General features: G+C 39.2%; 2 protein-coding genes across 4 annotated transcripts; one reads left to right on the forward strand and one right to left on the reverse strand.

Moving 5' to 3' along the window:
- The first annotated feature begins 30604 nt into the window (after positions 1 to 30604).
- pcdh9 (protocadherin 9) lies at positions 30605 to 226725 on the forward strand. Of its 3 annotated transcripts, none has more exons than XM_026165123.1 (5): positions 30605 to 31427; positions 31931 to 35067; positions 87516 to 87617; positions 167919 to 168120; positions 224633 to 226725. In XM_026165123.1, exons 2-5 carry the CDS (start codon positions 32032 to 32034, stop codon positions 225001 to 225003), a joined length of 3711 nt encoding a protein of 1236 aa, XP_026020908.1. In that variant the 5' UTR covers positions 30605 to 31427; positions 31931 to 32031; the 3' UTR covers positions 225004 to 226725. The 3 variants fall into 3 exon arrangements, 2 of the variants coding, with proteins under 2 accessions (XP_026020908.1, XP_026020916.1); XM_026165131.1 differs by having other exon boundaries at positions 30606 to 31427; positions 168045 to 168120; XR_003272241.1 differs by lacking the exons at positions 167919 to 168120; positions 224633 to 226725 and adding exons at positions 103564 to 103656; positions 103982 to 104251 and having other exon boundaries at positions 30608 to 31427.
- Positions 226726 to 241052: 14327 nt separating this feature from the next.
- LOC113028619 (uncharacterized) lies at positions 241053 to 242299 on the reverse strand. Its single transcript, XM_026179082.1, has one exon. The coding sequence runs from the start codon at positions 241938 to 241940 to the stop codon at positions 241053 to 241055; it is 888 nt and encodes a 295-aa protein (XP_026034867.1). The 5' UTR covers positions 241941 to 242299.
- Between the last annotated feature and the right edge of the window lie 46059 nt (positions 242300 to 288358).

The following is a 288358-nucleotide window of genomic DNA, read 5'->3' on the forward strand; positions in this document are numbered from 1 at the left end:
TAAATAAGACCTGACAGAACATGTATTCAGACCTTTCAGCTAATTATCAAGAAGATTAGAGAAAAAAAATTTGTTTGGTGGAAATGCTAACACCCCTAAAGCAAGATATATATATTTTTTAAAGAATTAGAAAACCAACATAGTTGGAGCACAATAGTTTGATAATGTAACATGGTTTTATTCATCCATCCATGCGCTTATCCTTTTTCAGGGTTGCGGGGACCGCTGGAGCCTATCCCAGCTGTCATAGGGCAAGAGGTACACCATGGACAGGTCGCCAGTCTGTCGCAGGGCTAACACACAGAGACAGACAACCATTCCCGCATTCACATCTATGGGCAATTTAGATTGATCAATTAACCTATCCCCAATAACTGCATGTCTTTGGATTGTGGGAGGCAGTCGGAGTACCCGGAGAGACCCCACGCAAACACAGGGGGGGGATGCAAACTCCACACAGACAGATCCCGCCCTGATGGTGGAAATGAACTCAAGACCTTGCTGTGCGGCAACAGTGCTAACCACCGTGCCACCATGCTGCCCATGGTTTTGTTATAAACTTTTATTTTTGGAAGCATAATATGGCTAAAACAATTTCTAATGCCTCCAAATTTCACTTAAGTGCAGTGTTTGTGTTGACATAAATTTACTTTCTTTTGACATAATCCTTAATTCATTTCAATTCAATTCATGATCATTCATATAGTGCTAATTCACAACAATAGTCACCTCAAAGTGGTGTACAGGACTGAAGAAAACCCCAAAAATCAAGCAACCCACTGTGAGCAAGCACTTTGAGACAGTGGGAAGAAAAAACTCCCTTTTAACAGGAAGAAGCCTTTGGCAGAACCAGACTTAGGGAGGAGCAGGCATCTCCTGGGAGGGAGAGCCTTCAGTTTTCAGACCCCTCTTCTGTGGAACCAGCTTCCAGTTTGGATTTGGGAGACAGACACTATCTCCACTTTTAAGATTTGGCTTAAAACTTTCCTTTTTGCTAAAGCATATAGTTAGGGCTGGACTAGGTGACCCTGAATCCTCCCTTAGTTATGCTGCAATAGACATAGGCTGCTGGGGGATTCCCATGATGCATTGAGTTTTTCCTTTCCACTCACCTTTCTCACTCACTCTCTGCATTGAATCATACCTGTTATTAATCTCTGTCTCTCTTCCACAGCATGTCTTTATCCTGTCTTCCTTCTCTCACCCCAACCGGTCGCAGCAGATGGCCGCCCCTCCCTGAGCCTGGTTCCGCCGGAGGTTTCTTCCTGTTAAAAGGGAGTTTTTCCTTCCCACTGTCGCCAAAGTGCCTGCTCATAAGCGCTATATAAATGCAATCCATTGTTATTATTATATGATTGCTGGGTTTTTCTCTGTATCTATTATTGTGCGATCTACTGTACAATATAAAGCGCCTTGAGGCGACTGTTGTTGTGATTTGGTGCTAAATAAATAAAATTGAATTGAATCTGCTATAACTGGTTGGGGATTGAGAAAAGAGAAGACCAAAGTTGAATAACATGCTCCAGTAGTATATTAACACCTGAGGAATCAAAAAAGGTGAGTGGAGAAGTAGTGCTCAGTGCATCACATGAAGTCCTGGAGCAGTCTATAGCAGCATAATTAAGAGATGGCTAAGGGATACCTGGTCCATGTAACTACAAACTTTATCAAAATGGAAAGTTTTGAGACTAATCTTAAAATGAAAGAATGTCAGGAGAGGGCCTGAAAGCTGAATCCTTTGCCTCCAATTGAATGAATATTCATGAATGAATGAATGAATGAATGAATGAATGAATGAATGAATATTCTTTATTGTCATTGTCACAGGTACAATGAAATTGAAAGATGTCAGATTCTACTTTTAGAAACTCAAGAAGTCGCAAGTAAGTCTGTAGTCTAGGAGCAAAGTGTTCTATTAGGATAATACTATATCTTTAAGGCAGGATGGGACATGAAGCCAATAACAAAAAAGTCAATATGGTAGAAACGTGTCTTTCTCATCCCTGTTAGTACTCTTGAAACAGCATTTTGGATTAATTGGAGGCTTTTTAAGGAATTTTTAGAAGAACCTGATAATAATATATATTTTTTATATTTTTCCTGCTTCTAATAAAGAAACTTAGAGGACAAAATGCTCACTTGCGTGCTAATATATCATCACAACGGGGAATCATTATTATTCACTTGACTTGTCAGGGATCATATAGTTATGTTTGATTGGTGTATTGTTGTAGATGGCTTACAGCTCTCTACTACAAAAGTCCTTCCTTCAAAAAAATAAAAACAAACGAACAAGCAAACAAGAAAGAAACAAAATACGATGTCAGCATTGTGGTGGCACATGACAAGACCTTGACGTGCAGAGTTTGCATGTTGCCCTGCGGGTCTGAGGGTCACTCACATAGTTCATTGACATACATATAAGGTTAATTGTTGAATCATTCATGGATGTGAGCTGCAAAGAAAAAACATATTCTGTATGAATGCATGGATAAATGTGGCTTGTTAATAACACTAGAAAAGCACTAGATAAATGCAGTCCAAATCTTATGTGTTACTGTGTTACATTTTCAGAAATGTGTGGTAGAATTTGATCTAAAGCACATGAAGTTATAGAAGACGAGTATTTTCTGGTTTCACAGCAGTAATGAAAAATTTCAGATTCCTGCCCTATTAAATAAATAATAATAATAAATAAATAAATGATAAATTATGAATCGTACATTAGTTGGCTACAAAGAGAGAAGTATGGTATTCTACCACATTGTACCACAGAATGTCTTAAGCAGAAAGTTGAGCTAGACTGTGGTCATGCAAACTTTCAGACTTTAAGATGGGAGGCCAAAGGTTTGAATCAATGTCTTTGAACAGTCAGTAATGCTTCCTTTTAAACCGAACCACAGACTCTTAACATTAAAAGATAATTATGGTTATTTCAGCCTGGTATATTTCCACTAAGTGCAGATATTGTCTGTAGGGATGAATATGTGTGATGACTCGATGGGACGTTTTTAAAAAATGGCTGACTTCTTGCTTTACTTTTGGTAACAGTTTGTTGAGGAGTTGTAGGGGATCAAATACTTATTTCACTCAATGACATACAGATCAGCGCATAGGTTTTATGTAAATATGACTTTCCATCTGTGTCTTTGGCTTTTGGCTTCTTCTGTTTTCAGACCCCTTCGATAGTTATTCTAGTTTATTTATTATTTTTTCACCTGTAACTACCTACTCAGCAGCTCTATGTATCTATCTTCCACTAGAGTTCTGAAGTCTGTACTTTTGAAGCAAGTCAAGCAACCAACATATTTGCTATTATTGTTATTGTTGTTCTGATCGACTAAATGAAAAACGTGCTTGCACACTGAAGAAAATACCATAATTAAAATTATAATTTCAATGCTACATGGATGTAATGCATGCACAAAGAAAAAAAAATGCCATTAAGGACTGATCGCTCTATGTGACATGAAACCTCTAGTCACCTAAAAACACTCACCCAAAACCATTCCTACTAAATCAGTTGCTGTGAAGGCAACTTATAGGATGTTATAATGCTGACAGAAGACTTTGTATTCAAAATAGTGGCACCTCTTAAACGTATCAAGTCAGCACTGTTAAACCGACTCCTTGGGTCACTGAATCCATCCACAGATTTCCTATAAAACTGAGTACCTGTCGAAAGCCAGGAAACAAGAGGTCCACGAGCTTTATCTGAAGGAACTCTTGTCTACCTATAATAACATGGTGAAAGACGTGAGAGCCTCTTCTCTAAATTACTTACAGCATAAAAAAGGGATCCTAAGGATTCGATAAAGTGAACAGCATAGTTTCTCCTCCAACAGCACGTACATCCACGTGCATCCATCAGATAAGGACCATTATCAGATAAGGGGGCCATTATTCCCAAGTTAGAACATCACAGTCTTTCACTGTAAAAGCTAACCAAGGAACTTTGGTTTAATTTTGATCCGTCTTTGCCTTGTGACGCTCGCATAAAGTATCTGGCACAATTTCCATTTAAAGAATGTTGCTCAACTCAGTACCATCCCTAGTCTTCAAGTTGGATCCTTAGATCAGAAGCTAGAAGTCCTCTTGTGATCCCATGTACCCATCTAAAAACTAAGGGGAATTGTGCTAAACCTTAGCAACAAGATTTTGGAAGAGCTTACCACTCTCTATTCATACCCTTGACTCTGTAGCATCATTTTAAATAAACAATTTAAAACTCATCTATTCAGACAGGCATAATATTGTATTCTGTGTTGCTCATGTGTGTTTATTCAACCTAATTACTTACTAAAAAAAACCTGTGGCTCTTTTTGAGTTATTCTATCATTTCTGTATTAACTACCTCTTAACCCACTGTTGAACTAAATTTTGGGAAAACAGGTCTTTATTTAAACTTCCACTGCAGCCATGACCTCAGTCTGCTCCTCTGCTGCAGTCAGGTGGTTTTATTCAGCTTTTTGGCCACCCATTCCTTTTTCGCTGATGAGGCCTTGACACCGGTTACAGCCCTGTAGCTGGGCTCCCTGCACTACACTGTCAATTTCAAGTAGTTCAACCTTTCCTCTTTTTTTTTTTTGTTTACCTTCTTCTCTCTGCCTTTTTAGCAGAGCTAATTTGGCAGTGCTTTTTCTCGTTTTACTAATCGTGAGATGTCTTCATGAACATTTTAAAGAGATTAACCATTAACAGTGTTTTTCATTGTTTTTGCAGTGATTGTGTGAGACAGACTAAGTGCAGTGCAGTCACACTGGGATGCCTCACATTCATCATCATAGTTATCGTGACCTTAATAATATCTCTTTTATGGCGTAGTGTGTAATGTGTGCTGTGATTAATAGCATGTGATTATCTGTTCAGTTTTCATCACAGCACTGAAAAGATTTGTTGAGATGGTAGTTTAAATATGACTCACTTCAGATATTGAAAATGTTCGATTCACAATTTATGGAAAAAAAGTAAAATTCTAATAAATTAAGACTTTGCTTTTGTCACCTATGCACAGCATATTCCACATGTTTCCCTACTGACTATTCACTCCTTGTTTCAACTGCAATGCCGCTCAGTCATCAGTAATCATTAATATATGCTGTAGATGGACACAGATGCAATAGGGCTCTCTACAGTTTAGTTGAAAGCAGAGGCTGGAGCAGAGGCTGCAGCTCTTATAAGAGATGATTTTGAAACTAGTTCGTTTCTGAGCAGGACACTGAGAGCAAAGAGCCTCAAGGGTTGCTGCTGTGCCTCTTGATTTTCTCCTCCCCTGTCTTTTCGCCTTTTGTTCATCCTCCTCTAATTTGGCATCACATTAGTTCGAGATATATAACAATATTTATATATCTCAAGCTTTTCTTCCTTTTGAAGACCAGATCTCCCCTTTCAAAAGCACTTTGTCCTCTAGCGCTGTTTGACATTCTGATTGCAAGTCAAATAACCAATGGGGGGTTTTGAAAGGATGTGAATTACTTCAACTGATGATGTGGTGTCTAACAAGATCAACCAATTTCTCTTCTTATCTTGTCAATCAATAGAACTCTGTAGTGCTTTTCAGAGCCTCCCTTCCTCAGGATGCAAGTTCATTGACTTGTTTTTTTCTCTATGTTCTTCTGTCAGCTAAATGGCATTGTGGCATGAGCAGTCGCTCACAAGGAGGCTCAACGAACATCAGGCGCAGAGCACACGCTGAAAAAAATCGTTCTATTAATTAATGGTGTAATTAAGGTTTTGTCATTGACATGGCATGAGCTGACAGGGATGGATGGCGTACTTGGTACTGCACCAAGCAGTCGCACATTCGATAATGAATGGCAGCTATTACGAGCACGTTTGGGTGGTGATGGGGCCACCTGCAAAGGCTTGGCATCCCCACCTATTCTTGCTCTTTTTCCCTCCCAGAGCTCTTTATCTGTTCCCAACACTTTGGTTTTCCAATTCTGACCTTATCCTTCATTTAGCATGCTCCTAATTTAACACAGTCTCTCCCATTGTGCTCACGCAGACTTAGTAGACCCTGCTGTTCTAACTGCTTAAAATTAATACCAGGTAATTTAACCAGAGGAATCCCTTTCTCCTAATATTTTTGTTGGCAATTATTGTCACCTTTTCACATCCGTTATTTAATTCAAGCTGGGAGAAATGTTCACGTTATTTTAATGCATAGTCCAGCTGTGAAGTCACTGTTCCTGATCAAGACAATCTGTCTCACAGCTTAACACTTAAATGAGCCTGCACAAAAGTGAATTTCTTTTTTTTTAGCTGGATAACTTCCAGCATCAGTCCAGCTGCATGACTTTACCTTAGCAGGATACCATAGATGGCAAAATTACCATTAGTTCTAATTTTAGTCCTAATAATTTATATAACAAAGTAGCTGTAGTTTAAGACAGAACAAAAACCAGACTGTACAGTTACCAAGGCTACGACAAGAAACATTTTGCAAGGCATGGGGTTTTGAGCTGTCAGTCTAAAACCCGAAAAGCAAGACAAGCTATTTTCACCCTCTTTGAAAATGTACATGAATAAGTTGCTTCAGTACACTATAGCAACTCAAAAGGATGTTCAGTGCTGAAGTGCATCAAGAATGTGTCTTGGATGAAATCACATCTAAAGTAATAAAAAGTGGTGCTTTTTACATGCAGCTGTTTTTCGTTATGAGGCTGCTGAAAGCTTCAAATCAACATCAATGGTTCAGGCTTTAATTATTAAAATCAAAAGGATGGCATGTAATATTAAAACATCTTCAGGCACTCCACAGTTGAGGGGTAGGAGGAGGATGGTGGTGGTGGTAGTGGAGGTGAATCTGTTTCAGAGATAAGGCGATATTTTCATTTCCTATCAGGGGTAAGATTACATAGGTTTGGAGCTATAGACTACTTTTGAGGACAGTGTAAAAATGGCTCTTCTTGTAATATAGGGGAAGATTTATTAGTTCGCCAGTGACGATCTGAAGAACAGTTTGAATGCTCATTATCCAAATATGTTGGGTAATGAGTATTCAGTGAGCACAGATGTACATATTCACAACCCCACTTGCACCTGTGACACCTTTACCCATCCATTGCATGCTTGTGCAGTGGTGAAAGCAGTGCAAAGACCCCCCACCCCAAACACACACACACACACACACACTCCACCCCACCCCAGTGGGGACAAAATGCAAATGCAGTATGGTAAAAACATGGGGCTGCAACTGAAACCTGTGGTGTTAAGAAGCTGTGAGCTGGGGGTGGAAAATGCTGTGCCAAAAAAAGCAACAAGAACAAAAAACAGTAATAAAAAGAAACGTAGGCTTAAAAAAACCTGCGGTACAGAGACTATTTATGATGCTTCAATACCATGCTGCATTATCCTTAGCTTAATATGAATGCTTAACTAATACATTTTAAAATCCTCTCTGAATTCATCTCGGGTACTTCAGAGTTGATTTTTGTCACATCGAAGCAGAAGGAGTATATCCAGACACAATGTCCTACACAAAGGAGATTATACTGTGTACAGTCATTCAATCTTTCATCGATCTTACACACATATAATTCCTCTTCATTATTATCCTTTGAGCCTGGGTCCTCTACCATAGGGCTGGGAGCTTGAGGGTCCTGTTCAGTATCTTTTCTGTTCCCAGGACTGCATACTTCTGGAGAGAGATCTAAGATGATGTTCCTGGAATCTGCTGGAGCTTGTCTATTATGTCTGGTTGGTGCCACCCTAGGGGGTTTATCCCATTTTAACATTGGGACTTCCAGGTCGTACTTGACACAGATGTTCCTGTATACAGGGAGTGCAGAATTATTAGGCAAATGAGTATTTTGTCCACATCATCCCCTCCATGCATGTTGTCTTACTCCAAGCTGTATAGGCTCGAAAGCCTACTACCAATTAAGCATATTAGGTGATGTGCAACTCTGTAATGAGAAGGGGTGTGGTCTAATGACATCAACACCCTATATCAGGTGTGCATAATTATTAGGCAACGTCCTTTCCTTTGGCAAAATGGGTCAAAAGAAGGACTTGACAGGCTCAGAAAAGTCAAAAATAGTGAGATATCTTGCAGAGGGATGCAGCAGTCTCAAAATTGCAAAGCTTCTGAAGCGTGATCATCGACCAATCAAGCGTTTCATTCAAAATAGTCAACAGGGTCGCAAGAAGCGTGTGGAAAAACCAAGGTGCCAAATAACTGCCCATGAACTGAGAAAAGTCAAGCGTGCAGCTGCCAAGATGTAACTGAGTTCAATTGAAAGCCTGCATGCGCTAGTACCTCTTGCCACAAGTTCCCAGAATCCTTTGCGGTTTTACCCCTGAATGACGTCACATTTTTGGTGGGCCGGTCTCTAGTCAAAATGCCCGGGCCGATTTTCTTGTCCCAGTCCAGCCCTGGTTGCATCTGTCTCCTATATGCTCTTCCAGTATTGCAGTGTCTCCAGCCTTGTTGGAGTGGTTGTCATATTGTGCCTTTGAGAATACACCTTGAATTGTTCAGTGGGGGACATCTGGTTTATTCTCCTGGCCTCTAGCCCTCTGGTATACCTCTTCAAGTGGTAGCTAAGACTGTGAGTCTTTGCTTGGCAGTTTCTAAGGCCTCGGGGATGAACAGCTTGTTGTATTTGTTAGACACCTCTTTTTTTTATCACATGTGTACAGTATATTCATCATCTCTTTTGGGTAGGACATTTTGTGTGTCAATATTTCAATAATATATTTTTACAAAATAAAGAAATACATAAAAACAAGACCTATCTCCAAAAATTTGTGGAAATATTTCTAGGTGGCTGTTTTCCATTGCAGCTCCTTCTTGTTGTCTTTATTGTCATATTTCTGTGGTAACATTATGTTTAAATGGCCTGAAAACCTATTATGGTATTTTATCATGAAATGCAGGAAGCGTTTGCTATGATACAATAATGTATAGAGTCTGACACTAAATCTTTACCTCAGAGACAAAAAGTGAATTGTCTTATAGACAACAGAATAACAGATATAGGTTAGGCTTTTATTGCCAGGCCTTTGTGAAGGTTTATCAGTGATAGAAATTAATAATTTCGCCTCAGTGCTAGTGAACAGTGGAACAGTTACCAGCCTCGCAGCTGAGATCAAGCTCATGCATTTCATATATCATATATCCTTACATTTATGATCATTCAAGGTTATCCCTGCTTAGGATTAATGACAAGAAAGCTTGCCATGTGACCTTTCCCTGCATCTTCTGCTGTGTCCTCAAGTGTGTATGTTGTACCAACTCCCTGGTATGGTCTACTAAAACAAATCTGTCATTCTGGAAATCAATCATTCTCATATAAATTCCACTATCAGCTTGACCTGTCTTAAATGAACTAGAACAGGGAACTGAATTGACTTGAATAGCCTGATCAAAGCATTAGCTTTTTTTTCCTTTTTGAAGATTTAAACAATTTTCATAGTCAGTTGGTTATGATGAGCTAATTTCCATTACACTCCAGATGGTTGTAAACATACACTGAAATAGGGTGTTAGAAATCCTGCGAAAATAATGCCGCATTTTCTTAACTAAAATTGACTTAAATTGTATGCAGCAAGTGCCTTTACCAAGCGAAGTAGAAATACACAAAAAAAAAAATGAAGGTATGATGGTGTCAGAAATGAGTCAAACACACAGCCAAAGCCGTTCAAATTTCAATTACTCAGAAGGAGGTAAGAGGAGGATAGAAAAGAAGGATGAAGTGGAATGAGAAAAGAGAAGGTGGGGGTGGGGGTGGGGGGTTGTCACTGAAATGCGAGAGAAGCTATATCAGTCTGATCAGTCATCCGTCCTCCTCCAATCTCCTGATAAAGCAGGTACTGCAGGAGGTGAAACGATGTGTATCAAAACCTCATGAAGATCGATGGCATCCTTCTGCCAGCTTTGAGAGAGACAAAAGAGAATGACTGTAAGAAATAAAAAGGAAAAGACGGCTATCTAAAGTGGTCAACACAAACGTGACAAGAGCAGGGAGACAGAGGAAATTGTGGGCTATTAAAAAGTACGAACAGGAGGAAGGCTTGATTTTTCTGCAGCTTGTTAACACAATGTCAGGTGATGCGGTAAATAAGTCCCAGAGAAATGAGAGAGGGCTATAATCAGAAATTTGCAGGATCTTGAGCCAGGTGTGTTTATGTACACAGTTCTTAGGCAAACAGCAGAGCGACAGGTGATATCAGCTCTAAGAGCTTAACAGGCCCGCAGATGTAGAGGTCATGTCTTAGTTTCACAAACAGACACGGACTATAAGAGAGCCTTGATTTCACCCTCGTACTTCACAGAATTTACTCACTTTTCTTTTTACGGTTTAAACTGTGAGTGTACTTTAAGACACTTTAAGAATAACTTGGACTAAAATAAAATATATTTCCTTCAAAGCCAACAGAGGATTAATTAAACAACAAAATGCTATAATAAAAACAATAAAAAAACAGATGTAAATTATGTCCCTGGAAATATATTTAAATAATGCAAATGCACTTATTTTTAGTGAAAAGCCATGCACACTTATCCAACACCACTGTTATCATAGTTAGGAACAAAGACATTCCAGTATAGTATGCTTTAATATGCCTATAATAGATCACAGATGACTTTCATTATACGCCTGCCACGGTTATATGATTCACATCATGAATGGCGACACAGTGACTATTTATTTGCTGTTAAGAGCAAGTATTTTTCATATTCTACAGAGGAAAACATGAACTTATCACATGTGGTGTCAAAACAAATGCTGTTGTGTCTGCACACACAACGACTAATGTGCCATTAAAAGGGCAACCACAAACAAACAGCGAACATGTGAGAAATCCCACAGATGATATTTTTGAACTAGTGATTTTTTAAGATGCAAATTTGTATTAACAGAAAAAAGATCTTTGCTTGTGCAGCCGTGGCATAGGGCTTTTTACACTGAATACATTTTCACATGTGCGAAAAATGAAACTAATGACTGCTAGATTCTATTTAACTGCTTTAGATTCAAGGTCCTGAAATTAAGCATGCCTAGCCACTGTCACACTGTGAATAGAACAGAGCCACCAGCAACACTTTTACTGCCATGTCAAGGCAAGATATGTGCTAAAAGGCCTGTTGTTGTTTCCTATTTGCACAGACAAACTGTCCAAAGCCATCTGCATCAAATAAGTCTCATTACGACCACTCTTCAGCTATGATTAGCTAAACTACTCAGGTGGTACTTTGTGTGAGTTCCCCAAGAGTGAATATCCACAAATGATATGAAGTGGTAGCTAATAAGTCTTAATATTAACAAGCAATACCTCCGTTTACATCCACATTTCAATTAAGTATCAAATAGTGAATGCTTAGCTTGAAGAGACTGAAGATTTCTGAAAGACTTCTGTTGCACTGTTTATTTGCCTTTTTCAAAAAATAAAAAAGTTATCCAATGAGCAACATAACTGACATTATGTAACAAATAAACTGGCCACATTTCATGTTTTGTTACATAATTTTTTAACTTGAACAGAACTTTTACCTTTTCTAGGAAAGTGTCTTTTTGACACTCTTCAGTAGCACTTACATACAGCAGACTTCACAGTTTGAATTTTGTATATATACTGCAGGGATTTAGACAATGCGTTGCTCATGTGCCATTGACAGTATGATGTATGATTTAGGTGCAAGAACCTTCTAGTTTATTGGAGGAAGATAAAGAACAAAATTTTTAAACCAGGCTTTATCCAACATTTAAACTTCTCTTCTGAAAAGTTTGCATTATTAATGCCATATTTGCATATTTAAGAATTTCAGCAAATTTCAGAAAGATTGTAGAAGAAATACACACACACACACACACACACACACACACACACACACACACACACACACACACACACACACACACACACATTAGGTGTCTTTTAATTTCTATTTACTTGCAGTGAAAATAATCACTGAAAAAAGACAGTGGACGACCTGAGTTGGACTGAGAAGAGGACGAAACAGTGGAACTTTTGTATGATTAACCAGGATCCTCCCCCTCTACACACACACACAGTGATATGAGAATGAGAATAGTCAATTATTAATGCTCATTATATTTACTTTTTCCAGTTCACTTTATCAACACATGTGCCGTGCAGCTGCTCCCTTGTTGAGGCTGACTGATGATCAGAGGTGGGAGTGGCTGCAGCTGTCGGGGAGGAGCTTCTTAACAGGCTGTGCATCATACCACGAGTTGGATACAAAGGGAAAGGAACCAAGCAGGGAACAAAGAGTCTGTTACAATCTCAAAACTTGCAGTTGCTCTCTTCTTTGAGTAGCATTTTAGAAAGTGTGAATCCCACTTTGCAAACTTGTGAAAGTGTTTGTGAAGAAAAATGCATTTAAAGGACAGAGAAATAGGTGTTAAATATTTTAGTACATTACCGAAGACTTCTTACTGTCAGTCTGGCAGCAGCCTCCCACTGAATAAAACTGGAAATAATTTCTAAAGTGTGCACCAAACTATGTGTTTAAAGTACAAAAGACTTTTGTTGTCTGAGCAATGATTGGATGTCTGCCAGAATAGGTCCAAGCGCTCACGTAGCCAGCCACAAATGATGTGCTCGCTGTTCTTTTTTCATTTTCCTTAGACACTTCACTATCATCTTGTTTTGCAAAGTTGCAGGCTTTTGTATTGGGTAATTTTGCCTGAGGACACAAAGATAATGGTCAGCCAGTCAGTCACTCCATGAGATGCATATCAGATGTTTGTAAGGGTTATCAATAGCATTATAATAACAATCATGTAACATCAACTCAAGGAAGTCTGTTGAATTACGCCAGGGACTCAAATACTCTCATTTTGTGCACTGAGTACCCTCGCGTATTATTTTTCAGTGTTGCAGGGATAGTGTAGTGAGGAGGGATATTTTAGCCTAAACAATGATCTAAATTTAACCAGGCAGCAAGTAAAAGCCAAAGTAAAAATAAATGAAAACAAAACAAAAGATACCAAACAGTGCATCCGCCTGTGTGTATATGTTGCTGTTCTTTCAAGCTGCTCTCACCGTCCAGTATTTCTTCCATCACTGTGTCAAGGGTTGGAAGCCAAAGGGCACTTTTTGCATGTCTCTGTGATGCCAAAAGCTAAAATACAAATGGCAGTATTTGATGTTCTGGTAGGAGAATATGTCGAACAGATGCAAAAAGATTTGTTTTTAAAGCAAAATCTCATAAAATCTAAATAAAAAACAACATTTACACGTTGTATATAATCTACTGGTATATCTATATCCTACGTTGAAAGCTGATCAATTCTTATTGAGCCCAAGTAAGGTAAGTAATATAGGTTCATATGGGTGTGCAACACGTATTGCAAAATGTATCAGCCTCATAATGTTGTTTGTTTATGCAGCTGCATAGTTCAGTTGGTGTAGTTTCTAAATTCTGTACATATTTATTGATTTATGTATTGACTGTAATAATATTGTACTGTGATGTCATGTCCACAAAACAGATACTTTGCTGCCATTCAGTTTCTATAAAACAGTATTTAAAAAACGATGTCTCCCAGCTATAACATAAAGATTTCAGAATATGACTGATTATACAGATATAGTTCTCAAATATGTAGTAGTGGTTTTACAGATGATACTTCTTCTGGTGAATAGTAAGCCCTGACCTGCCCTTTACTCTGTGATTCTGGTCCAAAAATGAACAGTATATTCTTCGTGTTATTTTGGTGTTACACAGGAAGATTTATTTTTTGTGGAGGCAGGCTGGTATTTTGTGGTGTAAATTTGAATTTGAGTTAAAAAGTATTTTCCTGGGTGGGAACAGGTTTGCCTGGGCTGGTTTCCAAGGGAAGGCCTATGTTTTGGAAACACTGATCTGGCATACACAAGCCGCTGGTCAGTTTCCAAGGCACCTAGCCTCAAAACTCACTCTTCACACCTTCCCTCCGCTGCTGTAAAAGCCTAGAGTATTTGCCAAACACAGCTAGGCACAGTTGTGGTGGTGATGCTGGATGCGTACAACCACTGATTATGGTAGTTCAACAAAAACATCTCCATATTTATCCATTTATCTACCCCTACTAACACAATAAAAGCAACATTTAAAATTGTAATGTTCCTTCTGAATCCATTTTGAGTTTCATTGAGAAATATTTTAATGGCTAAACGGAACCAACGTAATTGTTATTCCTATGTTTGTGATGATTACATTCATTAACTACAACAAAGTGCAAAAAAATGAAATAAAAAAAAGAATCTTTTAACTTGCGTCTTCATCCTATCACCCCAAATAAACTCAAATGTACTCCATAAGGCTGGATATCTGTGCAGCCTTAAACCTGTTGTGTACCAGGGGGATGAAAGGGGGAGATGTTTGTCTGCTCAATATTGCAGCAGATCAGCCAGCCACAACACGGATCTGTGTGCAAACACTTCTGTAATAAGAAATTTGTATCTAAGTATACCTCTGCCGTTTCCAACAACAGTCTAATTTCATGGTGTGTCGTGTTTATTCTCTCAAGATGTTTGACCCTTTATGGAACAACTCAAATTTAATTTGTAGCAGGAAGATCCAGAACACTGCAGAGCCCCACTGTTAAGCCTCCTATACATGGAAAATCACTGCGAGGGCACAGGGGTCTGGTTTGTCGGAAAAGCAGTTTATTTATAAGGGGATTTGTGCTGATCTGCATATAAACACAAAGGAATGATGAGGCTATTATCCTATCACTAACCTTACTACAATAATGTGTTTTTAATTACTGTATTGGGTCCCCTGGTTGTATTTAGTACTTAATGGAAATTCATGAGAGCGACTTGGCATCACAATACTAGAATATGTGATGCATTTGATCCTGTATTTTCTATGCTTGCTTAGAAATTAGAAATTAGGTATTAACATTAACTTAAAGTAATAAAGCTTAAATGTGAAGCACAGTTGTGGGATGCACCAAAAGACTTTGTTCTTTTACATTGTCTTATAAAGGAAATAAGTAATGCACATGAATCTTGGGTCCACAAACAGTGCAAATAGCTTTAGGCTATTTATTGAAATTTTAAAAGTAAAACTAGGACCCAGTTGTATGATCCATCGTGGCAAGTTACCAAAACCAGCACATTTACAACTAAAATTTTTACCATTAAATCTGAAATAAATTCAAATCTAACACTACGGATACTGCAGTCTTTGTGTATGGGCTGAATGGAAGAAGAGGTGGGAGTTAGTTGAGTGGGAGTCAGGGTTATCTCTCTGACCTTTTTATATTGTATTGCAGGTGTCATTTACATGTCCTAGGTGATTTTGTTGTAATTGGATAGTGCACAACACATAAAATCCAGATGGAAAAGCTTCCAGAAAGCATTAAAAACCTGATTACCAATGCAACCTCGGGGTGCTCATTACCATGCAGTCTAATACAGAAAACAGTCTCAAAGATGAGCGTAGAGTTGAGTCAACACTTGACCCAAGCAAACAAAATGAACATCAGCAGCTTCACCATAGTATTTTTATTTTTTTGCATTCACGCATCTTAACTGCTGATGTGAAATTACTACTGCATCAGTTGATAACAAGTATTTTACAGCTTTTCAGATGTGAAGACTTTCTTGCTCTGGGATGATATAATAGAAATACAATTAAATTTTTTTCACTATTCACTTCCATGTCCTATTATTTACTATTACTTATTTATGCTTCTAACTTCAATCCTAATGCTGGGTAGAACTCCTTGGTTTTTCATTTTAATGCACTAGGTACCCTATAGTAAGGTTCTTGAGGTAGTGAATGACTTGAACAACAATGAGACATGCTCTGTTTGACTTTGACTTTGACACTGAGATACAGTGACAAATCAGAAAATGATGCTGCAGTGATACACCTTGTATCCCCCCCAAAAAAGATGGCCCCGATAAAGCATCCATATATTGAATACACCTGTTAGGATTAAAAGTTTATTGTCATGAAAAGTTCTCTGCTGGTGTTATTGCAATTTCTGCCGTGGTTCTTGTAGTGGTTCTTGTTCTTTTTTCAGTTGCTTCCTTTAAGTCAGGGGTGGGGGAACTCCAGGCCTTAAGGGCCGGTATCCTGCAGGTTTTAGATGTCCGGCTGGATAACCGCTGCTCATCTACCATCACAATGAACACCGGTGTACCACAAGGCTGTGTGATGAGCCCTTTCCTCTACTCCCTCTTCACCCACGACTGCAGACCTGCTGATGGTTCCAACACCATCATTAAGTTTGCAGATGACACCACGGTGATTGGCCTCATCAGTGACAACGATGAGGCCGCCTACAGGGAGAAGGTGGATCATCTGGCTGAGTGGTGCGACAGAAACAACCTGCTGCTTAACACCGAGAAGACCAAGGAGCTCATCGTGGACTACAGGAGGAATGCTGACCCACATCCACCCATCCACATTAAGGGGACGGCTGTGGAGCGTGTGAGCAGCTTCAAGTTCCTGGGAGTCCACATCTCCGAGGATCTCACCTGGACGACCAACTGCTCCAAGCTGGTCAAGAAGGCTCACCAGCGCCTCTTCTTCTTGAGGACCCTGAGGAAGAACCACCTGTCCTCAGACATCCTGGTGAACTTCTATCGCTGCACCATCGAGAGCATCCTGATCAACTGTATAACAGTCTGGTACGGGAACTGCTCTGCCTCGGACCGGAAGGCGTTGCAGAGGGTCGTGAAAACTGCCCAGCGCATCGCCGGAGCACCACTTCCTGCCATAAAAGACATCTACAGGAAGCGGTGTCTGAAAAGGGCTGGGAAAATCATCAAAGACCCCAGTCACCCATCACATGGACTCTTCACCCTCCTGCCCTCTGGGAGGCGCCACAGGAGCCTCCGGACTAAGACCACCAGGTACCGGAACAGCTTCTTCCCCACAGCTGTCAGACTCCTGAACTCTGCCTCCTGACATCTGACCCACGTTAACACATGGACTGAACATACACACACCCACAATGGACAACTGTACCCTCAAACACAATAATAACATGGAGTGAACCACCACTCACAACCACTAGCACTTTATATAGCCTCTGTAGAAACTATCTACACCCTCACTTATCTTAACTGCACTACTGTATAGCTCTGTGTAAATAATCATTCTGTACATTCGATAATCTTTAATCCTACAACTGTTTACAACTTGCATAGTTCCCATTTCTGTATAGCTGTATATCTCAGATTCTGTAAAGTTATTTATTTCATATTCTGTATAGTTTTTCATATTTATATCCTGTTCATATCCTGTACATAGCTTGTACTCACTACAGCCTGTACATACTTAGTTATAGAATATTCACAACATACTTCATACCGTGTACATTATAACATACCATAATAGACCCATTTCTGTAATATACTCACATATCTATATTATTGCTAATATATATTGTAATATATCTATATCACTAAAGCACTTCTGGATGGATGCAAACTGCATTTCGTTGCCCTGTACCTGTGCATGTGCAATGACAATAAAGTTGAATTCTATTCTATTCTATTCTATTCTATTCTATTCTATTCTATTCTATGTGTCCATGATCCAACACAGTTGATTTAAATGGCTAAATTACCTCCTCAACATATCTCGAAGTTCTCCAGAGGCCTGGTAATGAATTAATGATTTGATTTAGGTGTGCTGACCCAGGGTGATATTTAAAACCTGCAGCACATCGGCGCTTGAGGCCTGGAGTTCCCTCGCCCTGCTTTAGGGGATTCCACAGCTGGTCATCTGCTCTCATCATATCCCTAATATTGTTCTTTGTCACACCGACCCTCTGCATGTCCACTACATCTATGAATCTTCTCTGTGGTCGTGCTCCTGCCTGGCAGCTCAATATTAAACATACATTGTCAAATATATTGACTGTCTCTCCTCTGTACATGTCCAAACCATCCCAGCTTGCCCTTCCTAACTTTGTCTCCAAACTGCTCAACCTGAGCTGTCCCTCTGATATACTCATTTCTAATCTTGTCCATCCTAGTCACTGCCAATAAAAATCTTAATATTTTCAGCTCTGTTTTACAGGTCAGCCTTGTGTCTTTTTGACAATGCCACTGTCTCCAAACCATACACCATAGCAGGTCTCAATACCATTTTGTAAATCTTCCCTTTCACTTTTGGTGACAGTCATCTCTACTCACTCCACCCTGCCTGAACTCTCTTCTTCACTTCTCTCGTGCACTGTCTGTTGCTTTGGTTGTTAACCCCAGGTATTTAAACTCATCTGCCTTCATGATTTCTACTCCTTGTATGTTGCCTTTGCCTTTTGACACCTTCTCATTTATACGGACACATATTCTGCCTTGTGTCTACTGACTTTCATTCCTCCTTTCTCCAGCGCATACCTCTACCTCTCCAATCTCTTTCACCTGCTCTCTACTCTCAGTATAGATCACGCGATTGTCTGCAAAAACCATATACGACAGAGAATCCTTCCTGACCTCATCTGTCAATTTATCAATCACCAATGCAAAGAAGTCAGAGCTGATTCCTGATAAACTCTATCCATACCTTGCACCTTTTTGTCACTCCTACTGCACACTTCACCACTGCCTCAATGTGTCCCCATGTCCCTTGCATATCTGCACCACCATCGTATAATTCTCTGTCACTCCTGACTTCCTCATGCTGTACCACAGTTCTTTTCTTGGCACCCTATCGCATGCTTTCTCTAGATCCACAAAGACACAGCACAGCGCCTTCTGATTTTCTCTATACGTCTATATCAACACTCCCACAGCAAACATTGCATCTGTAGTGCTCTTTCTCAGCATGAAGCCATGCTGCCGCTCACTTGTCACCCCTCTTCTTAACTGAACTTCAACAGTTCTTTCCTATATTTTTTGAATTGTTATGTATGTCACTGTAGTTACTACATCTCTGCACATCATGTTTGTCCTTGCAAACTTGTACCAGTACGATTCTTCTCTATTCCTCTGGCATTTTCGTACTCTCCAAGATTGTTTAGCATAATCTGGCCAAAAGGTCCACTGCCCTTTCTCCAAGACATCTTCACAACTGCACACCTCCACAGTTATGTCATCTCGGCAACCACCTTTTTCACTCTTCATCCTCATCAGAGCTGCCCTCACATTCTCATTACTAATCCTCAAAACTTTCTGTCCTCCGTCTCTCAGGTTCTCTCTTATTTTCTTCACTCATGAGCTCTTGAAAGTACTCCTTCCATTTTCTCAAGACATCTTGTTACTCCCTAGTACATTTTCATCTATGTCCTAAATCAACCCAACCTGCTGCACATCCTAAACAGCTTGATCTCTTTGTTCAGCCATCTGATACAAATGCTTTTCCCTTTTGTTAGTATCCACAGTGTCCAGCCTCACATGCAACTCACTATTAGAGTTTTCCTTTGCCACTTCTCTCTGGAAGTAGCCTCCCAGTAATCCTGCCCTGCGTACTTGTGGTTGGACTTATAAAAAAGCGTGTGCATGTGTGTGTACACATTTTACCCCAAACCATGATAATAGTAGCTAGATGTAACCAAGTATTTGATTCCTAAAGTTAATCTGCCAACATCTAAAAACAAGTGTCCTACACAAAATCTTCAAGTTTAAAGGCTTTTTGTTTGTACACCCACCACGATACTACCAACATCAAAATTTGTCAGTTTATACGCCTTTTTCTCAAGCTATATGTTTTCCACAGCACTGCTTTGTACGTTGGACAATCTCAAACTGGACAAGTGGTGAAAAACTGGGTGAATGGGTAATGATGTTAACTGCTTCCATGTGTGTTATGAAGACAAGGGGTCCTGACCATGACACTTTATGGGGAGTTAGGGGTGAGAATGTGTTGGTAATTTGACTAATTTTCCTGTCTCCATTTCGCATCTGGAGTGTGACTATAGGTGACAAATGCACTTTTTTCCCATAGTTGTGGCTTGTGTTCCACATGTAACCAAAAGAAGCATGCAGGAGAAACCCACATAGGAAAACTGCAACTAAACAATCAGAATAAACACTAATGAGGGCCGTGGAAGTTATAGTTAACACTAATCTATGCATTGTTTACCTCATTGCCACCACATTCAAAGCCTAACTATTAACTATTAACAACCAACCGAAGTGCATTTTTTCTTTACACTGTTGCATCTGTTTCAGAACTGTCCATCCATTCATTTTCTTTACAGCTTATCGAGTTCAGGGTTACAGGGAGTAAGAGGGTGAACCCTATTCCAGCTGTCTGAGAGGTAGGGTACACCCTGGACAGGTCAGCAGTCCATCATAGGGCTAACACAGAGAGACAAACAACAGTTTATGTTTAGAGTCATACCTATGGCCAATTTAGAATCATCAGTTAACCTACGAAGCGTCCCTTTGTACTGGAGGAGGAAGGTAGAGTAGCCAGAGATAACTCAGGGAGAACATTCAAACTCCACAAAGAAAGGCTTCAGCCAGCTGATGGTATAGAACCCAGAACCTTCTTGGTATTAGGTGACAGTGCTAACCACTGCACCAATATGGCACCCTGTTTCTGAACTACTACCCTGAAAAAAAAGGCCTTTCTGAAAAAACACAGTTTTTGAGCCACTGCTTGAACTACTGTGATGTGTGTAGCACAGGGTTTAGGTATTACTATCACAGTGTCAGTGCTATAACTGCAGTAGATAAGCATCAGGAACTTCTTTTCTCAGAAAGGCTACTGGATAGAAGATGCTTGCATTATTTAAAATAATTGATTATTATAGTCTAAGTCACTGTGCAAGACAGCTGTAATGGCCACAGTTACCATTTCTTATCGAGGTGAGTAAATAGTTTTAACAGTCCTGTCAGCATCAGTCTTGTTATTTATTGCAGATCACTTATCTATGACACAGTTGACAGCGACAACACAAACAGGAAGTCAGCGATATGAGCATTGCTGCAATCCTCCAATCACGGCAAGACAGACAAGTAGGCAGGTCTTCATTGCACTGCACTCTACTAGATGGGCTTCTCCCTGGCCCCTGCGATTGCCATTGCATCAATATGTCCTGTTTAATGAATCTAACAGACTGGAGATAAACAGATCAATTGAAGCTGTCAATGTTGAACCAGTGTTACAAAACAATTTTTGTTTTTTGCATTGAAAGTCAGCCTGAGTATTACTTAACTGCTGTTTCTTGTAAGACCTATTGTGAGATGTATTTCAGCTGAAATAGAAGATGACTACTTGGGAAGATGTTAATTACACTGGTCAGAGTTTTAGCTATGGTAGAGACGTATGTCAAGATGACACAGTCAATCTGCCAGCTGGTTTTGTTTGTTCATTCTACTACAACACCAAGGATTATAGTACTTGTAACATAAATACAATAACTATGTCAAGTATGCTGACATGGTTATTATTACTACCTTAGCATGCTAGCAAAGATTAGCATTCAGCCTAAACACTAAAGTAAACACTAAAGTACCCATAGATACACTGTAAAAATAAATTGTAATATAAAAGTATTTTACTGTGTATTTTACAGTTTTGTACTGTTCTTCTAGAATATCATTAAATTTACATAAATAGACTGTGGTTTAACATTTCAAATGTAAATTAACGTAAAATCACTGTAAATGTAATACAACATAATTTTCTTGTTTTTAAATATATTTGTCTGTACATATGCATATTTAGATTGTTAAAATACATTCACAAATGTATCATAATTTCACAAATATTTGTCCGTTATTTGAAAGATTGAACTGTTAAATTCAAATGTAATGCTATGGAAAAATATATAAAATGACTCGTATAAACTTTTTTTACATCAAATAATTATTATTATTATTGTTATTTAGGGCGATCGTGGCTCAAGAGTTGGCAGTTCGCCTTGTAATCAGAAGATTGCTGGTTCGAGCCCCGGCTCGGACACTCTCGGACGTTGTGTCCTTGGGCAAGACACTTCTCCTACTGGTGATGACCAGAGGGGCCAATGGTGCGATATGGCAGCCTCGCCTCTGTCCCCGGGCATGCAATCCATTATTATTTAAACCAACTGTTAACTGTATATTTCTGTACATTTACGTATAATTATTCATATTGCCGCATTCATTGACCTTGTTTATAGGTAATTTCATTGTTTAATCACATTAAAATGTTCCTAATTTAATGTTTAAAAGCACTTGAAAAAGGAAAAATCCCATGTAAAATTAGGGCAACAAACTGTATTGTCATCACTGAAAATAACTGTATTATTCATTAGAAAGTTATTTTCTGTTATTTTATGGTATTATTTCACCGCCCCAGCTGCCGGAATATTACTGGTTTTTTTAGGATTTTTTTTTTACAGTGTAGTATAAAAGATGGACACAGCTTCTGAGTCTTAAAAAAATAAAAACCAAAGCAATGTCTCAAACCTGATTTCTATCTGAGAGTCACCAGATGATGATAGTTGTGTTTGAAACAAGGCATTTAAACCATATAGAAGTTTACACGCATGCTTTTTTTTAATTTTTAATTTTTATTTTTATGATTTTATGGTCCAGGCCACAAATTTTGGGTCACTGCAAACAAATACTGTCTTTCAAAAAGAAGGATTATCGGACATGCTCAGTGGTTAATGACTTTGATGGACAAGTTTATTATTTTTTTGGCATACAAAAAAGTTACAATTTCTCACAGTATTTTTAAACCAAAAGCATAACTCATTTATACTTAAATAAATTTTTTAATCCAGGTGAACTGAAATGGGAACATATTGATTAGATTATATTTCAAATGTCTGACTAAATTTTTAAATAACAAGAAAAAGTCATGGATGATTCAAGCAGAACATCCATGACATCCAAAATGAAACTTTGAAGGCATGATGTAATTTTCTGTCCTCTCCAAACAAACTAAGACACATCTCTCGTAGGAAAATGCTTTTTGAATGTGAATTCACAGTAAAGAGACAATCTTCTAAAGGAGTTTCCATGTGTAGGCAAATTGCAGGCACAGGGGTTACTTTAACCTTTGAAACTCACATATGACATGAGAGCAGTAAGCCACAAGCTTTAAAGTTCATAAAAAGCATAAGGTCCACATCATTGCACAGAGACGACTCTCTTTCTTTTGAGAACTTGTATTAATCATGTGATTATTTAATTCTTCAAGATGTTACTTTTCCCCTCCAAGTTTTCTCGTTAAAAGTTTCCTTGAATTATTTTCTCTGAGAGACACAAAAGGAGAACAATTAGGAAGGATTTTTTTTTATCAGATTTCTCTTGTGCTACAGAGTCAACAGTGAGTTGACTGTGGGGTTAAAAAGCTTGTGAGATGCCTAACAATATTCAGTTTTTGTTATGACTTGAACTAGTTATCTTTATTTTTTTGGAAGGGTTGTTGTTTAGACTTACAGGTCCAGAAATATATGTACGGTATATCTCTTAAAGAACTAGAGGCTGGAAAAAAGATTGCTAAGTGACTGCAGTCTGACAGACAAAGCAAACTAAAGGGGGTCATGTAATTCACTGAGTATGCGAGTTTATATTAGGAATGTTTCCAGGGAAGAACACAATTCATTAGTCAACAGTTGTGGTAACATTTTGCTGATGTTTGTGTGTATAAACCATAGGTTGCAATAGAATGTGATCCTCAATTAGTGAAAAAAGGGAACTCATTAGGAAACAATTACAGTCACACATCCGTGCGAATCCCCACTGAGCAGTCTCGCTGCTTGTCCCAGGTTGTGAAATGAAAATCTGAAGATGAAGAAAGTGAAATGCATCACTCTGCACCTGTGATTCCTCTTCCAGATCTCCACCAGCTGCAGCCCATTAACGGCTGGAGGTAAAGGTTAAGTTTAAATATCTATTAAGGATAAAATAGAAAATGGTTTTCAGTGAAAGGTACCTTGTTTAAGTTGTTGCCATCACGACCTGGATACGAGGCAGAAAATAGATCGATGCATGGATGGATGGTTGGAATATTCTGCGCTCTTCTGTGGAACCAGAGAATAGCAGTGTTTAGATCTCGCAGGGTCACTATGCCTGAAAATAGCATTCATGTTGCCTGTAACATCCAAGAATATGGCTTTCTACCTAAGCTGGTGAAGATGTTACACAGGCCAGCGGATCAGTACAATATAGAGTGAAAGAGGTAAATCGCTAGATAAAACATTGATTGGCACAAAGATAGACTTCGAAGACTTCAAGATTTAATATAAATCAGGAGCTACTCATAAAATTTTGCTCCGCCTTGCAAGTTTTCATAGGCGATGTCAGCCACAGTGTATGGGTATTTGTGTTTTTGCTCCACGCCAAGTATGGGTTCTTTCAATTGACAAGTCTTTACAGCTGAATGAGACCAGACATGAACATATGAAAAGGCAAGAATTATCCTTCAGGTACCCTCAAAGTTGTCAGTCATGTGGGGTTGCTTGCTATATTCATCATGCAAAAAGGATTTATTGGCAGTCCCCAGCGTCAAACATCATGCCACACAGAATGAATAACAACAACACATGACATTATTTTCTTAGCTGAATCTGTGCTTTTGAAAATGTGGACATGAGGGAGAGTGGCATTTCCCATTCTCTGTGTCATCTGCTAAACATTAATTGTATGTTGTCACTGATTATACCGTATCATTTTGACCAGTGATTTGAATGCTAAGAGCTTGTGTTGCCTGTAAAATGATGTGTAGAGTTGGTACCCTGGCATTTGTTCAACAGAAGCAAGCATTAGCATGTGAAGAGGCTAAGAAAAAACAAACAAGCAACAAAGATTCGTAACTTTCCCACCAACAACGTGATTTCTGTGTGTGTAGATTGTTAAATCAACATAGACTTAAGATACAGATACACTAAAACAATATTATGCAACATTGTGTAAAATACAAAGCTATGTATATCGAATAGAATATGACATTTATTCATTTTGAAATAATGAGCATAGTTACCATATGGTTGGAATTTGTCAAGGAGTTTGACATATGGTTAAAAAGTATGCATTCAACAAAGTAGCATTAAATTAAATTGCAGCTGCTGTGAGGTAAATGCGTTAGTCATCTTCTCAGACACATATTTATTGTCAACTTCCACAACAACTTTTAGAATACACAAAAGCCTGTTTTGATTAGCACTGATGGGATATTTACTAGTTTGAAACTGATAAATAACCCATTATATGAATGCCGTAAGAAGAGGTCTGGGTCATTGTTGACAAGCGTCATTTGCTTATGTTTGAGACACAGTTTGTCCTTTTTATTCGCTTCTTCTGTTTTCTCCCCAGTGTCCATTGTCGACATTAGAAATATTCTTTTGCATTTACAGAACAAATCTATGGCACCTCATTCTGAGGCAATGACTCATTCTCTCTTGTAGACCAATGATTAAAACTGATAAGTGGGTGGTTTTTTTTCTCCTTTTTACATAAAAATCTAGGTGCAACAATTACTGGACACCTACAGGGTGATATTAGCATTTTTCATAGGAGACTGTATTTTTACTCATAATGGCTTTATTAACATAAATTCTTTAATGATGACAGGTATTCAGCAGATATAGTGCTATAGCTTGAGATTTAGCAGAGTGTGTGCCTGTATGATGGCTGTCTTCCCTTTAACTTTTCAAGATTATTTTTACAATTTTTTTTTACAGTACAATATAAAGTGAAGAAACAAAGCTATAAACTGCCTGGTTTTCAAATTTTGTTAATTCAAATTTTCAAATTTCAGCACTTCAGTGGATTTGGTCCACAAATACAATGTGAATAATACCTGCAAAATATTCTTAAACCTTCTTCACAGTAAAGCCCAATCACACTAATTTAATCCATTTCGGTGTGGGGGAAATAAACAGTGGGGAACCAGTAACGCTACCACACCTAACTACCTCGTATCTCACATTTTCATGCAGAACGGAATCAGTATATTACTGGAATAACTGTGCAAATGATAAATTAGCCAGATCCCTTTTTGTAAATGTGAAGCCACTTGGCTACTGCATGATAAAAAACTGCCATGTAGAAGTCTGACCTTTAGAATGACACACTAGAGTCTCAGTATGTACAACATGTGGGCATTTTCTTGCCATCCCCTCTCTTCTTCATGAGCTGTCCTCACTGTCAGAGTCATAATTACTACAAGATATAAATTAGTTCAATGTAGGTTACACTCATGTTGATCCAGACATTTTTTAAAGCTGCAGTTCTCCAAGTATGTACTCGAGTACTGTATGGAATCATTAAATATGTCACAGTTGGCTGGAGTCTAGAAATTTCGCAGCCTGATAAAAGATAAGTGACATCAAACCTCTGAGGAAATGGTATTTAATTGCACAGGGGCTATAAAAATAGTAATCGTGTAGAAATAAACTGACACTTCAAAGCCAGCTTGTGGAGTCCTGCATTTATATATGTAAACGAGTTACTCGGGACAAACAAAAAGAAATCTGAGAATGTAACTCAGGATCACCTGACACATATAGTTAAAGCTTCTACGAATAAAGATGACCTTTGAGTGCAAGATCGCCCGTGTCAAAAATATCCAAATCAATTTGATGTGATCTGGAAAAAAAAGTACTGGTATTTGAGCGCAGTCAAGTATCTTATAACTTTGTATTGCTTCATTCATACTGCACAAGGTCAAATCAGCCTGTGCACTGAGCAGAGAGGGATCTTGCTCGACTCTCTTTCCCTGGTTTGACCAGGATCTATTTCAGCTACTACAGGCAGCCTTCTGGCTTTCACATCAGTAAGAAAAGAGAATGGGAGGGAATGTTTGACCTTTTTCGGTGCACAGTCTGGAAAGTGATATGTGATTCAAATGTGTCAGGGAGAAGAAAAAAATGGGGAGAGACAGAAAGCAAAGGGAGAGAGCAAATTACAGTCCAAGGGAAGGTTTGAAGACAGAAGAGGCATTTCTTATAAGGCGTATCTTGCAACTTCTGACATCTTGAAACTCTAATCCACCCAGAATATCTTTTTTTTGATCAAACAATGTGTCAATCAATATTCAAGGGATTATCATGAATGGCATTATACCTCCCAAAATGCCAACCATAAGGCAGTAACGGATGTGCTGTGTGCATGAAAATGGTTTTGCAGTAATTAGGAGGGCTCAGTAGCAACTACGGGATATCTTTGGGGTTGCCATATGGTGAATCAAAACAATTACCTTGAGCAAGCATTTATATTTTAACTCATAAACTCACAGGTGTAAAGTTCTGTCTCAACACAAATCAAAGCACCTTGTTACAGCCTTGTTAAGTGATATAAGGCAAATTCCTTGGGGGAATTCAAAGATTTGAATACAGTGAAATCTGTTCCAAAGAAAATCATATGCATTTCCTATTCAGTTCACTCCCATGTATTTGGATTTTTAAGTTGGAGATGCCTGATTAGAAGATCTGATTAGTATTCAGGGTCCACAGCATGTGTGATGCCAATTATCCACCGGGTCATTACCACTCTGGAGAGAAGTCGCACTAGCAAAAGGCATTTAAGGAAAAAGGCCTAAATTTTCATCAGCGGTTGCAGTGGCTCTTTGACAAAGTACAAATGAAACCAGTCTTCTCAGTGGAACAAGAGAAAGAGCGAGCTGAGATAAAATAGAAAATTATTGGTTTCTATTTATACAAAACATAGGTAGACGACCTCATCTTTGTAAATGCAGCCCAACATTTTGACTTGAGTAACACAAAGCAGTTCCGGCACTGAGTAAATACCCTCTAAAGACTTGATTATTGCACAAGTCAGTTTCTGCGCACATTTGTTTAGCTGGCAGGTGGTAGAGCGCCTCAAACAGAAGGATTCAGCTTGTGTGATAATAGCCTCACTAATGTTTTGCCTGAGTCAGCTGATTACGTGAACTGCGATGGAAAGTAGTGAAAATTTTCAGCAGTCATTAGAGTATGGGGAAAGCATGTTTTTCCAAATAATATAGACGCTTACACTGTGTACCCTGTTCACAGTGTGCTGGAAAAGACATCACTGACTGTCAAAGAGCTTTCACACTCTGAGCTGGCCTCTTATTAATACTGCTTCTCACCAACCAGCATAGATTTTCTCACTTGTACTAGTGAGGGCCATAACAGAAAATTACCCAAATTATGTTTACCCCAATAGTGCTTTTAAAGTTTAAATTTCCCAAATTGTTTCTCCTCCGCATTTCTTTAAATAAAAGGAAGAAGTTTCATATTAAATAATTAAGATGTAATTACAGAAAAACTGCTGCTTAACCCTGCTGATTACAGCCCTCAGCCATGTTTGCTGCTCCTTACTTCTATCAACACAGAAGTTGTGTTTATTACCATCCACCTCCAGCTATACTCAGACCTCCTTTAAGTTTAAATAGATAGATAGATATTACTTGTTTGATCTTGTGTTTTGACACACACGAAAAATACACATACTTGTTCCTTGTATTATTCATGAAGCCAATTCAAGAGTAAGAACAAGTCAATAAGGTGAATAATCTGACTGACTTCACCTGGTATATGGGGAATCATAGGGCCTAAGGTTTGGACACTTCCCTTAGGCTCTCTCTTCGACGTGAGTTTGTAGGAGGTAAGACCTACATTACATATTAACAAACTACATTATTCATCACTTGTCAGTGACTTGACTGGCAGAAACATAAGCTTTAGCTGATTTAAAACAGGCTTAATAAGATGATAAGAGACTCTAGAGCTCTGGTAGAATTGGAATTATCAGCCATACAGCTACTAACTTTGTCCTTGTCTAGTGTTTATATCACCATCGTGTGACATTTAACACATCTGTGAGGATAAAAAAGTTTTACTAAGCCATGGAACGAAATGTCCACATTTCTTGTGTGGAGTTCTGATAGGGTTGGTAATCAATACCAATGTTTTAACAGTTGCGTCACAATATGGGTATTTTTCGCTTTCTGGTTTACTTTTTGTCCAATACTCCTAATTACTGCTCATTCACTTGCATCACCCACACAGATACCTTAGAGACTTGACAAAGGTGGAAATTTCTACCAAATCGAAGCATATTTCTCATTTTCCAGATAAAGAAGAAAAAAATCCAGGACACACATACCACACAGGTTCCCAGAGAGCAACTAAAGGCAGGTGATGAGTTCCTAATGACTGCAGTTGGCCAGCAGAGCAAGAAAGTGTTTCACCACTACAGACAGTTATGTTGTCACTTTTCTTTCTACATCAGGGTGTCAAGCTTTAAGCTGAAGTGACAGATCACTCCTTTAGCTGCTCCCTTCCAGCTAAGGACAGTGACGGCTGCATCCAGAGGCAGAAAGGTCAGGCCACCAGGTTGGTTGTGCTAATGGACTGCTGACCAGGCAATAAGCCAGCCTCTCAAGAGACATTGGCAGCCTAGTTCTCACCTCAACTGTGCCGGTCTAATGTCCTTTGCATCACTTTCATCACCACTTGCCCAAACTGGGGCATATTCTCATTTTGCTTGATTTCCCATTCACGCATTGTTTCTTCTTCCTCTGAGCTGCCGATGATGCACTATGTTGTCTTAGTTGTCACGCTAAGTTGACCCAGGGTTGCGTGGCTGATCATGTTTTAAGACTTGAAGCTCAAATCATAGCTGAGGCGTTTGTGAAAGTCCACCTCAAGATGGCAGTGTTCACCACGGCAGGCACTGAGCTCAACAGCTTGCCATTTCTCAGCAACAGCAACAGCACTGAGCCCAGGCTTAAATTGAGGGTTATCTCCTGCATTGAAATTAAGTAATGATTGGATGGAAGCAGGTAATAAATGATGTCTGGATCTGTATGGCTCAGTCTGATTTGCATTTTATGAAATTGCTATTTTCTACTTACCTTATAACATTCGGGGCGACTCGGAACAGTTCAGCCTCTTGTTGCTTTGAAACTTGTCACGTAAGGTCATCTGCGTTTATTCCAAAGTCACGCCACAGACTCCTCGGAGCACCACAGCAAGAGGCAGTAAACTTAAAATAAGAAGTGCAATTCACCCGTTAAACCAAGAACTCCGGCCACACGCGGCTTTGTAGCCTTGATGACTAGGATAACTGTCAAGGTTATTTCTCATAAACAAATGCTGACGACTGGCTGCAGGGTGCTAAGTGCGGTGGACGGAGCGTGAATATGCACCCGGCGCAAACATGCTTAGACAACGGATTCTCTGTTTAGAGTGCAATTATAACTGACTCTCACACAAGGCTTGTATTGTATATGCCAGTGTTTATTCTTGGCAAGTCAATATGCACGGGAAACCGCCATAGCGCATCTTTCTAATGTGCTTCAGTCTAGTGGCTTTTATGTCCACCCCAATTAGGCTATTGTAGCCTACCTGACAACAGCCTAACAGGTTGGCGTATGCTTTTGATGCGTCCCTTTAGAGCCAATGAGTGTTATCTGCTTTTATATAATCACACACACACACTATAAAAGCTAGAGGACATCCACTATCTCTTTATTCTTTTCTCCCAGTGTCTTTTTTTACACTATCATCAGCAGCAGCTTCATCATCATCGTCGTCGTCATCCTCCTCCTCCAGCCCAGCCACGGGGTTTTTGGTTAAGCGTCTCTTCAGCCTGCAGCATCTTCGCGGAGAATCTCACCGCGGACAGCCCTCCGGTTCGCTTTAAGTGACGTGACATCGGGCCAATCCCGTCCTCGCTCGGGTTGCCAACGCCATTGAAAGCGAGGGGCGGTGTCCAATGACGAGGGTCGGCCGGGTGGGGGTGCGGGGTGGTTAGTCGGTGTGGTGTGCATCGCCAACCCCTCCTATGGGTTTACACAGAGTTAGTGCAAGATATTCTGCTCTGGGAGTGAGAGTGCAAGGATAAACGCCACACACACGCTGCGCATCCGTGTCACACTGAGCAGCCGTAAGGCTGGTGTTTCTAAGTGGGATCGACTCTGAGCTTTTACACCTTTTTTGTTGTTGGCTTTTTTTTTTTTGTCTTTTTCATAAATGTCCTCGTGATCTTTTTTTCTTTCTTTTTAACCTTGAGTCTGATTATTGATGGAGCTCCGTGAACTTGAAACATAATGGGACACGCGTGTCTCTTTTTGGGTTCACCTCGTCTGCGCCTTAACCTTCACAGGTAGCCGGGGAGAAAAGGAAAGAAAGAAAGGGGGAAAGACGCCGGTTCTCTCTGGACATGCACAGGAGATGAGCATTGATTTTGGGACCCGTTTAATTGAAGACACCGCAAACCACTGACCACCTTGCTGTGTCTGCTGGAGAGCGACGCTGATCACCGCAATCACCGCAGGTCGCACAATTAGATCCAGTCAATTCCTGAAGTTAAATGGGGGGGAAAGGAACTGCGACATATGCAGCTTCTAATTTACCCCAGTTTCTGCGACCGGCTGCTTTTATTTAAAACCTGTACTCGTGTCTGATTAACCCAGTGCTGCTGGGTGATTGTTGTTATTATTATTTACCTGGAGCCAAAAGCAGATCGACAGAGGAGGATATCTTTACCTGAATGAACTACTGTACTACTGTGGATGAGAAGACTATGAGCTGACACACTCCAGTTTTTCTTCTGTGCTGCAACCGATTTGGGTATGTAATACAAGCATGGGTCTCTTTTGCCCACTAAGAATTCAAAATCTCACTGAGCTTACTTTGTTGGCTTCATTTATGCTTATTCACTCGTTAAGCAGCCCACTCACAGCCTAAGCTCTTTAATTTTGACAGTTTAAGTGGAAAAATTAATAAGACTGTGTAATGTGTTGTGAAGTTTTGTTGCCGTGGGGGTGTTCGAGGCACTGAAAATTCATAGTGACCGTAAAACGTAGAGGATGTAGAAAGAGAGTAACAGACATTAATGGCTGCTTAAAAGGTTAATGCAGTTTATTTTGGGATTTTCATTTTACTGTTTGAATGAAGTCATGATTTGTGGCTATGTTCAGATTTAAGGGTAAATCCTAAAGAAGAGGGGAAAAAAATATAGTGCATGAATCAGCTGACTGTGAGGAGAGGGATTGGATGATTGTTAATTAAATTTATTTACTGTGCATAATAAAGTTACTTCACTGAAGGGAATCTCTGTCCTGTATTCATAGGTTTATTCGTGGAAGATTCCTGCCAGGAGTCACTGTCTGTAACAACACTGCATAGAAAGAAACCTTTGAGTTTTGAAGGCTGGAAGCATATTAACACTGTTATGGATCTAAAAGACTATTACCTGTTGGGTGCACTGCTTGCCTGCATATGGCTAGATCCTTCAATAGCCCAAGAGCTAATCTACCCCATCAGGGAGGAGTTGCAAGAAAATGTCCTCATTGGGAACATACCAAAGGACCTAAACATTTCCCATACAAATGCTGCCACCGGAACGAGTGCTAATCTTGTGTACCGGCTCGTCTCCAAAGCAGGAGATAACCCACTGGTCCGTGTTCTGAGCAGCACTGGAGAAATATTCACAACATCAAACCGAATTGACAGAGAGAAGTTATGCCCCGGTCCCTCATTTGAGGACAGCGAGTGCTCCTTTGAAATTGAAGTGGTCATCCTGCCTAATGATTATTTCAGGCTGATTAAGATCAAAATAATCGTTAAAGACACAAACGATAATGCCCCCATGTTCCCGTCCCCTGTGATCAACATCTCTATCCCAGAGAACACGCTCATTAACAGCCGCTTTGCTATTCCTTCTGCCACTGACCCAGACACTGGCCCCAACAGTGTCCACAAATACGAGCTGATCAATGGGCAAAGTGCCTTCGGCTTAGACATAGTAGAAACGCCTGAGGGGGAAAAGTGGCCCCAGCTTATTGTGCAGCAGAATCTGGACAGAGAGCAGAAGGACACGTATGTGATGAAGATTAAAGTAGAGGATGGTGGCAGTCCACAGAAATCCAGCACTGCCATTCTCCAGGTTACTGTGACAGATGTCAATGACAACAAACCGGTGTTTAAAGAGAGTCAGATAGAGGTTCATATACCGGAGAACTCCATTATTGGCACATCTGTAGTGCAGCTCCAAGCTACAGATGCAGACATAGGGGCAAATGCAGAGATACATTATGTATTTGGGACTCAGGTGTCTCCTGCTACAAAAAGACTGTTTGCACTGAATGCAACATCTGGCCTAATTACAGTGCAGAGACCTTTGGACAGGGAAGAAACTGCTATCCATAAGCTCTCTGTTTTAGCTAGTGATGGCAGCTCAAGTCCAGCCAGAGCTACTGTTACCATAAATGTGACTGATGTTAATGACAATCCACCTAATATAGACCTGAGATACATAATCAGTCCCATTAATGGCACTGTTTTCCTCTCAGAGAAGGATCCCATCAATACAAAGATAGCACTCATCACAGTGTCAGACAAAGACACTGACATTAACGGCAAGGTCATTTGTTTCATAGAGAAGGATGTGCCCTTCCATCTAAAAGCTGTGTATGACAACCAGTATCTGTTAGAGACGTCCGCACTGCTTGACTACGAAGGGACAAAGGAATATAACTTTAAAATTGTAGCGTCTGACTCTGGAAAGCCGAGCTTGAATCAGACTGCCTTGGTGAGAGTGAGGCTGGAGGATGAGAATGACAACCCGCCTATTTTTACTCAGCCAGTTATTGAGCTGGCTGTTATGGAAAACAACAAACGTGACTTGTTCCTCACGACTCTTAGCGCCACAGATGAGGACAGTGGGAAAAATGCAGAAATTGTTTACCAGCTGGGACCAAATGCATCATTTTTTGATCTTGACCGTAAAACAGGTGTTCTGACTGCATCCAGGGTTTTTGACCGGGAGGATCAGGATAGGTTCCTCTTCACTGTAACAGCAAGAGATAACGGGACGCCCCCTCTACAAACGCAGGCAGCCGTTATTGTAACCGTGCTGGATGAAAATGATAACAACCCCAAGTTCACACATAACCACTTCCAGTTCTTTGTGTCAGAGAATCTTCCTAAGTACAGTACTGTGGGGGTGATAACTGTGACAGATTCAGACGCCGGAGAAAATGCTGCTGTTTCTCTTTCTATTCTGAATGACAATGAGAACTTTATACTAGATCCTTACTCTGGGGTGATAAAGTCTAATGTATCCTTCGACAGAGAGCAGCAGAGTTCCTACACTTTTGATGTAAGGGCTGTGGACAGTGGCAGGCCTCCTTGCTCCTCAGCTGCCAAGGTGACCATCAATGTCATTGATGTGAACGACAACACACCCATCGTTATCTACCCACCCTCCAACACGTCTTTCAAGCTCGTGCCTCTCTCCTCTATCCCAGGATCTGTGGTAGCAGAGGTGTTTGCTGTAGACGGTGATACAGGGATGAATGCGGAACTCAAATACACAATTGTGAGTGGGAATAACAAAGGTCTGTTTCGAATTGACCCAGTCACAGGGAATATTACTTTGGAGGAAAAGCCAGCACTAACCGACATAGGCTTGCACAGATTAGTGGTCAATATCAGTGACCTGGGTTATCCCAAATCTCTCCATACTCTTGTGCTGGTGTTTTTGTATGTTAATGACACTGTGGGCAACTCAACACTCATCAATGATCTCATTCGACGCACCATGGAGACCCCAATTGACCGAAACATTGGTGAAAGCAGTGAAACCTATCAGAGTGGTGACTATTTAACCATAATGATAGCCTTTGTTACCGGCGCCTTGGTGGTGATTATTGTCATCTTTGTGACTGTGTTGCTGCGCTGCCGCCATGCTTCTAGATTCAAAGCCGCACAGAGAAAAAAGCAGGGGGCAGAGTGGATGTCACCCAACACAGAAAACAAACAGAACAAGAAGAAAAAGCGCAAGAAAAGGAAGTCCCCCAAAAACTCCTTGCTCAACTTTGTCACCATAGAGGGGAACAAACCTGACGATCCTGCCCATGAGCCAATCAACGGAACCATCAGTCTGCCCACCGAGCTGGAAGAGCAAGGGATTGGACGCTTCGATTGGAATGCCACGCCGACCACAACCTTCAAACCTAGCAGCCCAGACCTGGCCCGGCACTACAAGTCCGCCTCACCGCAGTCGGCCTTTCATCTCAAGGCTGACACACCGGTCTCAGTGAAGAAGCATCACGTGATACAAGAGCTCCCATTGGATAACACATTTGTGGGGGGCTGTGACACCCTTTCCAAGAGATCTTCCACGAGCTCCGACCACTTCAGTGCCTCAGAGTGCAGCTCCCAAGGAGGGTTCAAGACGAAGGGGCCCATGCACACCAGACAGCAGGTAAAAGAGCACTTTTACTGGTCTATAAGTACTGCGTATAACTGCCCTGTTCCACAGTGCTAAAGTGCCAGTCTAGATTAGGGACTGACTCTAAGGTACTGTGAAGCAACAGAAAACTGTTCAGGAGACACACTGCTTCAGCAGATTTTCCAACCTAAACATAAAAAGAAAAGAGAGAAAAAGTAACTTGAACAACAGCTGATTAATGGAGTTGATTATGGACTCAGCAATCACACAATGCATAATTTGGGGGTAACACTTGCAAACCCATGTTTTGTATTTAATATATATTTAATTCATATTTACCAAAATGCAAGTGGACGAGTGACTGCTTTGCCTTATTTTGTCTCTTCAGTACCCAGGTTAGATCACTGGCAAACATGTACCAACATAACATTAACTGTAACCCAACGATCTTTGTAAAAGAAACATTTTTTTCTTGCCTATCTACTCAGATTGCTGCTTTTCATCATAGACAAATGCTGCACACATCCTCCAAAAAGTAGTTGACTTTTCACCTCTCTCTTTCTCTCTCTCTCTCTCTCTCTCTCTTCATAAAACTCTTGAGTGTATTCATGTTTTTTTGTTTGTTTGTTTCTTTATTATTATTATTTTTTTGGTGTGCATTGTAATATCATGAAAGACTTTGTAACCTTTTCAACACCTGCAGCAATAACAACATTCAATAATTAGACTGCTGCAATGGTATTGTGAATGTCACTGTAGGCTTTGCCACATCATCTGAGCTTGAATTAAATGCCTCCTCTCAAAGCACACTAGCGAACTGAGTGAAGCTTGTCTGGAACTTGATACACATCCAATTCAAAAAGGATTAGCCAATAATGAGCCTCAAATTTCAACGTAATCCATGCTGCTTTTTATCAAAGCCCTATTAATTTTTCTGCTAATAAAGCACCACTACACAACACACAGTTTTAATCTAATGGAACACACGTGGACAAATATTGGGAACTGCAGAAAAGAGTGAAGAAAGAGCGCAGAAGGAGAAGGGAAGGCAGAGACAGAGGCTGTTGTCGACGGGTCAGGCTTGACGGTGGTACTGAACCTTTAGGTGGCAGTGTTGCGCTGCATGGCAGAGCTTGGCACTACGCCAACCTGCAGTGGACTTATAAATGCAAGGGAGGAGAAGAAAGGAGTGAAACCTATGTTAGTGTTCTTAGTGAAATACTCTCGCCTAATGATGCAGAGGCTGCACAGGAAAGATTGATAATGGCAGTTAGAGATGTGAGTGATAAGATCTATCCGGACGAGCGAGTGGAATTACAGGGGTGACACTGTGCGACTCCTGTCGATGCATACCTCCGGGTCACTGCATCTGGGGTTGCATTTAATGTGTTTCTGTGTGAGAGGTAGCAGTCAAAAGAGGCATTCAGTGTGCCATCATTTGCCAGGCGCCGTTAGTGCGTGTTTGTGTGTGTGTGTGTGGGGGGGGGGTTTGTGAGAGAGAGATGAGACGAGGCGATGAAATGGGTGATGCTGGCGGTGGCAGCGGGTGGGGTGAGGTGGGGGCCACTATTCAACCCTAGAGGAGGACACATGAGATATGACACTATACTGTAAGCACAACTTCATTGATTTGCTCAGTCATCCTACAATTCCACACAAGATTTATTGGGATCAATAATTCTGACAAATGATTCAAAGAAGCACACAAACAGAGCCAGTGTATTCTATATTGTGCCACCGATATTATAAATGATGCACTGTTACAGACGCTTTTGGGCACAGACTTATGTCTAAAATGTTCTGTACAGTTTCGTGTTTTTCTCTGAACTTGTGTAAGTTGTGCCCCAGTCTAATTCTACTACTGTTCTGCTATTACTTACTGATATAAATTAGTTGAAATAAGTCCATTGTCTTTTATTTTTATGAAAGGGAATAAGAGAATCATATCTTTAAAAACTCTAAAGATGCATTTGCTTACATATTAAAACAACATTATCATACAGATATGCACAGAAAAGAAGTATGAGTTCCTTTTCTTACCAGTATGCATGGTTACATTGCGACTCCATACAACAAAGCACTTTATCTCCATTAAATAGTGATTATCCGTCTTTCCATTATTGGCTGATATCAATCTTTCAAATTTGTAAAGAAGGCCCTTACAGCATGCGGTTGGTTCTTAGTCATAATTACTCCAAAAAACATCTCACAGACAAAGACTCCAGCTCAGATTGGCAGTTATTGATTGTGGTTAAATGATTAGACTGCCCCGACTGCACTGACATGTCTTTCTGGATAAACCAGGGTATGTTATCAATGCCACTGTTCCATCCATTGTTTTGATTGTTTTGTACAATGCAGCCATTTGTATTGACATGCACATGTCATCTCCATTTAATGATCATTCATGCGGAGATGCCCATCCACTAAATTCTATGCCTTTTGGATTTGTGCTGTAGTTTTAAAAAAAAAGAAGATCAAGAAAATACCAATTACCTTTGACTGAATCTTTAAACAGACAGTATATCCAAAAGGTAATATCACCGGATTATCATATCATTCTCTGCAGAGTAGAAGCGCTTTAGAAGAAGATAAGAGCTACATTATTAAAAGATTTCTTATATATACAGATAACAAAAATGAGCCAATTTCATTTAAAGTTATTACTGGTTAGTTTTTGGTTGGAAAATGTGATTTGATGTAATATATTGAAATTAAAGCTAAAGGTGTTAAACTGCTGCCATAGTTAAAGGATCCAAAAAGGTATACGGTAGGAAGATCAAATTTAGCACTTAGTTTGCTGCCCTATGACTAACAAACCAACACCAATAAACAACTGGTGCCTGAAGTTAACACGAAACAGTAAAATAGGAAGTTCAAGAGGAAGACACAAGCGAAGCTGTGGGTGGATCGCTTTTAAGATTGACCTTCTCTCAAGGAATTGAAAAGCCATTTTCTTCCAGTTTTCAAGAGTCACTTCTATGCAACATCAGCACCAGTCAAAAAAATAAGGAAACTGAAAGGAAATTGACAAACGATTAGACAGAGAATAAGACACTGCGAACAACAGCAAAGCACGAAGACGTCAGTGCTGTCTTCTTTTTAGGTGATATAGAGCGTATAAGTAAAAGAAATAGCTTATCTGCAGTAGCGTTATTACGCACTAATGCCTAGTGCAATCAGTTTTATACAGATCCTTATAGCTTATAGCAATAGGGGAATCTTTGCCTTTCCTTTCATTTTTCTCACTTATTTTTTTACCCTCTAGGGACCTACATTAGTGTAAACAACACAGAGGGAAAAAAGCATGAAAACACTGTCCTAGTTTCACTAGGCAACACAAGCATCTAAGAAACGGAGGATAATAATCATCATCATTCTTATTCTCATCCTGTCAGTAGTCATAGACATAGATGTGGCTCACTACCACAACATGAGCCCAGTGGCTATGCATTAACTATGTACTGTGCATCAGATCCCAAGGCTCGTGTTAAGAATACGTTAACATGGTTTTGCTGAGGGGAGCAGGGTTTGAAAGTAGTCTCAGAGACAGCGAATGCAACATCATTGCTGACTGATTGCAATCTACATTTTCCATATATCTAGTCTTCAGAATTAAACTTGAACAAATCTTGTAGTAAACGCGAATAAAGGGATGTTAATTATTACGTTTGCTACCACATATTGACAAGTTCACACAAGATGTGTTCTCTCTTCCGTCACTTTGCGGAAGCAACATTACGTATGTGAGAATCCACAGTTATGGGCCCTGTATGACATTTTTCAGTTGTGCAACCTTGTGGTCTGAACACCTAATCTGTAACATGTAGGCTGTAGGCTTCTAGGTTGTTGTTGGGGTTTTTTCATGCACATGCAAACACGGAAAGGAAGCGTGCATTGACAATTAACCCATCTCCTATTGCTGTGATGTGCTTTTCTTCACCCCAAATCTGCCTCAGGCTGGGGGACATGTAACAGCTTTCTATCTGAGCAGTCTCAGTTTAGTTTCCGCACATATAGAGCAAATGGCAACATGTGAATATGGGTTAATTATTCCAAATAATACTGGAGGTATTTAAAATTTGTTTCAGTATTTCTGTCTACATCTGACTCATGGATCATTTCCTTCTCTGTGTTGAGCACTACAGTGAAAATAGGCGTATGGTACATTATCTCATAAACAACAAGCAGGGTTTTAAATATCACAGTAACTGGAGTATTCAGTTTAAAGCGCAGGATATTAGAAGACTTGTGGAAAAAAAAGGGGGGAATCCTCAGCGAGAAGATTCCTGGAGTTGTCAGTAATGTAATGAATGTAATGAATGGACATTCTATGCAAACAGGAGTTTGTACAGACCATTGTAATTATGGAGCCTTGAGGGAGTCGTCCTTCTTGTGCAGGTTCATTTGCCACATTAATAAGGGGATTAGTAGTATGTACGGGGGCTGATGGCAGCAGGAGAAGTTTGAGAAGATTAATGAACTATGACAATGTTGCACCTGAGGGGAAAAGTCTGTTGCAATATCTTATGGGTTGTGCTGACACAGAGTTTGGCAGTATGAAAGAGGAAGATGGAGAGAGGCCAGTGATTGCTGCCGACTGTGATCATACATCGTTTCTCCCAAGCTATCCTGTCACTTAATCAGGATACCGTGTTTGTGATCTCTTACACTGAGCATGTCCTTCATACATTTAACTAATGGCGTTCCAACAGCCTTAGCATTTTTTGTAATAAGAGGAAGAACGGAAAAAGGACACCAACATGTACAAAAGGTTAAATTGGGTCACTAAGTAAAGATATTAATTAACCAAATCTGTGAGCAAGCTCTGTGAAGTTAGGTCTGTTGCCAACATCTGCTGAATAATTAAGAAAACAGCAGGTAAATCCAAGAAGATAGATCTTTAGCGCTGCATCTTCTTATTGAGTAAAATGTAGCAGATCCTCAAAACAAATGTAGCTGTCTGGAGAAAGTAAGACAGGAAGTGTGCGAGTGAAGTTTCTATCAAAGCTTTAAATTATCAGTGGAGGATTTGCAAAGCCCTTCACCACAGAGAACATTGTATCTGCGTCTTTAAAAAACTTGTCATGTCCTTTATATTCTAGGTGGGTAAGAGGAAATGAAATGGATTGCGAGCTATACTATGGTAGTGGGTGTGAGTACTATCAGAGTAGATTATTGCCCCAAGGGGGATCCAGTTTTGTCTGCACAAAACAACAAAATAAATCAAAGCTCCCTGTTGATACACTGGCTGAACTATGGAGTTCATTTATATGTTTTTATTTTCCCCTGTTTCAGAAAAATGAAGTGCTACTGATTTCTAATATATTTATATATTTATTAATTTATGGGCCTGTTTTTTCTTTTTTCTTTGTAACTGCCAGGGACATAATTGCCAAACACAGATGATGGCAAATTACCAGGAATTACATGTTTGTTGTTGTTGTTGTTCCTTTGTTTGTTTGTTTTTTGTGAACATTTCATGAATTTTTCCCTCATCTACAGAAACCTTCTCATCATTGCGCTGTTTCATTCTGTCCAAAATATACGACACCGTTTTGATAATGACAAATATTGTCTCTTATCAAAAGGTCTCTTGCAAGTGTGTTCATATGTGATTTTATTTGATTTTTTTCACAGCTGCTTTGTTGTTTGTCCATCACTTTTGGCTGGCAACCCATTCATCTTAAATTTATCATCCATTTCTGCAAATTCTCGAAGCGCATTGATTGATGATCAGTCTTCAGGGGCTTTGCTTTGTGAAATTAATGCACAAAAGTCATAGCGGCTTTTGTAGGACTGTCATTACTTAATTCATCTCCATGTTTTCACTAATCCACAAAACGCATTTCCCATTTTTCTAAGGCAATCAATCAAGTTGACATACTAGCTTCGTGTTTTTTTTCCTTTTCTTTTTTTTCCCAACACTGCATGACGTGAAAAGACAAACTGCAGCTTAAAACACTTAAGGTATCAACACCTCATCTGAAATTCTCTTGAATTTTCCTTAAAAATAAGAGTAGAGGGTGGAAGAAAATGTTTCTTGACTGCTTGCTTGTCTATAAATCTATCTATCTCTATATATATTATATAAAAAAAAGATGGAGTTATGATGCTACGTCATTGTTTGAATGCCCCCAATCCCCCCTTCCTCCCCACCAACAACAACCCATCTCTCCTTTCCACTCCTCACTTGGCTCCTCCACCCACTCCTTATCTTCCCCGTCTCCAGCCCTAACCTCTCACCCGTGTTTTACTGGGGTCAGCGCCGTTACATACGATGTTAAATCACCAAAGGTGTGTTCACCTTTGTGTTCTGATCATTTGTGACAGATGAGGGTGCTTTGTGTTCAACACATAGCCCAACTTTCATTCTTTTTTTCCCTGTTACCATCCTCTCTCCGTTTATCATCAGAGAAAAAGGGTGTGCGGGTAAAAGATGGGCAAAGCGGCGCTGTCTATTCTGACATGACAAACCCAGAGGGAGATGTGTCCTTGTCATTGGGGTGTTGCGTCAAATAACACACAGGCCGCTGCTCTGTCACTAGCGTGTGCCAGTGTCTAGACTAATAGTTGTGATAATGGCATTGCCAGCCAAAACCCCCCTCAAGCTAAGAGCCTCACTTGACTTGAAATGTGACTGCCATTGACTGCTTTGCCACTGGGCCTCATAGCTCACAAAGACTCTGTAACCCTCATCGATGTAAATCTTGTATATATGAGATGTTTCATGTAAATTGAACTCCTGGTAATCTTGCCTAATGTGCTGTGTTAAACAATAATGGACTTGTTTTATTTTAGTTTTGTATTATTTATTTCCGCTGCCTTCTCCTTTTCCTTTTTTTTCATTGCTGGCTATACATTAATTACATCTGAAATAAACTCTTCCAAATCTCCAGTACACTGCAAATCCCACTGTGTTTATAAACCCTTTATTTGAACAGTGGTATTCTACCTTTACAATTTCATAATAAATGTTTCAAAGAGATCATATCTTTCTTGTTTGGAATTTGTCCGTTTGTTCTGCCTCTGTGATGTTGTGATGGGACATTATGTATAAACTGGGATATGTTTCAGTCAAGCTACCATGTGCGCACCGATTCTAATCAGCGTTTGCTCATATACATGTGCTTTGGCTCATTACGTTGCCAACTCGTGTATTTTAAGAAGCAAACAGATTTTCTGCTTTGACTGATCTGGTGTTTTTAAAGAGGCATACAAAGTCACTGACACACAGCCAACCCGATAATTCACTTAGAGTGGAAGGGAAATTTAATTCAAGGTTAATTTACAGAGGTATGTCATTTGGGGGGATTTCACTGTTCCTCAGTCTTAAACAGTCACACGTGCAAATGCTGTCTTTAATTTTCCTTCCAGCTGACCTAAATACATGAATGTTAATGAGATCAAGTTAGCAGCTGCTCTAAACATGTGACGGTGACGGATTTTTACACATACTGTAGTGCTTGTTTGGATAGCACCAGAAAATGGGCTCAGAGTTTTTTCCAAGTCTTGTATGTTTCCTCCTGTCTCTACTGGCCATGAAGAGATCAAATCTTTTTTTAAAATAAATAAATAAAGGACATGAGAGAAAAGCTTTTCCTTTATGAAAAATTGATCCTAAAATTTTCATAAAACTTCCAGCCATGCATCCATCTGACTACCTTCTACAGCTTCAGTTTTATAAGTGTGACGCCCCACAACCAATATGGACCCGAGGAACCGTTACAGTGAGTTTCTTTGCAGTTGCTCACATCCTTCTACAGCAGGACTTTAAAACCAATTTTAAAACATACGGTGTGCATATATTTGTACAAATCTGACATGGCTGTAAGCTAAATGTGGATAATAGTCTAATATGACTTCAAAGAACATGAAGCCTTTCATGAATTGTCTGACTGTAAGGCTGCACAGAGAAAAAAGTGAATTTTCTTTATGGTAGTATTTTAAAATTGAGTTCTAAAACACTCAGATTGTGTTGCCTCTTCACTCTTTCACATCAGATTTTTGTATTATCACATATACATGTGAACGGGAAACATACTAACCATTAGCAGCTGGGAGTTCCTAACCTATACCATCTTCATCATCATCATCATCATCACTGCCAGCTGCATCCTAATAAACCCTAACGCCGTGAAAATGTATATATTGTGAATATGTCTATATATCTATGAAATATTTATGAAAAAAAGATATATTTTTTGCAGCTATTGGCATTTTTGTACTGATGCTTCCATTTTTTTTAAAATCTTCAGCTGTTTTCCAGTTAAAGCAGTGTAGATGTGTCACCTCTTAACTGGTTTTTGGAGAAAGGGTGATGGGGTAGGGGGTGGGGGGTGGATTTCAAATTGCTACGACAACACATCCATGGAAAGTAGGGCTAACTCAGCTTAATCTGTCCACTGAGTCTGAAAGCCAAAGGCAGAGCTTAGTCTGCATTTGAGTGAAGATGAGGAGGGGGGGAAGAAAGGATAAATAAATAAATATAGGCTTTAAAGTTTGACCTCATATATATGGTCACTTTCAAAAAAGCTGTCTGCACTTACTGAGTAGAATTTGAAACCTGACTTCTGACCTAAAGGATAATCATAGTGCTGGTCTATGAAAAAAAAAGTTGGGGTGGTGATCAGGTTAGGTAGGCAATCCTAATCTTGCACTTCCAAACATTTTATGAGAAATATATTTTCAGTGTTTCTCAGTCTTGTAAATCATGTCCTAAATTTAGTATCATTTGTGGACAATTGAAGGAACACATTGCATAGAGCTAGAAAAAAACTGCTCTCCCACCACTGAATTTGATGAGACTTTCTTTTGCTCCTACAGGCCAAATTTAATGCCTCACATGATCTCATGTACCACCTCTATGTGCATATACTGGTTAGTGAAAGACTGAATGTTCTCCACAAACCACGTCTTCAATTAATATCCCAGGCGCAAGATGTAATGTAAGCTTTGCCAAAGTGGAGGAAAATAACAGACTGCGCAATACAAAAGTCTTGTCTCACATATTGAAGCTGAACCACTTCAGCAACCAGATGCATTAAGCTGTGCGTGGATGCTTCACAGAAAGAACCGTGTGTCTACCACAATCAGGCGTAGACAGTCTGTGCAGCAAATTTATAAAGCTCCAGCATTCAGACTGTTCTGTTACACAGTTCATCATGAAACTGCGCACGACAGAGCTGAACATCCACTTGAACAATTATCCACATGTGGATGATGTCACATGCCTTTTTAACCTTGTTTGGGCAGAAATCAGATTAATTCTGTTCCTGGTCTTCTACCAGCCGTGTCCTCAAAGCAGCACTTGTTTCATTATGCATAGTCACTATGCATTAACATGGATGCTAATAAACATGATCGTCTCATGACCCATAGGTGTTCGAACATATGACTCGCTTCCGGTAGTCGAAGAAGTCTTCACATTTTCAGCAGCAATCCACCTGGTTAGAAGGACAAGTTCTGAATGATAAATGTAAAGTATTATCAAGGTTTACATTAGAATCAAACTCATTATGCAGGGGGAAAAAATCCCCCTAGAGAGTGTTTTCTGATTAAATCTGATCACAACAGTAGAGTGAATGCACTTGTGTGCGTTCCACGCTGCTGTTCACTTGAGAGGCTACCTATTATACAGCCCAATTTGGGGAAGATTATGCGTGCTACAACTATATGTTGTAACGACACACATGAAAAACGCTGAACTCTGATCAGAAATTCAAAAGAACTCTAATGTGCAAAAAGAAAAAAAAAAGATGAAGGCTCCAAAGTCTCTTTCGGGGGTTTCCTTTCTCTTTGCTGCATTGCAGCATCAAGCTCTTCTCCGTCATAAAAGGCTGTCTTCATACACTGTGGATTGCATTTTTATAAATATAAGGATGTGTTTTTGAAGTGGTCTGTGAACACAAGGGACTGAAGTGAAAAAGGTTAATTTCAAAACTGACTTCAGCTTTACCTTTGTTATTAAACTGATAATTGCCCCTACATAATGTTGAAATCAATATTTTTATCAAATTTGGTTCACATTAGCTAGGAGGCTGACTTGCACTCTGGGGGCAACAACCAATTTTTCAGAGCTTCCAGTGTAGCCAGCCAATATCAGGGCTGACACGTTTGCAGGTAATTGTTTAGAAATGCAGATAATTTTAAAAAGGTAATAAAAAGCTAAATCAATGTCAGATGATAGCCGACTGTTTTGAGATTGCTTTCGGAAAATGCAATCTCTCTTTTGCTTCCCAAATGGGCCGCTAACCAGCATGCAAGAAAACCCTGCTCAATCCTGATTGGTCAATAGCACTGAGACTACAAGTGAATGTCAAAAAGCTTCCAGTACCAAAGATTTCTCCCTCTTGCCTACAGATTCTACATATTCACAAGCAGATGTCTTATTATGGAGATTAACAGATTAAGCTTAATAGACTGGAGAAATTTCATAGATGCTGGGCTTTTTTTTTTTTCGTGTTTTGACAAATTTAGGTGACAAAAAGAAACAAAAAGTTTAAGTAAGTAATAAACAAAGCAACAGTTGATATATTTGGGCAAAGTGCAATTTACATTAAAAGGGCCAAATAGCTGCTTTAAGTTTTTAGCAAACATGACTTGACTGAATATTCTCACATATGTTCCACTCATATTTTTCCATGAATTGACTGATGTCTTTTGAAAATTCTTTTTGCTTGGAGCGTCACCAAATTATTCATGCGCCCGATGTCATTCCACTGAATTAAAATCAGCATCAGTCAGACACTCGAAATTATTTTTCTGCCATTATTGTTATTATTATTTCTGCACATGCTGATGCACATGCTGTCATATTCCCCTTTAGTCTAGTTACACAAACATTTCCCCACAGTGGGTTATTGATCTATAACCAGTTTATAGTTTTTTGTAATTTCCCATGTAGGGAAACATTACGAATGTTTACTGCATTTCTTACATTTTAATTCCCGAATGTATTTTAACTCTAGAGAAAGAGAAAACTGTTCATTTTTACTGTTACAACAGTAACACAGAATCCATCAGGACAGCAGTGTGTTGTGCACTGAAGTTGCAGGCGGGGAAAACCCCATCTAGCATAATGTGTCTCTATCTTGGAAGAAGGTCTCGCTTCGCAGTGGCCACATTACTTAGGGCCTGAGCCAAGTGTGATTTTTCTGTTTACTTTTATTTCCAAAGACAGCAAACAACAAGACCAACCAAACAGCTGAGTAAAATAAAAATAAAAGTGGCCCAAGGGTTCCTGAGGTGACCTCTGGACCGGAAGGTTGTAGGGTCAGCTTTGGCCTGGCAAGATATATTAGAAATAATAAAATAAAACAAAAAACAGCCGCTTATATGCCTGTAAGCAAGGCGCTTTTGTTCCAGCGGGGTTACTTAGTAGATAAAAACTGCAACTTTCAAGTGTAGATGTGTAAACCCATGTGAGTGTGAAGCAGGATAATTCTGGAAAGAGATATTTGCTCGGTGAATCTACCCTGTATTTAAAAAGATAAAACTTCGCACCGAGGGAAAGAGTGGTGAATTGATCTTTATGCTTCTCTTCTCTATGACATTTTGACCCTGGATTGAAATTTAACCGCCACTCCTGGGTCTTTTAAGCACATAAACACGATATTTAGCTGTAGTCTTCTTACAACTTGGTTAGTTGATTCCACATGGATTCTTACGGCAAACACCTCAGACTTAAAATGCATGAATATCATTTTATAGGGATTCTGAAGGATTTCCATTTAAGAGCACAGTAATGAACAACATGAAAATAGAAGCGATGCTGCAACCTGCAACATTTTTGCTGCCTTTATGAGCATAAACAGCTTTCTACCAAAAATACTCTTAAGTAGTAAATTAAACTTTTGACCCTTTGGCGCTTTGCACATTTGTTCCTAGACTTCAAAATAATACCACGTCTGTGCAGATTCTGTTGGGAAAACATTTAACGTTGACACAGTGACTCCAGAAGGTATCGCTTGAGAGAGGAGCAGCAGCTACATTGGTATTAGGTTTGGAAGAGGTTTGATCTTGTGATTGAACTGCTGCAGATCATAGAATTAAGCCCACATTATTTCCCATGGTGAAACAGATGAAGGCCATTGATTAAATGGTGTTAAGACTAATTATATATTTCCTTAAATCTGTACTGTATCATTAATAGATTCCCTTCATCACAACAACAAAAAGCAACAACACTTAGCGTGGATGGCTTATTATTTCTTTTCTGGCAGAGAGTACAATGACTGAATTAGCAGACATATAAAGCTCTTCAGGGAGCTAATTAAATAAGAAGTTGTGATGTATGGCTGCTAGAAGGATGTGTGTCAACTCGGCCCTGTCCGACGTATAGACTGAAGATTTGTATTGATCGTATGCTTTGTCTCGTGCCTCAGGCATCAGCACGCCGCAGTGTAAGCCATGCGCCTTGCCTTTGTCTGTTGAGTTGAGCAGATAAAGGTTGTGATAAATCTGCCTGAGAATAAGCTGTCATAGAGGTGGCGCACATGGGAATATTTAACACAAACATAAAAAATGGCTTGTCTGTTGTTTTATCGTCGAGGGTATAAGAAATGGCAAGGTTTTAAAATACTCTCACCTCTGTATTTTTGCACTTTTCTATCTCTGCAGCCCTCATATGCACAGAAGTTTGCAGTCCTGCTCATCTTTGTTAGGCCCATGGAACAGACCTTAAAAAAAAAATGGGGGAAGGAAAGGAAGAGATGCTTTGCACAGAATGGTGAACCAGCACCTTATCTTCTCTCAGTAATATGCAGAGGTGTAAAACATTTGGCTAGCTTATTTAGATGAAATGATTTAGTCCTGGTTGCGCAGAGTTAGCGAAGGCTGAATCAAGTAGTGTGTTGGGGATGAGGAGGGAGGAGGTGAAAATTGGTTTCCACTATCTTACGGCACACATAGAGACCCAGCCCGGTTTCCTCTCTCTCCACAGACTCCCTTCTGACGATAACGTGCCCTGATAATGGATATATGCACCCAGATTTATTTTCTATTTCCTGCCACAACTGCTTTTCCAAGAAACTTTTTTTAATGTATGAGTTTTATGGCTGCTTTCAGCTGTGACATTCAGACGGCAGAGTTCCAGTAGCAGAGAATTGAGGGGAACATTTGCCATGCAAAAAATAGAAGAGGGTGCTCTTTTGTGGCCTGAAACTTTTACTGTAACATATATAAAAAGGATATAATGGAAGTTCAGATGCAAAGGAAGTGAAACTTCCACTCTGCTGATTTGTCTGCCTCAGTGCCTGCTCACAGAGTTTGTATCCCACTTGGCATCATTGCAAGAAACTACGGTAACACAGAGCATTTCATTATAGTCTCTCTGTTGCTGGAATGGTCTCATGGCCATCTGATTTATTAGGCTATCATGGATGAAAATTAGTTGGTCATTTATTGGTCAAAATTTGAAATCCAGTCTCGCAAAGTTTACTGTATGGGAGATGGTCTGAGTGACTTATAGATGACCCGAGAGAACATCACAGGCCCTAGTTTGACTATATTTGCCCCTTCCCCCTTAAATCTTTCAGAAGCGTTGGCTTTGTTTGTCATGTGACATATGACCCCACGACATACTTGCTAGGGCGTTTCAGTGTCCCAGAAACCAGCCCAGTCTCTGTGCTGGGAACAATAAGGTTCCTTCATCACCACAGACTCGGGACTTTGGTTGCCCCAGGCCATACATCACATGAAATCCCACATGAATCGAATACATGTGTGTCTGAGTGGAAGTGTGTATTTTGTTGTGGTGATGATGGGACTGTATTCCCTCAACACTTATTCAACACTGCTCTAAGCTGTTCACCCATTGAGATTAGTGACTCCCTTGTTCTGGTCCATATCTTCCCTGTAGGAAGTGTGTGCATGTGTGTGTCCACTTATTAATAGCCCAGCCTCTTGGATGATATTCATAACCAGAGCAGGACAGAGGGGGGTTTTATGCAGCACACTTGGCAGATTGGACTGATTCATATCTTAAAAGAGGACGTGCTTTGATCTTGTGTTTATTTTGTGATTAGGAACACACAGTTTGCCGTCAAAGATGTGTGTTATTGATTTGTAAAGGTTGAGCTAAGATGTTTTTAATAATTTTAGATTTTAAGCAACTTTACCTTTATAGAACAAAAATTCTCTTCCTAATATTGCATTCATATAACTATCCACATCTCAAGTGGAGATACACACGTCCTTAAATAAAGAACTGTGAATTCAGCATTTTGCCAAAACTGCTCCCTTTTTATTGGATACACTGTGGACACGCAATTTAGAGTGTTGATGGCTCAGTGAGAGACTAAATGACTTGTTTGGTGCAATGAAGGGTCAGTTTGTCACTTAACATTTTTTGCATGAGTGTGCACACGTACACACACACACACACACACACACTCATATTCCATTATTAATGTATCTTACAGGTTTAACTTGGCTACCTCATCCTATCAGTCAGCTCCTGTAATACTGGCAAAATTGACCAGTGCTCTCCAAAGCATGAATCCCTTGGATGCTGGTTGTTCCATGATGTTTTTATAAGTAAGAGTATGAACATTATTAGATCAGTAAACAACTACTTGCTGTGTAAAAACTAGAGATGGACCGATCCGATATTACGTATCGGTATCGGTCCGATACTGACCTAAATTACTGGATCGGATATCGGAGAAAAATAAAAAATGTAATCCGATCCATTAAATATCACGAAAGCACCTCACAAAACTTGCAACACGCCGTAACTCACCTCAGAACGTTAGCAGTCGGAGCAGTATGCATCACGTGATAGAGCAGCCGTGGCATGCGGGACCTGTCGGTGGTCTGGATAGCATGTGGAGCTTCGCTAGCAACCTGGCATTTCATCTCCGACAAAGTTATCCCCGAGAGAAGTAAAGCAAGTGTGTAAGTCCATCTCTGAATGTTTGTAAAGCATTCCCACGTTAAGCGTAACAAGCGACTGCCTCTCGCTCTCCGGCTGCTACTTCAATCGTGAAACTGCTTAATGATCAGCTGATCGGCTTTTCTGTCGCGAGTCTGTCTCTCGTTTGTTTTTGGTCCACTTTGCGCCAGAAAGAGGAAACCAGCGGCTGAACAACAGCAGCACGTTTAAGCTTGATAAGCTGTTGTTAGAATGTATTTAATATTAATTTCTACTCGAGGATCTTTTTCTAGCTGACGGCTGGTAACTGTGCAGGGACGGATCTAGCAAAGTTTAGCAAGGGGGGCCGATAGGGCATTAACTGGGAAAAGGGGGCACAAAGACATACTTTTCTTTCTTATTCTCATTTAAAATGTCGAGCTTTTAATAAATAATTATCTGACACCCAAAGTTTTAATTTGATGTAAAATGAATAGAAGTCAATTACTGTACATAGTGACTATTAAGTCTAATATATATACCCTAGTAAGCTATAGTACTTTTTACTTTGGGAAGGTACCATCTGTGCAGTCTGCAATTTTGTTGAAGAAAGATGTTGAATCTATTTAATATTTCTTGAAAAATAATTGATTTCTGTGCATTTTTTTTCACACTGCATCAAATTAAGGTTGATTACGTCGATTAAGCATCATGAGGTGGCGCGTGAGGGGTGGTTCCCTATTTTTTATTTATTTAATTTTGTTGTTGCTGGGAGTTGGAACCCTATTAGTTAGGTTGCTTAATATTTACGCTAAGTACTCTTTAAAATACCAGAATAGGGAGGATGGTGTAGGTCTAAGTTTATTAGATTGATCAGTATTGCTGAACTATGAAATATTTTTTTTGTATACAGGTATAACAGAATAGCTTTAGTGTAGTTGTTGTTTTAAACTTGAGTATGAACTTGCAGACTTGCAAAATGCAGCAAGATATTTTAAAAAACAGTTTTGTTGATTAAAAAACACTATATCGGATTCATATCGGTATCGGCAGATATCCAAATTTATGATATCGGTATCGGTATCGGACATAAAAAAGTGGTATCGTGCCATCTCTAGTAAAAACGGGAAGTAATGGTCTTAGTCACACTCCCTCTGTGTGTTTTGCGGTCCAAGCAGTGTTTTGGTAGCCGGTCCACCTGCAGGTGCAGGACAGCTCCCTTTGAAAGTGCATCAATAAAGAAATGATGGGTTATCTGTGTTTAGATGTAAAATCTCTTAAGCTTTAGATATATTGTCATAAGAAATTAGATAGACATTCATGTGCCCCTCAGGATAAATTGTAATCACTTCAGTGATTCCCTTTTCACATTAAAAATTCAATTTTTGTCCAATAGCCTACTTTGGTTTATGACTAAATACTTGTAAAACTGCAGTCAGCTTCAGTTTTGATATCTGTTTTGTTTTACCTAATGCTAATACACTTGTACACTGAGGTAAATGTTATAACAACTAAACTTCAGCATGTTTGGAATGCTTTTATTTCTGATATGTACGTGTCTGTCTAAGTAAAGGCAGCTCATTTTTCTTCCTTTTTTGTAAATGTAAGTTCTTCATTGAAGAGTGAAGATTTCAGTGATTTCAAATAATTGTTATTCCATTTAAGAATACCCAGTTTGTAAGAGATCACCACAAAGGATTTTCGGGTTACTTAAAGTTCCATTATATTTTATCTATAACGCCCCTTTGTGTTGAATAAAGCAAGTAAAACAGGCTAGCTTTATTATACTATCCTCTCAGAATATAAGGCTTTTTGTATCATTATGAATCAATACCTGAAAGCTTTAGCCTGTTATTTTTTAAGGAAATCCGTAAAGCAAGATTTGATCTGACAACTTTTTACTCTGCACCTGACAGTCTGCACTGGGCTTCGCAAGAAGGAATCCTTTCTTTCTTCTTCTTGTGTGTCTGTGTATGTGCTTGAGGAGGGGGTGAGGAGAGGTCACTGCTCTATAATTGAATAATTGACTGGAAAAACTCTTTCTTGCCCGAAAACATACAAAAAACTTGAAAGTCACTGACTTGGAAAAACATTCCAATTGTCAATGAACCCTACAGCTAAAAAGAGATGGCAACAAGCATTTGCTAATTAGATGAAGGCTTCCTCCATCACTGCTCATTGTGAGGATGATAGCAACGCACAGGTTTGTATTTAGTTTTTCAATTCCTTAGGCTTTACAAAATGCCATCTCTAATTTTCGACGAGGATCTGGCCTTGAAGCCCCTGGTAATATCAAGTACAAACAATCAATCCCGGCCAATCTCTTGAGGCCTTAATGGACTTGGAAGGAATATTAAGAGGTTTTGTCTGCAGAGAAGCTTTCTGCCACAGCAGTCGTCCCTCAGCAAATTTGTGTTTGTGTGCCAAGGGAGGCTACACACTGGGACTGCTGTAACAGACTCTCAGTCCTACTTTCTGAGAAGCTGCTGCCAGGCCAACGAGCAAGCGAACACATGCAAATATGGTGCTCCCACGTAGATGCATAAAGACTGCACAGGCTTCATTTTACATCAAATCAATCAGTTTTCACTGAATGAATTTCAACAGGACATTTTAATTCTTTTGTGTTTTGTTGGGTTTATGTGACAAATACGGCTGTGCTGATTATTTTGTGTGTGAGGCTGCACAGGCGGTGGCATTTTGCGATGCCAGACTGAATGTGGGGTAACCATGAGATTGTGGGACGAGTGCCCAATCCTTGGGTGGCAGTCCAGTTGTAAATCCGCCTGTTGTTGGCCACACATTGAAACTAATGAAACTGATGAAACACCATCCTAGACGTGTCATCGCTTCTCAGCATTACGTCACTGTTCAGTGAGAAAAGTCTGCACCGAGGAGTCTAATTAATTTGGATAGGAGGTTCTATTGCAGGCTTTCTATCCTGGTTATTCATTTTTTAGAGAGGCCCTGTTGGTGTGATGTGAGATGAGAGGGTTGACTTAAGATTCTGACTTAATACTAGCCTGACATTTGTGGGTTTTTTTCTTCCTTTTCTCTTCTTCTCTCTCTGTCAGTATTCATTTTCTGTCTCTGCTTGAGTGCAGGGACAAGACCATAGGCTACCTCAGTGACAAGCTGTTCTTTACATAAATGTATTTTTTGTGCCCTGTGATATCAAAGAATAAGCTATTTACCATTATTTTATTTCAGATTTTTCTCTTTGACCTTGCCTGTCTCTTCATCTCTCTTCTTCGATTTCTAATTTTCATGCCTGTATTTTCATCTCCATTTCTTGCCCGCTGCTCCACTCATTCCTTTCTCCATCTGTGTTCCTCAATCTTCTCTCTTTTTACACTTGCATTTCATTCCTTCCTATGCATTTCTCATTTTGTCCTCTAATTTATTTCTCAATTTTCATCATTCACCATCTGCCTGTCAATTTACTTTCACCCCAGCCATCTCTCCATCCCTGTTTGTTGGAAGTGAACATTTCACTCGTCCAATTTGCCACTATTTCACATTTTATTCTCTTGTTTTCAATATGCACTTACCCAATGTGTATAGCACAACATAGTATATATCTATTTGACTTTACCCACCTGAACCTTCCTGTCTAAGTGGCTGCTTAGCCGACTGCCAATTTAGAGTTTAACCTCAGGAGAGGAAGGCTATTGCCAGAGAGGCAGATGGTCAGAGGCGGAGGCAAAAGATGCTGGGAAATTCATCCCTTAACCTCTAATGCTCACTCTGTCATTCTCTCCCTTTATTTCTGTGGTTTTATGAGTGAATGAGGAAAGGCAGAGAGTGAGCGAGAGAGAGAGAATAGCAAATATATGTGGGAGTGCTTGCTGGGTGGCAGCAGCAACAGCCTGTGCACTTAGAACCAACTTCACAACCTACCTGCATATTTTAAAGCCCTCATGCAATATTGCGTCTTATTCTTCTGCTGATGTATGTTGCTGCTCTCACCAATTTTCTGCCTCATTGTCATTCATATGCAATCTGTTTGTTTGGCTAACCTTCTCGTATTCAGGCCATTTCAGCTGAGCTACTTCATGTCCATGTGTCACTGAGTGTATTTTGTGCTATCTTTTGTATTATCTGCATCACCTTGGTGATTCACACCTTTATCAGAAATGCTGCAGGACTTCTTTACAAGCTCAAGGCTTTCACACCTCCTCTAGGTGTAAGACCACGCATTAAGACTGGAACAATAAAACCTTCCAAGAGGTCTCACAATTGCACAATCGCTTTCTTTCCTTTGCCTCAGTCGAAGGATGTCTTTAGAAAAGTGTTCAATTCTGCACTGATAACCATGGAGAGATTTAGTGCAGCAACCCTTACCTGTGCCTGCGTACTGATTAAAGAAATGATTTATACCTGCTATTTTGATTGCATATGACCCAGCAGGAAACCTTTTTATTGTACACGGAGCACATGCAGCCATACTCTGTAATCTGGCCCTTCTTGTCAACGTCATACTGGTTCTAATTAGCTCTGCAATGTGAATTTATCTTTACAGACACACTGCATGACTTTTATACTTCAGCTACAGAAATTGTTTCAATATATTCAATACCGTACGTGTTTCAGTGTTATAAAACTCCAATGAAATATGCAAGACAATGACGCTAAATTTGGATGAAACTTGTGTTTAGCATTTCACCAAGAAAAAAAAAACATTAAAAAAACATTAATGTCGCTTTAGCTGGGCGGTGCACTTTATAGCCTTTTAAATTTTCTCCTGTAAAAAAAGACTTGCTACACAGCATGAAGTCATCTTTCAAGAAAACTTTTTTCTCATTTATATTATAGTCTTTGTGTACAATGACTAATTTGTAGATATTATTTTTCAGTTTCATAAAACTTCTCCATTTTAAGGTCCAGTGGTAATTTGTCATGCTGATTTTCACATAAAGATGAGACACATCGTTAGCCTTCTGGAAAGCATACAGCACAATATCTGGATCTTAAAATTACACATATTTATTCTGCCTTATTATAAATGCTGTGGTAGTTCTGCTGTTCTTCGCTGCTCCTGTCAGAGCTGGTATGGTTTCTAATGGTAACCGGGCTGGATAAGAGGATGAAAGGCTCATTACAACCCCACTGAGTGGAAATTAGCCCCTCTCTCTCAGTAGTGCAGTAGCCTCCTCTTCACTGGACAGTCCGACATATCTGTTGTCATGATAATAGGCCTATTCTCCGTGAGTGGGGAGGCTGTTTTCAGCTCTATAGGTCATTTCCAGGCTGTGAATGTTCAGTGTTTGTGTACAGTGCCCATGTGAGTGTGTATTCATGATGTTCAACAGCCAACCAGTCAAGCTCACTCTAAATCACTCTCATTACTATGACTAATTATTGTGTAAACACTAAATACTTTTCATTCCAAAAATCCTACTTAATAAAAGACTATTGCTCAGTACTGAGTGTTTCATTATTTTCATAATAAGGATGCCAGAATCCTGTAAATTAATGCTATGCAAATCTGGAAACATAAACCCCTGCAAAATAATACCTAATAATTTATGGTTGTGGAGTGAAAATATGTTGATGTATTGTGAGCGAATGTAGTTATACATATGATTTAGAGTCATTCGTTGTCCATGAAAGAAGCAAAAAGTTTACTTTCAAACTGACTGGAGGCGAGATATGTTCAGGCAGAGAGTCACAAGACTGCTTTCAAGGGAGTTTAGTTTTTCCTAACCAAGGTCAGACATTATTTTCAACAGCAGACTTTTGAATGCTCACATCTTTGGTAAATACTGACAAAATATTTAAAAAATGCAGTTATAGTTATATAAGGACTTTACTTATTGTTTACTGCTTGTTCCTAGTTGTCCTTCTAGAGAGCTTTAAGAACGCTAAGCTTTTTATCATTTCATATTTATTCTAACTATGCAGTTTAAAACCTGCAGTGACTTTTAGCAGACAATAGCACCTTTCTCACTGGCTAGATAGCTCCGCCGAAGCCTGCAGTGAATGTAGCCAGTATTAGCCTCTTGTAACTGGAGTGCATTATGAAGTTGGTTCCCAAGACAACCCAGTATCATGACAAAACGTGGAACAGACACACCGGTCCACCGTGTCCATTTCATGCTTTGACACTCCAAAGTGTGAAACGTACACGCATGCAGAAGTTCAATTACCAGCAGGGAGAGATATTTATTGCCAAGAAGTCGGTAGTGAGCAAAAAAAACCAAACAAAACATATTAAGTACATTCCAGGGTCCTTAATCACCAGAAACGACTGAGCTAGGTGTCTGTGTAAATGTGTCTGTTTTCATGTTAGCTTAAAGTAAAATATCTCTCTCTGCTCTTCTTGCAGCTTACTACAACTTAAGTGAGAAATGAACACAGTGAAGAACCTTTGAATTTCTGAATCATTATTTTATTTGAAAAAGCAACAATTGACTTGAGAACTTCACCATTAAGAGCACAAACCATTTTAAGAAATCTCCACACATATTTGTTGCATATTCATCTCATTGGAATATCTATCTTTGATTTTAGTTATATATTTCAGGAAAATACGCTGGATTAGATGAGCTTTTAAACAAAATCAACATGAGCTAAATAAATCACAAAAAAATTCATAGTGTTTTTTAACACCTCATAAGTAACTTGACTCCTACACCTCCTCTGAGTTCCTGATTTTAAGCTTCAAAAATCGAGCCCCTGATGGAGAATTTTGGTTGATCACAAGTCTTTACAGATCACATCAGGTGAATAGTATAAAGTAGTATAAAGAGACAAAAAAATCTATGTAGGAGTTGTGCAATAGGACAGGCAGAAGACTCTCACCTGGGAGAGTAGGGATTTAATCCTTCAATGCCTCAAAAATAGAAAAAAAGAGAAAACTCAGCAAGCTCTGCCAAAACACACGGCCCTTTACAGCAAGGTTGCTGTTTTGCCGTTTTTGAGCTCATCTGTATCTGTAAATAACTGGCTTGCAGTAGTTTGTTTTGATGGTACCTTATTTTAGTTAGCTTGTAATTGGATTCTTCTTTCTCTGTAACACAAATCCAGAGAAACTCAATTGGTTTAATCAGGAGGATGGTCAACAAAGCAACGTAGACAGAGGGGATAAGGGATCATTCTATTTTATAGGTGACTCATTGGGTTGCCGCACACTTTCAAATTTGCAAAAAAACACCTCTGCACATGCATTTCATATTTGACTTTGTTATTGTTATAAAAATGCAAAAACAAGTAGATAAGCAGAGCATGAAATAGAAATTCAGCGATAAAAAAAGGCTTTCTCAAGAAACACCACATCATTTCGATCAGTCACTATTCTGCTGCACTATATCACAAAGCACTCCGAGCACTATGTAGACTTTTCTTTAAATCATTGTTCAACTTGTTTTTGTGTTTCTCGAGCAGATGCGGCAGAAACTCTGCTCTGCCTGTGCTTTTCTTTTTAAGCCTGTTAAAACTTACAGCTTGTTTGCTCAAAAGATATTCATATTATAGTCAGTCCAAATGAATTGACTTCAGAAAATCCCACCGCAATTATACTTAATTCATAATTAATGCGGAGCAGACTGGGGACCTAATTTACACTTGCACATTGTCAGTTTCCCTGCATGTGCTTGTCATTCTGCATAAGAGTAAACATGGCTTGCTTTGGAAAGAGGGTGGCATCTCCCCACCATTACCTAGGCACTGGGGAGCTGTGCACCATGGCACACAATTATGCCATTAGATGCTAAAAACAAAGGAAATGATCTCACTGCCCAATTGCTCCAAACAAGATCAGGTGTGCACAGCCGTGTTAACAACAGGATGTATGCTCCTATTGTAAAGTAGGCAGCACTGCTGATTATTGAACACCCTCAGAAATGCAACTGACACCATCACTTTAGGTGATGGAAGAACAACACAAAAGCTTTGTTTCATCTGCAAGATAGAACCTTACAGACTGTGATAATCCGTACACATGTATTATATATCTATACATGTATAATGCATGTATACATGTAAGCGAATGGGCTTTTTTTTTAGCATGCATTTGTATGTGCATGAGTTAGAGGAGATTTGGTTGGCGTTTCGACTGTCTTAAGGAGTGTCACACTGAGATACTGTGGCTCTTGATCTTTGTTGTTTGTGCTGTTGCGTTGTATTGTGCTGAGCTGTGCGTTGCTGTATAGAGTGGTCTTTCTGATAGGGTTTGACGTGCTGCAGCCGATGTGCACAGGCAGAGGCTGCTTTGGAAAACCACAGAGCATTAGTCCAATCACAGTACTGACAGTCAGGCTGACATTTTGAATTTGTTATTCTCCTTCTTTCTAGGCTTGAACACTCACTCATATCCTTTCTACGAGCCACCTCTTTTGGATCAGACTGATCTGCTTGCACCCTGTCACAGGCTTCCGCTTCGTCTTGTTTATGTGCAGTATGTTGCTTGGAAACTTCATGTTGTCAGAAAAGGGTTGGAAGGGAGGATCTAGCACTGAATCTAAACCTATACCAGTTTTATTTATTTATTAATTTTCTCTGGTCCTTAATTTCTGGAATGCAAAGAAAGTCCTAACCCAATCTGTTTCAAGCTACATTGCAATTTATGTGTAAGTGCATTCCTGAGCAGTGTTTTCACTGTTTGTTCTCACACAAATAGAATCAAGCATAGAGTAAAATGTACTAGCTGTGCTAAAAGTTTCACGATAAGGAGTCAAACATCTAAAAATCCAAGGTAAAAACACAAGGCATTTACTGTAGCTTGGTATACCACTGACATTTTTATATTTATATTGACAATGTTAGCTCCAGTAAGAACATCTACATAGTAAACACTAAACCTGAGCAATCCAGTATTCAGCACAGTTAAATGGTTTCATTTGACATTTTAAGCAGGAAGAATTTGAAAAATGCCATTACTTATGATAGACATTCACATCTGCTGACAGTAAAGGTTGTTCAAAGGTTTTCTTGTCTCTTAATCAGGTGTGCCAAGACCATAACAACAGTTGGCTTCACAGTGGTGAACAATGAATAATCCATATGCCATATCATCAAAATATTCACAGAGCACATCAGTTTAATAAAATAACACACACAATATTCCAGTTGTTTTTACAGAGTCCACTCAGCATGCATTTGCTTTCCACAAAACAAAAAAATACATTTTGGAAAGCTAGTAGCTTCAATTATAGAAATACTGTATCAATTATTAAAATGTTAAAGGACCACTCGGTAAGTTATCCAAAAACCTCAACACCACACCACACCCACACCACCTCTTTAACATTGTTACCCTTTTCTGAGTGGCACGCCTGCACAGTAAACACTGCCAAAAGGAAGTCAAAAAAGGAACATTGCAGTGGCGGACACACCGGTGCCCTACGTCTTGGGAGGTAGCAAAATAAAATCAACAGATCCATTTTAGGAGATGGTAGTTTAGTGTAGGACTTTCACCAAGCTGACTGAATTTTGTGTCCTGTGATGGACCACTGTTTTCAGACATAGTGCATAGATATAGCATAGTACACAGACTCAGAAACAAATCAGCTTGATTAGGCTAGGGAAAAGGTTAGCGTAAGACAAATTACATTACTGATCGATTGTTTAGGGTGATCACCTGTGACTGACTGCTGCCCCATGACAGCGGGGACTGGCTCTAGTGACCCTGAATTGGATAAGTGGAGATGAATGGATGGATGGAGAAAAAACATATGTAAAATCTTCAGTCTTTTCAGAGTGACGTTACCTTGTTGCGGGAAAACAATGGAGTCAAGAGGCATGGCCATTTGAAGTATATAAGAACAAGTTATGGTAATGAATCAGATACAACCACAGATCACAGTTTCAATGTCAACTTTTAAAAAATGTAAGTATTACAAAAACATCAGATCTACTGAAGGTGGCAGCTCAGTGCTGGTCTTTTCCTATTAATATCCTAAGTTCATGCAAATACACACACACACACACACACACACACACACACACACACACACACACACACACACACACACACACACACACACACACACACACACACACAGATAGGGATACGAACACCTGCCTCACACATTTCTCACACTGAAATGGTTTCTCATGTGAAAAGGTTTAAATTGCAACAGTCTCTTTGGTTCTAATCAGAGGATAGAGGGATAGTCTTTTTAATTTCATTACTACTGGAGGTCTTATTTTAGCTCCGATTGCCTGTGATCCTTCTGGTTTGTAAGTTTGACGAGTCCTATTATTCACAGGGCTGCTCATCCTCTGAGCTTGTACTTCTCAAAGCAACCTTTCCCTCTTCTCATCAAACACATTTTATTACCAGCACATTAAGGTAGCTAGTTGTTGTGATTTTACAAGCAAGCCCGTCTGCTGTGATCTTATGGAGGATGATCTCTTCCCAAAAGGAAAAGTAAGAAAAAAAGTTAGAACAGAAGGAATAATTGGATAATGGTTGAAAAAAAAAAAGAGTGGAGATTAGTGAAGATTAGTGAAGATTAGCAAAGTTAGCCTCAGATGACAACTTGAAAAACTTTAACTCAATATTTAAAGAAAACATTTTTATGGTTAATTTTACAGCTTGTTTTCGTGTTTTGAAGTTTTGTTTGCTCTTTTTTGTTGTATTTCACTTTTCATAAGTAACTAATTTGGGATTTGGGGAAAAATACATTATGTTTTTGTCTCTAGTTTGCTGAGCGTTTGCAAACAGGCAGACACTGGCCTACAAACAATGCAATGCATGATCCCTAGAAAACCACCACTGATCTTTGGTACTTAGTTCTTCTGGTCATGAGTATTAGTTCTTCAAGGTCTCTGAAGGCCTTCAAGTTTTTCTGTTGGTTGCCTTTTCACTGTTTTTTAGTCCAGTCCTTGAACCTGACCATTTTCAGAGTGCTGCTTCTTTTTGTTTGTTAATCCGTTTAACACTGACCTATGAATCATTTTAGCATAAAAAAGCCACCTGATTCAAGGGATGAACAAAAAAGAAACAACTTAGCAGAGAGCCAAATTTAAACTGTGTGCTTTGGCACTTTGTCAGTAGCAGCCCATTGCAAAAACATTTTATTTGTTCCTTTTCTGTTTGTTTGGGGGGTTTTCAAATCTACAAAAAATATCAAGCATAGCAGAGTTTAACAGGCATAAAAATGGTAGTTTTGCATCAACAAGGTGATTAATAAAGAGCTATAAGATGAAAATTACGCATCTCTTAATATCTCGGTGTTCAGTGAGTCCTTAAAAAAGAAAAACATGAGGAAACTAAACAACTGGAGGACAAAAGAAGAAGTGGGAGGACTTAGAAAATATCGACAAAAGATGAACATTATCGGAAATTCATGTCCTTAATATATAGGAAGATATACAGTAAACAGCTCTCACAGAACCTGAGAAATGCATATGGTCCTTCACTTGTATTTGAATATGGTCAATCTACTGTTGGCCAAAGGCTCATAAGAAATCATCTCAGTGGAAGGGTGCCTGTCATGAAGCCATTCTTAAGTAAGTGAAACAGGGAGAAAAGGCTGAGGTGCCAAATTACACGAGGACTGGGCTTACAATCAATGGCAACAGATCTGAAGGAGTGATGAATCCAAATGTTAAAGTAGTTTCAGTATGGACAGCAGTGGTCAGGAGAGAGATACAACAGCCCATGTCTACAAACGTGGTGAGGGCTCTGTCATGATTCTAGGCTACATTTCAGCCATTGGCGTTGAAGGTCAAAAATCAATTGAATGATGAACATAGAAAATTATGCCAGATTTTCATTCACCATGCAGTACCATCTGGAAAGCATCTGATTGGCAACTGCTTCAATATTCACACTGGCCATTTATCCCAGACACTGCAAATGCATTCAAAGCCTACCTGGAGAGAAAAGCAAACAATCAAACACATGTCATCGATTGGCCTCCCCAGACATCAACATTGCTGAAGCCGTGAGGGATCATCTTGACACAGAAGAGAACAAAAGGCAGCCGATATCCAAAGAAAAGCTTTGAATGTTCTTCATGAAGCCTGGAGCATTATTCCTGAGAAACATTTAAAGAAAATTAAAGTATTTATTAATTTTTATTGTACTTTATGTTAATAATATACATATGCATATATTTTTCTCATTATTATATTCTACATTTCTCAACACAATGAAATTTACACCAAAGCATCTCTGTGGAAATGTGCAGTTCATATGCATTCATACATCGCCATCGAAATGAAAACCCAGGTGGCTTTAAAATTTATTAGATTTCCTCACTAAGCATTTAATTACCTTTCTCTGTGTGCGTGTGTGAGTGTGTGTCTGTGTGTCTCCATGTTTGCACTTTTGTTAATGCTTTTCAGCTCCGTACATGCACGGCCAAGTACAGACACGAGTGAGTCATGAGTCGCAACACACACACAAAAGGAATACACGTTAGTGGAGGAGATCTGTGAGGAGGAGGGGGTGCGTGGATAAGAGGTGACCAGGGTGTCATCGATTGCTGCAGGGATGGAGAGATGTGTCCCTCGCTGTGAGGCGAGTCAAGACGAGGCAAAGCCGTGTGCTGCAGGCCATTTTTGTGCCTGATGACTCGCAGCTGATGTCTTATCTTGGTCATTCAACATGGGGGATTGAATGTGTGCACAGGGAAAAGAGAGGTGGGAAGAGGCAGGGGTGACAGAGTAAAAAAAAAAAAAAAGTTATTTAACTTGAGATACAGCAGATGTTCTAGATTTGTTGCAGGGCTTAAAGATTTTGCCTTGCAATCTTTAAATATTACAGTGTAATTGGAGAAAGAGAGAGCAGCATAAATTGCTGGAGAAAACTTTAATGCTTGAGATTTGTCAGCATTTGTGTTTCGATCACATGAGAAATGTTATGTTAGAAGATTGTGAGAGCTTAGTTTGTTTTTTCTCTACAAATGGATATGCATTCTAGTTAATATAATGTGTAGCAGCTGTTCGGGCCAATATTTATATTTGTTTTTCCTAGCAAGTTGTTTGTTGCTGTGAATTTACCATCTTTCAAGCTTGAATTAGTAAATGTCTGAAAATATATATTTTTTTGAAGATTCAGCCAGCTAAATAAAATATCTTGACTACACCAAGTTGCTTTGATTTACCCTTTCTGAAATTATATAACCTGGGCTACTGAGAATCTTCACGCTAGTTATTTTTAAGAAAGTTTATTTATTAATTTAGTCCTTGGCACACAGTGCCTTCTCTCTCTCTATCACACTCTTTCTCTCTCTGCTAAAGCAACTGATTTACTATATACTAGTCATGATGAAATCTGAACTATTTAAGGGATAATGTAGTACACTTCTCATCAATATAATGGGTTTAGACTTTTATACTTTGATGCTTCTTTTGGACTCTGTATAATATAGCTTGCCTTAGCCAACATCTTATCTTGCTGTAAGCAAATCAAAGGGAGCAATCCAAATTCCTGTTTCAACACGGATGTTATTATGAAGTCCCACCATGTACCGAAACCTATTTTAGGAGTTTAAAACAAACTTTTGAATGCAAATAAATTTCTAGTTAAACCACCAACCTCTTATGCCTCTTTCTAGGAGTTTTTCTGCTACTGAGGTTTTCAGCGTTTTATAAAATGTAATCAGCCTAGTTGTTAGTTTAGTGAACAACCGAAGCAGTCCCATGTAGTTATAGCCTCAGCCATTTATTTATGTGGTAAATTCAAGTTTTTTCATGGTTGTCATATGAGCAGATGGCTTTCATTTCGATGCAAAGACTCTTTGTTATTAATGCCAAAACAGTGTACATCAAAATTAAAACATGGTATCTATATTAAAGTGATTTCTGAGATACAGCTGTTTAGCTGCCTGTTAATGTAAAAATCCAATCAGCCAATCACATGGCAGCAGGTCAGTGCATTTAGGCATGCAGACATGCACAAGAAGACCTGCTGTGGTTTAAACTGAGGATGAGACTGTGTAAGAAATGGGATCTAAGTGGCTTTAAATGCTTATTGGTGGCAGACTTATCTGAGTATTTCCGAAACTGCTGATCTACTGGGATTTTCCCATATAACAATTTCTACGCTTTACAAAGAATTATTCCAAAAACATAAACTATCAAGTGAGAGGCAGTTCTCTAGGGGAAAATGTCATGTTGATGCAAGAGGCCAGAGGAGAATGGCAGACTTTAAACTGAGTAGGAAACTTTGTGCTATAAGGTAAACAAACAAGTTAATGGACAGAAAACCCCAACAAACTGGATAGGCCCCTATAAACAAGCACTTGGCGACAGTGGGAGGAAAAAAAACCCTGATAAAAACCTCTGGTCAAACCAGGGTCAGGGAGGGACACCCATCTGCAACAGTCTACCTGACTGGGGGTTAGGGGAGAGTTTAATAATAACTAATGATTAAATGCAAAATGATTTATAAACACACTGGGTTTGCGCGGGTAATTTTCAGGGTTGAGTGCAATGACCTAATTTTTAACTGATCACTAGTTGTCTATCACTAGTGTCGTTTCTGTACCGTGTTAAGTTCTGAATTCTCACTGAAGTTTGTCGAATAAACCATTTCTATGCAGATAATGAGTTAGCAACAGCAACTAAAATAAGCAGTCGTCACAACCAAGGTATGCAAAAAAGCATCTCTGAATGCAAAACACATTAAACCCTGAAATAGATGAGCTGCATAACCAGAAGACCACTTCACAGCAGAGGCTGTTCTGGTCATCTTAGAGCAAGAAACTGAGGCTAGAGTTCCCACAGGCTGTCCAAAATTGGACAGAGGATTGGAAAAATATTGCCTGGTGTTTTAGTAGGGGCAGATTTTGGCATAAGTAACATGCAAGCATGGATCTATGTTGGTAGTGTAATGGGGTTATGTTTTTTTAAACACACATTGAGTTCCTTAATACCATCTGAGCATCATTTAAAGACCACAGACTACTCTTGGTGACCATATTGACCCTTCATGCTGACCCTTCTGATGGCTGTTTCCAGCAGGATAACACATCATGTCACAAAGCTCAAATCATCTGACACTTGTTTTTTGAACATGACCAATCTGGGCAAACCAGCTGATCAACCTGGAACAACTGTGTGCTGCTATTATGCCAATAATTGAACCTGTGCCACAAAGAATTGAGGCAGTTCTCTAGGGAAAGGGGATACTTGGAAAAGGTTTACCTAATGAAGTTAGCAGTTAGTGTATTTAGTATAAATATGATATACAGTTCTGTGCAAATGCTTTAAACTGATTATAGTAAAATGCCATGAAACAGGTAAACACAAACAACTTAAATAAGACGATCTTTAATCATCCTGTGCTTTAATTCACTGTAATTCTCCTTAGTAAGCTCTTCAATGTATTTGGCAGGTAGGTTGTTTCACGCATCTTCAAGAACTTGTCACAGCACTTTTGTCTCTTTATGTAATCCCAGATTGACTCAGTGGTATTGAGATTAGTGCTCTGTGGTGGCAATAACATCTGTTGTAGTGCTCCTTGTTCTGCTTGGCACTGAAGAAAGTTCTTAATCACTCCAGCTGTATATTTACAGTCCTTATCACACTGCACACTGAATCTGAGACAAATCAAACGCCTGCCTAATGGCAGGCTATTACACAGTTAACAAAAATCTCAACATCTGATCTGCCTAAAACATTTGCACAGAAATATACTTGGGTACAGTAAAGGTAATTTATTGCTTATCACCTTTTAGAAAGTAGTTGAGAGGAGTACACTTCCAAAAACAGTCAAAAGTAACAGTCACTGGCAGCAACTGCCTTAGCAATTATTAGCAAGTGACAGTAAAAAGTTGCCTCAGGAGCTCCATAATGAGTGAACAGTCATTTCCATTCTGACCTTTTCCTGCTAAACTGTCATGGTGGTTATTTTCATGCACGCTGTCAGAGTAACACACTTGCATTATCTTTAATGTCATTGGCTTTAATGTCAAACTCTCATTCTGATAGAGCACTGCAGACTTTTCCAAAGATAAGATTTATGACGTCAGACTATAATATGCTGATTATTTCTCATTTGAATATTTACATGGATTATGGATTGCTTGTGTTGTTTCAGAAAAAAATGTGTAAGAAATATCACCTCTCTAATACAAAATACATGTTAGAGGTATATTTATGGCCATTAAAAAGGAAGATTTTATAGCTGATGTGCTGTTAATAAGAAAGTCTTGGAGTCTTACAAAAGTAGTGTACTGGGAAACTGGCCATTTCTATGATTTAAGAAGCAGCCTTTATTTCAGTAAAGTGTCAACCTTTAAGATCGATATGAGCCACTCACTAGCTCCACTTAAAGTGCATTGTGTTAATATAAGTTGAAAGACTTGAAAGAAATGCTGCAGTCTTCAGACTTTTTCTTTAAAAAAAAAATGGCTTTGCGGATGACAGATGATGACAAGCTGATCCTATCAATTTAGAAATGGTCCTTTACACAAACTTTGTTTGATTTTTGTTTAAACCAAAGAAGAAGACCACCTTTGGTCGCATAAAACAAATGCATACTAATTATCAAATCTGTAAACAAGCAAGTTGCCAAACATTGTGACATAGTAGTTGCTTCTTTCATTAGAGATCCATATGATGGTTGGGGACCTCAGGAGGTGGCTTGGCTCATATTATCATCAGATCTCAGCCAGGGAGTCAGCCAAGTGGAAATGCAATCTGCACCGTGTGTTTGCATTAGTGAAAAAGTATCCACTGACAGGACACAGACATTATTACCATGTCTTCTTGCCATGCCTCTCACTAAAGAGTCTCAGAGGACAAGTCTTGCTGCAAAAACGGAAATAAGTCTTGGCTCTGTAGCATCCACAGCCCTCACGACACTACACCTGCCCATGTACAGCATGTGACAACACACAGACTTGGCACAGCTTTACCTCTCCTGCACCGTCCTTATTTTGCAAAGCCCTCATAAAAAAAACAAGATCCAATTACTGAGCTGACAGATGCAGTCATCAACTTCTATGTGTAAATGCAAGGGCACAATCGGTTTGTTCATTGTCTGTATAGCATTTCCAGATGCACATTACACTTTTATAGTAGGTGTAAATAGTCTTACTCCATTCGGCCCTTCAGTCAGCTACACTGCCAGTCAATGCTAGTGCAGGCTGAGTGGAAGGATGAGCACTGGCGCAAACAATCTGCCAGGGACACATGGATAATTTTTGTTTTGTCATCATGTAATGGTAGGCTAACCAGCAAGCTAATCTCTCCAAAATTCAGTAGTATAGTTCAGTAATAAAACTCAGTATAGTCCATTTAACAAACTCTTTCAACCTTGACTGGAAAGGGTTACAGAATAAAAATCAATCAAAAAATTTTTTTTGGCATATTTGTCACACTTTTCAGATTATCGAATACATTTGAATATTAGATAAGATAACCCAATCAAAAACAAAATACAATTTTTAAGTGATGATTTCATTTTTTAAGAAAAAGAGGTTATCCAAACCTACCTGTCCCTGTTTGAAAAAGTAACTGCCCCCTAAAACCTAATAACTGGTTGTCCCACTTTTCTCAGTCTTTCACATATCTCTGGAGCACTGAACTCTTCTTTCCAGAATTGCTTTAATTCAGCCACACTGGAGGGATTTCGAGTATGAAAGCCCATTTAATATCATGCAGAAAACATCTCAATCTGATTTAACTATGCCACTCCAAAACCCTCATTTTTTTTCGTTCTTTGAGCCATTCACAGGTGGACTTTGTGGTGTGTTTTGGATTATTATCCTGCTGCATAACAAAAATGCACTCGAGTTTCAGAGCAAAAGGGATGGACACACATTTTCCTTTCCAGGATTTTCTGGTAGAGCAAAATTCACAGTTCCATCAATTACAGCAAGTCGTCCAGCTCCCAAAGCAGCAAAACAGCCCGAGACCATCATGACCATCATCATCACTGTTGGTATGATGTTCTCATTATGGTACCCTTGTTTACACTTTGCATGGCAGATGTAATGCAACTCAAACCTTCCACAAAATTTTATATTTTTCTTGTCACTCCACAGAATGTTTTCCCAAAAGTCTCAGGGATCATCAAGATTTTTTTTTTTTTTTAAATGTGAAACTTTGTGTTCTTTTTGGTCAGCAGTTGTTGTACATTGGAACTCTCTCATGGATGCCACTTCTGTCCATTCTCTTTCTTATTGCTGAAATATGAACTCTGACCTCAACTAAAGACAAGTGAGGCCTGCAGTTAGATGTTGTTTTGGGTTATTTTGGGACCTCCTGGATACGTCTTTGATGCACTCTTGGAATAATGTTGGTTGACCAGTCACTACAGCAAAGGTTCAGCACTGTTCCAAGTCTTCTCTATTTGTGAATCTCACCGTGGTTCATTGGAGTCCCAAGGCCTTAGAAATGGTTTTGTAACCATTTCCAAACTGATAGCTGTTAATTACTCTGTTTCTCAGCTGTTTCTTTCGATTACTGCAAAATGCAATATGCAGAATTTCTCCTGTTTTTCCATTTTGAATCATTTCCTTCAGTGACAGACAATAATAAGCAGACTATATTAGGACATCCTCTGATCTGATTTGAAGGTATAAGACTGTGCGTCTAGTGTGTAACACTAGAAAAAAGTAGCCTTTGAGAGCTGGACAATCTAAAGTAACTAGAATCAGTAGAATAAGACAGCAGGCTGTCATTGTCAGTAGCCAAAAATCATATTAGAATGATGGTGAAGACTTTTGATCACAGAGAGGGATAAAGCACTATATAATTGGAAAGATAACCTATAGTAACATTTGCCTTTGCACTATATGCCCCATGGGCAAATTAAAAAGATATTTTACATCTTAAAAAAGGCCTTTATCTGCTATACCCAAGAGGGTATAATTCTTTTACAACAACAAAGGTAAGTTGAGTTTCAATCAGTGTTAAGAAGGTTGATTTTGAACAATAAATGAGTTCAGATCCACTTTCCATTTCTATACTCCAGCTACATGTGTGCAAATACACTGTTACTAAAGAGAGCAATGATAGGATGAATGAAATGAGTGCACATAATAGAAAATAATACATTTATTGGTGGAAAAAAGGTTTGACAGTTTCCTCTTTATCCTATATATTTGAGTTGCTGCTGAACCAATTTATTAAACAGAAAACCTAATAACTGTGTTTAAAACAAAAAAAAAAAATCATTTAAAGACCAAATTAAGCACACAGAAGCATTATTGTGCACTACAAAGTGTTGACAGAAGCAGAATTTCCACATATATATATATTTTATGTGGTAATGAAAATGTAGCACCGCAGAATGACAAACAATATCAAATAAAACAAATATTCAAGTGTGTGTTAATAACACAGAAAGCACAAACTCGTACTATTAGTAATTTGAGATGTAGGTTGCAGTGCTGACAAAGAAATTATATCCATGGTTCTTTTTGGCAGGAGCACCAGCACAACAGCTCTCTGGCTTGCATATTGTGGTATTTCCATTTGATTGACAGGTGTGTCATAGCCAGAGACGCATTGGGCAGACCCCCAACTGCCGTTGCCTTCCCTGTCACTGTGGTTGGTTTGAGGCTGTCTACATGGATTGTCTGGCCAACATGGAGAACATGGTGAATTAGAGAAGTTGACATGGTAAATCAGTGGAGTTGGCTCGGCGGTGCACTGCTATGAGCCAGGCTTTGTATCACTGCAGAGGCTGGGCTTCAGGCTATGAGTAGTGCTTATCAACCAGCAGATGCCAGTGAAGGTTTTTGTATCTGTGCATATTTATGTTTTCGGCATTTTAAGAGTTTCCCAATTAGTGTTCTGAAACATCAAAAGCAAATGCTGGGCAAATAATACTAATCATCAGCCAAAACAAAGCAAAATTTCTAAATTTAATTAGAAATATGTGGGATTTTGGTGTAATGACAAAAAAGGGTTGCATGTATTTTATCACCTCTTGCTAACTTCCAGTTACAATATTGCCAATATTGAAAATATTGAAAAATAATAGTCAACAGAAGCCTCTGTCAGTGTCCAATTATTTTAACAGATAATTACTGCAGATGCATATTTCTGTAAGTAGTGCTTTGTGTCACAGACACACTGATTTTAACGTCTTTATCAGTGAAAAAATAAAACCAAAGTTGAATCCCCAGTAAAGGCATCATGTAAACTCTTGGCTATTTTGTTGGTATTGTCCATTTATAAAGAAGAGTCACTGTAAATCAATAAAACACTGTCCAAAGTGACGACCTTTATCCTGTGATGAAACATTTGCAGTGGCCCCAACCAAAGGTCCGGAGGAGTCACTGAATGGTTTGATGAGAATAAAAATGTGCATCATAGGCTGTGGCCTTATGAGTCAATAGAGCTAAACCTAGATTTAAAACCAACGTGTTAGACTACACTCTCCACTCTCATCATCAAAACAGCAAATTGAGGAGATATTGGTAAGAGAGGAGATCCAGGGACTTGTAAAATCAATACTAAGGCACAGTGCTTTAGTGGCATGTGGTGATTTTTGTGTGTATTTTAACCCTTTAGTAACTAAATGAATTTAAATGACAACTCTGAAATTTACTGGAGCAGAAGCATAAAGTAGCATAAAATGGCAACAGTTAAGCAAAATACATGTGCAAATTCTGTATGCCTGCAGTTAAACTGAATATTTAGGTTCCATTTAGTGATGTACTCTAGATCCAGTTTTCCTAAGGGGAACGCTGGCATAGATCGTATTATAATGTGAACATTGTTCAAAGGATTTTAAGAAAACTGATCAATAATTCAGCCATTTAATTTGCAAACATTCTAATTACTGCAAAATTTCAGTTGATTAAAATGACACATATATGAGTCAATTAATGATCAAAATTTAGGCCTCTGTTTTCTTTTTCTTGTGTGTGTGTCTTTTTCTGTTAACTATAGCACAATATAAACCGTCATAGGAAACAGACATGAGTGAGGCTAATTGCAAATTGCTTTAGTTAAGTGTAGTTCATCACCCCCCAGACACGTTTTGGCTATCATGGATACTCGACATAGAAACTAAAAGCATTATGGGACGGAGGATAGAGAGAGATACTGCAGAGTGAGGAGAAAGAGTGTGTGTATGAGTGAGGGGGAGAGCTTATCCATACACAGAGATAGAAACATACATTCTTAGAAAGAGATAGTGAGTTTCAGTGACGCAGCAGACAAAGAATTATCAAGGGAGAAAGAAAACTGCAGCGTTTTGATTAAGCCCATCACACTGTGCTAAGACCATTTAGACTACAGACATCCATGCTTGGCCGTCTCTCAGCGGTCAGAGTCTTCACTCCTTCCCTGACCTCCTCATAGCCAGGAGCTCTAATCACTGTAAAACTGATTCATTAAAATCTGCTGTTAGTGAGAGGACACACACGCGGGTGAGCAAATGGACCACAGCCAATTATGTGATTCCCTGCCAGTTAGAAAGAGATTTAGGCATTAACTATCTCTGAGGAGGGAGACAGTGATCACTACAGCAGATCTACACATTATTATAGGTTGTGGAAGTGTGTGCACATCCATACAGAGTACATTGCTGGTTGCCTTGAAAAGACTCGGGTCACCAAGGGATCTGAAACTGTGTCCGAATCCGTGATGCAAACCTTCGTGGACTGTGCAGAAGAGAAATTGTAAAAGTTATGGGGAATGCAGCAGCTCGGTGCACGAATGTAAACACAGACACAGGAGGAGGATTAGGTGACAGAGATATTCAGGAGGATTATGTGAACCATGGCAATGAAAGAGGGATAGCTTCACCACTGTAGCTAACTGCAAGGACACTACTGGTATGTTACCTTAGCTTTGTTGTGAAATACAGTTTAAAGCAATGTCTGTTTAAACACTTAAAAAAAAAAAAAACATTGATGTTGTTGTGTACCGCATGTGTGTGTGTAAACATAGGCTGAGAAAAAGCTTTAGCATATGCAGTAATAGTATGCAAATTAGCTTCAGGCTCACATTACTTATGGTAATTAGCCATGTGAATCTGTGGTGGTTAATGCAGGGTAAAACATGCTAATCTGGTAAAGGTTGTAAGGTTTAAATGTAATTCAGGTCATTTTTTAATACTTCTACCATCCCAAATGACCCCCCCCCCTTCCAAAAAAGGAGGAGTTTACAGATGGTCTTGCAGATCAAGATATAACAGAAAGTTACAGGTTTGACAGATCGTTACGCTCCTGCTCTCCAACACTCAAGAGAACGTCAATGCTTCCTTAAAATGATTAAGAATTTATTTATTTATTTACTGATCACGTTTTGACCACCCTAAAAGATACCTTTCAAGTAAATGAAACGTGAATACAAAAGTTAATAGAGTGCTAATACAGCAGAGGAGCTTCTAAACTGTATATAAGAAGGAAAGAGTTGTGATATAAACAGTAATCACACCTGACAACGTTATCTCAAAAATTTTGAATTCAGTTTGAGGCTGCAAGTGGTTTCTGTTTGTGCTGCTGCTGAAGAAATATCCCCATGGAAAATGCTTTCCATTTGCTCTGTTTGATTCTTCAGAATGATAAGACAGGGAAAGGACTTAATCAGAGGCCTGTGGGCAGATTCAACCTCCCAAGAAAGTAAGAAGCCAATATAGTCTGACTAGGTGTGATTTCCATGTTACGTTTTACTATTTGAGGAATGAAGGAGAATCTTAGAACTGTCTAATACCACAAGAAACATGGGCTGTAGCTCAAGTCACAAGGGCCCTCCGCTGATTTTATGCAAGACAATATTCTACTTGACATAAAGACTACTGATGTCCTCCTTAATCTGCTCTGTGACTCTCAAAGAAAAAAAATACAGTATTGTGCCAGTAATACACTGTGCCAGTACTAGCCACATCTTCTTTATATTTTGTTAGGAAACTGGAATATCGGTGCAATGATTTAACGAAACACTCAAACATAAACAGGAATAACAAGCTTTCTTGTAATTTCTTTAAGTTGTCTTCAGATATAGTTTACTGTACATAATGTTCCTGATCTGAGCCAATCATTTCACGTTTAACTTTCAGATATTATTCATCTTTTGTAGCTCTCATGTAGTTTTTTTTTTTTAGGTCCGGCATCTCTTCTTTTATCGTTCATTTGTGCAGTTTCCTCAACATTTTTAAGGACACTCTGCACACCATGCAGAGATATGCCAGTTTGTTAGCTAATGATTCTTTGTCAATTTACTTGTTGGTGCAAATATAATTTTTAATGTCTGTCAAACTGTGTTATCTTTGGCATTTTTTACATGTTCATTCAAAGGAATGGAAGACATTATATGATTTTAGAACAGAAAAAGATACAATTTGAAATTAGTTCTTGTCTGTCATGTGCAGACACAACACTGATTCATAACTTGAGTAGAGTGTGTTTTTTACGCTTGATTGATTTGATTTGATTTGATTTGATTGAGGTCAGTTTTATGTGGCTTAACAACAAGAAAATTTTCTCTGAAAATAGTCAGGTTCAAGGACTGGACTGAAAGTAAGCAGAAAGGGATCAAATTTCTTAAGGACCTAGCGAGACCCCAGAGAACTATACCTTATTAAATTAAATTACCGGTGGAAGTCTGGCATTATAGTATAGCATAATAGAATAGAATAGAATAATAACTAAACACAAAGTATTGTTCAAGTTTAAGATGTTAAGTGTGGGAAATGCAGGTGTGTACTAGAAAAGGCGGTTCTAACAAAGATGTTATTTGCTTTCTTCTTGAACTGTTAACTCTTCTTGATTAATATTTTAAGATTGAGATATTTTGGCCAACAGAAAGCCGTGCTCTTACCCTTCACAATAGGGTGGTGTATTCTATTTTTGCACGTCACTGTAGTACAAAGTAAGAATGTACTACAAGAAGTAAATTTGTTTTTCTCCTTGCGTGAACATAACAATGGACATTTTTGAATGTTAAGTGGAAATTCATTTTTAATCAGGTATTTCCTTACTGGTCTAGAGTGGGATGCAATAGGGGATAAAAGTGCTTCATGCAGAAAGCAAAACAAGTACAGCACTTTGTTGGTAAGTAACAGGACAAACATTTTTTTCAAGACTCGTATGCATTTCCTTTTGTGCCTGTTAAGCCTTGGGTTTAGCTGTCATACTGTCATTTAAAGTTCAGGAATAATATGATGAAAGTAGGTTAGGTCTCTGAATTCCATTATTTTAAAACAATCTTAAAATAATCACAGAGACACACACATATATGGTGCTGTAGTACAATTAAAATATTGGCAGCCTTTACAGCTTTGTATGCTGCATTTACAACCTTGTGCTCTAGGCTTGGATTTCATGGATAATATGCTGGATCTCACAAAGAAAAGTGCTTTATGGCACTGAACAGAGGGAGAGCAGCTTTTACAATTTATTGTAATAGCAGATGGTGGAACAAGTGAAAGGTTGATGGTAAAATCACATCCAACATTCCATCTAACAGCCCCTTTAAAGTCTAACCGAACTTAATTTCTTCCCAAAGGACTGGAAATCTTGGATCTGTGATTTCTTTCACTTTTATTTCTCTTGTTACCTTTAGGGCATAAGAAATTTTTCTGAAGTGCGAGGCAGAATCAATACTGCAATATCAAGTGAACCTCTGTTAAACATCCAGCTGTATTTTCCCAGACCAGCAATTTGGGGTGTTCATTGTGAGGAGGTGAAAGGAGATCACGTTTCTGAAAGATGCTGTAGACATCAGTTAAATCTGAATTGTGGTTCAACATTAGCGGTTCAAAAATAAATTCAAAGTACAAAAATATCCTTTCACAGTCCTGACTTCATCACAGGTTAAAATGACATTACAGTTCCTGAATCTATTATTCTATCAGGGACTGTGCTCAATCTAAAGCATTGCCGACCTACTAAATGTTCAATTTGTCTCTGTGCAGTTCCAGATTTTCAAAGTCCAGGAGGTTTACATTTGCTGTAAAAATAGTGACACTGACAGGAAGCATTGAATTAGCTGACTTGGGTTTGTCTGCAAGCTACATCAGCCTGGAGATAATCTATCTGGACCATTAGCTTCGCTGACACACTTGACTTCATCTAATTCCCTGACACTAGGGATTGACCAGAGCAGATAACATCTGATGTCTTTGTGTTATTAATTGTGGATTACCTTATGTGGCCCTACTGTTGACTCATTTGAATTCTCTCTAATATTATTTCTTATCGCTTTGTGATTTATCACTGGCTGGGTTTGGCCTGCGGCTTTACGTTGATTCTTTCAGGTTCACTGTTGATTTACATATTCATGAGGAGAAGGTTCATTGCAACCCACAGATGAAGCTGCCAGATGCTCCTTTGATACAAGAAAGTGTTTTAATTATAGCAAATTACATATTTTTGACATTGGTGGATGGTTAACAAGATACTTATCCATAAGATATAAAAAGTAACAAGCTTTTAATTTCAACCTTCAGTAGCTTCAAAGGTTACAAATAGACTTTGCATTATATGCTAGTTCCACCTTATATCATCTTCTGCATATTTATTGTTTATTTTTGGCTATAGCATATCAGTTCTAGTTATATTATTAGAAATACTGTATTCCACATTAATAAGAGAAATGATGGGGCCAGAATTGAATGCATAATACTATGCTGTAAACAGGGCTGTTTTAAATATGTACACATGTTGTAAGGCTGTGGACCTTACAATAAGACGAGTAAAGTTATACAGTATGATTTAAAATTACTTTGCCTATAAAGTTTTACATCAATAGAAAAGATCATTGCAAAAAAACCCCCCCCAAAACAACAACAATACAGGGAGTGCAGAATTATTAGGCAAATGAGTATTTTGTCCACATCATCCTCTTCATGCATGTTGTCTTACTCCAAGCTGTATAGGCTCGAAAGCCCACTACCAATTAAGCATATTAGGTGATGTGCATCTCTGTAATGAGAAGGGGTGTGGTCTAATGACATCAACACCCTATATCAGGTGTGCATAATTATTAGGCAACGTCCTTTTCTTTGGCAAAATGGGTCAAAAGAAGGACTTGACAGGCTCAGAAAAGTCAAAAATAGTGAGATATCTTGCAGAGGGATGCAGCAGTCTCAAAATTGCAAAGCTTCTGAAGTGTGATCATCGAACAATCAAGCGTTTCATTCAAAATAGTCAACAGGGTCGCAAGAAGCGTGTGGAAAAACCAAGGCGCCAAATAACTGCCCATGAACTGAGAAAAGTCAAGCGTGCAGCTGCCAAGATGCCACTTGCCACCAGTTTGGCCATATCTCAGAGCTGCAACATCACTGGAGTGCCCAAAAGCACAAGGTGTGCAATACTCAGAGACATGGCCAAGGTAAGAAAGGCTGAAAGACGACCACCACTGAACAAGACACACAAGCTGAAACGTCAAGACTGGGCCAAGAAATATCTCAAGACTGGTTTTTCTAAGGTTTTATGGACTGATGAAATGAGAGTGAGTCTTGATGGGCCAGATGGATGGGCCCGTGGCTGGATTGGTAAAGGGCAGAGAGCTCCAGTCCGACTCAGACGCCAGCAAGGTGGAGGTGGAGTACTGGTTTGGGCTGGTATCATCAAAGATGAGCTTGTGGGGCCTTTTCGGGTTGAGGATGGAGTCAAGCTCAACTCCCAGTCCTACTGCCAGTTTCTGGAAGACACCTTCTTCAAGCAGTGGTACAGGAAGAAGTCTGCATCCTTCAAGAAAAACATGATTTTCATGCAGGACAATGCTCCATCACACGCGTCCAAGTACTCCACAGCGTGGCTGGCAAGAAAGGGTATAAAAGAAGAAAAACTAATGACATGGCCACCTTGTTCACCTGATCTGAACCCCATTGAGAACCTGTGGTCCATCATCAAATGTGAGATATACAAGGAGGGAAAACAGTACACCTCTCTGAACAGTGTCTGGGAGGCTGTGGTTGCTGCTGCACGCAATGTTGATGGTGAACAGATCAAAATACTGACAGAATCCATGGATGGCAGGCTTTTGAGTGTCCTTGCAAAGAAAGGTGGCTATATTGGTCGCTGATTTGTTTTTGGTTTTGTTTTTGAATGTCAGAAATGTATATTTGTGAATGTGGAGATGTTATATTGGTTTCACTGGTAAAAATAAATAATTGAAATGGGTATATATTTGTTTTTTGTTAAGTTGCCTAATAATTATGCACAGTAATAGTCACCTGCACACACAGATATCCCCCTAAAATAGCTAAAACTAAAAACAAACTAAAAACTACTTCCAAAAACATTCAGCTTTGATATTAATGAGTTTTTTGGGTTCATTGAGAACATGGTTGTTGTTCAATAATAAAATTATTCCTCAAAAATACAACTTGCCTATTAATTCTGCACTCCCCGTAATAGAAATGTTCTGTAACCAAAGCTGGGAGTGGTGGTTTCGCCTAAGTTTGGGACAGCTGCTGATGAAACAGATGAAAAGTTGTTCTTATTGTTGTATTTTCTACTGTGTTGGAGGTCACACACATAATAGTTACCTATAGGGTAACTGCATCAACAAGTCTGCAAGGTCACAACAAATTGGAGGGCATGTGAGTGCGTGGCGTTGTTTTCATTGTCTGATGATGATATTTATTTCATGCCGACTAAGACCTTCAAATACTTCTAGATAATAGCAAAGTACAACAATATATCACAATATAACGATGTCTTGATGTCACAATATAAGACATAGTGCATATGCAAACTTAAAATGACAGGAATGACAGGTTTGTTACACTTTGTCTTGTCACTTGTTAATTTTTCTTTTCACTGGTAAATGTGGAAAGTGAGAAGACCTGTTAGGTTATTGGTAGGAAAGAATCTATTTTTTGAATAAACTTGAACTCTCGAATTTACTTTCAAATACTGTAAGACCTATATATCAGGAGCAATTTACAATTAAACACTGATATTCCTGCCTCCAGAAAAGAATCAAGGATCCCATAAATGAGCCAAAAAATGACATTACATGTGAATATTCCTTCTACTTCAGCTGTAGCAATAATAAAATGAAGGTTTATGTTCTAACCCTCTCCAGCACACAGTGCAAGTTTGACAACTGCTAAAAACGTGCTGACAAATACGGGTATATTCTGACACTGTCAGCTGAAACACTCTCTAACATAAACATAAAAATTCTCAAACAGCATTCAGTAAGCTGACAAACACAAATCCATGAATCTTTTCAAGTGGCTGATGAAATTTTAATTGACGATCAGTGTCTGATGGTTAGGTTTTTGTCTGAGCCATGTGGGTATCCGCCTTCCTTTTTGGCATCAAACTGTGACTACTAGTGTCTGATAAGAAAAACCACAGACTAAAACAACTGCTTCCAATAGCAAACTTTGCGCTGATATCATTACAATTTAATGATATGATTCAATTAATTTTTGAGAAGGCCACTGACAAAGAACTCATGTGCCACATTTTGACTCAGTTAAATGGGAGCAAAGATGACCATAAGAGTTCACCTTTTTTTCATGGGGAAATAAACTATGATAGTGGCAAAACAAAAAAGAAATGCAAAATAATAAATAAACTGTTGGATGGATGGATGAAATCTATTCATCCACCCATTTTATAGCATAAATCAGTCACTGTGGTGTTGGCCACAACTGTCTATTCCAACTAAAAGACTGTAGAAAGCATTTGGAGCAGTTACTCTGGTTACAGACATTGTATAGTCGTCTCACTTTTTAACTACTCTACTGCCCTCCTTTTTCTGTAGCTCACCCAAGATAAAAGACAGAAAGGAGATATATACTCATTACTGTTACTCACCCCAACGCCAAGCATCAGGACACCTCAGTGACTTCACTTTTGATTCAGATTTTTAACTTTAGAGGTTCATGTGCAGGGTGCGACAAAACTGTTTTTTATCCATTATCCTTTTTATAAAAACTACTGAGCAACTCAGAGAGACAACAGAGAGATGCACACAGGGCATCCTACGATTACAGCACTCTGACTTCTGGGATACTGAAGAATGCTATCAATCTGTTATAATTACTTCTGCTATACAACTGCTTACTAAAAACCAAAAGGAGAGTATACAACATGCCAATTTTTAAGACTTTTACCAGTTGCCTGTTATCTTTCTCATTGATTTGAAATAGCTCTTTAATATTTATAATGGTGGTAGTGTGCACCATAGACTATAGATGATAAATGCTTTTAATTTATAGACCACAAAGCCTTCTCGGTTGCTTTTGTTCCTTTTGCTGTTCCTAAAAGCACAGCAGAAACATTGGATGGTGCTCTATACAGCCATTATACTCCAAACCACTGGAGCAGCCTTCCTGACTATTTGAGAGAAACTGAAAAAGGCAGTAATTCCATATTGACAGTTTAATCTGGATTCAATGAAATGTTTTATTGCTTTTAAAATATTTGAAATCACTTCTGCCAAGGAGCTTGTTTTTGTTGATGTTTGTTTGTCTGTTAGTCATTCTGTTAGCATGGATAGAAACTGAAGAGGCAGTTTTTATGAAGCTTGAAAAGAGATGGGCTAGAGCAGCGGTCCCCAACTCCTGGGCCTCGGACCGGTACCAGTCCGTGAGTCGCTTGGTACCGGGTCGCGAGAGTTGAGGCTCAGGTGTGAAATGTATGGTTTTCAGGGTTTTTATTGGTTTTCAGCGTTATTTTGTTATCGTTTTTATCGTTAACTCTGTTTTCCTGGGTCTTTTCACGTGTGTTATGAATAAATCTTCTTTTTTTTCGGTACCGGTAGTTTTATTTTGTTGTATTTATCCGCGACACATTAAAGGCCGGTCCGTGAAAATATTGTCGGGCATAAACCGGTCCATGGCGCAAAAAAGGTTGGGGATCGCTGGGCTAGAGGAAGAACTCACTATGTTTGGTACGGATCTGGTGATATTTAGAAGTGTATTGTTATTTTTTCTTACTCTTTTCTACTTTGCTTCATGTTCTTCATAGCACCACTAGGTCTTGGCGAGTGGTTTGTGAGTATTTGCAAGGAAGTTAGCATCTTCCTTGTAAACTATAGGTAACTGTGGCAACCTGCTGTGACCAAAGCAATTGCAACAAAGTTTTCAGAGCAGCGTAGCTTAAGGGACCAATTTCACTCAGTGACTGACAGTAGCCAACTGCAGCTACTCACCAGTCAGTTGGGGAATACTGAGTTTTCAATACCAGCTGGCAGTTGCCAGGGTGTCCCTGACAGGTCTCTAGACCTGTGTGAGAGGGGCCTAAAACAAAAGAATGGTTTATGTCATGAATGGTAACACCAAAGGTTTTACAGTGTTTTGAGGCAGAGCGTTCTCACTCCCGAGGCGTAACATGTCGACGTTTTGTCACGTCCCGCGGCGTTCCTGAGGAACGCGAAAGGAGACCTTCGGCGTACTTATGGTACGCGGCGGGTTATGGCTGGGAGTGTACCTGGTGTTATTATTTTTTAATAAATGAGTAGGATGTTTAATCAGAGCCACTGACTTTTGTGGAAGCCTGCACTCAATGACTGCTCTTCAGGCTTCAAATCAAACCAATTTGAACAATTACAGTTGCAATTCTTTTATGAAGTATTCTAACATTTGTAATTTGAGTATAGTAAAAGTATTTGCAACTTTTTTTTTTTTTAAAGTTTCAGCCCTTAATAGCAGTAGTACAGTAATATTGCAGTTAAGACATTTGAAGAAAGTGCTGCTTCCTTTTGATAACTGGCAATGCCATCCTTGGAGCTATGCACATTTGCTAGTGTTGCTGTTCAAGAGTTGACACATAAAAAGAGAAGTTGGCATTCAACTTAAACGTATACCGTGTCCTACCTGTAGGCTGTACAACATTCAATCTTGTAAACTGGTATTTTTCAAGAATGTAAGAATCCCCATCAGGAAGAGAGCAATTTAATACACTCAGTGCATGGAGCTTAGAGAATAATGTCCCTCATTCTATAGCTTGAACTGTATGTGGGCAATACCCTTTTTCTTTGTAAGCCATACACATAAATTGGATATAGCAGGATTTAGACTACTTCAAATTCTTACAACTATTCCACCCTTCATTGTCCAGGGTTCGATTTAATAGGGTGGAGTAGAGCAGATCTGAAAGTTGCTGTATTCGACTTACGTGGATGAAAACATTGCTTGGCCTCAAGGGTGAATGCTCAGTTGACTTAAACGCTGCACTTTTACTGCAACAGCGTCTTCAATTCACTGAATTCTTTTGAAGTAGAGCTGCAGTTCCAGATTGAACAAAGAACTTTTGACTAGATGGAGAACCAAAGACAGAGGCATACAGGAGACAGGCAGAAAATGTCTCTGTTGTGTAAGAATGGCTGTGGGGTTGTACACAAACTGTCTCTCACTGTTCTGACAGTGCAGCAGAAGTTTATATTTTTGTCAGTTTCTGCCTCGGTGGATTCCAGAGGAAATTATTCTTGTTTATGGGTAACTTAATTTTTAATTATAATGTTTGGTTATAAAGAGGTTACCATAATTAAGGTTACCATGATTAAAAACGAAACAAATAAGAAGCGATTGTTAAAAAAAGGAGTGACCAGTTGAAAAACCAACCTGATCTCAGAGAAATGAGCTGCACTGAAACAACTTTCCTCTCTTTCTGTATATGCCCCCTTAGGGAGGAAAGATGAAGTCCAACACTTGAGAGATAAAATATGTTCTTACAGCATATATGAAGAGCTCAGGCGAAAAAGAAAACTTTGTTTGTTGCTTGAATGTCAAACATTAGTGTGTTAGATAGTCAAAGAAACTGCTTTTTAAACAGCTGAAATGTTTGTTCAGCCAGGTTACAATTATCAGTATTGCAACTTGTTTCATCAGAAAAGCTGACCTCTCTGGCATCTCGATCTTATTTCAGCATCTTAGAACAGAGGTAATTCCAACTGTGCAGTAATGGGAGAGAATTGTTTTGTTAATGCATTCACTGTGTTCTCTGAACGACCTGCAGCAATCTGCCTTCTAGTTCCTGCACTCCAAATTCATAAAATCTGCTTATTAGAATTCTGCCACAAGTCCAGCTGAATTCCTTGAAGCCATTAGTGGTTGCTGAAAATGGTTTGGGCTGGCCTCAGCATCAATTGTAATGACAAGGACAGGGTGCCAAGGAGAATCAATGCTTCTCTGTGGCTCAAGAATTAAACTGTAACAGCAAGACTGCTCCCGCTGAATGCCGGACTCCCGTCTTTTTCAACCACTTAATTGATCAAGGTTTTATTTATCTTGTCACAAGATGTTAACCTAATTTGTTTTCCCATTTGCTCACAAAGCACCTTCATTGAACAGCCATGTTAACAATCCAGATGTATTTCTTTCTCAGCTTTGAACACAGTTACGAGATTGTGCTTTTACATATAGATGTTACACTTTTAAACTTTTATAAGTAATTATCATATCAAACATCATTTTAGTGTTATTATTTCCCACTATACATACGCATAGGGAGATTTTCTTTGTAGACTATTATTCTGTTTGTGTGTGAATAGCTAAAATGATTCCTTCTCCCTTTCTTCTTTATGAACAAAGCAGTGGTGCATCATGCACTCGTTTTCTTTTTTACTCTCCAACTATGCAAAAATGTAATTGGGTGATATCTTTTACTGCAATGCCTCCTGCATGCATTTCCATTACATTTCTGTCATAAAATACCCTCCTCACTGTTGTCAACTTAAATGGAATGTCAATACTTTGTGTGTGCAATAGGGAGCGTGGAAATGAGCTTAACACTGGGACCCATAAACATAAAGTTTAATGCCACCACCCATGAAAGGGCCAATCACAACATAGCTTTGCAAATCAAAGAATAATAATCACATAATTTCTTGCCTAGCCTTCTCAATAGCTTAATATAAATAACTTAGTAGCACCCTATGGTGTGCTTTCATTTCCTATCATCACCAATTTCCTTCTATCTTGGCCCCAAACGCTTTGCCTCTTTACCCTCAAAAGCCTGTTGTATATTCGTTTTCCAAGCTCTTTTTTCATTTATTATATGGACAAAAAAGACCAAAGTATAGAATAAAATCAGATTATCTTGTACAAAGAAGAGACTAAATTGTTGAATAACAGAGAGCACTTCTCAGCTGATGTCAGTCCAATGTCCAGAGGGGAATTCCCCACACAGGGACACTTTATAGGCTCATTTGCATTACTAGAGCTCCAACTGTAAGTCAGCAGGCTGCTAAGAAGGAGACTTCCATGCCAGCACAGGGTGATTATAGCTATAATATATTAACCAATAGCGAACAATTTTAAAGACAAGTCAGATGATAATGTGATTGATAAGCCTTTCCCGTAAGTCAACCGACTGTAGACCAATCTACACATTTTTTCTTCCACTGCCAGCTTTGTAGGTGTCCCCCTATCCATCTCATGAAAGAGATTTTTTAATTAAAATTTCACATCAAATCTTCCTAAAAACAAATTGTTTTGATATTTTGATATGATTAGTTAATAAATAAACAAGTAAATTGCTAATTTAATAAAAAATGATTGAAGAAATGCTTGAATAAGTCATATGCAAACTGTAATGCATTATGTGTCATACCATCTTCATAAGTCTTGCAAGATAAACACACAAGATAAACATCATGTAGTTCTCTTAGTGGTAGACACACACATGCACAGAACTTGTTGAGAAATTAATGTTTTCTCGTAATGTCAAGGAAGAGTGCATACAGTGGAATCTCCAAGGTAATTAAACAGAATTAAAGGTCTGCTGTGACTGGAAAAGCTTGGCAGGAATAGACTAATGGTAAAGTTAATTAAGGTGTGTTTTATCCCCCTAATGAAACTCATCTTCTCAGCTCACGGTATAGAGGAAAGTTCAAAAGAATAGCTTTACAAGTCCAGAGAGACTTTTAGCAGTATGTTGTTATTTTTACCTGTACATGTCGGTCATTAAAGAGCATTTTCACTGGGTTTACCAATGTAAAAACACTACCTTGTAATTGATTAACCCCCACCAGTTCGTCTGTGTGTTTTCAATTAGCTGTTCCAGAAAAAACACTAGACCTTTTTATCTTACATCTTGAAATTTTTAACTTAAGAGCTTCTATAAAATCTTGGTTTTATTTTGCAGATACCTTAAAAATATATAGATCCTACCTCCAAAAGAGCAAAACCTAGATCTCAAAGTGTATGTGCACTGCTTCCAAACTAATATGTTACCAGTATCAGAGTGCCAAAAACCAAAGTTCCTTGAGACTAACGCCATAAGCATGTCAATCCCCATAGATTCCCTTGATAAGAGACGAGACATGTTTAGATACTGGTACATGAAAAATTATTTCAGTATTCATATCAAGATTCAGTCTTCATAACAACTGTATGAGAGGTGAATATTTTAAATAGTAACCCATTTAAGTTTTATTAAGGCTACTAAGGGATGCTAACAACTTGATATTTAAGGCCACAAGTACTTGGACCCGCAGGCTATCTGCTGTGCATCACGTGAAAAGAGTCTCTGAACTGGACCCCTAAACCATGTTTGTGATATTGGTTGGTTTTCAAGATTCTTTTTATTGCAGCATCAAACAAACAGTGTGGCCAACTCAGTGGTGTTGTTCTGAAATTCCATGTCATTAATCAGCAGGTACCTTTGTTTGTATGACACACCCATAAACGAACATGCTGGTGCTTGTAATTCACCTTTTTTATTAAAATACGTTCCCTCCCAGTTCCCAAAGACAGGAAAAAAAGATGTGGAAGACCAAATTTTTGAGTCTTGATGTAGTGTGAAAGTACTCCTTCTATCCATCAAGGATCAGAAGTGATACTTTGTTGTAGCACCACCACTAAACTGTAGCATTAGCAGTATAAAGAATAAAATATAAATGCAAGAGTAGAGTCGTTACTAATAGATCTGATCTTTTACTATTTTCTGTTCAGGTATTGGGAAGTCTATTGAAACCTAATGTTACTGCCAGCACTTAATCAATCTAAATAACCTGCTTTATTCATGCACCTTATTTTTGTTGTCAGTGTTGACAGAATCACATACTGCAACCAAGAGTTTACCACAATCACTCTGACTATATCGAGTGAAAAATGATCAATTACAGTGTTGCCAACTCTCACTTCCCCTCTCTCTGTCACTTATCACGCTGGTGATAAATGGCTAGGTACTAATAAATAATCTCACATTCTGGGCGGTTTATGGAGAAGGACAGCCATTAATTAGAGTGACAGACAAGCGGAATATATTACGAAGATGCATAATGAAATCGGGGTTCTAAGTATTGCTTTACCCTATTCACCCATTTCCATTTCTTTCTCAAATAATTGGAAGAATTTGCTGGGGAACATTTGTGAGGAAAAGTTTGTTTTTATTGGTCTAGTAAAAGCAACACCAACACAAGTCTGCACAGTTCCAGTTTATTTAAACTTTTAAGAGATTTATACTGTTAAAAGTTTTAAAGGAACTAAAATTACCGTTAGCCACTCACAAATACTAGTTAACTGCTTACTCAAGGATACAGTGTTTCTGGTAAAATACTTCACTAAGGAGTAAATCTGTTGTGTAAATTGATAGCACATTTTGAAAATTTCATAAAGATGACACATCTAAGCAATGTGGACTAGGTTGCTGTCCCAGCTGGTAAACTATAAATGGAGTTGGTATATAGACTACGGCCCCAAAGTAACAATAAAATGACAGATTAGAAATCTGTATAACTATTTTAAATATATATTTAAAACATATTAAATATAATTTAATGAATATTTGTAATTATTTAACTTCTTGTGAAACTCCCCAAATTTTTTGGACTTAAAGAGGCCATTTGTTTCACAAATGGTTCACCAAGATGGTCTGCCATCTTTACTTACTATTAAAATAATTGTTGATGAATTTTTTTGTTATTACGGGCTGTAGAGCAAATTATAGGTACGGTTTTTTGGTTGATACTCCCTAATTTCTCCCTAATATTAAAGGTGATTTGATGTGTTTTTGTAGTATGGTGATTATATATAGGGGTTCACTAAAACAATTTGAGGTTGCACACATTCTTCCTGTACAGAAAATTAGATATTACTAACATAGTCAAAGAGCATGTTTCTCTTTTTTATGCTATAATAGTTTTAAATTGGGGGGGGGCAAACAAGCAATTAGTTCTTACAAGTATTTAAAGACCTAAAATAAAAAGCATGTAATATATGGATATAACCCTTAAAAGAAAATGACGTGGTTTCTACCCAACTATGTATACAGTCCATTACATTCTGTAAGTAGCTGTATGACTATAAAAAAAACCCTCGTTCGTTAATATTCAGAATATGTTTCCAGTTTATGTGTGTGCGGCTGCAGTTTACTTGTTTATGACATTTGATTATGATTATTTGTGTGAGTCAAGGCAGTTTTATGCCAAGAACAGCATGCAGCCTGATGGGCTCACTGGCATGTTTCCATTCAGCACAGATGAGCATAGCTCCTAAAAAGTCTCCACCTGTGTTGCATAGCTAAATAAAGCTGTGAGAAGTTAATACATTGGTAGACAAGCTATAAACAGATACCTCTGAATAAGTGCATGTGAGTTAACAGAGACAGACAACTGTCTTAAGTCAGCAAGCTCAGCTAACAATGTGGCCTTTGCTGATAAGAAGCACAAGTTGGATGCTGTGGTTCTGCTACCCAGATAACCCATTTCCTCCTTTCTCTCTGCTTCTGCTCTGTGTTGTTGGTCATCTGGAAGTCAGTTAAAGACAGTGATTTATGCCTGGAACTTCATGCGGCATAGCCTCATTACACACAGCCATTTTGAGAATCAGCAGATAATTACAGTATACATCATAGAGCTCATGGGGCCCAGCAGATTCAGACCATTCCACTAGCCTGTCATTTAGGGGAGAAGGCCCAAGGAAAAACAGGATTCTAACCTCATTTGCTCTTCATTTTATAGAAACTTCTGTTTAAATATGTTATGTATATAAAATTTACTTTTTTTTTTCTTTAATTGCTCTACTATAGATACTCAGTAACATTTCTGTACCTCCATGATGGTGACTGTTTTTTTGTGTTGTCCATTTGACTGTCCCATTCTTCACTCAAAATCAACTGATTCACTTTTAGATGCTGAAGCTTACTCTCACACTTCCAAATTCTAGTTTTTGCAACTCTGTGTTTTACTAATGCTATAGCTATGACAGCATTCAACACAAATATCAAAGGTAAACTTCACCGTGAAAGTATAATGTTTTGAAACTAGACTTTTCTGACAGTTCTTCAGAATCATAACCCAGGTTGCTCCAGAAGATAATTTAGTCAAGTGATCTGAACTGAAGTGAACTTAAATGAACTGAATTAATGACATTCAGATTTGGTGCTCACCTCGAAATTGATGGCAGGTTGAAGCGCACATATTCTAGAATTTGTAACTTCATTGCAAAAGCATACAGATCATATCTGCTGTTGTTACTACAGCTGTGCTTTTAATCAGGAATAGATTTTTTTGGCCAAACACTTAGAAACAACAGTTAAGAACAACATCCTGATTTCCATGTTTATTACATGTATGACTCTTGACAGACATGCATGTAACCTGAACACGACTGGCTGGTGGAGACAGAAAACAGTGAGGCTTAGTTTGTTCAGTCAAATAAAGGTGGTAAAGAGTTAATTTGAACAGTAAATTCAGTTTAAACAGTGATTAGTAAAAACATATTGTGTTTTTTACTCTGTTTAGTTACCTTATATTGGGTTTCGTGGACTCAACTACTTGTATAAATAACAACCAATCTAAAATGACACAGTGAGCAGTTCTAACCTTTTTTTTTCAATCTTCCATGAAGGGAACATTAACTCGTGCCCGAACTGAACTGAACCCTGAATATCTGGACCTTCGTCCTCGAGCTGAGCTGAACCCTGAATATTGGACCCCTTGCACCCCTTTAGTGAGTACTGATGGTCCCATTTCTACTAATCGCTCACTGTAGATTCACTTCATATAGTTTGTTATTTTTTAACAACTCTAATCATTTTGTGTTCCATTTTCACATCAGGTATCCATGAAGTAGCATATGAAAGCCTGTTATGGTGATGATTTTCTCATTCATGTTTCCATCCTTGTTCAGCCATGTTTCTCTGTGAGACACTGCAGTGAAATAGATTGCAGTTTCTTCATATTTCCTCCTTCTTCTCTATATAATGTTTAAATATGTTTTGCCTCCGAGTAACAGTGACATATTGTACTTACAACATCATTAAATATGGGGCCTAATGTGATGCTAATATTCATGCCATTTTTACTTGAGTAATAAGTATTTGTCTCATTACCTCCATGCTTGGAAAACACAGTGCTTGATAGTCATCTGGGGGTTGGAGGAGGTTGGCTTGTGTTGCTTTGCTTGCACAGTTGTGAATCTTAATGATGTCAGTTTTTCTTACTGTTATCAACCACACTATATCAACATGGAACAGGGGGTTTTGTAAACTTGGACTCCAACCATATTCTGCCTCCATTGCAATCTGCAGTGCTAAGTTTATTTATTTTTGTCCTGTTTTAACGCAGGAATAATTTGCTGCCTGTAAATTACTTACTCATCAGTGTATATTACACACAGCAGTAGTTAGAGGTTAATTTTCTGACCATTTATACAGCATATACCACCTTTGTGTAAAACTACTGTGAATGATTTGATGTTTTTCTTGAAGTTACTTAACGGGAGCCATCGATTAATTGTCTCATGTGCTGTAAGGGCAATGTGGACTAATATGTTTTGCCTTTTAAATTCGAAAGTAGATATATTACATTTAATTTCTTTAATTATTTATTTAACAGCAATATTGTTCACAATAGTTGTACTCCTTTTCTCAGCATTAAATATTTATTGCAAGTTGCTCACCCTTGGGGCTCACCATCAGCAAATGGGAAAAGATAACAAGGTGTTGGTATAAACACAATGAGGTCTCTCTTACCTAAACTCCCCTGGGTGGGAATCAAGTCCTGTGGTACACCATCGTGTTGCACTGATTGTACTTCTAGTAGCCAGAGTCAGCACAGACAACAGTTGGAATATTTTATTATCATGGAGCTTGAACCCTCGGTTCATTGTAAAAGCCAGTTTTAAAAATCATTCCTACGTGGACAGTTGATGTAGTGTGAGAGAAAGAGCACACTGTACACACCATAGGAGCTGAAATTAAATTAAACAAATGTCTTTGAGCATAAGAATTCCTTTCACTTCTCATCCCTTCATTTATAACTGCGCTATGTTTAACTTACAGCATTACTGGCCTCAGAGAGAAAGTAGGTGATCAAAATTCCTGAATAAAGTTCCATTCATCATCATAATGTGTATTAATGAACTACGAATGCTGCATATATGTAAATATCTCAGTCAGTATTTTGGAGCAAGCAAAACTCAAAAATTTGAACCAATACATTAAACCTACTAGATAAATAGAAACTCTTTTTTTCAGTTTGAAAAAAGATTCTAATGATTACGGATCCAGCAGTAACACGGCTTCCTTTCAAACAAAAGGATTCGTCATTGTGGATCTCTTGTTAGACAATAATTCATGTTGCATTCCAATAACAAGTGGTACTTTTCTTTTTCGTTAGAGACAGGTTTCTTTTATCATCCTGAGACATATTCCCCAAACATATACATGGCTGAGGGACCAATAATATGATAAATGGGGCAGTCCATGTTCTGTGTCTCGCTAAAGTTTATAAACTCAATATTTGGACTTTAGCCTGATTTAATGAACAGTATTTCTCAGACATCTCTCCCAAGCTGTATTCAGTCGGAGATCTATCTTTCTTTGTTGTAGCACTATGCTGTTTGCTTATTGGGCCTCACCGGACTAAAAAAAAATCTCAAAGACTACTTGCATGCGCATATACACAAATGCATGTGCAAACACACACTATCACCACTGAGGAGGCCCCTTTCTTCCAGCCCAAGAGGGAATGATGACTCTCATTATCGCCTCAAAGCAAGAAGGCCACAGTGCCCCTACTCAGCAGCCCTATTAAGTTACCAGACAGCTTTATTGTATTGGTGTTCGATAATTTCCTTTCCTCTGTCATTCGGAGTGCATAGGGGAGTTGTTGCATGGGGAGAAAGGGGTTGGGAATGTGGCAAGAACTAACGTGAAATGGCACAGCTGGCTGAAAATATTCCCTTCTCTGGTTGGTAAGTGCTTGGGCTGATTGTTTATTGTTTAAAAGTCCTTGGCCACACATGTGCATTCATTAATGGTTTAATTGTATTCAGAAATCATGTCTATAGAAATGGAGTATTGCAGTTATCATGTAAACTAGTCACAACACACATACATCCTCCAGAGTCATTTTAACAGCTGAATGAATCCATTAGCTAATTGGAAAAGTATCCTCGTAGACTGCTTTTGTCACAACGATTTATTGGGAATTTTGTCACTCCGTGGTCCTTGAAATCATAAAGATCAATGCATTTACTGCCATGTGATTATATCCATTGTAAAGTATTGGGGTAGGGGGAATCTAAAACAACCAGGATGCAGGCCACATGTCCCTGTAAGGATAAAACTATTAGATAAAGGATAAAATTACCAGAATACATTTAAAAATCAGTTATTTTTCCATTGTAAATTGCAAGACAGATGCCCTATGTAGTAAGTAACTGATGTTTCATGGGACTTTGTTTTTTGTTTATGACATCAGATTACTCTTATCTTGTTTCTGATAAGATTGTCTTTAATTACTGTAGTGGCATACTGGAAATTAAGTTTAACATCTTTAATTAAGTCTCTGAAAGTACAGGACTGAACAGTAGGTGTAAGAATTTGATGAAACTAGTCTGAGGTAACTTGAGACAAACCACCTACATATTACAGCTGAGAGAGGAAGCCTGTGCCATGGAGCTCCCGGCACACAGTTTTTGTACTGATGTTAATTCCAAAGGAGGTTTGGGTCTCCGCAGTTGCTGAATCATCAAAGTGTCAGCAAAAGTGTACCTTTGTAACCCCTCTTTATAACTGCTGTAGTCCCTGAACAGTTCAACTTTGCAAAAACACCACATAGAGTTGAGCATGGTGGTGTGATTTGTTTACAAATCTTTGTAAAGATGCTGCAAAGCTAGATGCTTTATTTTATACATCTGTCTGGAAGAGACTGTGTGGCCACTTATAGTACACCTGGATTAGAGGATGAAACATAATCTAACAATGGAGAGAATGTATCGTTAAAACTATGGTGCAGGATGTTCGGAATGCAAGTCCAGCTGCTAAGCTTAGATTAGTGATGTATTACGTACAATTTGATTTAATCAATCTGAAAGTGTCTTGACTGAAAATATTGATAAGACTAGAAAGGAAAGTAGACCTTCAGACTAATTTTTGTACTCATAAATTTAGGCAGCTTACTCTTACTCCATATAGCAGATAAAACAGCATGTGTGTGTTTTAACATGCTTGAAGTAATCATTGATTTTTGGAAAATTGTGACAAATCAGCGACTTTCAGGATTCATACAAGATTCCAGTTATGCATGCTTCCTCTTCTAAAGCGACATTAGGCATACTGTCAGGGACAATCTCTGTAGGTGTTTCTTTGGAAGCTGAAATGAACCAATGTCAGATAGAGTTATAACGTATACCTGTGTATAGGGCAACAGTTTTATTCTGTGAAATGTGCTTTATTGTCTGAAATGTACTTATTGATCAAGCTGGAAAATCACATTAGGAAAATGCTATAGATTCATACATCTATTAATGATTACAGTATTTAGACCATGATGAACTGCTTTAAGCAGAGATGAGGAAGAGTGTTTGGCCAGCTATACAATTGCAAAGAGCATTGTAAAACACAACTACACAGCAGTAAATAATGAATTAATCTTTCTGATGATGATTAACTCCTTTAGTCAGTTTTTAGATTGTGAGATCTCATGTTTTTTGTTGTTTTGTCTTTGGCAAGTATTCTGTCCAAAGTCAAACAATATCACTGAAAAATTAGTCAGTTTTGAATTAAAATGTGTGGCCTAATACACGGGTTTGGCACCTGTTTAATAACATAAGAACTCTTTATCTTATTAAACAGCTTCTCATGACATGTAACTATTTGCTCCTAGTTTTTGTAGTGTGGTACCCTTTTTATGGGCACTTTATGGACAGATTTTTAAAATACATTTGGGCTTTTCAAATTTTTATTTGGGTCCTATTTACATGTATTTTCTTTTTTCTAGGTAGTTTTCATCTTTCACAGTAACTCCTGCTACTTAGAGATATTAATGAATTAATCAAGGTTTTTTTAAAGTCTAATATAAAAAGAACTCCAAAAGAAACTTACTTAACTACTCAATAGTCCTCTTTAAGCTCTTACTATAATCTATGCTTTGCATCCCAATAACAAAATACCACAAAAAAAACTGTTCTATATTTTTACAAACCATGTTGACAGAAAAATAAATAAATAAATATAAACTTTAATGTGAGATTCAACAGTAATCCTGAGAGAGGTGCAGTTGTCACTGTGAGTGTTTGCCTGAGACTATGTCTCAATCAGGTATAGCAGAGAAATGCTCCACAGACTGTAAAGTGGAAAGATGTGATGAAGACCAGATAGTGGAGGATATGCCTGGGGTAATTTTACTTTATATGAAACCAGCTCTGTGCTATCCTAAAATTTCAAATGATATTGCCTATATACAGTACATTATTATGCTTTAGTCAGCCTTTCCACTTCTTGAGCACTGATGTCAATTCATGATGGAAAAAACTCCCAAGGTAGATAAAATCATTGAAATTATGCTGCAAATTTCTGCCTTAGGAAGAATGAATTTGTTTACATTTAGGAATTACCAAAAAATACAAGTTGTTTAGATGTATTCCACTCTTTATGAGACAAAAAACATATATGGTTTATCCCTTTTTTTGTCCGATCCGATATCATTTTTATCTTTTCTAATATTAATGTTGAAGTTGTGCAACACATACTGAGCAATCAATGAAATTTTAACTACTTGTTTAAAATCACAAGGCAGTAGGAAAGTCTGGCATAACGGAAATAGCCTTGATTAAACTGCAGTGGCTTAGTATGACACGCTACTTACTCTTCTTACCATTTGACTTTATGTGAAGGTCAGTTTGGCCATTAGCTAGATCAGCCTAACACTGTCTGCCCCACCTCTCCACTCCAATTCTTCTCATCTACTCTCTCCTCTCTTCTCCTCCCCTCTCCACAGTCTGAAGAGAGATGTGATGGGGCTAAATTTATCTTCACAGAAACCAAAGCTAAGATGTTAAAAGAGAACTCCTGCCAGCTTGGTAACTGACTGCTGATCGTGATCAGCTTCACCTTTGCGAGGCGCCTGTCAAAATAACATGCACCCTTTTCTCTTTTACCCTTCTCTCCATCCTTCTTTCTTTTTTATCCTCTTTCTCAACTCAATCCTCCAATCCCCTGTTTTATTAACAACAGAGCTGGTGGCTAGTGATAACTGGTCACTCCTCAAGGCGCTGAAAGGCAAGGACACTCTATTATCCTAGCTAGATGGATGGGTTGAAATATTGCCTGCAAGTGGTAGAGCCTGCCAAATCATCCAGTCTTAAAACCCCTTTGTCTCTGACAAGGAGGAACATTAGTGAGAGAGCCAGGTTCATGGATAAAGATACACTTCTCTGTATTCGACATGGAGAGAATAAAACCGATGAGGAAGTGCACGTGTGTTGAAAGGTCAAGAAATTCAAAATATGCATAATGGCTCTGTTTTCTCCCTGTTTCTGCAAAACGTCAAGTGCAGGTTTTCATAGTTTGTCTTGAGGTAAAGAATAGTCGCTTAGATTCCTTAGTTTTTGTACTTATTTCAATATGAATCATGAACCAATTACCAACCACTTAACAAAAAACAGGACCAATAATGGGGACTCGAGAAGATGCAAAAATGTCTAGGTCAAATTTTGTGTTGCAGGTGGACAGAGGTAGCAGTGGCCCCAGATGCCATAGATATTTATGTATGCCATGCATATACAGTATGTACTGTACTGTACTGTACTGTACACATGGCATATAGACATACCAGTGGACGCCATGCTACATAACTATAGCCTCAGACATAACACAGACACATAAACATAGAAGATGCAGAATAACCACATTCATACTTTTTGCCATTAAAAGCCACACAATTTTCTTGCTTTGTTTCAGACTGCAGTTAGTTGGTAAAAATGTTTTAACTTGATATTTGGGGTGAGCATCACAAAATTATTGTTCGTGAAAGTCAGTAATTGTGAATGTTGTACACTTACAAAAACAGCAGCACAGCAGCAGCACCTTATACAAAGTAGTGCCACAGTCTTGTATTTGTGTGCTTCTTAGGGTTACATACGGTTTCCTGTTATTTTTTCATGTAGTATTTTTGTATGCAATATAATTTTGCCCCTATTTTTATTACAGTAAGTAATTGAATCAAGAACATTGTGCTACACGTCAGTCAGCAGTCAAACAATCATGCACAAGAACAATATATGAAAATATTATTTATAATGAAAATATAGTAAGAAAATTTGACCTGAACATTCACTGGTACTGAAAATCCACTTTAAAAAGACCATCTAACATCTTTCAAAGAAATGTAGAGCTGTGAAGTTTATCACTGCTCCGAGGTCTTCTTTTTGCATGGCACGCTCATCGTCCATGCTTTTTAATTGAATTAAGGAGCACTCAGGGAGGTTTCTCTGTTATTGTTGTCTTGTAGGTGTACAAGGTTATTAAAGAGGGAAGCATGTTAAGTCATTTGTTATCCCTGGCATACTAACAAACATGTTGGCTTTGGGCAAGGTCTACAGGTTGCATGAGCAGTTCAGATTGATACTCCTGCCACAGCCACACCTAGATACCATGTTATCCCAAGAGGATGCTTAGGATGAGACGAATATGGGGGGGTATTGAAGGAAAAGCACTAGAGAAGGAAGTGGGTACTATACAGTATTTTTTTTTCTCAATTCAGATATAAGAAATCTCAAAATGTCAATAGTAAAAGTGATCCAGCTTTGTTGCTACCCACTATTACATATATGCTTAGTAAAATAACGACTAAAGCGACTAACAACATATAGAATATATAGAACAAAGTCATTTACCCCATTGTCCCAATTATTCTAGATTCAGATCTACGCTTACTTCTTCTTCTTTTTTTTTAACTCAAGCATTAGTTCTTGACACATATAACCCCATGGGTTTTTCATCAGCAAAGGCTTGATTTTACTAATTGGTACCAAAGCTGTTAATTGGAGCTGTGGAAACAAGAAATGTAAAATCAGAGGACACTCTCATGGGAAATATGTGTGTTCAACCTCATTTTCCACCTTTACTCATTGTTTTTTTTTTAATTATCTAACTGCAGAGAGGACATCATGTTGTTGTCATAACAAAATACACAGTTAAAAAAATACGCTGTTCAAAACAAACATACTGCATGCAGCACTGCATTTGTTTACAGTAAATATAAAGACAATATATAAAGAGGCCATGACAGCATATTCTTATAATTATGCTACAGGAAGATTTATGACAATGCAGACTGTAATTTCATTCAGTAGAATGCACTATTTTCTCACTCATCGGGCCTATATCAGTGCCCTTCTCTCTTCTTCATACACGGTTCATTCACTTATATATATTTAACCTACTAAGCTATTAAGTGTTGGGGGGGGGGGTTGTCAAGCTTTTGCATTTATTGCTTGCTGATTAAAGTCATGTTAACAGTTCTGGTCTCTCTGTGAATGCAGTTATGCTTTTTTGTTTTGTTTTGTTTTTGGTTTTTTTGCAATAACAAAAAAAACTATGTTACTGTGGATTGGATATTACACTGATACTATCTTGGAGGTTGGTATTAAAAGTGATCTTATCTTGACTGCATTGAACTGCTTTATTCCTAGTTCATAGTAATTAATTGCTGTCATGTGTTCAGTTATACAGTTGCTCTTACTGTGGTGTTTGTGAACTGCACTTTTAAGAGAGCTCTTAACAGTTATGCCTTTTACCTTAGATGTTTTCTTAATGAACTGGTTTCTGAGCCAGTAATTATGCTGTTAAGTGCTTCTGCTTTGAAATTTGATTTATTTCTATCTATGAGGGCCATAGATAGATAGATAGATAGATAGATAGATAGATAGATAGATAGATAGATAGATAGTTTCAACAGCTGTGATTGCTTAATCTCCTCCAGCCACATTACATCCTCTCAAGGGCCAGTCATCCCTTGAAATGCTCAAATGATTTTCTGTTGTCAGTCACATTAGCAGCTTCAAACTCCTTGTCACTCAACAACAGCCACGTGCTGTGCACCTTGGGAAATACAATACATGCAATTTATCATGGGAAATCATCATCAAAAAACTTTGAAATTGTAAGAAGATTCCTTCTCTCTACCACAGCAATTCTTATTAATCTTTTGTTTTTAGTTCACTCAAACCCAATCTGTTAGAACGCTGACAACGAAGAAACATTTTTTATTCATTTACTGCTCTGAATTTGTTCAGAGAAACACAGTTAAACTCACCCAACATCACCATAGCAGCTGGTTATTCACTATTCATTGAATACTGTTTGCTATTGGGCTTTGCCAAAAAGAAGAATTTAATTTTCTGATAATTTCTTTTTTGTCTACATCTAAAGGGAGAAGTTAGATGTTCTGCTACCATTAATCCTTCTGACAGCAACACAAAAGATAACTGACTGATTGTTACAGTATGTTAAGGTTCATCCATTTCTACAGCATTATATAGTTAGATGAGATCACTAAAATTCAGCCTCAGAGGCAGAGCATATCGTGGCAGCTTTTGATGTTTTGCCCAGTACTGTGAACACATGCAGTCCAAATCTAGATACTAACAAAAAAAAATCTTAGTATGTACAACATACCCACAGTGCAGTTGACTTGTTGGAATATATCCAGGGTGTGCTGGAGGAGTTTCAGATGTCTGACCTATAAAACTGTTCCATGACCATTTTTGAGGTTATGAGACACTGGAACATAAATTGTTGCACTTTCAAAATAAGTTAGCAGAAAAAGCACATTCACTTCTTGGTGCTTAGTGCTTAGTAGTTTTGTTTGTCTGATATTTTCATCTTAATGCTTTTTCACTGTGTTGGAGCAGATGCAGTACAGTATGATGGAGTTAAAGCCTTATTTATCCAGAAAAGTAATTAAGCTATCAAAGTTCTCAGATGCTATAAAAAACCATCTGAATTAAAAATAATGTTATCCCAAAATTCTCTATATATATCATGCTATATATGTATATTTATATGTAGCAACAATCATGCTAAGAAGTAAGTTTTAAAACCCAAGCCACACAAGATGTATACATTACTACAGTAACTGGTGAAAGGTATGCTACGAACAACCTTACTGATAATAGAATTTAGCAGAAATTCTGCAGTAACAATTATTAGCTATAACGGGTATCATCTGATTTGTTAAGAGTTCAATTTATTCAGCTGGATAATGAGTCACAAAAATGATGGTGATTCATCGCCAGTTCACAGAATTGCTATTTAAAGAATTTTTAATTTTAACACAAAAAAGCCAAAAAAAAAAGCCCCCCCAAAAAAGAAAAGCTGATGAACCTCAAGAAATCTCTTACCACTGAGCTTGTCAACAAAGGTTTCTCCATCAAATACTAAGTCATATTTTGCTTGTGGATTAAATACTTGCTTCTAAAATTCAGCAGCAGATAAACAAATAATAATAATAGATAATACTTTAATGATTATTTTTTCCTATCAACATCAACAAATATACTAATGCATTCAAGTGTTGTCGTGTCTGTACACTGTTAAAAAAAAACATCCTAAAACAACGGTAATATTCCAGCAGCTGGGGCGCCAAGATACGACCGTGAAATAACAGAAAATAACTCCCCATAAAAATACGGTTATTTCCAGTAATGAAAATAGAGTTTGTTGCGCTAATTTGACATGGGATTCTGCCTTTTCTAAGTGCTTTTAGACATTAAATTAGGTACATTTTTACGTGATCAAACAATGAAATTACCTATAAACAAGGTCACTGAATGTGGAAATATGAATCATAATACGTAAATGTACAGAAATATACAGTTAACAGTTGGTTTAAATAACAATTGATTGCATGCCCTGGGACAGACTGACAGAGGCGAGGCTGCCATATCGCACCCTTTGGCTATCACTAGTAGGCGGTAGGTGAAGAGTCTTGACCACGGACACAACGACGGAGAGTGTCCGAGCCGGGGCGCGAACCGGCAATCTTCTAATCACAAGGCGAACTGCCAACTCTTGAGCCACGATGGCCCTAACTAGCAATGATAATAATACTTATGTGATGTAACACAAGCTTATAGGGATCATGTTATATACTTTTCCATAGCATTACATTTGAATTCAACAGTTCAATCTTTCAAATAACGGACAGATATTTGTGAAATCATGATACATTTGTGAATGTATTTTAACAATCTAAATATGCATATGTACAGACAGATACATTTAATAATCATAACAATTATGTTGTATTACATTACAGTGATTTAATGTTAATTTACATTCAAAATGTGAAGTCAAAGTCTATTTACGTAACTTTAATGATATTCTAGAAGAACAGAACATTACTGTAAAATTCACAGTAAAATACCTTCATATTAGGGTTTTTTCCTACGGTCACAGCCATACCCACGACCTTGTTGTTGTTAGTTCACATTCATTGGCCGATGCTTAGCGTCAAGTTATTTATATTAATTGCAATTCCTACCTCTACTTTTCTTTTTCAAAATATATAATTAGCACAGCGTGTCCGTGCAACGTTTTACATTGTGGCATGCAGAGAAATCTTAACAAAGAAGCTCACAGAGAGAGATTGAGCTTATTATTCAACCCCAAGCTGGCAGGGGGAGCTCTTTATTAAAACACTTGCCGGTGCTACAATGTGCCTCAAGGTTCAACAACAGCACAACAGAAGTCACTCATGGTACAGCACTCTCTCTACAAAACAACAACTGTCAGTGACGCTGCACCACGGCGTAAACACAACATTCAAGATAACAGTTAAAAGTAACGTAACCATAAACAATAAAGCAAGAACATCTAAACAGCAGCACATGTCCCAACGCATGATGGGAGACATTTCTGGATGTATTTTTACAATCTAAATATGCATATGTAGAACAAAATATATTTAACAAACAAGTAAATTGTGTTTTATTACATTTACAGTGATGTTATGTTATTTTACATTTGACGTGTCAGATCACAGTCTACTTATGTGAATGTAATGATATTCTAGAAAAACAGTACACAACTGTAAAATACACAGTAAAATAATTTGACATTACTATTTTTTGGAACAGTGTACATGAAAACTGATAAAACAGTTCAACACATATGTGTCCCTTTGAAATCTTCTATAGAAACAATCACTTTTACTTTCAATTTTTATGAGTACACACGATTTCAAATCAAGTGCAAAACTATTTTCAGCATAAAGTCAGTGGGAGATTGGCTTTAATTTCGGCAAGCTAGGTGGGAAACTACCTGCCTTTAAAAATCAAACACAACAGAATGTTTTGATCTTTGTCTTGAACTACAGGGTTACAAAACACAATTTTTAGAATAAAAAAATTGAAAAATGAAAAAAAAAATTTTTCAACATATTTGAAGACTGCTGTCAAATTTTAGCGGTGTTGCCTCACAGCAAGAAGGTCCTGGGTTCAATTCTGACTGGGGCTTTTCTCTATGGAGTTTGCATTTTCTCCCTGTGTCTGGGTGGGTTACCCATGCAGTCAGGGTGGTTAAGTTAACTGGTGGCTCCAAAAGGTACATACCAGTAGTTGTGAATGTGAGCGTGAAGCCCTGTGACAGACTGGCGATATGTTAAGCATGTACTGTGCCTCTCACCCTATCCTAATAAGGATTGGCAGAAGAAAACAAATGGATGGATATATTTCCAAGCATTTAAAAAAAAAAAAAAAAAGTGGTTCATTGACCCACGTTCAGGCTTTTATTTTTTGCACACTGAACTCTGTGGAAATGTTTAAACAAGCTTATCTCTAGAACTATTAAAGATAATGCATGAAATTTTTTACTGATCTTTTTACCATTAAAATTAATCAGCATTTGTACTTTTGGAATGGAGATTAAACCATGTTTGACTAGTTAAAATATGAAAAAAGGGGCAGCACTCCTGCAAAGTTTCATATTTGACCACACACAAATTAAAAGCTTCAAATTGCACAAGGCAGATAGTCACAATTTTGGAATAGTATGTAGTTGAATCTCACAATACTACAAAATCAAGCATGCTTTAAATTCTCACATAAAAGAAGAAAATGGCATTTTCATTCAATTTTCATGCAGCATACAGCAAGCTGTACCAAAAAGTACAAAAATCTTAAATTGTCTAATCAAAATGAAGTGCAATTATTCAGTTTCCCGAAGTTTCACTAATTACAACTCAGAAAAGTTAAATAAGTGCATATTTTTCATTTTCGAGACCCGTGTCGCTCCATTTTAGAGAGCTGCTGAATTACTTTTTCCTGAGCAGAGCATCTTGTTGTCAGGTTAGAAGGGACAGCAAAAAATGTGGAGTACTTGTGGAATTAAGAAAAAAGTAGGTTTTTTACTAACACTGTAGAAATCATACTTACCACATTATTGCTCTAACTGCATATTACAAAGATGATACTTCTCCAACTTTAGAATAAATACAGATTAAACACTCAACACAAAACTGATGCAACAGCAAAAACTTGACTAAAATATTCGTTCAATCAATTCATTTAGATCATGATTAAAATTACAATCATTTCCCTGAACAAAATACAACTAAAACTGATTCTTCACGCTTGCATTGACAAGGTCATGGCATGCACAGATATAAACTCGCTTGTTTTGCAGTTGATTTGCAACTCAGAAGTTATAAAAAAGGCACAGTTTCTAACTTAGGCAAGGGTATGTTTGTTGCTATAAAAAGATGTTTATGCTTCTCTCCTTTTAAAGAAAAGCATTCAGTCACGTCAGGGACACATCTACAAATTCACAATAAACCTCTCACAAACACACCCACAAATGTCAGTGATGCTCATTGAGCCGAGGCTAATTAGACCTGCCAAACAAAATCAGCTGACAATCTGAACAGATTTCATTGATGAATATTAGATGTATTCATCTAATAGTACAAAGGATTAAGTTAAGGTGAGGTGGGGGGGGGGGGGGGGGTAATAAATTAATGGTTGCATATATATATTTATAAATATTGAAATAAAATAAATTAAATCTCTTGTGGTCAGCCTCTATAGACCTAGTGGTCTTTGAAGGCATCATTAGCTGGTTTTATCAGAACATTGACCCTAAAACTAGTACCTGAGGGGCCTGACTGTAGTGGTGCAGACATGAGCATATGAGTCTTGGATGGATGAAATAAGACTTTGAAGTGGATTTTCTATTTGAAGGATTATACATCAGGGATTTTGATTCATACCCATTCTGTGTCCATGAGGCTGTGTGCTTGTGTGGGTGGAAAGAGTTAGCATTCACAATATGATTAATCTATTTATTTCTTCCTCAACTAAAACAATACAATTTAGATAATACGCAGAGAACTTGGCAGATGGTTCATTTGAATGGGTTAATGAAAAAAAAGAAAACAAATGAACAACTACAAAAACAAAAATCATCAATGGAAATATTGTTCTAGTGAGAGAATTTCAGAGATTGAATCCTTTCAGGTTTCTTGTCCATAATAGTCGCAATCTTTTAAGCAGATAAGACTTCATGTCTTGTGATAGCAAAGTTGACTGAAATGCTGAGAAAGGTACATTTGTGATATGGTTTTAAAAGCACTAAAACCACTGTTTCACTTCCGTTGATTTTCTTTTGTTTTGATTATGCCTTAAATTGGAAGCATAAATAGCTTACAATAAAGATGATTATTTTAGTTTAGATGAAAATCTCATAACATAGTCATTTCTATTTCATATGGATTTTCCTAATCCTAGTGTAAGTTGCCATGACCTAGTTTAATATTGAAATTTACTGAATACCTTTTACTTGTTAATCCTTGAATATAATATAAGCACCCTTTCAGCCTCAGTGACCTATTTTAAGCAAAATTTGTTTTGTTTTGAAAAAAAAAAAAACCTCTCTAAGCCATGCCATCAAGAATATGAAGCATGTTAGAGAATCCACCACAATTTTAAAGTTTCATTACAAAACATAAATTGCAACGTGAAGAAGCACTTACACCCCCAATGTCAGGAAGAATTACAGTGTATATGGATCAGATATATTGAAAGCCTACGTGAAGAGTATCCCCCGTGCTTGAGGGAGATAGGTTTTCTATGCTGTAGCGGCAACACCTTAATTTCTCTGAATAATTTCCATAACAATGGGGTCTTTGTATAGTAGCACATTGTTTTCCTTTGCTCAAATAGTGGAGGGGTTATTGTTTCCAATATGTTAATGCTGTTATTTCCTAAAGGAATACTGTCTTTGAAGTAATCTCTTTGAGTGTGTTTGGTTCAAGTACCATTCTCCCGGGAGGAGGTTGAACTTTTAAAATGTAATTTTCCTCTTACCACCCTTGAACAGTCTTAGTATGGCAGTTCTAACCTTGAGCCGTCAAAACAGATAAAGCCTTGCAGATTGTATTCTGATTAGATTATCTACTTAATCTAAACACATGCATGTGGAACTCCGAGCAGCAGGAAATGCTTCTAGCAAGTTAAAGTAAATGCAATAATAACTGGATGCTAGTAGCTGTTGCCTTATTTTTGATGATACAAGCAAATATTAATTGACCACAGTTCTGCCCGCTAGCAATATATTTTTAGGCACTTTTTGGTCCAGTAAGTATTTGGTTGGGGATTTGAAGTAAGTCTTCAAATCCCTGGCCAGTCAAAACCCCCATGTTCAGTAGTGTCCAAGTAACTCCAGCATTATCAGTCTACAAGTAAGCATCAAATGTTATGTTAATTCACATAATGAGTGAGTGTCTCTGTGTCTTTGTAACAGCAAAACTTGATTAGATTTTACCTGGTTATGGGATTCTTCTGAAGGTTTGTATTTGGGATTTGTCAGAATGAAATGGCCGGTGTAGTTTAAATTACTGTGTTTAACACAACTTTTTTATAAAAAAAATTGAACAATTAAAAAAATAGGTTCAACTGGACGCAACATTTTCAGTGGGAGAAACGTTTCGTCACTCATCCAAGTGACTTCTTCAGTCTCCACTGACTGCAGGTTTCCCTAATCTTATAAACACTGAAAACGCTACATCTAGATGAACAGAATCGACTTTTGGAGATTTACTTACCTGGATGATTGAGAATGCATCAAGACATGATCAAGATTTCTTTTCCTTAAAGTAAAGTCATTGATTTCTCAAATAAAATAAGAACCAGCTTTGGGTTTCAGAGATTACTTCTTCACTTTTGTTGTCTTGTTGAAAAAGTCTTCTGTGAGCTCCAGGAGACAATTCATGCTTTTTATCTTTGATTAAGGTTTTTTGCTGTATAATTTCGGTACTTGCTGCTGATCTGCACCACTCAGCCATAAAAAGTTCACTAAAATCAGTGGTTTAATCTTAGACATAGCAGCTATTAGGACTAAAATTGTTGCCTGTAATGGTCATTTCTACCTGTGCTGCTTGATTTTAAGTAATGAAAATCATTTGATTTGATTTGTTTAGATATCTTAAAAGTACCCAGTGAAACTGAAGCATGTTCCTCCTTGTTATTTTAGTTTTTCAGTTTTTAAAAACAAATACAAATGTTTGAAGCATGAATGTAGTGTAAGGAAATGTTTGTATGCATTAAAAGAGCACTAAATAAGCACTGAATCACTGTGCAGTAAAGGTATCAGATTGTCTTTCTCTTTTAGTTGCTGTAATACGATGATCTTTGATTCCAGTCCATGAGCCTGAGAAGAAAACTCAAATTGCACACTCTAGTCACCATAAGAGACATATCTGAGGTAAATACTTTTTTTTTTGCTACATTTAACATTAATAACAACACATTATAGTGTGTGAGTTAACTTTAGGTTATAATTTTAGAATTTATTCTGCTATTTATAGGCACACATTTTAAAATGATTACCCAAGACAGTGTGTAGCTTGTGCAACTGGAACTTGTTCTTTTATTGCATTTATGTAAAGTTAAAGAGTATAGTCACAGTCAGTTTTACCCTCTTGATTGAATATGTATTAAAGCAACTAAAAATAGTACTCAGTATGGCCCCTGGGTGCTTATAATGTACTGACAACATTGCTGCATACTCTTTATTGTGATGATCGAAGAGGATCTCTTCCCAGATCTGGACCAGGACTCCAGGAGTAACCTGGTGGGTTCGGATGGACCAAAACATAATGTCCCAGTGCTGTTATATTGGACGTAAGTCAGGCAATTGTTGTGGGCAGTTGATGGTATGAATTCCTTCATCCTCCAGGAACTGTTTATATTCTAAAGTTGTTCCCATCCATAACCAGACCAGCTTTACAATTTGGAGGGAATGAATCCTCTCTGGTGGTCGCATTTATTCAATCTTTTACCAGATTCACAGCTATAAACTTGAACATTTAGCCTACTTACAGAATAATCTGATCTTTACATGTTAGTGCAAAGGGATTATTAGTGACCTGTAGTAGAGCAATTAAATATGAAATGCTGCATAAATACATTTTGTTTCTGAAAAAAAGGATGATGCAAATGTTGCTGTGTTTAAGTAAGCTTAGGAGAATTTTTTTCCCCTTTTCTTAAATAATACAGTTGCAAAATCACCATTATTGTTGAAACTGTAAACAAAACAAAGCAGTTTTGATGTTGAATATTCACTTTGATGGGCTTAGATAAAAAAAAAAAACACATTTCCTGTTAAAAGAGAATACTGAAATGAATTAACTCAGTACCACTTAATTTAGGGCAGCATGGTGCGATGGTTAGCAAGAAGGTTCTGGGTTCAAATCCCTTATCTGACTAAAGCCTCTGTGGAGTTTGCTCTTGTTCTGCCCATGCATGGGTTCTCTCTGGGTACTCAGCTTCCTCCCACAGTCCAAAGACGTGCAGTCAAGGGTTAGATTAACTGGTGAACCAAAATTGCCTATAGGTGTGACTGTGAGTGGTCGTCTGCCACTCTGTGTTGGCAGCTGGGATAGGCTCCAGCACCCCTTTGTAAGCAGAAGACCTCTTAACAGTTTGAGAACAAGAGGGAACGCATATGAGACAAGAAAATAATTACAGCTATATGAGAGCTTATAATATATGACGTGTATGTATATTGTAACAGATTAAAACGGATGGAGAGTTTTATTAGAATATCACGAGTGGTTACATACTATAAAGACTCGATGGCTATTTGAACTAAACAATGTGGTTACAACAGGGGAAATAATTATTAGATCTCCTGGTGAATTTGTAAATTTGCTCAATTAAGAAATTAACAGTCTTTAATTTTTATTGTAGTTTACTTTTAATGAGATCAGGAGGATCTTTAACTGATTGATTGATTGGAATCAGAATTGAGGGCTGGGTTGTTGGGATCAAATGCTTATTTGATCAATTTATGCAAATCATGCAATCATGCACTTTTTAGTCAAATATGACAATGTTCTAGCTATAACTTTACCTTGATAAATATAATAGATCACTCAACTGTCGATATGCTTCAGTTTATGCATATAAAAAAAAAGGAAAAGAAAAAAGAAAATCACATAATCTCTACTCTGGACACCTGATTGTTTTATAAATGATTTTCTTGATCACCTGATCTGAAACATATCTGGATATGGCCTCAAGCTACAAGAATTTACAGGCTTTTTTGCCTCCAAGTTACCCAGTGTATGGCATTGGACCCTCAGGCAGGGTTCTTGCTACTCCAAAGATAGGGTTGAAGACCTTAAGGTAATCAAGCCTCGGGGCTATATTCCAACTCTTGTATAGAGTTGGAATCAGAATATTCATCTGGCAAAACTACCATTCTGGTGACTAATTGGGTTTTTTAACCACTTAATTAATCTATTATAAGTGGTAAAAGAGAACCACCTGAAACAGAGCTACAAGAAACATTCTGTTAAACCATTTAACTGTTGTATTACTAAAAAACACCAACCACATATTTCAGGGCAATAGTAGTGCGTCTTTGTTCATTTTTGTCTCACTAAACAGTTGAAATTTGGCTGTGTGCATGGTTTTCTATCAATGAAGCAAGATGAAAAATTAAGATCCTCTCAAGGTCAGTGAAAAAATAAAAAATCAAGATTTAAAGCAGTTAATATGTGTATCTTCATTACTGCATGTGCACTGTTTAAACAGCGGTTTATTTCTTTTAATAGTTTATTATTAATTGTAATATCCATTTCAGTCACTTTCCTGGAAAACTTACTTTATCCACCCTAATACTCAGCTGTCAGTCTAGCGTGCCAGTTTTTTGGCATATTGTAGCTATACTGAATATTCCTGCTTTGAAAAAAGGTACTAATACTTACAGAATTACTTAAATATCTTAAGAATACCTTCTTTAAAAATGAAGATTTCTGTCAGTTGGGCCTTTATTTCAGTGTTACCCAGAAATCGAAACCATCCCAGCTCATATTGACTCATTCATCTTTGAACCTTGAGGAAAGTAGATTCAGGTATTGGAGAAGAAAGTAAAAGATAAAAACACATTAGAGTTCATAACTTAGGCTTTTGAGAGCTGAAAGATTGCATTTCATGCTTTGTAACTTTCATTACATACCACCCAGGGGGTGAGAAATCAATTTGTGAATCTAAACCATTTTTGGGGCCACTCAAATGTAAATATGTGAATTAAAATGATCTAAATTACTCTATGATTCATATGGACACTAAATCAATATGCTATTACTAGCATTAATTAAGTCATTAACGAATAAATATATGTTTGAACTTTTAATGTTTATAAAGAAGTTCCTTACAAGTTCCTTATAAGTTCCTTATAAAGAAGTTCCTTAAATTTAATCAGAATCAGAATCGTGTTTATTGGCCAAGTATATGTGCAGACACATACAAGGAATTTGGTTCCGGTAGATGGTGGCTCTCAAGCACAGCAATGTAAATCACACACACGTGTCTATATATACGTTACACATACATACACATACATACACAACGCTGTGTAAACCAACTATAAATAACTAATCTAAACTTGTATACATAAAATACAGAAATGAAATGAGGTGGAATGAATACTACAGAATGTACATAAGGTGCAGCTGCAGTCTGGCAGTGGGAGCAGTGTGACAGGTCAACTGTTTAGAAGGGAGATGTCGAGGGGAAAGAAACTGTTCCTATGTCGGGTGGTCCTGGTCTGCAGGCTTCTGTACCGTCTGCCAGAGGGCAGCAGATCAAAAAGTCTGTGACCAGGGTGTGAGGGGTCTGCGATGATTTTCCCTGCCCATTTCCCGGTTCTTGAGAGGTACAGATCCTGGATGGAGGGCAGGGGGGCGCCGATGATCCTTTCTGCTGCCCGTACAGTCCGCTGCAGTCTGCTCCTGTCCTGTTTAGTGGCTGCACCATACCAGACTGTGATGGAGGAGCACAGGACAGACTCAATGACCGCAGTGTAGAATTGGATCAGCAGCTCCTGTGGGAGACTGTACTTCCCCAGTTGTCTCAGGAAGTACATCCTCTGCTGGGTCTTTTTGAGGATGGAGTTGATGTTGGTCTCCCACTTCAGGTCCTGGGAGATGGTTGTACCCAGGAACTTGAAGGTCTTCACAGTTGTCACAGGGCTGTCTGATATGGTGAGGGGGAGCAGAGTTGAGGGATGTCTCCTGAAGTCCACTGTCATCTCTACAGTTTTAAGAGTGTTCAGCTCCAGATTGTGCTGACTGCACCAGAGTACCAGCCGCTCAACTTCCTGCCGGTATGCAGACTCATCACCATCCTGAATCAGGCCAATGACAGTGGTGTCATCTGCAAACTTTAGGAGTTTAACAGCCGAGTTCTTGGAGGTGCAGTCGTTAGTGTAGAGGGAGAACAGTAGTGGTGAGAGGACACATCCTTGAGGGGCACCAATACTGAGGGACCGAGTTTCAGAGGTGATCTCCCCCAGCCTCACTTGTTGCTTTCTATCTGTCAGGAAGCTGGTGATCCATTGACAGGTAGCTGGTGACACGCTGAGCTGGGAGAGTTTGGAGGAGAGAAGTTCAGGCACAATGGTGTTAAAAGCCGAACTAAAGTCCACAAACAGGACTCTGGCATAAGTTCCCGGGTGGTCGAGGTGTTGCAGGATGTAATGCAGCCCCATGTTTACTGCATCATCCACCGACCTGTTTGTCCGGTAGACAAACTGCAGAGGGTCCAGCTGGTGGCCTGTAATGTCTTTCAGATGGGCTAACACCAGTCGTTCGAAGGATTTCATGACCACAGACGTCAAGGCGACAGGTCTGTAGTCATTCAGTCCTGTGATGGTGGGTTTCTTGGGAACAGGGATGATGGTGGAGCGTTTGAAGCAAGAGGGAATGTCACACAGCTCCAGGGATCTGTTGAAGATGTGAGTAAAGATGGGAGCCAGCTGTTCAGCACAGGTTTTGAGGCAGGAGGGTGTCTAGTTCTAATTGTCTAGTTTCTAGCATCCATTGTTTTAACTCTCTAGCTATGCAAGAAATACTTTAACTACATATGAAAGAGGACATGGGAATTATCATCTGGGTCTATATTTAAAAAGTACTGAAAACTAGACTATACCACGTCTGGAGAACTTGCGGTGGGAGTGTTGCTACCAGCAGACTCGGCCTGTAGCTTGTGCAGCTAAAATGTTGGTGGTAAAGACTAACAAAATTGAAGAGAGATGGCCTATAGCATAGCTACTTTAATCAGCCACATGTGTACTGTACCTGAGATGGTCTGCATTTGTGTAGCACTTTACTTAGTCCCTAAGGACCCCAAAGCGCTTTACACTACAGGCAGACATTCACACATTCACACACTGGTGATGGCAAGCTACACTGTAGCCACAGCTGCCCTGGGGCGCACTGACAGAGGCGAGGCTGCCGGACACTGGTGCCACCGGGCCCACTAACCACCACCAGTAGGCAAACATGGAGTTAGTATCTTGCCCAAGGATATTTGGCAACTGCAGCAACTCTATACGTTACCTACTTTCTCCATCCATCCATCTATCCATTCGCTTCCGGTTATCCGTGTAAGGGTAACAGAGGAGGTTGGGGGCAGCTAGCTAACACAGAGAGACGGACAACCATTCGCACTCACATTCACAGCTATGGGCAATTTAGATTCACCAATAAAGTATCCCCATTGACTGCATGTCTTTGGACTGTGGGAGTTCCTGGAGAGAATCTGCACAGACACAGTTAGAATCTGCAAACTCCACATATAAAGGCCGAATAGTGGACCTTCTTGATAATTCTTTTTTCCAATAAATAGGATAATACTCTTTCTTATCTCTTTCTTTCTTTTTTCCCTACTGCAAGTTTGTTATTTAGCTTGGTAAATAGTTGAGTTACTGCAGAGTATGACTGGGATTGGTTGGTAAGCACTGGATTGGAATTGTTTTGTAAAAAAAAAAAAAAAGAAGGAAAAGAAACATAAACTGGCTGGGAAAAATAGTAACTAAAACCAACAAATCTATATCAGTGCAGGAAAAAGAAAGTGAACTTAATAAGCATTAAAAAAAATCATCAAAGGAGAAGCAACAACACACTGTTGTATTTTAGCCTGAAAGCACTCAAAGGTCAATGTAGCTATTTATATTTTCTTATTACGAAACACAGAGGTTACCAGAAATACAATCTCCTATTATAAAAAAGTGCTTATTCAACCTACACTTGAACCTCTTGGACATTCTTTTTTATAAAATGCAATTTTGTACTAAAGCGCCAAACAAGAGACTTGATCCCATTTTTCAACTGCGACAGCTTGTGAATATGACGTATTTAAATATTCCAACATATCAACCAGTGATTAGATAAATTGTTATTTGAAGCAGATATTACATACCTCACCACAAGCTTATAAACAGTAGCAAACACATGGGGACATTTGGTATGCATGGACTGTGGCATCCTTCTGACTCTCTTAGCATTTAAATATATTGTTTGCTTTGGGTTTAATAGTTAAATTTTTACGAAAATATTATTATCCCTTGTTTCTGAAATCGAACCTCAGCATTTGGCCATAGCGTAGCTGATGTTTGTATTTCTAATCTATGATAAATATTTATCAGGTTTTCAGTGTAAGTCTATATTGTGTTTTTTTCATTATGTCACAAATTCATATCACTTCATATTTTTTGCCAGAAGAATCTTACAAAAAAAGTCTATCTACTGTCAGAGGCTATAAGAAGATTTCTGTGATGTAAATTCTGAATCCTGACTGGAACACATCAAATAAATAATTTGATAAGTTATCTGTTTCACAACTATACTTTCAGAAAAACTTTTAAATAAAAGAAGTGATAGCTTTTTAAGTATTATTTTAATTACTCACACCATAAGATGACTGTAATATCTGATCATATTTAAGATAGAAGCATTAATGAATGGTAGGACTTCCTTGAGAAGCTGTAGGAATGGTGTCTAATAGAGATGTTGATGGTTCAGAGGAAATAATTATTGAAGTTAACTCAGAGTCTAAATAAATACCAGTCATATTGAAAATTGCTGTACACAATGATACATCTGTGGGATGGTTATATATTTCTTCTCTAATGGTTCAACATTTATTTGTGAAGTTATTACTAGTTAAATTTGAAATAATGGTTGGCCCAAGAGATGTCTGATTCTTTGTCAGCCTGGCTGTAGTTCTTAAAAAAAGGGTGAAGTTGTTCTTATTTTTTTTCAATCAGTAATGGATAGTACGATGTTCTTATTTTATAGAGGGCTTTTTAGAAGCTTTTTAGAATATCAAACTCTTTTTCCAAACTAAATGAAGATTTTCTAAATTAGTGAGATGCCATTTCTCCAGGTTAACAGTTTCATCTGCACTTGTGAGTTATGCCAGGCAGTCAAGCACTTCTGATCTGAGGCCCCTTTTTTCAGAGGAGACAGAGTATTCAGGGTTGAACAAGGTGAGTAAAACTATTAATATGAAGGTCCTGGACTTGATTACACTATCTGGCCGAAGCCTTTCTGTGTAGCGTTTGCATAGTCTCTGTGTCTGTATGGGTTTTCTCCAGGTACCTGGTTGTTTATTGGTGACCTTTAATTGCTTATAGGTATGAATGTGAGTGCGGACGGTTGTCTGTCTCCCTGCATTGGCCTTCAGACAGATTGGCAACCTGTCTAGGGTGTATCCTGCCTCTCTCCCTATGCAGTCCCTGGCAGTCGCTCAATTAACCAAATTTGTTCTTCATGCGAAGCTTTTTGTCACGTGGTCACATTAGGGAACATGCCTAATCCTTTATAGTGCCACAGTTGTGTCAATTTGCACGTACAGCAGATAACAAGCCATCCAATCCATACATGCAAAGCAATAAAACCACTATTCTTGAAATCCTGATGGTTCTGTGGGTACCTTCTATGAACTCTGAGGTTTAGTTCTTTCCATAGTTTTTGAGTTGGATTCAGCTCACGTGATCGGCTGGGTCATTTTAGCATTTTTATTTTCTTTCCTTGACTTTCTGTTTGTGTCACGGTCCTGGGTCTCCTGACCCAGCGTTTTTAGTTCTTTGTGATTTTCGTATTATTGTACTTGTGTGATTTATTCCATGGCTTCTAGTTTTGATCCCTTGCCCTTCATGTCTCCCTGTGTGCCCCTCTGTGTATCTGTGAGCCCTCGTCTCTCCTTATGTTTTATTCCATGCTTCCCCTGCCCATCATGTCTAAGTTCTCCCCGTGCTCTCTCTTCCCCCTGTGTGCCCTCTATGTATTCATGAGCCCTCGTCCCCTTTCGTGTTTATTCCGTGTTTCCCCTGCCTGTTACGTTGGTGTTCTACTCGTGCTCTCTCTCCTCCTGTCTGAACCTCTGTGCTCCTTGTTTCACCTCTCCCGTCAGTGTTCAGTTCACCCCGCCCTGTCTCGTTATGGTTATCAGTGTCACCTGTGTTCCCCGTGTGTTCCCACTCCCCTCGTTAACCCTCTGTGTATTTCTGTCTGCGTCTCCCTCTGTTCAGCGTGACGTCGTCCCTCATGTTGTGTGGATCTCCCTGTGTCTCTCTGCGTATGTTAGTTTACTTTTCCCAGTTTAGTTTTGTATTTCCTATGTTCTGCCATTCCAGCATTAAAGCTGTGATTTTGAGTTCATCCCCGTGTCTGTGAGTTTTGCGTTTGGGTCCTCCTCCTGCCTGCCACACAGCCGCGCCCTGACAGTACGACGTCACCAGATATGGACCCAGCAGACTTACCCGGGGAGAGCGATCTGATACGTGTCCAACGCCTAGTCGAGTGGATAACTCACACTTCCAATACAAGGGCCAAGATTGTGGGGATAAATGCTATCGAAGCAATCCTCAAAGAAAATTCTCATCTCCGCCAGGTCAGTGGATGTTTGGACCTATTGGCCAATTTGAATAACGCCCGGGAGGCGGCGCGAACTCGGGAAATATCAGACTTGGCCCAGCAGCAACAGACAACAGCCACCCTGGAGCAGCCGCGTCAGTTTCACCGGCCGGATGTGGTTTTTCCCGGCCCTTTGGAGCCATCTGCGGGGAAAAAGAAACGGCATTCACGCCGCCGACGCGCCACCCCACAGCCGGACATTCAGCCTTCTAATTCACCTGTTGTGCTACCAGAAGCTCAGTCGGCTCCCTCGCAGCCCGTCCCAGCTCAGCCAGCTCCCTCGCAGCCCGTCCCAGCTCAGCCAGCTCCCTCGCAGCCCGTCCCAGCTCAGCCAGCTCCCTCGCAGCCCGTCCCAGCTCAGCCAGCTCCCTCGCAGCCCGTCCCAGCTCCGTTAGCTCCCTCGCAGCCCTTCACAGCTCCGTTAGCTCCCTCGCAGCCCTTCACAGCTCCGTTAGCTCCCTCGCAGCCCTTCACAGCTCCGTTAGCTCCCTCGCAGCCCTTCACGGCTCCGTTAGCTCCCTCGCAGCCCTTCACAGCTCCGTTAGCTCCCTCGCAGCCCTTCACAGCTCCGTTAGCTCCCTCGCAGTCCTTCACAGCTCCGTTAGCTCCCTCGCAGTCCTTCACAGCTCCGTTAGCTCCCTCGCAGCCACCCTCAGTTCAGTCTCCTGTGTCCCCGTTAGCTCAGCCATTAACTCCACCACAAGCTCCATTTTCACCTCTACCATCGCTTCAGTCATCAGTTCGGTCTGCCACTCAGTCGCCCTTAGCTCCATCATCCACACTGCCACCTGTTTCTCTTCCACCACAACCGTCACTACACCCAGCCACTCAGGCTGCTACTCAGCCAGTCATTCAACCCATAGCCCTGCCGTTGCCATACCCTGTAGCTGAGCCACTAGCCGTCCGACCCACAGCCACTTCAGCCACTCCTTCACCCGTTACACCTCCACTACAACCATCAGTGCAGTCTCCAGTGTCCCCAGTGCAGTCTCCAGTGTCCCCAGTGCAGTCTCCGGTGTCCCCAGTGCAGTCTCCGGTGTCCCCAGTGCAGTCTCCGGTGTCCCCAGTGCAGTCTCCGGTGTCCCCAGTGCAGTCTCCGGTGTCCCCAGTGCAGTCTCCGGTGTCCCCAGTGCAGCCTCCTTTAGCACAGTCACCCACTCAACCACCAGCACCACAACCGTCACTACCTCTAGTTCATTCCCCTGTGAAGTCATTAACTCCACCACCGACTTCACTCTCACCACCACCGTTACTACAGACATCAGTTCAGTCCCCTGTGCAGTCATTTACTTCTCCACCGTTAGCAGCTCAGGTCCCCGTGTGTCCAGCAGCTCAGGTCCCCGTGTGTCCAGCAGCTCAGGTCCCCGTGTGTCCAGCAGCTCAGGTCCCCGTGTGTCCAGCAGCTCAGGTCCCCGTGTGTCCAGCAGCTCAGGTCCCCGTGTGTCCAGCAGCTCGGCTCGCACCTGAACCTTTGGCCCAGTTCCCCGTAGCAGTGCGGTTTTCTAGCCAGCTTAACATTGAGCCCGGGGTCCCAATCCTCTCTGGCTCTACTTCAGCTCCTGCTGGAAGCTCGGATGAGCTCATCCAGGACTCCGCGGCTCCCACGCCGCCATCTACCTCGTCCGCTGGGGGTTCCAGTGAGCCCGGCCAGCACCTCCCTGTCTCCGCTGGAGGGTCCGAGAGGCCCGTTCAGCCTCCTGTCTCCGCTGGAGGGTCCGAGAGGCCCGTTCAGCCTCCTGTCTCCGCTGGAGGGTCCGAGGGGCCCGTTCAGCCTCCTGTCTCCGCTGGAGGGTCCGAGGGGCCCGTTCAGCCTCCTGTCTCCGCTGGAGGGTCCGAGGGGCCCGTTCAGCCTCCTGTCTCCGCTGGAGGGTCCGAGGGGCCCGTTCAGCCTCCTGTCTCCGCTGGAGGGTCCGAGGGGCCCGTTCAGCCTCACGCCGCATCAGCTGGAGGGCCCGAGGAGCCTGTCCAGCCGCCATCTGCGACCGCCTCGTCATCACCTGGCCCAGCTACATCCGCCTGTGCTTCTGCTACGCCTGGCCCGGCCTCGGCCTCTGCAACCTCGCCTGGCCCGGCCTCGGCCTCTGCAACCTCGCCTGGCCCGGCCTCGGCCTCTGCAACCTCGCCTGGCCCGGCCTCGGCCTCTGCAACCTCGCCTGGCCCGGCCTCGGCCTCTGCAACCTCGCCTGGCCCGGCCTCGGCCTCTGCAACCTCGCCTGGCCCGGCCTCCGAGTCTTCGTCTGCCGCAGCCTCCTCATCAGAGCCTTCGTCTGCCGCAGCCTCCTCATCAGAGCCTTCGTCTGCCGCAGCCTCCTCATCAGAGCCTTCGTCTGCCGCAGCCTCCTCATCAGAGCCTTCGTCTGCCGCAGCCTCCTCATCAGAGCCTTCGTCTGCCGCAGCCTCCTCATCAGAGCCTTCGTCTGCCGCAGCCTCCTCATCAGAGCCTTCGTCTGCCGCAGCCTCCTCATCAGAGCCTTCGTCTGCCCCAGCCTCCTCATCAGCTGCCTCGTCTGCTCCAGCATCCTCATCAGCCGCCTCGTCTGCTCCAGCATCCCCATCAGCCGCCTCGTCTGGTCCAGCACCCTCATCAGCCGCCTCGTCTGGTCCAGCACCCTCATCAGCCGCCTCGTCTGGTCCAGCACCCTCATCAGCCGCCTCGTCTGGTCCAGCCTCCGCTTCTGCCGCCTCGTCTGGTCCAGCCTCCGCTTCTGCCGCCTCGTCTGGTCCAGCCTCCGCTTCTGCCGCCTCGTCTGGCCCAGCCTCCGCTTCTGCCGCCTCGTCTGGCCCTGCGCCCACCGGGCCATGGCCGGCACGCCTGGGACTGGAGGGCCGCCGCCGCCTTCCGCGCGGTCGGCCTCCTGAACTGCTCCGTCGTCGCCGCCGCCGCTGCCTTCCGCGCGGTCGGCCTCCTGAACTGCTCCGTCGTCGCCGCCGCCGCTGCCTTCCGCGCGGTCGGCCTCCTGAACTGCTCCGTCGTCGCCGCCGCCGCCGCCTTCCGCGCGGTCGGCCTCCTGAACTGCTCCGTCGTCGCCGCCGCCGCCGCCGCCGTTGCCTTGCGCACGGTCGGCCTCCTGAACTGTTTCCGCGTCTCCGCCGTTGCCTTCCGCACGGTCGGCCCCCTGAACTGCTCTGTGTTTTGGGTTGTTTTCTTGGGCTCCGGTGTTTTCTGTGCTCTTTGTTTTCTGTTCCGAGCCCTCCGTCCTGGGCCCCCGCCGCCCGCCCTGGGTTGTTTTCTGTTTGGTTTTGTTTTTCTGTGTTTGGGCTGTCTGGAGCCAGCCCTTGAGGGGGGGGTACTGTCACGGTCCTGGGTCTCCTGACCCAGCGTTTTTAGTTCTTTGTGATTTTCGTATTATTGTACTTGTGTGATTTATTCCATGGCTTCTAGTTTTGATCCCTTGCCCTTCATGTCTCCCTGTGTGCCCCTCTGTGTATCTGTGAGCCCTCGTCTCTCCTTATGTTTTATTCCATGCTTCCCCTGCCCATCATGTCTAAGTTCTCCCCGTGCTCTCTCTTCCCCCTGTGTGCCCTCTATGTATTCATGAGCCCTCGTCCCCTTTCGTGTTTATTCCGTGTTTCCCCTGCCTGTTACGTTGGTGTTCTACTCGTGCTCTCTCTCCTCCTGTCTGAACCTCTGTGCTCCTTGTTTCACCTCTCCCGTCAGTGTTCAGTTCACCCCGCCCTGTCTCGTTATGGTTATCAGTGTCACCTGTGTTCCCCGTGTGTTCCCACTCCCCTCGTTAACCCTCTGTGTATTTCTGTCTGCGTCTCCCTCTGTTCAGCGTGACGTCGTCCCTCATGTTGTGTGGATCTCCCTGTGTCTCTCTGCGTATGTTAGTTTACTTTTCCCAGTTTAGTTTTGTATTTCCTATGTTCTGCCATTCCAGCATTAAAGCTGTGATTTTGAGTTCATCCCCGTGTCTGTGAGTTTTGCGTTTGGGTCCTCCTCCTGCCTGCCACACAGCCGCGCCCTGACAGTTTGGGATCATTGTCTCGCTGCAACGTTCACCCTCATTCTTCTTCATCAACATGTGGTAGATAACCAATACATTCTTCATAAAAATCGGTAGTTGATTTTTGTATTTATCCCTGCTGCAGTTATTTCACAATATTTTACAGGCTTGCTAAGTAAACTTTAAACGCACCTCAACCTGCTTTTTCTTCAGCAATGGATTTTGGCATGGGGAGCGTGCATACAGCTCAGGGCGGTTGAGTGCATTTCTTATTGTATTCTTTGTAACAGTTGTACTCGTGATTCCAGGTCTTTCTGTAGAACTCCACAAGTGGTCCTTGGCTCTTGGACAGCATTTCATTTTAGAAGAGTTGTCCAATCTTTTAGAGGAATGTAACAGCATTTGTGGATTGGATGGGTTGATGCCGACATCTGCGAATTTCATTTCAGTAGCACTTTTAGAAATATATTTACTTTGAAAAATTGGTGACATGTTCAATACTTCAAACATGCTCTTGCACAGTCCTCCAGGTCCTTGCTGTACTCTTCACTCTTTTCCGCAGCTGACCAACAAAAGTACAGGAGTACCCTGGTTGTGCCCCATATTTATTTATAACACTGCCCCCATCTGACAACAGATGCTCTCTGCAGGTAGACAGGCAGCTTCCTGTGAACCAACAGGCTGCCAACGTGCTATCACTGGCAAATTTTTTAGCATTCTTTTTTCAGAAACAGAGTTCCCACTTCATTGTTTGTGATTGTTTCCTGCTTATTAATAGATCGCAGCTGTATTTTTAACTACTAACCTAGTAACCTCTAATGGTTAGCTACATAGCTAAAGCTAATGTCGCTAATTAGTCCCAAGAATGCCCCTTTAAACTCCAATTAGATTTTTCAGCAATAGAGTAAATTCTTACAAAAATAGTAAGTTAGATAACAGGCAAAAAGGTTACTTACTAATACAGCATTACAAAAAGACTGTAGCACAAATAAGACCTTCTGAATGTCTCTTTTAAAACAACCTAAATCTAGAAATTCTTAATGCAACGGTTTATTCAAGGTCTTCCTTTGTCCCATCTTCTGTCACGCTCTCTTGGCTCACTGTACTTCTTCTAATTAAGTAGCTCTTTTATTTGGGATGGCTGTGTTTCCCAAGGTGGTATCCATTCTATCTACCATGTCAACTAACTAATTATATCTCTACCTGTAGGAGATAACTGCTTCCAGGTTTGTGTGTACACTTACTGACAATTTGCCATAAAAAAATCTGTTACTGCTTTTCTTTTACATCTAGTTTAAAGGAAGTGACATCACTCCTGAGTTGACTGTCTTGCAGCAGTAGCAGAAAAGCAAGGGGAAAATGGTTTTCCTTTACTCCCAAGCAAGTAATAAACAGTGTACCTTTACAATACATATACATATATATTTTATTTGTATACACTTCGGTAAAGATCACATTGTTTACATTTAGATTTTTTAATTCTTTCAAGTAATTTTTATATCACAAATGTTTCAGATTCTTTTTATGTATCCAGACAGTTTTAATAATCTATGATTTGCATGTATAATTCATTTTGGTAGTCTCATCTGAACATCACAATCCAAACTTTTGCACCAACTATGTCTTAAAACATTTCATCTCGTTTTTCTTTCAATATCCAATTCATGGGCTGGCTTCTTTTCTTATAATCTGTTTTTTGTTGTCCTCCCTCTTATGTTCCTATCTATTCCCAACCTCAATTTCCTTCCATCTTCAGTCTTTGTTCTTTTCCCTATTCTCTCTCCTTTTTGCTGTCTGCTTAACTCATTGACATTGATGGCCGCAACTCTAATAAGTATTGAAGAATGGTCACAGTTTTATCTTTTGTTCCTGACTCATATCTACTTCTGAAAGCTGGTTAGGCCTACCACATGAGAGATAAATGGAGGATCAAATGCAATAAAGTATTTTGTATTTCCCAACATCCTCACAGGGGAGGACAACGGATACAAGTCACTTAGACTTGACCTTGCATTGCATTAGGAAGTGGGGAAACTATAAGAGTTTCAAAGTTTCTCTTTTGCAGTGGAATGATGATATGCGTATATAGTATAAAAGGAGAATTCCAAGGAAAAGGAGGCATTGTTATCTCAAAGAAAATTCTATATATTATCTGCTTGTTAGTTCTGGCATCATTAGGGCATTCAGATCTAACTGGCCTTGGGTTTCCAAAATCAAATAAAAAGTGAGAGACTGAGAGTTAAAAACAGTCCATAATCATTCATCTTTACTGATCACTTTGGCTCATCGCAATAATTTTGCAATGAAGTTCAACCTTAAGGCATCCATGAAGAACGCTATTTACAAGGTTTAGAAGTTGGAAGTTAGCAGTAAGTTAGCTAACTGCTTTTTATCTAACAAAGACAGAAGTCCATATTTTCACAGTAAGTATTTCTGAAAAACTACAATCTACATCTCTTTAGATGTAAACAAAGACAGAAAACTAAACATCAGTTAAGCTGGACCAGCTGACATATAATTATATACTAGCTGGTGGCTAGCTATAGCACTATGGTTAGGCTAATATAACCACTTTAGAAAGGGATGATGTAGGACGAGGCTAAAACTGTTCTCAATAAAAGTTAATTTTGAGGCTCCCCAGTGGGCAGATCCAAACTTCAGCCAAGCAAATGTGTGAGATAATCCCCAACATGAACCTAGTCATTATTATGTTGTGCATTTTGGATTATTCGCTTTGAAACGAAAATCCTGTTCCTAAAATTGATGTCTACAATAAGATTTGATTCAACCAAAGTTCAAATATTTGGTTTGCAGACATGTTACTATGACTGTAGTGTGCACATTTTTGAAAACTTTAGCCTAAAGATGTGCTACACAAAAATAATGATTTAAAAAGCTGGATTGTTCAAGAATGACTGCTAATTATTTTGGGAGCTTGTTTCTATTAAATTAACAAAAAAGACAAAACTGTAACATGATGAAAAGATTTTGACCTCAGTATAATTCCATCAGTCTAATATCTATGAATTAAAATTAATTTCTCTCCTTTTATTTTTCTGCAGAATAATTATACTGACTTTTTAAACTTTATGTGCAATTTTGTTTGAAAAAGTTGAAAAAAATCTACAACTTGCCATTGTCCGCTAATAGCAATTACTTTTTGCCAATATAATAGATATTTGATTAACCATATAAGTAATTATATTTTACAATTCTTCAACCAAGAAGGAGTACAGAAAGGTGAAGACATGCATGCAGAATGCAGAAAATAAGCAACAATGGTATTGTAAAATTTGATCCAGTTTATCTTTTCAAATAGTTAAATGGTGGAGGAAGTTGTTTTTGTGTGTGTTTGTGTGTGTTGCGGGTGGGCTACCATATTTGTTTGCCTATCTATAAAATTCACTGCACCTTACTGATATATAATATAACAAGCAGATATTGATGTTTGAACAATGAGCATTTTAGCCTTTGTACTGTACATTTTTACCTCCTTCTGACGTGTGCTTTCATGTCTCACATGCAAACTGGTGTGATGTTCAGTTTTCGTAAAAGCTCTCAAAATATTTTTTTAAGTATCAGCCGGGGCAACACTGCTTGTAGCTATAAAAGCATCAGTTTGTGTGTTTTTCAGCAACATTTATAGAAAATCAGTGTCTTTTCAGTTTGCGCTGATCCTCAGGTCGACCATGAAAATAGCTCTGAGTGGGAGAAGCCAAGCGTATGGCAAGTTTCAATTGTATCATAGTGAGGTTTTAACTGTGTTGAAGTTCCATTAATGGTGTTTGTATAGTAAATACTACATTAATAGGATTCATATAAATGATTGTTTTCATTGTGTGAGCCTATATGCATTCCATGCACATCTAAGAAAGTTGCTCTTTTATTACTTCTTTAGAACGACATCTGTCCATTCATTCCATGCTTGTAGTGGACTAAGTTATTTGCAGCGATAGGTTTTATTTACTTATGTTGAAACAAAACACGTCCAAATACACTTATGCTATTTTGTTATTTGTTTGGCCTTCACAGTTACTGATGGTAAATCACATTTTAATGTCAGTATAAGCCTCATTATCTGTCACATATATTAAGGTTCTTTATAACCAGGGACACATAGTAAAGGTCTGCTTGGTTTTCACAGCAATGTTAATTCTTTTAGAAAAAAACATATGCAGGTGGACTAGATTTTGAAGTGTATGCTACTGAAAGAAAATAGATTGTTAAGCATTTATCTGTGTGCAGCCAGCATCCTTTCTAGGAGCTTAGTCAGAAGGGCTGCTAGTTCTTGTTCTATAATTCTTACATTTTTATAAATAATGGAGGAGACTTTCAGAGCGAAGGTGCATCCTGCACTCCTGAAGCCCATGGTTCCCAATTAGAAGCATGGATTGTTGCCAGAGCACATGTTTCTCCACTGTATTTGTTGGCACTTTTGAGATATACCCTCCTGAAGAATTAATGAAACCAGCAAACAAAGCAGCGCTTGCCACAGATATTTCATGCTGCCTTCACAAATTTGCCACTGTGCAGCAAGAGATTGTCACATAGCAGGCCTTAGTACCGCTGTTTTTCTAAATGGCTGAGGGAGCACAAATACATTGTCTTTCTAATTGTTTTGTTATGTGATAGTGCTAAGTAGACTGTTTCATGCTCTATGCTATCAACAAACATTATAATTCCAAGTCACAGGGCAAAGGTCACAGTCTATGTCACCACAGCCGAATCAGTAGGAGTGAAATCAGCAAATTTCAGCATCTTTTTTTCCAAAAGGGCTAAAACACTTTTTCTTTTTCTTGAGTCAAGCAATAAGTCAAGACAGAATATAAAGGGGTTTAATGCGTTTTAGTCCTGGTAGGGGATTATATTGAATGCAGAGAAGTCTCTACCATCCTTTTATTTTCTGAGCATCACAGTGTGAGAAGTCTTGGCCCAACAAAATTTAGCTGGCACCCCTCAGAAACATGGCGTATATTTAAGCAGCATGAGAGTTCATTGAGGTCTTGTTCATTTTATATTTATAGAGAAAACATGGCTTGTTCCTTAAAGAAATAAAGCGTGTCTTGCTAGTAAGTGTGCCTGCTGTCTTGTTTTCCGAGAATATAGACTCCCATGGAGCACAGCAGCTACCTCTAAGACACACTGTGACAAAACTTTGAAGAAGAAATTAGGTTTTGGGCAAGTGGTCGTGTTACCAGCTGTCAGAAAGTATCTTCTGCTTTTGGTTGACATCCTTATTTCCTTATTGAAGGTTTTATTGTACACAGCTTTTTTTATTTTCTTCTTGCATATTACATGATGCATCCTGTTGGTCTGATCAGCCAAACAACATCACCATTAAAAGCATTTGTATGTCTGCATGTCTAAAGGAGATTAATAATTAAACTCCTCATCATTCATTAACAACTGAAAAAACAAAACAAAACAACTTGCAAAACAACGTTAGGAGCTACAAATAGGTAAGCAATCAACGCTTTTAAGGTATTATTATTTATTTGTCTGCAGCTGTAATGACAAGTGCCAGCTGATGGAATTTGCAACTTTTTCGACCACATCACTGGATTGGATCAGACGGTTGGCTGGTGTTAGACTGCTGAAGGAAGTTGGGGAAGATCACGGTCACGGTTAAAAGATTTCAGGGCTTTAAGATATTTCAGTACTGATTGGCAGGTCAGGAAACCAGCACATAGAGTTTGACGAAAATGCTTCTCTATGTCCAATTACTAAATAAGTTACACCGCATGCTGCACCGACACTGAAGGATGTCAGTTATCATCGAGAGAAAGTTTGATCAATTTATATATTTATGAGGCGAATAATATTCCTGCCCAGGCCAGGATGGTCAGACTTCTGATCATCAAACGTTCAATTTTTTGTTGTTGGTTTTTTTTTTGCCTTAGAACAATACAAACTATGGTTTCTTTTGCAACAGCATTTGGCTATGTAGTATATTTTGTAAGTGTGAATACTTGTGGCTTAATTATGTTTAATATGTTTTTACTCATGTGGGTGTATTCCAGTGTTCTTGGACCTTCAGTAGAGGTTAACTACCACAGGTTCCAATTTTACCCCAGCCCAGCCCACTGTCTCTGTTTCCCATCCTCTCTTTTTTGTCTGTTTCTCTGTCTGTCTGTTCAAAGGTCTGTGCTCACCCTGCAAGCGTAGCAAAAAAAAAAGAAAAAAAAAACTGCAGTCGCCTTTGTAGGTCGGGCGAATTACACGACGTGTCATGTTGGTCGTGTAGCAGGTAGCAGGGCCCATGGGAGATTTAGTGGCTTTAATTACATTTCTCTTGCTAGCCGTTGAGGAGAAAGGAATTAAATGGGACTGTTTTCTTAATCAGCTCTCTCTCGCTCAGTGGGTAACCACCCTAGCTTTCCAAATGAAAAAGTGCATTGAAGCGTAAACTCTTTGCTGCATCCAGTCATGCTCATGTGGTAAACAATAGTGTGTGTGTGTGTGTGTGTGTGTGTGTGTGTGTGTGTGTGTGTGTGTGTGTGTACTTGCCTGCGATGTGTTTTGAGTTTTGAGGATGGACATTTATTGCCATTTCCATGTTCTGTTCAGCGTGGGTTTTACTTTATCTGTAGTGTTGGATGGAAATATGTTTCTATTGATTGCTGTCCCTGGGAAGTGAGGAGATGCTGGCGGAAGAGCTGAAATAGTCTCAGCAAGGGGAACATGAACCTTTTGTGTGAGAAGATAGATCTCATAGTGAAGGGCCAGGCAGGTCTAAGGAAGACTTTAGGAAAAAGAGTGCACGATTCATTGGATGTACAAAGCTTATTGCAGAAATACAATAGATAATTGTAACAATGAGAAAGTCAGGCCCAGCTGGCTTTCTCCATTTTTCCCTCAGCTCTTTACTCTGTTTTTCTCTATTTCTCACATACAACCGCTGCTCACTAGAGCCCCCTCTGAGTCACATGCTTTCCCTTCTTGGCCTTTTCTATTTTTTCATTTAATTCCAAAATTTTCAATTTTTACTTGTCATTGAAACTTTTCCTTGGCTTTAGCATCAATTTTTCCTCTGGATGCACTCTGACGGTCGAGCTGCAGCTGTGAATTTACTGCCCCATCAGGTACTTCTAATGTATAAAGTAGAGCATATAATGGTTATTGAACAGGAGAGAGTTATGGTGCATGGTATTTATATCCTTGGCCCCTGAGTCCGATAACATGATATTGAGATTGAGCTACCCGCCAAGAGCAGGGTTGATTCGAGGAATACAGGACACACACACACACACACACACACAGTAAAGAGTAGAAAAGGAGAATGGGAATCCTATAAATGAAATAGAGCTTCCATGGTTTAAGATAAGAAAGTCTATAGGTAAGGTAAGGCATTAATCCTGATGTATTTTGACATAGTAATATCAGGGGTCAACAAAGAGGTGAAGGATAAAGTTGTGACCTTTAATCTGAGAGTCATGCTGAGGTTATTTTTGACGAGGCTTAACCTCGTTCCCAAGAGGAAAAGCCAAGGAAGCCAGTGAAAGCAAACCCTCTTGCAGGACAGTGAGAGCAGGACATCTGTATGTTCCTTGTGTAGGAGTGTTTCCAATAGCAGCAGAGGTGTGTTTGTAAACACAAGAGAGAAACTTGAGAGGCTGACGATCCCATGTTCAGTGCTGACAATAAGACAAGGGTGCCATGGTACGGATCGATAGCACAAAGTGTTGGGTGGAAGGCACTGGGGGGAGGCATACATAAAGAGCAGCAGAGGAAAGGAAGTTAACAGTAGCTATATGATAAGTGCTGGCAGAGAAGTGATTAAGACACAATGCATGAAATGATGCGGACTCTTTTTTTGCTTTTGTGCTACAGGACCGACAAACAACAGAGACAGTGCTTGACCTTGCTTGAAAAACTAATGACACATGTCACTGAGGATGTAGCACTATCTTAGTTTCATAGAATACCAGTGGGTTATTGTTTGTTATATGTATTTTTGCAGAAAGGACAAACAGAAATACTTTGACTGATGAGGAAAAAACTGCAAAAAACAGTGAAATATTTTGTCATTAAGAGAAACACAGACCTTTAATCTTAGGGTAGTATTTATGAGCTTTGTGTGTTTTTTTTCCTGGGCTGTCGGACAGCAACAAAGCCTTTCCACTTTTGTCATTCTCAGACAAGTGTTTCAGTGGTGCTCCAACTCTGGTTGGGAATCTTGACCTCAGCCTCCACGGGCTTCTGACATCAGGATTTGGGTCACCAACTTTTGTGTTTCCCCTCCAGTGTTGTGCTTTTCTTCTGATGAATCTATTCTGGCTTCTGATGACATGGCAAGACCAGTTCCAACATCTCTGCCTCAGACCGTTATGCTGTAGTCAGCATGTTAGCAGGTTGACAAAGTCCTTATCCAGAGGATGCCTGGAGAATTCCTTTTGGTGGTAAAGGTCATCCTTTATCCTTGAGCACGTTGGTGCTGTTATTGTACTCTGTTGACCATCAGACACTGTTCGTACGACGAAAGCTAAATAAATCAACCCTTGAGTCATTAGCGTTCTCTTCATGTTGCTGGCAGCACCTCCATCTCATCTAGCCACACTGCCCAGATATTCTTTTGGATATTTCTGGGATGTACACAAACATGTAATTTTAGATTGCCAAACTCACAGAGTGGCGTGTCAGTAGTGTTTATCAGTGGGCAGAGGAATACTTGCTCCACCGTATCTTCAAAAAATACATCCTGGCTGTCACTCTTCCGAAAGACAAATACATCTACAGAGGATGCCATGGTTTATTGATTATGCTTACATAAATAATACAGCCATTATGCTAGCTGGTACCCAAACATTGATATACAAAGATGATGCTTGTGAGTCAGAAGTGGAACAAAAAACTGGGAAATAGAGACCCTGTAGGCATTATTTTGAAACAAGGTCTGTCTGTGCTTTCTGCTATCCTTGTGGATTATTTTTTTATGCATGTGGTGTGTGGGTGTTTGGATGGTAGTCGTTTCATCAGCAGGAATGGAATCAAGGTCATCCAGGCAGCACCCAATTTCAATTATCCCTTGGTCACTTGAAACATCTAAAGAATTAAAACTCGTCCATTCTCAAAGAGATTGCCCAGTATTTTCGGTTGTTTCAGCTTACCCAGAAATAGGCAACGTAGCTCCGTGTGCTTGCCTTTTTAACAATTTGCTTTCATTTTTATCATCTATTGAACCATTCATATGACCTCCAACCCCATCAGGCCTTTTTTTCATAAACTCATGTCCTTTTCAAACCCATTTGTCATGCAGGGATAGTTGACCCAATCAGTCAGGCCAGAATATTTTCAAATATGCTTCTGGTTTCTAACACCAGCGAACCACTTATGGTAATATTTTGAACTACCGTTTCCCATGTGGTGTTTCTGTTGGACTATTTTGCATTTTAGGAAAAATACTGATATTGTCCACAGTGTTGACGTGCATCTGGAATGACTATAACTGCACACTTGTGTGTTTGCTCAGCAAACGCGAAATTCATTATGCAATATAAAAAGGTGTGCTTGTGTTAAAATACAGCTTACATGGTCCAAGTGCTCTTCTGTTTTGCTGACATTTTTATCACTTGCAACTTTTGTATGATACTCAGATAACAAATGTGTTGTATCAGGCCCAAACCTTCTCATATTTATCACAGACATAAGCAAGTATAGACTTCTAAGTCCAGTCTGGATAGCATTTCATACTGATGAATGAAATCAGACTTTGCGCAGGTCAAATTACTGTGTGAATTAATTTGAATAGCAAAAAACACTTAAATTGAAATTGTATTACGAGTAGGATTAGTTGGCAGTGTGCATGATTTGTATTATTTTCCAAACAAACAGCCTGAAGTAAATGAACTTAGCCCTGGTTACTGTCTACTATAAAACCATTCTGCATCTCTACTTAAAACACTTGATAAAAAGTTTAGCTGTTTTGCATAATATGTTAAAGTTCTCAGCTGTCTCATAAATTTGGATTCCACTTGTGCTCTGTTCCACTTGTTCTTCTCTTGTCAAAGCGAATATGTATTTCTGAGTTATGGATTGAAGAGCTAGGTTGACCGCGAAGGCCATTTTGAAGATGTGAAGCAGTGGACAATTATCACCACTTTTGAATCAACAAACAACTTCAGCTGGTAAGCATTCTGACCTATGTGTGTGCCTGGGATGCTGCATGCCAGCATTACAAGATAAGATCCTCCTACAGCTTGAACGCGCAGCTAGACCTGAATGTCATACTTTTGCTTAACAATGAGATATTTTTCCACCGCTATCCTTTTTCTCTAGAGAAGTGAATACGTGACTACCAACCCGAGTTAAGGTGGGAGGCATCAGGTGATTCCGAGTTTAGCCTGGTGTGGCCTCAGATTTGCACTGAGATTTAAGGGTATATTCTGTGTGTTGTCACAACCGCCTGCGAAGCCTCAAGAAGACAAGCGTAACGTGGTTCCCATAAGCCCCCTTAGACAGAAATCAATACCCTGTCTTCCTTCACAATGCTGACCCAAATTAAATCCATAGAGATGTAAAACAGAGGAAAGCAAAAACAATGAAACAAGGAAATTGATTCTGGAATATATAGCATTATAACAGACATTAGTATATACGCCAGATCAGTCATTGGTGGTGACAGAAATAGTAATAAATCTTGACAATGGAGTATTGCATCATATAGATGTTGCTTTTGTGTAACATTTTTAGTTCAGCTTTCTTCCTATCAGCCTACTGTCTTGTTTTATTTTGTATGAGTTGCTGTAGTAGTCAGAGTGCAAAAAGCACTTTTCTGTCTCTTTGTCCGGTCCCTGATCCCGACCAAAGGCCAGGGTGTGTACAATGGGACATGTTAACCTTGTCACTGTCTCTGTTTTCTTCCCACCCAACACATTTGTTATTTCTCTAAGGTGTTAGTAGGCCACAGATACAATATGACAAAGACCAACAGGACCAATAATTGCTTACTCACTATATGTCACTCTCAGAGCAGATCAGGCTTTATAACAATGTGGGCATTCTTGTTCGTTTTTAGACCCATTTTATTTTCTATCTCAGAGTTTCGGTTCACGGCTTTGAACAACATGCTGGAAATACTTTTAATGAGTGAGGCGACTCAAATAATGCAGCTTTATTCTGGACACTGCTCTTGGAAAGATATGAACAAGGTGTCCTTTGGCATTCATAACAGTGATACGTGGGCTACTGCAGCAGGGAGACAGGCACTCCCAACTCACATGGAGATGGTTGTCCAGGACTACTTCAGGTCACATTTAAACGCCATTAAGAGTCATTTATCTGCAAAACAGAAACCCCACAAACAGCATACTAACCATAGTTTCCAGCTTGGACAGACTTCCCGTATCCTCATCTTTTTGAACAGTGTTGCTAGCTCTTTGCATCCAGTATTACCACAGCAGGTGGCAAGCCACTGACTGAAAAGGACACCTTCATCATCTTTATGACTCTAGTGGCTTCTGACAAAACAACCGTGCTGGATGCACTGAAATGATAATGTGCTGGATGAGCATGTCCAATGGGTTTTTTTGGGGGGGATTTTTACAGTGTCTTTCAGGGAGCCGCTAGCTTCACAAATCAATAATTTGAACCTCACTCTGCCAATAAGAACTCAAAATAAGTTTGCTAATGGTTTAAGGTCAGGGGAAAAACTTGTAGACAAAGGAGTTTGTTTACACATTTTGTGTATTTGCTAAATTGTTCCCCTCTTGAGGCAAAAGCTACTTGTGTCTATTTTTATTCTACCACTTATCATCCTTTGTTAATAGCTGTTGCTGCTGTAAATAATGATTTTGCCTCGAGGTACCGTTTATCCAAGTCCTTATACCTAAGTTGAAAAATAGGTCATTTGTTATTGCAGTTTGAAATGGCCCTAACGAACATTGGAGAAACAAATCACAGAAATGTTTTCTGATTTGAAATGAGACAATCTGCTGAACAATCTAGATGCAAATGCAAGTTTTAGGTTTCTAAAAAATATTATAATTTTGATTGAGACCTAGTATATTATAGGGCAAGTGTTTTTACGTGTACTCCTTGGTCTTGAGGAAACATCAGATACACGATACATGCTTATTTAACTGGTAAACAAGATACCAAATAGGGACTTTCCAAGTCATAGGACACAAACTTGTGTTTAATGCTCATTTTAGACTTGTGCCTAAAGCCATATCTGTTTCAAGGCTGTTTAAGCTTGAGACTTTTGTGTAGTTAATGCCTTTGAAGTCAGAAAGAAAAAGCAATGAAGTCACCAACAAACAAGAAAAGAGGGCATTCAAGGAAATAAATCGGTGGCTTAGGCAGGGATAGCTCAACCCATTCCTGGCATGTCATAAAAATCAGAAATCTTCATGAGACACTTGAAATCATCCTTGAATAGCTGACAGAATGGGGACCTGGTATAAATAATTAGAACAGTTTTCAGCATGTTTGTTATTAGAAGTGGAAAAAGCCTGGCATACAAGGCTGCAGATTAGTAGACGTAAAGATGATTCCACTTGATATAATGGACTGAACTGGAGCAGACATGACAGTGCTTTAGACAGAAAATTGTGAAATACTGAAGAAATTCAGTCTCACCACAGCTGTGTGTCACTCTGGATCTTTGAGTGGCAGTGGCACATTATCGTGGTGTCAGAACAGAAATCCTTCCTCCCTCCTTTTACTCCCTCTAAAACTAGCACAGGTCCCTCGAGGGCATAAGGGAGATAGCTTCAAATTGATAATCACCAGTATTCATTATCATGGTTCCTGGATTTACTCTTGAGTTCATTTCCTAATTACTTGATTATGTATCGAAAATTATTCATTAATGTTTTCCACTTGCAACAGTTTGCGCAAGTCATTAATTACTTTGAGTGTCTCTCGATAAGTAATGATTGGTTCCCTCTCTGATATACCCCCCTGCTGCTCAGCTCTTGTCACATACAGGCACATTGTTGTACATCAAGTGTAGAGGCATTTTCTATTATACTGAAGCATGACAGAATGAAAAGCCACAACATCACACTCGTACTTTGAAATGTGACATTTCACAGCAGGTCGTTTTCGATACAGTTTTTTTTTTTACTTTAAAAATAATGTTAGGCTCCCTTTTAGTTACATAAAATATAACCTTTGATTATATATTATATATCATCTTACAGGCAAATGCTTCTCATTGCTAAAAACAGTGGCAGATAACTCTGTAAGAGAAAACAAGAACAGGGGGGAAAGAAATCTGTATTTGCAACAATAATATAAAAAGAAAAATCTTGTTCTGTCTTTGTCCATCCTTCTACTCTCCAGCTTCATGAAGCTTCACGGTGGCTTGTTGTACCATCTTGCTCATTGCTTGATCAAAACCAATAATCAAAATCATCCGTCTTTGCTCTCAGAGGAATAGCATGACCAGTAGCTGTGGTTGGTAACTTAACTACTCTTCAGACCCGGCATGAAGATTGCAACCAGCAATCGATTATGACATAGTATGACATTTCAACACGGCTGACATTCAAATTTCAAATGGAAAAAAGGAAAGAAAGTAAAGAACAAACATTACATATGGTTTTAAAAGAATTGCTAATTCTTTAGATAATCTCTATCTTCAGACTTTGGGTTTTACTGGTTTATATTAATGACATAATTAGTATTTTGATAGCATATAATTTTCTTTGAAAGCTGGATGGTAGCCAGATTTCATGACTGCATAATTTCCTACAAAATTAAATTAATTAATAAAATAACACACCAGAAATCATTTCTTAAACTTATTACTGTATTCTGTGAGTTTAGAAGTGCACTTTTGTTCTTTCTACTGAAGTATTCGGAAACTATCCATAATGCATTAGTCCTTAGTCATTTTCAACTCTATGCAGCCACTCTCTTATCTTTTTTTCTTCAGAGTAAAATCAGCAAAAGTTGCAATACCATTAGAATGCTCTTAGATTGATATTGAATTGCCGTACTTCCTCTTTAAGTGCATTTCAAAGCATGGCATGCCTCCTTTGGGAGAACACAGATGGACTGTTTACCATCCCTGTGTCATCTCATATTTTCCTCATTTCACATGTTTAGTTTTAAATCCTCTCCGAAGGACATCTCTTCCCCTTTTTTCTTTTTTCATTATTTAAAAATGATTCACCTCAGACATACGGCATGTGACATTTTCGGGCACTGCTGACTAAGAGACACATTCAGGCTTAGCAAGAAATGTTGACAGTTCTTTAAAAGCTTTTATTCAACTGAAAAATTTGACATTGGGTGTGGGCAACGTGTAGTATTTTTAGCTCTTATGATCAAATAAGCCCTCAAAACTGTTTAATGCTGCTGATAATATAAGAGGATATTATCATGTGGCTTAATTTGCTTATTTGGTCTTAGTTTCGAAATGCAATATTATGAACGGCATCATATTACAGTGAATGAATGTGGTCACAGTGTCAGATTCTGAGAACCGGTGCGCATGTTTGTGGGTGACATACTCTTCATTACACTGTATAATATAAATCTCTGTCACTTGCATTTGAGGGTCTGAAAAGCTGGTTGCAACAAAAATAAGTCATTACATTTGGCCCATGTTAGGGTTATAAGAAGCGTCGCGATTGTGACATGATTAAAATATGTGTAGATTATGTATAAACTCAGGATGATGAATAGAATTTAATCACGAAGATAATAATAAAGAGCTCTGTACAGCAATATTTGTATTTCCATCCATCAATGCCCATGGACATACTATTCTTGTGTGTGTGTCTGTGTGTGGCTTTGTGCGTCTCAGGCCCTGAGGAGTTTTTGTATACTTACAGTACGTGGGTGCAGTTTTGCATTGCTGCCACTCTTTACAGTTTGAGAGACTGAGACACAGAAGGAAAGAGAGAACCATTTGGAGGATGGATACAAGAAGGGTCTTCTTGGGTTCATCTTGTTCAAATTTAAAAAGGCCTGTGGAAAGTATAAGGGAGGTTCAGTATATATAATCCAACATGCTATGAGTCATCTTCCACATATTTTCTGCCAAACATGCATGCATCAGTCTTTTTCTGCTGCTCTTGTAAGTTGATGTGCCCATCCCTTCAGAAGTCGGGCGAGATCACTGTAAAAGTCCTTTTCACTCATTTGTAATTCAGAGCACTTTAGAAGCCCAGAACTGTGTAGCCAGTGCCTGAACTTATCAGAAATTACTCGGTAAGACAGTAACAGGGGGGAATTCTGCCTCCTGAAAGTAAGAGTACTTTACAAATATTATTTCTGCCCCATTTGGCCAAGCTTCTCAGCGTCCATGCACAGATATGCTGACTTAACTTGTCTCTCTGATGGTGGAGTAGTTACTGATTTGGACAGCGGTGCACCATTAAATGACAGTATCAAATAATAACTTTTGTCTGAGGCTAATCTGCTGTGCCACCTGGTGGCACAGTCATGTCTCCTTAGAGTAAGTCTATCTTCTTACCCAATGTGTAAGGTAATTTCTGCACTGGTTAGTGAGGCTTTAAATTACTTGGGGCATCATAGGTATGTTATTTAATTAAATTCCTTGTTATCAGGGTAATATAGATGATAGTCGAATGTCATATAGGTTGTTTAAGGACTGCAAGGGAAATTATACACTTGATAATACCTGGATTCGTATCTTTGTCACAAGACTACTGGCCGTAAAGAAGACATATGTTTTTCAACTGAGAGTAGGAAAGTGCAATACTGCGAATAATAAAAACGAGTGCAAGTGGAGTTATTTTTCTCTGCATCACAATATGTATTTTAAAGGAGCAAATTCAGGTCAGCAGTCTGCCCTGTCACCTTGTATTCAGTCAGTTGAAACATGGATGTTTACGTGGCTACATCATAGTGTAGCACACTGCAATGAAACTAGTGAACTAGAAGCCCCAGAAAACCTGAAGTGGAGAGAAGCTTTTTTTTTCATAAGAGAAATTTATGGCAATAGGTATATCTTTCTATTAACAAACAAATTAGCTTTTTTTTTTTTACACTTTTATTTAAAAGAAGAGTAGTCAGTTAGTTATCCAAGCTTCCCATTACATGCATTATACTATAAAGGAGCAAGAAGGTGACGTATTGAGGTATGACTTTGTGAAAAGCTTGTAACCTGCTCCTTTGGCAGGTTTAAGCACAAGGTGCTCAATGTTCATGTGTGCCAGGTAGCACATGTAGTTACATGTACCGCAAGTGAGATTCTCCCATTGCTTAATGGCAGTAATTGACATGCAAGACTGTGCTTCAGTGAGAGAAATGTTGTTTTCTACAAGGCTACAAGGTGCACCTGAGTCACTCGTCTAGCAGTTCCTTTATCAGAGCAGAGCAGCAGGATGAAGGAGCACATCTTGGACTGATAGTGGTGCTGCCGCTGCTGACTAATCCTGCTCACTGCTGGTGAAATAAAGAAATACATAACCAAGGACTTGAAAAAGGAGTGGAGTGAAAAATTCTGTTGTATAAAGAGCAGTTCAGAAGCTTTCAGTCATACAGAGGAGATCACCACTCCTGATCTAGAAGTGGCTGAAGACAGTGCCTGGGATTGGAAAAACAGAATGAACGAGAGATAGCGAGCGGCGTATGTGATCGCATAGTACATTTAAAAACACCCCATTGATTTTCACAAATCAAATTTTCAGGATGGCACTGTAAGTATATTTAATATGAGAAGACTTTGTGTGTATTAAAAGAAGTACATTCAATTGTAATGGCTTCTACATAACCTTCTGGTGTACCTTTTATGGTGTCTGAGTTCAAAATCTGTTATTGCATTTTACACTCGACACACACATTAGTGTGGGAGATGGAAGGAGGTGGAATGCAGCAGTTCGATCATTTTCTTTCTCTCGTTTGTTTGCGTAAATCACATTTCTAAGCCTTTTAAAGGGAATTCACAGCCACACATTTTTGCAGTTGAAGACGGCCAATATTCCAGGGTGGCTTTTATGTCATGTCTTTGCAATATGCAAAAAGGAAAATCACTACAAATCTGCGCAAATATGTCTTAAGCAGGATGCAGCAAAAAGGAGAGAAAAGAATGATTGCTTTGCTGAGATGAAATTTAATATGATTTTACAACAAATACAGACGGTATGAGAAATGAAGTTCGCTGTCAGTGTTTAACAGTGAATAACAGCACATCTTCATGACTGCAAAACCCTCAGAGTCCCTGTAAGTGATGGGAAGTGGGCTATGACTCCAATCATGTCAGACAGAAAGAAAACCTGGATTCAAAGTCATTAAAATGGTTCATTGCTCTATTTTCTAATTTACTAAGATTAATAATAGGCAATGAACAACATATACTCTAAGGATTTCTTTAATTTGCAGAAATTTACACCAATACATTCCACAAGGACACTTTCTGGTTAGTGAATAAAGCTAAGAAGAAAGACCGGGGGGAAAAAAAGAAGCTGAAATTACAAACTGATTATGACATGATTTAATAGCACATTCCATAAAACTTATAGCAGCGACTAAAAGCTTTGTACGTCAATTTATACACCCATACTTTACCAATAAAAGCATTTCAGAGCAAAGCACTGTTATTGAGATGCTGAAAGCACAGATTTGTGCAGCGCAGTCGAAATGCACTGACTGGAGCTTTGGGAAGTATTGTACTGCTTTGTAGTGTCTTTTTTGCCACAATGAGTATTTTCAATACTAAATAGATAATGCAGAAGTCTAGAGGCACGGAAGTACCCTTCCCCTCAGCCTGTGCAGAGTGTGCTGAATATGGGTGATGTTCTGCCCAGAGGCAAACTGTGGCAATAAAAAGACTTTCAGGCGGACAGGTTGTCAGCACACGCTTAGTTACTGATGGTGCAATTGCTGCTCATTCTGGAAATCTTGAAGGCTCGGATGGATGCATGATGAATGCACCTAACATGTCCACAAAAGATGGATTTATGAAAAGTGCAGTGATATTTCTTACAGAACCTGGCATAAGCAAAAGCATGACAGCGTTTTCAATGAACAAACTAACCAGCCAGCTGTAAAAAGTAACTGGAAAGTGAAAACAGCACAGCCTTCCTACGTCTAATCTTCTTACCTTGACCAGAACAGACTCTTACGTCTCTATTTAAGACGCCTTAATTCAGTTAAAATTGTTGCCCGGGTTCAAGCCAATAGAACAGGTAGATGGCAACAAAATCAGATGAATGCCTTAATATTTTCACTTGTTACTTTTTCATGCTCTGTTCTATAGGAATTTTTCTTTTGGTCTTCTTCTAAGGTACTATCTGCGAGTGAATAGCTAAGATCGAGGTCAACCTACTCAAAAGAAGAGCGCCTTGAATGGCATGTTGAATTAACACCGGGCTCAGCATTCTTTCCATGCAGATTGAAGAAGAAGTCCTGCATCTTCCTCTGGACTTCAGAAAAGCTCAGTGAAAGACATGGTACATGCACCCATTTCCCCTCGCTATCCACTTCCTTTGAAAGGATGACAGCTACATCAGAGTGAGTCAAAATTTTGAAGCCAATACTTGGCAGCGCAGCAATATTTTTTTTTCTTTCACTGAGCAGAGGAAATCAGGGATCCTACAGACATCACAGAATTCACTTTATTTCCCTTGCTGCCTGTGCTCCCTCTGTTGTTATCCTCTGAAGGCTCAGTATGACCCCCAAACACAGCAGACTCACTTTGTTGTTATTTTCAATATAAAATATCCATTCAGGGATTACTTGATGCTTCTCAGTGTTTATTCTCTTCTCCGCCTACACAGTTCCCACTAAATGCAAGACAAATTGAGCATTTTCCAAACAGGCACTTCAGTAGAAGTATTTGTCAGAATCGTGCCCCATGTTAAAGCATTTGACAGTTAATAGAGCGTGTGCACACGGCCATGGCGATGAGTTTTGAGCATATTTTAGGGAGAGCGGTAGCAGTCGTCCTTATGGCTATTAACCACTCAATTAAGACTAAATAGAGAGAAAATCATGAATGCAAAAAGTGACAAAAAAGAGAGGAGAAAGAAGAGTGAAGATCTTGGCCACCCAGGAAACTCAGAAGACACTACATGCATCTATGTTGTGTTCTGCATCATTGATCTCCTCCTGCAGCCTTGCCCACTAAGCTCTGGACATACTTGCTATCATCCCACATTTCTCATTGGCTTGCCCGATGGGTTTTTGTCTCATTCGGTTTCCTGTAAGCCAGTGCAGTAAAGCCCCACCCCGAGCTACCCCTTCTACAAACACACACAGACAGACTATAATTTGCATAATCTCCACATCAAATTTCTGTTTTTACACTGTCGCTGTTACTTCTGTTATATTAAAAAAGTACAGTCATCCATTACAATTACTCTCTTTGCAAAAGAAAAGAGGAGAAAAAAAAACCATAATCTTGTCATCTGCTGTGTGTTTTGTGGCACCTGTGTGAACTAGCAGTGCTGTTTGCAATCAGAATGAATGCTTTACAGGACACTCACAAGGGTAAGGCCAAGGTTCTCAAAGGTGAGCACTGCCTCGGTGTTAGGCATTTATCACCACCACTGTGGGGATGGAGGAATCATGCTCTGAATGTAGAGTGATATTATGGGATGCTGGTCTTTTGATGTTGCCAGTGATAAACATTATGCTTGAGGCCAAGTGTGTCTTCCGTCATTATTTAGAGGACGTTGAATTGGAATTCCTTGCCTGTAGGCTGACCTGGATTACTTAGTAAATGGTATGTTTACAAACAAGCAACCGTGTCGTCGTGGGAGAGATAAGGGGTATTATGAATAGTGTTTCCTTTATTTGGTAGTACTGACTACAGAATCCGTGCTGCTAAAATACGGTAATGTGCAAAAGTCTTAAGCTGCGCCCCATTTTTTTAAATATTTCATTCCTTTTCAGTCTAATCCTTGACCATTTTCTGACAAATGTTTGTTGAACCACTTAACACTGACCTCAAACATTCAAGAATAAAAAAGGCAACTAACTCAAGGGATGAATTAGTGTCTACACATAACTGACAACTCGACGACAAACCAATTTTAAATCTTGTTTTTAAGTGTTTTGTTACAGCGGTGTGTCAGAAAAATAGTTTTTTGCATTAAGATGGTGATTCTTAGAGAGCGATTGGCAAAAACTTATTTGGAACGGTGTGTCATATGCCCCTAAAAACTATCTACGATGGAACGATTTTAAGGAAAACAATCTATACATCTGGCCCTTCAGTTGATCCATCTAATGTTCTCTGAAGCTTCATCAGAAATAATCTTGGTTGAAGTGGCTGCCAAAAAGCCTTTCTTAAAGCAGGAAAATGGTGAGTGGGAAGGAGTCTGAGGTGTGCCAGATTAACTGGACTGAAAATAAGTGGTGATACATCTGATGGAGCGATGAATCCAAATTTTAAATATTTGGTTCAAATTGTTGTCAGTAGGTATAGACAGAGGTACAGCAATGAGAGTGTAAAACATCGAGACTCTGTCAAGGTTTCGGGCTGCATTTCAGCAGTGTTGGGAAGGTTACTTTTAAAATGTATTCCGTTACAGAATACAGAATACATGCCCCAAAATGTATTCTGTAACGTATTCCGTTACGTTACTCAATGAGAGTAACGTATTCTGAATACTTTGGATTACTTAATATATTATCGTGCTTTTTACAACAACGTGAATGTACTATTGCTGTGTGATTTATTACTATTACTGAAGGTCCGCGACTCCGAACTGTAGTAAAGGGACCTCTGACTAATACGGCGGGGTCGCTGTCGGCGAATAGCCGAAAAATAGCTTTACTTTGTTGTGTGGGTCAACTTTTCTTGTGAGAGACAGAGAGAGGCGTTGAAAGGCTGCTCCAACGGAACTTATTGTTTTCGGAGGAAAACACGAACACGGTGTACAGTCGAGTCTTAATAGCTTACTTACAACTAGGCTCGTCAGGCACTCTTCTTGGCTGCAGTGGTTATTATTATATTTACATGCTTCCAGCTCCCGTTTTTCCTCGACGACAACTCGTACCTTTCCACTCTCCTTTTTCTCCCTCCTCGCGCTCACAGACACATAACGTGTATGGCAGTCCATTCTCCCTGCAGCACGGACTACACTGCCCATGATGCTACATTCTTTAGAGCTATGCTTGTAGCATTCTGCCTGTTAGCTTAGCACAACAACAACAACGAAAAGGCGCTCTCTCACCCAGGAAACATGCAGTTGCAGAGAGAGAGAGAGAGCGTCGCCCTGTAACCATGGCAACCGTAACGCTGCCGCCTGGAACGACAGAACGTAGCTGTCAAACAAAACCCAAACAGTCCTGACCCGCGACAAAATGAAACAGGAAAGTACCGCAGTGTAATCCATTTATTTCAACAAAGTAACTGTATTCTGAATACCACCTTTTTAAACGGTAACTGTAACGGAATACAGTTACTCATATTTTGTATTTTAAATACGTAACGGCGGTACATGTATTCCGTTACTCCCCAACACTGCATTTCAGCCAGTGGTTTGGGAGATCTTGTTAAAATGTATGAAATTACGAACACAGAAAAATATCATCAGATTTTGATCCACCGTGCATCTGGAAAGCATCCGATTGGCAGCAGTTTCATATTTGAGCATGGTAATGATCCCAAACAACAATGCAGTAAAAACATGCCCGGATAGAAAAACACACAGTGGATCACTATCAGTCATGGATTGGCCTCCCCAGAGCTGGAACATTTAAGCAGTGTGGGATCATCTTGACAGAGAACAGAAAAACAGCAGCTGATATCTAAAGAAGAGCTTTGAATGTCCTTCAAGAAGCCTAGAAAACTATTCCTGAAGACTATTTAAAGAAATCACAAGTAAGCTTGTCTAAGTGAGCTCAGGCGGTGAAGAATAAAGGTGGTAATACTAAATATCGACTTTCAAGCTTATTAGACCTGCACAATCTCTATTTTCGTCTTATGTACTGTATTTCCATGTGTGTCTGCACTTGTTTTAATAAACTGCTGCTCATATTTCCAATTTTTCTCAGAAAAGGTAAAGAAATGAGGGGTGGTTCAAAACTTTTGCAGATTAAATGAATACAGTTTCATATAATAAAAAAGGTCATATAAGTTCACCAAAGTTTTGTTTTTTTCAGTATTTTTATTCATGCAAAACACTTTGCAATCACCGTATGTGTTAATGTTTACTCTTCAGGGTTTGTTTTTTTTTAGCTGTTTTAATTCTTCATACATTTTAAAATTGCACTGATTTTCTGAGCTTTAGAAAAGGCAAAAACACCTGTGATCTAGCCGGCAAGAGTAACCTGATAATTGCGGATCTTTATTTTTATTTCTCTTTTCACAGTTTCTGATAACGTAGCAGTTGGAATAGCAGTTTTTATTCATTTCGTTTTAATGGCGACAAAAATAGATGCATTAAAACGTGGAATTATTACAGAAATATTAGGCCAAAACAAAGACATACAAACTGTTCACATGTGCGCCATTGTAGATAACGAGTTTAAAAGAGCATCTGTTGCTATGCTCTGAAGATGGAGAGGGTGCTGTAGTAAATGTGTGCAGTTATGGCGAATGTGTCCAGAGAATAGAATCTGCATTCTGTTATCTGGTAATGACCACAAATCTGCGAGCAAACAAAAATCATTTCAAATCCTAAAATAAAGTAGTTACCGGCTGTCGCAGGATCAATTAGTGATTCCTTTTTCCGTTAAAACAGTGGTGAATACTGTCGGCTGGGGTTGATTGCAGACCTTTCAGTCTAGTTCTTCCACTTCTTGTCACTTATCAAAAGGACACATCTGACTGGCTTGTAAACACCCGGTTTCAAAGTTCCATTCCTGTTTTGAGCGGCAAAACAGAAACAATATATCCCTCAAATTCTGACAAAGTCTGATTCAAAAAAAAAAAGAAAAAAGAAAAGGGGGGCAGTCTCATGATCATCTGTTACAAAATGACATGCTTTCATTCCTGCTACATCCTCCCTTGGTATGTCACTGTATCTATCCCAGCTTTCTTTTGCCCTCCTTTTTGCTTTTGGCAGGAAAAGACAGGAGACATGAAACATTTCCCCATTTTTTTCCTTTTTTTTTTAAGCTTGACAAGTCTTGTGAAGACATGTCGGAGAGAGGAGGTGTGCCATTTTTCTTCAACCGCACAACCAACAAAATATAACAGCTTCTCTGCTCTGGAGAGATCACCTTTCCCTCAAAGGCCCAAAAAGCAGAAGCAGCAACAATCTTTGAGATTTCAGAAATAAAAGTTCTGAAGGGACATCAAGAGCACACAGTGTACTATACTGCATACTCAAGATGCTAGCTTACAGTCAGCATCATATTTGTCTTATCTAATGTAGCCTACTGTACTAATTTCAGATATTTGATATAGCTCTTTTATAGTTCTTATACTTTATGAGTCCAAGATACGTTTTTATTACATGTTTGCCTTTTTTTCCCACAAAGAGATTTTGATCATATCAAGCTGCTTCTACTCTCTTAAAACCTTCTGCTCACACTTCCTGGTAATAGGCTTGTCTCAGACACAAAAGGCTGAACTTGACATCTACCTTGTGATGTCAGTGGTTGTTGGCAGGTTGATGGACAGCCAAGAATGGCGGAGTTGCCCCCTTTCTAGCTAATTAGTTCATAGAAGGAAATGAATGCAGTTTCAGCAAGGCTAGCGCTTATCAAAAAAATTCCATTCCCCCTGCAGACATGATGATAGACAGGCCTTTTTACACCAGCGTGGCCTTCTAGACAGCACTATTAAAAGGAATTGGAGCCGTTTGAATAGGCACAGTAACTACAGATGTATCGAGAGGTTAGGCTTCTCGCACTAAAAGATTGTAATGAAATGCTAGATATTTTAAAAAAATCTATATTATTACAAATATTTGAGCTTGGAAAAGCTGAATGCGAGTTTTCAAAATGTCCAGAGAAAAGATCAAAAGGGCAAAAAAAAAGAAATTTGGTTTTATGGGACACAACATTTATCAGCTCAGCTTCCCACAGAAGTGGAAGCCAGATGACCCTGAAAAACCTGCCAGCAAAGCACCGGGCGAACTAAAGAGTCTGTTTTGTAATGGATGGAAGATTTTTTTCTTTATATATTCAGTACACATAAACACATCAGAGCACACCTTGCTTGGGGGAGGCGACAGGGGCTGCAGAGAGAGTGTGTAGTGGCATAGAATTACCATGAATAATTAAAAGACTGGTGTGAGCATTCTGGTAGCTCTTTGATTGACTCTGAAAGCCCCAGGAAGAAATTGGCAGATGAGAGCAAACTGCAAAATGGCCAGCTCTTTGCTCTCAGCTCCCTGCCTAAGATTTGCTTGGCTAAAACCTTGAATCAGCAGTGTGCTAGGAGGCCCTTTTTGTGTCTGCCTGCCCCCAGAGTGAAATCCAAATTCTGCTCATCAAAAAGGAAATAAATAAAAAAATAAGATTAAAAAATAAATAAAAGAAGACGGCAAAAGCAAAAGAACATAAGTTGGCATGTGGACACTATGAGGTTACATGCTCGGCTTCCTTGGTTTTTGCTTGTTCATCTTTTCATCAGTGCAGCTGAATGACTGGCAAACTGTTCAAGGTAGGTGGTCATTTCTTACATCCATAGTGCCATGTTTCCAACAATTACAAAAGAACAAAAAAATGGCTGACAGAAGTCACTACCGGTCAGGCTGGCCCGTGGGGTGTCATTGGCAAATTTGCTGAGTGCTCACGAAGGAGAGGTCATCAGGGACTGGGGCTTGGCAGCAGCCCCTCACCTTCCCAGAGTGTCCGGATGTGTACGGCATCCCATTACTCATCCATATCATTTTGCCAAGCCAGCACCAATGTCCTATGTGACATGAAGGCCATTCAGCTAAATGAAACCTACAGGTGACTCCCTGCTTGTGATTTTGTTGTGCTCCCTTTTCGATGTCAAAAAATCTGTTGCTCCGCTGTGCAAGTATTTCAGCCTGCTCGTGGTCGTGTGGATTTCTTCAAATACCCTTTGCTGTAGCCTTCGGAGTGAGAGAAGGACTGAACATTTCACTTGTACAATATGTTGATAATTCAGTATCACCATGTTGCCATTGTTAGTGCTGGGAATAAGGGCTGTATCTCTGTATGAGATTCAGTATGCATGACAGGAAGGAGAGACTATAAATAGGAAAGCTGTACAAAAGGCCATATTGTTGATTGTTACCTCTCTGCCGCTCTGAGGCCACGGTGTCAAAATCTGTTAACCACTTTCAGGATTAATACAAAACACATATCAATGTTACCATTATTATACCATCAAAAAGACCTTCATTCAAAATAATTATCAACCGTTGATCACATTGTAATTGGAAATGCTGAGTGTTCTGCTTTGCGTCTTATTTCGGTTTAGTTTTGGGATGAATAGTTTGCTTCAACATAATTAATAATTTTAGTATTTATAATAGATTCTGCTCTCATTCTTTTATCTTTCACACAGTGGATTTTCCTTACGAGGCGCAAGCTTTTAAAAAGTACACACAATGAGCTCAATTAAGTTGCTGCCAAATATAACCACAGATCTGCAGAAGGACGCCATTAAATATGAAAGCTTTATTCACTAACAATTGCCACTAATGAAATGTCAGCTAGCTACCTAAATACCTGACTGGCTGGCCTGTCAGCCATGCACAAAGCATCATTTTATGATGTAAACAGCTACGGTTAAAGTAAGCTTCTTTCAAGAGCATTAGTTCAAAAGGTAAATCTTGATTCAAGCTTTCTCATTGTGATGTGTCACAGTTCATTTCTATCAAGGCTATGCTTTAATTGGTGTCAGTTCTGTTTATTATTATATGTGTGGTCTTAAGGTCAAGCATTTGCAATGTTTCCATGGTGTCTTCTAATGCTGGTTATGTGAAATCCGCAGGTTTTGTTCATTCTTTTGTTCAAGAAGCCCTTTAGCATATGCACATTAAATGCAGGTGAGTTGCTGCATCTCTTCCGCATCGGGGTATAAACACTTAGCTCTCGTCAAGCATTGCTATAAAAATACGGATGTTAGAATAAAGCTAAAGAGATGCACAGGTAGTCGTTTAAAAGATGAAAGGTCATTTAAAATACCTACCTGTCTTCTTATTTTAAAGTAACAGGCGCCGCTTAGGAGTTAGTCCTTGACAAATACACACACAGACACACAAAACCCCTTATTCGTAGCTTGTAAACCATTTCCTAAACTTTAGCATGGAATAGAAATGCTAAATCACAGTCATTAAAGGTAAAGTCATTCAGTTTTGGATAACAGAAAAAGCTATTTAAATCACATTTGCTGATTTGTTCATATGACAAAACACTCCCCTTCTTTTCCCGTCCATCCATCCTCAATACGACCCCATAACTTTTGCTTGTGTTATATGCCACGTCTCAGCAGCAGTGTGTCTGTTCTTGTGCCGAACGTAAACATAGGTCATTAGCTCTTGCAGTCGCAAAGGTCAACTACTCATCCATTATCGGAACACGGTGACAAGGAAAATAACACATGATGAATATAGCGGAATAAGTAAATAACACGGGTAACCAATTTAATTCGCAGAAAGATGAATTACGGCGGATGAACCATTGTTCAACCAAGGCAATTTGATCAGAATTTCATATATCTGCTACTTTCCAGTCAGGTGTGAAAGGCTTGACAGAATGATAGAACAATAAAGAGAGGTAGGCTGATACAATGGAAAAGGTGTGAAAAATTGTTATATGTCGCTGTCAGTCATACGTAATTTTTCAACCTGTAGTATCTGATTGCGAGCGTCGGCAGCACGGATGGCCCACAATTTTCTACTCCGTTCCATATTACCCATGACCACAAGAAAAAAGCCTCTGGCAAAATATACCTTGAAAGTAGCTTGAGAGTGAATGGAAAGTGTGTGTTTGTGTGTGTGCATGTGTGTGTGTGTGTGAGAGAGAGAGTAAGAGGTGATGGGAAAAAGAAAGAAGAAACACAGAGCGAGAGCACTGTAGGTAGGCAGTGAAAGTAATGGTGCTGTTTATGGATTGGGGCTATTTTGTACATCAAAGTACACAGAAAAGGAGAGAGAGAGCGAGCAAGAGACAGAGGGAGAGAGAGGAAGGGGAAGGTCTGCTGCAGGCCATTTGATTGTCATTGTTTCTCCTAGGTCATGTGGGAGTGCATACGCCTTGTTTCTATTCTTTTTGTTTTCCCTCTTCTGTTCTTTCTTTCTCCCCAGTAATATCAAGGAGCACTGTTAAAAATGCCATTGACATAAGGATATAACAAGCACAGCGTGCTCGTCTTTGTTGTTTCCATGGATCAAAAACTCTGTGCTCTGTGTCCTGCCTCTCTCTGTGTCTCTCTAATATGCTGTATGCGACCTACCCTTCTAAGCCTTTCATAATCATTTTAAAGTAGTCAGTCTTAATCGCTTCATCCCTTTCCTTAATCTCATCATACCTATTCTTTAATCTCCTCAGAGAAATACTCTGTCTGCATACACGGTTATTCTTAACATAATCATTATGGATATATAGTCCAAATGAGCATGTTTCCGTTTTTTTTTCTTTTGGGGCTAAGATTTGATTTCATTACCGCTCGCTAATCTAGGTAACCACTGAACATCTGTGCGAGTATCCACACCCCATAAACACGGGAAACACATGCGACGTGCAGCCGACTGTCCGTTTCACTTTAAAGGTTAATGTATAGGGCAGAAATGAAGGTATCTGAGGCAAGCGACTGGTGCAGGAAGTTAATGGAAATCAACAGGAGAACGCCGGCCGTGCTTTGACATACGTTTACGCCAATGTTAATCACAAAGTCGCAAAATGGATGCTCTTCCTTTTTCTTGACACTCTGCAGAGTGTCCTTCAGGTCTCCTTCCAGCGTCATGTGTGAGCCTGTCCAAAGAGATTTGACAAGGGCCCTGCAAGGAGAAGGAAATAAAATCCAGAGAGATGAGGCAAACATATTAATCTTGTTAAGTTAAACGCCGACCCCCACCTCCTCTCTCAGTGCTCCTCTGCTCGACTCCGCTCCCCATTCCCCACCCAGATAATGTGCAGTGCTCACAGTGAAAAATCAGCTAATTTCAGAGCACAACTCAGTCTGGCTTACAGAGGCTCTTAGGGTGGTGCTGAGCTCTGTACAACTCCTCCATTAGTCGCCCCCCACCACCGTCTCCGCCTTTGTCTCTGTCACTGTTTCTGTGTCTGACTGTGTCTTTCTCCAACACACACACACACACACACACACACACACACACACACATTCTATCTTTCGTCCCTGTCTCTGTCTCTCTTTTCTCTCTCTCTATCTCTGTCTGCACAGACATTTACAGGAAAACACACACACATTTATCTCAGCCCCTCATCCTCGGTCCATCTGTGACCTTGAGATGTATGATGGATGCTGGGCTTTGATGTAAGTGAGTTTTAAGTTTTAGATTGACAGGGATGGAACGTATTGATTACGTTACAGAGAGAGTTTGGGAGTGGGGTGAGAGACAAACATACAATCCCACAAATTACAAGGAAAAAAAGAGGAAAAAAAAGAGCGGCTTGTAGTGAGAGTGTAGAGTTGATGGACAATGTTTCCCCCTTGTGGTGCTGGAAAGCAGGTAGGATGTCTTTGTAGTGTGTCTTTAAAAGCCAAGCAAAGCATCTGGGGAAACGGGGGCTGGAGTTTGCTGAGTGCAGTGACTGTGTGCCCCCTGGGGAATGAAAAGGACATTCACACACAGCCCAGTGTTCAATTTTGATCTCTGTTTGTTTGCCTTCTCAACTAACCCACTCTGTCTCTTTCTCTCACACACCCTGAAAAATACAAATATCTTTAATTAGTATGAAAGGAAACAGCAAACAGATGTGACTCACATCCGATCAGGGACTTTCTGTTGAAGTGAGACCCACTGTAGACTTTATGTTTGAGACTTTCACCCCTGATTGAACCATTTCAAAGGTTGAAGAAAGCCGGTACCCATTTTAGCCTTTTTTATTCCTTTAAAGAAGCCTAACTTGAATATATTTTAAGAATATGTAAACAAGATGTTAAAACGTTACTAGGATAAAACTTAAAAGTACATGACCTCTCAATCCTGCATCACAAACAAGAAAGAACTTAACTCAGACACTCAGAAATTCAATTTTGTTTTCTTTCAGTCGAGCAAATTGGGAAATCTTATCAGTCATCACTGGCAGATGTTGTACACCAAAAGAGAAAATTGCTTTATGAATTTCACTTTAGTCACTATCTCTTCCGTCCCATGCTTTCTAGTGATACAGTATGTGGTCTCTACTGAGTAATGAGATTAGTCTTAAGTGACCATTGAAAATCCCACATCTCTGTCATATCCGGCCAGATTTCCTTTTTACAGCCCCTAGATCTTCTTGCTCCTGCAGAACTATAGAGGTCAGGCCACTTATGCTGACGACCGGTTTTTAGAGGGCACCAGTGAAAGAGAAGACAGACATACAAAGAGATTAAGAGAGAGTGAAAGAAGCTACTGCGGGAGACGGTACGGCACTAAGTTTTGAAGCGTTTCATCTCTGAACTTTGCAGACATTAAATGTATACACTTAGTCGAGTAGGTTTGGTCTAAATGTAAAATTAGAAAGTGGAGTATGCTAAATTTCAAAGTTACAGTCACTCGTTGTGGCCTCGTGGATTAATTTGGGAATTTAACAAAACTGACCGACAGAAGGAAGGGAGACACGTCAAAGCTGGACCTTGTGTCACTTCGGCTGTTAGCAGTTCCTGGTATAAAGTGTGTGAGCATGCTTGTATGTTCACCAAATGTCCAAGCATATGGCCATCCCATTGCTGCAAAGATGCCATTAATCCCGTACTGCCCCAAGAGCTTATACTGTATGGCTGTCATTCTAAGATGTCTCGATACCACTGCGCGTCTCCACGGTTATGGGGCTGGTTTTAAGCTGTTGATGACACTTTACAATGAAAGATGGAGATTATTCCTCAAATGCGCAAGCGAGATGGGGCAGATTATCTCTGTGCAGCTATCTCTACGCTGCTGAAAGTTAGTACCAATGCTCTCAGTTTTCCCTGGCAGCCTAATGTTCAGCTGCATGGAGCTTGGAGCTTTAGTTTATTCATGATATCAGAACGTGCCACTTTTCTGCGAGCCTTCTGAAAGGACTTACATAACAAAACAACTGCAGTGCTAATGCTGCGAATATGACCGCGAACTGTATTTAGTCTGACAACAACGATACAGAGAGACGATATCCCTATGAATATATTCTCTTTATTGACCTCATGTGAGGATTAATTCTATTTTAGGTCAGAGAAAATCTGCTTGTTATGGATTGCATAAAAGTGTCATTTTCCAACAGGAAAATCTTTGCAAAGATTACGTGGAGATTGACCACTAACACCACTGGGAGAAAAAGTGTTTGTGTGATGCTGGGTTATAATTTAAATAGAGTGAGGGAATAGAGAGTACACTTTTTGGTGCATGGTAGATATTGAAAGGGTGTGTCTAACACACATCTACACTCTCAGAGTAATTTTTTAACACACATTTTCCTTCACTTGTGCTTCACTTTACTAACATTTCTAACGTACGGTAGCTGTTGCAGAAATGATAGCATAAAGGAATAAAATACAAAAAATTATGTATTATGTAATTTTAGAGACAAACAGGGGAATCTTATAGTGCTGGTTGGCTCTCTAATTGCTGCACCAGTGTTCAGTTGTGAGTGTATAACTGATTAGGGCTCACACATTTAGACTGAAACATCTACTCTATGCTAAACTACATGTTGAATCAATTTCAGGTCAAATAGCATTGAAATGTGCATTTGAAAATGGATGAGCTTGAAGAGATGAACACTGGAAGGCCTCTGAGGGTCCAGCAGAAATCACAGGGGGCATGACATTCTTTAGCTAAGAGAGAGGCAAGAACCCTTTCAAGAACAAGTACAGGAGAATAATTGGAGTACAAGTGCTAGACTCGCATTACCGGATCATGAGGGTAAGTGCTTGAGAGTTTGTGTGTGGTTGTGTATGTGTTGGCAAGGAGAGAAGGAGAGAACAGAGACAGATCAAGAGACAGACAGATGAAGATGGAGCCTGAAACACAGAGACGGATAGCCCTAAAGGTTGGATACCCTGGGAAGCCAGAGCAACGGCGGTAACATGAGCTAAAACCAATGCTTTACAGCTGTTGAGAAAGAGAGAGATGGGACGAAACCTCTCGAGACGAGTTGGGGGTTAAGTGTTAGCTAAATGCCCAGTTTGTGAGTGTCATTGAAATCATTTACCCCATCATACCTCTCAGAAATGAATGGGAATGTTTTTGTTCCATCACTCCTCATGGTCGTGAAGTTAGCCTGTATCCATGTATCTCTCGGGGGGGGGGGGGTGTTAAATTTGCTGTAAATATTGAATCAACTGGTCATGTGACCCAGCAGTAATACATTCAGCTGTCATGTAGTAAAATTTGTTTGTGAATATCCGAGTGGGGAACGTGACATTTACTCTGGGGATATTGAGAGTTTGGCTGCTGATCAAAAAGGGAGCATTTAAATAGAAAATGTAGACACTGTGAAGACAGGGAAAGGACTGTGCAGGTATACTTTCACCGAAAAAGTATAACATCTGAAAAATACATTGAAATTGGAATCAACACCCGAGTTACAAGACATGAGAGGAATCCTTTAGGTAAACATCAAAGCTTGTGCGATATTTCTGCTTGTGAAAAATACTAAGGAAAGGCATGATTTGAATGGCTTTATTGCATTAACTTTACTCATTGATAGGGATGTCACATTATGCTTTTCTGAGCCAGTCCCAAGTCCTTTTATAATTTTGTGTCTCTGCAGTGATGTAGTTTCTTATTGGCTTGGAAAGAAAACATTATCGTTTGTTTGAGCAGTTTAAAACTTCTTCTTTTGTATGAACTAACAAGACTTTTCCTGGGCTAAAGTCTTCTACACTCACCTCTGTGTGGTATAATGAACCTGCCACTCTTTGTTAAATTGATTAATAAATCACTTTACTGAACATAACAACATTTTTGCGCAATGTTGAGTTTTGATGCAAAGGAAACAAAAAATTGTGAGCCGTATAGTGGAGTTAAGCCTAAACATTCTGTCATCTCTAGTTTTCTGAACAAGCAGGACCTGTCAAGCTCACATCAAAAACACCACTAATTTGTTCTAAAAGGCCACGAGGCTTGTTGAAAGGGTGAGTGAGAGAGGCAGATGGAGAGGGAGAGACCAAGAGAGATGTAGTTGCCGTGGATTTGCCAGATGAAAGTACAGAAACACATTCTTGACCAAGAAACGGACTCTGCTTCTTTTGTCACTCTCAAGACGTAAAAAGAGACCCTCACTTCTTTATATAATGTGAACAGTACACGCCTCAATATCTCAGCCGCCGACTGAAAATGTAAAGTGTTACTAATGTTTTAAAGTGTTACTGGGCATTAGAAAAAAAAAATAGCACAATTTGCTTCAAAATATCACTAAATACATGTCAAATGTAGAAGAAGTTTGTAAAGCTTTTCTCTCCCATTGCCTTCTGTTGTTTGGAGCCAAATTACATTGAATATATTGAACTGATTTATGAACTGCTCAATTCAAATGTTTCATTGGTGGTGATAGAAAATCTTCAATTATTTATTCAGTATCCATCATTTATGAACGTCCATTATTTGTCTAGACATTTTGTATGATACTTATAGCGTTCAATGGATTCTTCCCCTGTCGTGCCAGTGAAGCAGATTCAAACTGAACTGAATTGAGATAGACAGGAATGAAAAGAGACAGAGATACAGGGAGATATTGATAGACCGATAGAGTAAGTGTGTTGCATCTTTCTCTCTCCCTCACGCTCCCTCTTCATGCTGTACTTCATCAGCTGACAGCTGCTGTGAAGGGTTATCATGATAGCCAACCAGTCAGCGCTGTAGAAAACAAAGGAATACACTCATACTTACAGGCTCCTTTAGTACATATTTTGCTATATATTGGAATTTCATTTGTTTCTTTTTTTTCCACACTTGACTTCTCTCCCTCTCCCCTTTCTAATCTGTCCTGGTACTTTTTTCCCCTCTTTTGTCTTTTCCCTTTATCTCCTTGAATTTTTGCCTTTGTTTGCTTAATTCTCTAAGTGATTTTGCCATTGGATATTCGGAAACAGATCACAGTCCACAGCTGTACTATTTGAATAAAGCACAACATTATTTCCCAAGACAAATGATTAAAAATTAAACTTTTTTTTGATCTACTTGAGACAAATAGCATTTTAGGAACTTTGCGATTTCACTCCATCTGCGGCTTGATAAAAGAGAGCGTGTGCTTGAGATGATTAAAGACCCAGACCTCTCTCTATGTGTATTAATTAGCTATATCAGTTGTGCCTGTAATTGTGTTCACCTTGGGTTTCAGCGTACTTTTGTCATGTTAAGGTGCAATGTAAATCCATTTGTATCTTCAGTGGTAATACAGTTTGAAAAAGCCATGCCTGGAAGACAGCTTTTCTAAAAATCTCTTTGATGTGTATGCAATAGATTTTCTGATTAACAAGACTTTTTGGAGGCTGGAGCACTGAGATGATTGATACTTAGAAACCAACCCTCAAGATCAAAGCTGCTGATGAGTTAAGGATAAAAATCCTCTGAGCTGTCCTCTACACTGCATAGAATGGCTTTTTTTCTCAGTCCGAGAGAGGCTTGGTTGGAGGTTAGTCTAAAACCCTCCCTTTTTTTTAAAGATTGTCTTTACATGAACTAAATTTATTTTGCTTTCAAAGAGCTACCCTTTCTTGCAATTTTAAAAATTAGTCTTGAGCAATATTCTCTGGGTTTTCTGGAGGTCTTTTTTCTTTTGTAGTCCAATTCTTGACTGAACTGGCCTGATTCCATTGGTTAAGACACTCAACACTGACTTATGAATCATTCAGGCATGAAAAAAAGCACCTAACTTAAGGAATGTACCAGTGGTGCCTAAAGGTGATAGGTAACTTTTCAAAGAACCCATTTCAAATGATATCTCTGGCCACTAGCAGCCTACTGCAAAAACATAATTTGTTCCCATTTCTTTATCTGAATCTATTAAAATGGAAAAAATAACAAGAAGACAGGCATAAAATAATATTTTTGCACCAACCAGGTGATTCCCAGCTATTAAACCCCAAAAAATCCCTATATTGGCATGGTGTGCAGTGTGTCCTTAAAAAATTTGAGGACCAAAGAAAAAGTGGCAGACCTAAAAACTGTCTAGATGATCAGTAACCCAGGACATGATCTACTGTTCACTAAAAAACATCAGCAAAGATGGTCTCAGTTAATGGCTGACTGTCAAGAAACCATTCTTAAGGAAGCAAAATGGGGAGTAAAAGTTAAGGTATACCAAATTACACAAGAACTGGAGTGAACATCAGTGGAAACAGGTCTTATGGAGTGAAGAATCCAAATATGAACATACATCAACGTTATTAAAGCTGTCTGGGATCATCCTGATGATAATGAATGATAACAGAAGCCAGCCAACATCCAAAGTAGAGCCTTAAAATGTCCTTCAAGAAGCCTGGAGAACTATTCTTGAAGACTACAGTACTTACAAAATTTCATGAACGTTTGCCTAAGAGAGTTCTAACAGCTTCTAACAGCATAAATATTAACTTTTAAACTCATTATAACTGTGCAAACTCTTTCCCCCCCATTTGTACTGTATTTTCACTTATGTTTGTATTTCAAAAAATGACTGTACCTATTTCCTTTTCTTCCAGCAAAATATAAAGAAAAGAAGGGTGTCTCAAGACTTTTGCACAGCATTGTAAATACCACCGACATCTCTACAGAGAAGTTTTTATTGTCCATAGATTTTTGCATTTATATTACATATAACATGCAGTGTTTACCCACTGGGACATATTGTAAGAATACAGATACGGACAACAGTGAAAAGCCGAATGACATTCATATATAAGCATTGCCGAGATGTCATCACATCCCACATTTCATTGTTATAAAAATACAAGGTTCCTTTTTCACATATACAAAAAAATAAGCAAGGCACATTTCATACAGTACAAAGTGCATCGCCTTTTTGTGAGTACAATCATATTAGAAAGGAAGTGGCCTGTTTCTCTGCTGTCATTTCACATTAACAAACCATAATGTAAATGGGAATCTGTTGAGTAGATCATTTTAGTAGTTAGAATTGGTATTGAGAACATGGACAGCAATATTGTGTTTTTCTGCACATTCGATATTCGAATGACCAAATGTCCAAAATATAATGTCTAACTGAAAAAAAGAATGAATTGTCTTGACGTGACCGAAGTTTTTACTTCCATCAAGATGTAGCTGTCGTTTGGTTTCAGACCCTGATTGAAAGAAAATCCTCAAACGAAAAATTCCTTATGGGATTTTATTTTAATTTGGCCATATTAAAATGACTTCCAGGTCAGGCATCTGACTACCATTTGATGAAAATTCGTATTAAAATATTCATCTACTTAAGAGAAATAAAGAGATTGTATCATATCTTTGCCAAAGTGTAATTATATGCTGGTTTGTCCTCTTGAACCATTGTCAACCTGTCTTTTATCTGAGTATCTCAGGAGAAAGGTTTCATGGTAAGAGACAGAGATAGGCACGAGTTTCATGGACGTGTGTTTTGATATTAAGCCTGTCGGAGGACAAGGCTACTTGTCAGATCAGGTCACTTTAATTGATTTATCTGCTTGGCACAGCTGTGTGCGCAGTACAATCTATCTTGTTTTAGAATGCAATTTAACTGGCTGCATCACAACAGCACCCTGACAGAAAGTCAATACTACACAGAGTGTATATATATATATATATATATATATATATATAGTATATATAAACACATACCAGTGGGGATGGTGTAACGGCTTCTTTGGGAGGCCTCTTTTCTTTTATTCTCTGACCTGCTCGTCCTGAACCTGTGTGCCCATTGCTTCTGAAGGTCAGCTCATCTGAAGTGAACTACTCCCCTTCTGCTACCAAGAAGCTTTGCCAGCTTCACTTTGTATTTCCCTCTACTTCAGTTATTTCTTTCTACCACCAAACCTTTCAGGGTGAGAAGTATTATACACATCACTACCCTTCAAAAAGAGACAGGAGAAGGAAACTGGCTTGTTGCTACAGAGAGACAGTGCTTCACACTATTTTATTCTGTCTCAGGAGAAAGTCTTCTCGATTCATCTGAACATTTTTGGTTCCTTTCTTATAGTAACTTGCACATGATTTCCACAGTGTCTGCTGGAAAACCTTTGCTAAAAGTCAAGATCTGCTGCTCAATGTTAGTGTTATATAAGCCATATCCATTTTTTAATGCTAAATTGCTAATAGTTTAACATCGTGGTCAGATAGTGCAGTGACGGTAATGAAATTCTGCTGTGCATTTACCTTAAAAGGTAGACTAAATGTAAAAAAACAAATAAAAAAAATTAAGCCTTTTTTCAATTCAGTTCAATTCAAATCACAACACCAATCACCTCAAGGCATTTTATACTGTAAGGTAAACACCCTACAATATTAAAAAGAAAACCTAAAAATCACATGACCCCTTTGAGCAAACACTTGTCAACAGTGACAAGAAAAAGGCTCCCTTTTCACAGTAAGAAACTTCCAGATTACAAATTAAATTATATATAAGAGAGTTGCTAACTATTTATTATACTTTTAATCAAACTGGATGGATATGGTAATTTCCTCTAAAACCTTGATACTACTTTAATATATTTTAACCTACATGATAAAGAGAGTAATAAGATTATGAATTACTGTAAGTGCATAGCTGTGATGTGCTGGATGTACTACATGTATTTTTTTCCAAGTAAACTCACAATTATTTTTAAAGCAATCCTACTCTCAAATGGCCTTAAAATAAAGTGATATGCAGTAACAGAATTTAATTCATTGGTATATATGTTAAATATTTCCATGTGTATTTTACTCAATACAACACATAATTCAGTTTAACTGCAGCGCTATTGTAAAACTTTAATGGGTTGATTTACTAATTTGTTTCAAGAAAGACAATAATGACATGTGTTATTAGTGAACAGGGAAATTACCCTTATCCTCTACAAAATCACAGAGAATATTTATCTCAGGCTGATAATGGGATCGATAAGATAATGAAAACTCTCATTTCACCATGTGGAACAAATGGATATAGAGAATCACAAGAAAAGAGTATTTTTTGGTGCATCAGTGCAATTTCTTAGCATATATACGTGCAATTTCCTTGAAGCTAAGTATACCTATAAGTGTCCAACATGCTTTTTTCCTTTGTTGCAGTTACAAGGTGCTTTCTCCTTTGTTCCCCGCACACAATGGCCAGACTTCTGGGTTTTCCCCTCTGGGTTTTTTTGATTCACTTGAAGAAAGTCAGAGCAGACACCTCAGCTGATGGCAGGGCATAGCATGTCTGTACAAAGTAAACACACTTTTTTCTGCAAAAATCATCTTTGCTTTAGCTGATCAAACAGCTCAGAAGATATAACACTGCCTATGAATAGAATGAGTTCAATAAATTGACCAGTCATCAAAGTTTCGTGACTGTAGCTTGCATTGTTACAGAACTATTGTAATGGCAAAATCTGTTCGCAAACAGACAAAGTGCTGCGCTGAAAACCGCCTTTGTGGTAGTTCACACAGTAGGTGTGTCCGGTACAACATTTGATGATGACACACAGGAAAGCAAACAAACAGGCAGGCAAACAGACAGTCAGACACACAAGGTGAAGACAATACCAGCCACAAATGCTTAAAACATAGACCTAGAAAAGATTCTGAAATAGTCATTTGCTTCCAGTGTCCAGTTAGTATGTATAGTTATATTGTTAAAACTATTAATTATATATACATTTACATGAAAATTAAATAAAAGTTTCACAAACACAAAAAATGATTGTGACTGTGATTAATGAAACATGCTGTTGTCTTTTAAATGATAGTTTTCAAAACAGCCGTTGGTAGCCATCTTCAGAGGGACTTGGGTGCATAAAGATGGTGATAAATTGATTGACTCAGTTTGCTATCAGTCTGCAATCCAAGTCTGACTGCAATTGGTAGGAGACAGGTTACCTCTCACTAGGCAGCCTGTGCAATTGCCTTGCGATCAAAAGTGGTCGTCCAGAATTTGAGGGTGGGCAACCGGTTTGTTCACTGCAACTTCTTGCAGCTGGTCACCTAGTGCGAAACAATTCAATACAATCAACAGGCAAGCACCTGAAACTGGGTCACGCAACAGGATAATGATCCCTTTCATAAAAGCAAATCTACAACAGAATGGCTGGAAAAGAAAAAAATGGCCCAGACTTCAACCTGATGGAAATCATGTGCCAGGATTGTGGCTGTGCATAAACAAATGCATGCAAATTGCAATGAACTCAAGCAACTTTGTACAGAAGAGTGTGCCACAATCATGTAGGAGACTTCAAGCTACTAAATCATGAGGTATATTTAGTTTTTCCAAAGTCTGCATAGAGCCCTGTAAAAATCTTCTTTTGTATATAACTACTTGTTTTTTGTATATAAATATACACACACAGTATATGGTAAACAGGTATAACATGAAAAAACAGCAAGAAATCTGTCTTAATATAGCAATAAATTGGACTGGCTCACAAAGCAAGATGGAAAAAAAAAGGCATAGGTTTGAAATTCCCCAGCTTGTTTGTCTGGCTGAGCGGCCTTAATTTAGTTGTATCGCATTTATGCCTCGTGGTTGATACTGAGCAAGATGAATCATTGTAAAATATGAGCAAGATCAGCCGCTTGTTTCCTGGAGGTAAAAGCTTGTAAGACCGCTGGTAAATACACCCAGAAGAGAGCATATCCTCTGAGATAAAGGGGAGTAAAAACAAGAGAAAATGATAGAGGGATGTTGCAAATTCCTCTTGGCTTTTTTTTTTTTGGATTCCTGATAGAATATTCTGTGAATGTGTCAGGACTCTTTTTTTTTTTTTTAAATGTTATATTATAAACTACGTTGTTGGCTATCTTTAAGACCTCCCATTTTGCCAACCCTTAATCTCCTGCCAGTCACTGAGATCATCTAAAAGTGCTGAGAGGCTGACCCCTCATCCACAGTTTCTGAAATCAGGGCAAGATCTTTGCAGTTGTAGCACATTTCTGAGGCCAGCTAATACCCTCAGAACAATCTGCAGGTCTCTGATAATGGCTTGTAAAATCTTTCATCTTGACATAAGCTGGCATATGCTGAGTGGCTCTGCATGTTTATCTTAAAGCAACAAAAGCAGGGCCAAAACATGTAAGGTAATCACATCAAAGACCTCTGCTCAACTCCAGTGTTAGATCCTGTTTTCTTTCTAATCAGCCGTTGACCGTGTAGGCATTATGTGCATCGGAAATTAGTTTACGAAATGTTGCTAGAGTATGTTGGGAGAAGCAAATTGGGTCTTTGCTCCTGAGAAATGTTGCGGAAGAAAATAAGCTTTGTAAAGCAAGACCTAAATTAGTCCTACCTTTGATGACTTATTCTTGAATAACCAGCTTAATACTGGCATGAATAATGACACAAAACCGATCTGTAAAATATCTCTCCACCAGAGTCTTCCACTTATTTCAGACGCCACACCCAAATGGAGCCAGGCAGCATGTTTATGTGGACTTTACTTTCTGTATTATGTCTTTGCTTTTATCTTTTGACACCCTAAAAAGGAGCTTTTCTTGAAAATGTGCTCTCTTGCTTTCTCATCTACAGGGCAGAAGAATAATCAAGCCCCCAACCCTCCTTTAATGAAAACAGAATGTACTGAGGTTCGGTACGGATGTTGCCAGGCAAAAACTGCAAATTATACTATTCCAGGAAAAAACTCAAACGACCGGCGTCTTAAAAACAAGCCTTTCTTTCTGGCAAATGATGGTAAGCGTCATATGAACAGAACAAGGGACAAAAGGCAGAAACTGTGACAGGGCATGAACCTCCCCTGTTGAGTAATGAAATTAAATGACAGCTCTTGAGCGAGGAAGGGATGCTGAGAGAGAGAGAGAGCAAGGGAGAGAGGAGTGGGGGGATTTTGTCCAGCCAGGAAATTGAAGCCATCACAAGCAAATTGAGTTCAGGTCCTTTTGGTGGGCAAGAGCAGACCAATCAATTTGGCCTACTACTCAGTGCCTGTCAGCCTCACAGAAGGACACCTTGGCATCCAATAATAGGAGCACAGTAAACAACTGAAGCCTTGGCTCAGTTAGTCTCAGCTAACCGCTACCTATCCCTAGTAATTTTTCATCAAGACAAACATATATGAAGATAGTGTGCATCATTCTCCATTTTTTTTAAAGTGTCTTTGTATTCATGTGCAAGCTAGTTAATGGGTGCCAAATTAAAGGCTGGATCATTTCCACTAATTGTGGTGTCTGTTCATGAAGAGAACAACACTTTTCACGAGATGAAATAAAAATTATCTTTTTATATCTCTCTCTTCCTTCAGGACACAAATAAGGTAAACGAAAACCAGACGTAACCTCTGTCAGTAAAGAAATCCTATCAAGTCTGTCTAAGTTGGAACCACATTTTAATGAGCCTGGTTTGGCCTTTCCCTTTTGCTAATCTTTGGACAGTGACACAACATTCTTGCTAATTATCTCGATTACACAGCAGGAACGCACTACATCACAGTTCTGAGGCAACAGTCGACGAGGGGTGGAATCATACAACCCCAAAGGCCTAATTATCTCTGTTGGTTTCCAATTAATCCATTAAGTTGTTTTGGCTCAGCTGCAAGACCTGAGGCACCATTTTATGTACCAATACAGTGCACCATCAAACAACTGCGGTACGTGAGCTTTTGTTTTGCAGCAATTCGCTCTTAATTCTTAATTGCTCTGCCCTCACTTTTACCTTTAATTTGTCCTAACAGATACATCTAGGAAGACATGATGAGATAAATCGATACGCTTTCAACAGAATATTCTCATTTACGGTAATCCAGTATAGCCCACGTTCAATTTAAAGAAATGCATCTTATTGTAGAAGCTAGTGTAGCACTATTGCTTCTCAGGCGTCCTGCCTCTACTGGCTTACAATGATGAAGTTGCCTGGCTTACCATATGTAAAACTGCACTGATCGTATTGATGAGTTGCACAGCAGTCAATAATCGTTTATGTGATAAGCTGCCGGACTCATGGGGGAGGCTGAGAAAAGGCTTCAGGGCCAAGACGGGTTATGAGATTCATGGTGATACAGGCTGTAGACATTAAGTTTGTTTACATGCTGCCAGTGAGCCATTGGAGCCAGTGCTTGTGAATGATTGTTTGAATATTGCAGCTGTCTCTTTAAACTAATATTGGGATTTTCACTCTACATCATTTTTTTCTCTTGGTCCTGTCTGTCATCTCCATTTTCCTCACACCAATATTGTCTTTCTCCCCTTGCACTTCTGTCATAAACTGGTAACAAGAGATGATGAGAGGGAAAAGCCAATATACTTTGCTTTTTTTCTCTCTTTCTTTTTTTTCTCTGATGGCAGTGCTGTGTCTCAGTTGGATTATTATTTGCCAAGTTGTAAGAGAATCCCAAGTGAGCACATGCAAATTTATAAACACTTATGTACTAGTTTTTCTTAGTCTATGCCATTTAGTTTTCTTTTATATGGATAGGGAACGGAGGTACCCATCTTTACGAAAACAGCTGAGCTTGTGCTACAGCTTATGTAACTTCCAGACATCTTTGTTTTTCTCTCTCTAGGGATTTTATTACTAGATGTGTAATAAGTTATTGCTCGAGGATATTCTTCAACAGCAAATAATATTTTGAGTGCGTATCCATGCCTTGCAAAACACATATTTGTGCCAAACTGAAATCATTACTGAAGGAATGACACCTCTGTATAATAGGGGTATGTGACAAGCCTGCAGTCTTCACCGGGAATGCTGCATATCTCTAGTCTGATTCTCAGCCTTAGGTGGCAGGATTCAAATGGGCTGTTTTACTTTGTAATAACATAAAATCACATGAATAATTGAGATCTGGTCAATCTGTCACCTTTTTTCTTTGTCATAGTCTATAATTGATATTGTGATTCCTTATTTTAATAGTTTCTTTAAATAATGGTTGGATAAATGTTTGAAGCAGCCTTTTCTTAGATTAGCTTTACTTTTCTTTTAAATCTGCCAACAAACAAATAAAAAAATCCAAAAAGTACTATAGGACACATGTAATTTCAGTGTTCAGCGATCGTTAACATGACTAAATGTCTCCTTGTGCTTGTTTATTGCTTAAAATTCTTCTCAGAAACAAGAATGCTACCCTATTGCTGGAAAAAGCTCTAGTCAGTGGGCATAGTGGCTAGAGAAGATCAGCTGTTAAGTACAACTATCTACTGCCACAACCTCAGCACCCGTATAAAAGACACTGCCATCACAGGCAAGCCATTTTCCCTCTATGGGAAATCAGGGCATCCTGCCTTAGGCTGTTGGTGTAAGTACTTAGAGTACAGAAGCTGCCACTGAGCAGGTCAGGAAAACACGCAGAGAGAAAAAGAACGATGACTAAAGAAGAAAGGAGGAAGAAAGTAAACTTGGTGCTGATAGAATGCAATACATATTTATCCATTTCACACAGTCATCTCACATCTGGTAACAGTAGAGCCACCGGGTACCCAGTACAAGAAGAAGCTAACTCTGGCATCCATTTAGTGATGTTATTGGGATTCTAAAGTTACAGACCTGTCTTGGTTAGGCTTGTTTAGTTTCAAGAAGAGTTGTTCAGAGTCACCCATATTTTACTGGTGGTGTAAGTCAACAGCGCCCCTGCTGCACATTAACTCTGTATCTTGCCAGATTTGGTGAGGAGACGCAGCTGAACTGACAGCAAAGACCATGGTGCTTTCTGTACAGTTGATATTGTTCAGAACTTAGCAGCATAGCAGATATTTTCTGTTTACAGCCAACTGTCAAACCAAGAAACAACAACTTACTCTACTGATCAAACCAGAAATTTCACACCAGGGGGCATTTCCAGCCATAAAGATAAAGCGCAAAGGATTGTATATCAGTGTTAAAGCACAGTATCAGTCATGCTGGGGGCCAACGAACGTGCGTGGAAAACTCTAGTTATTTACATTTGACCAATGAGGAGCGCATTAACAATAATCTCCTTTACGCTCACAGCCATTTTTTTTAAAAACATGATCAGAATGAGTTGCCATGGCAACAGTCCTGTGCCCCGTTGAACTGCTTAGGTTCATCAAGACTGCTTATACCACCAAAAGTGGGGGAAACTGACAGAGAATTGGTGGCTTGATTCATTTTTGCATGATTTATATTGGACCACAGTTTCTAGGAACAGGCTGTGCATGTGGAACAATCTTAAATTACTGGTCATAGTTGGAGCTGCTGGTCATTGATCCTGATGAGCCGATTTCCATCTGTTCGTTTTCTTAACTGCGTACCCAACTTTGGGTTGCCATGTGCAATTATATAGTATAGCAATGTTTCATCTTATTGTGATAATGTCAGTCAAACGTAGAACAACTATATCATGTTGATTATGAGCTCTGCCCATTTATCTGGACCCCTAAATAGAAGTCAGAATTTTTAAAATATACTGTTATATGGTGTAATATGCTGTAATATTTGGATTTTTTTTTATTTGAGCGTTGTTCATCTGTATTCATGTTTCTTTTTTTTTCTTTTTTTTATATATATATGTCTTTTGTTAACAGGGGAGACCTGAGAAGAAAATAGCCCAAAGAATCTGAACATAAAATAGTAATATATGACATATATATAGAAAATTTGCAAAAAATAGTGAGAGGCGTAAGTGAGGGGTATACTCAGGCTAACGCTGCTGCTTGCTGAGCTGTAAAATGATAATTATTCTCTATCAGTGTTAGATCATACCTCAGGAAAGGAAAACAAATTATCTCCTTCAAGATCAGCATTAATTTTTATCTACCCATCCCATATACAAATGTATGTATGTATAAAGCAGCAGCTGAATGGTTTTCCTTCTGAGGAAGAAATGCAAAACATAGCAGAGAAACTGAGAACTGCTCCTTTTTTGTCACACTCTCCCCCAAAATGCAAACAGGCAGGCGATCACATACAAACAAAAACAAATTATGCACTGCGACACACACTATCCACCACTATGCATTATGCTGGCACCTTGCTTTCACTAGGAACGGTTGGATGGAAATTACTGGCTGCTTGGCAACAAAACAAATGGAAAAAGGGTCTGGGTGATTTTTTTTTCAGATGATTAGCTGCATCACAATTATTGTTAGTAACATCATTGGCCATAAAATTAATTATTATGGCTAGAGCTTAATGTATGTCTGTACTGTGAATTCCTGTCAGATAAAAGAACAGAAAGTTTCTGTAGTTCTAATTTTCTGTAACTTGTACTCACCTGAATTCATTGAAAGCATGTAGGTACAGAAATCCACCATCTGCTTAGAGGTAAAACTAAGCTCCAAAGTACACTGAATATCATAATTCGCTATTCACATCTATATTTTATAGCCAGAGCACACACTTTGGAAACATTTTGAAGAGTTTTCAGTAAACATGTTAGACGTGTAACATCTTACTGTATACAAGCACCAATATGTCTAGTGTGTAAGCCCATGTAGCACCATAACGGCTGACACGTACCGCAAGTGCAGGGTGTCGATAAGGATATTTGGTGGCGCTGTCAACACCTTGCCATGGTGCTTCAGTATCAAACATCCCTTCCGTTATCACTTTCTTTCCATTACCAAGTGGCATGAACATCTGCTGCTTTTGGGAGAGGTTACAAGTTGCCTTCTCAAGTGTTTTAACACGAACAGAGATTACAAAATGTCCTTCTCTCTCTGGAAAAAGGTTTTCTTGGTGTGGCATAAAATTCAACAAAGGTTTTGCAACTCAGACCATAACTTCAAACCCCAAGTCTGATTACAAAACTGTGCAATAGCCTTTTACTGCTGTGCTTTGTTTAAACAGCAGCTATCCTTTCAGATTCCGTTTAAGCTGCATTATCAGACAAGCTTCTCGTTATATTATAAAACTTTGTGGCGCGTCACCAGTTTGGTTAGAGTTACCTTTTCGCTGACCTGATAAGATGGAGGAATCTTTCCAACCAAACTCTACTTGACTGTTTATCTAATCATGTATTCTATTCATTAAAACTGAGATTAAGAAATGAAGATTGAATTTGTTTCAGTGCAATTTATCGTATTGGAAGCAGAAATGACATTCTCAGAACATAATGTTGTTAAACTTTATGGCTATTATTTTCAATTAATATGCTGGAATTGATGAACTGACTGTGCAAAAATTATATTAAATGTTTTATGTTATATATGTATATAGGTTATTAATTATATAACCTAAAGAAACCAAGGAACCATTGTGAAATTTAAATTACCAGTTGCCAGTCAACCAGACTGCACTGCATTGATTTACATTTGATCTCTAAAAGCTGGATAATCATGGCTGTGTAAATAGCCATTATTTCCACAGGATAAACACAGATCCAACTAAACAAACGTGTGCTTCCACCTATTTGATGTAATGGACTCACAAATAGGATTTCATGACAAGTAATAGGGTTGTAGGTTATTATGAATTATAGTGTACATTGTGATAATTCTATATTTCCCTACAAAATAAATCGGTGGTTTTAATGGACCGTTAACATGTTTTACTTGATTTGGATTTGGGTTTTTTTAGTATCCGTCATTCATTTTATCAGCGCAGTACCACCGAACACCGACTTCACTGTCTACAGCTGAGTGTAGCAGCGAGATCACATGGACTGTAACTCATAAACACATCAAGATTCCCCATTCAGTGCTCAGGGCCTAGCCTGCTCTGCTCTGTAGTTAACTGTCTCTGAGTGTCAAATCCTTCATCCTGATGCAGGAGACACACATAGAGAAGAATTGCTGTGTCTCTCATTTTATGGATTTGGATGTCGGCAGAGGGTAGAGCCGATGAGTGAGTCAGTAGTGGTTAACTTTGTAGCTAATGCTCTGTGGCAGTTGCACAGGTTTCTTCAGCTCAGCTTGAGGCACATAGGGAAGCTGGTTGAGTTACAACTGTCTCACAGTTCTCACTCAGCCAAGTCAGGTTCTTTAACAGCATACCAAGGTTAGGATGAAAAGGGAGAGGTAGATGTATGGGGAGAGGGGAGTGAAACCTCCTACAGAAAAGAAAGAGCTGCAGTTCGGAGAGGAAAATAAAAGTAGATGAGTCTAAGATGTCCAAATCTAGCCCCAGGTAGAGTTAGATGACATTAATTATAAATGAAATTTCACCCTTCTGAAGAAGCCTTTTCAGGTCAGATCTTTTTAGTTTAGAGATTTTCCTGCTCTTTTCAGAGACAAAAAAAATGTTCAGTCGCATTGTTTTACTTTATAGCATGCATCAATCTATCCCTCTATCCTAATGGCAACATCAGTCATTTCATGTGTTTATGTCACTGACTACTCATACGCATTTACTCATTTCAGTCTTTTTTATTTAAGTATTAATGAATTCTTATTAGTTATTGTGTAGAGATTGGTCATCATGTAACCAAGTATTCTGTTTTTCTATTGGCTGATATACATTGTGAGTGTATTTAACATTTGAAAAAGTGGCGATTCCCTCTATCTGTATCTAAGTGTAGTGGTTTCCAAATTTGCCTAATTATTTGAAAGATCCTTAGTTTGATTGTGGGAGGCGACACAAATCCCTTGGGGGGGTTTGTGTCAGGAAGCGCCATGTGGTGTAAAAATCAGCCAAATCAAACATTCAGTTTCCACTATTTCACAAGGGGGCGCCACTTGTTTGTTTGTTTTTTAAGTCAGCTAGTGACCAATATGCAGGAAGGTTAGTGCAAAGTCCTGTGTTCGAATCCATCCTGGGCCTTTCAAATTTATTAAGAAACTTTAATATACTTATCAGTTCATCGGACTTGCAACTATATTTTTTCATAGTTGTATATACAGTTTTTTTGAGATTCTTGACTTTATTATGTTTTTATGTTAGATTGCTACATGTCATAAATATGGTAGCTTGCTCAAAAATATAGAGTAAAGCACTAGTATCTTTCTTTTTTTCATTTCAAACAAGCACACACAATGGAGGAGCAGTATTCATGATAACTTATGAAAGTGGGATGAGATTTAGTTTATTAGGGAAGTGTTGGCAGATGAAAATCAAGCAAATTGGACTTTGGAGGCACAAGCAAGAAGGAGCTTGTCACAGCTTTTGTCATCTGTGAAAGATGACAGGTGAGAGTGTGAGTCTGGTGACAAGCATGCTGTATGACTAGACTAGATTTATGCTTTTTGGTGGGGAAAAAAGTCCCTTATGTCAGTTAGACAGTAAACGGATAAACAAACATGCAATCTATGTACAGGATCCATAAATCTTTATAAGATCAGTTAGGCTAGAAAGAGTCAAAATGATGGACTGCGCTAATAATCACATGCTAAGCTTGTGTTCTGTAAATGAAAAAGAGAGAGCACAGTGCTGATAGACAATACAAACACGCACTCACATGCACTCACATACATGCCCGCTTTCCCAAGCTTGCAATTTGGGAAATGGGTCAGATGTGACTTAGATTTATGTATCTTTGTGTTTTTTCTTTGTGCGCTCGTGTGCTTGTGGTAAGCTAAAAAGTGAGGGAGTGACTGCGCAGGCTTTATTGTGGATGTGGCAGAATGCAGATGTTTCTCAGAACTGCCTAGCTATGATTTAATGATGAAAAGCAGAAGGCAGCAGACTTAGACTCTGGAGAGGCAGCGGGAGCAGACTACGTCAATATTAGAGTCAGAATCAAAGACGGGGAAGATTGTGATTTATTTGTCACTTTTTATTTGAGTGTTACTTACAGAAACACGTTTGGGAACTCTTTTTATCTCTGTGTCTTTCATCTTTTTTAAGCAGTTCGAAAAGCTTGTTTTTGACTGTGTTTATGTCATCAAAATAAAGCAATGCCTGACTGCGACTGTGATGCATTTTATGGATGAGCCCAAAGGAAATCCGAACGTTACCTTGACAGGAGGCGGTGTCTATCAGCTGCTAATATGTCACTTGATTTGATGTTTTGCGAAATGCTACAGCTTGTCAGGATTGTGGATGAACACTGTGGGGAATAGAGTATGATGCACGAATGTACTTTTTTCAAAACACAATAAAATATCAAACAAGGACATGCATTTTTTTCTATTTGAGGGTTAGAAAAACTCAGGTGTGTCATTTTGTCATGTCAGGAAGAGTTAAAGTCAGCAATAGCAGCACAAAGGTGTGAGATAGAGGGGATACAATAGAAAAAAAGGGGGGGGGGGGGAATCAATCAACACTCGCTGTGGAACACAGAAGGGCAAACACTTCAGTGGGTTTTTGTTGATATTAAAAAAATAAAGTTTTTCCCAAGGTGACCAGCAGATGGCAGAGCACCTTTGGGCTCTAAGGCCTGAACAAGAGCGAGAGAGCAGGGCAGGCAGAGAAAGAGATCTTTTCGTGAGTTTTGCTTTCCTGGTTGACTGATCTCCCTCAGTGGTCTGATTGTGAGAACGGACTCGTGGGAAGTGTTCTCTCACCGCAGGTGTCAGACTGCTGTTAGATAAGATTATTTGCGGTAGTGAGGAGGTTGCATTATTTGTGTGTGCATGTGTGTACGCACGCTTGTTTGTCTGCGTGCGCATGCACCACTTCTCGGTGTGTGCTTCTTCTCATTAAATGTCTGCCTGATAGAAATGTAGTGCTACATTGTGTTCGGTTGGAACACAGTACAACACAGAAGTTGTTTTCGACTTGCACACTGAGCTCCATATGGTCAAACTCAGGAGGAGAAAGACGGGGAAGCGAAGAGAAAGCCTGCGCTCCGTGTCATAAGCCCTATCCCTGTTTGTTTCTGTTTTACAAAACCAAAAGTTATAATGCTTTTGTGTTCTGTGGGATTCAGGCTTTAGTGTGGAGTCATTCTGATAGTGATTTTAACAAAAAAGGCAAAGCGTGCCTTGAGAAATCATTGAATCTGCTACGGTACTTTTACAATACGCTGTGTGTGTGACTCCCGACTGTGCCAAAAAGGAAAAATAATAAAAACAGAATAAACTAAGTGCTTAGCTTGCATTTAGTCTTTAAGAGGCAACAGCAATTGAGATCAATGAAACTGCTGTCGAGCTTTCCAATAACTAATAGTGTTAATAACGATTTTAATACTCACGTGGGTTGGCCCACTTCAAAGAAAACACAAAGGCAGACAGATTGGTTTTAGAATGCAAAACTTCACATTTATGCTTTTTAAGAAACACGTATAAAGTTGGAGCTGGTGTCAAATGAGACATTTATGGTCCCCTGGCAGTTTTTATTTTCCCTTTACTTAATATTGTGCTTTCTGTGAAGACCCTTGGGCAAATCCTATTCCTGTTCATTTGCTGGCTTGCTGGAATTGAAACCTTCCAGCAGCAAAGTGCTGCTAGTTGCTTTGTGTTTGTTAAAGTGACTGTGTTTGGTCAGGCAAATTATAAAAACAAGCGGATAACAAGGGTTAGCAGGCGTGATAAGCCATAATATCTTATAAACTGGCAGCGGGGATAGTTTAAGCTGGTCTTATGCTAATATTACTACAAGTGACAGTCAGCAACAGAGAAATACAAACATCTTCAAACATGCTTAAACTTACAAATAAACATATGCAAAAACACAAGCAGAAACATCCACAGAATCACTGTGTGCATTTTAAAGCCTTACAGCTACTGTGGTAGTGCAGTTACATCCTCAAATGTTACACATTTATACATTCCTTTGCTTGTAACGATATTTTTTTAATTGACTTTTTTAAAGAAGTCTAATTCATTTTACGGTGTATGTAGAATTATTTCTTTACACTGAACTTCTCCACTTTGTCCAAACAGAGCCTAGAATCTTTTCAAGGTCCCACCAGTGTCTGACAGCACACACTACCATTATCCCAATTAATTATAAACCATTTCTTCTCTGCTAGAAGTCAGAATCAAAGGAAATAACATCTCTAGAGTACTGTTCTATTAAATAATTTCTTGCACTTGTCATATATACAAGTAGACGACTTTGTAATATTACATTTGTCATGTCATATAAAATGTAGATTGCTGTTCGCTATTCTGGGCTTTGGATAATAGCAGACATTGTTTCCAGTATGGATTTGACTTTTTATTCACCCAATCAATTAATAATTAAACTACATTCATGTCTAGTTTAATGCCACATAAATCACTTTATAAAACTGTAATGCATTTATACAATCTGCATGTGACTGTGTTGTGAAATATACAGTGTTTCCATAAGTCTGACAAGAACTGGTAGAAAAAAAAACTGCCAGTGTTCGTTTTCCTGGCTGGACACTCTCAGGGCTGCCAACAAATAGATGGCTACCTTGCCTAAGGCCAACTTCTTTGGCATTAGCAGCAATAAAAACATATGCAGACACTGTTAATTAAGTGCAGACACACTACACCTGCCACCTTCCATTGCTTTTCTCTTTCGCTGGCTTCATTTTCTTTATAAAGTGTTTTTCAGGCTTCATAGACATAGCGTGTCTCCCCAAATGTGAAACTGATAGCGCTATATTACCATATCAGTATACATTAGCTTTCACAGAAACAAACAATGCAATGAATTCCTTTAGAAAGGTCTTCTCCCTGTTATCTTCATTCAAAAGGCCAGATCTGATCAGCGGCCGTTTTTAAATTACTGACAATGACATTTACCCAGTTTTACCTGCAGTTTTACAAGGCATTTACAGCCAGTCATACTTGCAATTGTCATTGGAGAATATGAGTTAATTGTTTATGAGTTAATTGTTTAAACCATCCCTCCATCCATCATTATTCAATTTACACACTGTATTTAAATATGAAGCCAGTTTTTGTGCTAGTGTCCTGGGTCTAACTGACTGCAAACCCCCCCCCCCCCCCCCCCCCCCCCCCTCCCCCTTTATTCCCTTTCTTTATTCTTCCTTTTTGTTTAATTGAATGTTTGGAGCAGTTCTAAAATATATAATGAGGTCATTTGCATTAGACTGCAGATTGGGTGACCTTTGCTTTTGCCAATAATTACAGTAAAACCCGTCTCTGTCTGTCATCACCAAGGATGTGGCAGGGACCTCTCTGTGCTCACGAAAGGTTAGCTGGAGGCTTGCGTCTGGACTTATGAAAAAGCCTGAGGAAAATGTCATTAGAGCAAGGGAAAAGACACTCAGAATTAACAATTGGAAATTCAATCAGGATGGCTTTAAGGATGGCATGTGTGTGCGTGTATATGTGTTTGTGTGTATGTGCAAGACATAGTCCCAGGAAAACTTGTGTTTTCCTTTCCTTGTGAGACTGCAGAATGTGATAGGAAGGGCACCCTGGGGGTGACTTCTGTTAGCTCCACAGGCCCCTTTGACTTTGCTAGCACCAAACAAATTAACAACACAAACTAAACAATCAGCCTGTAAAAGTCCCCGCAGTAGAATCGACAAACATGATAGAATTTTGCCTCCATTATTTTATTGTCCCTTTGCAGTTATGTAATACTTTAATGAAAACACAGTTTGTTTGTTTTTTCAAAAGTTTTTACACTTTTCACTTTGAGGAATTTTTCTAATAGTGCTCCTTGTTTATTTGCATGCAGTTAATGGTTGTCATTGTGCAGTGAAACGTGACTGTATTTACAGTGTGCAAACTCTTTCCCCATCAATATCTGGGCTTAAGTCAAAATAGACGTTTTATTCGACAATTCTTCTCAGTCGGCCGTGATGATATATATTACATTTTACATTGTTCGGGCAAAATGAATTCACACTGCAGTCCTGATCAGCGCTCAGTGTGCAAAAGCAGCATGCTTGAGCTTGTTCAGCTCAGTGTCAAATAAAACTGTAAATAAAAAAGAAAAAAAATTAAATTAAGGGGGCAGAGCAGAGCACTAACATCAGAGGCTCTGTTTTGTGCTCTTGGTTCTAGTCACAGCGGCGCGTCACGTTTCACCTGCCGGATGGCTCCCAGGAGAGCTGCAGTGACAGCGGTCTGGGGGACCACGAGCCTGTAGGCAGTGGCTCCCTCCTCACACAACCTCTCCCTCTGGTGCAGGCGCAGGACGACTTCTACGAGCAGGCCTCCCCTGATAAGAGGACTGAAGCTGATGGAAACTCCGATCCCAACTCTGGTAAGTTGAATTATATTCTTTCTAGCATATATGCATAGTTTGGATTTTCTTATCTAACTTTAAATCTACCATTCTTCTTCTTCTTCTTTTTTTCAAACTCTATAGCTTAAATCAACATTGGTGGCATTGTGAAACAGCTGCAACATGTTCACGTTGACTCAATTTGGTGGACATTGTGCGCATAGTGATGGTGTCTTTTCTTTCAAATCCAATATGATTTTATTCATTTTTCTACTTATTGTATGCAGGATGGTGAAATCAGAACATTCATTGTCTACAGGTTGAAGAAAATGAAAACGTTTCATATCTGGCTTTGAGGGATGACTAAAACCTCTTGAAAAGAGATAATAAATTCTCATGAAAAGCAACATCTGTCTCCATAATGGACTCAACACACCAAAAATCATTTAATTTAGAGTTATTTGATTGCTCAAGTAGGTTTCTAGTGGATACATGAGCAGGTCATTCATTTCTCAGTTAATCATCCAGACTTGTTCATTCCTCCCAGGAGCAAACCTGGGCCTCCCATAGGCTCCTCACCTATTTGTGAAACTCATTTGATTTATTTAGAGATGATTTCCCAGTTGGAAGCCTTGTTCTCAGCTGAAGATGTTAACTTCCCACTATTTCTGGTGGGGATGTACATCTCCGACCCAGTTTTCTCATTTTATCATTAAGAGGTGAGGCGTGCGCAAAGATCAAGCGCATCGCCTCAAGGTCGATGCCAGCTTGCCTGCTGAGGGTGGAGCAGCTAGCACCGCATAAATACAAGTGCAGTGAGTAAACTGTGGGTGCATATGATTTAAAACAGATTTAACTTAGCAGATGCACTCACAGTTGGCAAATGTATTCAGTGAGCTTTGTGTAGGCCTACCCACTCACTATCTTCAGAAACAACCCATTCTCATTCCCAGAGACTTTAAATACTGCGATTTTGTCAGAGCTGCTGGCATCTCTGAGATATGCGCAAGTGTCCTTTGGAGTTGCTACACCAGTTATAGCGACATTTGATGCTGGGCACAAATGTTCCTACAATATGCAAAAAAGGTAAAAAAAGTCCACAAAGCTTGGTTTGAAAAACTGGTGAATGCATAGCTACCATTCATCTCTTATTGTCTCACACACTGTCTTTTAGGTTTGTTTAGTTTTTTTTTTTGTTAGTTTTTTTTTTTTTTTGTTAAATTTGGTTTGAATTCACTGTTTAATTTTTTTTTTCTTCTTTGGTTAAGTTTATTGTTGTCTATACTCGTTGAAATTCACCTGTTGGGATGACAGCTAAAATAAATGTAATGTATTGGATTACCAATTAGCAACAAGGAATCATATCAACTTCAAAACAAGTGATTACCAAATAGATTATTGGTGAACAGGGCTTTAGGTTATCCCATACTCAAAGTCAATAACAACTTTAAAAGTATTTAAGCCAATCAAGAGTCTAATCAAGTGGTTTGGTTTTTGGCTTTTGGCAACCAGTCAACCCAAATTCATACAGTAGAAGAATTATAAGAGAAAATTCATTAAAACAGTTTCAGTCAACAGTCAACATCCTTAAATGTTGACTGTATAATTAACAATTAGACAACGTACTCAGTGGTCCAGCAAATTTACACTACCTTTGAACCACATTACATATCGTGTACTGACATCAGGGGACAATGTTCATGAATTCATTGGAATCTCGAAAGAATAGAGATTTACAGTGTTACATTATATGAATGTGGGATTTTCAAATGTCATGAACTGTTGGCTAAGGAAAGCATTTCATCCTATGGCAGGTCAGAAATTTATGCTATTTGTTCAACTGGTATTTACTGCATAACAATTAATGAATAATGAGCTGTACATATCTCACACCTTCCATCCTACTGTCTATAAATACAAATAAGGCTATGGATATGCTTACACAATTTGGTGCGCAGAGACAGATAAACTCTAACTGCCTTGGCTTTCAGAAGCTCGAAAAATAAAAGAAATAAACAATTAAATAAAGCATAAAATAAAATTGTATTAATTTCATTCTGTTAGCAGTATTTTACAGGTAAGATACAATGTAAAATGCTAATTTTAGAAGCAGCACCTCAAAGAAGGCCTCATCCATTAAACATGACTTACTAGCTTAAATATTTGTAGTTTTTCAGCACACTGCATCATTTTTGTCCTTAATCAGCAGCCTTCTCTTTTGTTAGTGTTGTTTGCCTGTCAGCAAACTATTAACAGTGACAGCAGTGGTCTTTGATCATTGACCTGCTTCTTGGCAGGATAATGATTTTATGTCCTGTGTATGAGCGATATGTTACCTGCTGTGGCACTCTCTAATACGTGAACTCAGTGGACCCAGGTTAACTCGTTTTGAGTAAGTCTCTGTCAGACTTAAAAAGCCTCACACTGTTTTCCTACTAGCTGTACAATACGAGTCATTCTGTTGACAAAGGCAAACAGTATCTAAAAGGTGTTTGACACTTTCGTGTTCTGAGCTCCAAAGTATCTTCTAACGCTATTCAAAAGAACCCCATTCAGTGCAACATTTTAAATGCCGACCTTGACAGTAGGTGGTCTTTCCACGAGGCTTTATTCAAGATTTGACAATAATATTACTTGTGCCTTGTTTTCTAAAATGTTAAGACCATTCAAAAGAACTTCAAGAATCAAAATGACAAAATGACATGAATTATTAAATTATTACAAGTCTCCAGTTGTCGTTTTGCAAGCAGAATATTGAAAAATGATTTATTTGAAGTAATACAGGAAAGTATTAATAGTTATATATAGGTTGCGGCTTTCATCTAAATTACAGAAATACAGCGTGCATACTACTGGGTATCTGATAACGTCCCTTTTTCCTTTTTTTAAGAACAACATAAAGACTGTCTTTGTAAGTTGGAAAATTTTCCTTAGTTTCACTATGATGAAAACAAATTAAAAAAACAACAACAACCCCCAAAAAGAACTATTAACAGATGGATGGTAACCAGGGATGTAGCAGTTTCAGTCAGCATTGTAGTTTTTTGATATAAAAAAAGAGAAAAAACCTCACAGTAATCTATGAGCCAGTGCTACATAAGCAAATGTAGTTAAATCTTAAGACCTTGCAGGGCCCGGTTTCCCAGCAATGATTGATTTTAAAGGTTAGGAGTGCTTTTGGGAGCTTTTTTTATATATAAAAGCTGTTGTATTTTCTCAAAACAACACTTACAAACAAGTCCACATGGAGTTCTGTTAATGCTGTTGAGGAGGAGGATGAATTGATTGAAACTAACCTATAACATTGAATACTCCATAGAGGAGTTCTGGATATTAAAATATTAAATATATAAATATATATTAAATATTATATATTATTAAAATATATAAAATGTAACATACGACACAAATGACACAGTAGAACGAACAGCTTGATTGCGTAGCAGGAAAGAAACACATTTTGCAGTCAGCAGTGACAGCCTTCAGCCTTTGGCATTTTATGTTAGTGGGTGGAAGTAAGTTTCAGAGTGAACTTTGTGAAATCTAATTTGATCGATTTAGCTTGTGCTCGACGTATTCCTATGCACACATTAAGCCATTTTGTTATTAAATTAATGTTACTGTACTCAGATCACTTGATAAATGGACATTGAAAAAAGAAAATAACCACCAATTTAAGCACACAACTGTGAAATAAAAACAGAACAAACAAACAAAACACATAATTAGGATAGAGAGCAGATGAATTATAGAGTATTAAACCTACAGGCAAAATTCTCTCAACTCTGATTTAAAGGAGTACAAACAAAAACATGTAAGCATAAACATCATGTTGCCAAAATCCACTACTCTGCACTCCCCCTCATGATAGTGTTTGCAGTCATCATTTAGAAAGCTCTGAAATCTGTGAGACTGATGTCTGTGTAACGCACATAAAACAGCCCACTCATCTAACAAATTAGTTCTGAATCAGACTTTTTAAGTGCATTAATAGCACCCAGTAAATGTAATACAATATTTTTTGAAATTATTGGATCTATTTACAAACCAGTATCACTTACATCTGCTGCTAAATACTCTGTCAAAAGTCACTACATAATTACACATAGAAATGAACCTGGTTCTTTGGGCATGTTTTATTTAGTAAGGTATTTGTTTAATTAAGTTTGATATTATAAATTTGATTCATTTTCTGATCCAAAACTAGAAAGGAATTGCCCAAAAATAATAATTTAAAGCTTATCAGTAGTTCATGTATCTTATTATGTCACTTGTATTGTAATCAAGATTTTTTTTACTCCTGAACTGGCTCAATACAAGAAACTCAATCCGTTCATTAGTCATTCCAGTTACTGTTGTTTTGAGCTTCGACTCCAGATGTAGAGTAGCAGAAATGGAAGATCCTGGGGAGTTTTTAATGAAGAAGTTTTAATTGTTAGGCTATGTGAACTGTTTTTAATGCGTCTACCATCCATAATTTACAATGCGTTAGAAACAGTAGAATAATTAAACGTTTGAATTACACATAAGCGCAGAGATTCTTTATGGTTATTTTGCTTTAGTCTTAGACTTAGATTTAACCAGTGGATCTGTAATGTGTAATTATGGCTCGCTCGTGCTCATTATCACAGACATTATTGCAGATGGAGCAGATACCTGGAGCCTTGGGATGGATGCAAAGGGCAAAGAAAAAGCTGTCAGTGTAGGCTCCTAAATCTTACAGATTATTGAGTTGGTAAGAATTGTTCAGTAATCTCTATTTCGACTGTCTGGCAGTAATGCTGTATCACAGATATTTAAAATAGAATGTGAGCAAAATGCAAGTAAAAAAAACCTGAACATAATTTGAAGAGATTTCAGAGAGGTTTACATACAGCGATCAAAATATTAAAGAACACAAACATGCAAAATTTTGCTCTGAGCTGGAAAATGGTGGGCGAATGTGTTCATTCTTTGCCTCAGAGATTGCAGTGCACCGCTGGATTGGCATGTCCATGGCCTGTACTGAGGCATTCCTCCTACTGTGGCCACTGTAGTGCGTGAAGAGTCAGCAAGATACGAATCTGTTGCAGTTTAGGAAATAACCTCAGCACACCCTCGGGAAATACCAGTTTGTGCAGGGACACTGTGTTTTGCGCCATGGCTGGCAAAGTTCATAGAGTTAATATACAAGTTGCATGTGGACTGAAAACATTTGATTCCTATGAGAAAGAGTTTCTAGGAGTATCTAAAAAGTGTTCTGGAGGCATGCTAGAAATCGCCAGAGATGTGAGAAATAGGTTTAATATTTTACCTTAACGTGCATTTAGGTAATAGAGCCCAGGAGCATTTCTAACGTCCATCTTTCATCATAGTTTATATTTTAAAGAATGAACTTTACTGAGTAAATCTATTGACTTGAAATTAAAGTTTTTATTTTATTTTATTTTATTTTATTAGGTTACACTAATAAAAACTAATGCAATAAACGATAAGGTTTATTGTAAAGTCATTCTCAACAGTTCCTTCAAAACAAACAGAAGAAATCAGCTGCAGTACTTGAATGGCTATAAAAAGTTGTTTTCATTAATAGGCTTTTTTGGTCTTTCACACTGGATGTGCATGGATGAGGCTCCCTAGACTGCAAAGAAGTTGAAATAATACATGATTGGAGAGTGCCCAGAATAAACAGAGAAACAAGTGGGGTGAGCTAGATAAACCAGCCATTATTGACTAAAGTGCTACATAAATTATTTAAAAACATTGGAGACAAGAAATATAGAGCAGTAAGACAAAAAAGATCACTTGCACAATCACGCATACAGAAATACACACACACACACACACACAAAGTCAAAGGCCAATAGATATAGACTGTGAGATGAAATCTGAATGAAGTTGTTGGAGTGGGTGGAACTGATGTAATGAGAAAGGTTGTTTTTCTGCTCCAGCAACAATCCTTAAGCTTAAAATATAGACAATAAAACAGCCAAGAGTCGCATGCCTGATGACCTTAGCGTTCTACGGAACAAATGGGATCAAAACAAACAGAAATGTAATAAATCAGTCTCACAAACAACAACAGAATCTTTAAGTAGTTTCTGATTTGAGGACAATCTGCCAGCTGGGTAGTCTACCTGATGTTTATCAGAAGACTTTCCTGAGACAATAGTGTATATCCAAGTGAGCATGCATGAATAATTTCTTTTAAGTCAGAAGGCGATGGAGAAACACATGCATATTTAAAATATATACAGATAGAAATATCGGTTACCCTAAGGAATTCCTTTCTGTGCATTTAAAAATCACATATATGCAATATATGATAATACCATTGTGTGCAAATTACATTGTTTATTATTATTATTATTATTATTATTATTATTATTATTATAAAGGCTGTGGAAGTGGAACTGGATTGTAAAGTGGGAAGGATTCCCACCAAAATAGGTGTCTCCAGGACCACTTTTTCATTGCGACACTCACATACACAAAGACAGGTTCACAGAGTGATAACAATACTAGCCACACTGTGTTGTTGATAATTGTCTTGGTGGCTGCAGGTCTGTGTGGCTGAGCAATGACTTATACTAAACATAGAGTACTTCTAACAAGCAAAAGTGTGCTCATACAGTTTAGAAGAGCACACTCACATAGGCAGCTTTATCTTATCATGTGATATGTATCATGCAGTGTGGGTGTAAATCTTTAAATCTGTAGTTAAATACATTTCAAAGTGAATTTTTTTTTTAAATTTCATTTTGCATTTTATTGGTTCTGATGGATAATCCAAATTTTCACTAGGTGTGAATGTGCGAATGAATGTGAGTGCGAATGGTTGTCTGTCCCTGTGTGTTGGCTCTGTGACAGACTGGCGACCTGTCCAGGGTGTACCCCGCCTCTCGCCCTATGACAGCTGGGATAGGCTCCAGCGCCCCCCGCGACCCTGAAAAGGACAAGCGGAAGCGAATGGATGGATGGATGGATGGTTCTGATGGATAAAGACCAATCAATGTTCTTAAATGCTCATCAATTCAGGCCCGGTGGGAGTCTTTCCTGGTCATAGGGCAACAAAGGACAGGTTGCTAAACTATTGCATGGCTACACATACAGAAAGACATACGATATATGACCAATTTAGAATCACCAGTTAACCTAACCAAGGTAAAATTAATTCAAAGAAATCCAATATTGCAGGAATTCCATATCATAGCTTGATAACCATTGAGCTTATACAGCATCACCTATACTGACACAGTGGCAGACAAAAGTGCTCCATGACATGTAACCGTGCAATTCAATGGGCTACCTATGAATTAATTAATAAATTAATCAATCAAAAACGAAATAAAAATAAAAATAGTGTGGGTTCCTCTGAACATTTTGCTCTTGTCTTGAGCATTTAATTTGACTGGGTGAATAAAGCATTTTTTTCTATCTGTTATATACAGTGTTGGGCGTAATGCGTTACTAAGTAACGCGTTACTGTAATTAAATTACTTTTCCACTGAAAAAGTAGAGTAACTAATTACTGTTCATTTTTAGGTATTTTAATTACAGTTACTTACAATGTACTTGCGTTACATTGTAAAATAATTTAAAAAAATTTTTATCTTCTAAACGTAGACGTAAACTCTGCCGCTTTAACATCGTTGCAGTGCAGGTGCGCGTCATTTCGCGCCAGTTTGCTGCATAGTCGTATTCTAAAGCGGAAGGACTCGGCTGAAGCGAGTGGCTGTTTTATGAAATGGACATATTCCCGTCTCTTCACTTTTCTGAAACAAGCAGACAAGAATATTATCGTAATATGTAAGCTATGTCCTGGGGAGAAAAAACTATCGGCCACTGTTAATAGCAGGAGTAATCTACTGAAGCGCCTGACACGTAAGCATAGACAAACACTTCTGAGTAATCCTTGTTCATCATCCATGGATAACACTGCGGCAACTCCTGCTAAGCAGGCAAAACCTGATTTTACTTCAGCAGCACAGAAAATGTCTGAAGGTGAGCTTAAAAAAAATGATTGCAGGCTACATTGTGGAAGAGATGCTACCGCTGCGCACTGTAGAGTCTCCGTCTTTAAAAATGTATTTATTATTTAACCTTCCTGCCTTCTTGGGACCTTTTTGTGCCACTGCTATGTGTTAAATGGCTGCCATTTCCACTGTGTTCAGTGGAATATAACCAAACTTGCCACAGGATAGTTTTTACCTGTCAATGTTAATATTCCAGTGTGAATTCCTTAAATCAGCCTAAAATGGCTGAGCAGCAGAAATCCCCACACCCATCACCCTGGGGACCATTTTCTGCCCATTGACTTCCATTATAAACGCTATTTTTCAACCCCAAATTATCATCATATGATTTTATTTTTTCTTCTTTTCTTGGATGTCAATGAAGACTCAGGGCCTTGAAGTTGTAATTTTTAAATTGCAAAAAAAATGCAAAAAAAATAATGGCAGGTCAAAATGTATGTTGGTGCCAATCTTTGGTCCATCTAAAGGCCTACTTATAATGACAATCACATATTACTTCAACTGGTTTTTTGTGGAAATATTTAGTTTCGTTTTTTGGTTTTTGGGGCTTATAACACAGGGCGCTCATGTAATAACACTGGGATTTGAAGGGTTAAAACAACGAAAATATAATTAAAACTTTACATGAATATTTCAGGGAGAAGTAGTTTTACAAGGTTGGCTAATTTAAAGTGGAATAAAATATGGATATATGGTCTTTTTATGGCGTGGCTGAGAATGGTCCCTAGGGTGATGGGTGTGAGTTTTTTAAAGGATGGCAGGAGGGTTAAAGAGTTTGATTTCTATTGTTTGCCCACTCAAGGTTTATAGGGATTTTAAGAAGTATTTAGTTAAATTACTTATTTAGTAATTAAGTTACTTTTCTGACACAGTAATTAGATAAGTATTTTAAATACAATTTTGGCTAAGTAATTAGTAATTAGTAATTAATTACTTTTTTAAAGTGACTTACCAAACACTGGTTATATACTTTAAACATAGACTTTACTTGCAGTCTAAACAGCTGTTTAGAACCATGCTGAAATTCATGAGCTGTGATGGAGCAATTATCATCATCAGTGACAATATAAATGAAGGAACACTCTCTTTTTTAATAATAAATAAATACACAATACATAATACATGAAAGATGATTTTTTAAAATGAGAAAATTGCATTATATTGGTAAGAATGCCATACAACTAAGGATCATTGTTTTCTGACATGGATAAACAAGTGAACAAGCTGCAAGTAACATGTTTAACTTTAAATGAGAAACATTCATTTATCAGCTGACAACATGTTTACAAAAACAAGAGTTGTGTGTGACAAGGGTTTAATAAACCCTAATAACTGTGATCATTAGATTGTGGTCAAACAACACTTAGAACAATGCAGAACAGTATTTGTCATAAAGAAGTTTGTCAAGTGAGTTTAGCATTCTGAAAAATCATTGTCACTGATTATTGACATTTCTTGTTTGACACAATGCAGACATTGCTCAAAAATTGTTGACTGTATTGGAGGTGATACACCAATGGATGTATCCATTAAGGAAAAATGAGCATTCCCTGACTGTTCCTGGAGGTTCCTGGCTGTCACTGGTTGAAATCAGTTGGACTGCACCAGAAATGTCCTTATGATTGCTAGCAGCTTTGTCTGAAAATACTCACTAACTACTAGTCCAGCTTTACTAAAATCTGATGAAATGTGAGACATATTGGAAATGGAGAAGTACCCCAACCCCATGCATACTATGGGTGACTGCAGCAGTATGATGGAAACCAAAGTAATCACAAGGAGTTTCTTGCCAACCCCTTTGGGAAATACACTTTTGTTTTTTGTTATTTGCCAGGTTGTCACCGATTGGTCTGTAGGCCTGCATAAATGGGACTTCAGCAATCCTTTTCCCAGCAACTGTCATCAGTCTCCAGAATAGTGGAGAAATACAAATTTTTCCTTCGTTACCAGTGTTTGGCAGATGGCTGTCTCTAGACCTAGACTCTAGACCTTATTTACTTGATCCCACATTGTCCAAACTGGTGGGCAAGTTAATGTTACATGATTATTGGTCATATGTCTGTAAAACTTTAATAATATGTGCTAATGTGCTTAAGATTACAGCAAACAAACCGTGCTTTACATACTACAGCAAGTGATTATTCTATTCACAAAATAACAAATGATGTTTAGGACCCTAGTGGAAACTGCATCCCTACAGCTTTCTTTGTGGTGGTCAGCACACCACAAAGAAAGAACTTACAGCAAGAAGTTCTGAATCCAGTCTGGGCCTCTTTTGGCATTCACATGTTCTCTGGAGGTTAATTGGTGATTCTAATTTGATCATAGATGTGAATGGTTGTCTGTCTCTGTGCTAGTCCTGCAACAGATTGGCAACCTCTCAAGGATGTACCCTGCCTCTAGCTCGATGACATCTGAGATAGGTTTGCAGGAAGATGGAGCCTAATGTACAAGAAAATGGATAGATGGATGGATTGATGGTTCACGTTGAGAAATGCTTATACTTATTTGTTGTGTAGTTGATCATTAGCTGAAGTTTATATTTGAAATGTTTGAAGATTAATGAGCTTAACAGAAACATGAGAACAAAATACTCAAATGCAAGATTGTTATGTCGTCTACAGTGACTGTGAAACTACATTAGCCATTAGTCATTGATAAGCAGGAAATGATGACTAACTCCTTTGTTCAAGTATCCTGCTCCATTGCATTCCACCCTGCTTTCTCTAAAACAGGGGTGTCAAACTCAAATACACAGTGGGCCAAAATTCAAAACTGGAACAAAGTCGCGGGCTAACGTTAATATTTATTGAAATATATTTATTCCTCCAGATATAAGAATGAATATTTTCTTATGGACTCAAACACGTTTTGCTGTAAAACTGAATATGGAACAAGCAAAGCTTAATACTAAACAATATATATATTAGCTGTATAATACCAGTAGGCCAGCTCTAATAGTAATTTGGTATGGCTTTGCGGGCCAAATGTAATTAGGCTGCGGGCCAAATCTGGCCCACGGGCCAGAGTTTGACACCTATGCTCTAAAACATCAAAGCATCTTTTCAAGCCCCACATCCATCAAGTATCACTACCCCTATTTGATTCTCAATTTGGAAAGAAGAAAATATTTCATTAAATATTTTCAATTTTTCATCAAATATGTTTTGTTACTGTGAAATATCATATTTCCATTTTGTTAATCACCAACACATGTCTGGCCATTGGGATTAGGTAATATAATTTTGTTTAATTTTCTAAGGATATTTTTATCAGGGTGTTGGCTGTTTAGTTCCTCTCAGTATCATGTAAATATGCTTCAGGCAAGAAAGCTGTCACAGTTCCATGTTTTTGTAATTCTTAGTGCCAAATTTCTGGTGCTATATTTCAAAATCCATTCCAACTATGTCTCTACTGCAAAAACAATTGCCATCTTCACTGCATTTTACTTTTGTGAGTGACAACAACAAGACACCAAGCTTCTTGTGAGTGAACACGTTTAAGATCACGTTTAATGCTTCACACAAAAACAGAACTGATTTACTTTGAATTTATTGTATTTTCTTTTTCTACTGCTTTGCTGTAGTTGAGTGTGGCAGTACAAAATAGATTTGGAATACATACAGTAGAAACTACAAATGGGAAGTTTCTGTATACTACTGTGTATAATTATTGAACACATTATGGCAACATTCAGATAGTAAAGTCAGAATTTGGCATGGACAACATAATAGTATTAATCTATCCAGTCTTGTCAATCATTTAGGCTGCTGGTGGTGGTGGTATTCTGGTATGGGGGATATGTTCTTGGCATGTTCATTTGTTCATGAGCTCTGGAACAATGCCCAGTTGGTACTGATCGTTGTTTCAGTGTCACATGTTTTTTCTGATGGCTTCTTCCAGCAGGATGAGTGATTTCCTGAACATGGCAGTCAGTTCACACAACTCAAGTGGCAATCTCAATTCAGTAGACTACTTTTGGGATGGGGTTAAACTGGTCATGCAGCCCACTAACCTGTTGGATCCATATGACGGTGTCACTCTGGACCATAATCTCTGAGGAATACTTTTACCACCTTATTGAATCACCTGATACAAGCAGGGTGTACCTAATAAAGTGCCTGATAAAGTTAATGCAGCTTCACAATCAGAAGTAAAATACTAACATATTCACAAATAAAATGAGACAGAGATACATAATGAGAAGAAAATGTAGCTTGGTAGTGAAACTATACAAGACATGAACTATGTATAATTGTTTCTTAGAGTTACGGGAAGCAGCTGGTAACTGCTGCGAGATGTTTTGAATCATGCTGGTATAAAGAAGACAAATTTCCCCTGAAAGAGAGTAGTAGATTTGGGCTCTTGATGCTACCAGGGCTTCACTGACATTAAATATCACATATTTATCTTTCAAAAATACTGAGATATTACTAAATAATTTTAACACAGCATGTAAACTATGGAATCTGACAAAATACCGATATAGTTAACCATTCAGACATAGATTTTACAGTAAATCTTATAATATGGTATGTTTGGAGAGAGGAAGAGAGTTAGGGCAAAGAGATAAAAATACCAAAGATCATTATGTATTTTAATTATGATGACTTCTTCTCAGTGCTGGGGTAAAATGTGTTTAAGGCTTGTGAATAAAATATCACTTTGTGCTTCAAAGCGGTGAAAAAGTCTGTCATCTTTTCTTTGTTCATTTCAATTCACAGCAACGTGATGTACAGTATCATTACAAGTTTCCATGTCTGGGCAATTAAATTGATTACCATATCACAGTATGGCCTTTTCCTAGACTTCTGAGGTGAAGTAAGAGTGTCCTCTTGCAGGTTTATCCTTGGAAATTGGATACCTTCCATGTTGAGTAATATTCCATTATTTTATATTCTGTGGAAGAAGGGAAGTGAAGGTCATTGCATTGAAATGGTAAGCACATATGACAAGACTGCAACATTAATTTTTAGTGATGTTCCATCATCTGGCTCTCACAGGTAAACAAACAAATTTAAACACAAACAAAAAACATACTTTCATGGTTTGGGGATTTGACTACGAGGGTGATTCATGTGAGAAGGGTTGAGCAGAAGCTACTGGCCTATAAAGGGATAGAGAATCTCCCACGCTCTTCCAGCAATTTCTTATATTCCATATTTAATTCTATTCATGCATCATTTTCTTATACTCTGTGTCTCTAAGACAATAGCAGTCTCTTACAAAAACTGTTTTCCTCGTCATGAAATTAATAAATGATCACAAGACAAAAAATGAGAGATATACATGAACTGCTTTGGTACCGTAGTACCGTTGCGTGACCCTCTAGAAGTTCTTTTAGTACCCTGAGGCCTCCGCACGTGTTTTGATTGCACCATCAGACATATGTTGCAAGGATATTGCCAGGTCTATAACTGTCTGATTTTTTAGTGTTGCACTTGTATTCATAATTCATGGCATAACACATTGAATTGCTAATTTGTATTGTAATTCAGTGCTTTACTACACAAATTAGAAGAATTTTAAAACACCCTCTCGACTGAATAAGAAAAGTAGTCTGCTCGGTGTATTAGTCTGATACACTGGACTCTTTGCCAGCAGCTTTGTTGTTTCTGTAGTACAGATGCTCAGCAATTGACTATCCAGGATGAACAAATAGCAGGCTGTCACTCAGTCTGGCAGCCGTCCGACCACCTCAGTCACAGACAGCCAGTGATGCTATTGAGATGGTGGGATGCCAAAAACAGTAGATGGCTGTCACAGATCTTTTGACTACATCTCTATATTATAATGACAGATCTAGAGTATCTATTTACATATAATTTAACTCAGTTCAAAAGATAGTTTTCTAAATAATTCAGCTTGATTCTGTCTAGGCCATATTAAGTTTACTTTAGAGTTTGATTTTACCTTGTTAACTGACTCACGAGACAGCCAGTTGCACCCAGGTCATTTCTGTTTTCTCTTCTCTTGGGGGAAATTCAGAGAGATGATCTATGCATATTCCCCTTAAACCCACTTCTGCCGTATGTAGGGAAGTGTGTGTTTGTGTGTTCCTAAATCCCATTGAGAGAAGAGGAAGTAGCAGGGTAGAGTAGCTAGGGCCCCTGACCAAGCCTGTGGGTGGGTGGCATGGATTCATAAATCAGGGAGCAGTGTTAATCTCTCTCAGGTATTGGAAAGCCAGCCCTCAGTAAATATGTTGCCCCGGGATACAATGGGGTTTAAAGGATTTCTGTCTCCAAAGAGAAATTAGGCAGGAGCTTCAGAAGTGAGCTAAATGGAAATGCTTGCTGGAGCATACAGAGAGAGCAGGGTGCCGCTGTCAGCTAGTAAACATAGTCTCAGAGTAGCCTCAGTCATTATCATGGCAGCCGGTGCCAACAGCTAGGGTGAGCAGACGGGAGGGCTGATGAAGAGCATCTTCTATGCAGATGATTAGTCACAATAGGGAGGAGGACAATCTGAGGTCTATTGGATTATACTGCTGGGAATGACAATTGTCTTTGTTAAAAGTAAAGTGGCTAATTACAACAAATTACAGTTATTTTTTGACAAATTTTGTGTTATCGAATTTTTCCAAAAATATATTTTTTTCGTAATTTGTCTGATCCCTTGCGTAGCAGCATTTTCATATTTCAATTATTTTAACATTTCAGCAGTAGCACCCAAGGGTGAAGTGAAAAACACCTTGTTATGAAGCTCTTCGAAGGTGGAATATATTTGGCATCAGCTAGACAGTTCTGTAATTTGTTGAGATAGGCACAAAAAATTGGCAGATATAAGCAATTAAAGACAAAGTTTGCACCAGTAAAAAGTGCTCCTAGAAAGTGTCTGTGAAGGTTCTCAGTCATCCAGGTCATCGTAGTCAAAGGAGCTTGCAAAGAAAAGCGTCTGGACTTCTTTAAGTTGCTTGAAGACGTTTCACCTCTCATCCGAGAAGCTTCTTCAGTTCTAAGGTCAAATGGTGGAGAGTCCCAGATATAAACCTAGTGGGAGTTTCCCCCCACGGAGGGACAAAAGGACCCCCTGATGATCCTCTAATCGCCTGAGCCAAGGTGTGAAACTGGGTGTGGGTCCCAATCAGCCAGAGTTTCGGGTGTGTTCATTGTGAAACCTGGCCCCACCTTATCATGCGAATTCCTGAGGTCAGATGGCCCAGGGTGTGAGTGGGCGTTAAGGCGTCTGGGAAGGGATCTCAAAACTGGATTATAGATGGCAGAGAGTTGGTGTCGTAAACCCCCGCCTCTGTTCAAAGATGGTCGCTCACAGTGGACATAGATGGCTTCTTGAAAGAGGAGTGAAAGAACCTGTTCCTAGAAAGGACTGCTAGCAAACCACCAAAAGGGTCAAGCTCGTGCATGGGCAGTGAAGGCAGACTGCGTTATTCAATCCCCGAGATGACTTATTGTAGCCCAGAAAGGTGACCTGCTGTCTTGTGTTCATGATCATTTACTTGAAAAGAAACAGACGGATGAACTATAGGAAGGCAAGTCGGTGGAGGTGGTATGATGCTCTGGTTAATGTTCAGGCAGGAAGCCTTGAGTTATACCATTCGTGGATTTTATAATGATAAATCTAACCAGCCTAAACACTCTTGATGACCACATTTAATTCTTGGCATGCTTCAAATTTTGTTCAAAAATGGTCTCAATAATATGTCAAAGAGTTCAATTTGTTGTACCCAGAAGTGTACCATTCCTGAGCACAATTGCCTATGTTCCTTGCAAAGTCTCGATTGTCCCCACTTTCTGATCTCCCACTGGCTGTCCTCACATTATGCTTAAAACTCCCACTCTTGAAAAGCCCTTTTGCAGAATAAGACTTAAAAACTAAGTCAATTAATTAAGGTATTTTCAGTTAAATAGCTGTGGGAAGCACTGGCATTCCATGCTTGGCCAAGACTAGCAAACACACTACATGCATAATGTGCCTGACTGCAATTGAACCAGATGGCACAGTAGCGTGTGTATCCTTAGCCTCCAAATACCCCTGATCTCAATCTAATTGAGCATCTACAATATGGGATCCAATGGAATAGCCAGACTGACTAAAAGGATCTGCTTTTAACTTCTAGATGCCTGACAAAACGGTATGTCTTTAGAGGTCTTGAGGTCAAGGCAGACGATTTTAATATCGTAGCTGATCAGTGTAGAAGTATATTTACTCTTGGCAACTATATTTATGTGTCTGTATTAGTCAAGTCATAGTGCTTGGTCAGCCATTTGTTTGTGTAGAAAATAGAAAATATAGAAAAAGTGAATGTTTTCAAGAAGCTTGAGAGTTTTTTGACTTACCCTGATATCATACTCACAGTTAAGCAAAATCAGAATATAACTATTTTATCACATTTCTGTAGCCACTGATCTCTTTTTAGGATTCCTGAGACATGAGCTTATCACAATATATCAAAATGCTTTGGGCAAAAGTTGGCATGCCAGATTGCTACAAGAATACCTAGTGATATAAAAAAAAAGAATTTAGTAATATTCACAATATTCACAGAGAGGCAGAGTTTTAAATGTCTGTGAGGGGCTGGAAAAACACAAACTCGCACACATATTAAAAACTTATACATTTTTAATATGATCATAATTGTTCTTGCATTTGTAAATTCTTAATAATCAGGATTGTTGACGTATCTCTTCGTGAAGTGTTTGAATGCTCAATATTACTTCTTCCTTTTTAGTGCCATTAGAATCAAATGTTGCAGTAAAATAGATGAATTCATTTACCCCTAAAAGGAAATTTTGAATCACAAACTTGTGAAAATATTTCTCTGTAGGAAATGTACTGTAATATGCTGTTACACTGCAGTGATGAAGGAAAATTTTAAAAGGTGTATAATGGCCAAGACAAGTATATAGAAGTTGACAGACATGGCCGTTTGATGAAAATGTTGAAAGGTTTGAATCTGATAAAACATTTTAGAAATTTGACTGTATGCACAGATGTGCATCTGCTTATTTATTGAATATGATGGTCTTATGAACATATAGGAAGCATGGCTTTTACTCAATGTAATTCATTTTTGCTGTGTTGTATTGACCAGGCAGCATTATAATTTTATTAATATTTAAGTAAACCCTGAGCTAGGAGCAAAGTTAATGTTACATGTTAATGTTAGTAGCATGGACACTGGGTGTTCATATAAGAAGACCTTATGTGATGTTCTATATAAGCAGATTGTAAAAATGTGCTAAAAACACATTTTTCAGACAGTTACAAAAATAAATATCAAACTTGAATTATCAGTTGAGAGTTCCTGGAAAATTAAGAGCACCCAAAAGTTTAAGACGAAAAAATTGATATTGCAGACAGATGTGGACTGTCACAGCTAATGTTTTCACACTTGCAGATGCCGATGTATAATTTGTGCTTGTTTACATACATAATCAGTCGACATATAAGGTTCATTGAAGAACTTAGGTACAGCCTTTCATTCAGTAGCTTGTAGAATTACCTTTAAACCAATAGGGTATTATCAGTCTCTCGCTGATGTCTCTCATCTCTCACATCAGATTTTGGCCCATTCTTTTTTAAAATGCTGCTTCAGTTCATTGAGGTTTGTCGTCATTCCTTTATGCACAGTTCAGCACAGGTCCTCCCACAGTGTTTTATTCAGGTTGAGGTCTGGACTGAGCCATTGAAACTTCTTGATTGTTTTCATTTTTCTGTTGCATGACTAATTTTTGAACAAACTTTACTTGTCAGACAGATAAAGTCACATCTGACTTTAGAATACTTTTGTATACAGAGGAGTCCATGGTCAACTCAATGACTGCACGATACCCAAGTCCCGTGGATTCAAAACAAGAACAAATTACCACCCCTCAACTAGCATATTCGACAGTTGGTATGAGGTGAGCTTATTTGCTGTGGTTGGTTTTTGCCAGACATGACTGTACATTTCCTCTTGTGTGCTCAAAAGACAGTGGCACTCATTTCATGCGTATAGAAACATCCAACAATTTTGATCCTACAAAATTCCATATGTTAGTAAATAAGAGCAGTCAATCAAGCATCTGCATACTATTGCTGTGCTGCCAGATAGTATACAGATAGTATGCATGCTTACCTGAATGTGAGGTGGAGAAAGCACCAACAATGTAAGAGAGAAGCCGGCACCACTGAGGCAGAAAAGTAGGAGAAAGACTGACTTTAGAACATAAGATAATTATGTCTGAGGTCCAGAGAGAAAGCCAGAAAAGGGGCAACTTTCCGAAGTATTTCTACAGGAGCGGCAACCATTAAAAAATAACTAAAATGTGATGTTTGGGCTGAAATAATGGGGACGCTGAATAATGTTTCCCCTGAGAAACTTACTGTGGTTCAAGTGACTTAAAGTTAAGTTATGAGAAAAGACTAACAGACTGCTGGAAAAAGAAGAAAGCAGGTGGAGGACAAAAACGGAAGGAGCACAAGATCTGTCGGACCATGATGAGAAAATCACTGCAATGAATAAGTCTGAGATGCAGACTTTTTGCATTTTCTTTGAGTATTGCATGGTTTGACTTTGATGAATTTGCTGGAATGTCCACTCCTGGTAAGCCTTTGGCTTCAGACCATTAAATTGCCCAAAAAATTGCTATAAAAGCAAGTTGCTTCTGCTTTTATAAAGGTATTCGGACATGTTAATGATCAATTAATCAAATGGATTTGATTACCAGCACCTGGCTGCTACTTACTCTCCTAATTCTATGGAAGCAATATGCGTGTGCTTAGTTTTTCACAGGACTGCAGAGTCTGTGCTAATCTGCAGGACTGAGTCTGCAGTCCTGTGAAAACTCTTTCACATGACCATATGTTGGATTTTTCTATTTGTCTTTCACCCATGTCATTGATGTTTGCTGTCACATTTAATAGTCCAGATCCCACAGTGCTTTGATATATATATAAATATATATCAAAGATATATCTCACCTAATATATATTAGGTGAGATATATATTAGAATATAAATCTTAAATATTGTGGGTTTTTTTGCTAGAGTGTAATGGAGTAATGTAAACCTACAGACCCTAAGAGTTAAAGAGACGGAAGGGGGGACAGACCAAAAGTGTGCAATAGAAAGAGTATTTATAGGAATGCAATTTAAATAGGTTATCATAGCATTAATGTTCCACTTTGACTGGTCTCCTTTAACGCGTCACTATGAGAATTCTCCCAAAGAAAAGCGGTATCTTCAGAAAAAAGCTGCACCTTAACCCTGGTGAACTGATCTGGGGGTAGTGAGTGCTGTGATAGGGACTAATCCCCTGCTGTGCGCTTTGAGCGGGACTCAGGGTAATACACCAGAGGACACCAAGGAGAAGTGAGGAACAAGTGCTAAGAAAGAGACTTCTGACAAACTGAAAAATGTGTTGAAGTGGTGCTGTCACCGTGATGAATCCTTTCAGACATCTTTTCAAAATGGGATGGAATCTTAAACCGTATGCATTGCATGATTCTACAGGAAGACTGTGTTTCTGTGTGTGTGTGTGTGTGTGTGTGCGTGCGTGCGTGCGTGCGTGTGTGTGTGTGTGGGTGGGTGGGGATACAGTGAATTTCTCAGTGAAGCATATGGCACAAGCATATTTAGCTTTTGGAAAACTCCACTAGGAGTCTTGCTGATGCCTCCTGGTTAATTGCAGAAATTTACCAATTTAGATTTCAGATTGTGACACTGAGAACTCTGGCAGATGTTTGGAACGTTACATTTAAAAAAATAAAAAATTCCCAGGTGCACATTAGACGGTGCAGTATTAACACGTGAAGCAAACACAGGTTCAATTGACAACTATCTTTTATATACCTACTTGTTTAATTAGTATGATAGTAGAACCTTGAAAGTTGTTTTCTTTTTATTCTTATCTAATGACTGAATGGCCCACATGATCCTTCATTTGCATTCAAAATGTTATTTTATGATCCTTTTTTTGTAAAGTAATTTGCGTGTGGTTTCATTAAGATATTAATTTCTTATAATGATAATCTTGTTTTTTTGTACTATGAGTACAAAACTTCCACACATCTACTACTTCACCAAATATGAAACACATTATGAAGCATAATTGAACAATACAGTTATAATATATGATCCAATAAGCATTTGATGCTTGTAAATGTCAGTTTAAAATAGGTTAGTGTTACTGGGCTAGAACCACTTTGACATTTTCTATGTAAATACAACATGTAAATACAATAAATTGCCAGGCATCGCTTGTGATGAGTCAGATCTAAAATAAGTCCTAAAGTATTGCAAATGCAAGAAAACATAAGAGGTGCTGAATTATTTGTTTGCTCCCCCATGTGTCAAGCACAATATCTCAGGGACTGTTGATCTGATTTTGACACAGCGTGGTAGCATGATGCATCTCACTGCTGCACTCAAGTATTTAAAATGACACTGAATAGCTGAAGGCAGATCAACAATTAAGGGTCAACAAAGGTGACATATTTGTTAGTGACAGGCTGACAGGGGCTTCACGGCAATAGAGGACAACATGTTTACTCTTGGTATTCGGTAGATACTGCTGCATTTTATTCTGTTTTCAGACAGAATAGTGGTTTAGATATATATTTTTTGTTTTACAAGAAACGTTCAAGTACTTCTTACTCCTATATTCGTGTGAATGATGATGTTTGTGTCATACAAACTGGTAAAAGCATGAAACTAATGTACTAGTAAGGAGTATTGCTCTAATTTGGAATGTTTACAAATGCATTCATAGTTTTTAGCACTTTTAGGACAATATTTTCATGATTTTAAAGTAAAGGTAAAGCTTGCCGTATGAGGAATGGGATTAACATTTTTTTCTTCAGTTTGTGTTGGGTTCTTTTTCATTGATATTTAACGAAATAATGAATTAATAGTTGAGGAAATAGCTGATGAAGTTGTGTGTGTGTGTGACAGAGAAGGAGACAGAAAGATGAGTACTTAACACAGACTCAGATAGGCACAACTAATAAGAGGTGAGAAAAAAAATAGACAGAGGGATGACAGGTAAAGTCAAGGTGAGCTGACAGAGTGAGAAGTAATCACTGTAGGAGTAGAATGCATACTGATACTGCAAGCGATAAGTGGGAAAAGGTCATAGACAAAATAAAGCAGATTTGAGAAGAGAAATTTTTGCAAACACTCAGAGCTTCTCTGCGTCGACAATAGCACAGCGAAAGAATAAAGGCAGAGTTTCCCACAGGCTGACACTGCGATGGTGGTTGATAGTATAAGGGAATGTATAGTAATTCTGATATATCACAGCCTGGAATGGATCATTGATTCAGTTATTTACCTACACTACTGACAAATCCTGTGGTCAATAGCGAGCTCTGCCACATAATAATGTCACAGCTAAACACGGAGGTTTTCTGTGGTTGGCTTCACTTTGTGTATGTGATGACAATATGATGACTTGTACTGTGCAAAATTTCTGTCCATGGTCCTTGATTGCAGAATATATCATATAAAAATGAAAACGAGGCCACTTTATTATAAAGTACATTTAGAGTTTAAATGTGGGGAAAAAAACAAACAAACAAACCACATTTTACATTTTTTGTAAAACTGTAAAAGAAAACTCAGATCAGCTGTATTTTAAGATGCTTAATGCACATTCATGTTTTTGAAGTGTACAGAGAACTGGTAGTGGTGTTTTGTCATTGGTAAATAAAAACAACCTTTAGGATAAAGATTTTCTCTTTGTGGTTCAACCTTTCATCATAGTGATTTTGCACATTAGAGGTGTCTAAAGGGATCCTATAGTTCCCAAGCTGACCATTTAAATGTAATTCATTGTAATTTAATTCTAGGAGACCGAAAATTGATTGACGGTATTCTGACTCAGCTAATGTCATTGCCTTTATGTGTATACTCCAAGCTGAAGGGGAGGTGCAACACCCTCCCTATACATTCTCTTCTGTTCACTCCACACATCAACTGCTTCCTTTCATTTATCCCTGCTGCTTCCGTCCATCCTCACTTCCTTACCTACCTCAGCTCATCATTACTTAGACCACATTTCCATCATCAGCATTAATAGTTGATTTTGTATAAGAAGCTAGAGGGTAGCTTTGCATTGTTTTCACTTCCCCTCTCTCAGTTCACACTGTTGCGCTAAAGGCAAAGGGTCAAAACAAAGGTGAGGAATATTCTGAAGTACAAGACCCAACTTGACTGAAGAAAGAAGAAATGGAAAATAAACAAATGCAATGTCATATCTGCATGCATTACCCTTATGAAACAAAACAAGAGGCAAGGCTGCGATACAGGCACACTTATTTGGTGACACACATACAGAACAAGGCAATCAGTTACTGACTAAAAATAAAGTCAGGAGCCAGTAAGTAATTGTAGGTTAGGATCCTCTGAAAAAAAAAGCCACATTTTTGATTTTCTCATCTGTTCCAGTTTGCATCCATGGCTTTACACTTAAGCTGACAGTGAATACATACAGTAGAAATGCATAGGTACAGGAAGAGGTCTGTCAGTTCCAGCACAATGCTTTTTCAATAATGTGCTTTGAATTAATTATTTAAATTAGTTTGTAGGATTTAGAGGTTTTATTAGAAATATATATATATATAAGTTAAATAAAAGGTAGTATATGTGTGTTTGTTAGAGCGGAGTATGTTATGATACTGCCCCTCCCACTGGGTCCTGCCTCAACCTCTAACATCATGAGCTAATCCCTAGAAATGTCACCCAGAGCTTGGCAAGTCATTTGTTGCTTACTGGTGTGGAATTTGCCACTAGGTGAGAGTGATTCCATTTAATCTATCCTCCATTACAAGCTGCAATTTTGCATGGTAGACAGCATTACTCAGATAAAGTGTTTAGTGGAGTTTACACTATGATTTACAGAGGGCAATCCTTAAGGGACTAAACTCAAACTTTTTAACTTTAAAATGGTCAGCATCTCACTTTGAAATTCTTTTTAAAAAACTAATGAGTTTTGGATACATTTTCACATTTTCAAATGATCTGTAATTTGCATTTTGGTCACCTCTAAGCTGGAAGATTTTGTTTTCAGCTAAGTAGGTTCTGCATTCTGCTATACACACTTCTCTTACGTTTAATGTGCTCCATGTCTAAGTTACAGCAAATATGGACAAACTTTACTGTATACGCTACAGTACCTATGTTTTGTTAAAGCAGCTACCCTGTGTTATCCTTTACTTCTACTCAACTTTTACACCTTTAGCTTCTCCTCCCTAGAATCCCTGTCTGTATTATTTTTATGTCATAGATTTATCAGTCAGTCAGTACTACACAGTAGTTTTGCTGGAGTTGAAGTGCTGACCAGGCGATTTAAACCACAAGTGTTCCTTGCCAACTTGTAGCCATAACATTTATTGTATAAGACATTCCCTTAAAAAAAAAGAGGTTTACAGCATGTGTGCCAAACTGTGATGGTTCAGTGTAAGGCAGTATAGACAGTTGGCAGAAAAAACTCACACCCATCTCTCTTCCCTCTACCTGGCACTTCAGCACTCTCCTTATGAGAGATGAGAGAGTTCATTGTTTGTCTACGGCTTTGTAATTCACACATGAAAGAACTCAGCTGAGCATGTATGTCACTACAGCTGTCCAGTGCTGTCTCAATCACTGAAGAAATTCCTATAATGTATGTCTTGATGTCTTAGCCTTTCCACTGACAAAACTACATCATAGACTACACCATGTTGGACTGAAAACTCGGTCCCTTAAATTGAACCTGAAAATCTGACCTACATCAATCATGCAGATCGCTTTTTTTAAATTATTAGGGTTTTTTTATTACTGTGGTGTAGGCTGAGTAATTGAGCTTCTGTGTGTGTGTGTTCAGTTCAAGCTTAGCCTGCCAGCTGATGTTATCTTGGCTCTTTTGTGACTACACGCGAGAATTCGCTTGAATAAGTAACATGGCAGGGATTTCACTCAAGGGAGGAATCGCCAGCAGCGTTTGGAGAGTTATTTGCATTGTGTGTTATAAACTTATGAAATGTTTTAATTTAATTGATAAATACTGGCGTGTTGCAGTGAAATTACATTGCTACCTGCATTTTATGCGACCTTAACGATTATGTCTAGAAGCCGTGTTTCTCATCAGTGCTTATCGAGCTGTGGCCTTTATACAGCTCTTCATTTTTTGTTCTTTCCTAATCACACACCTTAAAAACTGTACTATGATAACTACACAGTGTGCAGATGGTCTGCAGATTAATCCCAGGTCTTCACATCACCGGATTCCTGTGTTTAAAATACACCAAATGTATTAAATTCAGTACTACATACTAGATAACACGTAGCACTTATACTAACTCGGAGACCTTTGTAATCAATAACACTGTGGGAGTGACAGCTGTTTAGATGACTAGCATGGGCTGCCGTCGATGTAGAAGGAAATGAGAAATGTCAAGACTCAGCCCACCTCTTTCAGCACGAGCTGTCACACATCCCACTTGCTCACTCCCTCAGTTTTACTACGCAAAAGTCAGACAGTGTAGGAGTTAAGAGATTTAAGGGGCCCTCAAAGCTGCCACACAGGCACACTGTTGATGCTCTGTATCCAAACACTCAGAGTCTTTAAAAGAATGCAGAAGGACTCCATACGATGACTCCATAATTTTCTTTGCATTGATCACGTGCCACGAGATGAGAGGTTTGAGACTTTGACGAGTAACTATCATTAGTGAGTTACACATTATAAAGCATGTCAAAGAATACGTATTGACTCCTCAAAGTCAACCACCCATTTTTAAAATGTTTTAATTGATTTATTTTAAGCATATTGCCCTTACAGCAGCTTACATCGAGTTCCAACTGTAAATCAGAATATGTTAACTTTAGACGTTAATGTTTGAAGTTCTAATCCATATTCTCAACCACATTAAAAATCTGACCGGAGTTTCCTTTAATATGGCAGCAGCCAATAGGCAGAGAAGTTTTCACACACTACTTGGGTCCCTGGTGTGTTAATTAATATTTATATTTGTCCACTGCCTCAAACTCTGCCTTCAGGCATTTATTAAATTATCATGAGTTTGGGCAGAGGCATTACTGTGTGTGTTAGTGAGAGCACAGCAGTGCGGTGTAAGTACGTGCACCATCTGTGACAGGACCGCTCCCTGATCCACCAATCAAAAGATTCCACACAAATTAAAAACAGGACCATTATTAACACCACGTACAAACAATATCAACAGCAGCAGTAAATTGGGGGTGTGGCATTAAATTCTTGTTTGTTTACCCATTTATTTACATAAGTCAGTGATGCAGAGAGTTGCCTTTGGCAGCTTGAACCTAAACACCCATAGCTTTACAATCTCCACAATTAGAGCCAGTCCTGTGAGGTATCTGACAGCGTGACCAGGAGGTGCACACTACCTAGTGCTGAACACAGTGCTACTAAATGCAAGCAGCCATGATAATTAGTGTTTCTAGCCAGGAGCTCCTCACTGGCGTCTCACCCCCGCACTGACCCAGGGAGATTGGAAAGAGGCCCAGTGGCTCCCAAGAGACTGAGCCTGTCAGGTCCGTCACTTCTCCCACGACATAAGAGTGAGCTGAGGTGTTTTAAATGCCAAACAGGACACACTTGCCAGGCCTATCGGCTCTGCCTGAATACAAGGCCTGTCTGTCTATCTAGTGTCCCTACTCTGTAGACCCTGAAGCAGAGCCGAGTCTCACTGTCTGGGGACAGTTAACCTGCTGTGAGGAAGGGAACAAATCCAAAAAAACAAAAAACAGATGAAATGACAGTATTGCTGGTTGGTATGCTGCTGAGTCTTCACACGCTCAAATGGAGTGCTGAATCACCCCAAAATATGTTTGTCTGCGGTTATTTTTCTTTCTTTTTTGGACATGTATGTCTGTCTATTTTTAAGTATTATTAAAGGATTTTGAGTGCAAAGCTTTTGTCAGATCGTTTTGCTGGATATTTATCTTTGCTTTGTATGTGAAGTAATCGAAAAAGAAAAAATACCAGTGAACAGGAATGAAGCCTGATCACCATGGTGGTTATACTGAGCCACGTATGGACATACGATCATGTTTCTTTGCACTTTTTTCTCACTCTGGCACAAAGCCTAATAATAATGAAATGCAAATTCCACTGATGAGAGGGTTTGTGCTTCAGGTTAGGTGAAATAACGGCGCAGGCATGCATGCTAAAGAAATATTTTAACCAATATATCAATACTGGTATACTCACCTATTTGTCCATACAAACATCTTTTCATGTCAATTCATTGTTTTGTTGTTTTCACTTTAAGAGCAGTGAAGAGTTGTTTCCATTTTTAAGGTTTTTTTTTTTTTAAATTAAAAATCAAAATAAAAGACAGAACAAGAAGGGCTTTGAACACGATAGAAATAGAAACAAATATGTGACAGACACTGTATGTGAAATTTATGGGATGAAAACACAATCTCCTTAAGAAGATCTCCTTAAAACCTCAAGTATAATTTATTTTTCCCGCCTGAGATGTCAGATTATTATAGACTTACTGTGGCTATATAATGCTTTTAAGATATCACACATCAAAATGTATTTATTCCCTCGAGCCTACATTACCCAGTGAAGAACAAATGTGTACATTTCCGCTATAAAGATACACACAGTTGTAAATTAGTGTCCACAATGCATTCTGTCCAATGCATCTTCCATTTATTGTAACGCGTAAAGCCCGTCTGTGTTGAAACGTTCTACACAGAACTTACTGCTCCAAGACCAGTTCATGATGTGAAAAATTATATTAATTTACAAATCTAGTAACAATGTAGCAAGGACACCAAAATGACTACATCTTGATTTGTCATAATTCAAACAACAAAATCACTTTGAAACTCTGTTGGATTTACATGTCTGTCTAGATTTGTCTATGAACACAAACAGTGATGGTGCCTGCGACAGTTAATGACAGTCCACCTTTGCGCAGCCTGCTACTTGGGTCATGTAGGCCATGGTGGGCTTCTGCCTCTATGGATTTGCAGCTTAGGGCAGTTTTTCTGCTGCCATGATCAGGGCCTCTGTGCTCTCCTTATGCTAGCCTTTTATAGCTACTGGTAGAATTTCTTGATGTCAACCACTTCTCAATCTGTCAGTGGGGCATCACATGGAGGGGCACCGTCTTCCGTGATTCTTCCTGCTCCTGTTTCTTATCAGACCATCTGTCTTCAGCTGCCTGAGGCACTCTTGTAGCAGACCACCTTGCTGATTACTTCACGGATGCTCCTCGTTTCATCCTGGATCGTGACTCTGACACATTCCTGCCTCATGGTTGAAACCTCTGTGCATTGTGAGTTTTCCTGTCTTGACATCAGCAGCTTCTTTCTCCTCGTCTTGCTAGCTGGGTATCTGATGACCAGAAGGGCATAAAGTCATGTGAAAAGGAAACGCTTCATAGAATTCTATGTCATCCTATGAAAAAAATAATTACACCCATACTGGGAATTAATCAAACTCAGTGGCAGCTAAGAAATTGCATGATTAGCTGATCAAGTATGAGGACATACTCTATAAAGGCAGATGTTTTGACAGCTTTGACAGTCTAGACCATTCAGATGTATGATAACAAAATGCCACAAAATGCCCCCCTCCCAAACAAAAAGAAAAAAAACTTCACTCTGTTCACAAGACCCATTGCCACTGGAGGCTCTCACTGCATGTATCCTTCATCTTATTGTTTCTATGATAACTGTGGCAGTGGCAGATACATGCTCTTTGGATTGGTTTCTATGATGCTGCAGGTCCCCTATTTTTGCATTTAGCTTCTGTCATGTGATCAGCTGTCAAATCAATATTATCTTCTCAGTCCATGCATGTCTTATTTGCTGTAGTCCAGTTTTATCAGTATGTTCTGGTTCCTCAACAACTAATGTGGCTCTTGTTAACATCTGAGCAAATATGGCTTCTCTTGCTCAGATTAAAACCATTTTCCAGAGGCAGTAATGGCAACACCACAACATCCAGCAATATATGTAAACCCCAAGATACTTACAGATACTTTGGACACAAATATATTGAGATCATAAAAGTCCCAGTTATCATAAAAGTCTCACTTTACAACATAATCTTGCTCAAAAAAATAAGGAAATGTAGAGAGTGTGCAAGAGTAAAGCTCACAAACAACAACCACACACTCACTGTTTGCTCAGTGCAAGTTCCTATGTCACTCACTCACTGGCATACACCCACACACCCCTACAAAGCAAAGGGCTTATTTGGATAGTCCTTAATCACTGCTGAGGGCTACACAAACATCCTGAGCTCAAAGGGCTTCACAGTGCTTCCATTAGAACAACAATTAATGCAAAACAATATTAAAAATTAAATATTAATCACATAATTGAAAATAAAACACAATGTGTATTTGGAGAATTCACTGAAGGCACAGGATATCAAGGCCAACCTGGTCATTATCATCCTTATCAAAAAATGCTCGCACAAGCGTGTCAGCATCAACCATTATTATTATTAATACATGGTAAATAAATGGTAATGCAGCCCCTAAAAATTGCATCACTGGTACATATTGCCCAGTTCTTTTATTTCTTGCACAATGGCGCTAGATCATACACTGCAGGCAAATGAATATGTCTGTTACGGCTAGAACAACAAATTGAGTCGAAACATTTTTAATCAATTGTTGGTAACTGTTTTTCATAGATAAATAAATCTTAATCCATTTCCAATCTCTTGTTTGTTTGCTCTGGGGCTCCTACAGCTGTCAAAAATCCTCATTTGAACTCCCCTAAAAACACTGGAGCATCTACTAACGCACAGGATTGAGAGCGAGTGAACCACAGAGCACACAGCATCCAGCAGTTTCAGTTAATGATACGTCTGCAAGCAATGCAAGAAAGAAAAATATGATAGTTTGTCTCTATTTCATGCCTCTAAAATGCTCCTATTGGTTGACAACTGCATTTGAACTTTGTTTTTATTTTGTTCACGCCTATGGTGAGCAAAGTCTGTCTAAGTTTTGCCACAACAAATCCACACTGACAATGCTAATCTTCCCCTATTTTTCAATATAATATAGTGGCACTATGTAAAAACAAATAAAATTCATAAATGAAAGGAAAGCAATGATGAAAGCTATACTTTTTGCAGTCATTTACTAATTAGCTGTCACCCTTTTCAATAGCTATTTGTTTGCGTGGGCCACATAAAGGAAGAGATGTGAGCAGGGAAAGAAAATATATGTAAATAAAGTAAGAGTCTGAACGAAGACTTGAAGTATTTTGTGTTTCCATATATTCATTTTAGTTAGAATTATTATAGAATTGTTGATCTGATTAATATTAGGAACGCTTCAGCTATTTTGTAATTCAGCCTCTTGGGACAACAAATTTTCCCAAGAAAATTGGGAATTTTCCACATTATTAGACAGAGGTGTGGACTCGAGTCACATGACTTGGACTCGAGTCAGACTCGAGTCATTAATTTTATGACTTTAGACTTGACTTGAAAAAATGTTCTAAGACTTGTGACTTGACTTGGACTTTTACACCAATGACCTGGGACTTGAATTGGACTTGAACCGGTTTACTTGAAAAGACTTGATATTTTACCCCAAATATAAAATTTAACATGCATATTATATAGAGATTGAAAATGTGACGTCATTCACGGGTAGAACCGCAAAGGATTCTGGGAACTCGTGGCAAGCGGTACTAGCACACGCAGGCTTTCAATTAAAATCAGTTATACAGCGATAAAAAGAAACACAAAAATGTCAAGAAGCTGTTGTATTATTAACTGCAATAGCCGGTCGCATGACAGCCACGGGAAGCCGACGGGTAAAGAGATCGGTTGTTATCGGATTATGTCGTTGAAGAGAAATTGTTCGAGCCATGTTTCCGAAGTAACAAAGACACGACGGATGGCCTGGATTGCAGCCATTCAAAGAGCAAATATAACGTCCCAGAACCCTCCAGCTCACAGGTTAGTCTGCTCCAAGCATTTACACGAAGGTCAGTGTTTTTTAGTAGTTAATACGTCATTTTTCATAACATAATTGGTGATATAGGTTACAAGCAAGTCTGGCGCTGAGCAGAAATGGTCGCGCTATGCTCCTTTGTTTATTGTGCATAAATAGTGAATTGTCCTGACACAATATTGCGTTTCGCTTCTGTTATTATGGTACATTGACAAAAACATATACTTTTATTCACTGGATAAAACAGGTTTTTTGTATCACTAATTGCCCAGTACGATTACAGCATACAGTATTATTGTCACTGCTACATTTCTGTGATGCTACCAGAAATTATTTCCACTACTAATTAATTACCGTTGAGCTCAAAGGTCCTATTAATAAACGGTTAAGGAATGTGTATTTATGAAGACGATTTGTGAGACTGGTAAACTTATGATACGTACGATGGTCTTTCGTTCTACACGGTGCATTTCAAGGTCCTGTACCCATCCGTCGGTAAACTGTACCTGGGCTTGTTGCAGTGACCTGAAGTTACTAAACTTCATGAGTGTATGCACTCACTCCAAGAACCGTATGATTATAAATATGCATATAAATATGCTACAATGAGATAGCTGACTTCATCTAACTAGCAAATGTTGTACAGGCTACGTTGGTGATACAGTTTTTTTTAATGTGTATGATATTTTTGTCATGCGATTTTAAAGCCGGTCCTACAACCGCATCCAAGAATAACATGCAGCTTATCTCAGAACTGTCGGTGAAAATTATTCTTGGAGCTAGGTTTAATTGAGCTGCATTTTAAAGAGGTGCAATTTCACAATTTGTGTATATTTTCTAAGTTCACTATTTTGTCATGTGTTGAGAAAAACACAGATTTTAAAATTACATGGTCTAATATTTACATTTAGCATAACTGCAACATTCTTTTTTCGTTTTTTTTTTTTTTAAAGACTCGAAAGGACTTGAAATTCAAAGTTTCAGACTTGTGACTTGACTCGGACTTTTACACCAGTGACTTGAGACTCGACTCTGACTTGCCTGACATTACTTGAGACTTGACTTGAGACTTGAGGATAAAGACTTGAGACTTACTTGAGACTTGCAAAACAATGACTTGGTCCCACCTCTGTTATTAGATACATAAACTATTTCATATCACATCACATCAGCCAATATTACAGGGATTCCATTTGAGCCTGCCTATCAGGAATAGTGGGTAACAAATATCCAGGCCAAGATTTCCAGTTTTACCTGTCATTCATTGTTTATAGCTGCTGGTTTCAGATTCTATGTAGTGGAATGTAATCCTTCTCTTTTTTACTCCACGGAGAGTGAACTGTGCAATCAGATCCTACTCCAACTTGATTGTTCAACAGGACTCAGTGTACAAGAAATTTTCCAATACCAAAAATGTTGTGTGTATATATAGATATATGTGTGTGTCTGTGTCTGTGTGGTTTTATAACTAAATGCTTAGGCTAATTTAAAGCAAGCCACATTAACATATGAAAATGAAACACATAACAGGAGTCACAAAGCTAAAAGAGTCACAAGCACTAATGACCATTAGGGGTTGTGATGGCGTCAAACATGATGTGGTTACTAATTTACATATTTTAATTTTGAAACTAATTTGAAAGTAATGTAGTGTCACACAATATGCAAATATCATATAATGAATGGAAGCACATGAAGCACTATCCCTTTTGATGCCTATTATTTGCTGCAGTGGATGATATGCTCAACGCATGCTAAATGATACAACAGTGGAGTTTAGGCCCTTCAAAATTAGCTCGGTAAATTGGAATAAAAAACTCTCTATCCTTCCCTGGTTCTGCTAGCATCAGATGCTGATCTTTATTATAAAAAGCACACTAAATGTATCAGAATTACTGCTGCTCCGTTTACATATCCATGCACATACATGAATGTTCATCACAAATCAAAGTATCTTCCAAATTTGAATTCAACTGTTGAAGCAATTATTTGCTTAAAATAAATAAATAAAAACATAAACAAATTCTCATTCTTCACTGTAGCAAAATGGCTGCTTGGGGAAAAAAATAAATAAAGTTGAAGTGTACAAAAAGGCATGATGTAACATAGCAGCAGATGGGTTTACAGAAGAGACAAAGAGTAAACCTACCCTATCAGGGGGGCCATATGTGCTTTGGATAGCATCCCAACTCTTGGTGCGTAAAAGTGGCAGATGTTTGCTTTAAGATTGCACTTGCACACTTTAAAACAACAGCACCAGAAACGACAAAATGGAAGAAGTAATTCTGTTCGCATGGTGCAAAACAGCCAACATATTGTATCATAGAACCTTTTATTCCTGACAAATTTCATTATATAAAACAGGGGAACATATCGCTGCATGATTAGAAAAAAGCTGATGTCATCCTCACATTTTATCTACAAATCAGTTAGAGGATGAGGCTATAAATTATATGAGAAGGTTTTAAGAAACACACAGAGTTAGTACTTGAGATGTATCCTTTATTACCTTTAATTCATTAATGTGACTGCTCTTTTTACTGGACTAAGATCACATTGGTCTAATTGAGGTCGTTTCAACATTAAAGCCCAAGTTATCACATAAAGACGTTTTGCAGATACAGGCTAAGGGGAAAAACACAGGAAAGGCTTGAAATTGAGTAAATGACAAGCACTCACTGATGTTGACAACTGCCAGTTACTGCCTGGGGTGTCACATGATCAGTTATGATGGACTCTGATATGAGTCACTTGGAGTTAAGGCTCTTAAAATGGGACACTGTGACCTTTCTCTTGGGTACAAGAGCGGTCTGGAAGAGAACAGCTGATGCAGCTGTTAGTGCTGCAGCACTTTTGCTATTTACAAAGCATCTTCAATGTTCATAACCTTTTCTGCCAGAAGCTCTGTTATTCACAGTCTTCATGATCTGGGTTGATGGGCTTAGCGTGCTTAAATCTACATCCAAATGACCTCTGCTATCAGCCTTTCCAATTGTTCTCACATTTTTTTTTTTATGTGGAATTAATGTTTTTGTCTTGAATATAAAGGCGTCACATATAAATGCATCATTCTGGATTGATAGATAGTGTCAAATTAATGCAACATATTACTGTCTTAGCACTAACTGTGTTAAAATGTAAAGTACCCCAAGATGACTGTTGTGAATTGGCTGGTAAAAAAAAAAAAAAACATTACACACCACACACACCCACGACACATGTGTGTGAATCCCTTCCACTTCACTGAGTACGGTGTGTTACTAAACACATGTGACTGGTTCTGTGCACCCAGGCTTGTATTGTGTGAGTGTGTGTTCCTGCATGTGAGAACGAGAGTGAGAAAAGGGAGAGAGCTGCTTTATATCTGATACCTGTGTCACTTCCACTTGCCCTAAAATGGAAATTATATTGATATTTCATACTGTGGATGTAGATATATATAAGATTACCCTGTGGGGACTTTGACTCTTCTTTGAATTAGGACTTGGAATAATCAAATACTATGAATTTTTATTCTTCTTAATCATGAAAAGGCTATGTGGAAATAGCAGAGCCAGAGTTGATTAAATGCAGCTGAGATTCATTGAATCTGGCTCAGAGCTCGAAGGAGTGTTTTAAATAGGAGTCCATTTAACAAAATGTTATGTTCTTAATGGGAAGGTAATAAGATGGTCTTTATCTTTTATTGAAAAAAGTGGAGTCGTTTTCGAGCATGATGATGTATGCTTTGAAAGAGAAATACTTTGAGCAAAGGCGGTAGAGAGAAGGACCAGAAATATCATGAAAGAGAGTGACTTTTGATCATGTGCTTTGTGCCTGATGTTTGTCAAGTTTAAAGCGGAGGTTATATTGAGCAGGGAGACGTTAAAGGAAGTGAAAAGGACCATAAGTTGCATTATCTAAACAAGTATTCTTTTAGGAAGGTTTAGCTAAAAAAGCTAAATAAAGACATTGATTTAAAGAGTTAATTAGCCCATAAATATTACTGCCGTAACCTGATGCATTTTAGTGCCGCTGCATTACAATAAAATGTGCAAAGAGCTTAGATGCAGTTTCTTCCCCAGGGCTAATATACTAGAATCACTTTAATTGGGAGGTATTAGGTTAATTATCACACTGAGATAATTTGTGATGCTGCCAAAGTAATAGAGAAGTTAATTAAATGCATCTCGCAATTTGGACATGTCAAAGAATCCAGTGCGGTTTTGTTACCTTGTCAGGTTCAGTATCATTTGAATAGAACAAGAATGTACCGTCTTATTATTTATATTTGTGCTTAAAAAATTATATGACATGTCTCAAGTTGAGTATGAATGTTATACTCATTTGCTGAATGAATTTTTTGAGGTCTACATAATTTAATGTTCAAAAAATTGCTCATTTTTAACACTTTAGGGTTTGTTTTTTTTCACTTTCTAGACTGCTGTTTTGTTGCATTGTGTTTAAAGTCTGTTGTGATTGGTCAGCTGACTCAGTGGAAACAAGGCACTGGTTGTCTCCCTAAAGTGTGTCACTATTGGCCCAGCTCTTTAGTATCTCCCAGAAACAAGGAAAGACTGTAGAAGCTGCTGCTTCACATAATGTGGAATAGTTTCATGCAGTGGTACTGCCAGCATCACACTTTCATGCAGTGCTTTAATGCAGTGCCATTGCCATTTCCTAAATGGTTTGCACTGTGACCATTTATTCCTTGCAGCTGAGGCGTAGGCGAGAGCTACTGTACCGAGACTGGTCTCCACCAATACTGGTGAACCTGCTTTCATTGCTGCAACTGCTGTGGTAGCTTATGCTTTGTGCAGCATACTGTGCTTCCACCTGGAGTGTAATGTGCTATGTACTGCAATTATTTAAATACTGTGATTTTGTCCTCCTCACATGATTTATAAAGGCGGGTTTTTAAAACAATGTCAGTTTTAAATCCTTCTTCATGTTTTCCTCGCTGAATTTAAAAGTTTGACTTTTTTCTTTGTCACTCACATAAAAATAAATCATCATTCACAAAAAGAGAAAAAAGAAATGTGAAGCAACAAAGCTTGTGTCATTTCATGGATAACTTCTAATGCCAGAAGAACTGGATATGGCAGTATAACACATCAGCCTGCTCTTATTAAAGTCTAATTATACTCCTTTTGCATGTGTATATTCCTACTTAAGTAGAAGATGTCCAGCATTGTGGTGTATTGACAGCCCCACTGGCTGAGATGATGTTATGTGCAGGTTAATCTAGCAGGTCTTGTTGTAGTGGCACGAGATGAAGGGGAGGATTTAGACGTGCCCTCTTGTGTGTGCTAATTAACTGGTACAGATTGTTCCCCTCACCCCACTGCATCTACACACCAAACAGTCTACGCCAGCCCCGCCGCCTCTTGCAACCATACAAAATCTTGTGTTCTTTACAAACTCTTGACATTCATTGTTGGATATTCAGGCAGCTTCACCTTCTAATGAATTTCCCTGGAGCCGAGAGGTCAAGTCCTTAAATAAACACAATTAGATGTGTCAAAGGCCTTGACGCAAGCTAATGTTATACCATTTACTCCTAATTACTCTTTCAACTTGTCTAAACAGAGTGCCTGTGAACACTTTTTATGGTGACAAACCTACTTTTGACCTATCATCCAAAACACCATTCATGACTGCATTAACTTTTAATACAACTTTGAATACATATCAATGCTTTTTTTCTTTGCATTTATATATTTTTCCATTTATAATTTATGGCCAGAATAACTTTATACTATTGAATTGCACACATTTCAAGCATCATCCAGAGCGTATATATTATAGCCATGATGCCCCAGCAATGCTGTGAATACACATTATTGTGTGTTACTACCAAACATATGTTTTATAGGAGAGTATGAATAATTTTCTTTGTCCTTTATGCTTTAGAGAACACCTGTAGGCAGGCTGAGGAGGAGGATATATACGGTATGTGTAAAGTGTCTTTTGAACAGACAAGTTTTTGCTCTTGATGAGTAACTCTGCTGTCCTGACTTGAGTGGGAAGTTCATTTCACTGGAGAGGCAAGAGAGGGAAGAATCAAGGCCAGGTGATGAAGTAATGACAAGGTTACCCGCACGAATGAAGAACCATTGGTGGAGTAAGAACGCACAGCTTAAGGGCTTTTGTGGGTTGTTCTTTTCATTATTAAATTAATGTGTAGGATTCGGGAGCATGCACAGATATTTTGCAAAAACAGCACGCCTGCATCTGCAATTATCTGCCACTGCGCTGTTGTTAAAGAGTATTCCTTTGGAAAGATTCATCTCTGTCATTCTGTCTTTATCTCCCCCTCCTCTACCATGTCTATCTGTGAAAGATGAAGTCTTTAAGACCCACACTAATCCTGTCATTATGCTGTCGTCTTCACTGGCATATCTTTTCACTTTCTTGGTTATCCTGTGGACTTAAGCAATTATTGCGCTGCAATTGAAACATCAAGTAATTAATTCATTTTGTATGTTGAGCATACTTGGGTTGATGTCACACTTCGAGTGTGAGACGAGTGTGTTTATGGGTCAGCTGTTGAGAAGGGTAAGAATAGCAGTCAGGATTTTATGCATCTCTTGGCACATGGGACACCCACCCAAGGCCATGAAGTATATAACATGCAGAGTAATGTCATTTAGACCTTGGCAAGCTTCTTGTGTCCCACTCAGGGGACTATCTCGCCTCCACAGTGCTATCTCTCTCATCCTCTCTATTCCCTCTATGTTTCCCCTGCCTCTTCTTTTCATCTGCTCCATTGCTGCATGCCACATTGTTGAATTCTCTTTCTTCAGTCTGTTCCTATTCTCCATTTCCTTCTCTCTCTCGCTTCTCATCACTCTTCTTGGCCTCCCTCCTTTCATCTTAATTGTCTAGCCCTCTCTCTGTACATCTTCTGCCTCCTGGTGCATGCTGTCATCTGCGACCAGCGTGGCACAGAGCGCCGCAACGCACTGCGGTGCCATGATCCAGAAACCCCACATTAACACTGGGATTTCACCCAGAGATTATTTAAGTGTGGCATGCCTGCCAGGCAGGGTTCTTCTCTGTAATCTCTACAGCCCCATGAATAGAGTAGGACTGGGAAAGAGGGGATTTGGAGGAGTTTGAGGGCTGATTGGGTTCTAGAATGGGTACGGTATGGGCTTTTAGGCATTCTCAATATTTCAGTTCCATATGGAGTTGGATTTAGGAGGTGGGGTGATAGCTCAATGTGTCACAGAGAAACTGAGGTTAAATCCCTGGCAATATGATCCTCTTCTTCTCAGTTAGCTATGTATCCTTCTGAGGTTTGCAAAGTAATTTAATTTGAGGTAATTGTAGCGAGGATCCATAATTAAAAGGATTAAAATGCATGCCATTTATAGATGGGCTAAAGGAAATGAAATGATGAGGCCGCTGGCACCATTTCTGCTAATGCCCCGTACATGTCTTTCCTTTTCATATCCACTCCTTTGTCAGGGAATTCAGATTTGCATTATTTAATGTGTCACAGGATTCAAATGTAGGATAAAAATAACAACTGCAGACGTTCACAGCGATGACACCACATGTCTGGCTGTTATTACTATCTTGTGCACATTTCATTTCACTTATTTTATTTTTTATCATACTAGTCTACTGTTTGAATTATGTCCCAGGAAATGTGTTTCTCTGTGTCTATTTGTGATGACAGAGCGTGTCCTCGACTCAACGTGGTCACCCTCTCACAGCGGCAAAGGTCTTTGACCCCATCAGAGAGTCAGAGCGCCTGCTGATTTTTTGACATTGAGAGTGGAACAGACAAAGCTACTCATCAAATGTCCAATGACTGAGAGAACTGTAGGAGGAATGGTTTTTGATACAATGCCATTTACAATTTACTACCTATTCTTTGCCTCAACAACAGCTTGAAAAGGGTTTGTGTTGCCGCTTATTATTATTTAAATATTAGTTTTCTCAGCATATCCTTTGTGAACATTTCTGTGAGGTAAACATTAAAAGATCTGTTTTTGTTTTTTGCTATTTCAAAAATGGAGAGGCTGGACTCAAATAAATACTGCAAAGCAACCTATGAGGATGTACACTGCATAAGCACAGAAATGTCAACAATAAGGCAACTTACCACCATATTAGTTTAATTGTCAACAACAAAAACAAACAAAATGTTATTGCTAGAGAAGATTATGGAGTGGAATTTCTTTACAGTAGCACATTTTTCATATTTTGTATACTTTATGGTGTGAAACATCTGCATTTGTAATACCTACTTTATATTATCTATTTAACTCTCCATTTGTTTGTTTATTCTTTTCAGCTGTTAAGGTGAGCTGAAAACTTCTGCACTAAAATAGAATTTGAAGGGTTTTTTTTAAAACCAACAGATATGTTTGATAATTGTAGGCATAGAGTTGTCTATAAAAACAATATTACATTTGTATTTTCATCTACCTTGTAGTTTTATGTTTCTGTGGCATACGGGACTGAGACATGTGTTCCAAACACACCTGAGTGGTGTATTACTTTGCTTTCATCCTCATGCCTCATGTTCTGCAGCTCCATGCTGGAAAGAGCTATTACAACAGGAGTAGCAAGGGAGAGTCATGGTGGTAGGCACAGATGTAAGGATTTAGGAGTACCTCAATGCCTAGCATTTACACAGGCAGCATGACAAAGGTATTCTCTTAACAACAGTCCCTTAGAGAGCCAATGAGGGAACATAATCCTTAAGATTAGTTTGATTGATTTGTTTCTTCCAACACGATTCAAAATAGCAAGGTTGTTATAATCGTTCTCCTCTATCGAAACAAGTGAGGTGGAAAAGAAGCGTACACTGACAGCATAATGATATCTGCTCGACTGTTGATTTTATGAGTACCTTTTTCAAAACTGAAATGGTAGAATTTTTTTAAAAAGCCTTACATTTCAAAAAGAGCCCTAATTTCCACATTTACAATTATAGTCAAATTTGTCAGTGTCAGAAATGAATGCCGAATGCCTCTTTTCAGTAAAGTTGAACGTCAAAGTGTGTTGGAAAAAAAACAAAAACAAATCTACACTTAACAGGTCAACTGAGTATTATCACCAAAGCACATTTGAAGTAGCAAAAGATGCAAGATGTGTAAAATTAGTGAAGGAAAAGAAAAAACATTTTGATGAGTGGGAGTTATAATGACTATTTCATATTTTACTTATTCCAGATGGTTGCATTTCATCTAAACAGTGACTACAACCCACCATATCTATTTCTTGTGATAAACAGAGAAAATCATACCAGATTGCTTGTGCTGGTTAAAAGCGAAGCATTGTCATTTGTCCAAATATCATTTAAAAGGTTAACTTCATGCAATTGCACATTTTCAATCCCTACTAACCGGCACTTCTGAAATCTACATCTTTGAGCTCTACTGCTTCTTTTTTTCACTTATTAATATTTATGTAACATGAAAAATAATATTTTTCCATCCTTATATGCTCTGTTGCTCTGAAAGCTGAGTGATTTGTTAAGGGAAGAGGGATATGGCTGCAGAGGATGTGGGTAACAGTTTAAATGTCCTTGACAAGTGCACAGTTTGCAAAGGAGCAAATTTAATTTCCATGGTTTGAATTTTCAAAGGTATCACCTGCTGTAATTGCTTGACTGGGGGATCCATAAATCATTGTTCAGTAAGGTCATCTTGTAATTTCTTCCCTAATGCTGGCATTTATTTTCTTAGCATCCTCTCTTTCTTCTGATTTAATCTAGCTAGGTCATTTGAGAGATTAATTGCTGCCATCTTCAAAAACAACAAATTAGTTTCACACATGTTCTGACATTAAGACTGAGTAACCCCACGTAACAACATCTAGCCTGTCACAAAAATTCCCGACCACATTGGTGCTCGGTGTCATGTGAGTTTGCCACTGTTACAAAGTAATCACAATAAAGTGGTTTTTCCTCTTCATCTGAGAAAATGTAGATTTGACTTCTATAGAACTGGTGGGCTAAATTAATAATATACCACCTTCACATAGTTGTATGTTCTCCTTTTGCTTTTGACATGAATGTCATTAAAGGTCAGAAACGATGTAAATTAAATCAATGTTTTTGATTATCCCACTTCATCATTAGTTCTGATTAATTTCTCTCTTCAAAAAGATGAAAATGGGAAGCTGATCTCCTACTATTTCTAGTTCGATAATCACACTTTCATCTTCAGCCGTAAATTAGACTTCCCTTTTATCTTTCAAGTAGTGAGGTAAAATACATCAGCCCATCAACAAGTCACATTTTCAAACTCTTAATAATTGGAAAGACTGAATTTAGCCTGGAACCAAAAGAGATGTAAAGGTTCTTATTCCATTAAGACAGCTTTGTTCATCATGCAGTCTTATTAAAGTTAACATATAGTGTGTTTTTAAAGTGTGAGAATAACTGCAAAAACACTTTCTTCTCAACCATCGTGACATATAGTTGTTACAATCTGACAATGAAGGATTAAGTCCTGGGACTAGGAAGTGTTGTTTTGAAACTTTTGATATAACTAAGTAGGTCGCTGTTACCTCCTGCTTACTTAGATCTTTTACCTTCTTAATTTGTTTGTGCTTTCAGCTACAAAATGTCTGTTACACATAAGAGGTATGGCATTAGTGATATAGAATATATACAGTAGTTTTTAAACAAATTTCTTTGGAGAAGTTTAAACAGTCTCTCAAACTAAATATATGCTATATTTTTACCAGTGCATCTTTTTGTCTGTAAGAATATATATAGCAATCATACATGGGCCATATTGTAGATCCGGTCCCTCTCACAGATGGAGATTGGAAGAGACTTCTGGGTTGCACAGACCTCCTGCAAAGATGTGATGGACACTTAATTACTTGGCTGACAGAAGTTATTCGCCACCTGCACCCAACAGGGGTTTCTGCCAGGCCCTGACCTCCACTTCCTCCCAGTGCACCCACCAGCTCACAGAGCAGATTTCTGCATATGGCTATCAGTCACATTCCATGTTATTATTATCAGGTTTTATTTCATTTTTAGTCTTGCTTTGTCGCTTTGTGCAAACACATGCACTGAAATACAATACTCATTTTTCATTACTGCAATAAATCTGTAGGAAATCATCATTTACTGATGATTGTCATTAAATTTACGTTTATCAAATCAGTGGGGATTTTTGCATTTGTACAATATCTATCCCGAGTGTGAGAGACGTACATTAAAGAAAAGCTTTGACACAGATGACTGAAATGCAAACTTTAAAAGTTTTATTTTGCAAACTTGCATCGCTTTGACTGTTTCTTATTTAGACTTTGCATTTTTAGTACATTTCTAATATTATTTTCTACTACTGAGGACACAGCTTCATGTGATCCAGTAGCTTTAAATATATAACTGCCAATTTTTGTTAACACCTTAACACCACTGTAGCCGAGGCAGACGGTTCTCACAGTTGAGGAGGAGGTGCTAACTTTTTTGTCACTGCCAATTTAATGCCTGAACAACTTGCAAATTTTGACACATTTGCTTATTTAACAGGTAGAAATCATTGCGAACTACATGGTATGATGTAGCTACAAGCTTATGTTTAGATGTGAGGGACCAAAAACAAGTAGCAATACACTGTTAATGCCAAGAGTACAAATAGCATGCAGTTACTTTTAAGTAATCTGCATGAAATGAATAATCCATGCAGTATATAGGTGACCTTGGAAATAATAAAAAAAAGAGACAACCCTTCATTTTTTTACAAGCTGAAGTTTTATACAAAATCATAGATTATGGGCCACAAGTTTTCAAGCATACATTATTTCCATTTGATTCAGAACATTTTAATAGACACTATGGCACTGTCCTCTCCCTCAGGTAATTATGAATAAATGTATATGTAGGCAGAACGTTGTCTGAAATTACAGTTATTAACAGAGAGGAGATGTACCTCAATATTGCAATTACAGAGCTCTCCTGGGATTAACAAAATTCTGTTTTATTATCAAATTCCTTCAGGCTCCAGGTACTGATCAACACAGAGAATTACATGTCTTTCTGTCATTACAGTCTATGCCTCCCACCCACCCCCATCCATTTTCATTTTTTGTGCTACCCACTTGCTGTATCTCTGCAAATGAGCATTCACTGGACCTACTGTGCCCTTCAGTAGCTTGTTACATACTTTAATGGAATTGACATGCAAACCTGCGCTTTATATCACGGGATGAAGCTATAAGTTATGAAGAGTTGCCAAAAAATTTACCCACTTTTAGAGACTTAAGAAAAGAAGTGTGTGTGTGTGTGTGTGTGTGTGTGTGTGTGTGTGTGTGTGTGTGTGTGTGTGTGTGTGTGTGTGAATTAATGATTAATTAACGAAACATAATTATGGCTTTACAACACATTGTAAAATATATGATGAAAGGCAATGAATGTTATTGAGGTACAAGTTTTGTGGGGAGCCATGAAAGAAAATTGCAATATAACCTAATGCATGCACTGCAGTAAACCACAGAGTTCAACCCAGTCTCCTACAAATTATATTGTATGCATCTGATTTTCAAGGGTTATTTGATTATATTTTTTACAAGCAACATTTCATGCCTTTACAAAAGTACTGTGCCAACTTAAGCAAAGAGCAAAGTAAGACTGAAAATTGTAGAAATGGATGGAAATACAGTGTTTTACTAAAAAAAGAGGCTTATTAGTTATACTGCAATACCATACTATGGCATTATTTGGTCTGTGATATTAGCATGTTGCTTGGTAACATGATGCTGCTACAGATACTCCCCTACACAAGGGTTCACCAAAGGCGATTTGTGTCTTCTCCAGCTGGAATTAAACCAGTAACCTTTTGCCTGACAAGCAAATGTGTTAACCAGGACACCAATGGAAGACAGACATTTTGAGTTTTGAATATATATAGAGCGAGTTTTGACATCTGACATTTTTGAATATAAGTTTATCTAATATTATTAAACAGAATAAAATCTTTGACATATGTTAATCAAATGTATTGCAATTCTAAATACCTTAGCTAGTATAGAAGAATCAGTTTTAAACACAACTCTCAGCAGAGAGAGGAGAGCTGTGAATTAGGTGAATAATCTGTAAATTGTACCTCCCAACTTTGAAGTTTATTCTTATTCTAATGGCTGCTTCAATTCGTAATAATATACTTGCTGAATATTGTTTCAGTAGCATATAATCACTACCATACAATTTGAGATGCTGATTACCAGTAGTTTACACTGTTACACACCACTAAACCAATTTTTTTTGCTCACATGAAATGTAATACATAGCGATTGTGCTGCCAGTGACAATTTGTTTTCTTCTTATCCCTTCAAGATTAAAATCAATACTCACTACATAAAACAAAGATCCACATCACAAACAAAAACATAAAGACACGCTGCATTATGGCACGCCGTGAAGCAACTGAACTGAACCGCTGAGCTACACTGAAGCAGTCATTATTTTCTTTCATTTAGATTTTACTTTCTAATGTCTTCTTTAATACAGGAAAGAGAATTAGGGCTTTGGTGCACTATTACTTTTTTATGGGGTCAACTTGATCATTATCTGTATGTTACATTACTTATATCATTAAAAGCACAGCAAGCCCACACTAATTAAAAGATTATGCTCTTGTTTTCAATTGGAAATCTATTCGTCATATGGCAACATAATAACCATCATCTGGGTGGGTTTTTTGTATGTGTGTTTGAGGACAGGATTGTAATATATTTATGTCCCTCAATAATTGATATTTGGACTGTCAGGGCACCAATTTGTCCAAGAGTTTACCAGAAAATTGGCTTAATAAAATTTATTCTCCCCTGCCATAAAATTCGTTCACTAGACTGCAAGAGGCAACTGTGAAAACTGTATTTATCATCACATACTTTATTCGTTATTGTAATCAACTATAGTAATATAAAATATGAATAAATGCATTTGTGTCACTGTTGAGATACTCACTGTCTTAGATGAGAAATCATATTAAAAGGTCAGTGACTGAGTTTTATGTAGTAGAAGATTAAAGAAGGAGATGAAATCAGTTACATATGCCAATTGTTGTCATGGCGACTGAACACTTCCACAGGACCGTACCAAACTTTGTATTTACACTGCCTTGCACAATAACTTAATAAAGAAAGTGAATTACTAACAAGGAAGAATTTAAAGAATGAAAAGAAATTTAAAAACAAGTCTTTGTTCAATTAAATCATTATGGTACTGTGTATTTAGCTAATATAATTCTTAAATAAAATAAGAACAACAGTTGTTTAAACTTAAGAATAACAATACGAAAGGATTAGGGATTTTCTTATCTCAGTGCCCTACAAAGAATCATTTCAGTAGCACAGCTGACTTAATTTAACCATTCAGATTTGGGTGTTCAGACTCATAAACTGTAATTAATTAGGCCTACTGCTGAAAAATGACATTATTGTTCCAAAGCTAGAATGCTTCCAGCAAATTTGTCATTAGCAACCCTTTAACTATTCATTGCTCAATAAACATGAATAATGCGCTTTGTCTTTGGTGGGTTTTATTCTGGTATCGATGGGATTTCTTTTGGTACTTTTTTGGGGGTTATATGTGTTACTTATGTTAGAGATAGCAGTGCTGTCAAAAGTAAAAGAATTTTCTGTAAAAAAATTGTATAGTACAGTATAGTTTAGTAAGAAAGATATGCAGCGTTTGTCTTAAAACCCTATGCACTTCATAATATATATATAAAAAAAACACATAATATAACACTTTCTGTAATTGTAAGTGTGCACAAGGTAACACATCAAGTCACACTAGGCATAACCAGAAATTAGTATCATATATTCTTTAAGGATTTTTTTGGCAGTTATGTAGGTTTACAGTATGTCATGTCATCAAAAAAAAAAAAAACAGTAAAAATTATAGTAATACTTTAAAGAAAATGAATAAAAACTACAACAATAATATACTCTTAGGTTCTGGTAATAAAATTATACATTAGCAAAGAATTATAAAATCCATCTCTCTGTTATACTTTCAGTTAGCTTTAGCTAGTTAGCCATTTTTTGCGTCCTCTGTCTTTTTCTGTTAATGTTAATGTATCTACAGCAGTGCTGTAAAGCGCAGCTTTGAAACAATCTGCATTTGAAATTATTCTTCTAAACGTTGTAGTACAAATGATTCTTACAACAAAAAGCGCCTGAGTAACACATATTCTTTGGCTGTCTGTTGAGCAGTGGCCTGGGCCCCACCCACAGTGAAAGTTGACCTCAGAAGCAGTATGACAAGAAATACCAGCAAAAGCCAGGTCACAGTCATTTCCTGTTTGACAATGTAGCATTATATATGGTAAATGGTAAATGGCCTGCATTTGTATAGCGCTTTTCTAGTCCCTAAGGACCCCAAAGCGCTTCACACTACATTCAGTCATTCACCCATTCACACACACATTCACACACTGGCGATGGCAAGCTACATTGTAGCCACAGCTGCCCTGGGGCACACTGACAGAGGCGAGGCTGCCGGACACTGGCGCCACCGGGCCCTCTGACCACCACCAGTAAGCAAACATGGGGTTAGTATCTTGCCCAAGGATATTTGGCATGCAGCCAGGAGGCAGCCTGGGATCGAACCACCGACCTTCTGATTAGTGGCTGACCTGCTCTGCCACCTGAGCTACAGCAATATATGCTGATCTTATAATTTTATCTTACCTAAAATTATATTTTACTGGCTGTATTTTGCAATTTTTTATAGCTTTTTTTAAACTTATGTTGACTATGAAAATAATCATTTACAACTGACAACTTTAACCTTTTAAACCTTGGACTTCACCTTTGTCTACAAGGAACCGTGAACTTAATAAAACATTCTCAATGCCATCTCTCTTGTCCTAATCATCAGTTTCTAAATCTAAAATACACAATTTTTCCTCCTTTTTTAAATTTTCCATCTACATTAATTTTACTTTTGTTTAACCTTATGAAAGATAAATGTTTATTACTGCACTTATACCAACTAAATTTTTGTAAACATGTATGAACTCTGGAGGCAGCCGACAGGTATCGACAGGCCAAGCGGAATACAGCTCGGGCAGTGGCTGAAGCAAAAACTCGGGTGTGGGAGGAGTTCGGAGAGGCCATGGAAAAAGACTTTCGGACTGCCTCGAAGAGATTCTGGCAAACCGTCAGGCGTCTCAGGAGGGGAAAGCGGTGCTCTAGGTGCACTGTGTATAGTGCTGGCAGAGCGCTGCTGACGTCGACTGAGAAAATTGTCGGGCGGTGGATGGAATACTTCGAGGACCTCGTTAATCCCACTGACACATCTTCCGAGGAGGAAGCAGAGTCTGGGGGTGAGGGGAATGACCCGCCAATTTCTGGGGGCAAGGTCACTGAGGCAGTTAAACAACTCCTTGGTGGCAAAGCCCCTGGTGTTGATGAGGTCTGCCCCGAGTTCCTGAAGGCTCTGGACGTTGTAAGACTGTCCTGGTTGACACGCCTCTACAATGTTGCGTGGAGATCAGGGGCAGTACCTGTGGACTGGCAGACCGGGGTGGTGATCCCCATCTTTAAGAAGCGGGACCGGAGGGTGTGTTCCAACTACAGGGGGATCACACTCCTCAGCCTCCCTGGGAAAGTCTATGCCAGGGTGCTGGAAAGGAGAGTTCGTCCGCTAGTCGAACCTTGGATACAGGAGGAACAATGCGGTTTTCGTCCTGGTCGCGGAACACTGGACCAGCTCTTTATCCTCTCAAGGATATTGCATGGGAGTTTTCCCAACCAGTCTACATGTGTTTTGTGGACTTGGAGAAGGCCTTCGACTGTGTCCCTCGGGGTGTCCTGTGGGAGGTGTTGCGGGAGTATGGGGTGTCTGGCCCATTGCTACGGGCCATTCGATCCCTATACAACCGTTGCAAGAGCTTGGTTTGCATTACCGGCAACAAGTCGGACTCGTTCCCGGTGGGTGATGGGCTCCGCCAGGGCTGCCCTTTGTCACCGGTTCTGTTCATAATTTTTATGGACTGGATTTCTAGGCGCAGCCAAGTGGCGGAGGGCTTTCGCTTTGGTGCCCTCAGAATCTCATCTCTGCTTTTTGCGGATGATGTGGTTCTGTTGGCTTCATCGGGTGAGGGCCTCCAGCTCGCACTGGAACGGTTCGCAGCCGAGTGTGAAGCAGCGGGAAAGAGGATCAGCACCTCCAAATCTGAGGCCATGGTTCTCAGCCGGAAAAGCGTGGAGTGCCCACTCCGGGTCGGGGATGAGTTCCTGCCCCAAGTGGAGGAGTTCAAGTATCTCGGGGTCTTGTTCGCGAGTGATGGGAGAAGGGAGCCGGAGATCGACAGACGGATTGGGGCTGCGGCTGCAGTGATGCAGACACGGTCCATCGTGGTGAAGAGGGAGCTGAGTGTAAAAGCGAAGCTCTCAATTTACTGGTCAATCTACGTCCCTCACCTATGGCCACAAGCTGTGGGTAGTGACCGAAAGAACGAGATTGCGGATACAAGCGACAGAAATGAGCTTCCTCCAGCTGGCCTCTGCCTTAGAGATAGGGTGAGAAGTTCGGCCATCCGGGAGGGGCTCACGTAGAGCCGCTGCTGCTCCACATCAAAAGGAGCCAGCTGAGGTGGTTCGGGCATTTGACAAGGATGCCTCCTGGGCGCCTCCTGGGTGAGGTGTTCCGGGCATATCCCACCGGGAGGAGGCCCCGGGGCAGACCCAGGACACGCTGGAGAGATTATATCTCTCGGCTGGCCTGGGAACGCCTTGGTGTTCCCCCGGATAAGCTGGAGGAGGTGGCTGGGGAGAGGGAGGTCTGGGCCTCTCTGCTTAGGCTGCTGCCCCCGCGACCCGGCCTCGGATAAAGCGGATGAAGATGGATGGATGGATGGATGGCTGCTTTTGACCACAAACTGAATCATCCCCTATTAACACTGCCAGTGATCAAAGTGTCTCAATATTCTGTGCCCTATTTGACAGCCAAGGCTCGCGTGTCTGAATATTCCCACATAAACAACCTGGCTGATCCCTTCAACACAGTCAGCGTGTCCTCATTGAATATCATTTCACCTGTTAAGACTATGTCATACTTTTATTTAAGAATTTTGATAAACTGATAAATCCATCCCCATCTTTCACTTTTGCTCATCATGAAATGTTTTTTTCTTTCCTTTTTTAAATCCTATTTTACTGATAAAATGAAGTCACTTAGTATTTGATTACACCCAACTTACTACTGTGTCTTTGATTACAAGTGTACTGTTCAAACCAGTTTTATTTGATTACTTTGTCTGTACTTTTAGAAGTGCTGTCACACATGAGAGTGCTTTCCTTTGATATATACTGCCTTCTTTTTACTTGAAGTAATATATACTATTGAGCTCAGTCTTCTTGGTATTTTTAATATTTTCTTGTTAAGTAGTTTGTTCCCGAAGACTTGGGCTAGATCCCTCTTTCCTTTAAAATCATAGGCCAGTTTCTAAGTGACCTTTTTATCTCAAAATGCTGATGTCTCCTTTTTATGCTGATGACACAAAGATATATTTGCCCATTAAATGATCCTATCCAGATATGCTGAGATTGATTAATAATGGTGTGAAATCCTAAATTGGATGTCAAGCAATTTTCTCCAACTGAACTCAAAACTTAAATTACTGTCATCGAGTCTTAACTCTTGAACATTTATGTCATCTGAGCATGAAAAAGTGAGTGAAGTGAATAAATTAACCTCATAGTTACATTACACAAGTAACTATGTAATGTGTCATGCAAAGAATCTGCATGCAACATTACAACAGAAGTCAGTGTAGAAAAGAGTCGCTTTCTGCAGTGTAATGTAGAGATCCTTCCTAAATTCTTTCTTTAACTTGCACTATAGTTGTATTTGGTCCCAAACCTAGTACTCATCCTTACCCTGGGTCATAGTGCGATGTACAGTCTAACAGTGACAAAAGTGCAGATGCTGAGGTGTTTTGGATCTCACTATAAATAGGATGCAAGGTGTTTTCTACAGTGAAATTTAGTTCAGTCCTCATCATCCCTTTTTACTGTTGCCTCCAGGCCAAACAGCGGTTTTTCACCAGTTTATTAATTCCTTGTCGGTACCTTTTCTTCTTCGTCGTCACAAAGAACAGTGTTGCTTCCCCGAGCTGATACTGTGCATATGGTCTGCTGCATGCACTTAAGAGTCAGAGCTCAACAACAACAGTCTAATCTGCCCTTCTTCTCCCCAACTCTCTATGTTATCAGCACAGCACAGTTTGTTTTTAATATGGAAATCTCACCACGTCTTCAAATGCAGCTTCAGCATATTTTCACTGTGCTTACTCACATTCTCAGTTACTTATTCCTCTAGGAATATATTTATTTCCAAAAAATCAGTAGAGGCAAGTTTGTCAGTTGTCTATATCTGGTGCCGGTGTTGCTCTGGGAGTTGATGTTTGCTGTGGATATGTATAGTATTAAGGCAAATATAGGAAGACATGAAAATGCATTTTGGTTCCATTCATATAAAAATCAAATATTTGATCTTTTGGAAATCTTGAATGGAGACTCTGGTCTCAGAAGGTCATTTGTCTTTCAGCCATTCGATCATCCTTTTTTGCTTATCCAATTTAGGGTTGCGATGTGCCTCGCAGAGCTGTCATAGGGTGAGACACACAGGGCAGACAACCATTTACAATCACAATCACCAATTAACCACGTCTTCAGACTGTGGGAGGAGACACGGGGGAGAACATGCAAACTTCACACAGAAAGATCCGGGCTAGTTGGTGGAGTCGAACTCAGGGCCTTCTTGCTGTAAGGCAACAGCGCTAACCGCACCACCGTGCTGCCCCCAAATGTATTTCAGATTTTGAGGAAATTTATTTTGCTTTCCCACACTGCCAAAGCTCTTCATGTTTCTACAATCCAATTCTCTTCTCACAAGTGCTGCACTGTGAAAAGCAGTTTCAGCTAAGAGTGGTTGTAGGTGGCACGACCCAGAAATTTGTGGTGTACAGTAGATGGACAAAAAAAGCTCAACATCTGTATTGTCCCTGTGCTATTATTCCAGTAACTTTAAACTTGTTTTCCAAGTGTGAGAGCCCAGATGATTTTAATAGTATCTGTTGTATCACTTTTAGAGAGTCATGTAGAAAATGTAAGAGCAAAAAGAGGAATAACAAATATGGTATGTGATTACAGAATTAGTTATTGTAAGGCTTAGCAGTTAAAGCAGAATGCTGGAAAGTCGAAAGAAGCTGAAATAACTTTTTCTAAGATAACTCTTTTTCACTAAGGCTTAGTAGCTCCAGATTTAAACCTTTATATCATGCCAAGGAGTTTAATTGAGTTTTTAACAGAGGTGAATAATGAAAATGCTCACCAAATGCTCTCACGTGTTGATTTGTTGAAGGAAACTTGTAATTTGTAATTTATGTTACTTGGTAATGCGAGCTATCAGACCACATGCTGTTTTAAAGCACTCTAGGCCATTTAAGCAACAAGCCATGCTACTGTAGAATTACCACTTTAGTGTGCTTCCAAATCATCATTAATCTTACTAATCAGGCAAACCGTAGTCCAGGGCACATGTTGGAAGAATGAACAGGAGCAAATAGGAGGTTAAGAGACTTATTCTTTGAAAAGTGAAAAGGAGGGAAAATGCTAATTACATTTCTCGAGGTTCTTTTCCAAGAAACACACAAAGTTCAGTTTCACACATACTTCTTCACACACCATACTGTACAGCTGACATTAAAAAAGTCTGGTCGAGAGAGAGAGAGTAGCTTTAACTGAAAATTTGAATTACAAATTGATCTGAGAATAGCTTTAAGTGAGGTCTAAGATAATAATATTTACCACTGATCATGGAAAATTATGTAAATGATAGTCATTTTTTGACAGGCTTTGTGTTTTTTTTTCTTACAATTGCTCACCTTCACTTCCCTTTTATTTTTCTTCGCTCCCCTTCAATTTTTTTATCTGACCACCCTTCACTTCCATTCTCAAACTTTGTCTTTTTTTTCTATTTTGACTCCATCCTGCGCTTCATCTCCTCTCATGAGAAGCTTCTTGCTGGCCTCAAAGGGAGCACTAGAAAGGATCCATCAGCCAGACTGGTATTCTCAGGAGAATGCATCCAGTGTTTTGCTCTGTTCTGCTCCACTCACTATTATATCTATCCAACCCTAGATAGCCTTTACTGTAGATCACAGGGCCTGTTTTCAAATTTGCTGCATAGCAGTATGAAGCTGTGATTCTATGCCTCGTTGGTTACCAACCACTATAAGACTCACACATTTTCCCCAGGCTATTTACAATATAAATATATATATATATATATATATATATATATATATATATACACTTTTACTACAAGACGGACCTTTATGTATTGGTTATGTTTATAACATTGTGTGCCATTACATGCCTTAGTGTGCACAGTGATGGAAAGGTGGCATGCGTGTATATCCTTAGTAGTAGAATATAAAAGGGTCACAAAGAAAAAACTTACAACAGAAGCATACAGAATAAATCTCTCTGACATATCTTGAGGGTTTTTGAGTGGTAGTGGAAAAACAGCACTATGGAACTTTTAGCCTCCGTGCTGGACTAAAACAAAGCCTCATTCATCCCTAAATAACAACATCTGGGCATGCTTAACAGCATGGATAAATAAACAAGCCCTGTGGACACTAAATCCCCCACACTCAATCACTCTCATTCCCTCTCCACCCGTTCCCCCTTGCCATTCTCAAGGCTGTGAGTTGTTGGTGTGGGACTGGCACATCAGCACTGATAGTGTGCATCCAATTAATTAGCCAAATGTTATCTCATTAGTAATAGCCAGAAGACTAAAACAAGACTCCCTTATAGTTGCAAACAACCTCTGGTCAAAAATAAGGATGATTCTCTCCTCCTCTGTAACCTCTGTGATCTTTTGATGCTGAGTGGGAGGAGAGAAAGAGAGGCATGTAAATACTTTTTTGGTCAAAGTGTCCATCGTTAAACAGCTATTTCTTGTACCTCACATTTATTCCACAGCTTCCGCAGAATTAAGCACACCAGCCCTTAGCACAGCCTAATGACATCGTATCAGGAGGCAATCTAATGGTTTCTTTGTCTTTAAGGTATCTGTCTTTGTGGACATCTGCAACATTTGCACAGCGCTGTAAGCAAAAGTCAGAACCATCTGACACAGTTCTGAATCCCTTGCATTCCTCAACACCTGTGCCACAATGTTATTTAAAGTACTCAGGGGCTCTGCACCAAACACAAGCCACCGGCTATTTGCTTCTTTGTGCGTTTGTGTGCGTGTGTGTGCGTGTGTGTGTGTGCGTGTGTGTGTGCGTGTGTGTGTGTGCAAGCACAGGGAGGAATTTGACTTCCTGAGCACAGTAACCATGAGCAACACACTATGCAGAGATAAAGTAGAAATAAATAATGTGAAAGCAATTTTGTATGAATGAAAGGAACATTAATTTACATATACTCTATACTCCTTATTTATGCAGTAGAGCCATGTGCTTGTGAAATCAGCTGAATTAAAAAGCTTAAAAAAGCTTAGGGTATTTTGGTTTTGTTTCCAAATGACACGTTTTGTCTGTATTTAAAAAAAAAAAAACATGAACAAAAACGCAATAATGTTAGGCAGGAGATTCGGAAAACAATTCTGTTTCTCTATCTGTTTGTTCATAACATCAGTATATTAAAAGAACTTCTCTGTGACTTAGGAAAGCTATGTTTATATCAAAACTTTAGCTAAGGTACAAAAGAGACACTGAGGTGTATTTTCTCTACAATTACTTCGCAAGTCACAAAAGGAATTCATACTCGGTCTGTTGATGTTGTGACGTTATGGTTTGTTGGTGCTTTTCGTCCGTCCAGCGCTCTTCAGGATTCAGTAGGAGTAACAAGATGTTATTTGACATCCTCTGGAGTATTCCCATTCACCAGTGACAGGATTTTTATTACACGTTTGGCATGTGCAGCCATGTTATTATGCAAGAATGTTTAAATAAATTACAATCCAAATAGGAAACTGGGTTTCATGAATTATATGGTCCATCACCAGTCCACTCCGAATTGTAATACATGACATGAGATGTAACTCTGAGAACAGAGTTGGGAAGTCAGAAGGTAATGAGGCAAAAAGGGAAGCTTTTCTTCGGAACAAGATAACCAGGAAAAGTTAGCAGCTAATAAGTGCTGGTAGTCAGTGTTATCCAGTTCGGTAATTGAGCCCAATCAACAGGTAAGATTAAAATAAAGAGCAATGAAAGGAAAAGAAATTATTTTAAAAAATGCATAATTAACTACGTGTGCATATTGATTATGGATATGGAAACTGTGACTAGTCCAGCAAAAAAAAAGGACATGACAAAAATTATTAAAAAATATAAAGAAAAATAATAATGCTGGCTAAAATGAGGGTTTTGTTCTTAATAAATGGGTTTCACCCACTCTAAGAGGAGGCATTCTCTTGCAGTGTCAAAAAGTCTTCTCCAGGGCAACGTGGACTAATGGGATAAAATTCCTGCTCTTACAGTGTACTTTCAATTAAACAGACTCACATATTTCTGCACACTTAAGAACAGGGCTCCGTTCGCATGCGTGCATCAATGGGGAGCCAGTAAAGAAGGATTGCTGGTGTTTTGGTTTTGTTTGAAATTGGTCTGCTGAGTCTGAGTTTTAAATACTCTCCATTTCTTTCATTTTTGGAAGTGTGGAGTCGGGCTCCTGGAGAGTGATATACCACAGAACTTTTATTAAGCTGGTAATAGCGAAGTGATATCCTGGAGTTGTTGCTGAAGTTTAAATATGTTGCTTTACTAACAGTGCCTCAGATAAATGTTTTAAAAAAAAAGACTAAAAACCTGAAGGGACAGTGTTCTGATAATCCTGTCATATGTTTTATTGGATTGATTTATTTTGCAATGTATGGTCATGTTACTGTATTTTCCATAGCATCTCTTGGGGTACAGTGGAGTGTGGACATTTCAATCTTTTATCCTTTATATTTAGGTATCCAATTTATTTTGACTTCCCTACTCATTTGCTTTCCCTGTATGGGAATTATAGGCCGGTATTATAAGACTCTTGTATATGAATAGATTTTGTAACCTATCAGCTCTATACCTCAAGTGGTCTTTTCAATCAGGCTTTGTCTCTCCATTTTCTCAAACAGCAGGTATACAGAGATTAACGGTGAAAATGGCTGATTCAAATTATCCTCTGCTGCCCACTGGGGCCACTGATTGTACCAATCTGCATGCAAATGGTCATGTTTATTACACCAGGGGAAAAGCAAAGCACAAAGTGTTCTTGATTAATGACTGGCTCTGCTTTGTTAAAAAAGGAATCAAAATTAAACAGGAAACATAGATATTGCAGTCATTTGATCCTGCTGTAATCAATACACAAAGTCCAAATTCATCATATGTATATAGTCTAATTTACAACCTTGTGTTATTACATTATTATTTCTCAAGTGTCCAGTGATTGCAAAGTTAGAAGAAATGCCATCAGAGACATAATGATTTTAATGTCGTCATTATTATCTTATTAAAAAAAGTAGATGCAAATGGGAGCCTTCTTTCTTGTTCATTTGTTCTCAACTGCACACCATGTACTGTATATGTACACGGCATTTTTCCTTCTTACCATCTCTCTTCCTTAAGAGTTCCCCAGATATCTACTCACTCATCTACAATTTCATTTGAGGAATTCATCTTGCCGTCTCCTGGGTACCATGTATTATTGCTCTCTGTGGTTCTTCATGCAACTATGATAATGTGTATCTTGGTTATACTCCTCATATGCCAATTATGGGTGCCTGTTATTGTGATGGACTCTACATTCACACAGAAGAGTGACTGACTCCTGCTTCTGCTTTCTTCACATCATTTTCCAGTATGTGCTGTAAAAGTCAGAAAGCAGTATTAAAGAAGCGAGGCTTAGTGGAGTATGAGAAAATGTTCCCATTTGGATCAGAAGACATGAATAATTATAGCAATAGGAAAAAATTGCTCTCCTCATGCAAAACAGTTTTATTTTTGCCCAAGATGAGCTTTATAAAAAGGTTTATAGGCCAAGCAGTGACTGTCAGAAACAAACAATATGTGAATCTCCAAATATAAAAAATGTAAATGTCAATTTGTATGCTGTGTTGCATAATCCAAGACAATCATGTTAGATTACAGTTAACTCAACATCAATTTTGAAAATATGAATTCGCAATTTGAACTACAGACTCAATATTTTATATGAAGTGGGTGTTTTATGTATCAAAATCCCTTAAAAGTCAGTGCTAAACATACACACAATTGCATTTTAGCATTAACATTTACTAATTATTGTATTGTTATCATATTGATCCATCTAGAAGTCTTTGACAGAGCTCACAAAAACAGTTTCAATATAAAAGTAGCTGCCCGATGTAGTGAGTTTGGTTCTTAGACATTTCCAGTGTTTTTCAAACTTAATCCCAGAAGTAAAGTACAGCAAGGTTGCTTTCAATGCAAAATGTTTAACTGACCTTGAAATGTTTACAGCTGAATTTTCTGATCACATTGGTACAGGATAAAGGTTATGCAGACCTTAAAGGTCAGCAGACTAAAACAGTTAGGTGATGATGTTATTCTAAGCCAAAAGTGTTTGTTATGGATTCTCAGTAGACCTTGCACACTGTAAACATTGCAGCAAGGCTTTGACCATTCACTGAATATTAAGTTAAACTTTAATTAGCAAAAACGTTTTACCACTCTATACCATTTTCTGGTATATCTTTGTAACATAACTAATCTGAAATTTTATATATGTAAATGAAGAAGGAGAAAAACCAGTTCATGCCCAGGTTTGCAAAAAACAAAAAGCAACCCCTTTTAGCTGATGCACCAGCCGATTAGCAGTTTGTGAAGCAAAGGGACAAATTAGGACAAATAGGTATAATTTTCTCTTTTAGGTAAAACAGAAAAAAAAACCCATATGAATTAATTACCCACTAATGCTATACTATACAAACACAAACATGACTGCTTTGATTTTCATTTTAAGAAAATAAAACTGATTCAAAGAAGGAGATTTATTCAAATGGGAGAATTCCATTACGTTTCATGCATTATGCATGTTTTCTATCAAATGAGATTTCAACAAATACCACCTGAAATATTTACTGTTTGATGGTGATGTATGTTCAGCCAAGGAGTAGCCAGATGGTGGCAGAGAGCTGGCAAGGAAAGATGATTTGTTGTGATGCAAATTGTCCTTCAACTTTCTTCCCCCCACCTCCCGGTTTAGGTGAAGTGAGGTAGGCTAATTTCCAGAAAATCATTTATAGTGGAGACAGCAACATGATTTACAATAAGGAATTAGTGAACTTCTATGCCTTTGAATAGCTTATAACATAACCGTTGGCTGACGTGTTTAAAAACCTGTTTAGATTAACAAATAAATAATAAAGACTATTAGAAACAATTTTAAATCTGCCAGACGGTGGCTTTCCTAAGATCTATAGCACTACCATGTCTCCCAGTTCCCCAAAGCAAATCTCCTTCTCTGTTACATTCCTAGCTTGTTTTCTGAATCACTAAAGTATGCGAAGTTCCCCCTCTCATATTCTGGGCTATTCTGGAGTGGAGAACCTTACGTTCAGCGAGAACAGCAAAATATATAACAACTCTCTTTCTGGTTCTTCTGTTTTAGATGGCCCCCTTGGACCACGCGGTCTAGTGGAAGCTACAGAGATGTGTACACAGGAGTGCCTTGTCCTGGGACATTCAGACAACTGCTGGATGCCGCCAACACTGGGAACATACCAACAGCCCAAGTCACCTGTAACCAGCTTCGGGTCTCAGAGGGAGTGGGGTCCCAAGGACAAACTGCTCAATGGACATACTCTGAGCAGAACCTGGAAAAATGAGAGTGGGCGGTCAGAGCATTTTGGTGACAGAAAGCAGTTTGGAAGTGGGGAGGGACACTTCACCAGCAGTGGCATGGCTGATATTCCACTGGTGAGTCTCAAGTCCTGCCAGCCAGCCTCTTGCCCAGACAGCCCAAAGGACCAGCAGCTATAAGAGGGACTTTCCTTCTGTGCTGTTAGATGTCCTTACATCTGGACACAGTGAACAGGCGGAGCAATCATCGGAGCTCCTCCCCATTTTATTTTTTCTCTCTTATTTCTGTTCTTCGCGCTTAAGTTGATGCTTCTGCAGTGTAAGAGCCACATTTACTATGGTGGTCACAAAATAGTGCTTATGCTGTGTTACCATGGCTCTAGAGGAAACTGTGTGTGTGATCCTCTATGGATTTCTTTAACATTCAGCAAGGTTTTTTTGTTGAGTGTGAATTGGACAAGTGCCACGGGGAAAGTGCATAAATTAAAAGAAATTAGAAGAAAGGAAAAAAAAACTACCATGGCTGACCAATATATACAAATATTTGTGGTGTGGTTGTTATTGAGTTGTTCAGGACTATATTTAATCGACACAATCAAAGAAAATGGAATTACACTTCAGAAAGTGTTGTTCTAACACTGTTTGTGAACACTTGTTTATTCTGTCATTGTCTCTGTGTTTGTAAATAAGACTTATTAACCACTATCATGTATCTGTAATATCCAAAGTGAATAGGACAGTTTTTGGCCGTTATCATTATAATGCCTTGTCATCAGAATTTGGGATTTTAGCTGGACTGAGCTCTATAATAAGGGAAAATGTACAACAACAAGACATTTATGTATTTCTTGGAAAAAATACTGTTGATTTAAGCAAATTTTCCATCTCGTAATATACCCAGTGTTGCCCATATTTCTTAATAATTTTCTTCAAGTAATGCAAAACCACAACCAAATCTTTTTTTCTATAAAAAACAAAAGAAAAACACAAACAAACAAAAAAGCAAAATGTTTTGTATGAAGGATGTCAGTGCTCAATATGTGCATTATAAAAATGAAAAGTTCTGAAAGCTCTCCATAAACCAGTTTTGAAGGTGTTCAGTACAAATTAAATAGCAATATATTTGTAAATGGCTAAATGTTTTATCTAATGTTGATCTTATTACTGTATAGATTTTATTCGAATTGTGATTTGACTGAGAAAAATCCCTCAGTAGTATCTGCAGTTTCCTGGCATATGTATATATCTGTATTATTTCCACACAAACTATTATTTTCCATACATAAGAAAACACAGGTTAAGATCACACTTTAATCACTGTGCCTTCATGATGTTTCTTCAAATACTGAATTGTGCTTATTTCAATGACAACATGTTGGCTACAAAGAATATTCTGTATGATAATCAAATGCCTTACGCATTGAATGTTTGCCAAATTTAGAGACATAATCACACACATGTTAAAGTACAAAATCAAGTAGATGATACTGAAGAAAAACACAAAGGCATGTGCAGATAATGGGTTAACCATGAGAGACCATTTTCTGTCATTCCACTGTCTGAAAAGGTTTGTTTTATTCCACAGCATGGAGGGCAAATTACACAATGGAAAAAGCATGCTAAAAGATATAGCTTTTAAAATTAACTTGATCATTTTTGTGTCATTTTACTTTGTTGGAATAGCGTTGATTTGTGCATTAAGGAGAGATTCAGTTTGTAAAGCACTTTCATATTTATGTCACAATATAATGAAGTTAAGTGGGATGGAGTGATTTGCTTATCGCAGTATGTTTGTCAGTTGTGAGGGTGTTTGACAACACAGATACTGAACAGTTAATCCTTGTTACTACTCTACAGGTATACAGCTACTGCAATAAATGTTTTAAGTACGTGTATGCTTAATTTGTGTGCAGGATAATCGCCTCAGCAGCTATGTGTGTGCTGTAAATGTATTCCCACTTGGGTCATTTTTCCTTAATAATTTAGTGTAAAAAAAAGCAAGCCAGCCCCTTTATTTTGAGAGCACAGTGCATTCATGAGGTACAATTTAGTTTTTCCTAATTTTTTTTTATTTCTTTGAACACAGCGAGATTCTTCCTGTTATCAGGTCCCATTTTCTGCTTAAAATATTTTACCTTAAAAAGGTGTCAAAACAGCCTTGATACGACTGATTCTTGAGTAATAATCCCTCTGCCTGTTGCTTTAGTTTGCATGTTGTGTCCTTACCATACACATAATGCTTCCTTAAAGCATTAATGTCAGGGTCACTGTGCGTCAAATCCTGAGGGAAGCAATCTAGGAAGGTCAAATTTCTGGAAGTGAGTTGCCATGGAAATGAAGACGGCTTAAACATCCAAAGAACATGAAAAAAAAAAAACTCCCAGTAGTTTCTTTCAGTAACTTTTCTTTGGTTTTCAGCTTCACTATGTTTAGTAACAGTAAAGAACAGGTCTCTTTCTGGATTTTTTTTGTATCAAACCTGGTACATTTTTTGCTGCATATCCTTGATGTGACTCTCCAGCTCCACCATATTCCAAAGGGTGCTTCTATTAGATTGAGATCTAGTGACAGTGCACTCACTCACATGTTCAAGCAACCAGTTTGATTTGTGCTTGTTACATGGAGCCTTTTTCTGCTGGAAGCAGCCATCAGATGAGTGTATTGTGGTCCTGAAGGAATGGACATACACCATTACACTGCCAATTTTAATTTCAGCATGTCATCTTGAGCATCAGAATGGGGATGATAGTCAGTCACATGACGGCATGGCAGGTAGCTCATGTAGCTTTGACCAAAGACTACAAATAAACAATGGCTGAAACCACCATACTATCACCAATCAGTTAGTCAAGTCCTGCTGTGAAGACTTAAACTCAGCATTTGTTATTGCCACCTTGGTGTCTTAAAACTTGATGTGATGAGTGACGAATCAACTGAAGGACTCTTTTGTCTTTTTGACTCGCTGTCTTTTTTACGTGTTTTAATGCTTTATATCCTGCTCTAATCTGAACAACCCCCTAAGAATAGTCAATGAGCCTCTCTGGGTTTTTATCATCACTATTCATCAGCATGTTTTAAAGCTCAGTTTGTAAAACCTTGCGATGTAACTACAGCCCATTGCCTCACTGTTTGCCAGACAACAAATATTTGAACAGGTTAGAAAAGAATCACTCTGAGACTTACAAATCTTTGAATGGGTACATGGAGCTGAGGATCAGGAATTTTTCATAGAAAGTCATCCAAACCATGCAGCACTATATTAATGACTTACCTTGTGCTGGAGATTTCAGCATCTTTTTCCTGCCATGCGATTGCATTTGGATCTGCCCATCAGGGCCCTCACATGAACTTTTATTGAGGGGAAAAAAGTTAGCGTTTATCCTCCAGCTTCACTGTGCTAATGTGTAACTAGCCACATAACACACCATGGTCGTGTCCAAATTCATGGGCTGCATCCTCCTGAGGTCGCATTTGTAGGCCTCAGGAGGATGCAGTGACGCGTCACAGAGACGCAACGGAGGCTGTCCAAATTCGTAGACTCCTCCGAATGCGGCTGACAAATGCGTCCTCCTTTTCCCCGAATTTGAAGGCTGGGTCGGGTGTGTCCTTCGTGGCCCACCATATCCCAGAATTTATAGCACGGCCCAGCCAATTCCAGTTTTCAACAATGGCGGCCGCTACTAAGTTTTTAATATTACTCTTATTACTCTTTCTGGGTCAGAAAATAAAGTTTTAACTAATTTTCAGGCGAGAATGTGGGTGTGTAAACTTCAAATATCTGCTCGGCTTATCAAGATATTGCATATTTGCAAAAGTGCTCCGACGTTTTCGGAGACGTCTGCTACCCACCAGTTCGATAAGTAGCCGAGAGCTTGAGAGTCACTGGAGCCGCTGAGAACGGCACAACTCCCGACACATCATTTTCAGATCACCGCGGACTTTCGCTACTTTAACCCTTTGCAGATGTGTTTGGGAGCATGCAAGTTGGTGTTACAGAGATGTAAACTTCATTTTTATCCCTTTTTGGATCAATGTTACAACAACATATTTATGGGGCATCCGTAAACGAGGAAACTCAGTCTGCATTTTACTATAAATATATCTTGATTTTTTGTCACTGGAGTGGGAAAAACAGCGTAAGTGGTGAATGCATGATAACAACAGAATGTGCTTACTACTAGCGCCACTGTAAAATTAGGTGGCATATTTTCACACTGCTTAATTCATATCTAAAAGTTAATAACCTTTCTAAAACACAATCCACACTCATTTTCAAGATATTGAGCCCTTAACAGCTTCTTGCAATGCTCTAAGCGAAAAAATAACATGAAATGATCATACCCTTTTAACACCACATTAAGAAGTGGTGATGTGTAATTGGTTCGAATTAGATCCGAGCAACATGGAAAACAAGAACCTTTTTTTCACCGTCTTGGGTATCAGTGTCAAGTTTCAAGTTCCATAACAGGTAAAATAATGAAGTTGTGGCCATTCGACTTGTTTTTAAGTGACAAGATTGCAGTATACACCTATAAGCTTACAATGATCAATAAATCAGGTTTGTAAAAACTCTGAGAAGATATTTTGTTATAATTTATCAATTATCAATCACCTAATAAAAAAAATCATCAAACAACCACATGAGTCTCATCATGCGTTGAAACATGAACATGTCTGAGTTCATTTACAAATCGCATAGAGAATGAACATTCAATTAACAGTATACGGTAAGTTAAATGTATGTATATTCAATTTTTCTGGTGTCCTAAATGCCTGCATAGGCTGTTCCTTTACACAAAATGTGCTTCAGTGAACGTATCATTACATGGTTTAATCATCAAAGTTTCCTCACAAAAAAACTTGCAGTTTGTTGTGCTCATCAAGTCAAAGCCAGTCAGATATAAATTTTCATACCTCTGGCCAGTAATGAAGGGCCGGGCAACCAGTGAAATTGGTGAAGTAATTATATTTTCTTTATTCTTTTAGGTTTCTCTTTTTCAGTGTAACCTCATTTGATATATTTATCAGTTGTCGCCCAATGGACCTGCTTAAATTTTTACTTGCCATGCTAGCTATCGACTGGTGCAAGAATAGTTTCTGAGAAGCTTCAAAGCTAATTGCCTTGGAAGTGTGAGGCGAACTAAATTAGTGTCACGCCACAACCAAGAAAAAAGGTTCCCAATCGCATTTGCTTTTTATATGGCTTTGAGAATATTTTTCAGACAGGGAAGTCTCTGTGCACAAAGTGGAACTGAGTGAATGTTCAGCAGGGAATCAGTCACAGAGAGAGCATGCACATCAGACAGACGAAGAGAACTCTCCATACGGATACAGTAGGCATAAGCAGCAGCATCTATATATTGTTAGAGGTAGCTTTTAGTATAATAAGAGCAGAAATCAAGCTCAGTTTTCTGAAACACTTAAATAAATTTCTTTTTTATGTAAATAGCATGGGAATATCTATTCTGAATTTTAAACAATCTAAAAGACCCTGTGGCCTTGTGAACCTCGTGAGTTAGCAGAGATTCCTGGATGGCTCATTTAAAAAAAGAGAGCTCTGCTGGAGACCAAGATCTAAAACTGGTTGCTGTGGAAATGTAAAAGTATCACATTTCTCTGTCAATTGTAGTGAAATGAAGGACAGTACTCCAAAGCTTTGGATCCCAAGCAGCCTTGTTTGGCAAGATAGGTCTCCCCTCTACTCATGCTTCAGATCAGGGGTAGGGAACTCGGGGCCTCAAGGGCCATTGTCCTTCAGGTTTTAGATATCACCCTAGGTCAACACATCTGAATTAAATGAAGAGTTCATTGCCAGGCCTCTGGAGAACTTCAAGACATGTTGAGGAGGTAATTTGCCATTTAAATCAGCTGTGTTGGATCAAGAACACATCTGCAGGACAGATTTTTTCCCCACCCCCACTTTAGCTACTTGCACTAAATACTTTATTTTCATAACATTAGGTTGACATGAGAGATTTGAATTTATCAAAGATAATTTCAAAAGTTTAAAACATTTTTTAAGCTTATTGTACAAAACATAACCATTGTTGGTTGTTTGCAAGAAAAGCTTAATTAATTCATAGCTGAACATTTGTTGAATTTGTTTTATTCTGCCCTCACTGCTACACTGAGCACACCAGCACATGTTTGAAGAAAACATCATGCTGTCTCTCTATACTGGTATGGACTGGATAAAGTTTCCAAAGATTTCATCCCGATACCAAATGGCAGGTTTGTGCTATTAGCTATCAGTCATTAGGTAGAGGTGCGTACGTTCAAGGATATGCCTTCCCAGACCACTGAACAGGTCATGCTGAATGATGCTACATATCATATCATCCAGTATATCATTCTCCACAGCTTGTCCAGAACATTTCATGTCTGTCAAAGGTGCTAAAGGTGAACCTGCTCTCATCTGTGAAAGTGCCATTGGTGGACATACTAATTCTGGTGTTGTAAGGCAAATGCCAATAGGACTCCATGGTGGTGGGTATTTAGCATGGGGCCCACTGGAGACCCTCAGCCCATGCTCATGAAGTCTGTTTCTGATTGTTTGGAGACATTCATGCTAGTGTCATTTTGGGCTGTGGCAGTGCAGTCCTGTAATTCTTTGCACAAAAGAGCAGATACTAGTTCTGCTTATGGGTTAACGATCTTTAACACCTCTGTCCAACTCCTAGAGCAACTGCCTGACTCCTGGAAATCTCGATGCTCTTCTGACTGTGCTGGAAGACAGAGCAAACCTTCTGGCAATGGCACATATTGATTCGCCATCCTGAAGGACTTTGACCACTTCTGCAACCTCTGTAGGGTCTACAAATATCATCATGCAACAATTAAGTCACTGATTCTAGCCAAATGCAAAACTAGGGAAATACAGTAAAAAAAGACAAGGAGAGGAAAACTGTCAGCGACTTCCATCTGTAGAACCATTTCTGTTTTGGGGGTTGTCTCGTTGTTGCCCCTGGTTTACCTGTTGTTTATTTCATTAACACCAAAGCAGCTAAACTGAAACAACCCCCAAACTCGGCTAAAAAAGTCATCCTTAAATTTTTTTTTGAGCAGCGAGGAAAATAATAATTTGACCCCCTGCTGAATTTGTATTTTTGTTCACTTAGAAAGAAATGAAGAGTCTCACATTTTTATGGCAATTCGATTTTAATGGAGAGAGACAACCAACAACCAAACATCTAGAAAAATACATAACATAAAACTTATAAATTGATTTACAAGTTACTGAGTGAAATAAACAATCGTGGCTCCCACAGACTGACTGTGCGCCTAAGTGACACACAAATTACAATCAATTAATCATTTACAGATACTCTTAATTGTAACTCGTTCAGTTTGTTCTGGCCTTTAACACCGGTTGAAAGTGCACTACATAACTGTAGTGGGTTTTCTTGTATTATATGGAAATTTCTGAATACCTCCCAAAAGCTATCCGGTTGTTGAGTCTGACATCACTAGCCGTGTCTGGACCTAAACTCCGCTGCAGGTTCATATATCAAACGATCACTATGGCATTACTGAGAGTTGAAAAACTGTCTAAAGTCTATCATCTTTTTTTTTTTTTTTTTTGCCTGTCCCATTTGGTTCTTTAGCCATCAGAATTGTTGTCTGAAGACCAACAAGGATACTCAATGGATTTACTTTGCCAAATGGATCATCATGGCATTGCCGTATTGGTCCATTTGATCGAACTTTGTTTTTATTATTTATTATATTTTATTTTCAGATGTTACAGACGGGACAGACATGAGTGAGGGATAGGAAAGGGAGAAAGAAAGAGGAAGGAAAAGAAAAACAGAAGGGGAGAGGGACAGTGAGAAAGGGGGGGGGGAGAAAAAATCTCCTGGATCACCTGTTGAGAGAAGAATAGAAAACAAGCAAAAAAAAACAACCCCCAAAGCAACATACTAAACACAACACCATCGCATTAATCTAGCTAAGTGTAAACAGCAGTAAATACTAAATATTCAATGTTGTTGTGCAGCACGCAGGACAGACAGCGCACAATGTGCTTTGAAGTAGCAGCCAAGAAAGGTGTAATTTAAGTCTACGAGCAGTGAACACCCGTGTGCATACCTGTGTGGATCAGCGCGCTTGTATTCAAATGGTTTCCACATGTAATGGTCTGCAAGAGGATGTAGCGAGCCATAGCCCCTTCCCCCAGGGCATGAAGCAGGCATGGAGGAGATCCAAGCCCCAGACATCCAGAGGCCTCAGAGTGCGAGAGCCCAAGGAGCACCACCGGAGGGGCATCCGTGCCACCCTCATGGGAAGGGCTGAGGATCCCCAGACGAGGTGTCACCCAGTAGCCACCGAGCAGAAGCTAGAGGGGGCTGCACCGGCGTGCCCGCCGGCTCTGCCAGCAGCCAGCTGTGCCAGAGTGAACCGAGCCGCAGGCCCAGAGGCCGGAGGCCCAGAGGCCGGAGGCCCAAGGGCCCGCACCCCGGAGGAGGCCTGACCGAGCAACAGGCGCCAGGCCCCGCCAGGTAGCCACCGGGAGTGAGCCGGTACATACCTGAGTGCCCAGCCCCGGACACCAAGAACCACCAATGCACCGACCCCTGAGGGCATCAGTCACCGGCAGGGAGTGTGGTGAGGGGAGATAGGCCTTGGAGGGCCTGGGAGTTCCCAGAGAGGTGGAGTCTAAGACCCGACCTGACATATAGACACAGACAAACAGGCACACACAGACACAAACATGCATTCCCACCCTCATGCACACATATACAAACACTCAGCACTCACCCAACGTAAGGATTGACATAAATGGACATGTACACACAATCACACTCCCCAAACATACTCTATACCCCGGGTCCAGGTATCCTCGCCCCCAGATGGGGAAACAGAACCCAGACCCAAGAGATGTTACCCTTCCCCCCGGGGTGGAGGCAAGCAGACCGTCCCAGGCTCCGCAGCAGCAGGGAGGCCAATCGGACAGCTAACATCTCCTCCCAGCCCCCCCCAATGGCTAGCAGAGAACGGGAGTGTGTGAAGACCCCATACCTCCCTCCTCCCGCTCATGTGTAGTGTTGCTGCATATTGTTCTAAAGTGCATTTAAAACAAGGGTGCTGCTGCCAGAGAGCAGCAGGTGTTAGCACGGCCCCTCCCGAGAACCCTCAATGTCTACATGGATTTAAAATTGAGAGGTGGGCACCAGCGCCAGAGGTAGGTTTGAGTACACAGACCGTCCACTGGACGCCGTTAACGTGCCCACCCTCAAGGCCCTATATATATATGTGTGTGTTATGAGAGTGTAAGTAATGTGGATGTCTAAGTTGTGAGATAAAATTGAGGCACAGGTGGCCAGAAGGGGACAGAGGGGGGGGGAATGTCTCCCCTGCACCCTTGTGACACACCCGCACCCCAAGGCCCTACCTGTGTGGGTGAGTGTGGTGGAGCGGGAAGAGGGAGGTAGCCGGGGATGGGGAGGAAAAGGAGGGAGGGGAGGAAGTCTTTAATAAATTGATCAGCGTTCTGCTCTACCAGGTGTAACAATTGAGTTTAACATCCAGGCATCCATGAAAATGGAATTTATGACATTTAACGGAGTTAGAAGTTAGCAGGGAGTTAGCTCGCTAGCTTCTATCTAAATACAATATAGCATGTCCTGACTGCGGGGTTTTGGAAACAAATTAAAACGTACAGCTCTGTTATCACTTCCAACATAAATGAAGACAGAAAACTAAACAGCAGTGACGTTTGTAGGGTTACTGAAGTTGGGCTAGCTGGTATATAATGATGTGCTACGTGACCGCTAGCGACACAGCTATGTTAGCATAATATAAACAAGCTAACTTTTTTTCCACTCGATAAAAGTTAACGCGAGTGTTCTCGGTGGTCAGGAACAAATGTGATGTCTTGATAAATCGAGCAGATATGGCAGGATGCTGTAAAAGGACCAAACTTCAGCCAGGAGAACAACTGAGATAATCCATCCACAATATGAGGTTAGTCATTCATATACTGCTGCATGGGCTGGGCTGTAGTTACATCCTAAGGTTTTAAAAACTGAGATTAAATAAATGATTAGCGATAATAAAAGCCGAGGGAGGTCAACAGTGATCACTGACTGCTTTAGGAGCTTTTTGAGATTAAATAGAAGAAAATACATAACATTAAACATGTTAACAACACAAAAGCCATATTAAACGCAGACTACTTTAGGCCCGGAAGTAGGATTCGTCACGTCATCACTTAACAATCGGATAGATTATATGCATTTTGTCTATAACACTCTTCTTAATGGTCAGAATTTAAATAAACAGCAGGGCATATATTAATTTTATCTACCCAGTAAAAGACTTGGCTGGCCAAATGAATCATGAAGGTCAGTGGAGAAGATGATAAGTGAACAGGAACTGTCATGCAATAGCCACTGCAATAACTATGACAGATTAAGAGTCTGTCAGAAGAAATTGTACCTTTACTATTCCCTCTTACTATGACCTTAAACCACAAATCTGAGGCATTTGAGTTATTACATCCCTAGAGGTCACTACTGTAGGTCAAAGCTGAATACTGAGGGTGTCACTAAAAATGCTTCAACACGTACTGTTTCAAATGCAAACAAGAGAGTACCTCTGTAAGGCTGAAACTGTCCTGAAAATCTTCAGTTTCAAAACACTGACACAGCTAAAAAAAAAAAGCCAAATCGTCAGTGTCATTTTTGTGTATGGTTTTTCAAAATACCAGAGGTCTTGATTTTAATCTAAGTCAGTTAAATGAAGGTTCTCTTTTTAAGACAGAGTTTAAACAATTCAGGACAAAAAGTCTATTCTGCAGCATCAGCACTATGTGCTGGTATTTGGGATCCAGGCCCTTCTAAAGAGGTCACTGTGCCACTTCAGCTTCATCTGGCCTGTTGACATAAGTCATTCTGATGCTGATTTGAAATGAAAAGTATAAACATCTACTATGGCGTTATTTTTGTGCCACTATTCTGAGCACACGCAAAAAAAAGTTGAGCGCACGTAAAAAAATTTTGCAGATGCAAGTGTTGTATTTTGAGGAGAAATTTATTTTGAGCGAAGAAAAGCTAAATTTGAGTGAACAAAATTCAGTGCTGCGTGCAAAAAATGTATTTCAGTGTTTGCTATTATCCACACACACACACACACACACACACACACACAATAGCAGTCCCTGTCGCTCAGTTTTTGCATTTGCGCTCGCTCGCAATGTGTTGCTTGCGCTCTCAACATTTCTGCCCGTGCGCGCTCAACTCTTTCTGTACACCGTTATATTTGTGCCACAAAACCAGCCAATCACAGACTTGGATGCAAAAAAATCTCATTGGCTGTTTTGGTCTCCAATCAGCTCGAAATGACGAAATGCAATATCCCAGAATCCATTTCGTCCAAAACTCAAACGAGGAGGGGGCGGAGGAACACAGAGTGGCGGAGTTTGAAATATTACTCTTTCTGGGTCACAAAATAAACATTTAAGATATTTTCATGCGAGAATGGTGCAGTGTAAACTTCACATATCTGCTCGATTTATCAAGACATCACATACTTGCATAAGTGCTCTAACGTTTTCGGAGATGCCTGTCTTCCTCTTTGTACACTGTGGCAAGTATTTTTCACACTTTTATCGATGTGGCTAAATTGCTCTATGAGCACACCACACACATGGTCTTAACTGTGGTTCGTGATGTGGTGTAGATTATCTTTGATTATTTTTGTGTAGCCTTTGAGCATGGCCCAGTGAATAGGTGTATTCCTTTTACACGATTGCTACTTGCAGCACATTTTTCAGTGTAAATGAATAAAAGTTTACAAGTTTATTTAGAAAAAAAAAGTGCAACAGAACATTGAGGCAAAAATATTCTAGTTAGTGCAGGTCCAGGTCCACAAACACAAAATTCCAAAGTATGGTCCTTCCACAATGGGTCCTCTCTCAAAACTCTCCCAGAAACCCAGTTTATGTTCTATGTTTTTGAGACATTCATCTCAAAATCGTTACAAATGCAAACAGTATGCTCCACAAGAGCAAACTGAGATTGACATCTTTTTTTAATAACGTTTGAGGTCTCACAAGTATGTGCTTAAATCCACACATAAATGCAAAGCAATTTTACTACACGTGAAACTGTCTTACAAATCTTTACATCAAAACATGAATAAATACTCATCATTTATACACAACTTATTAAGTTCAGCTTCACAAATGGTATAATTGTATCTTTGTGTGCATAAAAATTTCAAATTCCAAGTAACATCTCTCAAAAGTTACACACAAATGACTGCATACATTCGTAAATCTTAGTTTATGCTTGTGGATCATACCTTACACATTTGTAACCCTTTTCAGACATATTTCTCTCCATACAGGTTGTCCTACACAGAAAGAGAAATAAGTGCCAGTCACAGGACCAAAACATAGCATACATACATTGGGGAGGAGCCAACTGCACTAATGGTGTTAGTTAAAGGATCAGACATCTTCTGATGAACTTCTGTCAGTTTAAGTAAGGGAAGCAGGATGAGCTGATGACACACAGGTGTACTCATCAAGTCCAGGTGTAAAAGAACTAAGGTCAGGAAACCCAGGGGGATCCCACCCCTGCAAGCAGAGAACTGGTTAATCACACACATTCTTAAAGACAGAGAGAAAATAAACAGAAAGGTGAATCAGCTGGGGAAGACTGGAGGGCTGGACTAGAGGAGTGGGCATATGAGTTTGCTTTCAAGGTTTGCTTTGTGGACAAGTGATAAACTCACCAATGACACATTCATACCATTCCTGAAAAGATTTCACATACTTTTTGTTTTATAAATTTGTTTTTAAACTTTTGAAATTCTCTTTGATAAATTCAAATCTCTGCAAAACTCACGTCAACCTTTTTGTTTTATGTATAAAAAACCCCATTCAGAAACAGTGGGTTCATGAAAAGTAAGTAAAGTAATAACAAAAACAAATGAAATGTAAAATATATGAAATATTTACAGAAAACATGAAAACTTTATACCTTCTGATATAACATATTTTAATTAATAACCCTTTCACAGTTAGGTTTACTGTACCAGCACAAAGACCGAACAGAAAAAAATCTAAAGATATTATTAGCTATAAACGCTTAATACATGAAACCACATTTATTAAAACACATTCACCCACACTGCTTGTGTCACAAATAAATTATACTACTTCGGTTATAGCAGCCTTATTGCTGCTTCTTTTAATATATATAAAACTATCATGATTCCGCCCCTTCAGGAAAAACTTGTGTCCTTATGTTGACAAAAAGTGTGGGAGTATGAAGATTGCAGACAGTAAGCATGAGCCAATTCATTTAGAATAATTCACTGACACATTGATTTTAGAAGAAACAAAATACGTTGATATGCATGTTTCCTGCCCATATGGAAAAGAAATAGTAAAAACATATATGATTTACTCATGAAAGTGGATGTCAAATCTAAAAATAGACAAATTAAAAACATACCAAAGTAAAGTGCTCTTTTTCCTCTCATGTAAGAAAGGGCTTTTGTGAAGCTCCTTACCCATCCTTTGTATGAATTTCCCCAATGAGCAACAATAAAGGATATTTATATTCTATTCATAACTGCCGTCACGTGGCTCCAGTTAGCTATTGTCGCTGAAAGCGCCGCTTGTCTTTTACTCATAGAGAACTGTAGCTGCCTCCATTTTATGGACATGTCTGCAAGCTGTGAGGCCAGCGTGTGAGACAAGCTGCTCTGAGATCAGTTGCTATCTGCGTGAATTTGGGTGAAACCCAGCTGGCACTAAGTGAGCTTCAGGTATTTAGGATCCCAACAGATGAGTTTTTACTTGCTAAACACCTAGGCCAACATATATGATGTAGAGAAGATGCAGTAGCCACTACACCAGTGCTGGGTCTGGTAATGGTGTCCATGGGTCATCCCGATACCTAATGACAGTCAACGTGCAATTGTCTAGCGTGTAGAGGTCAGTATGTTCCACCATGACCCTAGATCATCAGTAACCCACCACCGAACTGGGCATGCTGAATGATGTTACAAGCAGCATAACAATCTACACACTTTCTCCAGACCATTTTACATCAGTCACATATGCTCAGGGTGAACCCGCTCTCAGCCAGTCAGTCACTCCATGGTGCTGCGTAGTGAGCACAGGGCCCACTAGAGGACGTTCTGCACTCAGCCCACTGTCAAGTCTGTTTCTTATTGTTTGGAGACATTCACACCAGTTGGGTACTAGAGGCCATTTTGTAGGGCTGTGACCAGAACCTATGCAGTTTCTCCTTGCACAAAGAAGCAGATACTGGTCCTTCTGACCTTTTACAGCTTTTTTTACTCATAGAGTAACTGCCTGATTCTTGGAATCACTTCCATGCTCTTGAGACTGTGCTGGGAGACATAGCCAATCTTCTTGCAATCCTGGAGGAGTTGGGCAACCTGTGCAACCTCTGCACGGTCTGGATATAGACTCATGTTACCAGTACTGACACTGACCCTGGCCAGATGACCAACAGTCAAAAAAGATGAGAAAGGAAAAAAATACCAGTGGCCTCCCCCTCTAAAAGTATTAAGTCCACACTAACTGTGAAAAATGAGAGGGAATAATCATGTAATTATTCTGCTTTCAAAACTTAGAGTTCTTCCACTAAACTAACTCACTTGAACAATGGTAATACTATGTTTTGACAGGCCCTTTTTGAGCTTCCCGCTTGAAAAAATGACATGCCCAAAATGAACACAGTATTTCTCTGCAATTATAAATTCTGTGTAAACAATCTTGGCATCAAAATAAAGCTAACACTTGTGAAATTTCATCAGAGGTGTAAAAATTGCAGATGTTACTGTGTCATAGTTACTGAGGCTGGAACACAGAAAAAGTAAGTAGATCTTTTCCTTACCTAATTTATTTATTTATTTATTTTTAGCATATGACTAAAATATGACTCAAGAATATGCTTTAGTTTACATTTTAACCCACAAATTCAGTAATCAATATATAAACATCATCTGTGCAAAGATTTATGTTTCTAAAGTGAAACAGTGAAAAATGACAGCATTTTTGATAAATAAATATTCAGGCGTTGTCCAGCCCTGTCCAATTTTGGCACACATTGGAAACTATATGTGAGCTGAATTTTTTTAGGTATTAAACAGCAGAAATTATTTAATTTCATTAACATGCCTAAAAATGCCTATTTTCTGAATATTTGTGAAGAATCAAGCACACATTCACAGGTGACGGGCTCTTTCTGCCCTGTGCATGGAGTTTTTAAATGGCCTCTGGTGCTTAAAAGTCTGAGGGCCCGTAGCTCCGTCTTCTTTTGGCCAATTTGTATGATTGGCGCCTCTTTTTAATCATTTGAGCCAATAGAATCAAGGTAACAATGCTGCATTCACATCACTTCAACCAGTCAGAAGTTGCAAGGCCAGACCCCACGTCGCCCAAAATTTATAACATGTGTGTTCAGAAGGGTTAAAGAAATCTGAGCTGGCAGCAATCACTTCAGAGTGTCGGGTCAGGACACTTGCAAATGTTCAGATGTGAGAGGAACAAACAGGCAGAGTCCAGGAATAAAGTTGTCATTCTTTGTATTTTCAATTGAGAATGTGCCTGCAGCTGGGCGAGAGAGTGTGTGTGTGTATGTGTGGTTTCTGCAGACAAAGCATAATAATACAATCAATTAGGAATCAGATTACATAATAAACATAAAGATACAACTGAGGTGTACTCAAGTACAGTATATAGCTAAATAAGCTGACATTATACTTCAGCCTGGTTACATAAACTTAAAGTCAGACATTATGCATTAACACACCGCATACAACTATGCACTGAAGGCAACTGTACATTGGTTTATCATCTGTTACACGGAGCACAGAATCAACAACACGATAACAACGAATCTCTCTCCTAGAAGCTAATTAGTAAACAAATCTGTTATGCTAGCGAACTACCACTTGTACATAATGTCACATAAACAGAAGCAGAAACTGCTGGTAAGTCATCAAATACACTCATGGCTGAACACCAACACAACTGAGTGAAGTAAAACATTAACTTACGGTCTTATGAACGCACACACTGTCCGTTGTTTGGCTGCCGTTTGTCTCTGAACTAAAGTTGCGGACATGCACCCCGATGGTGCATTCAGGGGGCATAGGAAATCCCATACACAACCCTAACCCTTTTGTACAGCCGCCCCCAAATTTGGTGTACAAATTTGACCTTGATGGAATGTCCTCTGCACCTAAGCAGAATCCCGGGGTAGAACAGGCAACCTGATGAGCCGGGCCACCGGGCGAGTGTAAGTTCGGTCCTTTACTCGAACGACTGCAGCTCTGACACGATCATCGGCCCCCGGTAGGATAGTTTTCACAGTTCCTACTTGCCAGAGCGCTCGTGGGGTCTGCTGATCAACAATGAGAACCACAGATCCAACTGCAATGTTGTCTGTGTCCTTGTGCCATTTCTGCCGTGGTTGCAAGGTGGGCATAAAATGCCGTATGAAGTGCTTCCAGAATTGGTCAGCCAGGACTTGAGTGTGTCTCCATCTCTTACGACTGAGCAGCTCGGATTCTGGATAGAACACTTGGGGTAGAGAGCAATCTGGCCGCCCCATCAACAAAGAGTAGGGCGTGATGGGATCTGGGTCTGCGATGTCTGAAGAAACATAACCCAAAGGCCTGGAGTTGAGTATACTCTCCACCTCAAGCAGGACAGTCCTCAGCACTTCCTCTGACACTATCTGCGCTCCCAACGTGGTGCGCAGAGCGGTTTTCACAGATCGCACCTCTCTCTCCCAAGACCCTCCAAAGTGTGGAGCACTAGGGGGATTGAAACAGAATCGGATCTGTTCTGCTGCCAGTTGCTGTCTAAGATCTGGCGTTAGGGCGATGAATGCTTCTTGTAGTTCCTTACTTGCACCTCGAAAGTTAGTACCCTGGTCCGAACGGAGTTCAAACGGCTTCCCTCTACGGGCTATGAACCGTCTGAGTGACATCAAGAAGGAGTCAACATCCATGTTTACCAGCAGATCCAGGTGAACTGCTCGAGTAGTAAGACACTTGAAAAGGATGCCCCACCTCTTTTCTGTGCGCCGACCCACTTTAATGAGCATAGGGCCGAAGCAGTCCATTCCAGTCGAATAGAAAGCAGGTCAGAAGAGCCTCAAACATGAGGGTGGCAAATCTGCCATTTTCGGGACCTCTGGTTGACCTCTCCACTTCTTGCATTCGGGACAGTAATGCTGATGTCTTCTGACTGCTTCTCTCCCCCTTAAGATCCAGTATTTCCGGCGCAACTCAGCGAAAACACGTTCAGCTCCCGGGTGGTTGAGCTTATTGTCACATCGCTGGATTAGAAGCTTCGTAACTGGGTGAGCAGGCTCTAGAAGTACAGGGTGTAGTACCTCAGGGCTCAGGCCTTCGCATCTGCGGAGTTGACCTCCAACTCTAATCAAGTCAGAAGCCTTGTCATACTCAGGAGCGAGGGTAATTAGCCTGCTAATGGATGGAATCAGCTTCTCTGATTTAAGTAATGTGAATTCTCTCGGGAAGCTCTCCATCTGAGAATGTCTAAGCAGGGCCAGCTCTGCCCTTTTAAAGTCATCAGCATCAGGGTGACTGGTGTCATTAGCCGCCCGGTGCATCACTCGAGCAGTGGCTTTCAGGAGTTCCTCATATGTGCTGAACTGTTTGATGTCAGGTATCGCTGGACTAGCGGATCCAGTAAGCAGACCACAGAACACTGGCTTCTTCAGCTCCTCCACTTCCTCCTTAGCTTCTCCCACCGGTGCTTGTGGCCAAAGGCTGGGTGGCAGCTGAAGAAATGGTGGCCCCCGGCTCCAGCGATTCGCACCAGCAAGCTGAGCCACGGTTTTCCCTCTTGTGATATCGTCTGCTGGATTGGTTCCTGAGTCCACGTACCGCCAAGATGCTGCAGCAGAGAGTTCTTGTACCTCTGCAACTCTGGTTCCCACAAAGACTTTATATCTGCATGAATCTGAATGGAGCCAGTTAAGCACTGTGGTCGAGTCTGTCCAGAACACCACATCTTGGATGTCAAGGTTCAGTTCTTTCTTCAGAACAGAAGCCAGCTGTGCTCCTGTAAGGGCTCCACACAACTCTAGCCTTGGAATTGAGAGTTGCTTCTTGGGTGCAACTCTCGACCTTGCAGCCAAGAAAGCCACCTGGACCTTTCCGTCTCCTTGGTCGGTCCGTAGATATGCCACAGACCCATAGGCACGCTCAGAGGCATCACAGAACACATGAAGGCTTCGATGGCTGTGACTACAATCCGAGCGTGAGTCAGTGTAGCATCTCGGCAGCGTTATCTGTGAGAGCTGGCTGAGTTCACTTTCCCACAAACGCCAGGCGTGGAGCAGATTCTCAGGTAAGTGAGGATCATCCCATCCTCTTTTCTTGTCCCAGAGGTGTTGCACGATGACCTTTGCCCTGGTTGTATATGGAATAAGAAACCCGAGAGGATCATACTGCTGGGCGAGCAGCCGATAAATGTTGCGCATTGTTGGCTCTGAACTGACACTCTGCTGATGCTTGTACCGGAGTGCATCAGTCTTACAGTGCCATACGAGTCCTAGAGTGCGCTCTTGCGGATCGGCTGACTCCTGGGAGAGCCAGAGAACGCTACCCTCTGACTGGGATTCAACTGGTAGGTGGCTGATGACCGTGTGGACATTGCTAGCCCATTGTCGTAGTTCAAATCCACCCTCCAAGAGGAGAGACTGCAGGCGATCCACCAACTCCTTGGCTTGGCCTTCTGATGGGAGGCTCTGCAAACAGTTGTCAACATAGAAATTACGTTCTATGGACAGTCGAGCATCCTCTCCTGGCTCAGTGTGTTTCTGGACATGATCTTGAAGTGCAAAGGTAGCGCAGCACGGACTGCATGTAGTCCCAAAGGGAAGCACCTGTTATTGGTAGATGGTGGGTTTTTCGTCTACCTTCATGTCTCGCCACAGGAAACAGAGAAAGGGTTTGTCCTCATCTAGCAGACGGACCTGATGGAACATCCCTTTTATGTCACTGCTGAAGGCGACTGGGTGTTCCCTGAACCTGAGAAGGACTCCCAACAGGCTAGCTCCCAGTGTAGGCCCTGGAAGAAGGCAGTCGTTCAGGCTCTGACCCTTGTAGGTGAAGGAACAGTTGAACACTATCCTGTCCTTCCCGTTGTGGTGCACCATGTGATGGGGGATAAACCACGAACAGTTACTCACTGCGGCCTCTTCCGGTGCAACAGCTGTGACGAAGCCAGCCTGCAGCAGTTTTTGGATTTCCCGAGAGTAGGCAGCTGCCTTCTGTGGTTCTCTTGCAAGTCGTTTCTCTGTACCACGAAGCTGGGCCAAAACTGCCTCTGGTGTAGCACGAAGAGGGTGAAGATTCTTCTTCCACAGTAGTGGAGTGGCGTAGCGATTTACTCCATCAATTGTTACTCGAATTGTCCTTTCCTCAAGTCTCTGAATGGCCTCAGCGTCTTGTCGGGACCTAGTAATGAGCCGCTCACTCCGGTATGGCAAGGTATCCATCTTCCAGAGTCTCTCCACATGGCTGAAGAGCTCAGCTTCTGGTGAGGCCCCAGAGGTGAAGAGACACTGCTGTGGGGTTAGCCGCTGACGTAGGAATTTCGATGGACCCTGTAAAGTCCATCCAAGTCGGGTGTGCACAGCTGCAGGTCCACCTGGAGGACCTAGACATACTGGCTCCACAGGAGTGAGAAGATGTGGATTATCTGACCCAATAAGTAGAAGGGGCTGTACCTCCTTTATGTCTGGCAGTGGCAGGTGCTTAAGGTGACGGTACCGCTCCTGTAATGCTTTTATCGGGTAACTATGGCGTGCTAGGCCAAGTTCCTTTGCTGTGAAGGCTCGGTGGATCTGGAAGGACTTGTTCGGCTGTGAGGCAGGAGAAATGGAGAATGACACAGCAGCACCATGGATGGTACAGCTATCTTGACGGACAGTGCGGAGTGCTAGGTCCTCAGCTTCCCCGTGCAGCCCCAAGCAATCAGCCGCTTCGTGCAGAAGTATGGTACGCTCTGATCCATCATCCAGTATAGCATAGGTTTCAACCATCTTTGTACTGCTCCTAATGATGACACGACTTAGCTTGAGTAACACCTGACTGCTATTGGTTTGCCGGTCTACGTACAGTGTCTCAGAGGTGGAACTTACTAAGCATGTGCTTTCCTCTGGTGCACTGGTTGAATCAGAGGCTGTAGCATCTGGGCTGGTATTGACATCATGAAGAACTTCAAGATGTCGGCGCCCACATGGTTTACACTTGGCTTTGAGGTTACACTTAGCTGCTTGATGATCACGGGCGCATCGCCAGCACCTCTTATTCACCTTGATCCACTCTGTCTTCTGCTCCTTCGACAAGAGTTTGAAGTTACTGCACTGATTCAGGTAATGCTGCACTGTATTACAGAATGGACAGTACTTCTTGGGCCTTTCTTGTGCCGCTGACATGTCACCTTCCATCTTTCTCCTGGGCTCACTACCATGGAGAATGGTGGCAACCTTCTGAAACTTATGCTCAGGACATCTTTCCTTTCGTGAAACTTGCCTCTCCCTGTGGCCGCAATATTGGTCTCCAATTACCTGGACACGCACCTCATACTCAAGCCATTCAGCAAGATGAAGCAGTGTTGGTATAGGAGTGTTGATGGGATTGACAAATCTCTGGAAATTTGCTCTTAGATCATAAGGTAGCTTAGCTAAGAGGCGAGATACGTGTGAGCCACACCTCAACTCTGTCCGACCTTGTTCTCCCAACTGGTGTAACATACCGACTAGCGCACGGACTTGTAGTGCAAAAGACTTGAAGGCTCTGATGTCACCACTCCTAATGTTGGGTCCATCCATCAGTTTGGTAATCCTTTTTAAGGCCAGATATTGAGGTTGCCCATACATTTCTGTAAGTGCTCTCATGGTGTCAGCAAATGGGAATGGACTGTTACTGTATGAGTCAGCTACAAGTAGTGCATCTTCACACTTAAGGTGATCTGTCAAGATTTGGAACTTGAAGTGTTCAGGAGCATCAAGTGGAAGTATGTTATCTAGAGCTAGCTTTAATCTTGCAAACTCACGTGGGTCCTCGTGCACAAGGTCGGGGATCGTTGGTTGAGGTCCACGATAAGTCTCTATCGGTTGGGCTCTGCCGAGAGAGAGTGGTGTCTTAGGGCACCCACCTGGTTGCAGGCGATCGGTTGGACACTGTCGGCGGTCATCTGGATAGTTACCACAGCGCCTGTACGGATAACTCGAATCCTGATACCCATATCCATAAGGAGAACGATAGTGACTGTCAGGGCAGCTTGGGTGACCAGGGGTAGGATGCCTGTCATCTTGTCTGTAGTATGGATCATCTTCATAGCAGGCCCCTAGCCTTGGCAATCTAGGAGGAGTGGCAGGCTGACTGCAGTTCCTGTGGCGACGAGCATACACCTCGTCAACCCTTCTTTGGCCTGCATGATACGGTGATCGTCCCCTTGCTGCTGACGCTGGAAGTGGAGAGGGCCTCTCACCTGGTGTCATTGGTGAAAGAAAATCTTGAGATTCAGGGCATGAGTCGACTGAAGGTGATGGTGACTGTGCGCTGCGCTCCCTGTCAAGATCTGCGTCATTTAGACTGTGGGTGAGCTCCTCAATCAGGCCATGCTGGCTGTCCTTTGGATGTTGAGACTCATCCCCAAATGGCACCTGTGGAGCACTTTCAGGCTGATGTGGGCTCTTCTGACCTTTGATTGGCACCAGCTTACTAGTGTGGGCAGGTGTGGTTGACGTCCCATCCTCAGACCGTGATGTGGCATGCTGTGGAGCTAGTACAGGTGAGCTAGAGATCAATTCTGTCAGGCGTTGCACATCTAGTCGGAGTTGATTGTGTTCCTCTTTCATATGATGAATATATTGGAGAATTTCAGGATGAGTAGAATGCTTGCCCTGATCATCATGTGAGAGTCGGTTCTTAGTGAGGTCATCCACTTCATAGTTCTGGAGGTATGATGGCAGCTTGCTATGTCTGTGCGGACGGTCAGACTCTCTGTATGGGTATCGGCCTTCCATTCTGAACATATAAGGCTGAAGCAGTTGCTCACCTCCGGCTCGAAGGACCAAATGTTCAGAAGGGTTAAAGAAATCTGAGCTGGCAGCAATCACTTCAGAGTGTCGGGTCAGGACACTTGCAAATGTTCAGATGTGAGAGGAACAAACAGGCAGAGTCCAGGAATAAAGTTGTCATTCTTTGTATTTTCAATTGAGAATGTGCCCGCAGCTGGGCGAGAGAGTGTGTGTGTGTGTATGTGTGGTTTCTGCAGACAAAGCATAATAATACAATCAATTAGGAATCAGATTACATAATAAACATAAAGATACAACTGAGGTGTACTCAAGTACAGTATATAGCTAAATAAGCTGACATTATACTTCAGCCTGGTTACATAAACTTAAAGTCAGACATTATGCATTAACACACCGCATACAACTATGCACTGAAGGCAACTGTACATTGGTTTATCATCTGTTACACGGAGCACAGAATCAACAACACGATAACAACGAATCTCTCTCCTAGAAGCTAATTAGTAAACAAATCTGTTATGCTAGCGAACTACCACTTGTACATAATGTCACATAAACAGAAGCAGAAACTGCTGGTAAGTCATCAAATACACTCATGGCTGAACACCAACACAACTGAGTGAAGTAAAACATTAACTTACGGTCTTATGAACGCACACACTGTCCGTTGTTTGGCTGCCGTTTGTCTCTGAACTAAAGTTGCGGACATGCACCCCGATGGTGCATTCAGGGGGCATAGGAAATCCCATACACAACCCTAACCCTTTTGTACAATGTGCGTCTAGTTAGCCTTCCATTATCAGTAGCTATGCAGGCTATTGGCTACCTGCGAAAACAGCGGAGGAAACTGAGACGGTAAAACTATTTCTGTCTTAGTGCATCTGCGCCTCTACGTGTTTTGGTGCTCTTCTTTTGCAGCTGGTTCAGTAAAGGTCGGAACATGGTGAAACTTGGTGTTTTGGAATCTGTGAGGTCTCTGCGAGTTAACAAGCCATTGTTTACCCAATTATATGAAGTCTGACAGGCTTGGTTGTTTGTGTTTAGCGGACTTTTGCGCATTTACGTTCCATAATTACGTTACCAGATTCTAAGGTTTCTTTGGATACTACACATGTTACATGTTGATATTTGCATAAAAGGCATGGTGGGTTACATAACTCTTGAACCAGTGCCCCCGGTACCAGGGGCATTGGGACTTAACTGCAACCAAATCACCAGAAAAAAATGCCTGTATTTCCTTCATGTCACCTTTCACCTTATTTTTTCTCAAAATATTATGAGTTAAGCAGCTGCGATCTAATGAAAAAAATAATTAGCTTTTTAAAACAAACAGCAGCCCTGGCAAGACCAACAACCATCTGAACAAGTCTAACTTGGTGGCAGTGTGAACTCTTACTATAGTTGTGCTGTGACTGGAAACATCTAAAAACAACTAAAAGTTCACTCAGTATCGGAAGTTATAGCACGCTGTTTACTGTGTACATATTTTACTCGGGGCATAATGACAGGGGGAGCAGTTACTACCTTTGTGTCTGTGTTTCAGCAGCAAAGGATAACATCTTTTTCAAGACGATTTTCCACTGAGTAGTGGACAGTTACATCAGCAGGTGGAGTTTTCTATCACTCCCAGGAGGGTCATTGCTGCTTGGATTAGGGCTTGCAGTGTAGCAGCATCAGCTTTCCTTTTCATGTGCAGCATGACCAGGGCATCTATATGTCTCAGGTAGATTGGTAACATATCCAGCATTCTGATCGCGTCCAGGTTGGAAAGTTGATGATGAATTCAGTAATGGCATCTGACTTTTTCTTCTTGAAATGGACTGCCAGCATGGCCCTACCTCTCTTGATACTATGTTATACTTTTATTTTGGACCAATTATAAATATTAACTGAATAAACAGTGCAGTTCAATAAAACTGGAATTGGATGCTTTTAACTGGGTTCTCCTCAAGAACATTTTTATTTTTAAAAGAGCAGAAGTAGAAAATAATACATGGAACGTCATTAGGAGGAACAAACTGATTGTCAAAGTAAAAAAATAAAATAAAATCGGATGACACATTTAAAAACACAGACTTATGTGCAAGAACCCCAGTTGTTAGGAAGAGGATTAAATTTTTTTTTAATCAAACAGCATTTCAAGCATGCATTCTTTAACAAAATCACCTCGGTCCTCTATTTCTTTTACATGCATTTATTTACAGTCAGTGACTAATGTACGTCTGTCACATTCAAACATCTACCAAGTTAGTTTACAAAACAAGAACAAACAATATGTCTTTGCGACCCAATGACATGACTGTCTTAGATCCTGTGAAATGAGGTGCTCTGATGTAGTAAATTAATTTTGTGATGTTTTAGAATCCTATATAAAGTCCATTAATATCTCTAATCACTCACCCTTGGTTTTCCAAGAGTAATTTTTCATTTGTCAGTGAGATTAACAGGAATGAAAGGGAGATAGAGCCCAATAAATACAAAAGACAACTTCACATTTGTTTATGCTGTGAACGTGGGGTTGGGGAGGGGGTGTGCAACGACTAGTCACTGGGCCTAAAACCGACAATTAACACACAGTGACAATTCAAATAAGTCTCACAGGAACTTAACAAATTTGGATATTTTTAGGCACTAAAGACTACTTTGTTAGATTCAGGAAAACTGTGACTTGGGCAACATATTTCTGCAGAAAGTAAAAGAAAACATCACAATTGCAAAAACTCTAATACAGAAACTTAAACACAAAAGCTGAAGATTCATGAAACAACTTGGTAATGAAAAATGTAAACACCCATGTCTCCAATACGTTTGTAGTTATGCAAGTTCAATTTAATTATTTGATTCACAGTAGTTTAGTGCTGCAGCAGTCGTGGTAAACATCATAACTGTGGAGGACACTGAGTGGATGGGCCTAAGGGGAGCTACCCTTCACATCCCTTTGAAACTAAGGAAAGGTCATTCGTGCAGATAGTCTTAGCACTAAAAACACCAAGGGGGTCATTTTGACCCGTTGGCATTTTAAAAATCCCGTAACTGTGATGAATTAAAACCCCATCATTTCATATTTCATTACTTTTCCTAAAATGGGCAAAATGTGTAAAATGTCTTTACACACATTTGGAGTGAAAGCTGTTACATGACCGAAGCTAGCTAACCTTGAGTGATAAATAAATATACAGGTAATTGTACAAGATAAATAATTAATGCCGTGGTGATTTTGCTCTGGCTCAAAATCCCATCTTCAGGGGCATGTTCGACCAAACACTTGAACCAGGTGAACCAGGTAGGTAGCTGACTGTTCCAGTAGCTGGAGAACCATAGCTAGACTAAACAGAAAGTACATACTATGGAGAAGTAATCTAAGCAAATAAAAAATGAAATTCAGGGCATAGAACCCAAACAGGTTTTGGGCTAGAGCTTGTTTTTTCTAAGAAAAAACAAAACAAAACATTAATGATTTTTTCCACTTCTTTTATTTCACCTGATTGTCCATGTCCTTCAAGTGGGATGTAGACAACCAGCATCACAGTTTGAGAATCACTCACAGTTTTGAGAACCATTAATGGGACCAGAGAGTTGAATGAGTATGAATACCACAACTATCTCACTGCAAACTGTAATATAGAACTGCAATCTTATCTACTTAGCATTCACTTAACGACATTAAATTGCAAACATAATACTGTTTGAATAACACAAAATTATTACTTTAGTTTACTTTTAATGTTATTTTGTATAACGAAATAACCAACAACACATGATGTAGAAATCCACTGTCTGATTAAAAAACTGGAGTTAACAAATATCAAGATTTTCACAATGTTATTTAGCGAACAGTTATCTTCTAAAAACAAAAAACATCTCATCTTTCTCTGAGAGTGAACTGCACAAAACGAAATTTGTTTGTTGATATTGGTAAAGCTGTGTGAAACTTTGCATTAGAAATCACCTACCACTTTAAACACAGTTACACAGTTTATGCTCCCCACCATTTTGCTGCTGTATCATCATGCCTAAAGCAGAATTTCCATAACTACAACTTTATTGACATCCGCATGTGTTAATGCATAGCGGAAATGAGAAGCACAATAAAATGTGTAGCTGGTCCAATGAGATCATGGGAAGATTTTACTTTCTAACTTGTTAAGCCAGTAGCTTCATGGCATCAGCTGAAAGTACCACAAGACTGCAGCACACACAAGATGAACTCACTTGACAGTATTTTGTATATAGCTGCCAGATTTAATTACACACTAACAGAAAGTGCCAGAACACTGTTCCAGATTGTTCTGGCACATTTTAACCCCTGCTTTTGTCTGCTAAAATTACAATGGAGCAGTCTGCAGCATTTGTTAAGAGGTAAGTTGTGACCATTTTCTGAACTATCAATTTTCAGTTACTTTTCAGTTTTTGAATTTTTTTCTGGTTTTCTCTGCACACAGTTTATTAATAGTCATGCCTGGCCTATCGCAGTGCCTTGTTAACTTGCATCAGTCAAGTTTCTATGGCTCATTTCCAGTTTGCCCAAAATGCTACTCATAAAACCAATTATATGGTTCCTACTACTTTGACTTTTCACACCATCTAACTATGAGATCATTCTTTGACTTTTAAATTATTTAAACTGTGTCCAAAGTGCACTGGTCATGATCCCTGTTAAACAGTTTTTTTCTGAAATATTATATCTATTAAAAGCTGTTGTAAATATAGGGTCACAAACATGAGAAATTCCTTTACTCTTTGCTCTTCTTCACTGTTGCTGACAAAACATGAAAGAAGAACATATTTCCCCCCCCCAAAACTGATTTATGAGATAATTCTAGTTTCCTTATTAGTGGGATTATTTTTCTATATGTCAGCATCATTGTTGACATGAGTTTTTCCTTGAGTTTCTTTCCTTTTTTCTAGGGTGACACATGCAGTTATGTGAGCAACACACAGACCTGTGTTGCAATCAAATGTGTGACCAACTGCAGACACACATTTGTAACTTGGATGTGGAGCAGAAGCACCATCTTAATGTCTGCAAAGATATTTATTAACAAGCCTGTGACTCAGTGGTCATGAGATTTGGGTTCATAGCTACAACTTTTAGACCAAACAGCAGTTCTTCCAAGTAAGAGAACCCACTGTCTTCTTAACATTCATAGTACAATGTGAATTCACTCATCAGATGTCATAAAGTGTGTAAAGGAGTGCCCACTATCAGAACTGTGGCACAATAGTAAATGGGTGCTCCAGCAAGATAGCCCATCATGACCGACTCGTAGCACCTTATATAGTCTGTGAAAATGAAAAAAATATACCTCAAACACTCTAAGAAAAAAATAACTTTTTGTGCTAACTGTCACATCTGTTTTATTTGTAACCTATAGCACATTAAAACAACAAAAGCTGACCCAAAGTGCTTTAGAGACAGACAAATTTACATTAGAAGAAATCTGTTTCAAAATACATGAAAAACTGACAGGTGTGTTTTACTGTATTAAATAATTATTATGGAAAGTAAAAATAAAAGTGATTCGGTGGTTGTTGAAATGTCTTCAGAATTTGCGAATTGATGATTCATCTCACAAATCATGACACGGTGCTCTCCCCTACATAAGCTGCATTTATAGGTTAATTCGTTATCTGAGTAACACGAAAATTTGCATTATTGAACAGCACTAGCAAAAAGATGGTGGTCAATTTTAAATCAGGTACAGTTTTGTCACTAAGCTTTTGGATCTCAACTTACATTATGCTGATTTTCCACATTGCATGTTGAATGTTTTTTATTCCTGTCTTGTCTGGCAGCTTTTACAATCAGAGTTATGATCTGAACGCACTGTTCAGATGGAGATAGATCCAGGAGATTCAGGCCATCCACAGTCCCCAAGAGTACCTAAGACCATCTTGGTGCCACATCTTGGTGACAACTGTGCGTCCATCCCAGCAGGAGAAGTTTGGTGGCCCCAGATGGGGTGCCCACGGCCAAAGGACGAGAGCTCCAGAGAACCAACCCCAGAACCAACAAGTACCCACATCCCAGGGAGGAGGATTGGAATCAAGCGGAGAGAAGCGGTAACTCCACCCTCTATGAACATGTCCCACAGGGGCTAAAGCTCAGCAAGCCCCAGACCAAGGACCAGCCATGCACACAGGCACACACACATACGACACACAAAGACAAACATGCACACACATCAACGCACTCCCCCTGAGGTGTAGGTGAGCAGACGCCCCCAAACCACCAGTGGAGCCTCGACCAAGGCAAGATGTGTGAATGAAGGGTGTATGAAGACACCCCCCATCAAGCACACGCACACTTTCTGAATGTTTTTTTGTTTTTTCTTTACAGATATATATGTAAAGGAATATTAAAATATTACTAATGTTAACTGGTAATTTTCTCTGTGGTTTCTCTGTAGCAGTTAGAGAACAGGGGGTGATTAACCTTTCTTGCTACTTTTTAAGTATATAGTGTTATTTTTATTGCTGTACTGTAAAGAAAGAAAATATTAAAACAGGACAGCTCATGGAAGTGTTGATAGAAAGTCCTGAGTATTTCATCAAGACTTAATGCCTTGGTAAAGATCAATGATCACTCTGCTTTATGGCGAGCCATTCCCTGGACCCTGAGGCCGTTTACAGAGAGATCTGATGGCTTCAGTCTGTCTTGGTCCTTCCAGAAGTCTGATCCACATGGGCACAAGAGACACATCTGTATGGATTACTCCCGCAAAGCCAATCAAGGAACAAACACTCTGCCAATATTCCCTCCAGATGAGTCCTGAGCTCTCAACAGAGGACTGAGATGAAAGAGAGAAACCAGAGAGGGATTGTTGATTAACCCCTCTAGTCAGAAGTAAATCTGTACACAGTAAAGGAGAACCCCAGTCACTGGTGCAGGACTCAAACATGTCCACCACAGCAATTTGAAAAAGGCTTCTTGTCAGCACCACTTGTTTTTAAGTACAGTGTTCAAAGCAGTTTCCTTTTCACTTGTTTAACTAAATTAAAATTTATCAAAAGAAAATTTGAATTTTCTTTTTGTGTGCTGAATGATCTCAAAATTTCAAGTGAGGGTATTTGACTAATCTAATCTGTGTACTGGTTTCATAAGACACAGAAGCATTGTCATGTGTGTCTTAGTGTGTTAGCCCCCTTTCCTCCACCACCAGCCTTTCAGTTGCATTTTGCAGATTTGTTGAGATTATTAGTTGAGTTGGGACTTACCAGCACTCCTGTTTTTTTTTTCTTTTCTTTCTGGGCTTCATTCGATTTGTTATTTTATTTATTTTATATTCGTTTAGTGTAGAAGTCTGAATTCAATAGTGATTGGTTAATCTTTAGAAAGAAAGAAAGAAATTTATTTGGGTGAAATGTAGCAGTTGCCTGGATTTTCTTTGAAATCCACCACATTTGAAAACTTTGAGTACCACAAGCAGAGTACATCCTATTGGAATAAATTGGTTTCAAAGTCACAAAATGGACATTGTGTGCCCATTTACACAAGCAGTAGACTACGTTTTCATGACCACCTCAAGTTTTGCCATCAGACAGGAATGAAAATTTCTTTTTAACTGCTGTACACGTTGGCCTTTGCTCAACATTTTGAAGTGTTAAGTGCAAAATAATCTGGATGAGGGATCCTTGTAGCTCCTTCAGTTCTCATACTTAGATGTACATGAGAGTAGACAGCTTTGTGTGCAAGTTCAATAACCAAAATCTGACAAATACAGTAGGGTCTGTGAAAGAATAATATGACCATGATGTTAACCTTAAGCATGATTTGTATGAAGCCCCATTGGGTGATCATTGTGTATACGTTTAATTAATTATTGTAAAACCTTAAATAATAATACCAATACTATAACATTCTATGCAAAAAACACTATTAAATAACTATTAGTATATAGTCACCATGATAATAAATAAATACTATCATGGTTACTGATGGGATAAGGTCCGTTGTAATCTCCAAACACTATATCCCCACACACTCACCGTCCGTATAATTGAAACCAAAATTTCATTTTTAACCACCTGCCAACATTTGAAATGCTCACTGTCACGTCACCTTTTGGCTGAATTAAAATGGAATTAGCTGTAATTGCGCTGGCTTTGGGGATTATTTTACTTAACGTAAGGTCCTTTGAACACCTGAAAGACAGGACATAGATAAGCGATTTCCATTAAAATTCTAATGAAAAGACGGTGGTGGAGTATTACCAGAAATAAGAGCGTTTAGTCATTCACTTGCTAGTAATTGGACAAGAAATTTTCAGTAAATTCCTCGGTGACATTTGATTTAGAAGAGATTGATCAATTAAGTTGCAATACATGAGGAATCCACAGTATTGAAGTATGGGATTGACTGCTGTGAAATATTTGATTCCTTCATGTGCATGTCATTGCAATGATGTGGTAGCTGTTTGTAGTTTTAAAATTCACTTTTTGCACTTCTAACAAAATGGTTTGAGGGTACATTAATTAACAACTTGAAACAATAAGCAAATAAGTCTTTCCTTTCAGACGGAAAGAGCCAATGGGATTTTATTGTAATGTTTACATTCACGTATCATTGCTCTCCTCATTATTTGGAACTAGAGCAAAGTAGGAAAACTTGGCTTACTTAACTCAGTAGAGATCAGCTTAGACACTGGACTGCAAAGGCCCTTTCTACTCATTCTACTTATAACAATTTTTTGCTTTTCTGTACCTCACAACTCTGCATAACTGATAGGATTTTTCTCACTTAGAATTTATCTTATATCAAGTCCCAGTAACATTTTATTAGCTTGTATTGAACTCAGTGTTAGAAAACTTGAATAATGTTCAGACCCTGAACCAGAACTCAGTGTTACATAAAGCTTTTGTAAAACACACGTATCCACCACCCACTATCTTTCACGCACATGCATACATGCGTGCACACACCTGACAGAATGTATATAAAGGAGTCATCTATTCATCTGTATGATAAATAAGGACAAGATCCCAGCTGAATTCGAGAAATCTCATTTCTATACCCCACTGACGACGCACATCAGGTTATTGATTTGTATCCATGACCTGTAACAAATCAGTAATGTCGTGCTCCCATGACCCAGTGTTAAATAATGAATGTGCTTTTAGAGTTAGAACTTTGCCATTTAAAATGAAGTACATGACTCATCAAACCTTTCTCTGGAGGTTTATTCTTACAATTCAATGACAGCTACAGTACAGGAGCAGTTCTTATTGATGTTTCACTAGAGCAAAAAAAATAGGAAGCTTCCTTTACTAAAAACACTCGAATTAAGTGGATTGATAATATGGGGATTTCACTGACAGATGGCCCACGTTCCCTAAACACACAGCTAAATCACAACCTATGTGTTAAGGTGATTTAGAATGTAAATTTTCTGCATTTAGCCATTGAAATGCACATGACAAAACTTGTATAAATGCCAGAAATCCATATAAGGATAAATGAAACAAGTGAATTGAAGATTTCTAAAAATCTGCAGGTGTTAGTGTATTTTCCCCTCGGTTCTTAAACATTTAAAGTTGGATCATAATGTTTTCAAAAGCAAAGGAAGGAAGATTTCCTAAAGCACACATATATATGTCAAATATATGACACACAGATTTTTTGTGAGACTCTTTATAATTCCGATAAGACCCGGTTAGCCATCAGTTGCTGCTTAAACACAAATGGTTTACAAAGTTCAAATGAACTCGGTCCTTTCCTTCATGTTTTCATTAACATTATTAACATATAACTCAACAGCACTCACTCTTTTTCCCTTTATCCCATCTTCATACTTAAAATACATAATCTCCGAGGAGAGCCAATGAGCGCGAGTCATTTTCCGTGCAGCATCAGCATCATCATCCTAATTGTATGCAGAGAACAGAAAGGGCTTTTCCTGACCTTGTGCTTCGTTTGTAATCTCCTTTGTGGAAATTACACTCTCACTTTATGAATATATTGTAATTAGGCATATGTATTCTAACAGGCAGTAAGATATAGTTTCTGCCTAATCTCTCATTTATATGCAAAGGAGCACCAGTTAAAGAGCTTAGACTTTCTTCCGTCTTACTGATTCCTTTTTCCCCTAATCAAGTTACTTTTTTTATTTCTCTTTTCTTGGGCTGCTGTATCCTTTGCCTTTTTTCTGCTAGCAGAGCAGCACCCATTACCAATTCTTCTGAGGTTATGTGAGAAAAATGTAGATGTCAAATGTTCCAGACGAAAGTCCAGGGGCATGGAAGCAATTACAGCCTAATGACGTTTTGTTTTGTTTTTGTTTTTGCTTTTATTTTGCTTTTTTTTTTTTAAATCTAAAACTATAGCAATAAACATGTAGCCAAGCAAGGGTTACCTTTGTTAATTCAATGAGTGGAAATTACATTTTATACAAAATATTCTTTTTAAAGTGTTAATTGTGCATTTTAAATAAATATCTGTTTTTAATGGATAACAGTGTATTGTATAAATATTATTAAGTTAATACAATTAATAAAATCCTGTGAGTGCATTTCTTCACAGAGAACTACTCTTCATGTGCAAAATCATGTAAAAGGGTTGAAGTTACTTCATATTCTAAGATTAAAGTTTAAAAAGAGTGAGTGCCTGAAGGGCAGCAGGCCAGCAGACATTTTTGCTTTGATCAAAAACCACGGCAAGGCTAAAACAGGAACAAGAGACATAACACGCATAGATGATGGCTTGTTGAAAGCTAAAACTATTCAAAGGATGAAAACAAGTGTGTAGTTTGCTTTTAATAAATCCAAAGTATTGTGCCTAATTGACTGATAACCTTACACAGATTGAAAAAGCTGTTTCTGTTTAGAAAATACATTTCATTACACACAGCAGCAAAAACTAATAATAAAATAAAAGGTAAAAATGCACCAATCAAGTATCAAATTAGGATTTCAATTAGGGGAAGAAAAATCTCTAGTAGTAACAAACATTTTAAGTATTAAATAGGTAGCGTAGGCTTGTTTAATTATTGACCTATTCACTGGAATAATATTTCTCTTTCAATTTTATTGTTTTATTTCATGTAAACTTCATATTCTGGCCAAAAGAAAAGGCAAGCAAACACTTACTTATTCATTTTAAGAGTTCGTGATTCCATAAATGTCAATGAATTCTGAGGCTCGGTTATGAAACGCATATCCCTAAAAGAAAAAACTGAATGGTCCACCTGTTCTCATAAATATCTTGGTGAAAAGCCTTCAGTCACTTGGAAATTAAGCTCCAAACAAGTTCATTTACTCCCAGACGTGTTCAATTGATTTTGCACCTCAACTTCAAAGGAGTGCCAGTCAGTCTCTGTGGGGCATGGATGGAAAGGCAGAGGCTTCGGCCGGCTGGTTTTGCAGACCTGATCAAATTCCCACCTACTGGCTACACCTACTATCCCTGCAAACACAATTAGTATTCATGGAAATGCTATTGATTTATTGTACCATTGGGTGGATACTTGAGGCATAGAAAATGAAATAATTAAATTGAGCCTTTTATATCTTTGTACCACAAGTACTGATGAAAAATGTGCAAACTGTCTAGCCTTAGGTGCTATTTACTCTGGTAAAACATCAAGCAACACATCAGTTCATTGCTGGATAGATCCATGCAATTAGCATTTTAAAATCCCATTTAAGTTGCTGTTTACACTACTCCTGAGAATTTTAACGAGTACCGAGTTCAGACACTTCTATTAGCCTTAGCACCCGAGAGTAACAACATTTTTATATGCACTGCTTAGACAAGGTTATTATTATTCGTTTTCAGACTCACAAATGACATCACATTTCCAATGCAAGAGTCTTGATGACTATGGAGACATTTGTAATGTTACAAATGGTAAAGTAGTAATTATTCCTGAATGTGAAAGAAAGAAAACTTTAGACACTCACACAGCAAAAAGAACTGAAGCATGTGGACACTAAATAAATAAATAACAACTTGAATGTTGAATGTCTTAACCTGGGATAAATGTGCAAATTTATTTTAAACCCTGATTATGTCTTCACTGACAAAGTGGGGCTAAACTGCATCATTTTAGAGATTACATTGACAAAAGGCTTTTTTAGGCAGGTTTGCAGAAAAAAAAAATAGCTTAAGCCAATCCAAACCCCTAATTCTTTATAAACAGTCCTTCTTTTTATGTGTTTCATTTCACATCTTTGCGCTAAAGTCCTCTTTTTGTGTAATTGTTGTGACTAGGCCATGCAATGAATAAAACTGCTCCTCTGTGCTTAGTGATTGAAGTTTGTTTTTGTGTAGATGTCTGAAGATTCCAGCTGTTATTGTTCAGAAAGCCTCACATTTTTTTTTGTCGAGTACACCTTGAAATTTATCCGTCAGCTATTTAAAGTCTAAAATCGCTACAAAAAAGAACTTAGAAGTGAATTATTAATACAACAGGTGAAGGTCACACCATTTTTATTGCACCACATCTGGTATTATGGCTCAATGCGAGAGAGGTGTTCTATACAAAAATAAATGAACAAGATAGGGAAGTTGATGAGAGCAGATTTACTAGTTGCAGTAATATATTTAAATAAAATTGTGTATCCTGAACATAAAAAACTCCCTTAACTTCCAAGTGTCAACTTTGCCTCTATTTTTTTCAATTCCAACCAAGAGTTACAAGAGTCACTTGTAACATAAATATAATAACAATAATGGTCTATAATAAATTCTTCATGGCCCATATACATGTCATGGTGTGACAGATTAAAAGCATTTCAGCATACAGGCCACTTTCCTTTTTTTCAAATAAGGTGAAAGGAGGGCATTTCAGGTTCTAGTTACATGACAGATTACAACATTTCTAAGTAGTCTTTAAGTGTATGTAGGCGATGTATTCAAAGACACTGCATTATTTAATACTTGTTAATTTGTAAAACACATACACTATCACTCAAAAGTCACTTAGGTCACATAGAAATTGTCTTGTTTTTGGTAGAAAGGTCCATTTGCTTATCAATACTATACCACAAAATTGTCAGTTGTTGGGAATTCTTATTAAAAGAGGAACAAATTCCAGTAATTTGAGTAACTGGAGCATTAATTTTCGCTACTTTAACAAAAGGTTTGTTTTCTCATGTGACTCTGTGGGAAAATTAATTGCCCATCCCTGGTTTAAGAGGAATAGTGCTTCATTTCTGAGTGTGAGACAGAGATGCTTCACTGGCAGTTTGATTAAATGGCACCCAAAAAATACCTGTCGACAGAGAAGAGATGTTGGCCTTCTAGGCAGAATTAAAAAAAAAAAAAAAAAAAAGACTGGAAAAGAAAAAGAGGAAAGATTAAGATGGCAAAAAAGTCCACTCTTTTTCTGCCTGTAATTGAGTCAGTCATTGGATCGTAACCCTATTGAGCTGTTAAGGGAACAGTTTGACCAAATGCTACATTGGAAGTGTCTATCAAACCAGTCCCACTTGTGGGAGGTAAGCACGGGGTGATATTTCTCCAGATTACCTCAACAAATTGATTTTGATTGCTGCAAATGGATGATCCCTTAACAAAACTTTGAAGGATAACATTCTTTCAATTAATGTCTAACCTTTTCAGTGCCTACACCATAGTCCCTTTTCACTTTAAAACAGATTTTATGAATCAAGGCATTTGGAGTCTATTTTTTGAGTAACTATTCAGCACTGGTGTGTAAATAATCAATCTCATAACAACTGGCAAGCTTACAAAAAAACTGAAAAAAAAAAAAAGAATCATGGGCTCATTAACTCACAAACAACTATTTTATCAGCAACCAACAACTGTGTACAAAGTGCCAAGATACAGAGTTTGCTAAGCTAGAGAAAGACTTGAGCAAAAAGAGATAATTAGGTGAAGAGGTTGAAAGTTTAAAACTATTGATTCAAAACCCAATTTCTGGGGAAAGTTTCTCTTATACAGACAGTTTTTAGTTCAAGGTCAAAACAGAAACACTGGAGGTGAGATGCATGGGAGGTGGAGGATCAGCCACATGATAAAACATGGTCTAATTATTGCAGTGCATAATATTCTCAAGGTCCTTTTTTTTGGTGTGTCCTACTCTTTGACATAGATTTAGAAAATGAAGTACAAATCCTTTTCTGTAAGTTGACAAAACTCTGGCTTGAAAGTTGTATTTCATGGTAAACTGACACACTAGCAGCAGGCGAGTTTCTTTACTGCTTGTGCTTTCCCGCATTATTTTCTTGTTTGGGGACTGCATGAAACCAAAGTGGCCAATTAAATACATGACATATTTAGAGGATTGCGATGCTGCTTTATTTAATTGTATTTCCAGTTACTGCAAAAACCCACGGTCTCTAACTAGATGATACTTTGAGCTTGGTCTACTCTTATTAAATACCCTTTTTCATAATATCTGGGGAGAGTTTTGTAAGCGAATGCAGCACTTAAGCCTCTGTTTGTCCTCACCTATAACTTGCTCCAGGCTCGTCTTGCTGTTTGTAAACCTTTTGGGAGGCAGAGCAAAATTTTCTCTGCAGTTTGTATGAAAGACAAGCGCCAGATATCATGAAATTAGTAAGTTGATAATAATATGAATAATTCATATCCCAGAGTGGGATGAGTCTCCGGCTCTCATGCCACTCTGGATTAATCACAGAATTAGCTCACAAAAACACACAAAGAAAAACAAACAAATTACTGAGAGAGAATAGGACTGACACAGGGGAGAATTCGAAGCTGGTCTCAAAGTTTCTATGACTATCAGAAATATTCGCTTCCTTTCCCTTCAGCCACTTCACATACCATGATGGAGGTTATGGTCTAATAATTTGCTACTGGGAAAAGCATCCATCCCCTGTGGTGGTGACTGAAATCTCTTGGCACTGGAGGGAGTCCCCGGAAGGCGTTGAAAAGGGGTTGTCAAAAGGCAGTGGGGAATATGGTGAAATTATTAGTGGTCTATTTCAGGCAGGTCTTATATGGATATGGATGTTTAAGGCTGTCCAGCTCACACTTGGACTGCTCAGTGTGCACACTGAAGATTTCGTGTGTTGGTTTCACCTGTAAATGATTTGTTCAGAATCTGCATTTCTTCATGTACTTTTTTAGACCAATAGAGAGACGTCCAGTGTCTTTAAATCATAGCTTGATTTTCTAATAAGCAATGAAAAAGTGAAGCTTTGGCTATTTTTGAAGTAGATGGGACACATACCGGAGTTTATATCTACTTTCTATTATTTCTCTGTTTCTCTATTATTTCTATTTATTTTAGGAGTCATACTTGTCACTGGGCCAAGCTTTCAAAACACTTTGGACTGCATTAGTTTTCTGATTATTTCAGATAAGAGTAAATCTTTACAGATGATGTAATCTATCTGTAAGATGTTTTGTTGATAGCAGCAAACGAATTTGGAAAGTCTCAAAGAACCTGTGTCTTTCATGCCTTTGATCATTAATGTATGTATAGGTTATTTTCATTTCATTAAGTGTGGGAGGGCTAAAGTGTAAATTACCTTAAGGACTGCCTGACCTCTTTCTTGACCACACACCATGACAGACAAAATTTTCACAGCTAATATATTTTGGTGTTTAGCAACATATAAGGTAGCCAGACAAAGGAGACTTTGTTTAGGTAAGGGGGAGTCTCCTTGCTGACAGTTTATGATTGTGTTTCCCATTATACAGCTTTTATGCATAATTAAGCATCTGTTAAAGGTTAAAATGCTCCTCCTGTGGCAAACACGGTTTAACTGTGTTCATTTGGTGGCTTTAGCTACCCTTCATTAACGCTTAACTCTTGCCATCTTTATTTCCATGTACCACATTCCACCCTTCTTTCATATCTAAATTATGTTTTATGTATATTGTTTGTTTATGTGAGTGCTTATAAAACAACTTGATTGTGTTAAACTTTGATTATTTAAATAGTTTTTGTTTTGCATGTACAGTGCATTGAAAAAGCAATGGCCCTTTTTCTAATTTCTTAGTTTTTGCACTTGTTCAATCAGAAATCTGCTAAATAGAACCTTTCTGACAAAGTGAAGTAGGCTAAAATATCTCAAAAATGTCTCGCCCTCTGTGTGTTTATAAATCACTTTGTATTATTAAAGTCTCTCTTTTGTCCTGTTTGACACACAAGTACTTTCTAGGTTTAGGAGGTGTTTCCTTTATCACATGGGCAAGGTAGGTTTTTTAGTCCCCCCCCCGCCCCTTAATAATGCAAGATAACTCAGGCTATCTAATATTAAAAACATGTTTGCTGATGTCAAACACTGAAAGTGTGTAAAATATGTAAGAAAACAAAAAAACAAAGAAATCCTGGCCCTGTATACTGTATATATTTATCAACTCAATCTTTGAAAGCAAGTGAGGTGGGGTTGTGTACTAAGACAACAGTCTCAAATTGAAAAAAGTTTGAGAATATCAAGCCTGAAAAACTGAAATGAACCGAGCGAAGAAATATTTTTTTGAGTTTCAATATAGACAGCACCACTTGTAAAATGTGAAACTTCTCTTTACACTGTTGGTGTTAAATGAAATCCCCTGAGCGGATACAAATATTGAAAAGCAGATGGTCTGACGCTAATCTGGATTTCATATTAATGCCTTAAGTCACTAAGAAATGTATACAACAGAGAGTTTTCTTGACAACTTAAAGAAAATCTGTTGGTGTCAGTTAAAATACTGATGCAGATTTACCCCTCACTCCACCCCACCCAACACACCCATTCCTGCTTATTTTTCTTGCTCTTCCGCCGTCTCTCCACCTCCATCATTCTTTTTTCCCTCTAAATCAACTTCCACTGTCCTGAAAAACGAGTTACCCTGAGGAGAAGGATAATTATTAACAATTAATATTCATAATGATGTCTCCGTCCCTGGACAGCCTTCGCCTAGTCTCAGTCAAATGGATTTAGAATTCAATTTTTATTTTACATAATCCAATCAAAAATGTGAATGCACCCCTCAAACACATCATTCCCTTGGTGCTTGCAAATCCAAATCTGGTATTCTCAAAGTTTGACATCTGCTAGGTTTAATATTCGCCACTATATACTGAAGAAGAAAAATGAGAATGTTCATTGTTAACTAATGCATTATCATACTTCGGTGAACACAACATCAAGAGTATATGCAATAAGTTACCAAGAACAAAAGGTTCTGTTCAGAAATTTCAGGCCAAGAGGTTAAAGGTCAAAGTGTTGTTAAGCTGGTACTCTCAAAAACTAAATGCCTACCTGCATTTACCTTACAGCACAAAGGTGTTGTGCAGCTTGAACTGTTATGTTGTGTTAAAATCCGCATGCAAATTAACATTCAATTCAAATGCTAGCCTAATTTAACCATCAGTGACAGGCTCTGCATGTTAATCACAAGCTAAAAAACACAATCACTGACAAAATTTTTGAACCTTTAGCTTTTCAGTCATCAGTGCACTTTGGAAGAAAAATGAAAAATACAGCTGAATCCATTTAAAAACATCCGGTATCATCACACGCATAGGTGTAGTACATTATAGCTGTAGTTATAAACCACGTTTAAAACTGAAGTACTGAGTCTGATGTCAGACCTGGTAAGCAATGGCAGAATATGTGTTTTTGTGCTTTCCAACCAAATAAAATCTCCAGAGATTTCACAGCTTAAAGCACACGTGTAAACGAAAGCAATCAATATAGTTTACTCGCAGTTCACTAAATATCCCTTTTTGTTTGCTTTAAACGCTCAGGTATTTCATCCAATTATCACCTTGTTTCTTCATTAGAAGTTGTATTATTTGTTTTGTTTTGAAGTAATTCACTGAGGCTTTCTAATACACCATGAGTGCTGTGCATGCTCTTTCCCTGCAATCACTGAGACTTCAGTTTTGTTTTCGACAGCTTTTAAATCACTGTTGCTTTGCACCTGCTTTTTAACAGGCATGAGAAATTGCGAAAGCACTTTATCAAATGTGCACACAGCACACTACACAGGAGGGCCAAGTGATATCCCAGGATGAAGTGTTGACAAAATGCTGCAGACTCATTTCAGAATATCATTTCAACATATTTAAAATGTCTTCTTTATTTCCATTGCATAAGAAGAGTGCAAAAAAAAAAAGAAAAAAGGAGGTGCTCTAGCAACTACACAGTGCCAGACCCCACAGCCTCGTTGATGGCTGCTTCTGGCCCACATATTTGAAATACATAAAATGTGCTTTTGATGAGCCAAAAACATCACAGCATGGAATTAATACTTACAGCGTTTACAGCTTAAGAGACTGTATTCAAAACTCAGGATTACTCAGATTTTCTGCAATTCTATCAAAACTTTTCCCGGAACTCCATAAAAACAATAAAATCACACATTAAAAACATCTTTTAGGTGAAATTTGTACATTGGATTAGAGAATTATACTTATTATTGTTAAAAAGATTTGAGGCTCATTTATGTTCACTACTTATGGACTATGTAATTCTGTAGTATTTTAGTTTTAATGTAGATAAAGTGCTGTCAATAGATTAAAAAAAATTAACTAACTAATCTCACAATTTTCTGTTATTAATTGCGATTAATCTCAATTACTTTATTAATAGCCTGGCTCCAATTACATTTTTTTATTCTTTATATTTTAAGTAATTATCGTTGTTCACCGAAGTCCAGTGGTCTCCGGTGAGAGCGACATTCCTTACTTGCACAAGCTTGCTGGACTGCTGAGCCCTCTGGTCCCCATACAAAGTGTGCAGTCTCGACACAATGGTTCCTCTCGAGGGCAGATTGTAACACTCATCTCCTGATGCAGCACGAATGACTTCTCTCAGTTCATCATCTTCTACTATGCTAACTGGTCGGCAGTTTTTAGCTATCCAAACAACCAAGGAATTGGTTACCTTTTCTCTCACATTTTTTGTTATTCGTCCACAAGCACCATACTCCTGAAGCGTAGACTGGCGAGGTCCCGTAGAGGTGGATTCAGTTGGGTGTTTTGCTCTCAGGTGATACGCCAGTGATGAACTGCTTCTGTGGTACTTGAATTCAGCGTTGCAAATTGTGCATCTTACTCTCGTTTTGTCCAACAAGCCATCAGGCAACTTCTTAAAGAGAAACTTTCCACCCAAAAGTCCGCCCTCGTCCATGCTTGCGTGTGTTAGCTAGTGTTAGCTAGATAGTAGCATGGTGTCACTTCTTCTTCTTCTTCTAATCATTTCTGTCAGGCCAAACGCCAGCTTTTTTATTGTATCTGCTCAGTGGTCAACAAAGCCTCCTCCAGAGGTGCTCATGAATTTAAAGGTCTTAGATTACAGGAAATTAATAAAAAAACAAAATCAGCGTTAAATTTTTTTTAATGCATTAAACATTTCGCGTTGATCTTAACAATTAACGCGATAATTTTGACAGCACTAAGATAAACCTTTTTTTTTTTTTTTTTAGCAAAAGAGCAATCCCATTATCCTTCAATTAAAAAGAAAAATCGATTTGTGTGAGATGCATCATTGACTTTCATAGAGATCTTTTTCTTTAAATCCCTCTTCAGCATGCACTTGTCCTTGCTGCTTTGAGAACCAAATTATTCTATAATCAAACTCTTATTGTTGCTTTTTTTATTTGCATCTGTGTGTTTTTCTGCCATTTTTCCCTCGCTGCCCTCTTTGGGGTTGATTAGACAAGAGAGGGCAAAGTTTGAATATGCAGCAAGCCTCTGCTGTGTTTTGCATCAAACTTATATCAAGACATAATTGTGATAAATGATGCATGTAATCAGCCATTAAATAATGCTAGAATATGCAACCTCCAAAGTTAAACTGTGACCAGCATGTCTGTGTCCTTCGTCCCAAGTGGATAGGTACCATCTGGCTGCAGCCATTACCACTGACCCGAGTGCCAGACTCCTTAGTGTGCAAGGAAGCTCAACATCGACCGGTCAAGCCCCTGCACACCTGACCACATGGAAGCAACCTTGCCAGAAGTGTTAGGGGACAAATTACAGATTCAGGATGGTCATATCCTAAAGGTTCCATTCAAGTCTCTGTACAGCCTCATCCATACGAACAGTATTTTTTTCCTAAGCTGTGTGTTTTTCATTGTCTTTTTGAGCATAGTGAGACCAGCGACCTGTCCAGTCTGTACCTCACCTGCCCTGTGACAGCTGGGCTAGGCTGCGTTTTTGAAACTTCACTGAAATCACAGTTTAACTTGGCTTTACAAACTATGAGGTTAAACTCTTGGCCTTGTTAAAGTCAGGGGTGATCATCTTTTTTGTCAAAACATACCAACTTCTTTTATCTTTTACTAAACTTCAAAAATAGTTGGAATAAAACAAAACGAACTTTGAATTTATAATGGGCTAATCTGACGTGTAAACACGGGGGCGAGATATGAGCGCTTACAGTATGATACAGTGTCACTTGGTAAATGCTTGCTCTTGTGATTACATATTTTTCTGCTGGTCACACTGCATTGAAAGGGATTTATCCTGTGAAGTCTTTCTGATCAACATCTGTTAATCTTGAGCTGTTTGCTGCATGTGTATTTACCACGTCTTTTTTATTGTATCTGCTCAGTGGTCAACAAAGCTTTGTATTAGAAGTTTAGCCAGGGAGGTCATCATCCCAGCACTATTCATGCAGACCTCTTATCATTTCATTAAATCATTTAAAAGATGCGTTTCTATTTTTTAATTCCTAATAAGTCCTGACCTCTCAGTAAAATACTTCAGTGTTCATCATTTTTTCAGAGCACAAGAACATGCTTCTCCATTCTCCTTGGCCTTCTTGGGCTTTAGCAATTTGCTTGTAATACAACATACTCTATGTAAAACAACACAGTGCAGACGAATTGTAGGTGGAGGGAACATAATGTAGATAATTCATTGGACTTTATGAATTATCCACATTGAGTGGATGGTGGAAGGGTACAACACTGAACTAAAACACAGAGATAAGAAGGTTATAAAAATTATTATACTCCATATTACTGGATATCTATCCATCCATGTTTAACCACTTCTCCAGTTCAGTCACCTGCATATTACCATCTTCATTTATTTATTCAAAACTTAAGGAAGAGCTTTAATTTTCTAAAACACATGAAAGAAATACAAACACATCTTAAATCAAACAGCAAATAAAAAGAACACGTTCAACACAAACATAATTCTGCTAAAAAGAAAATGAGCCATAACTTCTATGGGGCAGTGAAGTAACCAGACTAATAATAAAAAGAAAAACAATTCTTTTAAAAGGATATCTCAAGTGTAAGGGGAAAAAATAAAAAAAAAGCAGATATTTGTAACTAGAAATTTTTAGCTGTTAGCTTTTATGACAGCATATTAAACATATTGTTATTTAAATTGCCCAATTCACTCTCTATTATGGTAGTGAAAGTATGACATATATCTTAGATTTAAAAAAAACTGTATATTTTTGGGTTTTAATGTTTTTATCACAATAAAGTTTCAAAAATGAATATTTGCCATTGGCAGCAAGTAAAAAATTATCAGTCCAACAAACTTCACCCTATATTTGCCCTAATATATTTATATATTTTTGTCTGTCTGTATAATGAGGATTTTTGACACAGAAGAATGCTATAGCAAAAGGTTATTTGCCTCACAGAAAATTAAGTTTCTTAATTCAGCTACTCCATTTAAGTGTCATATTTTAGAAAGATGGAAGGAAATTGGAAATGTTTCAGTATTAGAATTACCAACAGTATATGAACCACTTCTGAATTCATAACTGCTACTTAAAATGCTTTTCTTCAAACACTAAGGGTTAGTGAATATGCTACCTATGTAAAAGATCCTAAGGTAAAAACTGGCATAGTAAAGCTTTTACTGCTAGTCAGAAAGAACATCTGTAGTTTTAAGATAACAATTCATGCCTTTCAAGGGAGAATTGTATTGTTAACCTCGAAGAATATTGTAATTGAACAAGAAAACTGAAGTTGCAGTCAAAACATGTAACAATCAAAAGCTGGGATAATTCATTGCAATGAATTGAATCAAGTTCACTTAATATTTAAAGTTTGATGGGTCTTTTCTATTTTAGAGTTTAGCTACTCTAAGTTGCTGTTATTACTCAATAATTTCCTTGAATCAGTATTACATGAATATAAGATGACAGCTACCATGCAACTGTATGTCAGTACAGATGCTTGAAAAAAATCTGCTGCTTCTTAATGTGAACAAGTATCCACACTGAAAAAACAGGCTGAACTGGGGGACAAGCACAGAGGCTGTATACAAAAATGGAATGAATGGGCTCTATTTCCTGCAGCTGAGATTTTCTCAGCTTTGTGCATCTAAATGTTGGAGATTTTCTATGACTCAGTTGTAGTGAGTGCGATGTACTTTTTTGTGGTCTGCTGGAGGAGGAACATTGGAGGTGGTGACACCAGCATACTGAATAAACTGATTAAGAAGGCTTGTTCTGTGATTAGCTACAAACTAGATACACTTGACTGTTATCCATCCATCCGTCCATCCATCCATCCATCTTCTTCCGCTTATCCAGACCCGGGAAAGCAGCAGCCGAAGCAGAGAAGCCCAGACTTCCCTCTCCCTGCTCACCTCCTCCAGCCTATCCGGGGGAACACCAAGGCTTTCCCAGGCCAACAAAGAGATATAATCTCGCCAGCGTGCCCTGGGCCTGCCCTGGGGCCTCCTCGGGGTGGGAAATGCCCAGAACACCTCGCTTAGGTGACAGTCAGGAAGCATACCTACCAGATGCCTGAACCACCTCAACTGGCTCCTTTCGATGTGGAGGAGCAGCGGCTCTACTCTGAGCCCCTCCTGGATGGTTGAACGTCTCACCTTATCTCTAAGGGAGAGGCCAGTCACCCTTCAGAGAAAGCTCATTCCCACCGCTTGTATCCACGATCTGGGGAGGGTGCTCGAGGGTGAGCGTCTGGTGGCCCGGCAAAGCCCACCACCCGTAGGTGGCGCTGTAAGGGTCGGGTGCAATATGTGCTGGGTGGCTTGTCGGCTACCAAGATTCATTAATGTTAACATTTTAAAATTCTGTAAAGCTTTGTTGAGTTTCAAAATGTTTAATCATTATCATTATTATTGCTGTTGTTGTTATTATTATCATCAATACTAGTAGTTGTAGTAGTAGCCTTCCAGCTGCTGTAACAGAAGTTATATTTCCTAAATAGGGGATTTTCTTTGAATCTTATTTTATATTCTATGCATGCAGAATACAATGAAAGCTGGGTATAATGCTGGTATCATTAGCTCAGCTAAATTAACTAGCAACAATTAATAAAGTTTATAAAAGAATAGTAACATTAGCTTACAACAGCACTAAGACTGCCAAATAACTGGGAGGTAGCAGCCCATCAGTGGTAGAAACCTTTAAGTTATCTGAGTAGAGAAAACACTGTACAGAACAGTTACAGACATGCTAAAAATACCCATATGTAGATTCTCCTAATTTACTTGTTTAAAAGGAATTAGTAAAATAGAGCAGAATACAGTCATTTAGCTGACTGATCAAGTTCACTGCTGACAGCAAAAGGGAAATTTACCAGTAGTCTTTGAGGAAGCCACTGATAAGTGTCTTTGGTATGTTTAGCCAGAGGGATTGCTTGGCTTCTGTAATAAAATCAGTCACAGAGTTCAACACCAACCAGCGAACTGAACTTGTTTTGTTCAGTTTTGTTCTTGTTTTTTAATATATGTTAATTTTAAAGAGTTTCATTTTTGGATTGTGGATTTTTAGAGTGTAGTTTTCACTAAAATAAGAAATATTATGTAAAAAGATCTAGTCATTAAACATTCCACAACCTCCTCCAGGGGGGTAGCATTTACTCTACCCTGCAAGAGTATCTGCAATGGCAAATGTGCCATTTCTTGGAGAGGTTAATTTATCCATTTTCACCTTTTTTTGTATTATTATAGGTCAAACTTGACAAAATAACTATTCAAGGTTCAATTTAAGAGAATCATTAGTTTTAGTTTTTAAAAATATGCCCTTGGTGGTCTAAAAATATTTGTAAACTGATGAATAAGCTAAACCTAGGAAAAGTCGGGAAAAAGCCAGATGATGGGTATGTATTTAAAAGACACAAAGGTGTATGTACTTAAAACATCAGAGGTGGAATTGACATCAGTGGTGTTTCTAGTGCTCAGTGTTTCTAAGTGTTATTTCATCTTTTTCACATTTTTAATACATAGAAAAAGACCAAAAAAGACCCAAATGCACAATATTTCTCTGGCCTGTTTGATAAGCTAAAATATTTTGAGCTTGATATGGTGGGCTCATTAAAGCTAAGACAACTCAAATGAGAAAAAAGCTACAATTGCAGTTGAGTAGAAATTCTTTAAGATTATTTGATGTCAGTGTAAGCTGACCTTAATTGAATCCACTTCTTGATCAACGAATTGTGCAGTTATTTCAGTCAATCTTTACAGGGGCTCTCAAGAGGCAGAAAAAGACTTGAAGTCACTGTTTAATATTTATGGACTGTTATTATTAGACATCAAACATCAATTTTCAAAGAAATAAATTCAATATATTACAAAACTGTGACTGAAGTTATCCCAATAAAGCAAGAGATGAATTGTCAGCACTGAAAATAGTAAATAAACAAACAGCAGTTTGTAGTAGTAGGTCTGGCAAATACGAATACCTAATCATAAGAGGCCACTTTTAATGGAGTCTTTAAAGTGTATGATTTTCTTTAAAATAGAGTCTTTAGTGACAAGTTATAAAGTAATTCATCTTCAGGATGTCGAGCTACATGCTCTAGATTTTGTTTTGCAAATATAATAGAATATGTACCCGTATAAGAGATTTTCATAGGTATGTTGAAAATGTCTTTGTTTGTTACAACTCCAAAGAGAAACGCTGTAACCTGTGTGTGGTGGGGCGTGGTCTGCGGGGTCATGCACCTGCACAGCATCCGCAATCACGACCCGCCCACGCGGAAGCAGGGATTGGGGAGTGTTGTAAGGTGTGTGGAATGTGGTGTGTTGTGCAATAATAACAACCTCTGGACCCGACGTGTCTCAATTACACCAAACTGTGTTTTTTTTAATAGATTGGTCATTTATAATCATAAACGGTATAGGATGGTCTACCTCATGTCTCTGAGGAACATCTGAAAGGATTGTTTAACTTAATAATCTGGAAGATAAAATGGGTGGAGACCTTTTCTACCAAAAAGTTTTCCCCATCCCCAGAAGATGTTCAAATAATTGATATTGTTTTAAGACACATGAGTAGAGGAGAGCTGGGAGCTCAGATAAGCGGCCTATTGAAATGTTCCAATCCACAACTTGGCAGAAGTGGGAAGTGGTTGAGAAATATATACTGTATTCTTTAATGTATTGACTGTATTCAGGACTGTTGCATATTGTCATTTGTGTCAACATGAATCGTATTCATGTATACTTCTCAGTTGCAGTTTATTATATCTGGGACACTGCAATGTCAAATTCTTTGGCACCAGGATAGCAGAGAGTGCAAGGCCTTTTAACTCAAGCATTTTTTATTATGGAGTCTGCAATAATATTTGTGCTCACACGTTTATTGTGAGGTTGTAAAAAACTGGCATTGGCAGCAGCCTGCCGGCCAACAGCAGTATCCTGCTGAGTCATTGATAGCTACCCTCCCCAAGTCTAGATGCTCCCCTGAGGCTGGACCAGAAATGTAGACAGTGTATTCTGTACCAGCCAATGGTTTATGACACCTATACAGCTTTTCTCTTCACTTGGATTGCACAAAAGCACTACAGCATCAGGTGCAGAGCCGACAGTGGGGAGCAGATTGTCAGCCCCAGGAATCAATGTGCAGCTGGAATAAGTGTCTTGGGTGGTTGGGATCAAAAGGCCAGTGAAGGGAACTCATGAAGATCCAGGATGTTGAGTATCACGACCACCTGCCACTGCGTTTTATTTTCCCATGACAGACAGCAAGCTTGATATGGTTATAAGATTTTATTTTTCTTCATATCCCTGGATGATCCTGGGATGCGCACCATAACCCAGCAGGCTCCAGAGCTCTGAGTTCTGGTGGCAGGACCAGGTAATCTTGATATTGCTATTCTTACCATTGTGGTGAGAGGAATCCAGGGCAAAATGCTGTTTCAATAGCTGAGGACTCTCCAAGTTCACTCTCTAGACTGAATCTGAAATAAAAGTCAACATAGGACTGAAAAGCAGAGTTTTAGCTTTAATCCATCCATTCATCCTTTTTTGCTCAATCCAGGGTACCAGGGGGCCTATCCCAGGCAACATTAATACTCACACCTATTGGCAATTTAATATCACATATCACCCAACCCCATTAATTGTATGTCATTGGAGTGTGGGAGGGAGCCAGAGTACCCAGAGAGAACCGACACAGAAAAGCTCCACAAAGAAAGGTCCCAGTCAGATGGTAAATTGGAGCTGCTTGCTATGAGGCAATCGCTCTAACCACCGTGCCACTGTGCTGCCCCAGCTCTAACCTAGAGAGTTTTAATATATTATTATATGGACATGCTAACATCATTTTAAATATGAGGATTGTTTTTAATATTTGGATGAACATTTTTCCACTCAATGACTGCATTAAGTTTAGAACCAGCCCATGGACAGAACCAAATGCTGTATTTCTTCCTTTGATGCTCAGCTAGACCTTTACTGCAGCCACCTTCAGTTGCTGCTGGTTTGTGAGTTTTTCTGCTTTCCATTTTGTCTTCGGTAATTGAAAAGCATGCTCTATTGGGCTGAGATCAGGTGAGTGACTTGCCCATTGAAGAATATCCCTTTTCTCTACTTTGAGAAACTCTTAGATTGCTTTTGCAGTAATGCTTTGGGTCATTATCCATTTGCACTGTGAGGGACTGTCTGATCAGTTTCTGCAATTTTGCCTGTGTACTTCAAAATTCATCCTGCTACTTCTATCAGCAGTCACATCTGCAGTAAACACTAGTGACCCAGTTCCACTGGCAGCCATTCATGACCAGATAATGCCTCCAACCACTTTGACAGATGACATGGTATGCTTCGGATCATGAACAGTTTCTTTCCTTCTCCATAGTTTTGTCTTCATGCCTCATCATTCCAGTGAAATTAATTTTGGTTTTAATCTATTGATTTTCTTCACCAGAACTGTGCATGTGCAGGTTTGTTAGGTGTCTTACATAAACACCAAAACAAAAATCTAAACCGCACCTTCCTGTTTCTGAGTGTAAATGGGGGTTTGGCTCTTGTTATGAATGCCCTGCATTTCTATTCATCGTGACTCTTGACTGAATTTAACTATGGGTATCTAGCTCCTAAAGAGTGTCCTTGATTTAAATAGATAATATCAAGGTATTTTTCTCAACCAAGAAAAGATTTTGCATCATCCACTGAAATTATCTTCATAACTCTTCGGGTCTTTTGGCATTTCTAAGCTGACTAATGCTTTCCTTGTTTAAAGAATGTTCAATCCTAAACGGTTTTTGCTGTCTCTAGGTTTGTTTTGGTTTTTCAGCCTGGTGATGGCCCCCCTTTAAATGCACTGATATAGCATTCATCTGTTGATTTATCATGGATTAAGGAGAGAAAAGGCCTCACTGGGCCATGGCATTGCTTGTCAGTAAATTGTCAAAAAAAGGTCTGCTCTTCAGTCACTTTTAATAGTGTGGTTAATGAACACACACACCTTGTCATTTAATGGTTTTTCTTTATTTTTACTACTTTCGACATTGTAGATACATAATGAAGACATCAGATATATGAAGCAATGGAATTATGTAGAAAGGAGAAAAAAAAGATAAATTACTCTAAATAGGTCTTATATTTTAGATTCCTCAAATAGGAAGTAGCGCTGCAAACTCTTGGCCTTCTCTCAATGAACTTTGTTACGACCCGGCTCAAAGCCGCAACATAAAAAAAATAAAGATGAATACCAGAGTGTTAGTGAGAAGAGGTTTTATCTAAAAATGGAATAGCAGGTTGGCTAAAATGGTTGGTGCCACCAAGGCAAAGGCAAGTGAGCTCCCAGGAAGCTTGCCTCAGGTATGCTTTTATCCACACCTGACTAGTTGTGGCCAATTAGCACCAGCTGAACACATTGAGATGATTAGGGGCTGCAGAGGGACGTAACACCTCCTCCCTCAAAAGGGTTCCTCTAGGACCCCTAAACAAATTAAAAGCCCCTCTGAAGCCTTGATCCCTCAAAAATAAGCTTTTAAACAGGGATGCCCCTGCATGAGGATTTGAAGTTGCCACACTGAACACACAAAAAGTAACATGTGACCAACACAAAGGGGTACAACAGTGAAACCCAAAATGATTATTCAACCTGCTACAACACAAAATGAGAGCAGCCACGAATAATAACACAAGTGATCTGTGGTCTCCACCACACAAACGGTCACATATAATTGGCCTCATACCACAACAAGTTATTTTAATCCACAAGGTTCAGTAAAGCAAGCATACTAGTGACCAACCACAAAATGGAGTTATGGCCACACAATGATCACATCAAGGGTGGCTCAGCACCCCACAGTGTTATTGCCATCACCTGGCCAACAACACTCACAAGTGACCTAACAAAGGTAGCCATATTCCCCACAACACTAAAGGTCACAGCACAAAACACGCACCACACGAGGATCTCATTAGCATATATCAACACTGACATATTAGATGCACACACGGTGTACACACTATGCCAACATAAAAACGACCTACCCGCCTCAGCTACAGACCATAATTAATGAATGGTCTCAAACCTCCTACCAAGTTTGGTGCCACTGATTTACTATGTGTAACTCCCGGCCTAAAATGCTAAAAACAATAAAAACCTAACTTTACCTACCTAGTCTTCAGTGGTGTACCAGGCTCGAGGCAACTTTAAATGCGAACTCGAGAGCAGGCAGTGGACCAGAGATATGGTCTCCTACCAAACTCCGAAGCATACCCCCACCCAGGATAACCACCAAACACAACAAATTAAAACAACAAACAAGTGCTTCAATGGAAGGGCAGCACAGCACCCAGCTGAAACACACTTACTAAAGGGACGTTGCTCAATCACAGTGAGCACCATCACTCACCCACTTTAAAGTAAAACAAACTGATATTCAGTCTCCACTAAAATGTCCAAAGATCCCGGACGAGCCCCCACTTATGTTACAACTCGGCTCAAAGCCACAACATAAAAAAAATAAAGATGAATACCAGAGTGTTAGTGAGAAGAGGTTTTATCTTAAAATGGAATAGCAGGTTGGTTAAAATGGCTGGTGCCACCAAGGCAAAGGCAAGTGAGCTCCCAGGAAGCTTGCCTCAGGTATGCTTTTATCCACAGTCCCTAAAACTATCAAGCGTTACCTTGAAACATGAGGACCGCTCCAGGAAAGGAAGACCAAGAGTCACCTCTGCTGCTGAGGATAAACTCATATGAGTCACCAACCCCAGAAATCACAAGTTAACAGCACCTCGGGGTCAAAGGAGCTTGCAAAGAAAAGCGTCTGGACTTCTTTAAGTTGCTTGAAGATGTTTCACCTCTCCTCCGAGAAGCTTCTTCAGTTCTAAGGTCAAATGGTGGAGAGTCCCAGATATAAACCTAGTGGGAGTAACCCCCCACGGAGGGACAAAAGGACCCCCTGATGATCCTCTAATCGCCTGAGCCAAGGTGTGAAACTGGGTGTGGGTCCCAATCAGCCAGAGTTTCGGGTGTGTTCATTGTGAAACCTGGCCCCACCTTATCATGCGAATTCCTGAGGTCAGATGGCCCAGGATGTGAGTGGGCGTTAAGGCGTCTGGGAAGGGATCTCAAAACTGGATTATAGATGGCAGAGAGTTGGTGTCCTAAACCCCCGCCTCTGTTCAAAGATGGTCGCTCACAGTGGACATAGATGGCTTCTTTCACTCCTCTTTCAAACCATCTGTCCTCTCTGTCCAAAATGTGAACATTGGCATCCTCGAAAGAGTGTCCTTTATCCTTAAGATGCAGATGGACTGCTGAGTCTTGTCCTGTGGAGGTGGCTCTTCTGTGTTGTGCCATGCGCTTGTGAAGTGGCTGTTTGGTCTCTCCAATGTAGAGGTCTGGGCATTCCTCGCTGCACTGTACAGCATACACCACATTGTTAAGTCTGTGTTTTGGCGTTTTGTCTTTCGGGTGAACCAGCTTTTGTCTGAGCGTGTTGCTGGGTCTGAAATACACCGGGATGTCGTGCTTGGAGAAAACTCTCCTGAGTTTTTCTGATACACCGACTACATAGGGGATGATAATGTTGTTGCGTCTGTCCTTCTTATCCTCCCTCGCTGGTGTCTGGTCTTCTTTTCTGTGCTTCTTTGCTGACTTTAAGAACGCCCGTTTAGGATAGCTGCACATTTTGAGTGCTTCCTTTACATGTGTGTGTTCCTTCTTTTTTCCTTCAGGCTTAGAGGGAACATGTTCTGCCCGGTGGTGTAGGGTCCTAATTACTCCAAGTTTGTGTTCCAAAGGGTGATGGGAGTCAAAGAGGAGGTACTGGTCCGTGTGTGTGGGCTTCCGGTAAACTTCGATGTTGAGTTTGCCGTTCTCTTCAATGTGCACAGCGCAGTCCAGGAAAGGCAAACAGTTGTCCTTTGTGTCTTCCCTGGTGAACTTGATGTTTTTATCCACAGCGTTAATGTGCGCAGTGAAGGATTCCACTTCTTGTGTCTTGATTTTGACCCAGGTGTCATCCACATATCTGTACCAGTGGCTGGGTACTCTTCCTTTGAAAGAGCCAAGAAACAGCACCTCATTTATCTGAGCTCTAGGCCAGATAAATGCCACACAGAGTTCCAGTAGCAGACACATCTCTACATCAACTGTTCAGAGGAGACTGTGCAAATCAGGCCTTTATGGTCAAACTGCTGCTGAGAAACCATTACTAAGGAAAAGCAACAAGAGGGGAGATTTGTTTGAACAAAGAAACGCAAGGAATGGACATTAGACCATTGGAAATCTGTGCTTTAGTCTAATGAGTCTAAGATTTGAGAGCTAAGAGCTAAGATTTGAGAACCTTCACAGACATTTTGAGAGCTTTGGTTCCACCCGCTGTAACTTTGTGTGACACAGAAAAGGTGAACGGACGGTCTCTACATGAATGGTTCCCACCGTGAAGCATGGACAAGGAGGTGTGATGGTGTGCGGGGTGCTTTGCTAGTAACACTGTTGGGATTTATTCAAAACTGAAGACACACTGATCACGCCTTCTACGTTCAGTCAAACCCATTATCAGCAACTCTGCTCTAGATCTGTGCGTAAATCACTGAGTTGGAATTTAGTGGCCTGGACTAGTAAGTCCCAAGAATTAGTTACACATTAATTACACGTTATTATTATTATTTTAAGATTATCATATTAAACAAGTTACCTGATTTTAACTCATTTGTTTTGTTTTTGTTTTTTCAAATGACGGACAGAGAGCCTAAAAGGTTAGTCAGAGTAAACCATTAGTATCATGATATGATTTGATACTTGATACTTGATTTGGCATTGTTAGGAGTCAGATATGCGCAGGAAATGTATCTAATCCAGGTTTGTCAGCTTGCAACATTTCTTCACTTTTCTCAGACTGAGAAAACTACATCAAGACACCCTTAGCAACCAATCAGTTAAACCTAGATACTTTGTGACTGTGACATGAGTCTGATAAACCCATGGTCTTCACTAACATAGTCATTATGTTAATTTTATTCTGAGGGATTTGGTGTAAAAGATTGATTTTGACAGGAAGAAGATCTCCATTTCATTAATTTGTTGCTGAGCATCTGAGTGTTCAGACAATTTGCAAGTCCTCGAAAATGCAACACAGAGGAAAAAAAGACAAAGCTGCACAATGTAGTGCAGGAAAATTAAACCTACAATGCGACGCAATCTAAGCACTGTTTTTATATATCTTTTGACAAAAAAGATGAATCAATTTTCTTGGTTTTAACTTACATAACCACTCTGTTATAGGAAAGTCTGCAATTGTCTTTTTGTCCCCTCATTTAAAGATTTTCCATGTGTGCTTTTTGTCTGTTCAAAGCCTATTCTTGCTCTCAGAAACTGAAAGGAAACACATTTAAAACATGCAGAGTTCACCATGTGTTTAAACATTGCAAAGTGTATATTAATCTTTATATATACTTTGTATATCTATATTTTATTATCAAAGCTATAAGATTACTGATGAATGTTAGACATCATTTTTATTTCCCCGGAACAATATTAGTGCTTGTTTGCAGGACTATGGTATTGCATTTAATGTATGGTCTTCTTTTTCTTATAGCCAGTGATCCACTCCATGAACTGCCATCTTGTCATGGCCCATCACTGTGGCTAAGGCTACCAAGGTAGCTTAACAATTCTCTGGTGGCCCCTAGGATTTCTGGAATTCACATAGTACTGTACTGGTTAACACGCCTCTGCAATTTTATTTGGAAGTTGAGATGATAAACTGGGGGACGAAACAGTATATTCTAACTTCAAGGGGACCACAAACTGCATCCCTGAGAAGGTTCGTGCCACAGTACTGGAAAAAGAATTGAGCTCATTAGTTAAACCTTGTTTTCAGGAGAAACAGTGCAGTTTTAATCTTGGCTGCAGAACACTGGAAATGCGCTTTATCTTCTCTACGATATCCAAGGATGAATTTGTCCAAACACTCTACCTAAGAATTGTGCTTGATGGTTTGTTGTAGCTATGCCTGTAATCCTTACCTTTGCTAACAATGGAGAATTTCTTGTTTTTTACCTCCCACATGGTGACATTATTATTATTTACACATGTAATTGTGTGTACTTTGAAACCTTTCATCTTGGCAGCAGTGTAAGGTGAGCAATTCTCTACAATGTGCTCGTAGAATACGTTACAGATAACTACACAGACACATAGAGCTCAAGGAGAGACTTAGCCAGTTTCAGGGATTTAAATAAAGCTGCTGGGGCAAAATATGGATCACAAACCCCCAAAATTCGCAGTTTGCCTTTACATCTTTGTTTTTCTTCCATGGATAGATGATCCAAGTTGTCTTCGCTTGAGACAGGTGAACAAAACAACACTTTTGTCCTGCAGTACTACTGACTTTCCACTATTACAGAACTTTTTCATTGGGGTGGCCATATGAAGGCCACTAAAAACAGGAGTGTGGCTCAGCAAAAACTGAATTTCCAGTTTTATTGTGCTGTTGTCAAATATAGGTTACTTGTAAAATATGGCAAAAAAGAGAGAAAGAATTGCATGCCTGGTTAGTTTCCAGAAACAGAATTAGAATACTTTATTAATCCCTATGGAAATTATGCTATTAAAGTTGATATCACTGACAATAGGCACATATGAAAACCAAATAAGATTTTTAAATCCAGAATATTCTGTTTGAATTGATTGAATGATTTACTGGAAGCCCCAGCCATCACTGTAATGATTCTTAGCAGAGTTGAGCAGAAGCAGCTTAAGATTCAGTCTCCCAGAATGCAGTTGTTCAAGAAAGACAAATAAGTATTAGATCATGTAAGAGTGTGAAGTGTTGCCTGTCTCTGTGTTGGCCATAAAATGCACCAGTGATCAGTCCAGGGATTGGCAACAGCTTTTCTGCAGCCTAATATGAATAAAATACCTGAAAATAATAACACCACACAAAGACCTCCATGTGTTTCAAAACCAACTATTTACTGGTACAGAACAAAATAATCTTCTGGCATCACATTTATTCAGAACAGTTGTTTCTGTCCGTCACATTTATTAGAGTTATTACTTAAAGGACAGTCTTGTCAGGGGGGGACAATGTAACAAATTTGTGGGGGTGGCCAATGCCCCCCTGTGCTCATCTCACGTGACTGGAAACAATGGATACTGGAAAGACCACAATTCCAAACTTCCTAGAATGTCTTGGTTGTTCATTTTGATCCCATCCCACAACAGAAGTATTGACAAACAGGTTTTTGCTTGAACAAGTTAATTTGTTAATTTGGATATTCTTTTTAATGTAAGTAAGATTAGACAAAAGTACTTTAGATTTAAGGTTTTCAGGTTTTATTATTATAATAATTTTGTAAGTAAATATTAGAATAAAGATAATAAATAAAGATTACAACAATAAGTAACATCTGCATAATTTAAATAATGTATAAGAAAATCATGGGTTTTACCTGGGCTAAAAAAAAAGAGTTGCGCTTCACCGGATCTGCAGCCATTCATTCACAGTCCATGCTGTTCTTCCTCAGTCTGCAGGCCTCAGCTCTACTTCTTAGGCCTGAACAGTCTGATTTGGCTGCTCTGCTCTGGATGTCATGGTCCTGTCATGACAGTACGACGCGACCACAAGATGGACCCAGCAGCGCTTAATCCGTCCAGGGAGCTACGGGAGACGCTCATCGATGCCACACAGGAGCTGATCGACCTGTGGCCGGAAAGCCCGGGTGGCACGTCCCAGCGCGCTATAGAGAGGCGGCTACAGCGTCTGGTGACCGGTCTCCCATGGCTGCTGGACTCGCTCTGTTCGTGGGAGCGGGAGTTTCTCCTTTTGGACCTTGGACTTCACCCCCCGTCTGCATTCACTTTCGAGCAGCCCGATGCGGTGAGTCAGCGGGATGCATTGCCTTCCCCGGTTTCCGGGACTTTGTTTTCTGCATCCTCGTCTGGTCCGGCCTTCGTGTCTGCATCCTCGTCTGGTCCGGCCTTCGTGTCTGCATCCTCGTCTGGTCCGGCCTTCGTGTCTGCATCATCGTCTGGTCCGGCCTTCGTGTCTGCATCATCATCTCCGCCTGCTGCGGTCCCGGCTTCCGTGTCCTCAGCCTCGCCTGGCCCAGCCTCGTTTGGGTCTGGAGCTAAACGGCCGTTTTCTGGACCGCTGGCCGGGCTACTGGCCGGGTGCCGTTGCCTGACTGGCCGCCGTTGCCTTCCGCACGGCCGGCCCCCGGACCGCCATCGCCTGAGCGGCCGCCGTTGCCTTCCGCACGGCCGGCCCCCGGACCCTCTTCGCCTGAGCGGCCGCCGTTGCCTTCCGCACGGCCGGCTTCCTGAACCTTTTGTGCGCCTCCACGGCCTTCTTCGTGGCCGGCCTCCTGAACTGTCCCATCCTGGCCTCCTGTGTTATCGGGCCCCTGGCCGGCCACCTGAACTGTGTTTTGGACTCTGCTCCCCTGTGAGTTTTTTTTTTTGTGAACATTTGTTTGGGACTCTGGGGCCTCCGTCTTTGGTCTTGGCCCGGTCCCTCCGTCCTGGGCCCCCTGCCGGCCGCCCGGATCTGGTGGTGTGTTTCTGTGGCTGTCGGGGGCCAGCCCTTGAGGGGGGGTACTGTCATGGTCCTGCGACCATGACTCAGTGACTTTATGTTTATGTTCTTTATTGTTATTACTTTCATTATTATTCATGGCTGTTTTGGGATGGTTTGTGTTTGGGATTTTAGACACTGGGTTCTGGGTTTGTGCTCCCTCTGTTGGTCCCTGGTGTTAGTGTTCCCCTGTCTCATCAGGTTAATCAGGTCCAGCTGTTTCCCCCACCTGTGTGTGATTTCCCAGTGTCTCTTTGTGTACTTATAGTGTGTGATTTCCTCTGCTCCTCGTCGCGTCGTCTGTGTTCATACCCGGTGAATCCCCTGCGTGCTCTCCCTGCTGTTCTCCCTTCATGTTCAGGTTTGCCACTCCCTTTGTGTAGTTTCTCCCAGTTTAGTTCGTCCTTAGTTCTGTTTTGCCATCTCCACTTTATGTTCAGTATTGTCAATAAATCACCTTCACATCTGAGTAAGTGCTGCATCTGAGTCCTCCTTTCCACTCTTCACACGGCCGCTGCCCCGGACCGTGACACTGGATTTCACTCTTTATTTACTCAGATTAGTTCTCCATGATCAAGGCTCTCTGCTTAATTCAGTTTTGGTTCAACATTCAGTCTGCGACCCATTCACTCCTGCAGTAATTATTAAACTTTAACTAACTACAGTCCCTGATATATATATTTATTTATTATCATGTACTTTCATATCAAAATATGCGTGAACAGTTTTATTGTTATCTCACTGTATTATAAATAACTCAATTTTAGGAAAAGTCGTAGAATATCAGATGATTTTTAAAATGTTAAGGTGTCAAAATGAGTTCCTTAGTGGTTCTAATGTTAAAGAGTAGGAAGTATTGGGCCAGTTGTTCCAGGTCATATGATTCCTGTAGAACCATGGTGAAGATCTGGTTCACATTACTGAGAATAAGTGACTCATTCTGGGATAAATGGCTGTTTGACTACTTTAGTAAGAAAATAAATTATAATTACATATCCTTATAAGGTGACAGATTTAGTTGGTGGTGAAGCAACAATACACAGACACTGGCTCTGCCTTTAAAGATTAGCTACTTCAGGAACATCAAATTACAGCCCTCTCTTACTTTAGACTGCTGCAATGACTGGTACAAAGAGTACCAAAAATATGACATAAGATTTTTTGTGTAACGATCAAAATAAAATGTGTGAAAGGAGATTTTATTGGCAAAAGCATTAAAGGAATTTATAGGACATATGACACTTGTGATTCTTATCCATCACGATTCATAGGATTTAATTAGAATTACTGCCCCACTATTAAGATCTGAATAAATGTACTCAGTCAATGTTTGTGCAGTAACCTTAACTAAAGCTAAGTGTTGTCCTGCACTAATATATAGCAACTAATTTCTGATGCAACATGGATCCTCAGTGCAGCTTGACATTACAGTCATTTGGACTTGGCATATGTGTTAAAGACTAATTAGTGAGGAAAACACTGTCAAGATGCCATATGGTGGCAAAGACAAAGCAGCTTGCAGAGGTCTGGTGCCATCCAGTACACTTAAGAAATTTAAATGCTAGAAAGGCAGCCTGTGTCTACAATCGAGGTACACCATATGGAAATGAGGTCAAATATTATCAAAAAATTGACATTTTGTATTTCACATGCACAAAGAAGAAAAGTGTGTGAGTGTATGTGTCTCTTTGTGTGGTGGTGGTGGTGGAGGGGTTGTATGATAGACCAGTGGGCTCGGTGTGAATTGTAAGGTTAAAACAAATTTAAAACTGATGTAACTATCTAAATTACAGTAAGAACTACTAGCAACTCACATGCTCAATAATCTTAACCGTCAAAGCATGCAGTCATTTCTTAGAGCTGCTCTATAGATGAGAGGGCACAGCATTGGGTCAAATGGATCACAGGAGATTATGCTAATATTGAAAGACGGAGCACAGAGTCTTGTCCTCATTCAGCTGAGACAAATCCTTGTGCAATGCGACATTATATAACAATTCTTACCTCGTTGACTATCTCTACAATTGTCTTGTAGGAACACTGACAGAAGTGTGAAGATAATGTGGTTGGGATCTAAAGAAAAGGAGAAATGTAAGCATAAAAGATGTTTACATCATTTTTTTTCAAAGGGGATTGTTGACATGTAGATATGAGGAAATTTTCAAATGTTTGCTACTGTTAGAGTTATTTACCCTGATACTAAAATAGATTAGATTTAGGATGTTTCACAAATTTCCCATGTAAGGGGACATCATTAGCATTACATTGGGAAGATTTGCAGCTCAAATATTGCTTATATTTCTGGTTTGTGCAAGATTTTTGCTGTCATCAAGCTTAAACGCTAATCAAAAGTTAAAGTCCATCTTCAGTCACTTTCTACTAAAGTGATTAATCTGTTAATAATAGGTGGGCAGACTCTAGCATAGCTGAATGCAGGCTGCACTATTTTAAGTACAGGCTTAATTAAAAGTGTAATTTTAGTATAAGTCATTAATGTTCGAGAATCATTTTCATCAATTCAAACTTTTTTTTTTCCAAATAATTCTTCTTTTTAAAAGTTCGATGTATGAGATCCCTTTCTTAATAAAAAGTCTAATACTGTTAGTGAATACCAACACAGTATGTAGTATAGTAAGTGAATCAGTCTATAGAGGATATTTTTTTCTTTCAAACAACTTTACATACATTCTATCAGTACTCAATATAACAAGAAGCCTTTACAGTAAGGTGCAAAGAAAATACAGCCTGTTTAAATTCTAAGGTTTTACATATCAGGACATAACAATATTATTGTCCTTAGTAGTGCTTACAACTTGCGTAAATACAACTGCAGATGAATGACTGAACATGATGTTTTGTCATGACATGTCCTCCTCCTATGCATTTCCTGTGCCACTATGTACTTTGTAAAAATTAAGGGAAAATGAAGAAACAGTGTGTGAAAACTATTGAAAGCAGACAGTTACTGTTTCCATAGGTAAATGAAAGCCAAGTCTTGTCATCAGCAAGTGTGACTATCTCTAAAAGAGCATACGCTTTGTTACTTTGCTGGTGTGGATATGTGTCTTAACATAATATCATGGAGGAAAGACAGTTATCTAAGAGATGTGGCTCCCCTACCATCTGGGAAGGGTTATAAGGTCATTTAAAAATAATTTGAAGTCCATCATTCAGGAGCAGATATATGAGGTGCCGTAAGGGACATTATTACTGAAACACTCTCACACACACTATTGAAATTTTATCTCTCACACACACTAGTGAAACGCTCCCACACACACTAGTGAAACTCTCTCACACACTCCACTGAAAAACCAAGGCATTTCAGTTGAACAGGAAGGCATGAAAGTGGTCCTGTTGCTGAGGTTGGGGTCATCCTGTAATCTCTTACGCACTACCTCCAATGCTTCCTGTTGGGTCTGTGTTTCCACAAGCCCCGCTAATTCTAGAGACGTATTCATCATGAAGAAAACAAGACAGTCGATCGATCGATTATTTGCGCAAGGGAGGCCTCGTCTGTGTCCACCACGAGAATGACCTCCAGATCTGACCTCCTCCTGCTACCTTTTATTGAGAGACAGTTCACACAAAACACGTCAGAACAAAGCCACGCCTCCTTGGTTCTAAGACAGGCATTGTATGTATATGTGTGAACTTCTGTAAGAATGTGAGAATGTGTGTGTGTGTGTGTGTGTGTGTGTGTGTGTCAGACCTCCTGCTGACCAAAGGGTCGTAAACGCAGGAAGCTTACATCAAAAGAAGCAGATCTTCCGGATGTATCTGCAATAAAACATTACAGCCCCCCCATCCAGAACCTCAAGTATCTGGGGGGAAGGACAATGGAATTTCTTTCATCAGAGTTGGCAAGCATAGAAATGACAACATTTAACAATTCACTCTAATTGTCACGGGTAATGGGGAAATACAGACTCAGTCGCGGAGCTCTGGATGCGAAGCAAACAGTGCGTTTATTTACAGTGCTCAAAAACAGTCTCAAAACACAAAGCGAAGTGCAAAAATTCAACGGTGATCATCTCCAAATTCCCAGTGGTGTGCAGGTGAGTCTCCCAAGTGATTATCCGAGTGTGTTTCTCCTCCGAGAGCTTAATCCAGCGGGCTCCTTCTCTCCAACCTTCTGCTCCGTATCACTTCCTCCTACAAACGAGTGACAACAACAGGTGAGAAGGGTGGCCGGCTAAAGCTATGTTACAAGTAACAAACACTCTTTACTACCGAGCTTCCAGTACAATCCAGCGTCGACTGCCATCCGGACACACAGTTAAATACCTCAGCCCACGATGATCAGTGACAGCTGGGTGGCAAATTAGGTGCAGGTGTGTCAGCCACTGGGTGGAGGAGGAGAGAGAGAGAAGCACACACATACACACAGGCAGGTCGCCCCGGGAAGGACCGTCCGACCATGACACTAATACTTCCGTGACTGGGATGCAAGTGAAGAGAGATGTAACGTCGTACGAGACCATGGTCTCATCTGCCTCCATAATGACATCTCTCACCTTCTCAACAAAATCCAAAGTGTTCTGAATGTGGTGTTCAGAGCTGCCTACCAATGGGTTGAGGATTGAAGTCAGAAGGGTGCATCTTTCGCCATCTTACAATGCTGTGATTGCAGCCATTCCCCAACTCTCTGTGAATGGTACTCATGGCCATTGATTAGTGGGCTTTGATCAGTGGGTTTTGGTCAGTGGCTGTTGATCAATGGTCATGAGAATTTTCATAATTAAGATTAAGGAAATGAATAGAATAGAATAGAATAGAATAGCCTTTATTGTCATTCTACAGAGTACAACGAAATTGGAGTGCCACTCCACAAATGACCTCCCAGCCCATTGTTCCTTCAGTGGGCTGGGTTCAGTCATTATGCAAATGTACTGTTTATAAGATCGGGGAAACCTGCAGTCAGCTGAGACTGAAGAAGTCACTTGGATGAGTGACGAAACGTTTCTCCCACAAAACGCTACATCCAGATGAACAGAATCAACTTTTAGAGATTTAATTACCTGGATGATTGAGCATGCATCAAGACTTCTTCAGAGAAAACAACATTGTAGCATGACTTAGCCCAGACAGTTGATTCTTTTTATCTGGATGTAGTGCTTTCATTGGGAGAAAATGTCCGGATGAATAGAATCATATTTGTGGGATTTTCTTACCTGGGTGATGAGCATGCATTAAGACAGCACAGTTTACATTCGCAAAGTTGCTTCTGAACAAACCATAAAACTTGTGGAACAATGTCCTTTGAACAGACCAAAGTGGAGATATTGGGCTATAAGCACAGCTCCACATTTGAAATAAACCAAACACCTCACAGAAGCTGTTAAGCACAGTAGTGCAGGTGTGATGGTTTTTGGGGCTTGTTTTGCAGCCCCAGGAACAGGGCACCTTGTAGTCACTGAGTCAGCCGTGAAATCCTCTGTATACTAGTATTCTAGACTCAAGTGCAAGGTTGGTCTAACAGCTAAAGTCTGGATGAAACTGGTTCATAGAGCAGGGCAATAATCCCAAGCACAGCAACTAAAGAAAAGAATCAAGGTGCTGCAATACTACAGTGAAATTCCAGACATCAAGTCAATTGAAATGCTGTAAACAAAGTCCCATAACTCAACGAACTGAAGCCACACTGTAAAAGAAGAGTGAGCCAAAATTCTTCAATGTGAGTGACAATGTGAGAGGCAGATAAAGTCATGCAGAAAATGATTACTTCAGCTTGTTGCAGCTCAGTGGTTCTACTGGCTATTAAATAGTTTCACCATTTCGTTTCTGTGAAATAAATAATGACATTGATGTATTTTAAGACCTGACAATGACCACACAAGAGGTTTTCAGTCATAAAACAACATATGTGATATGCAGTGCTTAGTACTGGTACTTACTATAGTGCAATAACAGTCCCAGACAGTTCTGCTAATGTCAAATCACAGCTTTGGCAAAGAGTTTTTAAAAATTTCAAGGATTTTCTTAAATGCACACAGCGAAAAAGAAAAAGAGAGAAAAATAATAGGCCACTATCCCTCAAACCACATCCCCACCCACAAATGTTTCTATGTACTGCTGGTCAGTGAGAAAGGAAAAATGAAAGTCAAGAGAAGAAAAGCGTCATGCTGTGGGCTGTGCAAATGACACGGACGTAGAGGGGACCCCCTGCCAGTGTGGACTACTGTGATGACAGGAGACATGAGAGAGGACCAGCAGGCCTTTCAAGTTTTGAAGGGAGAGTTGATGCAGCTACTTGCTGTGGGCAATTGTACCATCTTCGGATCTCAGCTGCACTGTTCTCTCTCTTTCACGTTCACAA

The sequence above is a fragment of the Astatotilapia calliptera genome, chromosome 1, assembly GCF_900246225.1.
Source record: "Astatotilapia calliptera chromosome 1, fAstCal1.2, whole genome shotgun sequence".
Taxonomy (NCBI): Eukaryota; Metazoa; Chordata; class Actinopteri; order Cichliformes; family Cichlidae; genus Astatotilapia; species Astatotilapia calliptera.

Coding starts and splice junctions, on each gene's coding strand:
- pcdh9 (XM_026165123.1), top strand. CDS start 32,032: ATGGATCTAAAAGACTATTACCTGTTGGGTGCACTGCTTGCCTGCATA. Junction 87,618..167,918: donor GGACCCCTTGCACCCCTTTA/GTGAGTACTGAT, acceptor TCTTGGTTCTAG/TCACAGCGGCGCGTCACGTT. Junction 168,121..224,632: donor AAACTCCGATCCCAACTCTG/GTAAGTTGAATT, acceptor CTTCTGTTTTAG/ATGGCCCCCTTGGACCACGC.
- LOC113028619 (XM_026179082.1), bottom strand. CDS start 241,940: ATGGACTGCTTCGGCCCTATGCTCATTAAAGTGGGTCGGCGCACAGAA.